This window comes from Panicum virgatum, chromosome 9K (genome assembly GCF_016808335.1).
Source record: "Panicum virgatum strain AP13 chromosome 9K, P.virgatum_v5, whole genome shotgun sequence".
In the NCBI taxonomy this organism is placed as follows: domain Eukaryota; kingdom Viridiplantae; phylum Streptophyta; class Magnoliopsida; order Poales; family Poaceae; genus Panicum; species Panicum virgatum.
In genome coordinates this window covers 67,384,936-67,661,287 of record NC_053144.1, presented here as the reverse complement: position 1 = coordinate 67,661,287, position 276,352 = coordinate 67,384,936, and the positions used below count along the sequence as shown (strand labels likewise).

General features: G+C 47.3%; 26 protein-coding genes, 1 non-coding gene and 1 pseudogene across 59 annotated transcripts; 15 read left to right on the top strand and 13 right to left on the bottom strand.

The window, feature by feature from the left end:
- Positions 1-6,184: 6,184 nt before the first annotated feature.
- Positions 6,185-9,691, bottom strand: LOC120647326 (MDIS1-interacting receptor like kinase 1-like). The gene is made up of 2 exons (XM_039924088.1): positions 6,922-9,691; positions 6,185-6,836 (listed from the first exon to the last, which is right to left on the bottom strand). The coding sequence occupies exons 1-2, from the start codon at positions 9,629-9,631 to the stop codon at positions 6,424-6,426; spliced, it is 3,123 nt and encodes a 1,040-aa protein (XP_039780022.1). The 5' UTR covers positions 9,632-9,691; the 3' UTR covers positions 6,185-6,423.
- An 8,345-nt stretch (positions 9,692-18,036) lies between these two features.
- On the top strand, positions 18,037-19,542 carry LOC120647325 (GATA transcription factor 1-like). Its single transcript, XM_039924087.1, has 2 exons — positions 18,037-18,533; positions 18,625-19,542. The coding sequence occupies exons 1-2, from the start codon at positions 18,348-18,350 to the stop codon at positions 19,210-19,212; spliced, it is 774 nt and encodes a 257-aa protein (XP_039780021.1). The 5' UTR covers positions 18,037-18,347; the 3' UTR covers positions 19,213-19,542.
- Positions 19,543-27,667: 8,125 nt separating this feature from the next.
- LOC120647324 (beta-glucuronosyltransferase GlcAT14A-like) lies at positions 27,668-32,058 on the top strand. The gene is made up of 4 exons (XM_039924086.1): positions 27,668-28,424; positions 29,175-29,250; positions 29,339-29,454; positions 31,440-32,058. Exons 1-4 carry the CDS (start codon positions 27,869-27,871, stop codon positions 31,952-31,954), a joined length of 1,263 nt encoding a protein of 420 aa, XP_039780020.1. The 5' UTR covers positions 27,668-27,868; the 3' UTR covers positions 31,955-32,058.
- A 14,955-nt stretch (positions 32,059-47,013) lies between these two features.
- Positions 47,014-53,254, bottom strand: LOC120647323 (phosphatidylinositol/phosphatidylcholine transfer protein SFH12-like). The gene is made up of 15 exons (XM_039924085.1): positions 53,092-53,254; positions 52,214-52,279; positions 50,853-51,132; positions 50,670-50,769; positions 50,271-50,537; positions 50,112-50,189; positions 49,909-50,010; positions 49,781-49,830; positions 49,346-49,439; positions 49,129-49,227; positions 48,897-49,034; positions 48,572-48,680; positions 48,088-48,470; positions 47,629-47,703; positions 47,014-47,340 (listed from the first exon to the last, which is right to left on the bottom strand). Exons 2-15 carry the CDS (start codon positions 52,257-52,259, stop codon positions 47,323-47,325), a joined length of 1,839 nt encoding a protein of 612 aa, XP_039780019.1. The 5' UTR covers positions 52,260-52,279; positions 53,092-53,254; the 3' UTR covers positions 47,014-47,322.
- Positions 53,255-55,106: 1,852 nt separating this feature from the next.
- Positions 55,107-56,839, top strand: LOC120648903 (UDP-glycosyltransferase 92A1-like). The gene has a single exon (XM_039925536.1). It carries the CDS (start codon positions 55,149-55,151, stop codon positions 55,977-55,979), a length of 831 nt encoding a protein of 276 aa, XP_039781470.1. The 5' UTR covers positions 55,107-55,148; the 3' UTR covers positions 55,980-56,839.
- LOC120648904 (UDP-glycosyltransferase 92A1-like) lies at positions 56,007-56,839 on the top strand. The gene has a single exon (XM_039925537.1). It carries the CDS (start codon positions 56,076-56,078, stop codon positions 56,646-56,648), a length of 573 nt encoding a protein of 190 aa, XP_039781471.1. The 5' UTR covers positions 56,007-56,075; the 3' UTR covers positions 56,649-56,839.
- Positions 56,840-57,179: 340 nt separating this feature from the next.
- LOC120647322 lies at positions 57,180-80,305 on the bottom strand. Its single transcript, XM_039924083.1, has 17 exons — positions 79,377-80,305; positions 78,851-79,048; positions 77,546-77,629; positions 76,845-76,904; positions 75,983-76,027; positions 75,637-75,836; positions 75,037-75,540; positions 74,749-74,842; positions 74,304-74,393; positions 73,745-73,807; positions 73,576-73,650; positions 72,814-72,864; positions 72,156-72,290; positions 71,893-72,000; positions 71,716-71,781; positions 57,695-58,963; positions 57,180-57,611 (listed from the first exon to the last, which is right to left on the bottom strand). Exons 1-17 carry the CDS (start codon positions 80,157-80,159, stop codon positions 57,180-57,182), a joined length of 4,257 nt encoding a protein of 1,418 aa, XP_039780017.1. The 5' UTR covers positions 80,160-80,305.
- A 1,705-nt stretch (positions 80,306-82,010) lies between these two features.
- LOC120648266 lies at positions 82,011-82,750 on the bottom strand (annotated as a pseudogene).
- Positions 82,751-83,034: 284 nt separating this feature from the next.
- On the bottom strand, positions 83,035-85,733 carry LOC120647321 (BRCA1-associated RING domain protein 1-like). The gene is made up of 6 exons (XM_039924082.1): positions 85,446-85,733; positions 84,258-84,349; positions 84,103-84,181; positions 83,925-84,022; positions 83,581-83,826; positions 83,035-83,190 (listed from the first exon to the last, which is right to left on the bottom strand). Exons 1-5 carry the CDS (start codon positions 85,612-85,614, stop codon positions 83,647-83,649), a joined length of 618 nt encoding a protein of 205 aa, XP_039780016.1. The 5' UTR covers positions 85,615-85,733; the 3' UTR covers positions 83,035-83,190; positions 83,581-83,646.
- A 3,836-nt stretch (positions 85,734-89,569) lies between these two features.
- On the top strand, positions 89,570-92,743 carry LOC120647318 (ribonuclease P protein subunit p25-like). Of its 2 annotated transcripts, none has more exons than XM_039924079.1 (8): positions 89,570-89,894; positions 90,542-90,622; positions 90,728-90,816; positions 90,891-90,965; positions 91,387-91,448; positions 91,533-91,592; positions 91,719-91,919; positions 92,306-92,743. In XM_039924079.1, the coding sequence occupies exons 1-8, from the start codon at positions 89,772-89,774 to the stop codon at positions 92,398-92,400; spliced, it is 786 nt and encodes a 261-aa protein (XP_039780013.1). In that variant the 5' UTR covers positions 89,570-89,771; the 3' UTR covers positions 92,401-92,743. The 2 variants fall into 2 exon arrangements, with proteins under 2 accessions (XP_039780013.1, XP_039780012.1); XM_039924078.1 differs by having other exon boundaries at positions 91,533-91,622.
- A 1,102-nt stretch (positions 92,744-93,845) lies between these two features.
- On the top strand, positions 93,846-97,121 carry LOC120647319 (COP9 signalosome complex subunit 8-like). 2 transcript variants are annotated; one of them, XM_039924081.1, is made up of 6 exons: positions 93,846-94,029; positions 94,115-94,191; positions 94,296-94,477; positions 95,290-95,397; positions 96,343-96,397; positions 96,627-96,768. In XM_039924081.1, the coding sequence occupies exons 1-5, from the start codon at positions 93,946-93,948 to the stop codon at positions 96,369-96,371; spliced, it is 480 nt and encodes a 159-aa protein (XP_039780015.1). In that variant the 5' UTR covers positions 93,846-93,945; the 3' UTR covers positions 96,372-96,397; positions 96,627-96,768. The 2 variants fall into 2 exon arrangements, with proteins under 2 accessions (XP_039780015.1, XP_039780014.1); XM_039924080.1 differs by lacking the exon at positions 96,343-96,397 and having other exon boundaries at positions 93,847-94,029; positions 96,627-97,121.
- Positions 97,122-98,005: 884 nt separating this feature from the next.
- Positions 98,006-100,721, top strand: LOC120647316. Its single transcript, XM_039924071.1, has 4 exons — positions 98,006-98,423; positions 99,352-99,746; positions 99,834-100,027; positions 100,189-100,721. The coding sequence occupies exons 1-4, from the start codon at positions 98,089-98,091 to the stop codon at positions 100,582-100,584; spliced, it is 1,320 nt and encodes a 439-aa protein (XP_039780005.1). The 5' UTR covers positions 98,006-98,088; the 3' UTR covers positions 100,585-100,721.
- A 1,587-nt stretch (positions 100,722-102,308) lies between these two features.
- Positions 102,309-104,564, top strand: LOC120647317 (E3 ubiquitin-protein ligase RZFP34-like). 6 transcript variants are annotated; one of them, XM_039924077.1, is made up of 12 exons: positions 102,309-102,459; positions 102,543-102,630; positions 102,720-102,779; positions 103,021-103,053; positions 103,135-103,212; positions 103,333-103,376; positions 103,464-103,504; positions 103,621-103,703; positions 103,820-103,911; positions 104,005-104,074; positions 104,167-104,201; positions 104,313-104,564. In XM_039924077.1, coding segments are annotated over exons 1-12 (651 nt in total). In that variant the 5' UTR covers positions 102,309-102,433; the 3' UTR covers positions 104,314-104,564. The 6 variants fall into 6 exon arrangements, with proteins under 6 accessions (XP_039780011.1, XP_039780010.1, XP_039780009.1 ...); XM_039924076.1 differs by having other exon boundaries at positions 104,160-104,201; XM_039924075.1 differs by having other exon boundaries at positions 104,160-104,231.
- Positions 104,565-106,017: 1,453 nt separating this feature from the next.
- LOC120647315 (ras-related protein RABC2a-like) lies at positions 106,018-111,043 on the top strand. The gene is made up of 6 exons (XM_039924070.1): positions 106,018-106,358; positions 107,554-107,622; positions 107,778-107,843; positions 108,710-108,831; positions 109,145-109,273; positions 110,557-111,043. The coding sequence occupies exons 1-6, from the start codon at positions 106,220-106,222 to the stop codon at positions 110,662-110,664; spliced, it is 633 nt and encodes a 210-aa protein (XP_039780004.1). The 5' UTR covers positions 106,018-106,219; the 3' UTR covers positions 110,665-111,043.
- Positions 111,044-115,297: 4,254 nt separating this feature from the next.
- LOC120647314 (probable aquaporin TIP1-1) lies at positions 115,298-117,357 on the bottom strand. Its single transcript, XM_039924069.1, has 2 exons — positions 117,035-117,357; positions 115,298-116,238 (listed from the first exon to the last, which is right to left on the bottom strand). Exons 1-2 carry the CDS (start codon positions 117,165-117,167, stop codon positions 115,619-115,621), a joined length of 753 nt encoding a protein of 250 aa, XP_039780003.1. The 5' UTR covers positions 117,168-117,357; the 3' UTR covers positions 115,298-115,618.
- Positions 117,358-118,285: 928 nt separating this feature from the next.
- On the bottom strand, positions 118,286-119,423 carry LOC120647313 (zinc finger BED domain-containing protein RICESLEEPER 1-like). The gene is made up of 3 exons (XM_039924067.1): positions 118,750-119,423; positions 118,598-118,659; positions 118,286-118,527 (listed from the first exon to the last, which is right to left on the bottom strand). The coding sequence occupies exons 1-3, from the start codon at positions 119,366-119,368 to the stop codon at positions 118,498-118,500; spliced, it is 711 nt and encodes a 236-aa protein (XP_039780001.1). The 5' UTR covers positions 119,369-119,423; the 3' UTR covers positions 118,286-118,497.
- A 4,305-nt stretch (positions 119,424-123,728) lies between these two features.
- Positions 123,729-124,892, top strand: LOC120647312 (cyclin-dependent kinases regulatory subunit 1). 2 transcript variants are annotated; one of them, XM_039924065.1, is made up of 4 exons: positions 123,729-123,874; positions 124,022-124,104; positions 124,203-124,263; positions 124,379-124,892. In XM_039924065.1, exons 2-4 carry the CDS (start codon positions 124,052-124,054, stop codon positions 124,535-124,537), a joined length of 273 nt encoding a protein of 90 aa, XP_039779999.1. In that variant the 5' UTR covers positions 123,729-123,874; positions 124,022-124,051; the 3' UTR covers positions 124,538-124,892. The 2 variants fall into 2 exon arrangements, with proteins under 2 accessions (XP_039779999.1, XP_039780000.1); XM_039924066.1 differs by having other exon boundaries at positions 123,737-123,874; positions 124,027-124,104.
- Positions 124,893-126,446: 1,554 nt separating this feature from the next.
- On the top strand, positions 126,447-134,888 carry LOC120647311 (pheophorbide a oxygenase, chloroplastic-like). Its single transcript, XM_039924064.1, has 7 exons — positions 126,447-126,965; positions 127,045-127,280; positions 127,368-127,494; positions 127,997-128,133; positions 133,183-133,342; positions 133,610-133,888; positions 134,443-134,888. The coding sequence occupies exons 1-7, from the start codon at positions 126,576-126,578 to the stop codon at positions 134,695-134,697; spliced, it is 1,584 nt and encodes a 527-aa protein (XP_039779998.1). The 5' UTR covers positions 126,447-126,575; the 3' UTR covers positions 134,698-134,888.
- Positions 134,889-136,186: 1,298 nt separating this feature from the next.
- LOC120647310 (uncharacterized protein SYNPCC7002_A1590-like) lies at positions 136,187-139,054 on the top strand. 2 transcript variants are annotated; one of them, XM_039924063.1, is made up of 7 exons: positions 136,187-136,517; positions 136,618-136,808; positions 136,917-136,962; positions 137,888-137,964; positions 138,047-138,163; positions 138,680-138,778; positions 138,898-139,054. In XM_039924063.1, exons 1-6 carry the CDS (start codon positions 136,331-136,333, stop codon positions 138,749-138,751), a joined length of 690 nt encoding a protein of 229 aa, XP_039779997.1. In that variant the 5' UTR covers positions 136,187-136,330; the 3' UTR covers positions 138,752-138,778; positions 138,898-139,054. The 2 variants fall into 2 exon arrangements, with proteins under 2 accessions (XP_039779997.1, XP_039779996.1); XM_039924062.1 differs by having other exon boundaries at positions 138,680-139,028.
- A 481-nt stretch (positions 139,055-139,535) lies between these two features.
- Positions 139,536-173,491, top strand: LOC120647309 (protein SHOOT GRAVITROPISM 6-like). 3 transcript variants are annotated; one of them, XM_039924060.1, is made up of 52 exons: positions 139,536-139,675; positions 139,750-139,840; positions 139,925-139,979; positions 140,074-140,205; positions 141,399-141,470; positions 142,163-142,253; positions 142,333-142,428; positions 142,518-142,596; positions 142,677-142,740; positions 143,026-143,129; positions 143,210-143,315; positions 143,847-143,933; positions 144,268-144,345; positions 144,442-144,509; positions 149,612-149,711; positions 149,912-150,064; positions 150,163-150,252; positions 150,387-150,452; positions 150,579-150,677; positions 150,767-150,841; positions 151,520-151,579; positions 151,968-152,057; positions 155,765-155,886; positions 157,675-157,804; positions 157,877-157,956; positions 158,672-158,807; positions 159,463-159,544; positions 160,408-160,553; positions 160,755-160,835; positions 160,947-161,047; positions 162,451-162,689; positions 162,764-162,873; positions 163,061-163,189; positions 163,494-163,568; positions 163,649-163,782; positions 164,289-164,361; positions 164,477-164,608; positions 169,306-169,478; positions 169,580-169,702; positions 169,794-169,854; positions 169,938-170,033; positions 170,108-170,208; positions 170,412-170,517; positions 170,767-170,880; positions 170,957-171,031; positions 171,741-171,839; positions 172,126-172,197; positions 172,277-172,362; positions 172,447-172,540; positions 172,825-172,932; positions 173,008-173,168; positions 173,220-173,491. In XM_039924060.1, the coding sequence occupies exons 1-52, from the start codon at positions 139,636-139,638 to the stop codon at positions 173,251-173,253; spliced, it is 5,169 nt and encodes a 1,722-aa protein (XP_039779994.1). In that variant the 5' UTR covers positions 139,536-139,635; the 3' UTR covers positions 173,254-173,491. The 3 variants fall into 3 exon arrangements, with proteins under 3 accessions (XP_039779994.1, XP_039779993.1, XP_039779995.1); XM_039924059.1 differs by having other exon boundaries at positions 173,008-173,491; XM_039924061.1 differs by having other exon boundaries at positions 139,538-139,675; positions 142,341-142,428; positions 173,008-173,491.
- Positions 173,492-181,540: 8,049 nt separating this feature from the next.
- On the bottom strand, positions 181,541-181,611 carry TRNAG-GCC. Its single transcript has one exon. It is a non-coding gene; the product is annotated as a tRNA-Gly (tRNA).
- A 3,878-nt stretch (positions 181,612-185,489) lies between these two features.
- On the bottom strand, positions 185,490-192,539 carry LOC120647307 (silicon efflux transporter LSI2-like). 16 transcript variants are annotated; one of them, XM_039924051.1, is made up of 6 exons: positions 188,264-188,404; positions 187,835-187,897; positions 187,550-187,668; positions 186,266-187,464; positions 185,989-186,178; positions 185,522-185,879 (listed from the first exon to the last, which is right to left on the bottom strand). In XM_039924051.1, exons 4-6 carry the CDS (start codon positions 187,412-187,414, stop codon positions 185,611-185,613), a joined length of 1,608 nt encoding a protein of 535 aa, XP_039779985.1. In that variant the 5' UTR covers positions 187,415-187,464; positions 187,550-187,668; positions 187,835-187,897; positions 188,264-188,404; the 3' UTR covers positions 185,522-185,610. The 16 variants fall into 16 exon arrangements, with proteins under 16 accessions (XP_039779988.1, XP_039779991.1, XP_039779983.1 ...); XM_039924052.1 differs by having other exon boundaries at positions 186,266-187,449; XM_039924053.1 differs by having other exon boundaries at positions 187,890-187,897; positions 188,264-188,393.
- Positions 192,540-202,619: 10,080 nt separating this feature from the next.
- LOC120647304 (N6-adenosine-methyltransferase non-catalytic subunit MTB-like) lies at positions 202,620-207,776 on the bottom strand. Of its 3 annotated transcripts, none has more exons than XM_039924036.1 (7): positions 207,500-207,776; positions 204,836-206,749; positions 204,661-204,744; positions 204,018-204,122; positions 203,802-203,910; positions 203,066-203,217; positions 202,620-202,956 (listed from the first exon to the last, which is right to left on the bottom strand). In XM_039924036.1, exons 2-7 carry the CDS (start codon positions 206,657-206,659, stop codon positions 202,810-202,812), a joined length of 2,421 nt encoding a protein of 806 aa, XP_039779970.1. In that variant the 5' UTR covers positions 206,660-206,749; positions 207,500-207,776; the 3' UTR covers positions 202,620-202,809. The 3 variants fall into 3 exon arrangements, with proteins under 3 accessions (XP_039779970.1, XP_039779972.1, XP_039779971.1); XM_039924038.1 differs by having other exon boundaries at positions 207,477-207,735; XM_039924037.1 differs by having other exon boundaries at positions 204,836-206,751; positions 207,503-207,735.
- Positions 207,777-207,914: 138 nt separating this feature from the next.
- Positions 207,915-210,515, top strand: LOC120647305 (mitochondrial inner membrane protease subunit 2-like). 3 transcript variants are annotated; one of them, XM_039924041.1, is made up of 5 exons: positions 207,915-208,159; positions 208,311-208,496; positions 208,582-208,654; positions 208,748-208,913; positions 210,137-210,515. In XM_039924041.1, the coding sequence occupies exons 2-5, from the start codon at positions 208,325-208,327 to the stop codon at positions 210,242-210,244; spliced, it is 519 nt and encodes a 172-aa protein (XP_039779975.1). In that variant the 5' UTR covers positions 207,915-208,159; positions 208,311-208,324; the 3' UTR covers positions 210,245-210,515. The 3 variants fall into 3 exon arrangements, 2 of the variants coding, with proteins under 2 accessions (XP_039779975.1, XP_039779974.1); XM_039924040.1 differs by having other exon boundaries at positions 207,930-208,159; positions 208,311-208,478; positions 210,137-210,464; XR_005664738.1 differs by having other exon boundaries at positions 207,930-208,159; positions 208,478-208,654; positions 210,137-210,464.
- Positions 210,516-210,640: 125 nt separating this feature from the next.
- LOC120647306 (UPF0496 protein 3-like) lies at positions 210,641-215,877 on the bottom strand. The gene is made up of 2 exons (XM_039924042.1): positions 214,901-215,877; positions 210,641-211,187 (listed from the first exon to the last, which is right to left on the bottom strand). Exons 1-2 carry the CDS (start codon positions 215,729-215,731, stop codon positions 210,891-210,893), a joined length of 1,128 nt encoding a protein of 375 aa, XP_039779976.1. The 5' UTR covers positions 215,732-215,877; the 3' UTR covers positions 210,641-210,890.
- A 1,122-nt stretch (positions 215,878-216,999) lies between these two features.
- On the bottom strand, positions 217,000-221,580 carry LOC120647302 (ubiquitin-conjugating enzyme E2 4-like). Of its 3 annotated transcripts, none has more exons than XM_039924033.1 (8): positions 221,257-221,512; positions 221,085-221,164; positions 220,641-220,755; positions 220,237-220,544; positions 218,899-219,404; positions 218,314-218,819; positions 218,097-218,225; positions 217,000-217,326 (listed from the first exon to the last, which is right to left on the bottom strand). In XM_039924033.1, the coding sequence occupies exons 6-8, from the start codon at positions 218,617-218,619 to the stop codon at positions 217,180-217,182; spliced, it is 582 nt and encodes a 193-aa protein (XP_039779967.1). In that variant the 5' UTR covers positions 218,620-218,819; positions 218,899-219,404; positions 220,237-220,544; positions 220,641-220,755; positions 221,085-221,164; positions 221,257-221,512; the 3' UTR covers positions 217,000-217,179. The 3 variants fall into 3 exon arrangements, with proteins under 3 accessions (XP_039779967.1, XP_039779968.1, XP_039779969.1); XM_039924034.1 differs by having other exon boundaries at positions 218,314-218,814; positions 221,257-221,511; XM_039924035.1 differs by lacking the exons at positions 217,000-217,326; positions 218,097-218,225; positions 218,314-218,819 and having other exon boundaries at positions 218,985-219,404; positions 220,237-220,365; positions 220,492-220,544; positions 221,257-221,580.
- Positions 221,581-222,462: 882 nt separating this feature from the next.
- On the bottom strand, positions 222,463-226,360 carry LOC120647301. The gene is made up of 2 exons (XM_039924032.1): positions 224,542-226,360; positions 222,463-223,333 (listed from the first exon to the last, which is right to left on the bottom strand). Exon 1 carries the CDS (start codon positions 225,942-225,944, stop codon positions 224,646-224,648), a length of 1,299 nt encoding a protein of 432 aa, XP_039779966.1. The 5' UTR covers positions 225,945-226,360; the 3' UTR covers positions 222,463-223,333; positions 224,542-224,645.
- A 34,829-nt stretch (positions 226,361-261,189) lies between these two features.
- On the top strand, positions 261,190-265,178 carry LOC120647300 (calmodulin-binding receptor-like cytoplasmic kinase 2). The gene is made up of 6 exons (XM_039924031.1): positions 261,190-261,521; positions 262,281-262,543; positions 262,624-262,792; positions 262,884-262,973; positions 264,198-264,490; positions 264,656-265,178. Exons 1-6 carry the CDS (start codon positions 261,290-261,292, stop codon positions 264,878-264,880), a joined length of 1,272 nt encoding a protein of 423 aa, XP_039779965.1. The 5' UTR covers positions 261,190-261,289; the 3' UTR covers positions 264,881-265,178.
- Positions 265,179-276,352: the final 11,174 nt, after the last annotated feature.

The following is a 276,352-nucleotide window of genomic DNA, read 5'->3' as shown; positions in this document are numbered from 1 at the left end:
GTATAGTATTGTGTTGCAATAAAGTCTTGTTCTTGTAAGTGCCAGTCTTTCGGTTAAGCCATACAATTTTTAAGTACTTAGTGTATAAGTTGTGATCCATTGAAGGTTGGCTCTATCACCGGGGATCACAAAATGTCTGAGCTTCATCGAAGGTTCGCTCTATCACCTTCATTGTTGGTAGGCTTTGCCACCCGAAACTGAAAAGACGGATCTACCATCAAAATGACCCAATTGACTAAGTGATTAGAAATTAAAGAGCCTCAGTTTAGTGGGTATTAGGGCAGCCTCAATTTCCAATATTGTTCAATTGCATATGAATCATAGATACATTTGTTTTCAGTCTACATAGATACATTTGTTTTCAGTTTGCATATGGATCATACAACAGGTGGCTGAGCATTCAGCACTGCGAACTTGCGGTGGAGAGCTTCATATTCATACTTGAACGCATGATGTTGAGAGTGTGAAGCTTCCGAATTCCTTCGAGCATATTCATTACAAAACCTAATTAATAGGACACGCCCAGCGTTGGAATGACGCTCGATGTAAAATAATTTTAGTTTACTCAAAATTTAGGACAAGATGGTGAAATCGAGGATATCATCTTTAACATCCAATTTAGAATTATGTTCCTCGAAGGGCATTTCAATTGCATCTTGCTTTTCAATCTGCAAACTCAAGACGTTAGCCATTAAATTTAAAAAATAATACCATATATCTACAATTCCAACTAAGTACAAACAGAAAAAATTATTAGTAAAATGTAGAGGAAAAAATGTATCAACCTCCACTTGTTAGACCAGTTTATCAACCCCCAGTTCTGATATCTGTTGATCTACCATTTGCCTCATTTCATTCTACAACAATGATTAATGGAGAGTTCATTAGATTTACAACCGATTTAAGGTTGGCAAATTATGTGAATATAATAAATTAATAGCATTATACGAATCTAACAAAGCAAAAGCCTTCACCATACCCATAATGGTAGCTTTCAAGTCAAAGAGTGTGTCTTGTGTCAACGGCAAGACTGACTAACAACTCAGACCATGTTACTTGAAGGGTGTTGTCATTTACATCCTGCAAGTGCACAACTTTAAAAATTATCCTGAGTGACCATAACTAATAACCGTAAACAATGAAATCCAAAAAAACAATTGAAAAACAGATATAGACCTCATCAAAAGATATGACACAACTAAAGGATGCATCAAGAGTTTCAAGAGCAGAAATGCCATCATTTTGTTCCTCTTTCAAGAACTGGAAAAATATTGTATATCCTATTGAAAAGAGCCTCGTTAGTTCTGAGGCACAAGCAACCTTTTTCTTCATTATCTACGGTAAAGTAAAGATTGTCAAGATTTGCAGTGCGAGGGGCATATTGGCATGATTTCAACCGATTGTGGACAACACCATAAAATACCTCAAATTCCAGTTCCTCAGGGTTGACGTGATCCCACACATGCCTAAGAGAAGCAGCAAGATCTAGAGCAACATAGAGCCGACAAAAATGTTCCTCATGTGGGCATCTCCATAAGACCCAAGACTGGCGTGCTTCGTATTGGTTGACTGCATCAATGATAGATACAATCTTTTTGGACACACTCCCATTCTGGTCTAATAACTCAGCAACCCTTACTGAAAAAATATCACCTTCTGCTTTTCGCTATAAGCTTCTGAAATTCATACTTCACCATCCTAAAATTATCAAAGATAACAACAACAATCTATTTTCTTTGGAGAGACACCCTTTCATCGTAGCATTCAGTTGAGGCCAAGGGGATGTCATGATACCAGGATAATCTGGTCTATCAATGAGCAGCGCCCTCTGGAATTCCTTCCCAGCATTGTCAAGAAAACCGAGAGCTACAAGAAATTTTGCATGAAGAAGAGCAATGATCAATGATCTCAGCGTTGAACTTGAGAGGTCCTTTAGCACACCAAGTGTCAAACTGAAGTATTCGCCACGGCTGCAGTCATTCAAGCGACCTGTGTGCTCAGGAGACAAACCCAGCAGCAGAAATATTTAAACTAAAGAGTATTGAAGGTGCACCTAGAGGTTGTAGCACCCCGGGTGTTAATCACCTTGCATTAAGGCTGAGCACATGATTAACCTCATCATTAGCACTGAGTTTGCATACATAAAAATATTGGATAAATTTATACCAAAAGTTTTCACATGAGATCCTTTAACAAGTTTTCAAAATGGAATCAAATCGAATTCTAGTTTAAGCATCTAAACACATGAAATGACGAGTTCGAGTTTGGTTAGAAATTATGTTTCAATTTTGAAATGATAGGAAGTCGAATTCGCAAAAACTGAAACCAACATTACCAAAAATTTAGTTTGGCTCGGTCAGGACCGGTCTGACCGGTGTGACTGACCGGTCAGACCGGTTGCTCCAGATGTTCTATATTACAGGGACCCCACAAGCCTATAAACTAATATCTCTCTCTCCCTCACAGCTCACTCCCTCTTTCTCACGTCACCCCCTCTCCCTCTCTCACTCACGAGCTCCCCCTCTCCCTCATGAACTCCCTCTCTCTCTAGTGCCCTAGGGTGCAAATCCCCCATCCCAAATCCATCTCAAGGCCAAGGAGACTTCAAGATGGCGTGGAGCACCTTCTCCTCCACATGCTCCTCCCCGGGGGCCTTGGATTTCAAGTTCTTCGCGCGGAGGAAAAGCTCGTTCAAGGTACTCCAACTTGTGCCGGCCTGATCTATCTTTCTAGGAGGTTCTAAGTGATTTCCTTTGGTCAATCATCTCCTTATGCATCCTTGAACTAGGATTCAAGAGGGTTTCAATTTTGGTGGGCTAGTTTTTCCACCATGAGAATTTCTGTTCTTGGTAGAAAAAATGTTGTCGGGCCCGGAGACTCCGGGTATAAGCCCGGATACTCCGGACTTGGAACACTCCGGGGGGGAACTCCGGGTATAAGCACGGATACTCCGGATATGGAACACTCCGGGGGAAACTCCGGGTATAGGCCCAGAAACTCCAGATTTGGGAGTCCGGATACTCCGAGAAGGTGCCCGGATACTCCGGGTATATGCCCGGATACTCCGGATTTTTTTGTCTCGAATCTGAACGGTGGTGAATATAAAACTAGGTTTATTAGCTTTATATTTCCATGCTCGGTAGGATAGAACTATAAAGTGTGTTGTTTGACAATTTTTACATTTAATTTTTAATGGTGCTAGATAAAATGCTTTTATAGTTTATAAATGCATAGTTGGAGTTAGGAGAATTCTAAAAATACAAAACCAGTTGGGTTAACTTTATGTAGACTCATGTAAGGTTTAATTAACCTCCGCCGGTGTAGTTGTTTATAGTTAGGCAATATCGACCTTGTGCTTGTATTGCTCCACTTTTTATTGCATTATCCATGCATTCATACATATCCATCGTTGCACCTCATTTAGGTATGCTAGATGTACGACGTGTGGACATGAAGCATGCAGTATGGAGTCGAACCACAAGACGGTGTTTGGTGGACATCTCCAGAAGATGGAAGGACTGCTGAAACAACCGAAGACCTGGCCCAAGGTCGGAAGGGCCCAAGGCCGAAAATAATATTAACACTAACTTAGTGTTACCCTCAGGCAAGCCCCGGTGCATGTCCTACTATTTCAATTTATGAATCACTATGTATGCTTATTACGTGTGCATTACGTTTCAGGAGTTGTTTGAAACCTTAGTTGCATGATCCCTAAGTTTTCCTAGGCCTTATACCATTATGTGGAGGTCGGTAGCACTACTATGCTTAATAGGTCTCGATAGAAGTCGAGTGATATCCTGTTACTCGCGAGATATAGGATATTTTAGAGTCGAGAAATTTTCTGTTACTCGCGAGATATAGGATGTCTCTATAAATTGAATATATAGAATATTGGAAGATGCAAGAAAGGAAAGGAATTGGAGACCGGGCGGGGAATGTTTAGCCCCGTCTGTGTCGGTTAAGGACCGTACCGTTGTCTGGCCCTGCTGATCGAGTTTGATATTGTACTAACCGCATGCCGGGAGTAGGAGGTAGTCGAAACCGGTAAGCTTAGTACTGCCTTACTTCGAAAGTACAGGAACCCGCACCCAACTCCTGGGGTGGTCGAGTAGTCGCGGAGAATTGGGGATGCATATGTTTACTTTTGGTGGTCTCATGTTGAGCTCGGTTGACCATATGTCGTTGGGCTGGTTCCTGTAGTTCGAGGCAGAGAGGGGAATGGTTGGTGCGTGTGGTCCGACGGAGCTTTTGCGTGCCGTGTTGGTTAGGTCCACCTTGCAAGGTTAAATCGAATCGATTCGCCGTCAGTCGCTCTCGGATATGAGCACCTTGATCGCAGCACCGCATAGTAGTGATACCATATGGAATATGGATTATACATTTATGATGATGGTTACATTGAATTATAATATATTTGCTCTACCATGTGTGCTCTAGTTGGTTTAGGCAAATATTAGATTATAGTTAATCTATATAGAACCTGGAGCTAAAATATTGAAAATAAGGATCTACCTTTTAGATGCTTTTTCTGCAAAATAAACCACTAGCCAAATGTCTTGCATGTCTAAATATGTGGGCTAAGTATACCCAATAGTCGGGTAAGTCTTGCTGAGTATTAGTTACTCAGGGTTTGTTGTTTACCCTATTTTCAGGTTTAGGAGCTAACTAGGTGTCATATCGGTGGGATCGATGTGGCGCCTTATCTTCGCGTCTCGGTAGTTCTCGAATTATTTAGTTTGTTTTATTTATTCTCTAGTAAAAATGCTCTGTAAGTTAGATTCTCTTCCGTGCTGTCATTTCTTTTGTAAATTTTAAATTTAAAGTTGTTTTGTAAAAGTCTTAGTTTTAATTACTATTTTTGTAAGATTTTATCATGCTGGTACCTTCTGCGCTCGCCTTGTGTGAGACTTCTGGTGTGTTTCGATCGGCCTGTGGGTTGGAAACAGCCTGTCAAGTTACACTTAATTAAGCTAATACGCCAAATGATGGCGGTTACGCTTAATTAAACGTTTTAACTCGGCGGGTCTGTCACAGAGGTCACTTATTTGCATCTCAAACTAAAATAAAACAATGCAATCAGCAAGTATGAGTGAAGATATACTTGCTAGCAGCCAACTCACATTGGTTAAGCTAAATAGAAATCGATTTTGCTGATGAAAAAGACAACCATGGCAGCACGACATCGAGAAAAAAGAAATGAAGAATGTCAAAGATTATAGGGATAGTGACAAACAAAAATTAAAACATAACTTGATCTAACAGAAATTACAAATTCTTCCACTTACTTGATCTGACCAAACAACTCTACCATGCTAAAGAAGTCCCAACTCCGTCGGCAAGTTTGCTTTACCATGCTAATAAAGAAGTCCCAACGCCGTCGGCAAGTTTGGTACGCTGCGAGGAAAAGACAAGAAATAGACTGAAAGATGACGGGCTAACAGCAAGATGTGATATGAATTAACGGTGCACTTATTGATGCAAAATACAAAACGATTTGGAATTTCAAGTCCATCAAATAAAATTATAACTGAGCCACATAAAAACATCATGATAGTTTACCGAATCCAAAAACAAAGGAATCGTGAACTGATGCAACAACCACGGGCCCGGTGGCCTCAACCTTCACGCAGGAAACACGTGCTGAAACTACTCCCTCCTTCCCCGTTTATAAGGCATACACGTATATCAAGATTCAAACCTTCTCATCTTTGACCAATAATTTAACTATTAAATTTTTGTTTTTATAATGCAAATTTCATATGATTGGATTCATAATCAAATATAGTTTACAATGATTATAAGCTTATAATCAAAAGTGATATAATATATGATAAATAAATGGTCAAAGTGTTGTTTAGAAGACCGTGTCATGTTCCACCATGCCTTATAAACGGGGAAGGAGGGAGTATTTTTTTAGAAAATGAAAACATGCGCTGACTGTTGTTGGGCCGTATGGCCCGTATCTACGGATATCAGCCCTATGTGTGTATTCCGTGGCTGGGCTGAGCTGAAAAAGGATTTGATACATAATAATCGAATGAGGACGGAAACAATTTTTACTCGAGTGTGACGGTTAGAAATTTAATTCCGTTCCAAACCAACGGCAACAGATCGCAGCACTATCACCGGCTTGTATAGTCTAAAAATGGTTTTTCTATTATTATTATTATTATTATTATTATTATTATTATTATTATTATTATTATTATTATTATTATTATTATTATTCAAAGGGACCAATTGCTTTACATTACATCCTAATATTGTAAACGTCTAAACATTAGTTACGTTAATCTCCTTTTCCCTCTGAACTTAACAAAAGTATATATGAATCAAATCAAAACTGTGTAAAAGATTGTACATGGCATGAACTACATACAGAACGTACAGAGTCGCCTTTTGGTCACCCGCCTCATCCTCAGCCTATAGGTAACCGGAGTCCGGCGACGTCGTGAACACCGGCTTGTCCTTGTCCACGACGGTGGCGACCACGGTGGCGCTGCTGCTCTTGCGGCGCGGCTTGGCCTCGCCGAGCATGGTCACCACGTCCCGCATAGTGGGCCGGTCCTTGGGGGACTTGGCTGTGCACAGCACCGCGATGCGCAGCATCAGCAGCATCTCCTCCCGGACGTGGTCGACGCGGCCGCCGACGCCGGCGTCGAGCAGCTCCTCCACGCCGCTGTTGGTGCGCAGCCACTCCCTGATCCAGCCCACGATGTCCGTGCTGTCGCCGTACTCCGGCTCGATCGGCCGCCGCCCCGTGAGGAGCTCCATCAGGACCACGCCGAAGCTGTAGATGTCGCTCTTCTGGTCCACCTTCAGCGTGTACCCGTACTCTGCAACAGCCATCCAGATCACTACACATCAGTACGAGCTGATCGATCCCCGAGTCTAATTAACCTGGCGGCAATTGCTACTGACCTGGCGCGATGTAGCCGTAGGAGCCGGCGACGACGGACACGGTCTCGTGCGCGCGCGCCATGACTCGGGCGAGGCCGAAGTCGGCGATCTTGGCGTCCATGTTGGTGTCGAGCAGCACGTTGCTCGACTTGACGTCGCGGTGGATGACCGGCGGCCGGCAGTCGTGGTGGAGGTACGCGAGCCCCGCGGCGACGCCCGCCGCGACGTTGTACCGCGACACCCAGTCCACCAGCATCTTGCCCTTCCCCCGCCCGTGCAGCGCCTCCCACAGGCTGCCGTTCACCATGTACTCGTACAGCACCATGGTGTCCAGGTTGTTACTCACGAACCCCAGCATGCGCACGACGTTGCGGTGCCGGAGCCGGCCGAGGAGCTTCACCTCGGCGGCGAACTCGCCGCCGGCCTCCACATCCTGCCGCCCGTCGGCCGTGGCGGCCTCCTCGGGGCACCCGGCCGGGCGCCACAGCTTCTTGACGGCGACGACGGCGTGATGCCGTGGCATGTCCGCGAGGTAGACCACCCCCGTGCCGCCTATTCCCACGATGTTGTCCTCCTTGATGCAGGCGAGCACCTCGGCGCTGGTGAAGCTCAGCCGCTGGAACGCCGTGAGGCGCCACGGCCACGAACCGCTCCCGTCTTCCTCGAGGGCGGCATCGTCGCAGCACCCGCCATTGACATACCACCGCTGGTACAGCTGCTTGCCGAGAAAGACGACGCCGCATGCCGCAATCAATGCTGAGATTCCGATCGCCCACCCTGCGGCGATGTGCTTCATGTGTGACCGCCGGAGGCCCGACGCCTCAGACGACGAGGCCCGCAGGGAGGTAGCCCCGCACGCCGGCAGGACACCACCACACAGGCCCGGGTTTCCGGCAAGCTCGTCTGGGTTAATTGTCCTCAGAAGACCCGTCGTTGGCACGGGACCCGTGAGGTTGTTGTACGCAAGGTTGAGCATTTCGAGCGCCGGTGAGGTGCCGAAGTTGCTCGGTATCTCGCCGGAGAAGAAGTTGTTGGAGAGATCGAGGACGGACAGTGTCGACATCTTGGCGATCGCCCCTGGGATCTGACCGGTGAACTGGTTGTTCCGGAGGTTGAGAGAGACAAGCCTCTGGCACGACGCGAGGCTAGCCGGAATCGCGCCCGACAGCCGGTTGCTGGACAGGTCGAGGGCGGACAGCGACGGACAGTCGCCAATCTCGTCCGGCACGCCGCCGACCAGCTCGTTGTCGGCGGCCGCGAACGTCTGGAGCGTCGGGATGGACAGGATGTTCGACGGCAGCGCGGACCGGAGCTGGTTGTGGGAGAGGTCGATGAAGGAGAGCGACGTCGAGAGCGCCAGGTCGTCTGGGATCTCCCCGGACAGCTCGTTGCCGGCGAGCTCGAGACGCTGCAGCCGCGGGAGCCGCCCGAGCCCCGCGGGCACCGTGCCGTTGAGCCGGTTGTTGTGCGCGCGCACGCGGACGAGCGTCGAGCACGTGGTCAGGCCCGCCGGGATCGGGCCTGTGAAGACATTGTTGAACAGGATCAGCTTCGTCAGGTTGCCGCTGTCGCAGAGGCCGGCGGGCACCGGCCCGGACAAGGCGTTCGTCGACACGTCGAGCCACTCCAGCGGCTGCGCGCTCCCAAGCGACGGTGGCAATGGGCCGGTGAGGGAGTTGTTCCACAGCTCCAACACCTCCAGCTTGGGGAGCTCGCCGAGGCCGGCCGGAATGCCGCCCTTGAGCCTGTTGCACATGAGGTTGAGCAGCTGCAGGTTAGTGAGCTGCCCCAGCTCCGCCGGGATGGTGCCGGTGAGTGCGTTGTCGGAGAGGTCGAGCATGACGAGGGAGGTGAGGTTGCCGAGCTCCTTGGGTATCGGGCCGCCAATGTTGTTCTTGTAGAGGTAGATGGTGTTGAGGTGCGGCAGCCGGCCGAGCTCCGCCGGAATCGGGCCTTCCAATTTGCCGATCGCCAGGTCGAGATACTGGAGGTTGGCGAGTTTGCCGATTGCAGCCGGGATCGCGCCGGAGAACTCATTGTAGCCGATTAACATCTGCTCCAATGCCGACATATCGAACAGCTCGACTGGAAGAGCGCCGCCAAGGTTGTTGCCGGAGAGACCCAAGAACTTGAGCTTCTGGATCTTGCCGTAGGACTTGGGGATCGTGCCGGAGAAGTAGCCACCCCTGAAGTCTAGCGTCTCGAGCGCGGAGGCATTGGCGATGTCGGCCGGGAGCGGGCCGGCGAAATTGTTGCCCGACGCGTTGAGGTATGTCAACGAGGCGCATGCGCCGAGGCCGGCGGGGAAGTGGCCGGCGAAGTTGTTGTCGCTGACGTCGAGCTCCTGGAGCGTCGGAATGGACACGAGCGCCAGCGGCAGCTCGTGCTCAAACGCGTTGCTCTGCAGGATGATCGAGGTGAGGCCGGTAAGGCCGAGGATGTCGTCGGGGATGGTGCCGCTCAGGTTCATGCCGGCGAGGTTGAGGCCGGTGACCACGCCGCGGGCATTGCAACGCACGCCCTCCCAGGTACAATGCGACGAGACCGACGCCGAAGTCCAGCCCCCGAGCTTCTCCAAGGGGTCGACGAGCGACGCCTTGATGGCAAGCAACGCCGCGGCCTCGTCGCCGGCGGCATTGGACACGGCAATGCAGCACAGGAGTGCCAAGGAGAAGGGCAAGGGCAAGAACAAGTGTGAAGTGCTACCACGCCTTGGAGTAGAACTTGTCATACTTGGTTCTTCAGTTCTTGCCTTCTCCTTCACTCCTCGGCCGCCGTCTCCTGCCCTCCTTCACTAGTAGTATTGTGTTTTCATTGCCGTGTTTGAAGCAATAGAGAAATGGAGGGAAACTCGCAGGAAAGTATATAGCCTGTGTCCATGTCTATGATTAGGATCAGATTAATGCATTAATTTATGTGTTTGGAGAGGGATAGGATGATTAAAAAATACTACTCGGTGGCATGCTACTGCATTGGTATACTGCTGTGTAGGTGTAGTGTTAGGTACATGGTTCAGTAGCCTCTGTGGGGCCTGGGGATATCACAAGAACAGCTCGGTATGAGAGTGTAAAGGTTGGGAGGAGGCATCAGGCATGGACATAGGCTGGAAATGCCCTTGGAATTATTGAGAGCTTGGGGAGACATGGCCCATGTGGTGAAGGGAATGTGTGAAAGGCAGATTGGTCACTCGTCATTGGAGAGAGAAATTTGTCTTGCTGGGTTAAAGAAAAGGAATTGCAATCATTGTATACCGCAGAACATGGGGGCTTCCGTTGGAGTTTATTCCCTACTGTGTTCTTGTATTGTTTTTCAGCTATGGATGCTGTTGAATTGGAGTATAATTTAGCTTGAGGGTCCAGTTTTTTTATTTTTTTTATTTTTTGAACTACGTGAGAGTACAGTTCTGCTGCTGATCTGAAGTACAAACGCGAATTTTCAGCAATGACTCGATCATCATTTTAGGAAAATATAATAAAGCAAGCAGTGCCATCCACTGAACAATGGGAGTTCACTAAACTGGACAGGCATGGTTAACGCTAAGATTACTTTAATTGTCCCTTGGTTAGCATAATGTACTACTATAAGGAGGCAAAGCTACATAGAAGGAGCAGCAAGCGTGCTGTGGGTGTTTAACAAATGACTGATTCCAAAACTAGTACTTTAATCTCATCTAGCATGTACAATGGAACTTGTGTCAGTGATCCTTGCAGGTTGGAAATCTATAGGCACTGTAAGATTCTGTTCCAGGTGTCATCGGTAGCACATATTTTTAAGATTTTCTTATACAAGCATACAAGGAGTGAAAAGTGAGCAGGAATCTTCTATCCTTCTTTTCTGGTTAGGATTGCCTGCTGGTAAGAAAGATTGTTCTAAATCAGTTAATCAGAGGTGATACTTTTAAGTGTCTAACAGATTAAGTGAGGTTGCAACGATCCATTTCAGTGATTCATAATACATTACATTACATGTAGTGTTCTGTGACAAAGGTTTCAAGTGCAGGCCTGTTTGTTTCATGATAACAGTGACTCTGAACTTGTTACAATGTTATATCTGAACTGTAAATATTTCAAGCGAAACTGCACTTCTTTGCAAAAAAGTAAAAAAGTTGCATGGAGGGACATGGGATTTAGGAATTTTCTACTTAGCTATTGAACGATAATGGTACAGAAGCATATGCACAACTAATTAGCTATTGAACGATAATGGTACAGAAGCATATGCACAACTTGCCCAAGCTAAATTATTTCCATCACATGAAAGTCCTTCTCTCTCTCTCTCTCTCTCTCTCTCTCTCTCTCTCTCTCTCTCTCTCTCTCTCTCTCTCTCTCTCTCTCTCTCTCTCTCTCTCTCTCTCTCTCTCTCTCTCTCTTATTGATTAGACTCTTGAGTACGTCAGCATTTTGTTTCCTGTAGCACATAGGTGTGCTAGATTGTCAATTTTGGGAAATCTTCACCTTGAAGACATCTATTATTTTAATACAATAGTGTTAAAAAAGCCATCACGTTCGTCGAGAGGATTTAGAAATTCTCACATTAATTTAAAAAAGAGAAAGATCTGCACCGTCAGATTTTATGAAAATCTAACGGTCTATATTATTCCAAATAGTATGTTGATATTAATTTGGTATTACCTATTAGAAGTAGACTTTATTAGTTTTTCTAACGTAAAAAGAACTGGACTCTTCCTTTCCGTAATGATGTCTCCCGTCAAGTTTAAATGAAGAAAAAGGAAAGGTGATCTAACCGATTCGTTCCTAATTAGGTGCAAATAAAAGAGGAAATATAAAAAGGACATGCCTATTTTTTTTAGCAAATCAAAGTCAGGTTGATCAGGTTCTGATCGAGCTGACACAAATATGCTCACCCTTATCAGTAAATAAATGATTATTTTATAATTATATCATTATATGACATAAATTGTAGGAAAATAATAAATTCATCTGTATAACGAGTCATATAGCTAGCGGTGCAACGGACATTTGACATCTTCTGTATATCTATCTCTACTACTAAAAAGAACGATTGGGAGCAAAAACTTTGGTGCGACCCTAGCCCTTCTCCCGTGGTGGCTCTGCCATGCGACCATTTCATCCGTCCGATAGTCATTCCGTCTCGCTTTGCTGCCGCGTGATGCATTCTGATCCGTCTTAGATCTCTTCTCTTCTCTCCGTAGAATCTGTTTTTCTCTCCGTGAAACCAGCGTTCCTTTTTCCTCTCCGTGAATCCAGCGCTCCTCCCTTGTATGCATCACCTTCTAGATTATAGCTCGTCCATCTCACACCAGCGATTCCCAAATAGGCATAGCGAGCCGCAACGCAGCGGTGCCGGTGCCATCTTGTTGCCATACACTTTGATGAAACTTTTTTTGAAAAAAAAAGAATTCGCAAAAATATAGATTTAAATAAAGCAGAAGTACTGATGATTTGACCTTTGTGTACGTTCTCTGTATATTGGTTATGTGTGGTATGTAAAAATTTGATTGTCGACCTTGCATATGACTATTTAGAAATCTCCTAAGGGCAATATGCCATTTCTGATATATTAAGCAGAAAAGTAGATGACTTAACCAGCCTTCATTAGTTCATTACATTAGCCTATTTTGCATGTTTCTTTGTATTGATCTTTAGTGCATGGAGTAATTAGCGGTAGATATATTTTAGATAAGTTCCATAGAATTTCAAATGTCACACTCTAACAACGTACCTATGAATGAGACGGCTGTCATCTGCATGAACAGGCAATATGTGTCGTAAATGGTCTGCCCCGGAAAGATCAGAATCTTGGAAAGGTGGCATGACAAAGCACTGATTAAATTACTGCTAATGCAGTAACAGGTAACAGGTGTAACTTGTCGAGATGAAGCAAAGCTAGCATCCAAGCAGGTCCAAGAACTTCAATCAGCGTCATCACGCGGCGTCTTCCTTTTCATGAGCATGCTTCCTTTTATATGCTTGGGAAGTCTAGCTCAGATAACTTGATTTGATGGCATATTCCCTGTGTTTGAATCTGTCATTGTTAGATGGGCTATTTGCTGAATCAACTCAATTAGATCGATCAATTTCCTGCTTTACACGCAAAGATCAACTAGGTTTTTGGCTAATATCAGCATTACACTTTATGTAACACTTGTATGTTCCAATTACTAGTGCGTTAAACGGTTTGTGCACAACTTGACATTTTGAGCATGAATCAAACAGATAAGAAAGAGTATTCATCTTCATCCTATCAGCTAAATTTGTAGCAGAAATAGTAGTAAAAACTAAAAAGTTGTCCCTACATGTAGCAGCCATTGATCATCTTGGCCCTGGGGAACATCCAGGTTATAAACAAGCCCTGAAAAGTACAGGCAGCAACAGGACCCTTGTCCTCCCCTCAAAAAGTCAGCCCAACTGATTCAACTGTTTCCACTTTATCAAGTGTCCTATCCTGCACAACTAATCCTCCCCTTTGTAGTTCAGTCACGCAACAAATAACATGATCCCTCCCTCCCTAACTCCAATTACTCGCCCACCCTGGCTTCCTCTCAGAACCTTCCCATGTTACAGACGGGCTGCCATTATTGGACCCACCTGGCTGCCGGCGAACATGAACATGATGCATCCATGGATCCTCTCCCTAAACATGCATGCTACGTTTCACACCGTCCAGCTACGGTGACTGCTAAGATTTGTCACTCTTATAAGAGTTTTCAGTTTCACAATTTCAACCAAGTTCCAGTATCAGAAACTTCATTCAGTAATCAAAGATCATGTACCGCAGCTAATTCCTTTGATTTAACATTTCTGTATTTTTCGCTGAATTCAGTTCGAAAGATGCATCTTCCTAACCCAGTGAAAGAGCCAAGCATGGTGAGGGCGGCAAGTTTTTGATGATGCAGGGAAAGATGGAGGCGGCAAGAAGGTACCTGACCCATACGAGCTGCCTGCAAGCAACCGCAATCATGCAAGATGCGGCCACCAACTGCAAATGGCATACGATTAGCCTCCCTTCCAACTCGGTAACCCCCGCTTCGCTAGCCCACATGCAGGCACACATGGCCTCCACGGCTGTGCTCGCCTTCTCACCCCCTTCCCCTTTGTTAATTCTCCCATGACAGCAAAGGAAGATGGGGGCCATGTGAAGCTGCCCCTCGCTTTTGTGGCTCCAGCCTCTGAAATCCCCTTGGAAGAGGGGGTGGATTATTCAGCCATTATTGCGGCATTATTACGCGTCTCTTCTCTGCTGGATGTTTTTTTTTCCTTGGTGTTTAGATTAACCCACATGGCGCTGAAGGTACTAATCGTCACTCTTGATACTCTCTCTCGTGCATCTCTATCATTGAACGAGGGAATTTTTGCTCCTCTCTGGAAATTCAGGTTTTCAGTGAATGCAATGTTTCATGATTTTTTTTTTTGCATTTTTTATTTGTTATCAGTAACAAGTTGGCGTTAAGTAGCCAAAAACCGAGGATCATGCAGGATTTAGTGGTTGCTGGCTGGCACATTTCTTGTGCGATTTCGTACTGCATCGACACATGCAGGCAGGCATAGCTTTTTTGCTAATCGCTGAATAATTATTGGAAACAATGGGAGGGCTTCTCAGGCCCTGTTTGGATCCCAACTTTTTTTCAAAAGTCTCTATCACATCAAAAGAAATCTTACTATTTTATAGTATTAAATAAAATCTGTTTATAAATATTTTTTGACAGCTGAGTGCTTTTTCGTGAGACGAATCTAATGAGTCTAATTAATTCATAATTTGCTACATTGATGCTACAGTAACCCTTCACTAATCATGGATTAAGATACCTCATTAGATTCGTCTCGCAGTTTAGCCCCAGGGTTCTGTAGTTAGTTTTATAATTAATATTTATTTAATACTTCTAAATACTAAAAAGTCACTGTGACTTTTTTTAAGTCCTTATTCCAAAACAGCCCCTCAGCCCTCCTCTCACTCGTAGGCTAAGTTAAACCGCGGGACAACGTACGTACAAACACTCGCAGATGGTTGCAGGCTGCAAACCCTTGGTGTATAATTAAAGTACAATCGCGATGGGGTGTATGAACCAGCGTATCCGGGGAAGGGAATATATGTTCGGTGGTGAAAGCCTGGATGTTTTTTTTTTCTCCCTTGGTGCAGATTGTAGTAGGCCTTGAGAGGCTAGCTCCTCCGTCCCTGAGTCCCCGTGCATCATTGCACATTGCCAACCCGTGATTAAGCTCGCTTAAGCACATGGTTTGGTGTAATCCCCAGCGCGTACGCACACCTGTCCCTCCCTGGGTATTCGGTACCGACACCTCGGTGTTGATCGGAACGCAGATTGCGAGTTACCTCTTGTGTTCTTAGATTAGTTTAACATACAGTTTTATAATCTAATTACTAAGACTGAAAACTAAACAGTACCGACTGAATTTCCGGTTGTCCCATTCATTAATAACAGGGCCGAAGAAGAATTTCAGGTGGCGGCGTGTTGACTGGAAGTCGAAGCCCGCGCCTCTTTCGCTGCGTAGTTCGCCCGCTCCGCGAACACACCTCTTGGGCCCCCGCGTACACGCAGCCCGTAAACGTCATCGGATAATGGTTCGGCTTTCTTGGCCTACCAACCGTGGGTCGTGAAAGGCCGGAGACATAACCCATGTCCATGTGGACGCGCAACTAAAAGACACGACATGTTTTGTTTGGAGCCCATGATCAATGTTTGCGTGGAAACGAATTTTTTTAATTTTTATATTATCTTATTTCCGATTTGTCAAAAATATATACCCAATTTTTTTTTTGCAAAAAATTCATCCTGCCGCCAGTTCAACCGGCGGAATGAAGGTACCGCCGGATGAACCGGCCGCAGGTGCACTGCAGAAAGGATACCGCCGGTTCATCCGGTGAAAAGGGTACTGTAGCGATCCACGAGGTACTGTAGCGGCGTACCGCCAATTCAAACGGAGGCACTGTAGCGATTTACTGTAGCATATTTTCAAAAAAATATAACAAATTCATATGAATTCGGATGGTGATAAAATTTATACGAAAATTATAGACCTCGACGAGATCTACAACTTTGTAATTCAATTTTTTTTTATTTGGAATCATTCTGGTGTTTAAATAATCGACTCAACATTTAGATCTAAAAAATCAAATCTAAACAAAGTCGTGCTGTTCATCGGAAGTGCTCCGAGGATTTTTTATCTAAACAACGCTAGACTTGTTGTAATTATAAAGTTGTTTAGATCTGATTCCTGGGGCACTCCCGATGAGCAGCACGACTTTGTTTAGATCTGATTTTTTAGATCTAAATATTGTGTCGATTATTTAAACACCAGAATGATTTCAAATGAAAAAAGTTTGAATTACAAAGTTGTAGATCTCGTCGAGATCTATAATTTTCGTATAAATTTTATCACCATCCGAATCCATATGAGTTTGTTATAATTTTTTGAAAATATGCTATAGTAAATCGCTACAGTACCGCCGCTTGAATAGGCGGTAAGTCGCTACAGTACCGCGTGGATCGCTACAGTACCCTTTTCGCCGGATGAGCCGGCGGTATGCTTTCTGCAGTGCACCTGCCGCCGGTTCATCCGGCGGTATCTTCATTTCGCCGGTTGAACTAGCAGCAGGATGACATTTTTGAAAAAAAAAATTCGACATATATTTTTGACAAATCGGAAATAAAATAATATAAAAATTAAAAAAAGTCATGGAAAACACTACAAATATCCATGTTTGGAGCCCATGAGGCCATGATCACTTCTGCAAAGGCAATATTGATCATGGGCCGCCTCATGGACTACAACAATGTGTAATACGTATCGTCGTATCCTACCAGCACGCATGTTCCCTCCAATAAAAGTACCGTATGTTACACTTTGGTGTTTAGCAGTAATAAAAGCATGAAATATGATTAGTGGTGGTTACCATTAAGTAGTTGCGATTACCGCTTTACAATGGTAAATTTTTTGTTGGTGTCGATGCATCGTTTAGCCTCCTATATATTGACAAATATATAAGAAGTTGCCAGTGCCACATCACTAAAACGTTGAGGATCCACAGAAACAAAATGAACTAAGCTTTTAGCAGTCATATTTTTTTTCACATATAAGAAGCGCCGACCCAGTTGTTGTCGGTATTTTTAACCTCCGACTAGTGATTCTCGTGGATTGCGCGTTTAGGAGCGGATGATATGCATGAAGAAACAAGGTTTTATACTGGTATGCACGAAGACACAAGGTTTAGGGCGGATGGTATGCACGAAGACACAAGATTTATACTGGTTTGGGCCGCCGAGAGGGGTAATACCCTACATCCAGTTCACCGCAGCTCATGTATCATGCATCAATTTGTAGTAGGGGATACAAACGGACGAGAGAGGGATCGACATCCCAAGTCTCTGGTGTGAGCGTGGATGTGTTAATCTAACGCCTGGTCGGGGCGTCCTAGGAGCTCAGGTTGGGGAGAGCCCTGTAGTGTCCAGGCCAGAGAGTGGTGCTGGTCTATGCGTAAAAAACTCCTAGAGAGTCTCCTCCTATGGGGGGTCCGTCTCCTCCCTTTTATCGCGCGGTGTACAGTAGAAAAGAGAGGGAAAGAGATAGTCAACTGGTCCCGTTGTTGTCGTCCTCCTCCGTCGGTGGACTCGCCTTACCGTGTGATTCACGGAGTGGTGGATGTGGAGCCGTCCTTGTGGTACAACAGCGCACCCTACTCTGCTCCTACCTCGCCGTAGGACGCGACGAGGGTGCACTCCACTGTTTGCTTCGTTAGGGTGCGTTCTGTCGTCTGCCAACCTACGCTGCTTGTCAGTCTCCACGCGGTGCGGGTCGTGGTGGGCCCGTTTTCCAATCGGGCACACTCCCTATCTCCCTTTGGTGGAACGATGGTCGGGCGAGGCGGAGCCCCGGTCTCTGATCGGGCGAGGCGGGGCCAGCCTTGAGTGAGAAGGACTCCTCTTGGAGGAATCGAGCTGCTCAATCAGGGTTAAGGCGCCTTCCTTTAGCAGACTGTTTATCCGCTAATCTCTGCTCTTCGGGTATTTCTAATATTGATACCCGACAGTTATATAGTACTTAGTATCAAGGTGAAAAAACTAGGACCTCATCTCACGAAATGCATGCGCCGCCACGGCTGAATGGGAGCCAGGCAGCCAGCAGGTTCACCACCCTTCCGCTGCTGGTTCTTCTCCACTGTGTGGGCACAACCCTGAAGGCCTGAAGCAAACCCTAATGGAGGACCCTTGTTAACCCTGGCGTTTTAAGCAGCCAAACAAATCCAAATCGTCCCTAGCCACAGTGCCAGCCAGCCCGGAGACTTGAGAGCCACCCCACCCCCACGTGAACGCCATGGGGTTATTACCCTCGTTAAAACCTATGGATTTCTAGCATCATCTCAAGAACCCGGACAAAAATCTCGCTCGCTTCGACTTGTGAAACCGCTCAGGTCGGAACAAAAACCTCCCAAAAAAAGGGTTCGAAAAGCAGATGATAAAGGGCCATCGGATCATCTCGAATAAAAAAATTTCGTTTCTTTATCTCTGTGCCGTGACGGCGGCGGCGACCATGGCTGGGCTCGAAGCGGAAGAGGAGAACCCGGCGGCGGCGGCGGCGGCGGCGGCGGAGCTTGCGGGCGGCGCGGACGCCAGCTTGAATGCCTTCTTTGACCACGCGGTACCTGTCTTGTTCCTTCCATGGCTGCGGCTGAGGCTGCGTTTGCGATATGGGCGCTAAAAAATTTCCTTTTTGGGGGTGTTTCTTGCAGGGATTGGAGTTGGCGGCGGGCGGAGGGGGGCAAGGGGCGGAGGAAGAGGAGGAGTTGGAGTGGCTCTCGAACATGGACGCGTTCCCTTCGGTGGAGACCATGGCGGCGGAGGTGGAGGCGGCGCCGTCGCGTCCTTCGGCGGGGCTGGGCTGCCTGGAGGCGCTGCCCCATGTGGTGGGGCCGAGGACCAAGGGGCTGCGGCGGCGGCGGCGGGTGACGGCGCCGTGGAGCGTCCCGCCGGTGCTGCCCCCCGCGCCCCCGCCCGCCGGCGGCGCTGCGCCGCGGCGCCGGTGCACGCACTGCGCCTCGGAGGAGACGCCGCAGTGGCGGCAGGGCCCCGCCGGGCCCAGCACGCTGTGCAACGCGTGCGGCGTGCGGTTCAAGTCCGGTCGGCTCTTCCCGGAGTACCGCCCCATGAACAGCCCCACCTTCTCCCCGCTGCTGCACTCCAACTCCCACCGCCGCGTCCTGGAGATGCGCCGCCACGTGGAGGAGGAGGCCGCTGCCGGCGGCGGCCGCGCGGGCGCCAGGGCCCGCCGCGCCAAGCGCGCCGCGGCGCGCGCCGCCGCCGTCCCCCACGGCAAGTGATGCGACCAGCAACCGCCTTCCACCAAGCGAGAAATGGTCTTTGCTTTCTCGGCGATGGAGGATGGAGATGATTGGGGATCATGATTATTACCTTCGCTCTCCATCCTCATCTGCGTAGTTTGCGTTTGCAATTATTAGTTTTGTTAGGATTGTAGGATTAGAGGTTCAATAGCAGCTGCAGACTGCAGAAGCGAGAAGAGAATGTCATCGTGATCAACAAATTTCCTGCTGTCCTGCAGCCCCAGCAGCTGCTGCTGTAACAGACTCATGGAGACATGGTGATAAGCTTAAGCTTTGTCTGTCAGGCTCAAATGGGATAAGCTCTTATCAGGTCGCCTGTTCCTCCTACTAGTCCTCTGCAGTAGGAGAGTCGATCAAAGAGCATGGGATGAGGCTCAGCAATCAGAGCATACACCGAGAGTGACACATCCGCCACTCACCGGGCTAGATGCTGCTGGGCGCATACGATTTTGACAGGTTTCCCTTTGATTTCGCCGTGATTGAAGGCCGGCAGATCAGACTCCCTCGTCCATGCCATACGCGGAGAAGATGGCCGCGCGTCGTGGCACCACCGTGCGCGGCGGGGGTTATGTTCAGTGGCCGTGCAGCGAGCGCGCTTCCTAGCATTCATCATCTTTCCCGGAATCCGGAAGTGGCAAACCAAAACTGCTAGTAGCCTGCCAAGTGCCAAGGGGCTGTGACGGTGAGCTGCGAAGGCCAGAACTAGGCCATGGGTGGCGGCATGGCTGCCGTTGCTGCCTTGCTGGGATCCTCTGATCCTCACGGACATTGCGGCGGCGGTTGCATTGCAATAGCGAGCAACTGCTGTGGAGTGTGGCTCCGCACGTCGCAACACCAGGCAGTGTCACGGATTATACAAGCGATCGGAGGATCCTGGCTGTACCGGCAGGCTTCTGCCGGCGTTGCAGCGCACGGCCCTGACATTACTTTTGCAAGCAGTGCTCAGATCGGATAAGGCCGTTCCATCCCATAAACCCATGATCGGATCAAGCAGTAAACGCAAAAAAAAAAACCATCACATCGAAGATTTCGACACATGTATAGAGTACTAAATTAAATCTATTTATAATTTTTTTCATAGATGGGCTGTAAATCGTGAGACGAATCTAATGGATCTACTTAATCAATAATCTGCAACAGTGATGCTACAGTAATCATGATTTACAACAGTGGTGCTACAGTAACCATCCGCTAATTATTAATTAATCATGGATTAATTAGCACCATTAGATTCGTCATGGATTAATTAGCATCATTAGATTCGTCTCGCGATTTACAATCCATCTGTGCAAAAAGTTTTATAAATAGACTTCATTTAGTACTTCAAATTAGTAAGATTCCAACGCAAAAATTTTTTTGTTCCATATAAACAGACCCCAAATGGGTGGGTCTTTATGGCGGCAGAGGAGGTACGGCCGCGAGGGGTGTTGGGGTTGAAAACTTTTTGATTTTTTACCACTAATTAGAGGTATTGAATAAAATCTAATTACAAAACAACTTTGATATTTATGGTACTGTAGCATGTGTTGTAGCTAATAAAGTCTTTGACCATATAGTTAGAGGATGATTAGGGGTGATTACTGTAGCATCACTGTAGCCAATCATGGTGGAACTTAGCTCATTAGATTCGTCTTGAAAAATTATACTCATCCGTAAAAAAATTTCGCAAATAAATTTTATTTAATACTCTATGCATATATTCGTCTTTTTTTTAAAAAAATTCGGAGACTAACCAAACATGGCCTTGGTGGTGGTGGGCTTGGGCTCGCCGTTTGCTTGGATTGTGTGCACCAGCAGTAGCGGCCTAGGAAGGACATCCATGCCTCTTGAGTACTCTGCATGATCATATTGTCCTACTGCATAACAGCTTTGGTTCTCATAGAAACGGTGATGGGGAATATATCAATTCGTTTAGGATTTCAACCAAAACGATCTCTAAATAGATTAAAATCAACGTCAAACAAAGTACTCTTAACATTATCTGATCTTGATGGTCGGGAGCTTCGACTTGATTTTTTTGACGGGAATTAAAACCATGTCAATATGTAGTGCACAGGAATACAATTTTAACCAAACCAATGCTTGTTCATCCATCAGATGTTGTTTTTTTTTAAATTAAAGGCAGGAGCACTGCCATATTATTTAAGAAGAAGAAGCAGTTGTATATCACGAGCCGAAGCGAACGCCACCACCACAAATACAACGCACGCAAACGTACTCAACAAAACTCTACACCACCTCAACCTGGGAGAGAAGCCAAAAGTAAACTGCTGTGAACTGCGCCGTCGTCACCAACGTTGTGCCACGGCAAAAGTCGCGACCCGCTGCAAGCCAAAGCGACAACTCGAACTCCTCCACTACGGGACCATCTTCCTCAAGCTGCACACACATGGCCGCCGATCCCTCTGCGCCAACAAAGTGTCGACAGAAAACTCCCGTCGTGGCACCAATGAAAACCACTGATTCCGGCCACTCTGCGTGGGGGCCTCGCCTCATCCATCGCCTCACACTTCTCTGCCAAGGACTCAGATATCTGAAGCCACTATGAGAGCATCGCTTCCGCCCATCCGTCACCGAGGTTATCACCGCACCAAGTGTGCCAACTCAAGTCCTCCAGCACCCATGGGTTCTCTGCACCTCCCTGCCAACGTGGACCAAGCGCATCTCCTTTGCCGCTGCGCACGAGCAACACCACCAACCAACCACTGCCACTACCTGACCAAGACGGGCCTCAGATGCGGCGCCTCCAAGGAGGGCACGACGCCAATGGCGCCGCCGTCGCACGTCCAGAGATGGACAGGATTCACACCCTCGAGAGCCCCATGCAGTAGGGGACATGATGCCTCACAATGGTACCCCCAGCAGGTAGCACGACGCGAAAAGGGCGCCGCCACCATCGCCACTGACAGAGGTGTCAGTGAAGCCTTACGGCGGACTCAGCTCCATGCCTGCCACATGTTCTTGACTAAGCCAATAGCCCGCTCCTCCTCGCCTCCACCGGAAGAAGCCTGGCACAGCCCGTAGAACCACCACAGCGCTACCAGCAAGCATCAGCCAGCCCCCAGCCCCCTACCAAGGCAGTGCCGGACCAGCATCAGCGTCGAGAAGTACCAGCCGCCTCACCTCAGAGCCCGTCGCCCGTGCGCTGACCCCAGCCAGCCACGGCCCGCCACGGCCACGGCTACGGCCTGCCACGGCCAAGCCACGGCCAGCCGTTGCCCGCCACGGCCGGCAAGGCCAGCCAGGACCGGACCATGGCCAAACACGACCACCACGGCCAGCCACACGGCCGCCACGGCCGGGCCACGGCTGTAGCCACCTCCTTGCGCTCCCCCGCACCGGCCGCCGTCGCCGCGCCGGCCACAGCCGCCGCCGGGGCTGTCCGCGCCAGTCGCAGCCGCCGCCACCGCGCCCAGCGCCGACCGCCGCCTGTGACATCTCAGAGTTTTAAAATGCTAATCAAGAAAACTTAAACGTGATTTCATGCTTAATAAACAAGAGAATTTCAAATTATGCATTTCTTTTTGGAAAATAACTTATGTGTGTGCATATGTATGTGTGTATATGTGCATAGGTTAGGAACCTCAAATAACTTTCACACCAAGGCAAATATGCAGATGAAAATTGATAGACATGTTCACCATGAAAAGAATGGTAAATGTCCAGTTGAACTCTAGGGGTACAAATGTTGAAAATCACATGAAATGATAAGTTGTTTGATTTGTAGTTTTCGAAAATTTAAAATAACTTTTAAACCTTTGCTCGTTTAAACTTGTTCCTGAAATAAAAGTTGTAGGTTTTTAAGTTCTCTACAACTTTCGTATTCGAAGTTTTCTATGTTTCAAAAGGAAGTTTTGAGAAAATTTTGAATTTTGAATCAATTAAATCTCTCTCTCTCTACTCTCTCTTTTTCTCTCTCTCCCTCCCCTGTCTGCGCTGGACGCCGAGGCCGATGGCCACGGGCCGCGCCCTCGCCGTGCCACCAGCCGCTCCGTCCCGGTCCCTCCTGAAGCTTCTCATCGCCACGCGGCGCCATCTCCTTGCACGCACGCCGAGGACTGCCGTCGGCGTGCCACGGCAACGAACGAGCCGACCAATGTCGTGCACCATTTTTCCCCAGCCCGCTCGCGCTCTAGCCTGGCTCTCCTCCCTCCCCTTGCTGCGCAAACGGGTCTCCTCCCTCCCCCTCTGCTCCCCTCCCTGCTCCACGCGCCGAGCCGAGCCCTCCGCGGCGTCCAGAGCCGCCGCCGCCTGCCATTTGCACCGCCCATCCCTAGGCTCCCGCGGAGCTCCCTCCTCCGGTCTTCCTCGCGCCCATCCAACCCCGCAGCTAGCACCCCCACCCTCCGTTGGTGCTCCCCGACCCACTCGCCGGCGCCCAAGCCCGCCGGAACGCCGCCGCCGCAAGCCCAGTCCACCGCCGGCCGCCCCTCTCCGCGGAGCCGCCGCCTCGGACCTCCTCCCCGCGAGCCAAGGACACCCAGAGGTGCGGCTCAGTCCCCTCTCCCTTTTCCCCAACTTTTCCCCCACCGCCGGAGCCTCTCCTCGCCGGAAAACGGCCGCCCGACCCTCCTCTGTTCTCCAATGTCCGCCAGGGACCCACGCTGAGAAGAAACAAACTTCCAGGGGCCTAGATGCAAGTTTGCGTTTTCTTTTTCTTTTGTTTTCAAAACCAGCAAACTTGTAAATTCGAAATAAAATCGTATAAAAATCAGAAAAATACAAATCCAAATGTTTTGGAATCCTTGCAACAATATCTACAACTTTTGTTACATGCACATATATATTTTCTGTCTGTATTTTAATCTACGAAAAATATTAGGTTATATAGGCTATAATTATTCTAGGAGTTCTACTCAGTATCTGTGTGTGATTTTTGGCTGGTAGATAATACATGGAATGCTTAGTTTTGTGTAAAAATTTGAGCACCAGATAACACTTGTAACTAGATGAAACCCTAGTTTTGGCTAGATCTAGTAGAGTAGCTTACTTTTTATTTCTGGATGTTCTGTTATAGATATGTGTATTAAACTTTTTATGTGTACTTATAATACTAGATGATCACCACTGTCCAAGTTTCATTAATTTTATATTTGTGTAGCTATTTATTTTATTTAATCCTTGTTTAGTAGGCTTTAATTATGATAAATAGTTTCTATACTTGATAAATCATGAAAATATTTCTGAGTGTTCTTTTTGAATAGTTTAGTTTGTCCATGAAGTTTGAGCCTCAATTCATTACTAGAACAGGAGCTAAAAATGAATCTTGTAAATATGATCTTTGTTTTGTTTATTTTCTCAGAATTAATTATATGTAGATAAAATCATGAAAAGTTCACAGTAGCTAATTCATCCCTTTTTAGACCTACTTTTAAAGTTTGAGATTGTTTTATACTCTGGTATAACCTGTATAATTCAATCTTGTTATAGGCATTGTCTGATTACGTGATTTGTTCTGGTTAATTGACTACAGGTTTTGGGATGAATTTTGCAGGATAGCTAGTTCTGTTTACCTTATGTTTGATGTAATTTTTATTGATTTTACTACTGAATGTGTGCTGAGTTGTTGTTTTATTATACCACCATGGTTTAATTGCTATAGAAAACTACTCCCACTTGTTTAGGAAGTTAGTATAGCTTTCTTGTGCTGTTGATCTTGATATTTTGAGTAGTTAGATATGTTGAGTTACTACTCTATAAACGATTGCCCAGTAAAATATGAATGAAAATGTTTCACTCTTTAGCTTCGGGTTTTGTTTGCTTTACACCTTTATTGTGAAATAATTCATTAATTACTGCCATCACAACAACTCACCCATGTGCATTGCATTTCATATAGATTCGACCACTCTCGCTGACGGAACATACGAGCTGGTGTCCGAGTCCGAGAGTGAGCAGCGTGAAGCTCAGGTGAATCTAACTGAAACTACTGAAGGCTTGAACCCGATTTCGGAAGAGCCCAGAACTAGTTACGCCCAAGAAGGCAAGCCCCGGAGCATGTCCTTCTATTTTAAATTATGCAACTTATTATTGTTCCTATCTACTTGTGCATTTAAGTTACAGGATTTGACTGAAACCTTAGTTGCATGATCCTAGGTACCGATGCTTGAACACTAGTATGTGTAGGTCGCTAGTTAGCTATGCTAATGGTTCGGTAGAAGTCGAGTGATTTCCGGTCACTCGCGAGAAATTATAGGAATTGGTTGTTTACTACTTGCTACCACTATAAGGTCTACGGGCGGGGTCGTGATACTCTGGATGCCCCGTCTGTTTAGTGAAAAGTGATAAGGCCGCAGTGTGTGGTAGTGGTGGTTAAGCGTTTGAACGTACTAATCACATGCCGAGAATATGGTAATCGGTAAGCTTAAGTACTGGATTGAACCGCAGCCGGAATATACTCCCCACCGTCTTGAACTCGTTCACATCTAGCTAATGGCGAGTACAGAGTCGTCGTACTGCTGTACTTGAGGGCGGTGGGCCTGTTCCGTGAAGCGGGAATTGAAGGGAAATGTTGCACGTGTGACTCTGTGAGTAACCACGTGACGTGTGTTTAGGTCTGCCTGGCCAGGTTAACAAATTCGATTCGAATCGTCCGCCTCTCACGGATAATGGGACTGCTTAACCCTTTTGCCACATAGAGTAAGAAGTGAAAGATGATGATGATGAATATGGTTGATTGGATGATGAAAGATAATTGTTTCCCACCATGTATGCTATTGGATAGATGCTCATCTAGAATGGTTAATTGAACTAGAACATGAAAGCTAAAATATAAAATTAAGGATCTACTCTTTACTGCTTTTCGGCAAAACAAACCCCTCAAGCCAAAAGTCTTGCATGTCTAGAGAAAGGGCTAAGTATACCCTTAGTCGGGTAAGCCTTGCTGAGTATTAGTATACTCAGCCTTGCTTGTGGCTTTGTTTTTCAGGTGGTGCATCGGAGGTTACGATTGACGTCATGTACGGGCTTCATCATGACGTCTGGTTTTGTCGCTAGACTATCGTTCATTTTTTTCCGTCAAACTTAAACTTTGTTGTCTTTTTATAATTTCAAACTTGGTTTGTAATTTTAATTCAATTTCATACTCTGTACTGTAAAATTTGTGGAATGTTGCATTCTCTGGACTGCTTTGTCGATCCTGTTCAAGTGGTTTAATCGGGATTTTACCCGACAGCACTGCCGGATTACTCCGTTTTAAGTGCGTGTTAACCCTGATTGTCGTTTTGATGATGGTTAGCGCACTTAAGCCGGATTAATTTAGCCGGGGTTGCCACAGCTGATATCAGAGCCGAACAAAGCGTGCACCAGAGTTAGTGACGAGTTTTTGAAGGATTTTATTAAAATTTTGGCCATAACAATTGCGTTTGCAAAATACATTGGTTCGTTAAGGATGGTGCCTAGTTCGTAAAGCCCTAGGGAAATTATGGGAAGTTACTAGGTGGCTATCTAACTTATGTCGTTATGTATCTGACTTCCAGCACTTACTTTTCGTCAGACCTTATTTTTGTGCTCAATCAACCCTTGAATTCTGTAACGACGCACCTACGCTAAGTTAAGGAGGTAAGGATCCTCAGTCAGCTGAGGGAGTCTGACCTTCCCGTCGGTGATGCGAGCCGAACGTTGCCCTCAAGCAATGGCATACTTGAGGTGCTGCCAATATATCAACTATCAGTTGACTATATTGGGAGTAAAGTATACTCAGTCAGCTGAGGGAGACTGACCTTCCCGTCGGTGATGCGAACCGAACGCTGTGCTCAAGCAGTGGCCTACTTGAGCTGCTGTCAATATATCGACCATCAGTCGATTATATTGAGAGTAAAGGAACTCGTGAATACGCTATCTCGGTAGCGTATGTTAACGTTGGCCATACGGCGGAAAATTGTATGGCTGCCGTTTCTATAGTGAATGGCAATTTATGGGTGAATATGTGGGCAACTGCATATGCGTTACCCATGTGGCGTAGGACACATGGGGGCCGTTCGTGAGTGCTGGCACGAAGGGTCCAGTCGTGGATATTCATATATATACATGCTATGCATCTTTTGCAGGTACACTAATCGCGATTACATTAAGTTAAGAACGGTTAGATTTCGGCTAGACATATATAGGGAGAGACGTAATTTTGTGCTATGCTACCGGCGATAACAGGTACACTAGAGTTGCCGTCGCCCGCATGGGAGGGACGGGACGCGGCTTTGTTGATCATGCTGTAAAATAACATGTTCCTTAACATGCACTGTCGTCTGATTTCTTTTTTTTTTCTGCGAGGACATGTCGTCTGATTTCAATAGTATCAAAGCTCAATTTTCCCATGAAACACATTATCCTTGAAAAAAAAATAGACTTCCAGATCTTGCACCAAAAGGGAAAATAAAAAAGCTGGTTTAGGTTTCGGCTTTCGCACGTAAAGGGCCGATGCCAAACTCGAGCGGACCAAACGAAGAACAGCCCGAGTCTGTCTCATCATTTTCACCTTTCACGGCAGTGCACCAGCCGCCCACCAAACTCGGCGGACTTTGCTCTTCCCTCCCCCGCCGTCCGCGTCTCCGCCCTTCCCGGCCGAGCGAGATCCCCTCCCTCCCTCGCCGCGCGGAGCAGAGAGCGCCACCCCAGAAATTTCTCCTCTCCCCCACCCATGCAATCCGCCGCGGCGGCCGCGCCCTCCGCCCAGCCGTCCAGCGTCTTCCCCAAGGACTCCCGCCCGCTCCCCTGCCTCCTCCTCGCTTCCCTCCTCCTGCTGCTGCTCCTGCACCTCCTCTCCTCCTCCCCGGCTGCCTCGCCGCCGCCGCCGCCGCCGCCCCGCCTCGCGCCGCTCCCAGTTACTGCCGCGGCCGTCGCCTCCGCCGGCCCGCCCCCGCCCGCGCTCGCGTTCCTCCTCGCGGGATCCGCGGGCGACGCCGACCGCCTCCTGCGGCTGCTGCTCGCCACCTACCACCCCCGCAACACTTACCTCCTCCTGCTCGACCGCGCCGCCTCCGACGCCGGCCGCGCGCGGCTCGCGCGGAATGCGCGCGCCGCCCCCGGCCGCGATAACGTCCATGTCGTCGGGGACCCCGGCTTCGCCAACCCGCGCGGCGCGTCCGCGCTCGCCGCCACGCTGCACGGCGCCGCGCTGCTGCTGAGGGTCGGCCGCGGATGGGACTGGTTCGTGCACCTCGACGCCGCGGACTACCCGCTCGTCACCCCCGATGGTGATTCCTCTCTGCAGCTACTCCCTTCATTCCAAATTGTAGGTCGTTTTGACAAATCTAGATGCATAACTTTTGTCATGCATCAGACATAGTGTTTATCTAGGTGCATAGCAAAATCTATGTATCTAGATTTGCCAAAACGACCTACAATTTGGAACGGATGGAGTATTCGAATACACTTTTGTGCATGTTATATATAGACCCAAGCGTGGTTGATCTGTTCTTAATAGATCTAGGTATTTCAGTAATTGGAAGAGTATTTGCCTACATTTACTTTGTTTTCATGGATGTTAGTGTTTCCATGAAATGTAGCTTCGCTAGGTTGTTTAGCACTCATAATTAGAAGCAATTTTTTTTTGTCTGTGGAATAGTGCAATTATCGTGTGAGAATGGTGACCAAATTTGTCTCACAATAAATATTGTGGTCTCAGTCAACCAATGTTTTGCTTTTGCATTGGTCTGGAGAGAAACGGTTTTCATTCAGCTGGGTAGCAGATTAAGTTTTCTAATCTTATGCTATATTGCCTAGGTGAGTACTATGCACATCCCATGAATGTGTGAATTGAGGTCAAAACGGTGGGAACTTGGTACTTTAATTTGATGGTTTTACAATAGCTCATAGTTAGAAAATGTCAGAATACTAGCAACTGCTTCATATTGTGCTTTCGTTACTGATTTGTCATTAATCGTTGACAGCTAGTGGAAAGATATTAGTTTATAAATGTAACTTGATTATCAAATTGTTTGCAGACCTCCTGCATGTTTTCTCATACTTACCAAAGGATCTCAACTTCATTCAGCATAGCAGTTACATTGGTTGGAAGGAGTAAGGGCATTTCATCATTTCTAATATTAATTTCTCTCCCTTAAATTTAGGGTGGGAAGTTATTGACATTATCTGTCTCTACATCCAGGGCAAGACAAATAAGGCCAATTATTGTTGATCCTGGTCTATATCTTTCATCCAGGAATGACATATTTTATGCCACCCAAAAGCGTGATCTACCAAATGCTTATAAACTATTTACAGGTGAGGGAGTATTGTCTTGTATAATGCTAGAACAATATAGAATAAAGTTGCTTATGATGCCTGCTGTTAAGTGATGCACAGTTGGTCCAGGATATTGGTGAAAATCTGTTACTAAACATTGGCGTGGTGGGTTTGTTTGGTCTAATGGCCCTTTCTTTAAAACAGTGTGTTTTTGTTGTTGATGCTTGTTCTAAGGTTATTAAAGTAGAGCACATGCTTTCTTGAACATGTAAAATATAGACTACCTCTGTTGTCATCTAGGATGCTTGAAATCAACTTTTTGGAACATCCGCAAATTGTCATAAGAGATATTTAGGTGTATTATCTGGAAAATGACACCAGTAGATTTTTCACCAAGTAATGGCCTGAGGTTTGTACTGTACATAAGGATAAGTAAATGAAGATATACAATAAGCCTTTTTGGGGGTGGGCATGGTTGTGTGTTACCGTTTCACTTTCTTGCGTTGGTTATCATTCTATTGATGCATTAAAGATAGCCAAGATTCTACTTGAACTAGTGTTTTGTTTGGTATGGTGCTTGTCGTCGTTGTTAACTACCAAGATCATCTATTTCCAATCCTTTTATTGAATTAAACTGTGACCACTTAAATGATTTGAAGGTTGGTCATTCAAACATTTTTAAGAAAGATCGACCTAGGTCAAGTACATGGACCCTTTAGTAAGCTGGTCATTTGGTTTCCTGACCATATATCCCTATTTTACTTCTTGATCTGTATCAAATTATGGGTTGCTATAATCATTTCATTTTTTTAGCCACCTTATCTATTTCTGGCATAAAGGAACGATAATTCTTTAATTTATTGAGTATCGGTACACATTAATCTTTCATAGTAATTCTTTCACTAAGGTTTACTCTTGGAACACCCACAGACACACCTATGTTTTTCAGAGGCAATTCAAAGTATTCATAATAAATTTGATTCTGATGTGTATTATAAACTCATAGCTGATTTGCAAAGTTATAGGAAAGAATTGTGGCATTAAAACATGTGGATAAAAAGTAAAACCATTGCCTACAACATAGGTTTAATATTGGTAGTTGGTACCATGGACTTAACTGTGAACTCAAACCTGGATTTTTTCTTCTTCTAAAGCACGTACTGTTTGTAATGCCATCATTAACCACAATTATATTATATGTTCCCTTGACACGAAATTCCTCTTTACTTTTATTGTTTTCTGTATATTGATTATGTACTTTGGATTATTCCTTTTTTAATGTTCATTATGATGCACTTCTTTACAAGAATTGTGGGAACTAAAATGATGAATACTATATGAACTGTAAGATGAGGAAAAGACATTTTCTTTAAAGGATATGCATGTGATGTCTTAAGATTAAATTTCAGAAAATGCCAGGCTACATTGACATTGTTAGAGATAAGTCCTATATTTCTTGAATTTCTTATTATATATGTTTACTCTGGTCTTGTGGACGTTTGTGCATAATACGCCATTATTATACCACTGATATAATTCAGTAGGTGTAGTACCTCTTTTTTTTAATAAAAGGCAGGAGTGCTGCCGGATCATATAAGAAGAATGCAGTTCTTACAATAGTTGTGATTACATAATAAGTAGGTGTCCTTCATCACTGTCTGAAAAAGGGACATGTAGCTTTATCACAGTGCAAAGTTTTTAGCGAAAGGATTCTACTCCCTCCGTTCCAAATTGTAGATCGTTTTGACTTTTTTAGATTCATAGTGTTTGATATGCATCTAGATATAACATATGTCTAGATACATAGCAAAATGTATGAATCTAGAAAAGTCAAAACGATCTACATTTTGGAACGGAGGGAGTAAAACATAAATGAGTCAAGAAATTTTTCTACTTATTGATTAAATGGCACTGACTCCACTATATATCTCTATGCGCAATTGTTTATTGCTACTTCTCCTGCTTCTGATTGGTTATACTGAGAGTTATAACTGTTTTTATATTCCTATACTGTTTCCTTGCAGGCTCTTCGTCTGTTATCCTCTCTCGAAAATTTATTGAATATTGTATCGTCGGTATGGATAATCTGCCAAGAACTCTGCTGATGTACTACACTAACATGCCCCTACCACACAGGAAGTATTTCCAGACAGTTCTTTGCAACTCCCCTGAATTTAACAGGACTGTAGTTAACCATGATCTGCACTATTCAACTTGGGACGCATCTTCCAAGAATGAGCCCCGACTACTGACTATGGCTGATGTAGAAAATATGACCAAAAGTGGTGCAGCCTTTGGGACTAGATTTCCAAAGGATGATCCTGTTCTCGATCACATTGATGCGGAAATTTTACATCGCCTACCTGGAGAGTTCGTTACAGGAGGGTGGTGTGTTGGTGTTGGGGATGATAGTCCATGCGATGTTCCAGGCAACCTAGATGTGCTTAGACCTGGACCTGCATCTGCAAAACTTGCGAAGTTCCTTGCTGAAAGGCTGTCATATCGGAGCTTTTATTCCCAACAATGTATATGGGATTGATTGTAATTTACAAAGAACTTTCAGGTACGTGTTTGCCATATGCTTTTTCAAACTTCTTTGGCTAACCTTGTACAGTTGCCCTGAATCGATGCTTGTTGGCGTTTTGTGATAACCTAATAAAACAATAAGCGCTGGACGTCAGTGGCATTAATGACTTGCCCACTCCGATACAGTCAGTCGTATGCCTCTGTTTGCCGCAACCAGCCAATAGTGTTTTTCTCTCACACCAAATCAGCACCATTCATCAGCAAGCTAGCAGTATTTTTCTCTCACGACAAATCAGCACCAGCCACAACACAGTGATGCCAACAAAGTGATAAGCTGACACAATCTGTGGCATGCTGTAAACCAGAAAAAGAAAAACTGATGCAATATATAGCTGAATTCTACTACAATCTCAGCGAAATGTCCATCATTCATTGGATCTTATTCGTTCATTTTTTTTTCTGGAAATGTCAGTACATCGCAAGATAAGTGCATACTAAACCTTTGATCGTAGCAGGGACGGTAAAGACAAACTGAACATGAAAAGATCTACAGAGACTAGCTAGTTCACGACTGAAAGTGTCGTCTAGATGTATAATTTACTGCTGGGTTAAACCAGCGACACCTGCCGGGGCATGGACGGCATCGACGAAGTCGCTCGCAGGCATGGTTTATCACGGCCTGAAGTGTCTTGTTTTTACCACCTGACTAGAAGAGAGCCGGAAATCTCAAAAAAAAAGAGAGCCGGATTTGCTTCGTTAGCATTTTAGCAATAGCATACACAAATAGAACAGAATCCCAAGTTCCAATCCAATGGTTGATGATCTTGCAAATGCAACTGCCCGAGTGCATCTCAGGCCATTGGCACAATTTTTTTGTTTGTTTGAAGGAAAGCAAAACTAAACAAAATACTCCACCATTGGAAGAAGCTTACGATTAAAAAAGGTAGTGCAACTCTTATCATTACACGTGGGGATGACAATACAGGAAACTTAAAAATTCTTCTCCACATTCGTGTTCCTTATGGAGTAGACACCCCGAAGGAAATTCTATATGGGGCTTCGATTATCCTAGTTTGATACAAGATTCTTCTTCGGACTATTGATTTTCACCCGAAGAGAATTATATATGGGGCTTGGGTTATCCGAGTTTTATGGAAGATTCTCATTCGGGCTATTGGTTGTCACCTCGAAATGAATTAAGTTATATATGGCAATAGCTATGCTAGGGTCTCACAGAATTCTAATTGGTCTTCAGTACTGCTCGATTGCAGTTAACTTATGTGATTTCCACTAAATAACAAAGTGGGACTCACCCGAAGGTTGGCCCTTGATTATTTGGCCAACCTTTCACTCTTTACTCATTGCAATGGCATTCATTCATTCATCTCATATTGCAATTCTTTACATCATTTGCATTGCATTGCACTGCGGTGGGGAGCTAAAAATGTCCCAACCTAAAAGAAAATTTTTGTCGTGCAAAAAGCCGAAGGCAGAAAAGTCCTTCTGTGCATGAAGCCGAAGGAAGAGAAGACCTTCGGGGCGTAAAGCCGAAGGCCGGAAAGTCCTGTCGTGCAAAATGCCGATGGCATGACCTACCCATGCTAAAGAGCTGGAGGCATCCTAAGGAAAGTCCTGTTGTGCAAAAATGCCGAAGGCAAGAAAAGTCCTGTTGTGCGAAAAGTCGAAGGCAAAGAAGTCCTTCTGTGCATAAAACCGAAGGCAGATAAGACCTTCGGGGCGTAATGCCGAAGGCGGGAAACTCCTGTCGTGCAAAATGCCGAAGGCAAGGAAAGTCCTGTCGTGCGAACTGCCGAAGCCAAGGAGAGTACTGTCGTGTGAAATGCCGAAGGCAAGGAAAGTCTTGTCGCGCGTAAAGCCAAAGGCAAAGACGGAACCACTCCGACCTAGAAAGCCGAAGGTATTGTAATAAATGTGAAACAATATTACATGTTTTTAACGAGGCGGAACCCTCATGTAATTCCCTTGTGAAATATAAACAAGGCCCCTGGGAAAAAGTATCTCGTCAAAACAGGTATGCACCGAAGCATCTGTCCCTCTTCGTCGAGCGAAGAGGGGAGTCATCGGCGCATAACAAGCGAAGACGCTTGAAAGAAATAAGCACGGGTCGCACGCCCTTAATGGGTCCCGTCCCTCTTAGCTCCGCTTCCGGTACATTAAAGTCCTTCAATGCGCAAAACCGAAAGCAGGAAAGCCATCTCACGGGAAGAGCATGTTGGGTTGTTCGAACTATTTCACTAGCTTTGCGCATACATCGCCAGGCTTAAGCATAAGCCATCACAGGCCACTCATCAAAAATGCATTTCAACAGTAATGAGTTTTTGTCCAGACAGGGGCTTTATCACTCAGACCTCGTCCAATTGGGCGTCCTCACTCTTAAAACACCTCCATCACCAACCCCGGCCAAGAGGGGCGAGGGTGGGCCAAGGGAAATAACACCTCCTAGTATTCAAGTCTTGCCCGGTGCTCGTCATTTTGGCTTCGACGACGACTTCGGCTTTCGCCCTCATCGACACAGTTTGACTTGTGGGGCTCGACGTCTACCTTCGGCGACGTCTACTTCAGCCCTCACCCTCGTCGATACAGTTCAACTCAAGGGGCTCGCCATCTACCTTCGCCACATACCCACTTCATCATCAAGATCAAAGTCAACATTTACCTGAAGCATCATCGTTATTTATATGTAGACCTGCTAGCCGTGTGAGCTCTTTTCTCCATCTATTTTGTCCCACTGGGTTTTCGGATGGGGATTTTGGCGAGGTGTACGAGCGGGCGGTCATGGGGACCATCCTCATGGCCAAGGTCATAGAAAGTGCTGAGCCACTTTCTATGTATTCAACTACTATGCTTTGTCGTACCGATCAAATCAAAGTAGTTGAGGGGCTACTGTTGGAGGAATGACCCAGCCCATATTGTAAATGGACCTCATGTGACGGTCCAAGTGCCTATTTGTGAATCTTGTACTCACCAGGGGGGCAGGGGCAAAATGCCACCTCCCTCTCCACCTATATATAAGGCTGACCCAAAGGGTCAAGGGGCTCTCTCGTTTTGTGCTTTTGGCACTTGCTCTCGTGTCCTCCTCGGTGCTCTCCCTCTCTACTGTTTGGAGGAGTCTTCTCCCCAAAATTAACCAAGGATCTGAGTCACGACATCGTAAAAGAGAGGTCAGCTTGGAGCTATACCAAATATCGTGTGGCAAAAGGAACAGCAACCGGTTTTACCAGACATTGTTGACCCGGATACTCCGAGTATATGTCCGGATACTATGGACAAGGGTTCAGACATCCGATCCAGTAGCCCGGATACTCTGGGTATAAGTCCGGATACTCCAGACAGGGGTTCGAACGTCCGATCATGTGACCCGTATACTTCGGGTACAGTCTCAGAGACTCCGGGCATTTCATATATTGTGATGGCACGTCTGATTTGATCCTTGCATGTGCGTAGGAGTTGACATGTCTTGCTAGAGGCCGCTGTCAACTCTTGAACTGAGTAAGAGTACTCAGGCCATGTTTATTCGCATGTCAGCCCATAAAGTCACACACTTAAGGGGATGAAAGCCCAATGAGGATGAGATCCGAATTGGACTTGGGCTAAGGGGCACTAATGGTCTTCAGATGGCAAGCCCTAGAGGGGTGCCCTCAGGGCTATAGAAACAGGGGTGGGGTGCATGGAAGAATTAAGAGCTCTCTTCTCATGCCCACGCCTGCTGCCTGCATGTGCGTCCTAGCCCTAGGTTACTCTCGCGGACCTAGCAGTCCGGAGCGCAACGCTTCCTCCGCCATACGTGTGGATACCTTGAAGGTGCCATATCTACTTAACAAGGACGAGCCACACGAGGAGGTTCTTGCAACTGCATTGTCGGCTTTCGTCTTCTCGACACCGATGCGCTTCAGAAGTTTTGCACCCATGAGTCTAGTGGTAATCTCGTGATCTATAATAGCAGCAGTTCCTGGTTAGGGATAGATAAAATTTTGTTTTTCGCTGCCCATATCCCTACAAGTTGATATTAGGAATGGTGATAAACCAAGGCCGGCGTACATCAGTTCTAAATTAAATCCTGAGTTTAAGCTGGAATTAGGTTGCTTTGCTGAATGAATTCAAGGATTGTTTTGCTTGGGAATACTATGAGATGCTAGGATTAGACCGATCGATCATTGAACATGGGTTGCCAATTAAGCCAGGGTATCGGCCTTATCAGCAAGGTGCCATTCGATGCAAACCAAAGATATTACTTGACATCAAAGCTGAAATGGGAATGCCGGGCACAATCAGATTTTCATGGCTGAAGAAAATATCTCGAAAACTGCATTCAGATGCCCGGGGCATATTGGTTTATATGAATTGGTAGTTATGACTTTTTTCTTGAAGAATGCTGATGCCACGTATCAACGAGCAATGAACTATATTTTTCATGAGATCATTGGCAAGATTGTGGAAATATATATTGATGCAAAAGGTCTTCAGGAACATCTAGCCGATCAATGCAAAACATTGGAATGCACTAGAAAACATGGACTTCAGATGAATCCGCACAAACGTGCTTCTGGTGTTTCAGCTATTATCGACATCTGCTTAATCTGGTCGGTTTAGTTATCGATAAAAGTTATCAATCTATTAGGTTAATCAATCTATTAATCTAGCTTGTTGCTGCTTTTATCACAAGTTATCGACACTGCTTAGATCTTGCTAGGTTAATACGTTTAATCTAGTTTGTTTTAAGTTTTTGTCACAAGTTATCCAGCCTCGATCCGCTTGCTATCGGTTCCTTTGTGTTGACACGTTCATAGCTGATTGGACTCTGAATCTAGATGTCGCTTCCAGGTCACGTCGCTTTAGGCGCGGCTTGTTCTCCTCCCAAATCGGCTAAGCAATAGCCGATTAGCTAACATCGTCATTATCGGCTGGCTAGCCGATAGCCCTCAAAATTTAACGTTTATCCTCCTTATCAATTGCAGGTCAAATTGACTGGCACGCTGAGCGCACCACACGCGCGCCGATTAGGTTCGGTACTATGGAGTGAAGCAGATCTACCCATCCCTAGCGTACGTGGAGCGTGAAGATTCGTCCAGTAGGATTTTCACGTAAATAGATGCACAACCTCATGAGTTGCCTCAGAGTAGAGGTCACGGGTCCCCTTCCACCAATGGAGGTAGCGCCGAGCATCGTACCCATTGTAGGAGTCAGGGAGCCGGAGGGGATCTTGCTGCGGCTGCGGATTCGGCGCCACAAGCACCCCTGCAGGCTAAGAAGGCCATTGAGATGGTCCTGTATGAATAGAACATGGTTAGTGGTATGACCATGCATGAGGCAACACAGGATTACGTTCTTCTTACCCTTGGCGGAGAAGGTAGGCATGGAGCGGTAGATTGCCTTCTGGGGTTCCATCTGCTGGGCGCTTGTTGTTAGTACCCATGATGCAGATTAAGAGACTGGTGGCTTAGAGAGATTGGATAGGGACTGGAGAAGATGAGAAGATACATATTGATTTTCTTCGCTCTACTTGGAACCTGTACTTATAGACACCCAAGAATTGATGGAGAAGTGGAAGGGCCCTGTTCGAATTTGTCATCGGGAAGTTCAGGCGACGCGAATAGGTGTGCGAGAAAAGGAACCGTCAGCGCGGGAAGTGGCGAACCGTGTCGGCCACAAGTGTCAAAGATAATTCAAGTAAGAAGCTAGATGAAAACACTTGAGTAGCGTAGTAGTGCATAGGAACTGCCGCGTCGGTCTTGGTTCGGGTTCGAACTTGTGTGGAAGCACAAAAGTTCCTCCCTTTCGTGTCTTTTCTTCTTCCAGGACCGGCACCATAGCAATTTCGTATCGGGCCTGACTTTGAAACAGGCCTAGACCTTATTTCTGCAGGCATCACCATGACATGTGGCCCCGATGTGGAGACGTTGGACCGGGCAAACATCACGTGGCTGCACGACTACCTGCCGGACCCACTGCATGCACACGTGGCTGCCACATAAAACCACCCAATGGACACGTGTTAGCCATGATGGCCTGCTCGCCCGCATTCATACACATGGGCACCCGGGTGGCTGGGTTACACCTATTTAGTGGACCCCGCGTTGATATATTTGACCCACAACCTTAACACATGGTCTTGTGGACCACACGTGGCTGCCAGATAGATATACTGGACCAGTAAACTAGGACCTATAATTACATATGTTATCCACGTCATCCTGTTGGGCCCATACTCATACACGTGGACGCTCGGGTCACACCTGTCTAGTGGACCTGCATTGGCATAGTTGGACCACAAGCCTGGGATGTGGACCGGCGGGTCCAAATCTATACACATGGCAATCGGTCTGGTTCTATGATGAGTCACGGCCACGACAAGTAGTCAGGTATGAGGAGTTGATGGCCAAACTTTTTTTTGACAATATGAGATGTTGTTCTATGACGCGCGTTTTAGTTTCATCATAGTTCAGCAGGGGTTGAGGGTAGCGCCGATGAACTATGATGAAACACATGTTGTTCGGTGACTCGCGTTTTACTTTCGTCATGGTTGTATAGTGTCAAGGGTCAAGGGCTGCCACTGAAGACCTATGAAGGTCCTGTGATTTTCGTCATATATGTGGTCTGCTCAATGACGAAGTTTCAAATGTCATGCGGAAAACATTATGGAAGCTATTATTTCTACTAGTGTAAAGCTAATTGTCTAATCATACAAAGCAGAAGATATAAATACAAACTAATCATCAAGTATGTATATGTCTAACACTGCAGGATATAAGTCATGCAAATATAAATAAAGGTGATATGTCTGTTACAGCTATCCGAGAATTACAAAGGAAGGCAAGAGCAAGACAAATACCAAACTCCTGTGAAACCTCGAGGACCCAAAAACTACTACTTCAGCCTAAAACTCCACTAGCCTAAGGACTAAACAAGAGAAGAGAGCTTGAGCTTCAACTTGAGATGTGTCTCATTCTCATCCCCCTCTACTATTTATAAGAGGGGTCCAGGGGTCTTCACGACATGGTGTAGCAAAGAAACCGACATCAGCTGCAAATGGGGGAGTTCCATGTCAAAGAGCAAAGGCAGTTGTGCCTTGGGCCAGTCGGCCGACTGAACTGGTCGGAGGAGCTGGACTCGGCACCAACCGCCACCAACTTCATCTGGGCGACTGCCCCGTGGGCCCTTGTGCCAAATTCAGGTGACCTGGCCTTTGTCTTAAGGCGGTTCCCTTGCAGGTGGGCTCTTTGATCCATATGAGTCTAAATTCTGAGCTCTTCGACCTTCTTTTACCTTGACCATAAGGTGCTTGCAATTCTACTCAATTTCCGTCAGTGCATATTTTCCAAAGCTACATTGTGTTTTGGTTTTATTTTGGATAATTATACGTGTAAGAATGTAAACTCCCTTGATTTTTTGATCAAGTTGACGCTTGAAAATGGACTTTAGTGAGTGTCAACACTTATTCACTAAAGCAAGAGAGAATAGGTGAATGAGCATGTGTGTCTCTAAATCGAACCCCCTCTACTATTTGTAACCTTGTTAAGGAAGTTGTGGCTGGTAAAGTAACTCGGCACATGTGTACACTACTATAAAAATCTTAACTGAGGTGGGCAAAAAGTATTAATAGAGGCGGTTTTTGCAACCACCTCGCAGCGATGGTCATGGTTAATCGTGGCATTAACCGAGCCAATTTTTTTGCCCACCTCGGTTAATCAAATAAAAAAATAAGTAAAATAAAAACCCACGACAAGCCCGCTAAGCCCATCACGGGCCCGCCAAGCCTAACTGAACGGCGCAGCTCGCCGTCGCGCAGCCGTCGCTCGGAGGGGCCACATCCGCGCCACCACTGCTGCTCCACCACTGCTGCTGCTCGGGGCCACCACCACCGCTTGGGTCTGCCTGACGCGCCGCCGCTGCTGGGGGGCCGTCGCCGCGCCGCCAACGCCGCCGCTCGGGGCCGCCGCCGTGGCCGCTCACCTGCTGCGGCCTCGAGCTCTGGCCAGCACAGGCTGTGGAGAGGGAGATCTGGGAGAGGGAGAGTGAGAGGGAGAGGGGGCTGCGGCGGCGGCTGTGGAGAGGGAGAGGGAGAGTGAGAGAAATGTGGACTTCAAACCCTAAGACCTATGTGTGTGTGTGTGTGTGCTCGCAACTGAGCCTTTTGGGCTATCGGGCTAGGCCAATTTTACCAAGGTGGTCATATTAGTAGTGCTTGCCTCGATTAATTGATTTTGTGAGGTCTTTTTAAAGATCGCGGTTAATGTTTTTTTTGTAGTAGTAACCGCCTGGTGGAAGTGCTCAGGATGTCCACGTGTCGGCTACTAGTGAGGCGGTGCAAGGCTGGTTTGGCCGAACCAGTCATACCACCATTCTCCACCGCATTTGGCAAAATGGTTGGGAGGTGGGTCCTCTGGTCCATGGTCGGTGCCCTGTGTTGTTTCATGTCGGTTTGGGTAGTTTTGTGGGTCCTTAGATCCATGGGAGGCTAAGGTGGCATAGTGTGAGTTGTTGGAGTTCTGCTTCTTGCCACCTGGGTGTGTCTCTTCTTGATTTTGCTCAGTTCTCTACATATCACTAAAATGCAGGGGACACGTGGAAATAGCATCATTCTCAAAAAAATATGCATGCAAGAAATGGTAGGTCTCCTTTATTTGATAAATTTTCTGATCGAATTGACGAGTGATTTTTGGCACCTAACAAGCGTCAACATAGACCTTGTCTCATAGAATCATCATGTAACAATAAGTGACATTCTATAATTGGCCTTGCTGGCAACTTTTACGACATTTTTGTAATGTCGTTACTAAATTTGCGGTGTTGCCATTGTTTAAGATGTTTCAAACCCAAATCTTGTTGTGAAAATGTCAGGTCTCCAACAATAATCCTTCAATGCAAAGCTACAAATTCATAATACATGCAACTTCATATCTTGAGCAATTGTTCGCCAACTTATTGACAGAACAAACTGTAACCATGTGAAAATTTTGCAACATATTTTAACAATATAATCTTTAAAAGAAATTAAAACAGAACATTGATTCTTCAACATCTTGAGTTGATGATTGAAATAACTATTGCAATATTTCAAACTAATCTTTGAAACAAATTCATAAAGATCAATCATTTTGCAACATCTTAATAGTACGCACAAAACCAAATTACATTAACTCGCACAACATTAGAAAAAAACCTTATAATATGAAGTTTTTGACAATTTTCATTTTACAGTTTCTACTAGATGAAACTTTGGACTAAATTTTTTTACTTTATAGCAAGAAACACGGAAATGGCATACTTATATTTGCCATTTCAATGACCATTTAGAAGCTTATAATTTTCATGAAGCATTAGTTGTGAACATTTTAGTAGCCGATTTTTAAAAAGTTTGACGGTACTAATTGTAGAGTGAGATAATAGTGTTAGGTTGATCTCATCCGAGTCAAGCCCAACGGCCCGCTCAGACCCCTTGACTCACGTCCTGATCGGGGACGCCCAGCCCAACACGGCTGGTGGGCCCCCGTTGCGTGGTACCATATAAAAGAGAGAGGCGGGGTCAGTGGCTCAATACACGAGGTTCACCGCTGTTCTGTTACCCCACCGAAAACCCTAGTCGCGACCCGATCTACGCGAGGCACTGAAGCGACGGGAAGTCCGCCGCCCCTGCGCCACGCCGTCGTCGACCTCACATCTCCGGCGACCCTGCAACGACCACTGCACCGCGCCGCCACCACCCCTGCGTACCCGCGACGCCGCTGTACGGCGCCATGGATGCGGTACGGGCTACGAGCAATGTTTTCCCCAACAGAAAGTGAGTTCTCCCATTTGATTTACACCCTCGTCGATCCAATTGATCTAACAATGGTATCAAGAGCCGATCTAGTGTGTGGATCGAGTGTTGGAAAGAAGGATTCGTCCTCGAATCAAAAGAATCAGAACAGATCGAAACAATTCGATGCAAATCGAAGACAGAAAGGAAAACCTAACCCTACCAAATGAAAAGGGTGGCGGAACTCACCTGCTGTCGCCACCGCCGGCCCTTGCTGCGCTTGTTGCCAACCCAAGGCGGCCCGCGTACTACCGCCGCCCCGCGGGTTGGAAAGGAGCCGCCGCGCTCGAAAGAACTCCGCCCCGCCTTGAGCTCGGGGCTCGGGGCACCGTCGCCCAGTCCGCTTGACGGCGGCGTGCTCAGCCGAGGGCGAGCACGAGCACCGACAAGGGGACCGGCGGCGGCGCCAGCACCTTCCTCCCTGGTCACCATGGTCGGCCGTCCCTCCGTCTCGGGAGATAGAAAGGGGAAGGAGGGCAAAAGAAAGAAGAAAGGAAGCCCCGGCCTTGCGCGCGACCATGGAGTGGCGGTCACTGGCCTGACGACGGCCTAACCGAGCGCGCGCCGGCGGCGCCGCTGCCTCCCGCTCGACCGAGAAAGAAAGGGAGAAACGGAATGAAATTAGGGTTCCGTGGGGGCTGGCGGCCGACGCGGGTTTTCACCCGGCCGAAATCGACGGGCGGCCGTCGGATCTCATCCGACAGCCAGGAGCGCCCGGGTGGCTGGCGGGCTGAATCCGGCCCAGGAGGGAGCTGAGACGGGCCAACTTGCCTGCTGCTGGGCTGCGTCAAGGGGGCTGGGCTGTAGGCCCAGGCGGGAGAGCGCCAAGCCGACTGTGCTATGGAGCGGGCCGGGCCGAAAACAAACTGTTTTGGACCATGGGCTATTTTCTCAGTTGGGCCACAAACACAATAAAGAAAGGAACTCAGTTTTATCCTTTTCAGAAGCATTTCTTTATATAATTTTGTATAGTTTTGATTCTCTAGACAAATTTAAACCAACGGGATAATTTGTTTTAGAGAATAGTAAAGTTTCACAGTGATTATGCTTCTGAATATAGAATAGAATTTTACATGTATTCGCTGCAAAGTTTTAAAGGTGTTGCTCTTAATTTTAAGAGCATGATTAAAGAATTTACTTTGAGTAAATTTTGTACAGTTTTATCTCTATTCAATTTTGAACCAACGAGATAGATTGTTTAGAGAGAAAATGAGTACGAAGTACTATTTCTAAAAAAAGAAAAAAATTTCGCTGGATTAAAGAAAGAAAAGTTTTCCACCGCAAAGGAAAAGGTTTAATCTTTCAATTAAGTTGGAACCAACAAGAAGATTTAATTTGAAGAATAGTTTAAAAGTCTTAGATGAGTTTTTTCCCTGTGGGTGAAAGCTACATTTTAATGTTTAAAAGATAGAAAAGCTTCCGCTGTTTTAAATCAAGGTTGAGTTTTGGCATTATTGTGCTGTTTGAAGTATCAAAGTTGAGCTTTACTGGACTCATAAAGATGAATCTCAAGGGAAAGAAATTAAAGTTAATTATGGTATTGTTATTTTCTGACCAACGTTGATGATAATGATATTATAATTCTTATGAGTCATAGTTTAAAGTTTAAAGTCTATAGTAAGTGTTGCATCAAAGTGACCATTTTCATAGAGTAGCTAAAGAACTGCTCTCAGACTAGAGAAATGTATTTTCTAGTTTGTGCTGCAATAAAGTTGATTATCCTCTAATTAAATTCGAACCAACGGGAGAATTTAATTCTGAGTAGCAAATATATGGTTTTAAAGTTTATTGAGTTTTTTATATGTTAATTCTGTTTCTGCCCAACGGTGATATGGAATTAATGTAAAAGATTATTCTATTTCTGCCCAACGGTGATATAGAATAGAACTTAAAGTTTTAATTGTTGTCTTTTTAGACAAAGATTTGCGTGTAGTCCTTCTTGAAGGGAAAAAAGAAGATGAGCTGAGTACTTGTGGCTCAGAAAGAAAGAAGACCGTCGCATGAGAAAGTGTATTCTCTTTAAAGAATTGTTTGTAAAGTAAAGTAATTGAGGATTTTGATCCAATAAAAGAAAATAGAGCAGTAAGAGATTCTTTTGAGAAATATCTCTTATGTACTCTCTATCAAGTAGAATTCATTTTGAGTTCATTCAAAGTTGTGATTAGTCATACATGTTTAATTTGACCAACGTCGGATGAAGCATGTGTGTCATGGAATATTCAGATTTATTTCTGAATTTGATTTGAGCCAGTCCTGACATTTATGTCTGGAAAAAGGATGAAACAATACCCGCATGACGGGGTAAAATTGACATAGTGCCAATCCTGCATGGTGGGAGAAAGTTGTGATGACTCATGTGCTGGTCTATCCCACACTGGGAGAAAAGTTTGGAGTAGCTTTGCTATTCTAGAATTTATCGGGCACTTCTATTGTGTCACAATGATTTAGCACTCAATGAGTTTGAAGAAGAACGAAAAGTCACATACGAACCTCAAGATAAGAATGATATGCGAGCGTGACTTGCAAAAAGGTATGAAATAAAGCACTATGTTGAGTCCTTAAAGTGAAATGAGGAAAAGAATTGTCATATGAAATAAAGGACTCTATTGAGTTCTTAAAGTGAAATGAGTAAAAGGTACTCCCATACGAATTAAGAAATTACTTTGGTCTGCATGACGTAATCATGTGGATGAAGTAATAAAAGTTTCCTCATTCACAAAAGTTGTGAATAGTTTTCGAAATTGTGGCAGAAAAGTTCAAGCCACATTTCGAGGGGAAGAAATATGAGACAGTTAAGAAAGATACTCCCCTGTAATGTGCATTGAAAATAAGAGATGATCTATTAAAGAATGAATGCGACCGTCAGGGGAGTACAACGGTCAATATACTGATACCCCTATGTAAAGAAATAGCTAAATTCCAGTATTCATGCTGGATGACCCTCAAAGATAGTAAGATGGTGCTTACAGATCACATATAAAAATTTTAACAGATGGAACCCAAATAAAGAGATTTACTAATACGCCATATTTACAAAAGATGGCAAAGTCTGGGGGAGCATGGTATGTAGAGACGTAAGACTTGAAGAGAAGTGGGAATGCGTGTCCACTTCAATGATTCAAGAACAACAAGTATCTCATACGTGCTAATGTTGTATACAACACTTGTTGTTAGCTCTCAAAGAAAAAGAATAATGTAAAGAAGGATCTTGTTATGCAGGATCTTATTAGCCCATTGCCTTTTGGCAAAAAGGAGCAACAACAGCCCTATACAAAGTAAAGAAAATCAAATGGAGGTTGATTTCACCTCATTTGAAGAAGTCACAAGAATTCCATGGGTTAAGTCTATGGAAAAAGAAGTCATTTCTGAAAAAGCCATCACAGTAGGTTGTAATGGACCTACAAAACAAAATGTGACTTTAGAAGGAATATTGAAAGATATAAAGCAAAACTTGTGACAAAACTTTTAGTCAAAGAGAAGAAAGAACATGTGAGATACCACAATAAGTAAATCCATTTATGGATTGAAGTAAGCCACGAGACGGTGGTATCTAAAATTTAAATGAAATAGTATGAAATTTTGGGTTTAAAGAGATTAAGGAGGACAATAGTTTTAAGCAAAGTAAAAAAATGGGAAATCTGATTTCCTCATCTTAAATGAAGATAACATCCTACTTTCTAGTGGTGGTGTTAATATGCTGTTATAGATAAAGAATTATTGTCCTCAAGTTTTGATCTCGGTGATGAGTTTTCATTCTATGAATTGAGACTCATCGAGATAAAAGAAAGGGGTATTATGGTTACTGCAAAGGCATACTCAGAAAAGATTCTAAAGAAATGAAGTATGCAAATGAGTAAATATACGCCTATTCCTATCGTCAAGGGTAATAGTTTTCGGAACCTTAGTGTTTCAAGAACCAATGTGAAACAGAAATAGTTCCATATGCTTCAGCTGTTGGAAGCTTTATAAGCGCGCAAGTAAAAAACTTACCCTAACATAGTTTGTGTATCCGGGTTCTTTTGGCAAAAGTTCAATCCAGATATAGATCACTGGAATGAAATTCAGAATGTCGGCCTCATGCTAAGTTGGAAAGAACAAGTACCCTCAAAAAGTTGTGAGTGCAAAAGTAGAACTTGTGAAATGTGTAGCGAAATCCACAATTGTCGCTAACTTTCACACTTGGAGGTTTTGTGTGGAAAAGCTCCAAAATAAAGCAATTATGATCATTGTGATGCAAAGATATGGTATAGCATGATACGAGGCTGAGGGATAGGCAAAATGGTTAAGAGAACCTCCCGGAGTTGATAATGGTTGACAGCAGCAATAACCATTAAAGTAGTTTGCTCCTATGACAACGAGTCAAATGTGGTGCCAAACACGTTGACACAAAGTTATACGTTGTAAAGGAGAAAGTCCGGAATCATGATTGAAACGCATTGTGAAATTAAATGACAGACAAGTGTTCGTGGATCCGCTTATTAAAGGCTTACCGCTCAGTGTGTACAGAGACCACACAGTCGACATGGGTCTATGGTATAGCCTATACCTTCCGGACAATAAAGGGCCCAAAGCTAAAGAATCTATTTCAGAACAGAGACGTGTATTGTAGCTGTTGAATCTATCGGCAACTGACCGTGACGATGAAGCTGCTCTATGCATTGATCTGTGATGAAATATGAAAAGAAATGAAATGTATAAAGTTAAAAGGTATAAGATGAGATCAAGGGGGAGAATGTTAGATTGATCTCATCTGAGTCAAGCCCAACGGCCCGCTCGGACCCCTTGACTCACGTCCTGATCGGGGACGCCCAGCCCAACACGGCTGGTGGGCCCCCATCGTGCAGTGCCGTATAAAAGAGAGAGGTGGGGTCAGTGGCTCAATACACGAGGTTCGCCTCCGTTCTGTTACCCCACCGAAAACCCTAGTCGCGACCCGATCTACGCGAGGCACTAAAGCGACGGGAAGCCCGCAGCCCCTGCGCCACACCGTCGTCGACCTCACGTCTCCGGCGACCCTGCAACGGCCACTGCACCGCGCCACCACCACCCCTGCCCTGCAACGGCCACTGCACCGCGCCGCCGCCACCCCTGCGTACTCGCGACGCCACTGTACGGCGCCATGGATGCGGTACGGGCTACGAGCAGTATTTTCCCCAACAGAAAGTGAGTTCTCCCATTTGATTTACACCCTAGTCGATCCAATTGATCTAACAAATAGACACATCATGCACGTGTTCAATAGCAAAGAGCGCATATTGTCATCAGTTTGTATCATAAATATATTTATATTATTGGCAATACTCAGCAGTCCATCCAACCATAATTGGTCATTGCATTTGCGGGATTCACAATTTGGCAGCACATCCACATGGTAAGGTACAACACATGAGCAGCTTCGACAAATAATTTGCAACAATGCAGGAAAAAAAAAGAAGAATAAAAGAACATATATGTTACAATAAGAATCGCAGTAGTTTACTGGTAGATGCGAACACCAGCTCACTATTTTCCATCACAATCAGAATCTCTTGTCCTGGACGTGAATGATTCATTGTTGGTCGCTTCTACCAACGAAACAAACGCTGCAGGCACAATTTCAAAGGGCAGCGTTAATTTCCATGAATTGGGAGAGGATGTACTCGCTGTAGTGGATGTAGGATAGTTTCGGAGCACATAAATTACCGAGTCCTTCAAATCCATAATGATTTGCAAACGAATTCTAGTAAAATCATTTGATTAGAATGACCGCATTATTATACCAGTATATTTAATTGAACATCATTATTTTTTCAAAGAGGAACTGGCCATAGTTGTATGTACTACTTGGGACATATTTTATTTTGTGATGCGTTTTTTCTCCAGTTGGTTACCTTGCTTTTCTTCTTCTTTTTCTTCTCAATGTATGCAACAATCTCCCCTTGACGCTCAAGAGTCTCCTGCAAGGCCTGCAAAAACTCATTTCAAAGACAGGTTGTAAACAGATTAATTGGTTTAGAAATATGCAAAATATCATATACTTCGAACTGTTTTAGGTCATTTACTGATACAGAAATATAAGAATTAAGGTAAGAACTACTACTAGATTTGCCACTATTGCTGACAGATTGCCAGTAGGTGGTCGAAGGGGTGTGCTTGTTTATTTGGGCACTGATCTGCTTTTCCTGGTTGGTGATAGTTAGATGGGAATTCATTTCCACTCAGTGTAAATGGTCCAGTTATACTTAAAAACTGTTGGCCATTAAGAAAGGTAAAAGGCTATTAATGTGTGGACCCCCATCGCAATTTTTTTTAATTCTTGTAGTGGTATTCAAGTAAGTTGAAGATGATACCTTCTTTGTTGCTGCAAGCTCCTCTTCCAGTGCACTGACGCGGCTGACTGCAGCCTGCAGCATCTCCTCCTTGTCAGCTGGCATTGTTGCAGGTTTTGTAATGAGTGCAATGATCTTCTCCTCAAGCTCGGCGAGGCGCTTCGCAGATACCCCATCTTCATCAGCCGCCTTCACAGCCTCTAGTGATATCTTGGATCTCTGCCGTGCTTGGATTTTTGATTTACTTTTCGTGAGGGTGGTTGGTTTACTGCCACCTATGGCAACGCCAAGTACCTTCCCAGGCATGTTGCGGGTCACACGGAGCATCGTTGCAATGCTCATCACAAGTGCTATGATGCTACCAAAGAGTGGGGGGTTTGATCCAGTAGAGGCATTTACAACAGCTGATGAAGGAAAATATTTGTTCAGTCTACTAGTGGAAGGAAAACATTAGTTGTAATACTTTGTCAAAGATTGTTGGGTCGTCGTTAGGTTTGGTACTAACCTTTGGTGATGGCGAGCTTCTCATCTGGTAGTGTTTCCTGGCTCTTACAAATAGCATCTATGGCCTTTTCAACCATTGGGACATCGCAAGAATAAGGTGAACCGGGGGTCTGAAAAAGTTTGTAGAGAAATGAGAAGTGGAACACACACAGTCTCTATGTTGCGATTATTGAGGTTTAAGCTTCCGATTTTTCAACGAGAAGAACATATCATTTTGTACACTGAGATTCAAACTTCAAAGCTAAAACTCTTAACTAAGAACTTTGCAGCAGATTTATTTCGTAGAACGAATGTTATTGAAAAATCAATAATAAAGAATGTCTTACAAGATATGAGGTAGGCATAAGTTCCTCGTGGACAGGTGACAACTGAGGATGTTCAATTCGGCTGCGGCAAATTTTCCTTGACAAAGTGTGCTGACCATCTCCAACTAATTGTGCCTCCCCGTTGAAAGAAGCTTGTTTCTTGATTTTAAATGAATAAGAAAGAGAGGCATAAATAGTAGTAATAATGACCCCAATAACCATGATAACTTGATAATGGTTCGATTATTTTTACCTTAGGATATATGATATCATCTTCACAAATCATTTTCTGCTCAGCCTCAAAAGAGGGCGAACTGAGAGATCCACACCTCTCAGCACCACTTTGAACCATCTTCACATCAATGTGGCGTAGGGATGCTCAGTTAGTGCCTTATCCTCGTGACTTTGATGATGTGTAGCTGTAGTAAAGACTTCAGGGTTGAGGTCAAGGACAAGATTGGATTACGCACCTTTACAATTTCGGGATCCATCCAAGGGCCTTTGTCAGCCTTCATGCAACCACCTTCGCACTGGCAGGTTCCACCGAAAAATTCTGGCAGCTCGCTGAATAGTAAAAATGTGCACACGTAAGTTAGAAGTGTGTCATAGACGTAGCTCACGAGTTTATTAGTCAAGCACTCAAGCTCATAGCTACTCCCTCCATTTTAAATAATAGGTCATTTGACTTTTTTGAATACAAGTTTGACCACTCGTCTTATTCAAAAATATATGCAAAATATCCATTCTTTTGTTGTGTTTGCTTTATCAATATAATTTCTTCAAAAATGACTTAAATTTGACTAGTTTTCACAAATTTTTTGAATAAAATGAATGGTCAAACTTGGAGTTCAAAAAATCAAATGATCTAAAAATTTTCACAAATACTTTAGAGTACTACTTCTTACCTAGCATCAATCACCTCAAGAAGCTTGCTCTGATACTTGTTACCCAGAACCTATAGAAATACATAACTCATGAACTATTCTTCTAATTGAGCTCTAGAAACATAGCTAAAGAATGTGAAAAAAAATACATGAATCTTTGCAGTGGTCTTCGGGTCAAGAAAGCTCTTCACTGTGCTCCATAGAAGCCGGAATCCCTGGCCTGCATTAATGATGAACATCCGGCACAACGTCTGGGACCAAGAAAACGGATGTGGTAAGAAAAGTATTTTTTTTACAAAAAATGTTGCTCAAAATGCATGCGCAAGTATTGTTTAAATATCAAAGGAATTACCTCCGGATAGTTATCACCATCAATCTTCTGAAGCATACCGATGAGGTCCCTTGCAGCTTTGCTGAATTGCTTCATTCCCTGAAAATGTGTTTGTCTTAGGTAACTCACTGTATAATTGCAACAATTAAGTAAACTTCCAACCTATTTGTAAATGCATACCACTCCTTGCACATCGAGAATTGTTGTGCTCTGATTAATATGGCGCTTCGCAGCAATTGAGCAAGCTGGGAACTTAATAGCAAAGTTCTTCTCAAACTCCTTGACATGGTTCTTGACAAAACGATCCATTGTGGTCACCTGCATGAGCCTATTGACATCAATCTGTCCGAGCCGTTCAATGTAAACAGGCCTGCCTTCCTTATCAACCCCATGGTAACCTTGAGGGTAGCATTGTGCCACCTTATCAGCTTCATTGAATTCAAATTCCTAAGATGGCATTATAGAAAAAAGAAAATGTGACAACAATTTATGAATTAACCTGTAAGTATTGATGAGAACGTATCCACCAAACTACCAAAGTGAAGTTATTTTTATCAAACTCTGTGGGAGCTGTATTACCTCGAGAATTGTATCTGCACCAAACTCCTTTCTCCACTTCAGCATATCAGACCACATTTGCTTTGCCTTATCGATATCAAACTTTCGTGCCTTCAAAAATCTGTATCATCACAACTTTCAGAAATACTGCTCCACGTTAAAATGCAATCATACAACAAGATGCTCCATTACTATATCACACACCTAAGCATCATGTGGTAGTCATCATGCTGCGATGGTAGCAGCTCTTCAAGTACAAGAAGCTGGCGGAAGGCGTCCACAGCCTGCACTTCCTCAGGATCGCGCTCATCCAAGATTGAGATGGACATGACCTTGCTGCTCTTTCTCCCCCTCTTCATGGAATGCCTCAACTTATGTGATGCGCTCATCGCCTTCTTCTTCAGAGACGCGATCATGGCTTTCTTTTCATCATCTGAATATTCCACATTGGATTTCCTCTTCTCGTCATAGTTTCCATCTAAGGCTGCATACACCATTTCTAACAAAAGTTAACTCTGCAAAGTTTTCATTGCACATACTAAATTAGACTTTTAACAATTATGTTAGATTGTCATTGATTGGCAACAAAATTTCTGTTTGCCATACATGTAAATTTTCAATCAAATACAATTATGTACACATTCAGATATTATGAAATATTATAAGTTTTTATTAGGACATAGAAAAATAGTACAATAGTACAAGAGCAACTCCAGTTGACCCTCCAAACAACCCCTATATCAAGTGCAGAGGGTTAAATGAAAAGAATGCACTCTAGTAGACCCTCTACTAGATTCTCTGTTTTGGGGACACCTCTAAATCCTCTCCTCAACCAACCTAGCTATTCTATGGGGTCTCTGGGAGCCTGAGAAACTCTAGCAGGCTCTCCAAATAGACGTTATTTAATGTTTAGTAGGTTAAGTAAAAAAGATACACCGCAGCGGCTCTGCTGACCCTCTTTTTTGTAGAGGCCCCCCAAATCCCCTCCCCCGCTCTCCATTCCTAGGGGGTCTCTAGTGGGCCCTCTATTATAAGTTAGAACTGAGAGTTATTGCTAGAGGCAATCCTATTAATATTTGGAGGGTCTGCTTTAGGGCTATTGGTGGAGTTGCTCACTCCATCATACCCTCTAAACAACCCCCGTCTTAAGTTCAGAGGGTTAAACAGAAAAAATGCACTAAAGCAGGCCCTCTACTAGGCTATCTATTTTGGGGAGGCATCCAAATCCTCTCCTCCACCCTCCAATCCTATGGGATCTTTAGTGAGCCCTCAATTATAAGTGAGAATTCAGGGTAGTTGCTGGAGTTGAAGCAAGTTTAGAAGCCCCTGTAAAATAGAGGTAGCATCTATTTTACATTTTGAAGGTATGATTTAGGGGTTATTGCTGAAGTTGCTCTTATAAGTTAGAATTGATGATTATTGTTGGCGTTGAATCAAATTTAGAAATCCTAGTCTCCATTTAGCATTCAGAGGGTCTGATTTAGGAGTTATTGCCGGAGTTGCTCTAATAATCCTGCATAGTCAACAAGGAAAAGCCTATGGTATTTAACTATGTGCATACTCACCAGAGCTTAGACGGTGTTCATGAGGTCCTGACAGGACTTCTGCCATTGCTGGGTCGCCCTATCAACCTGATAAAAGAAAGTAGAGGTCTTTGAAAAAAGAATTAAGAAGATTATTGCTTGTTCAGGTAAAATGCTATGGGGGGGAGTACAATCGAAACTGAATGACAATGTGCATTGTATTTCATTGAGGTGATGGTAAGCCAGAAATGATCTGATGCAACACGAATACATAGGATCAAAGATCTTCAAATTTAGGGGTTGTGCACGAGCACTGCTTGCTACCAAATAAAGCAGAATAGTCTGAAGCAATAATTTTCCATTAGGCCAATCGGCAAGAGCTCAGGATATATATCCTGCAAAGGTTACGATTATTACAAGTGAAACAAGGACGTTCTCAATACATGTATTCCCTTATTTTATGATAAAAAGATAATTGCAACATAACAATTCGATTGCAGTGCTGTGAACTCATGTTTGTATCGTAATGTCCACGAAGCAATAGTGCTCTGAATGATAGTAGCCAAAAATCAATCTGGTATACTCAAGCAAAGAAAATAAAAAAGTTATCTGAAATATGAGGCGATCGTTAATCGGCTACTACTCTAGTGTTGCTGTGTTACAAGAACAGAAAAAAAAAAGATAAAAAAGTACTGCTCGGAGATTCTGGACCACAAACGCATACATAGCATCCTGGTAGAAAGCCTGAATTAATCTAGCCAGAAATAATGGTAAGGGAAAACGAACTGATCAACAAAATGCTGGTGATCTCATTCCCACGGCGAGCAACACCAAATAAATTAGACGAGACACACACGAATGGTACGATCGAGAAGGGTGGGGCGATGGCGGAGAAAGAGAAGAACGACGCGCGCAAGTACCTCCGAGAGGGGAGCCTCGAGGCGAAGATTGGGGCGCTGCTGCAGAGAAATGGAGTAGGTGGCCTGGATGGCGCTTACAAATTAGAGGCGGGGGCAATGGCGCGCTCGTCGCGGGGAAGGGGGGCCAATGATGATTGATGAGAGGCTCGCACGACGCACGTAGCTAGCTGCCGACGGACGGGTTGTTTTGTTGCTGGACAATGGCTGTCCTTGTCCGGGCGGTTTGACCCCAGGTTGTTTGTTTTTTTTTTTTTGGCTTTGGTCGGGGCCACGTGGACCCACTAAACATAGGCAGAACAACATGTGATGGATGCCTTTTGAGCGGATGCGCGCGTTAGCCACTTCGGCTCACCATTTTGCCACGCTATCCCGCACAAACGCCAAGCGTTAGCCGCGTAGGAGTCACACAGTTGCCAAGCGGCACGGGCGACGTCATCCCAGGCCCATCCCACACCAGGACAAGCAGCTGCTCGTCCTCGCACCGTCCGCCGACATGGTCACGAGCAACACCACGGCGGCCGCAGCGCCGGCCACCTCCTCTTCCCGTTCCTGGCGCAAGGCCACCTCATTCCGTTCCTCAACCTGGCCCGGCGCCTCGAGAGCCTAGGGCGTCGTCGCGGCAGCGGCCAGCGCCGTCTCGTGGTCACCATCATCAGCACGCCTCGCAACGTCGCCGACCTCCGGCGCGCGGTGCCGGCCGGATCGTCCATCGGATTCGCCGAGCTGCCGTTCTCGCCCTCGGACCATGGCCTATGTTCGTTACAGGAGGGTGGTGTGTAGGTGTTGGGAATGACAGTCCATGCGATGTTCCAGGCAACCAAGATGTGCTTAGACCTGGACCTGCAGCTGCAAACCTTGCTAAGTTCCTTGCTGAAAGGCTGTCGTATGGGAGCTTTTATTCCCAACAATGTATATGGGATTGATGATTGTAATTTACAAAGAACTTTCAGGTACGTGTTTGCCATATGCTTTTCAAGCTTCTTTGGCTAGCCTTGTACAGTTGCCCTGAATCTATACTTGTTGGCGTTTTGTGATAACCTAAAACACTCGTTGGACGTCAGTGCCATTAATGATTTGACCACTCTGATTCAATGAGTCATATAAGCTGACACAATCTGTGGCATGCTGTAGAGTGGAGACGAAACCACTTGGAGGCCAGAAAAAGAAAAGCTGATGCAATATATAGCTTAAATCTACTACAATCTTAGGGAAATGCCCGTAATCATTCACTGGATCTTGTTCGTTCATAAAATTTGCCTAGAAATGTCAGTACATGGCAAGACAAGTGCATACTAAACCTTCGGTCGTAACAGGGACGGTAAAGACAAACTGAACATGTAAAGATCTACAGAGACTATCTTGTTCAAGACTGACAATGTCGTCTAGATGTATAATTTACTGCTGGGCCATGGACGGCATCGACGAAGTCGCTCGCAAGCATGGTTTATCACGGCCTGATGTGTCTTGTTTTTATCACCTGGCTACAAGGGCGGAGCCAGGAATTTGTTTTTTTTCATTATTAAAAGGGGGCCAACCATATTAATTTATAGAAAAATTTAATCAAAATTTAAATGTTCAATGCAAATTCGGGTACCATAGAGGGGGCCAGGCCCCTGCCCGCCCCCCTGCCTACGCCCCTGCCTGGCTAGAAGAGCCGGATTTGATGCCATAGCAATAGCATACACAAATATACAGAATCCGAAGTTCCATGCATACAGTTGTTCATTAACCCTGCCTGATGCATTTTTTTTGCGAAACTGATCCAGTGGTTTATGATCTTGCAAATGCAGCTGCCCGACAGCCCGAGTGCATCTCAGGCCATTGGCACACATGTGATGCCTTTGAGCGGATGCGCCCGTCTCCAGAGTCGAGAGTGCCTGTCCACTTCGGCTCACCATTTTGCCCCGCTACCCCGCACAAACGCCAAGCGTTAGCAGCGTAGGATAGGAGTCACACAGTTGCCAAGCGGCACGGTATATATGTACAGACTCACAGAGCATACCAGGCCCATCCGACACCAGGACAAGCAGCTGCTCGTCCTCGCACCGTCCGCCGCCATGGGTCACGAGCAAGACCACGGCGACGGCCACCACCTCCTCCTCTTCCCGTTCCTGGCGCAAGGCCACCTCATCCCGTTCCTCAACCTGGCCAGGCGCCTCGAGAGCCTAGCGCAGCGTCGCGGCAGCGGCCAGCGCCGTCTCGTGGTCACCATCGTCAGCACGCCTCGCAACGTCGCCGGCCTCCGGCTCTCTGTGCCGCCCGGGTCGTCCATCGGATTCGCCGAGCTGCCGTTCTCGCCCTCGGACCATGGCCTGCCGCCAGACGCCGAGAGCACAGACGCCGTCCCGCTCCGTTCCTTCCCCTCCTTCTACTTTGCCACGGAGCTGCTCCGGCCGCCGTTCGAGGAGCTCGTGGCGGAGCTCGCGGGGAGAGAAGGGCGCCAGAACGTGTGCGTCCTCGCGGACATCTTCCTGGGCTGGACGGCCGAGAGCGCCCGTGCGCTCGGCGTCCAGCACCGCGTGTTCCTCACCTCCGGCGCCTACGCCTCCGCCGTCACCTTCTCCATCTGGCTCCGCCCGCCAGCGTTCCCGCGCCCCGCCGCGCCCGCCGACGAGCGGGCGCTGCACGACTTCCCCGACGTTCGCGTCCGGTACGAGGAGTTCCTGAACGTGGTGGTCACGGAGGACTACGCGGCGAACCCCATGTTGGCGTACCTGTGCCGGATGGGCAGCCTCCACTTCTGCCACTCGGGCGGTCTCGTCATCAACACCTCCGAAGAGATCGAGCCGAAAGGTCTCCACCTCATCGGGAAGCTCTCCGGGCTGCCGACGTTCGCCGTCGGTCCCCTCACCGGCGGCCGAACACCTTCGTCGGAGGACACCGCGTGAGACGAGGACGCGTGCATCAAGTTCCTGGACTCCAAGCCGCCGGCGTCCGTGCTGTACGTGTCGTTCGGGTCGCAGAACACGATCCCGGCGTCGCAGATGGTGGAGCTGGCGCGGGGGCTGGAGGCCAGCGGGCGGCCATTCATCTGGGCGGTGCGGCCGCCGGTGGAGTTCGACGGGACGGGGGAGTTCCGCGGCGAGTGGCTCCCCAACGGCTTCGAGGACCGCGTCGCGGCGGCGGCGCAGGGCGTGGTGGTGCGGCGGTGGGCGCCGCAGGTGGGCATCCTGGCGCACGCGTCCACGGGCGCGTTCCTGAGCCACTGCGGGTGGAACTCGGTGCTGGAGAGCCTGTGGCACGGCGTGCCGGTGGTGGGCTGGCCGCTCCTCGCCGACCAGGTGTTCGACTCCCGCATGCTGGAGGAGCTCGGAGTCGGCATGGAGGTGGCGTCCGGGAGGATGTTCGGCGGGCTGGGCAAGGGGTGGGAGCACGTGAGGGACGTGGTGGAGACGGTGCTCGGGGACGGCGAGAAGGCGCGGGGCATGCGGCGGAAGGCCGCGGAGCTGAAGGGGTTGGCGCGCGCGGCTGTAACTCTAAGTGTCCGAGCCGACGGCGAGGTGAAGGGCTCGTCCGTGCTCGCCATGGAGCGCCTCCTCGATGGCGCCTTTGGTTGACCACGGCAAATTCTCCTTAACTGTGATATATAAGCTAAGCGGCTTCCTTTACTATTTTTGTTGCCAAAATTGCTTTGATCTTTCATTTTAGTGGTAAGGACCATAATACGCGCTTTTTATCTGTGAGAAAATAATTTCTCCATTTTTCATCATGCCTAAGATAAATTGATGCAGTCCCAACGCTTTTTTTTTATCTGTATATGTTGTCTTGTTCAATTTTTTCAAAAGCATATAACAACCTTTTGAGCTTTTGTGCCGAAAGTAGAATCGAACATATAATAGCACACACATGCAGAAGTGTTCCCAGGAAAATAGAATTTCACTTTCACACGAGAACAAATAAATGCTGCAGAAACAATAGGCATACAGTGATACTATAAATATAAAGAGCAAATACCGTGCAATCGGACTGAATAAAATCACACACAGTACAGATAAAAACACCCCAAATATGTATATATATAAATGGAGGATGTGAGCGTGAGACACCGGCAGTTTTCAGTGCAGACGTGAGCTGTGACGTGTCATCAGTCAGCCCCGCCTCATGAGCTCCCTGGCGGAGTCGACGAGCGAGCGGACGCCGACGGCGCGGCGGCTGAGCCCGACGCTGCCGGAGAAGACGTTGAAGCACTCGAGGCCGGAGGTGGTCTCCGCGACGCGCCTCAGCTCGCGCTCCATCCCTAGCTCCACGAAGTGCGCCGCGAACCGCGGCCCCTCCGGCGACCGCATCAGCGCGATGGCGAGCTCGAGCGTGTACAGCCGGATGCGCGGCGCGACCATGGACGGGCGGCTGTACTCCCGCAGGACCAGCACCAGCGTCCGCGCCAGCGCCTCGTCCGTGACGCCCGCCGTGGCGAGGCCCGCGCGGAGCTCCCCGGGCTGCATCAACCGGACCATCTGCGCCGCCAGGCCGAGGGAGATGTTGAGGAGCTTCGTCTTCTCCACCATGATGTTGCGCAGAACCTGTGAAGCGAGTCACCCGGAAAGATGAAATGGTTGGCCAAGCAAGCAATGCGCAGAGCGCACGCACACAGCTAGCTTATTACCTTGATGGCGCCGGCGGTGACTCCTCTCAGTGCAAGCTGCCACTCTTCCCCGGCGTAGGTGCACAGGTTGCGCAGGATCCTTGCGGCGCCGATGGTGATGACGGGATCACACAGCGCCTCGATGAGCCGCCCCACCCCGCAGCCGCACGCGATGATGATGGCGCTGCAGTTAGCCCGGCTGTCGAGCGCCAGCATCGCTAGAGCCTCGCCGGCCTCCACCCGGACCGCGTCCTTGTGCCGGTCGGGCGCCGCAACGGCCTTCCCCGCCGGCAAGAACATCGCCAGGAGCACGCTGATCACACCCCCCGTCTCGCCGATCATCTCCCTCGATTCGTCGTCCATGGCGAGGCTCGTCAGTATCTCGATCGCCAGCAGACGCAGCTCCGACAGGTCCTTGTCATGGCGCTGCTGCAGCACCTCCCTGATGTTGCTCACCGTGAACACAATGTCGCAGAGCTCCCTCCGAAGCAGCTTTCCGGTGGTCCCCGTCGTGGTCGCCAGCCTCTTCACGACGCGGAGCGACTGCTTCACCGCCTTGAGGCGCATGGCCGCCTCTTGCTCATCGTTCGCTATGCTCGAGTAGGAGATGATCTTGTCGAGAAGGCCCCTGGTCTTGCCGATCTTGTCGCAGATGTCGTGCTCGCGCGCCAGCTTGTTGAGGATGGACAGCCCGAGCAGGTTGAGCTCGTCGAGGTCGGCGTAGAGTAAGGAGGCCACGGACTCGATCGCGCCGGGGATGCCGGTGACGCGGAGCGCGTTGAGCTTCCCCCCGGTGAGCATGAACACGACGGCGGCGGCGGAGCGGCGCACGTACTTCTCCGAGGCGTTCTTCCAGCTGAGCATCTCGATGAGGCGCTCGATGGTGGGCGCGGACGTGCCGATCCTCCGGAGCGTGGCGTCGGCGAAGCGGTCGGACTCGACGAGCGCGACGAGGACGCTGGCGCCGAGGCACTGCTCGTCGTGCGTGCCCGCGACGAGCAGGTCGTCGGCGTAGGACACGAGGTCCATGTGCAGGCCGTCGAAGATGCTGCCGCTGAGGCAGCGCGAGTAGGAGTCGTAGAAGAAGCGGCGGACGGCGGCCTCGCCGCCTGCGGTGGCGGCGAGGTGGCACTCCTCGGCGACGCGCTGGAGCAAGCGGCCGTGGCCCAGCCTCCACTGCCACAGCGCCTTCTCGACGAGGAAGAGCAGCGCCTCGGCGAGCATGAGGCCGTAGAAGATGTCGAGCGCGGAGCGGCGGTTGGTGCGGGCCTCGGGGCTGCCGCCGTAGTGCTGGTGCGCCAGGCGGACGAGCGAGAGCGCGACGCAGGCCGACGCGGACAGCAGCTGCAGCCAGCAGAAGGCGCGGCCCGCGCCCCAGGACAGGACGGGCGCGCGGCCCGTGGCCTCGTGCTGCCACTCCAGCTCGTGGCTGCGGCCCAGGATGCGGGCGCCCTCCACCAGCAGCAGCGTGGTGATGCACCAGAAGTCGGTCTGGCCCAGGGCGACGGCGAAGCCGCCCAGCAGCACCACGGTGGCCCAGATGAAGCCCAGCGTGCCCAGCCGGCTGGCCGCCTTCTCCAACACCGCCAGCTGGAGCGCCAGCATGGTGAGCCGCCGCTCCGGCGGCAGCGCCGCGTCGCCGTCGTAGTCGACGACGACGCTGGCGCGGATGTGCGGGGGCATAGTCACAGCCTTCTGCGGCTCGAACAGCGTCGGCAGCAGGTCGGGGATCTGGACGCGCACGCTCTCGGTGGCCAGGCTCACGCGGCGATCCATGGCCGCCGATTGCTTGCTTGCTAGATAGTGTAGTAGCGACACACTGACACGACGCCGCTGAGCTGGTGGCCGGCTTAGCACAGTTGCATGTGTACCGGCTGGCTATTTATATGCACGCAAGTGCAGGTGCAACGCGGCATTGTCGCAGGCACGTTGATTGACATGGCCGATTTCTCGCATTGCGTGCATCAGAGAGAGCGAAGCTTCAGGCCTTTAGGGGAAGGATATTTTCTCTTCTTTTTTCTTGTTACAAAGCGAGGTTGCTGCCTGGGGCAACATCGCCGAACCATGCTCTCGGCGTTGGGGTCCCTGCTTGCCATTTCGTACCCGGTTCGTCCTTGCTTGCACGACCTCACATGGTCTCTAACTCCAAGAACTTGCAAAGATTTGGAGCCAACACATGTAGTGAAGCTCTCTAGCTAGTTGGGGATGAGAATGAATCATACCAGATGATATCACCACATTGATTTTTAATGATCACCAGGCTGTAGTTCAATGATGATGATCCGTGTGCGTTGTCACGATCAGTCACGCCACAGTTGTGATGAGTTCTCTTCTTTGTATCAATTGAAGTTCGGCATATCTCCTACAGACCGTTTCAAAAATAACAAAAAAAAAAGAAGGTTGAGAGATTAGACTTCAGAGACGTTGCGCGGCTGCTGGAGATGATACTAGATTTCAAGCAACTTCTGCCTTGCTTGCTGTGCTAGCCATTGGCTCTCGTTCGAGTCCTTTCTAAAAGTAGTAGTTTTTCGAACCGAAACAGGCTGCATCCTCATTTGCATGATCAAGATCATGAAGTCATCTCAGATCCTCATTTGGTTTGGGAGATGGAATGGACTGATCCATCGCCACCTCATTCCTCATATACACATGATGAACTGCCACTACAAGTTCCTGGTAGGCCTGCTAATGGGTTGGGTTGAAATGGGTTTTATGGGGTGTGTTTTGAAATGGAGTGTGTTTGGATGATTTAAAATGGGTTGTATTAGTTAATGGGATGGGTCGGGACGGGTTCTATATAAATGCGGGTTGGGGCGGGTTGGGATGGGTTGAAATGGATACTTTTTACAAAATAGTATAACTATATATAAATGTGGCTCCCACGTGAGAGTTGGAGTCTGAAATTAAAACAATGTGTTTATATCAGAAAATTTTTTCGAAATAGACTGAATTTTGTTGGAGATGACTCAGTACGACTGGCAGCTATTTTGTGCAAAGCAGTGTGGCTAGAACTAACTGTGGGCCCCACATGAAGAGCCGGACCCTGGAATTAAAACCTCGCGTTCACACTATAAAATTTTATCGAAATTGACTGAAATTTATTGGAGATGACTCAGTACGACTGGCAGCTACTCTGTGCAAAGCAGCGTGGCTAGAACTACACGTGGGCTCCACATCAAGAGCCGGACCCTAGAATTAAAACCTCGCGTTCACACTATAAAATTTTATCGAAATTGACTGAAATTTGTTGGAGATGACTCAGTACGACTGGCAGCTACTCTGTGCAAAGCAGCGTGGCTAGAACTACACGTGGGCTCCACATCAAGAGCCGGACCCTAGAATTAAAATCTCGCGTTCACACTATAAAATTTTATCGAAATTGACTGAAATTTATTGGAGATGACTCAGTACGACTGGCAGCTACTCTGTGCAAAATAGCGTGGCTAGAACTATACGTGGGCTCCACATCAAGAGCCGGATCCTGGAATTAAAACCTCGCGTTCACACTATAAAATTTTATCGAAATTGACTGAAATTTTTAGAGATGAGTCAATATAACTGACAGATACTCTGTGCAAAGTAGTGTGGCTAGACATATATGTGGTCCCCACATTAAGTGTAGAACCACTAAATTCTTCTGCATAATAGAACACATGGGTTTTTATGGGTTACCCGCTTATAATGGGACGGGTTGGTTAGAGTTGAGAAATTAACTAATTGGGTTGGGTGGGGTTGGGTATCTAAATATGTTAATTTTAGATGGGATTGTATATGGTGTGGGTTCCAACCCATTAGGAGCGCTAGTTCCTGGTGGAGATCGCTGCCGTCAAGTCCCCCCCCGAGCACCAGAACGCTGAAGGCATTCGCACTGCCTTCGACGTGATCGGGAATGTCTGCTGCATCGACCGGGCTTGCCTCATGGGGGACTTCTCCTCTGTTCGCCTCCTTCTGCTGGTGGACAGTGGGAAGGAGATCCCTGCCCGCCTTCTCGTCCGCAACAAGAACGACGACGGCCTCGCTGGAGTTGCTCTGCTGAGGGTCACTGGTGCATGGGAGCACACTCCGGGGACTCCTCCCCCGGAAGAACATGTCTTCCGTGGCTCCGCTCCTCCCCCTCCTCGGGGCCCGGACTCGGCGGACGGCGACTCCTCCCCGGATGATGTGCGGTCTCCTCCTCACGTCTGGGGGAGGGGCCGCAGCCTTTTCCGTGGCTCACCTCGTCGCAGTGCTGGTACATCGCGCCCCAGTGCGTCACAGGCACTAGGCGCTCTGCTCTATCCTTCTGTTCCCCTTTGGCCCTTTGCCGCAGGGGCCCTTGCTGCTGTCTCTCGTTTTGTGGGCGTCGCCAACCTGACTGGCGTTCACGCGATCACCATCCGGGACCTCCCGACCCCGGCGCGCCTTCGCACTCCCCCGCCTCCACCTGCTTTCGCGGCGGGCGTCGCTCGCGTGGTGGAGATTGAGGAGGACGAGGCTGCACTGGCTGGAGCTCGTTCCTGCCCACGTTCTGTCGTGCCCTCGCTCAGCGACCTGCTGGCTGAGGAGGAGCACGAGCTGGAGGTTCGTCGCCGTCGCGCCCGTCGCAAGCGTGCGGCCGACAGCGCTTCCAAGATTCGCCGGAGCCGTCGTCTTGCAGCCAAGGAGCTTCCTTTCTATGAGGACGCCACCTCCAAGGCGGCGCGTGTCCAGGCCGCCAAGCTGGACCTGCAGCGTGCCTCTGCGCGCATGAAGGCTGCGCTGGAGTCCTCTGGGGTGTTGGAGCGCCCCCCTCCGGCCAAGATCTCCTCCCGCAAGCTTCGCCTGCTGAGCCGCGCGTGTGGCCTCTCCACCCTCTCCGAGGTTGACGAGGCGGTGATCCCACCTGTGTGATGTGGTCTGTTATCTCTGTGTTGCCCAAGCGAGCTCTTGTTCTGCTCGACTTGGTGTTCCCCCCCAGCTGTCTTTCGGGGCGTTGTTTCTTTTCCGGTTTCCTTTGTCTGTGCGTGTCCTTGTGGTTGATGTCCCGGTTTAGAGGTGGCCGGTGTAACCTGTACACTCTCATGTTCGTGCCGTGCTCAATGTTATGTCTGTTCCGTTACTTGGTGTTCGCCTGTGTCCCATGTTAGGAAAGTCCATTTCCTTTCTCTCCTGGAATGTGCGCGGCCTGGGCCAATCTTGTCGTTGCGAGGATGTCCTTGCTGAGTTGATCGCCTCCCGTCCCACCGTTGTTGCCATTCAGGAAACAAAACTCGAAACGATCTCCACCCAAAAACTCAAAACTTTTCTTCCTACTCGCCTCTCATTTCTTATATATTATTTGCGCACCGCTCGGCGAACGGTCCGGCTGCCCACGTAAAAAATTTTCACCGTTAGATCTTGAATTTACGGCAGCAGTTCACTGTCGTACGTGCCTTTCGAGTAAAAAAAATCTTGCGGCTCGAACCTTCTCATCTTCTCTCCTATCTCTACCGACCAGCCACCATTCGGTGCTCCATATTTGGCCTCCACTCCTCCAATCCGAGTCCCAGGTCGCTCCAGCCATCATTGAACCTCTGCTCGATCCATGGTGGCACGCTGGCAACCAACACACGGACAACCCCGTTCCTTCCCGCTTGAGCGCCGCAGCCGCTACCCAGCTTGCTCATACACCGTACCATGCTCGGCGCCGCCCCGACCCCTCTCCTCTTCTCGAGTCGGAGCTCGAGGCGGCGGCAGCAAACCCGGAGCCAAAGCCGGATCCCGCCGTCGGGAAGCGCAGGGAGGTCAACCTGGCGCTGGCGATGGGGGGATAAGGAGAAGTGGGAGGTCATAGAGGATGGGGGCGATGGCAAGGGAAAAGAGGTCAAGGGGAAGGCTGAGAGAGGTCTGAGGAGGACAGCAGTACGAAGGTGTAGATGGGGATGCAGCCTGCAGGTCGGCGACATGCCCCTAACGTTGCAGCGTCGTGCCGCCCGGCTCGCCGAGGCCATCACCGCCGTGCCGCGCCTCGACGGGGAAATGGACCAATCCATCCGTCCAAGCCCAATCGACGGTGAGGCAGCCACCATCCACCAATGGGGCCCTGAGCGACGTGTCCGAGGAGCAGCTGCAGCAGGAGGCGAAGAGCGGCCACCGTGCCAGCCGCTTCGGAGTCTGCGCGGAGGTCCACGTCCTCTGCTGCGCTGGTTCCACTCCTCTTCCTCACTCGATTGTGGTCCTCCCCCGTGCTCCCAATGCGACACGATCGGTCCGCGGCTGAGCTCTTCGGCGCTTCTGCAGCCGGCTTCATTGCTAGCGACGCCGGCAACGAGCAGGTGCCCACTCCGGCAGAGACTAAGCCGCTGGACGGCTGGAGGTCGTGTTGTTCCAGGTAGCAGTTGCTACTCTCCTTGTGCGCCTCTAGCCTTGCCTTCCCTCCCCCTCCCATGTATCGCGTTCTTTTGATTTTCATGGCAGATTGTCTGAGTAATATCCTACTATCATGTGCTCTGCCCATACCAGCCCACCTCTGCACGTTTGGGCAGGCGTCGTCTGGAACATGCCAATTCTGTTGTGGGTTTATGCGTACATACCTCTGAGGAAGATAGCTGCCTCTTACAGGTTCACTTCTTACTTCTCAGACTCACAAAAAGATATAATAGTCACTTCTAGGATTTAGAATACGGATTGTTCTGTCTGATTCAGTAATATAAACACAATTAGAAGTGCATGTCGTACGATTATCTAGAACTATTAAGCCTTCCAATTAGTTAAGGGCTACCATGCTTCACTGATTTTTGGTTGCTTCTGTTTCTTCAGAAACCATGTGAGCCTTTCATTTTACATTTCACAAAAATATATGAATGTGTATGAAATCAAAAGATGATCTGTTTACCATTTTTTAAGTCCAACCATCCTTTTGGATAGACCAACATACGTCAAAGATGCACCTAATAATTCCCATGTATCTGAGTGTGAACCATGGCATGCCCTTGGATCTATGTGGACTTTAAGTTGAAAGCTGCTTAATTGGAAAGGTGTCCTTGGACCATGCCTTCCTGCTTCTCATGTTTATGTTGTTTACTTAAACCGTCTTGAAATTCTTTTGTTTCAGGTAGCCCATTTTTTTGCATGTTTCTATAACCAATTGCTGCAATATTATGTATGTAATAGAGATCTTTGAGATGTGAAGCATATTGTTTTAGCTTGCCAGGTGTAATCTTTCCTGCTTGAATTTCAACAGAAGTGCTCCAAATGCTAATTACTAAAGTAGCCTATCCTAAACCAATCCAACAACTGATAAAACATTATAATACTAGATCTGTTGATTGTTATGGAGTCCAGTAATATAGTGGATATATTAACACCTCCATAAGAAAGTTTACTATTTGGCACATTATTATCCTGCTAGGCTGCTACTCGATAAATATTTCCACAATTTTGGTTTGGGATGAGACAGAGAAATATCTGGGAGGCTTCTCACATCTGGTCCTTCACATGCCTTCTATGTGAAGGACTTATATTTGCCTAGAAATAAAATTGTTTAGTTTTTCACTCCTCCACATCAGGGACCTCACCTGAGGCTATTCTTGGCCATCATCTGCGTTTAACCTGGATGGAACTATGAATGAATTGGGCTATAATTATATGTCTCTGTTTCAAATATAATGTTAATACATTCTTTCTATTAATTGGACAGGGAGGAAACTGCGAGTTCCATTGAGGGTATATTATTAGTGGGCATACCTTACTAAAGCTTGTCTCATTCTTTGAGCTAGACAGACACAGGGGTTTGGTACAAAGAAGGTATACCTTTTGAACTTAGTTGCATGTAAACTTATGCCTTGGATTTTATCAAGGTGTGACCATGGCATCGTTTTCAGCCTAATGTAGTTTTTTTTATCACTTTTCTGCATACATCATTGTTGTAGTTTATTGCAAAATGTTTACTCTAATTCACCAAATGCTGCACTAGATATTCACATACTTTTACCATTACACTACCAGTTCCATGAGAACAATGGTGTTGGAGCAGTTCGTTTTAGATATCTTCCTATTGAGTACATTATCTTGGATATTTGGTCTCGCATTGAATTTTGCTGTCACCAACCAAACATCCATTATTCTGAATTATGCTATGTTCCATGTACAAATTCCTTTCACTGACCTCGAAGCTTGAAATACAAAACATCTCATTAGTGCCTTAGTTTCAATTCCCGCTTGACTGGACTATTTGATTTAGAATAAACATTTAAGAAGTATTACGGAAGTGAAATACCTTGATGCCATTTTTTGTGCAGACTATTTTCCAATGAATTCAAGGTCAGATGGAGTACTTCAATGACCTATATCGTCATGCATCTTATTTATCAGGACACTAAGTACCTGACATATTTTGACAGTCAGGTAGGGAACCAACTTATCAGTGCATAAAACAACCTTGCCATGAAGAATCAAAGAACAGCAAGAACTATGAATTTCTAATATGTCTTTGTAAGATTGTAGCTGTGGCCATCAACACTGAAGGTATTGTTAGAGTTCACTTCTTTCTCAAGTTTCATTGTGTGTGGTAGTGTATTCAGAACATTTCGAGCTTCTACCATCTTATCCTAATCCTTTGATGTACAATATATGTCATGCCTTAAGCAATTGACCACTTCTCTTGAAAAAATAATCTGGCAGTGCACGCTGTAGCATTAAGTTCCTCATCTAATCATTATAAGGTTTCAGAGAAATTCCATCAATATAAGGTTTCCCTGCATTTTATTTATGTTTCTCCTATACGTTGTGACCTCTATCATGCTTGCTTCTGAAATACCGTATGTTTCTTCAACCAATAGCAGTAGCAGCAAATGTTTATTGGTGGTAACTTTTAACTAAAATTTAACATTCCTACAACAATAGATTCGTAACATTCAATCTGAATTCCTTATCTGCTTCCTGGTAATTTTTCCATAGATCAATGGTCTTGCGCGATACAGATCGAATTGTTGTGCGTGTAACCTAACATCATCTAGATTTGTTATCTTTTGCATTTCAATTTTTGTTAGATACATTTCCTTGCCAGAGTACTTTTCGCCAACTCCTCTTCGCAAATGTTTTGTTTTGGTCGATCCTTCCCCCCATCTATTTTTATTCTTTGGACCTATGTTCGTATCTTTGTTCCGTACCCTTCAATATTCTAGGAATGATCCTGTTCTTCGTACCTGATTACAAACTAATACTAAATATATCATCTCGAGTGACTAACCTTTTACCTCTTCTTTCTTCTTCCTTATTTTCTGGCTTCCGCCGTTTCTTTCAGAAGAGGTCCCAATTGGTCATTAAGTGCTACGCCAACGTCGCCGGCGACAACCAAATGCAGCATCCATTTCTTATACACACACTTATTACACGCAAAAGCTATTAAACTTCGCTTACCTCATAAAAAACAACACGAGGGCGCGCCAAGGCGCGCGCAAAGTACTCGTCATATGCTGTGCGCGACGCCATCGGTGCTGCTGGGGGCATCCTCTCTGCTTGGGATGCATCTGTTTGCTCCCTTGTCACTTCTGTCGACTGCCCTTTCTCCTTAACCACCTCCTTTTCCTCGGATGGCTCCCTTTTCTCACTCACCAATGTTTATGCGCCCACGAGCCATGCTGACAAACCAACTTTCCTTGCTGAACTCGCGTCTGTCTCCACTACTATTGATCACCCATGGATTGTCATTGGTGATTTCAATCTCACTCGTTCTCCCAAGGACAAGAACAACTCTTCCTTCAACGCTGCGGAAGCCCATCTCTTTAACGACACTATAAACACTCTTGGGCTCATTGAAATTCCCCTGCTGGACAGATCCTACACTTGGAGCAATAAACGAGACCATCCCACCCTTGTTCACCTTGATAGATGCTTTGTTAATGTACACTGGGAAGACTCTTTTCCTAACACCTCCCTTGCCTCTCTCACCCGTTTTGCCTCTGATCGTGTCCCTTTGCTCGCCACAGCCTCGACTAAAGTTCCAAGAAGCATGTGCTTCCGTTTCGAGAACGCTTGGCTGCATCACTCCTCCTTCAAAACGATGGTTCGCTCGGTTCTTGCTGAACTTATGGCGGGTTCTGCTGAGAAACGCTTGACCATGAAGCTCAAACACTGCCGCCGTGCCTGCCGTTCTTGGTCCAGACGGATCCTTCCTATTGCCCAGCGGGAAACAGACATCAAACTGCTTGTTGACGCCCTGGATCTCCTTGAGGAATGTCGTCCTCTTTCTGTTGAGGAGCACGCCCTCCGTCTCTTGGCATGTCAAGGTCTCCAGGATATTAACTCTGAAAAACTCTCCTTTTGGCGCCAGCGCTTCAACCTGAAAATTGCGGTGGAATGGGATGGGAATTCCCGTTTTTTTCATGCTGCTGCTTCCGGGAGGAGACGCAAGAACTCGATCCCTTTCCTGGAACATGAAGGCACTGTCTTTTCTACTCATGATGCGAAAAGTGAAATCCTCCGGAACTTTTATGTCTCCCTCCTTGGCTCCGAGCATGACACTTCCTGGAGCTTCTCTCTATTCGATATTTACCCTCATTTGGACGTTGCACCATTCGACCTCTCGGTGCCATTCTCCGAGGAAGAGATCTCGCAAGCGCTCTTCTCCATGGACATGAATGCAAGTCCTGGCCCGGACGGGTTTGGCCCCTCCTTTTATAAGAATTTTTGGTCTTCTATCAAGCCGGACATCCTTGATCTTTTTGCTGAATTTCACGCGGGATCCTTGCTGCTGGATGGGCTCAACAGAGCGCATTTGGTTCTCCTCCTCAAGAAGGATGGTGCCCGTTCCCCTGACGCTTTTCGGCCGATTTCCTTGCAAAACTGCCCCATGAAACTCTTCTCCAAAGCTATGGTAAATCGGCTTAAACCGATCATCCCTGTCATTGTTGATCCTGACCAAACTGGGTTTATCCATGGGCTCAATATTGCTGAAAATTATATTTATGCTGCTGACCTCTTAAGTTGCTGCCACAAAAGGAAAGTTCCCACTGCTGTTCTCAAGCTTAACTTTCGTAAAGCTTTTGACTCGGTCTGCTGGAATAGCCTTGATCGCATCCTTGCAGCTAAGGGGTTCGATAAAAAATGGCGTGGTTGGGTCGCCCGCATCCTCTCTTCTGGCAAAACTGCGGTCATGCTAAATGGTGTGCCTGGGCGCTGGATCAACTGCAAACGCGGCTTACGGCAGGGGGATCCCCTCTCTCCGTACCTTTTCATTATCGTTGCGGATGTGTTGCAACGGTTGATCCGTAGGGCCTCCTCTCTTGGCCAAGACCCCATTGATCCAACCCTACCCTGTCCCGTCCTTCAATATGCTGATGATACCCTCATTCTTACGCGAGGAGATGTTCCTTCTATGCATGCCCTAAAACACATTCTTGATTCCTTTTCCACTGCTACGGGTCTCTACATAAACTTCCATAAATCCACCTTTGTCCCGATGAATGTAGATGACAATGTGGCCACGGCCATGGCGACTGCCCTGAGTTGTCCCAGAGCATCCTTCCCCCAAACCTACCTCGGACTCCCCCTTTCTCCTTTCAAACTGCGGGTTGCTGATTTCCAGCTGCTTGTCACCTCCTTCGATAAATACTTGGCTGGTTGGAAAGCTCGCCTTCTCAGTTATGGGGGGAGAATTGTGCTTGTAAATGCTGTCCTTGGAAGCTTGCCAGTTTACTTCATGTCCTCTATTCTTCTTCCTAAAACTGTCATTGAGGCTCTGGATGCACGGCGACGTGCTTTTCTTTGGACTGGTGAGGATAAATGCCATGGGTCCAACTGTCTCCTTGCTTGGGACGAAGTCTGCTGCAGCAAAGAATGTGGAGGGCTTGGTATCAAGAATTTGGCAGATCAGAATCACTGTCTTCTTATCAAATTCGTTCACAAGCTTCATGATCCTGCCCCCCCCCTCCCTTGGAAAAATTGGTTCAATTCTCATTCTTCCATCTTTGACGAGGCGAACCTGGATTCATCTTATTTGGCAAAGCTCCTGGCGCATGAATTGCCTCTTTACCGGGAACTCACATCTGTGAGTGTTGGGGATGGCCGGCACACTTCCTTCTGGCATGACAAATGGTCCTCGCCGTCCCGCTTGCTGAAACCTTCCCTGCTGCTCTACTGTCACTGCATCCAGGATGCACGCTCAGTACGAGACGCTTTAAATCATTCTCTTGATGATGTTCTCCGCCCACGTTTAACCCAAGCTGCGGCCCAGGACAAGCTTCTCCTTCAAAACTGTCTCCTACACCTAACTCTAAAGGATGAACCTGATTCTCGCTTCCTTACACTCTGGCCCAGCGAGTGTTTTGACTCCAGCTCTGCTTACCGAGCTACCCACACTGATGACGCTCCTGATCCTGACGCCATCCGGTTTTGGGACACAAAACTCCCCTCCAAGATTCGCTTCTTCGGATGGCTTCTCCATTGCGACCGTCTGAATACCCGTGCGAACATGCTACGCCGGAATATTTGTAAACAGGAGGAATCGAGTTGTGAGTGCTGTCCGGGTACCCTGGAAACGTCCGAGCATATCTTCGTCAGCTGCCCGTGTGCACGCGCGGTCTGGGGCCTCCTTGGGATCGCTGTTGGGGACGGCATGCACCAGCAACCATGGCTTCTTGGGTGTGAGCTCCAGCTTCCGCATTCAGTTCAGGCTGATGTGATGCTTCTTGTGCTTTGGCAAATTTGGAAGGCCCGCAATGCACTAATCTTTGACAGAGCAACCTCCCTCCCAACCGACGTTCTTCGGCGTCGCACAATCAAGGATATGGACTTCTGGAGTAGTCGTTATAAGAAACTCTGTATAGACTTTGATAGATGGCGCGCCTTTCTTCTCTCTTGTTAATTCCCCTCCCCACCTTGGTTGAGGACGTTGTAATCTCTGGTCTGGTATGCCGGATCTACGCTGTTGTACTTGTACTCCAAACCTCTCGAGCAATGAAATTTGTGTAGGTGGGGATCCCCCCCCCCCCCCCGATATTGTTCAAAAAAAATGTACACATGATGAATGCAAACATGAGAAATAGTCATATATTAGTTCGAACAACCTTTTTAATTGAATGCCTTGAATACCAACAAAGTAGTAAATAAAACACCAACACTTTCAAGTGCTTTTTTTCGTCGAACGTGCAGGAGAGCTGCGCATCAATATATTAAGAAGAGAACTTCCAAGTGCTTTCAACCTATGGCCTTAGATGTCACACTAGCTGCAAATCGCATACCCCATCAAAACCTATCCTCGTTCTTATGCACCAGTAACTGAAACCATAATTTACAGAATTGAATCAGGGACCTACAATGAATAAGCTCATCTTATATACATGATTCTTCATTTCACTATATGCATTCACTAGTATTACAGAAAAAAAATCTGTTTCTTTTTCTTCCACACGCGTATGTACCTCATCCCCTTTAGAAGACAGGGCTGTCTATTTCCTATATCCTGGCAGTCCAAAGCATTCTTACAACACAGACATGCCTGGTCATTTTTAAGAAAACTTCTTAAATGCTGTGAAATCAGCAAAATCGACACCATCCACACTCCACCAATGCGCCTTGTTTTGATCTTCCCATCTCAGAACATTGGAAATGACACGTAAAAATAGTGCCAGGAAGCAGCCACTGTGTCCAGAACAGGAAGAATCACTGTGTTTGATCTCCAGATGGAATAATGCCTTTACGTCCGTTCATTTTCGAAACTGTACAGTCGAGAATCTGATAGAACAGAGAACATCTGCGTCTCCACAAAGAGCTGCACAGTGTCAAAAACTATGAGGATATGCAGATACAACAGTGACAAACAACAGCATAAAAAAAAGGAAGCCAGCTCCATTTCTATACATCATACATGCATAGTGTAATAGTGTAATACATGCATAGTGTCATAGATACATAGGAGTTTCATCAAGAAAATTCTGATTAATGAAGATTTCCTTATGTTTTGATAATTGATACTTAGCATCTCGCGCAGACTGGAAGTCGGCATACTCCAAATTATCAGTTTACTGTTTGCTACTTTCATCAACCATTTTTTTTTACAGAAAATGAACATAGGAAGCTGCTATGTAAAACAGTTAGATAAGTACCTTTACAAATGGGCGATCCTTTGAGGGGAAAGAATCAATGAAACTGTCTTTCAGAAGCAAAGAAACCTGATCATACAGAAGAGGAACATTACTCAATGGATTTTATGATATTCCTGATAAGTGGAGTAATAAGCAGCAGCATTGTCAATTGTAGAGAATATTGTTTGTATTGCTAACCCTGTCATTGTTGGACTGTACATTTGTTATGGTATGAAAGCGCAAGTCAGAGCAAAATGATTCCAAGTAGGACCTCATCACATTTAAGAACTGCCAAGCTGCTTCAGCCTGCAAGAATATCAATATTCCATGTTTATCATTCAAAAACTAACTAGGACAATTAAGAGAAGTTTAAATGATCAAGTGCCAATATAACTTTCTTCTCAAGGAAAAACGACTGGTTATAAAAAACAATAAATCCACACGATCAATAAAATTAGCACCTGAACTTCATTGCATTTATAGATGGCATGTCTCTTAGCCAAAGCATTCTCACAGGATAGTCTAGAATGAATTGGACTGAGATCAGAAACAAGCTCCTTGTAACGTGGAAGTTGAGGCAACGGACATGCTTTGACCTGCGTATTTTAATACAAATAACATTTAGCTTGAATCATTTCAGACAATAACATCACATAATCTCACACCAATGGATTCATGATTGGCTGAAGTAAGAGACACTAGTGAGTGACATCCACCACTACTTCTAATCACGTTCACTCAATTTTACTTTTGGTTCACAACTTCACACACATTTGCATACCAACAATACTACATAACACAATCCACAAGCATAGAGAAAAACAATATTTTGCTTCAACAAAATTAAGTTCAGACGTTCCTTCTCAAGATGTTTTTTCACTATCAGCCAACAGCATGTAATACTTGCCTGATCTTTCTGTACATTGATTCTGACAAGAGTAGATCCTTTCATCTTGATATCAGGGGGTTTATGTTGTACACCAGCCTATAGAAGAAACTGGATTATCATTCACAGTTCAGCTATCATTGAGTATTACTAACATTTGGCAAATATAGTCACTATAAATTAGCTAAAGATTAACATTCAAACAAATGAGCTTCAAGGGCAAAGAAGCTTACAATGAAAGGCACAGGTGCATCAAGAAAATCAATCAATTTCCCTGGTAGAACCTGAAAACCAATAGACATCCAAATGAGCTAAAAAACTAAAGAATGTTTCACAATTCGCAATTCCATTACTTCGAAAGACCATCTGTGAGACATTGTGTTATGCTATAAGTTGTCATAATGGGTGTGCTGAGAGCTCACATAAGGTGGGTTCTGGGGAAAGGAGTTTCTAGGCAGCCTGACCGTCTTATTTTGCAAGGAGGCTAATTCGAACCCAGGACCTCCAGGACACAAGTGCATAGACCCTAACACTATGCCAGGCCCACCCATCAAAAAATTTAAAGCAAAGAAAGAACACATCTATTGAGCAACTCAAGAAAGCCCCTTGCTCATGGCAGTAGTCTATGCTAAATTTAAAAAAGAGCTTGGTCTACAAATTGGTAGAAATACAAAGATAATAATAAATACATAGACAACTCTTAAAAATTAGATCAAGGGAAATATAATACTTGCTCGTTTATGCAATTACTTATAGTCACATAAAGACACACCATTTTATGCTTATGGCAAATGATATGATATGATAAATATGAGCAGTGTGAATCCATCAAAATACATGGATATAAGAGGTGTGGATGTACACCCAGACCACCAAAGTTCAAATTCTCATCGAGGCGCATTTGGATGCCTATTTCTTCTTAATAAAGCCATCCACCTAGTTCTTCCGAGGTTGCTAGATAGGAACCTAAATCTTACAAGAAATAGTAAACTTACAGGAAGCAACAAACTTTGCCACTGGAATGGCCTTATCATTGGTATAATTGATAAGACAATTGCTGACAAGACACCCTGCAGTTAAGCATTTGAGAAGTGCTACAATCAGTGGGAAGAAGGATAGCATGAAACTAAAGTACATTGTTACAATGCTCAGATAAAACCATACCAGATTTGGGCATATTACCACAATTTGCTTCTCCAGCAGAACTCCAGCAAATAACCCTAGCACCTTCAGGAGAAAATAATAAATTTATGCAGAAACAAAAAAAAAAGATAGTATAATGTGCATTCGGTGCAGGCCTCCCAATAGAGAAGGATTTTTTCAGAAGATCTGTCATTTCTTCCTCTAAGTGTATGCTAAAGCATCAAAGGTCCTAAATTGAAGACCAAAATTTCTGCCCATATAAGAACTCCTGAGTTCAGGAGTATATTTTAAAAATTGTTTCCAAACGAAGAATTACTTAAATCTGAATCTTTGTATGCCAAAGTGGTTAACTATAAGAATTTCTTGGTCACGACTATTATTTGAGTTGTATAAGGCTGAGCTTTTAGTATTTTCAATTTGGTGCTGAATCAATGAGCTATTGGGCTGCTTCCATTTTGTTATGTTTTGCGAACCCTTTGCAGGATTTCTTTTCGTCTTTGTAGCTTAATATTTGTTTTAACATGATATATAGCATTAAGGCCTTCCATAATAACTGAAAAATGGGAGTAATACAACATACACTTTCCAGAGATAAAGCACGACAAACTGTAGCTGTAGTCCATATCGATAACGCAAGAGCTTCTTCTGCAGCCGCCATACGTGCATTGACCTACAATCAAATTTTACAATTAGGGAAGTAGGGGAACAATACTACAGAATATAGTTGAGATAGCCAAGCATCTACCTTATTTATTTCTGCCGAAGTAAAACCATTGTCCAAAATTGTCTCCCCAAAACCCAACAAGGATAATCCAGGCCGGGAGTATTTCACAGGTTGAAGATGATCAAGGGGACGAAATACAAGTTCACCACCACGAGGTGGCACAGGAAGAGCATGGTAACCACAAACAATTTGTAGAGGCTCATTATTGTGTGCCTAAATAACACAGTATGTCTATGATCAAGATCAATAAGAATCAGAGCCATCTGGTGATATTTGTGAAACTTGAATATGTAAGACAAACCTTAGCCCATCCTATAACTTTTTCATCATCAACAATCATTTCATGTTTCACATTCACTTCATCTTCTTCGTCTGACCCAACACCTTTGACTGAACTGTCATACAATATGTTCACAGATCACAACAATATGTATCCCAAAAAGTTTTTTTTAAAAAAAAATGTATCCCAACATATCGGTAATGATTTCAGAGAACTAAAAGATATAATGATTTCACATAATTCCTAGCAGAGATGGCTAATGTCAAATTGCACTTCACAATAGCAGGAATCTTTATTTTTCAGGTTTACCTGTCTAAAAAAGACTCCATGCTTTGTGCACGCTCTAATCTTCTAGAGATAGGAGAGTGCATGGACAGAAGATCTGGGGAAGTATGCCCATTATCATATATGTAACTTGCTCTCCCAAAGCTATCAGAACGGGATTCCAAGTTCTCCGATAGACACTCTTCATATTGCTGGAAACTATGCCTTCCCTCCTTATCAACTTCTCTTACATAACTAGAATCAGAAATCTCACTAGCAGATATACTTTCCGGAGAATTAGCCCCCCAGCTCCTGAACAAATATGAAGACACCTCCCTTTCTGATGAAACACCAGTTGAAGAAATGAGACCTGATATGCTATTGACAGGTACAGCATATTCTGTCCAGTCAATGTATGGAATCCCATTTGAGGAATCAAAATCCCCTTTTACTCCATCTTGTTCTTTCACAGAACGAGGAACTGGCTCAGCTAGAGCAACTTCACTAGCAAACTGTGTTATCCTGTCAAGCCTCTCCTGTGCAATTATGCTGTTCATAGAATAGACACACCAACATATCCTTAGAACTGAACTGAAGAAATCTCAGATCAAATATATCAAATATATGTTAGATCTGAAAACAAACCTGTTTAACATCTCATAGTGTAGCTCAAAAAAGGGAACCTTTGTGAGTAAACAGTAACAACGTGGTGCAGAAACCAAGAAACGACTTGGCTTATAGGAAGTGGGGTTTAGGGGTGAGACCGCTCCTAGTATACCTGGTGCCTTTTGAACTATTTCCTGGACATGCAGACAGACACCATATAGTGGTGCATTGTCTGATACCTGGTTCATAAAAAAACCACCAAAAACAGAGTTGTAATAAGACTCACAAGCCTGTTGGAAAATGCAATATCAGTACGTAGTAACTGAAATAATCTGGATACTTGTACTAACATACAAGCATTATAAAAAGGAAGAGATAAACAAACCTTAAGGGAGAAGATAAAAGACAGATCATCTCGAGACAAATGTTCCTATGTAAAATAGTTGTACAAGTTAGCAAGTTGAAATACTTCAAACCTACTGCTATTTCAGGATAATAGTCACAACCTACCACATTTTGTGCACTTCCATAGACCCACCAACATTTGGGCTGGCTTATCAGAGAACTACATCTTGATGAATATTCGCGACCCATGAGTAGTTGGGCCCACATGTCAGCAACACATTCGTGGAAGTTAATATTTGGGCCAAGCCCAGTCATGAATTTGTCCCTGACATGTAGGCCTAGCTAGTCATGAAGTCACAAAGTTGTAGTTCTGTGAGAAGCTACCTCAAAATAGTGGTGGTTTTGTGAAAAGGGAACAAAATGCTGTAGCTCTGTGACTATAAGCCCAAAATATTGGTAGGTTTATGAAATGTACTCAAACAATGGACATAGTAGCTGCCAGTAAGTATGAAACTTGACACACTCAAGCTGTAATCTCATGTGCAATGTGGCAGAAGATGTATACCCATAACCCATTCCATGATAAAATTCAGGAATGGTAGTTTTCCACAGGCGCATTAAATTCCAAGGGATATACTCTAGCTGTTAGATTATTCTTTGAACAGCATATGCTATTTTTCTACACATATTTTGCCAAATGAATGCTGTGAAGTATATTTTTGTTTGCAGGGAAAAATGTAAAAGTTAGGTAGAATTACTAAATATGTCATTAGTCACTACCTCACCACAAGCCTAAAGCCTAAATAGGATTATTAAATACCATTGGTGCCCAGTAAAACAGACAACCACCAATAACCAGGACTCCAGGATGTTTTCTGAATCCTGCTACAATTAATTCTCACCTGCCCAAATATCACTTCATTCAGGTCACTCATGGATGGAGTCCTCTCTATTAAACGAGCCTAAAATTTTGAATTATAGAAGAATCACAAAATTTGCTGTGGAACATATCATAACAGAATAAAAAGGAAAGAACTAGCAAATAGTATAAAATTAAGTAAAGAATGGACCGGGGGGACAAACTCAGTAAGAGGGTTGGTTGGTGTCATTCTTGAAGCTACTTAATACATGGAAAAAAAACATCCATGAAAGAAGGTAACATGGTAACAGAACACTAACTGCCATCAATATTATCATGAAGTGAGGAGAGAGAGTGTCTAGTCCCTTTTTTCTATATATACAAAAATAGCACCCTAGTCTAGAAATCATGTGCAAAGTCGAGGGATAATGGATAAGCTCTGCTGTAAAAAAATTGTGATTGAAGTACTAGTAACAACTACTGAACTTAGTAATACATTACTCAAATTCTGTGAAAAGAACTACAACATGCTGGCACATCACATTACCCTTAACTAAGTTGGCCATTTTACAAAGTTCTAACACACTGTGAGAACTTATCAGGCAGAACATTAAAAGACAATTCCACTAAAAAGTGAAGCAACAACATCTTCAGATTAGCTCAACAAACACATATCATGGCACATAAAAATGAGTTGGAAAACTATTCATACACCAATTCACCCAAGAAGTTTATGTAACTAACCTTTACACCTTCAGGAAAACAGAAAGAGGGTAAATCAGTTTCCCTGACTTCCGCTCTCTTTCCAGGTGGATACTTGAAAAGAATCTGCAAGCGAGTTAAAATTGGATCAGTTTTTATCAAAGAAAGAAGAGTAAGAAAGGAATATACAAGATAGAGTAATAATGGTCGCTACCATCACAAAGATCACTAAGTTCAAAAATAATATCCAATGTTAACAGCATGCGGCTCTTGGCTCCTCTTATCAGCCTTATATTGGACAGAACATTATAATTTGTAAGTCTATGTAAGGGTAATAAGCAAGTTTGTTCTAAATGTCATTTAACAAAACAAGCAAATCAGTCTAGAGGCCAAGGCCCTAGAGTCCAAATAAGGTTTCACCAGATGGAAAATAAATACTAGGGCACAAGGACTTTAACATGAGATCGGATGGAGGTACTAAATGCCAACTTTACTGACAACTAGAATTAAATTTCTAATGGAGAAAATCAGATGTTACTATGAAATTTGTTCTCAATACTTATTTCACGGGTTTCTCCTAAAAAAAAGCCTAAGCATGAAGGTTCAATAAAAGCACCATAGGTGAGTTTTTCTGCACGATTGAATTGAGTAGAACCAGCTGTTGAATCCCTCCCTCCCATCCAAAAAGAGAATCTGAACACAAGCGGCATCTATTACAGAAAAGGAGTTGTTGAACTCCTGCCAGTCCCGGGTTCGAAGCACAGCGCCTTCTTAGAACAAAGCCTGGGGGGAGTCTCCCCCCTTGGTTGAGTTTTTTTTTAATTTCTTCAAAGAAGCAGTATAGTATGCCTATAGGTTTTACAATACTGCAGATAGTACGGGAGCTCTATAAGTGTTGCCATACAACAGAAAGGGAATCAACAATGTATACTAAGTATTGTGAACTAGTGATGATGCATCCTTTTTACTTAATGAACTAAAATATTTGTATATAATCATGTACACAGATGAGCAAATTTGCATGCATCATGAATATATGTTGTATTTCATATTAGTAATTAGCACCTGAACATCGGGGAAAAATTGTATGTAAATGTTTTTGTGATGTGCTATTACACTTATGGATTCGATCGTTTAAATAAATAAATAAAATTGTCACAATTCTCAGCTACCTTGCTACAAAATCAAAGCACCTATCATTATGGAAACTACCTAAAGTTATCTAGCCAGTGGCATCTAAAGGCAAGTGCAATTTAAGTTAAGTTTTGTACTACAGTAAAACGTAGATAACACCACTGCATCTAAAACTGGAAGAGAGATTTACATCTCAAGATCAAAGCAGCATACCTGGGGTTCCATAGATGGTATAGGTCCATGATACTCGATTTTTCTAAGATCTACAATGTCTGAACGTGATACATTAGATTCCCATGCTTTCTTTTTTGCAAAAGCATCCTCAATTACTCCAACATTTGCATAAGAGTGGAGACCAACTACAAAAAAATGTTCAAAGAGAGATGCTGGTTCCTTATATTGGCACTGGTCCTGCAAGAGATGGGAGAAATAGCTTATTGACAAGGGAAACTTGGTATTACATACATATCAAAACACTGCAATAGGAGTTGAATGATGAGCATTGGAAGCTAAAACAATGTTATGCAAATTCTGTCAGCAAAGGAAGCTAAACAGTTAGTAACTATGAAATGGCAGCAATAAGAACTACATCCATATATGTATTTTTTAAGTGATTGCTAAAACCTGCCAATTTCAAGGTGAAGCTAAAACTCTTAACCTATTTGCTCTAATTCATACTTTTAGTTTTAAAATTAGTATTGAGTCATCCCGCTAAGCAAAAGTTGGCACAGAAATGCACATTTATCATCCCTACTATTGTGCAAAAAGGTGAGCTCTGTACCTGCGCCTTGGAGTGGATTTGATACCACTGCCGCTTCTGATTCGTCATGGCTTCAATGTTCATAGTCGTCCGCAGCAACTGCTCCCTCGGGCTCCTCTCTCCACCTCCTCCGCCTCCAATTGGCCCCCACTTCCAAGCCCGCTGCATCTGCTGCCTGAACCGCTGGAAGCTGCTGGTTCGCACATGCCGGACCTGCTGCTTGATCTGCAACAACGGGGAAGACGACGTCGACGTCGCTGAGCGTGCCGGGGACGATGGCGCCGAGTGCACACTCGACTCCGTCTCCTCCCTCAACGGCGATCCTGCCCCCGGCATGGCCATCGGGCTCTCATGCTCCTCCGCTCCTCTCGCGGGTGGTTCCGAGGGAGACGGGGCGCTTACCGTACTCACCCTCCCCGGCTCCTCTCGCGATTCAGAAACCGACGTAGACTCACCACCCTCCATCGCCGCACGCCCCGATGATGAAGCCAACGGCGATTCGTACGTTTCCGCTTCCCCTACACCCGCGGGCCCGTCGCCCTGCGATCTCCACACTGACGTCGACGAAGACGGCGAAGCCTCCGCGTCGGTCTCGCCATCGCCCTCGCCGCACGCCACCGGCGACGCGGAGGCTGTCGCCGCCTCTTCCATTGCGTCCTCGAAGGCCTCCGGCTGCCGCGGCGACCTCCCCTCCCCATGGGCCTGCCGGCGCGGCCCCGGCGCCAGCGAGGCGGCGTCTTCGCCGCCGGAGGGCTCCTCCATGAGCGCACGGGATCGAAGCTCTCAGCCGCGAATTGGAATTCGGAAGGTCGCAGCAACCTAGTGCGAAGGATCAAACAGCAACGGAACGGGAACGGGAAGGGGAAGAGGAGGCGGCCGAGATCGTTGAAAGAATAATAAATGGCTAAAAATGAGCGGAAACTGGAGATAGGAAAAATAATTAAAAATGCAGTACGGCGGAAAGATGCTGAGAAAGGGCCGCACGTGGTAGGTGATGCGGGACCCGGGACCACCTGTCAGTTACACGTTCTTGCTGCGTATCGTCTCCTGACACGTGGGTTCGGATCCACGATCCGGCAGAATTTGAGTTGCTTCCGTGTGCGAGCGGATGAATTTGCTTGGCCTTTTCTACGCTGCGGACGGGATGCCTTCTTGCCGGTCAAACGGAATACCTCACTTTTATGAGTTCTTTACTGAAAATTTAGCAAAAGTTTTCAAACAAATGCATTTTAGCTCTGACAGTTTACTCTTATTTTGACGATTGGTTGATTGGAGTAGAAGATTATTGTCAAAACTGTTGAAAGAAACGCGCCATCTTTTTTGCGATTGAATGTACAAATTATGATTAATTAAAATTTGTGATAGTCCGAGCAGAAGAGAAGTGACACCCTTAGGACATCGTTTATCTCAGGGTAGACTATCTGGTAGGACTTAGGAGAGGGTGTCCATCAGTCCGTGCGACACGGCCGGATCATGTGAAAACAGCGACCGTACCAAACCAAAAGAGGCTCTTGCCCGGGCGGGGGCGGTCACATTTTCTTCAGCTGCCGCGCGCGGTTGCGTGTCGTGGTCTTCACGGGCGGAGAAAATGGAAGGTTCGAGCCGAGTACAGCTGCGTCTTGCAGGTTGCAGCTCTGGGAACGAACCTGGAGCGGCTTCGTGCCGACGACCAACCATGACCGACAAGACCAGGCGTACCGGACCTCAGGATCAAGGTCGTGCATGGCAGGGCAGCCCGCCGCGTCGTGTCGTGTCGGGCCCGGGCCCGTTGCTACCGGCCTCTGTCTCTGCCTGTTTGACCCGACACACCAACAAGCTTGCAGGGTCACACGGTTACCTGCTGTAAAAGTGGAATGCAGAAGCATGCTACGAGAACTCGCGCAGAACCTTGATCGGTAACAAATCAGAGAAACCACCGCGTCCGCGATCAATGGTGATCACAGGTTAAAAGTTGGAGCGCTAGCGCACCGCGCGGAGGCCAACCGGCGGGAATCTTGCCTACTCCCGAGGAGAATCTTCTTGCCAAATTTGCCATCAGCAACCGGACAAGGGGTTAGGAGCAGATAGGTAACATCAGATTCAGCTAGCACCGTCCACTTCAGAACGTATGTTTTAGTTACATCCTTATCTTAAACGAACCACTGAGCCACTGTAGTAACATCTCTTGAGAACGTCTGTTTTGGTTACATCCATATCTTAAACGAACCAGTGAGCCACTGTAGTTACATCTCGCTTTCGGTTGCTGCCACCAGCCAAACGCACCGTGCCTCGACTGTTGGTTTATCACCTTGATGTCAGCTGATGCTTACTCCCTCTGTCCCTTTTTAAGTGTTATTTTTGGTGTGCGTGACACAAATTTGACTCGATTTGTAAAAAATACGTGCAGCATTTATATATCAAAATAAATTTATTAAAAACTAGATTAAAAGATCTATCTAATGATATCAATTATGTATTATAAATATTAATATATTTTTATATATAATTAATCAAAGTCATTTCTCGGTAAGCGAGAACGACAATTATTTAGAGACGGAGGGAGTACTCCACATCACATGTAGCAAGATTGAAAATGTAAGAGGTGGTGACAAATCTTAAGATAGAGTGGTGGCAAAAACCAACTAATATCCTTGCCTTGCACATCCAAAAAAACGTTATCTGATGACATCACCTAGAGTTTATCTCTTGCAATCTAATGTTATCTAATGCACAAGTACAGTCCAAACTTTCGAAGAATTCATACTCAAGCTTCAGCGCACGGCGCTCACTTTACCACTCTGACCTCACCGGACGCATCCCCCGGTGAAGACGATGCGGGGCGACCTGAGGGAAACGGCCCTGGCCTCGCCGTTGCAGCGAACCTTCCCTCTGTTCTGCATCGACGGGAGGTCGTAGACGCGCACAATGCCGTCGCCGCGCGACACCATCAAGACGGGCGTCCGGTCGTAAGCCTCCCCATCGATGGCGACCACGCGTTCTCCGTCGTCGTGGTCCGTGGACGTAGTGCACCTCGAGGTCGAGGTCGTCGCGGCCCGGCTTCGATCGCCCGCCAGAGCTTCACGGTGCCGTCGTCGGACTACGAGACCAGAAACTGCTCCCAGCACAGCAGCGCGGTCGCCGCCGAGGCGTGGGTGGCATGGGTGCCTCCGGTGTTGCAGCCCCAGACGCGCACTGTGCCGTCCATGCTGGCTAGAGAATAGCTTGTCGGATCCTTCTGGCGTCGCGACGCCGGTGACCGCCTTGGCGTGGCCCTTGAGCCGAGCGACGCCACAGAAGCCGTCGCCGACGCACCAACGCGCGAGCTCGCCGCCGACACAGAGGCGCTTGGGTTGGGTGGCAGAACCGGGGGCGCGTCATCCTGCCGCCGCTTTGTTGACGACGACGACGGCGCCGGATCAGGAGGAAGCTTAGCCTCGCCACCGGGCTTCGCGACGCAGGACGGGTTGACCCAGGTGTCGGGTCGGGCTTCTTGGCTTTCCGCGCCGGCGCCGGGGGCTAACCGGCAGGGGTTACGGTTGCAGTGGCCGGACTTCCAGTAGCGGCAGACATTGAATGATTAAACAGCAGAAGACATTGTAAAAAAAAAAAACATGACACTATTACCTCGTGCAGCATCTCCAAGGCAAGGAGCATCAGAAAAGGAAAAAACAAAATGGAAGGGTGCTCAAATTTATATCTCATAATGCAACAATATGGAAAAGGAGCACCAGTCGTGTAGCTAATCCCTCCATACTAAAAAAATGTTACTACAATATTACTTCAGTTTCGATGAATTGTGGATGGCAGATAAGATGGGTACGTATCTGGTGCAAACCAAGGATCTTGTGCAAACCCGTGCAAACCTACTAAAAAAAGTTTCAAAAAATTCTGAAAAAAATCATGAATGTGCTTCTCAGCTTACCTCATCTATATACAAAATTTTATGGTCAAATTCATCTTACTCTAAAAGTTACAAAAAAGACAAATTTTCTGACAACAATAATGGTTCAAATGCATCTCAAATTTGTCTTTTTTGTAACTTCTAGAGTAAGAAGAATTTGACCATGAAATTTTATATATAGATGATGTAATCTGAGAAGCACATTCATGATTTTTTTCAGAATTTTTTGAAACTTTGTTTAGTAGGTTTGCACGGGTTTGCACAAGGTCCTTGGTTTGCACTAGATACGTTGCCAGATAAGATAGCAACATATTTAGACTACTGCTCCATATCACCAGTTTCAACCAAGACTTCCACTGTGCTCAGTCATCACTCGTGTGTGCTTGCCTCAATTTGCTTCGCAAGCAACAGGGTTCGAACTTCAGTGTCTTGGTCAGCCATATCAGCGGGTGTCTGCCCATAAGTGTTCTCTTTCTTGGGAGATGCCCCGGCCTTGAGCAAAAGCTTGACAACATCCAAATGTTCTCCTCTAGCAGCATGATGGAGCGGCTGGATAAGGTAAATGAATAATTAAAATTTCCATGCAGATGGTGCATATATAGATGATAATATCAGTTTGGAAATGATGGAAAGGTTTATGGGATTACTGTATCGCCTTCAGAATCAACAGTGTTGAGCATTCGCACTATACAATCATCCCTGTTAGCAGCGAAGTTGAGCATATATTGGACCATCTCAGTGAAGCCTGTACAGAAAGATGTGTTACGCAAACAAACTAGAACAATGGCTAAAAGCATAAAGCTCCTTATGTCAAAAAATACATACCTCCAGCACAAGCATCGTGAAGAGGAATTGCACCTTCTTCATCTTTGCATTCCAAGCTAGCCCCACGTTCCAACAGTAGCTGATAGGTGGCCACAGTTAGTCACAAATAAAGCCAATAATCAAAGGGGATAAATAAACAAGATAAAAATGTCAACCTGAACACAAGGAAGATGGCCATATAAGCATGCCAGGTGAAGCAGAGTATCGCCATCTTCAACAGGAACATCAATACTGCCATCATGGTTTTCTGCGTAAATAAAAAACAGTACAACCTATGTGAAGAGTTCTACAGATGACCAAATATACACAGATCCCCCCCCCCTGTTGCCAGGTATGCACTTGAAAGTAAATAGACGAAAACACTGGATGACAAAGTTCAAGGGCGGCTAATTTTGATACGACGAAGAAAAGTTGAGTCATACATCAAGTTTAGGAATACGACTCTTTAATAAATACAGTTAACATGTACCGACACTCTGATGGTTAGCATATGTATAGTATGGTGACTTAAATAGATAGATACATCAGTATACTATCATGTTAAGAGGGGCATATGAGAAAATATTGAATGATCAAACTAAGACTAATCATGCATTTGTACCTGAATAATGATTGCAACAGTTGAAGAAAACCAAAAAGGTTCATGAAGATGCCCACAGCATATCTAAGTAACAAGCTACTCTTCAACCTTTTTGTTGAACCAAATGCAGGGTCCTTCAAATATAACAGTATTTTTTGCAGCACAAAGCAAAGCTGCATCCCCCCCCCCCCACAAAGTAGTATGTAAGTATGATTTTATACACACAGCTCATTCAAGTGCCATGGGAGCTGAGGTAGCATTTTGCTCAGAAATAACATAATTCCCAAAGATGATAACAAATAGAACACCAAAGTGACCAAACAAGTGAACAGAAACACAATTGCCTGAAGCAGATACCTCCCAAAGGCTCAAACCTAATCACCAGAAGAATGATATAGAAGGCTTCAACAAATCCAGGCAACACGCAAGCTGATCCACATCACCACATGGCCTCATGCAAGTCTCTACAGGGAAATACTCTCATACAGCACTATAGCTAATTGTCCAAATAATACCAAATTTGCAGCAATACCACGCAAAGTAGCAACGTGGCAAGTGGAATTCAATGCAATTTCACGGAAGTATTACGAATCGGGGAGTGCACTGCAAGTCTGCAACGATTAGAAATAGCTAATCTATGCGTCCGCGAAAAGTTTCAACCTATGCAATAGTGGTGCTCTTATCTAATCAAGTGATTACACATACCCTAGAAGTGTTCTAGCAAACGAGGATCGCAAGCAAATGGGTCGGATCAAGCCAGTACCGAGGGCGGCACGGAGGGCGTCGACGTCGCCGGTCTGGGCGGCGTTGGCGAGGGCGCGGAGGTGGGGAGGCACATCCTCGTCGTCGGAGGCGCCGGCGAAGACCTCGGCGTGCTCGGCGATGTCGTCCTCGTCGTCCCTGAGCCCGTTGCGGCCGCCGGGAACTGCCATCTGCGTCGAGGACTGCTTGGGATTGAAGCGGGGCCGGCGAGGCGAGCGTTCGAGATGGCGAGTGAAAGAGAAGAGAAACCCTCTTGGCGGCGGCTTTGGGACGGCGTCACCGCGTCAGGGCGGCTACGGCCTACTATACTAGCGGGCCGGAAAACCCCACTCCTTTCGTTCCAAAAATAAATACAATTCTAAAACAAGCATGTAAATCAATATTATATGTAAAATTATAAAATATTTTTACTTTTTGTGATGAATGGATGAGATGTTAGTTGCCTTTTGTCAATTTTTTTAAAAAAATATCTTATCTTCTGTAATAGATGGATCAAAATTAGTATTTTTTATGTGATAAGTTTTGAACTCTAAAATTATATTTATTTTGGGACCGAAGGAGTAGCCCTGTTTGCACGGCACCCACACGGTGAATGCTGGAATTTGGAGAAAAATTTCGTTCGTTCAAAAAAAGAGAAAAAAATTCCAAATATGTTATGAAAAAACTAAAAAGGGAGAGTAAAAATGCAAGCATCACGGTGAATAGGTTGCGAAAGTCGATTTTGTCACGTGACTCAGATATCAAAAGGCTGTCTTATATAGACAAAAGATAATTTGATTAAAAAGAAATTAGCAAGAAGTGCTAAATGTACCTTTTGCATCTTTTGATTGCTTTTGTATCAAGGTAGATTGCAGACAACATGTTTAACCATTTTACACTTATTAATGTTTAATTGTGAGTGCTCTATGTAAATATGTTATGTAGCTTTCGTGGGATTAAAATTAAAATTAACCGTGAAACATATTTTTCGTCAGCAGTGACAAAAACACCATGCTCTACTTGAGAGCTTGTTTGGTTTAGAGGGGATTGAAGGGATTGGAAGGAATTAAACCCCAACAAATTAAAATCCCTTCTCGGCCATCTCGAATCCCTTCCTGTGCTCTATGCTCTTAGAACAAGACTAACGATTTAGTCTGCTGTTGGCTATAAAAATCTTTGTAGCTCATCTCTCGGCTCATGTGTACAGTGGTTTAGCTTTCCATCATTAATATATGGTCTACTTGTCTATCTTATAATTTTTTTTGATTTTTATATCAAAATTGATTGTAAACTTAGAGCAAGTATTATAGCTGGCTTGCAGCCAGCTGAATCACCACTGGCAGAGAGAAAAAAAAGGAGAGAGAGCGTCGAGCGGACGTGTGGCAAAACGACAGCTTGAGGCGGGCGGATACGCGCGTGCTGCAGTCCTATTTGTTGCTCCGTTGTTGGCTCTCTCGGTATTGGTTGCATGTATTCCTGTAAGGTTGTCAGAAGCTGTTGTTCCATTAGTTGCAAGCCCTGCTGGAAGTTATTTTGCGGGCAAGCAGATTGAATTTTTCTTTTGCTCTTATAGTCCACTTTTTTTCTCTCTCTATTTTAACATTTAACCAGCTTATAGGCTACCATAATACTTGAGATAATCACTGTAATACGCGGCACGTTGGGTTGGAGAGGATTTGTCGATACAACCGATTAACAGGCCTGCACGCTACGTTGAGCCCACTTCGACTTGGACTCCAATCCGTTCTGTCCCTTTCCCAAGAATCTCCAAATGAGTCATGAGATGGATCATCGCTGGATCTTCGCGTATAGCCAAGAACGGGACGGGCTCAGTCAGAACACTCAACTCCGCAATCAAAAAAGAACACTCAACTCCACGGGGCCCACCTCGCGGTCGGTCAGCGCGACGAACGAACAGGAGCTCAAAACGCTCTCCAAACAGGATGGGACAGCTGGCTCCCTTCTACGCCACCGGTTCCCAGGCCGACGGCCCCGATCGGCTCTCTTCCCCGGCAATTCTATTTATCGCGCGCGTGGCTGCCAGCCATCACGTCGCACAAGCCCAGAAGCGCAGGAGGAAGTTCTGCTGTGTTCGGCTGTTCCGTACTATGCTGGACGGTGGCCTCATCTTTTTTTTCTATATCCGGACTCATCTAGTACTATTTCACTTTCCATTAGATCGGTCCGTATTAATTAAACACATGTTCTCGTATCAATTCGCTAGCTCCTTAGTTCTCGATTTTCTACCTATGGGATGATATGGAATTTGCAGTTTTCATTTCACCATCATTTTAATTTTGTTAATTGATTAGGATGGACCAATGACACGTATGATTCTCGTTTCTTTCTTCTAATCCTAATTTAACTTCTTTAATTTGTCTAAACTTTTGCCTTCATGCATTAGGTACGTGGCGTTTATTCATTGCGCATGCTTTTTGCGCGCCGTTACATCGCAGAAGGCTTCCCCCGATTCTATTGTACAATCCGTTTAGCATTTTGAAGTGTTTAACAACATTTAGAATTATGGAACATTTCAAAGTGTTTAACAACATTTATTCAGAACTTTTTCAAATGTTCTAATATTCCGATACAATTCTGAAAAGTTTTACAAACATATATGAAATGTTTCGGAACAATCTAAAATGTTCCCAAACAAAGTCCAGAAATATTTTAAGCACAATCTGAGATGTTCCCAAACAAATAAAAAATATTCCGGAACACTCTGAAATGTTCCAAAACAAAGTCCTGAATGTTTCAGAACTTTTCAATTGTTCTAATGTTCCAGGACAATTCTGAAATGTTTTTCCAAACATATCTGAAATATTTTACAGACATATCTGAAATTTTTTGAAACAAAATGAAATGTTTCCAAACAAACCTGAAATATTTTTTAATCATCCAAAACATTATAAAATGTTTAACACTATTTATTTGGGTACTTTTTCATGCAAACACTCTGAGGTGTTCCCAAACTAATTTAAATGTTTCGAAACACTCTATAATGTTCCGAACATTCCTTGATTGTTTTTTATCATTTAGAATATTATGAAGTGTTCTTAATCTTTCAAAATTTTCTAATGTTCTAGTATAATATATGAAATGTTTTACAAAAAATATCTGAAATGTTTCGGAACAAATCTGAAATGTTTCCAAGAAAACGTAAAATACTTAATCATTCAAAACATTATGAAGTGTTTAACAGCCTTTATTGGGAACTTTTGATGTAAACATTTTTTCTAGCACACTCTGAGAGGTTCCCAAACTAATTTAAATGTTTTGGAACACTCTAAAATATTTCGGAACAAACCTGAATTGTTTTAATCATTTCAACATTTATTTAGAATTTTTTAAAATGTTCTAATGTTCTGGTGCAATTTTTAAGTATTTTCAAACATATCTGAAATGTTTTGGAACAATCTGGAATGTTCCCAAACATTTTAAAGTGTTTAACAACATTTAATCAGAACTTTTCGAAATATTCTAATGTTTCCAGTACAAATCTGAAATGTTTCGAAACAATCTGAAAAGATTCAAACATTCAGAACCTTTCCAAATTCTTTAACAATATTTAACTTCAAACTTTTCTTGTACACAAATATTTTTCGGAACACTCTGAAATGTCTCCGAATTAACTAGAAAAGTTCTTGATTAGGTCCTTCGGTCCTAAACAACTCCTTCTTGTTTGTTTTTCCTCGCTTCTTCGGTCCTCCCTGATCTTCCCCCAATCTGCCGATTGTTGATTAAGATCAATCAACTGTGTACTTGTTATAATTGCTTAATGGGCCGGCCCCAGCTTTCGCTTCCGCGTGCGCGGCGCGCGGCGCCCCCCCAGGCTTCTGCGACACGATCACGTGAAGTCGCATAAAGCGACATATAGACGCCCCCCTCTTCCCTGCCTCGGATCCGCGCGCGCGGCAGAGTGCCCTCGGCCGGCCGGCCCCCACCCAACGGACCGGACCGGACCATGAGCCCAACCAAAAAGCCGACCGGCCACCACCCAACGGCGCAGTTCACACGCGGTCCGAGCGTGCCGGGCCCGGGCTCCCATGCCGCGCCGGTGTCCGTGTCGGACCCGCTCGGACCGGCCGACCCCAGCAGGGAAACCCTATCCACCCCGGCCTCGTCCCCTGTCTTCGCTTCTCCCCCCTCTTATAATCGCCACCACCACGGCCCCACCCCCTCCCAAGCAACCACCACGAGTTCAACGCCCGCGCCCGCGCCCGCGCCCGCAACCGCAGCACCCAACGCACGCGGCCCTCGGCTTCGCAAGGGGGGTTCGAGGGGAGGTTTCGCGCTCGCGCTTGCTCGGCGAGGAGGAGGACTAGCCGAGTCGTCGTCGTCGGAGGCGATGGATCGGTACCAGAGGGTGGAGAAGCCGCGGGAGGAGTCCCCCATCGGCGCCAACGAGATCCGCATCACGGCGCAGGGCCGGCCACGCAACTACATCACCTACGCGCTCGCCCTGCTCCAGGTTCGATGGAGTACCCTCTGCTTGCTGGTTAATGATTTTTGGCTAGGTTTAGTGCGGGTTTGGTAAGCTTTTGTGAGCTAGCCGCGCGGCGCGAATCAGAAGGATGGCCCTCCTGCAGTTAGGGCTTCGAATTTGAATTCTTTACTGTTCGTTCTAGGGCTCGATTGCGGTTATGCTAGAGGCCTACAGCCAGGGTTGGTGGGAAAACGATTAGTAGCAACTACCTGTAGGCGGTTGTTGGCCGGGTACTATCAATTTCACTATTTTAGTAGTGTTGCACTGCTTTGCCCTTGCATGGTGCATATGTGGGGGTGGGGCCTATGTATCCAGATGCATATTTTAGGTACCCACTGCTTAGTTGAGCTACTAAATTGGGATGAGATTTTTATCGTGTATTCATTACTATGTATGCCGAGATTGCTACTGTTCATTAATGAATCTTTGGTGTAGGGTTCTTGCTTTAGTACTGTTCCTTGTAATTGTGCAGGGTTCATGAAACATCTTGCCCCTTGGCTTATGCTAGTAGGTTGATTTATGTTTTAGGGCGGTGGTTTGGGTAGTATCCTTGCATCTCGAAGCACCTACTACTGTTTGCTCTAAATCAAATTATTCACTGTTTTTGCTTTCTCGTTCCTCATCCATTGCAGGACAACACGGTGGATGACATTGTCATCAAGGCTATGGGAAGGGCGATCAACAAGACAGTCGTCATCGTGGAGCTTCTTAAGGTGGAATTACAAGTTCACAATACCACTTATTATTTTGTTAATTGTACCCTTTTGTAGATATGCCAATTATTGACTTTTGTATGCTATTTGCTATCCCCTGAGCAGAGAAGGATTGCTGGTCTCCATCAGAATACATCTATTGAATCCATTGACATAACTGATACTTGGGAGCCATTGGAAGAAGGCCTTGTCACGTAAGGGGCATATTTTCTTACATTTTTGCTTTTTGAAGAGATTTTTACCTTATCCCTTCGTGTTTCCATGGCAGTCTGGAGACCACTCGCCATGTATCCTTGATTACCATTAAATTGTCAAAGAAGGAGCTGGATACATCGTCTCCTGGGTATGTGCAATCACAGCCTTTTCTTTTCCGTGTATGTTCAAAATTCCTTAGAGGACTATTGTCCCATTTTTCTTAATAAGATTTAATACATTGAATATAAATTTCTTATTGTAGATTATTGTAGATTCATTATCATGACAATTTTATTTGGTCACAATTTATAATGTTCCTAAGATAGTACATGCAATATATGTGCCAGTAACAAATATGATAGTGATGTGGACAGAAGTTCCTTGAAACATTAAAGTTAGCCTTTGGAGAAGTTGTAGGCTCGTAGCACAGGTTTGCTAGATTTGTAGTGTGTTGCCTGTTTTAGATTGGGTCACTGGCAGTTAGGATGGCCTTTCTCTGTTTCTAATTCTTTATTTAATTCCTCCCTTCTTGAAACTCAAGACGTGAACATGACTTTGTATTCTTGCAGTTACCAGCCACCGATACCAGCTGATCAGGTCAGGCCAGCAGCTGAGTTTGATCAGGATGCAGGTGTGCTGTTGTTAGTTAGGAAACTTGTACTACATTTTCCCTACTTTTTTTATGTAATGAACCTTTTGTATTTTAATTCTACAGAGGCCATACCAAGTGGTCGTGGAAGAGGACGTGGTCGTAGGGGGAGGGGCCGTGGAAGAGGTATATATTTGCCTGGTTACACTTCTTATGGTAATGTCAATATGTTTCTGCAAGTTATGCTTGGTCTTTCTTTTGAAGTTTTGATATCTGATTTCTGACTTTGCATTTGAAATCATTGTGGTGTAGGTTTCAGCAATGGAGCAGTAGACTACAATGATGAGTTTGGAGAACCAGAGGAGGCTCCACATGGAAATCGTGGCAGAGGGAGGGGTCGGGGAAGGCGTGGATCTTTTGGGCCTGGAAGGGGTTATGGTGGTGATGCTTATCCGATGGAAGAAGCTGGTGAATATGATGATGGATATAATGCACCACCTATGCAAGGATATGGTTAGTTCTGTTTAAATTTTACATGGGAGTACCATTCTAACCATTCTAATATTATTTTTGTTTGACACTTCTTTCTGTTCTTGATGGTTTAACATGAGATCGAGTATGATAGTATCTTAGAAAGTAAATACATCTGCTTTGGCTTAATTATAAATTCTATCTTGTAACATGATTTAATTGAACTGTTTGCATTACCTTTTATCCATCTATCGGGATAACTTTAGCAATATCTTTTTAGACATGAAACTATGGAATTTAATCTGTTTGCTCAGTACCTATATCAGTATCCTATTTCTTTTTACTGTACGGGGAATTGCTTCCAATTTATCTTCAGAATTATCTGAGAATTTTCCCTGGAACCATTACTGAATCATTGTTAACTGCAGAAGGTGGCAGAGGCCGGGGCCGGGGCCGGGGCCGGGGCCGGGGGCGTGGTCGTGGGCGTGGAGGGCGAGGCCGGGGACCTCCTCCACAAGAGTAGATTGGCTGGGGCATCAGCGCTGCAATTCCATGACCTTCAGCTTTTTATTGTCACGTTGTAACATTTTATCTGGTTAGGTTTATGCTAAAAGTTGACATAGTGACTCCAGTGTGGGGACGAGGCTAGTTATGATTTTGTAGCTAGGTTATTCGTCCATTTGCCTTTTTTTTATCTCAGACATGGTGCTGTTCCAATTGTGCATTGTAGCATTCTTAAACGTGTTATCATGAAAGTTGAAAGCTAAGTCAGAAGATTCTTTTACGTAGTTGCAAATCGCAAAGTGAGGACATCATTGTTGAAACCTTGTATGCCATCTTTTAAGAAATGCACTGTGAATTCATAATTGTCAAATGCACTTAATTCTTATCAAAAAAGAAATGCACTTAACTCTTTTAAGAAGTGAGCAGGTGTTTTCCATGCGTTTTGTTACTTCGGTTTTTCTGGATTTTGTGGTTTCTGTGAGAAAATATAGATCCACCTCTTTAGACCCATGATTGTAAAAGCTGTTTGCTTTCTGACACTTCCAAATTTTGCAGCAAAATGCTATTTGCTCGGATGGAATTATACCAATTATGAGCCAGTAAGTATAATTCTAGCCGAGCAGATCTGGGTTAAAAATGGTAGCCCGTGTCACTCTAGCTTTGATTATCCTTGCTGGAATTGGAATCCATCACGATATATGGTGATGCAAACCAGCATAATTCATTGGTATATGATATTCGAAGTTTATTCTGTATCGTGCTGTCTGGCTAAGATGGTTCTCAGTTTTATTGCTGTAGCTTGGCAACAAAGAACGCTCCCTCTCTGTTTTTTGTTTTCTCGTAATTGTTATACTGCTGACTTGGACTGCCTAATTACATTAATGAACTTTTTTTAATAAGAATGAGTACCTTTCAAGTTGTGGTTAAGATTGATAACATTTGGTGTTTTACACCATCAAATTTAGCTTTATAAATCAGAAGCAAGCTAGGTATTTATATTTGTCTCAGATACCATAGATGTATCCGAACATTAAATGCTATCATCATTCAACCAACCAACGAGAGCTATAATGTTGTAGATCCTATTGTCATTTAGTTAGCCAACAGACGACGAAGATGTAATATTGTAGATCAATATTATGAGAAGAGTTCTGCCGTTAGCTTATGAGCTGATATGAATTTGTCTTTACGAACTCGGTTGAAGAACCAAATATTCAAATTTACCGATAATAGATTATAAAGCATACCCGATTATCAATACATGTGTTATTTGGAGCTGAGGGAATGTTATTTAGTATTTAAAGTGTTGATGGTATTAGTTTAATATATTTTAAATAAATCACTAAATAATTGATACAATTTTATATAGATTGGAATACGAAACAAAAAGAATGTGCTTAATTTCGGTAACAGACCAAATAATTAATTGATCAGACCATACATTATTTTAGATAACCGCTAGTTACTTCTCTCATAAATCTTCGGTGAGGCTTAGGGACGCCCAAAAAACCCTCCGGCCCTTCCTCCCCACCGTCGTCGGCGATCTCCACCTACGTCGCCGCCGATGGATCTCTCCGACGTCCAGGCCGCCCTCTCCGACAAGTCCTACTCCTCTCTAGCCCCCCTCTGCGACGAACTCCTCCTCCAGGTACCCTCCTGGCCTCCTGGTCTCTCTTCCACCCCCGCGTTAGGGTAAGCGCCCCGCCTCACGGGAATCCCCATGCATCTCGCAGGCCGCGTCCAGGGGAACCACCACCGACGAATGGCCCCACGCCGTCCACCTCCTCGCCCATCTGTACCTCAACGACTTGTATGCGATTCGCTGCCTTTTGACCTCGTGTTTTCCCATCTTTTTCTGGATTTGGGCTAGGGTTTTGTTAATGAGGATGCGGTGGTATGGTTGGCCGTGAGCAGGAACAGCGCGAGGTTCTTCTGGAAGTCGCTGCCGCAGGAGGTGAAGGACGCGCGTCCGGAGCTCGCCGCCGTCTGGAGGATCGGCCAGTGCCTCTGGAATCGCGACTACGCTGGTGTCTACACGGCCGCACAGGGGTTTGAGTGGGGCCCTGACCTTGCTGACTTCATCACTGCCTTCCTAGGTATAGTCCTTGTTTTATCCAAAGAAGAATTCGAGTGACCCAATGCTTTATTTGTATGTCACGTACAGTTTTCAAATGCTTGTTATGCAAACTAGTGCAGATTGAACCGTGATGGAACCACTTGCTTATATAGAGATGTGGTAGTTTAGTGGCGTAGGTGGGGACAGAATGTTGAACATGTAGTTGCCATGTATTTAGTGGTGGGAAAATGCATCTATAAAATTGGGTTGCTCGGAGAATCAGATATCCTCATTTAAATTGATTACCGAGAAGTTCGCAGGGGAGCTCCATGGCTCTATGATACTCTGATCACAGATTATTCTTTCAAACTTCATTGTTTCCTTAGGTGTCAATTGACCATAGCACCTTGTATTTCAGTAGGATTTTTTCTATGCCAGCAAATTTGATATTTATATACTTGTGCTATATGGTGAAAGAATAATGCCAGAAGAGCTGGTGCAGAATGCACTTTTGATGGATAGTATGTAGCGAACCAATGGCTCATTGCTACCAATACTTGAGAGGAGCTTAGGATTTTTATGTCTACATCTGCTGTTAAAAAATTGTAGCTATCAAATGTCAAGCGTGCTGAAATTTTGAGACTAAGGCAGAATTTACTAAATACAAAATGAAATGCTTAACAAATTAATGATATTCTGACATATATGTAAAGAAAATATGATTTTCAGGCTGTTAACATGGTGGATGGTTTCTGTTTGCTTGCTTGCTTGTTTGGAAATTGATCAATGCTTGTTTTTGTAATGTGAGTGTAACTATCGAGGTGAATATCTGATCTTTGTTTGATGATGTAGAAAGCTACAGAAAGAGGATATTCCAGCTTTTAACTTCTGCGTATTCCACAATCAGCGTTGCTGATGTGGCTCACTTCATGGGCATGAGTGAGGAGGATTCTACAAACTGTATGTTTCGCATTCCACCCAGTTAAATTTTCCCTTTCAATTTCAATATGAGAGTTCCACTATATTTGATGACCATTTTTTTTGGTTTAAGCTGTAGTGGAGTTATTTTAATGTGCAATTTGGAATATACTGAATTCTTTTCCACTACGACTCATGTCTCTATCTTAGATTTAGATGGTTGAATTGAAGAAATGAGAGCACCAGTCATGTTTTTTTTTCTTTAGTCATAAATATCTACTGAAGGTATGGCATTATTTCAGACCCTATAAATATATCCTTCTAACATTACAAACTTATTTAATTTGATAGATAACATGATTCATTTTCCTCTACCTATTTGTCTGCTCTGTAACTTATTTAATCTTGAGAAGATTGATATATAAGCTTAAATCTTGAGTCTTCTGCATGCTTTCAGACATGAAGAGCTTTTGATTATTTTTGACATTGAGGCTTATTTGCACTAAAATTCATCTGCTTTTCTATAAATATATAAGATGTTCTTCTGTGTAGTCTTTTTGCCCTGATCTTCTACGCTTCACTTATCTCTACACTAGTAGCTCTAAACTTACTTCTCATTGCAAGCTACTTCGATATTAAACTTGCTACGCTTTGTAGTTTGTCTTTTATTTATCTCAGGCTAGCTTATATTATCCACATCCCTCCTAGTTTGGCTACATACAGTTGCCTAGTATGAATTTTCTTTGACATTATTAATAGTAGCCTGTATTTATGATTCGTTAGCGATACGTGATACCAGTATCCACTTGCATACCCCTATTAGCATTAGCCCTCATCCGCAAAAATCTACTGGTGCTGTTTTGTGCTTGTCCACCAAGAGAAAAAAAAAGCTAGTGTGTTTGTGATAAACACTCAAGAGAGAGGAAGTTATTTCCAACAACCTGGATATGTATAATGACTTGCTCTTAATCAGTTTTTTTTTTGTAGTGCATCCATTTCCCCCTACATTTTTTTGACCGTTATATGATAACTAGTTTGACAGGTATCTCTTGGCTCCATTACTTTATTATTATCCCAGATTGTTAGTGTTAACATTTTTGTATCCTTGTAAATGTTTGAAAGTGGCCTGAACTACAATGGCAGACATGCCTTTTTTTTGTTTGAAGAAATGAGACATGTCTTTTTAGTTATGCAAGTTTTACTTACTATTGCAGTTGATCTTTACCTGCTCCAGAATTAGATTATAACAACTTCCATCATCCCCATTGCAGATGCTGTGCAAAATGGTTGGAGTTTGGATGCAGGGACCAAGATGCTTACCGTCAAGAAACCAAAGGCTCAGACCAACCAGAAGCTTGATGCAAGCAAACTGCAGCGTTTGACAGAGTGTGTTTTCCATCTGGAGCACTGATGCACACTGGCAATTGCAATGCATCCCGGGTGCTTTTCTACACCAAACCTTAAGGATCATGCTTATTATGTGATAGCTAGATGCCTGAACGACTAGGTTGGTTTTGGCTGGAAAGGGGAGATCTCTCAGTACTGAATTTTTGGCATCTGTATGTGTTTTCTGATAGTACCCTCGCGGAACCGTCCCTGTTGCGTGTTCATATGGTGGCCCAGCGCCCCTTCATGCCAACGAGAGGCGCATTCCTCTTTGGGTTAATGGCATCCGTGCCATTACAATTTTTCAAAAAATTGATAGCGTTACGGCAGAAGAAAAATTAGCTACTTCAATGACAACGCCTTTTCTCATTCTTGTTTCATCTCACAATTTGTTTAACCTTTCAGTGTGAAACAAGAAGTTATCAAGCAGTTTTTATGTCCAAGGATTTTATTTTGGAAAAAGTCTATATCACTCCTTCAACTATGGAGGGTGGACTACATAACCTTCCAACCTATGAAACAATCTATATCACCCCTAAACTTTTTAAAATTGGTCAAATTACCTCCTAAAACAGTTTTGAAAAATCATAGTAAATCACAAAAAATTATAAAATAAAAAATTTAATTATGTTGGACTCCAAATGAGTAGATTTATACAGTGAATATATAATATGATATGATTTAATATATTTTTTTTGCTGTAGCTTTAGATCTATGTTTTTCTTCATAACTGTAAAAAATGTACTAAAGCATATCATATTATATATTCACTGTGTAAATCTACTCATTTGAAGCCTAACGCAATTGGATTTTTCATTTTATGATTTTTCTGTGATTTACTATAATTTTTCAAAACTGCTTTAGGGGGTAATTTGACCGGTTTTGAAAAGTTCAGGGGTGATATAGACCGCTTGATAGGTTGGAGGATTATGTAGTCCACTCTCCATAGTTGCGGGCCTTTTATTTTTTGTATGCTAGACCGTGTGCACAATCGTCTGCAAGCATTCAAATAACACAAGTCAAAGGTGGTTCTATTAAACATATGCAAAGTAGTAATAAACTAATAATGTGAAAGTATTTTTATAACAAATCAAACCATACTATTTAAAAAGTTAATTTATATATTCAAGAGATATTTGCGAATTTTTAAATGAACCGAGTGAGTATGACGCCTAGAGTAGACTCTCTAGGGCCCGGGCCCACCCAAGCCCAACGTAGCTTTCGGCGCTCAAGTCCTTCCCTCACATTCGAGTCGAGCACACCCCAACTCCGGTGTTCGGCGGTTCGGCCAGGGACACGAGTCCATAACCAAGTGACCTATCGCAGACCCTCGCGGGGGATCCGGCCATGGCGAAGGCGAGGGTGCTGAGGCGGAAGCCGCCGCGGGCGTCCAGCCGCGGGCTCCTTGGCTTTGGCGGGCTGGGAATCGCGGCGGCAGCATACGTGGGCGTGGACTACCTGCGATATCTCTCGCCGGCGTGGCACGACCGGCTGCAGCCGGCGCTCTGGGCGGCTCTGGCGCTCGCCGCCGCCGCGCGCGCCCCGTTCTACCGCCACTGGTCCGCCGAGCTCCGCGCCGCGCTGCCCTTCTTGGGATCCATCGCATTCATGCTCGCCGCCTTCCTCTGCGAGGCCATCTCCGTCCGCTTCGTCTCCGCCGTCATGGGGCTCCAGTGGCACAGGTTGGTGCTTCTTGTCTTCTTGGGAACCGAGGCCCAGCCGCAGTGGCATGGGGCGAGGCTTGCTGGATCTCAGAAAGCTTTTGAGTTGCAAATTTCTTGTTTAGCTTAGGCGGGTCTTGCTAAAACTTACGGGTTTGCGGATTTGTCCGTGGAAGAATGATGTGATCTTGAGCTTTAAGTTGCATTAATGATGAGTATGGGAAATTGTTGAAGCTGCAAGGCTGAGATTTAGGCTGCTCATTCTAACAGACAGACAAACAAAGAGAGAGATGGAGGGAGGGAGGGAGGGAGTAGTGATTCGGGAATCCTGGAGAAATTTCTTTGTAGGTAGGAAGAATTAGGAAATTATGTTGCCAGTTGTCTCCATCACAACCGCTCAAAATCTTGCATAGTTTGGCTGCAGCAAACAATAGCGTTCATGGATATATCTGCGATTGGTTAAATGGAGCTTCGTTGATTGATTAAGTTCTGCAATATTGTTAAGTGCTTGGTGCTTGATCATAGTTAACCTCGTGATGCTGTCAAGGGATCTGCTTTTAATTTCATAGATTGCAGCCTATAACTTCACCCATGCTCAGTAGCTGTGTCTTTGATGTTCTGATTATGTTGTTGCTGGCATTCTAAAGATTTAGGTTCAAGTAAAGCATCAACAGTCTTTGAAATAAATGAGCATCTATAAGTTTAGTTGTCAAGCAAGGAATAAGCATCACTTGAGCTTGAGGCTTGTAGATTCTTGTAGGCATATTATTAACATAAACAGTCTATCTAACTCTAGTACGCTGTCAGTGATGGATGCATGCAAGAACTTCATATCAATTCTGATTTGACATGATTTTTAGATAAATCATTATTTGGTCATAGTTTACATCAAATTATAATTGCATTTGCGATACTATGTAAACTGAAGTCTGTTAATTGTGTTCAACAGATCTGCTGCACCACTTCCTGACACTGGTCAATGGCTGCTTCTATCACTGAACGAAAAGCTCCCCCAAAGCATTGTCAATCTACTCAGGGCTCATGTTATTACTCTTCACCATTATTTGATGTTGTTTATCATGCTGGGGTTCTCAGTTCTTTTTGACTGCATCAAAGCTCCTGGACTTGGTATAGCCACAAGATATATGTTCACAATGGCAATTGGTCGTTTACTCCGGACCATAACATTCATTGCTACTATTCTTCCATCTGCAAGACCTTGGTGTGCCGAAGCTCGTTATCGAATACCTCCGCATCCTCATCCTTGGTCCCAGAAATATTATGTTCCATATGCTTCTGATTCAAATGCTATTCGTAGAGTCATAACACACGATATGGCCTATGGTTAGTTCATTTCTCTATTACCTAAATGTTAGTATATCAGCTTTTGTGCAGTGGTGGAGACTAAACTAATTTTATATATTTTTACAGCTGCCGTTCAAGCTTACCCAGATGAATACAGGCTTGACTGGGGACGCATGAGCTTCCTGGTAGACATTTTGAGACCAACTCCTGGAGAAGGCCCTTCATGGTACCATCTGCTGAAGAAAGCTAGTGGCGGTTGCAATGACCTCATGTACAGTGGACACATGCTTGTTGCTGTTCTTACTGCAATGGCTTGGACGGTGTGTGCTACAGTTTACTTTCTTGCCTTATCATAGCATATGTTTTATATGTTCTGTTGTGTCAGAAACAAACTACCTTTCAAAAGTCACCAATTCATTCTAGCGGGTCTATTACATTTCCTCACATTATCTGGATATTTCCATCTGTTTCACGCTCGCAGGAAGCATATGGGGGCTGGATCTCCGTCGCAATATGGCTTCTAGTCCTGCACAGCGTGCAGAGGGAGATACGAGAGCGGCACCATTACAGCGTGGACTGTGTCGTGGCCATCTATGTCGGCATCCTCTTGTGGAGGATGACGGGCTTCATCTGGTCTGCCCGAGACACCAGCCGAGCCAGGCGGCTGGCCAAGCTTGACGAGGTCCAAAGCAGGTTGCTCCACGCCGCCAAGGACTCGGACATCGACGAGATCAGGGGCCTGCTGAAGGAGGTCGAGCTGGCCGGACAGGAGAAGCAGGGCTTCTCCCAGAGGGTTATCCTGGCCTTCGCTGCAGGGACGATCATCTTCACCTTGTCCTGTGTTCTCATCGCCTTCACAATGACCAGCGACGGCTGATTTTTACTGTGTTGTACTGTTGTTTTTCTGTAGGTTGATATTGCACAGTGACTTTATTGGGGGAATCATGTCTGAAAAGAAATGTAACTTGATTTTACCGGTGCCTTAATACATATATGTTTTGTAGCTGCACGAAATTAATGCTGGCCGTTCTCGTTACACTGGTACCTGAGTGCCTGCGATCCCCAGCCAAAGTGAATTTTACTTCCACTGATGTTCAGGGCTTCATTGCCTGCAAGAGCATTGTAGAAAACCTTAGATTTTATAATGAGGCAGTTCCAGAATTTCAATTTAGTGGATCATTGCAGCTGCGGAGTCTGAGGTGACATAAAACTTGTGAGTGGTTGACCACAAAAAAATTCAACCAAGAGGTAAATAATATGTGGCAAAATGGACCATTAGTGTAATATTAACATGAGCAAATCACGCATTTGACACCGGTGGAACAGCCCGATTATGTAATATTTGCGATGTTTCAAGAGATTTCAAATTGGACTCCTTGGCGAGCAACGTATGTGTTGATTGTGGCTAGATCAGTACTGCATTATTCTACTACGATCTATACTCCCCTCTGCCTATTCGTCACATGATATGGCGCCGTCAGGCTGATGGTTACCCACAAGCCACCCTGCAACCCGCGCTAATTGTTTAGGGCGAAGCGGCACCAACTCGAATTTGACGAGTCTTCTTCCGAGCCGGTCAGTCGATCAAACAATGTGAGTTGGATATGCTGGTACGATCTATCAAGCAGCGTCAAGCGCTAATTCACACGGGGAGAAGGGAAACGTGAGGCGGGCAACGCATTCCGAACCTTTCACGCTGTCACGGGTCCAATCCGTGACCTAGAACCGGATTAACAAGTCGCATTAGCCTCTCCGTCGATGAGTTGGTCGGTCAGATAGCATGTCAGGCTCCCTGTCTCGGGCACTGATCACGGTGGATTTGGTGGTTGGTTCGCGGGTCAAAGTTAAAGCTCCACCAGGCCGCTCGTGTGTAGTACTAGCTGGATCTGCCTTGACCGAGAGAAGCATAGCGTACGTGCAAGCGCTTCCGTAGGGACGTCGCTTCCGCTGGCTGAAAGCAAGAGCTGCTTCTCCGGTCCGTCATGGCATGAGCATGGACAAAGAAGCCAACAGATTAACTGCAGAATAATGTTTCGAGGATCCTTGCAGGTCTACTTCTGGCCAAGGAAACTGATCTGAAGAAGGTACTAGCGTAGACTAATTAGGCTGTGTCAATGGTGCTGCTGATGGAGAGGTAACAAGTTCCGGCTTGGATGACCGTTGGTCCAATTGACTGATCACCGCAGAACACTACTGCCTTCTTCCAGTGTAGACAGCAAACAACTCGCGGAAGTAATTCAGCACAGCATCAATCCCTCCCGCGAGGTGTACTCTCGCAGGCCGCAGCCGCGCACGGCGCACCAACCACCCAACCAACCGTCGTCCCCGGGCCCCGGCCGGGATCGGCGACGGCGAGCCCAGATCGAGACCGAAGCCAAGCCTGGCAACTTGGCAAGGACGGGCAGCGCGCAGGTACCCGTCTCCCTCGTGTCGTACCGCGCGCGGCCACTTCCCTTGTTTATATTTTACTCCGTCACATAAAGGCGAAGCGCCACCGAATGCGACGCCACCGCTGTTTCTTTGAGGAGGCGCCGAGCCAAAACCTTGCACGCGGGCGCCGGCCTGGGCCCTGCCTGTATGTATATAATACCCGCGCCCCCGCGCCGCCCACCGTGCCCTGCCCCTGCGGAGTAGCAGGCAGTGCGTCGGCGTCCATCACGGCGGGTCGGCGGCACCACTCGTGCTCGGTTCCGGCAAGCGTTCGCTTTCTTCGCGGAGGTGCAGCGATGGCCGCCGGCCCAGAGCGATACGGGTAACCACTACCATTTTTCCTCATGGCTTTCTGCTCCCTGTGATCATTTTCCTGTTGGAATCACGCGTCCCCCGGACGATCAGGTGCGTGCACTACAGGAGGAAATGCAAGATACAGGCGCCGTGCTGCGGCGAGGTATTTGATTGCAGGCACTGCCACAACGAAGCCAAGGTCAGGGGACTTCCTACTACTGTATTTGCTGAATTCTGCATGTTTCGACCTGGTTCATGCGGAATTCAAACCTGATATCCTCTTTGCAGGACTCATTGGAGATCAGTATCCACGGCCGCCACGTGGTTCCACGTCACGAGATCAAGCTGGTCAGTGACAGGTGTTCTTGGCCGGTCTACAGGACACTGCACAAGAACTTATTGATGTTCATAAAACAAAAACTAATATGTCATGCCGTAGCATATTGGTTATAGATACAGCCTGTTCTTCAGATACAGAAAGCGGTCACTGTTTCCTTCGTTTCCACTTTAAATCGTCTGAATCATTATGAACCTCCTCTGGCATATAGTGATACTACTCCTACTCTTCTACTTTTTGGGGGCATCACAGGTTATCTGCTCTCTCTGCAACAAAGAACAGGATGTGAGTTACGGGGATACTGTTTTTCAGGTGCTGTTGGTGTTAGCTGGGCATCACATAAAAAACATTTTTCTCTGTTGACAGGTACAACAAGACTGTTCAAATTGTGGAGCATGTCTTGGTAAATACTTCTGCGCAAAATGCAACTTGTTTGATGATGATGTAAGCTCAGAATTTGAATTCTCTCAAGTTGATGAAACCAGAAACTGTTTTCAATACATCAGTTCAGAAGTATTTCTTTCTTGTTTTCTCCTATTTGTGGCGTGTTCCCTTGTATTTCAGGTTTCAAAGAACCAGTTTCACTGCGATGGATGTGGCATATGTAGGCAAGTAGTGCATACCTGGCAGAACCTTTCTGAAATATTAGCCTTTGGTTTTCTTCTGTCAGTCCTAAGCTATCATTGTTTTTACAGGACTGGTGGTGTAGAGAATTTCTACCACTGTGATAAATGTGGTACGATTGTTTTTTCTTATATTATTTTTTTCAAGGAACTAAGTAGTATTTTGCTAATTCCTAGTTCAATGTCTCTGTTAAAGTTTGTACTATTTGTTGGACTTGTTATGTGGCAGGATGCTGCTATACTTATCTGCTGAAGGATTCTCATCGTTGCGTGGACAGAGCAATGCATCAAAACTGCCCTGTATGCTTTGAGGTGAATATTTGCCATTCAAAATTGTCACAAAAATAGGTTTCCCCAAAGTGACCATCTTTACTACTCTAGAACTGTGTTGATAAAGCACCCCTAACCAACTTCCGTTTCTGTTACAGTATCTATTCGAGTCGACGAAAGCTGTCAGCGTGCTCCATTGTGGACACACGATTCATCTGCAATGCCTGTACGAGATGAGAGCTCACCAGCAGTAAGCCTCCACTTCTGACAGGTGCTTAGCCGATGCATTTCCAGACCGTGGCCACTCCCAGCTAATACGACGCCAACCTGCTGATTTCTTCAGGTTCTCGTGCCCAGTTTGCCTGAGGTCTTCTTGTGACATGTCTGACAAGTGGCAGAAGCTTGATCAAGAGGTACAGCTTCCGCCTCTCCCCCATCACTCAGCTCATCCTGTAATGTAATTTAGCACCATCCATCCAAGAGTGACCCTTCGTTCAGGTTGCAGCCTCCCCGATGCCAGCAATCTGTCAGAAGAAGATGGTAAGGTCACTTCCTTCTTCAGAATTCGGAGTAGGCTCTCTTTCTCCTCAGGGTTCTTCTGTCAAATTAACCAGCTGTGATGATGTTTCATTTCGCCCTTTTCCTTTTCAGATATGGATCCTCTGCAACGATTGTGGAATGACATCGAACGTGCAGTTCCACATCTTGGCGCACAAGTGCCCTGGATGCAGCTCTTACAACACCCGGCGGACGAGGGGAGATCAAGCTGCATGTTCCAGAGTCTGAGAACGAGGGGGCAAGCCGGAAGCAAATAAACCATGCTGCACAGAGGCTCGTGTGATCAATAAGCTGTAGGCCTGTACACATTGGTGCAAAAAATGCAGATCGTGTTCATTGGCTCTCCTCGCAGATAGTGTTCATCGTCAAGGGAAGAAAAGATCCCCTTACTAGGATTGCAGCTGCTCATGCCGCGACGGACCCTCGAGGTCAGACCTGCTCGGCCGTTTGTCCACGTCCGCGTGACCGTGACTAGCGCGGCGCGCGGGGCAGTGATCGAGTGAGACAACGCGCCACTCCACTCCAACAACCCACGGGCGCCGTTTCGCTACGCGGCACGAGCGCAGAACGCTGGCGGAGTCGGAGCGGATTCGAGCGTATCCGTTTCGCCAGCTTGGGCAGCCGCCGCGCGCCCGCAGGCCGCAGCCACGCGAGTCGCGAGGCCAAGCGCCGAAGCGCGGGCGAGACCCGGGGGCCGCGCCGTCTCCCCCACACGCCGCCACACCCATGCGCGCCATGTGGCCCTTGCCCCCCGCCGCTGCCCGCCACGCGCGCAGACGCCTACGCCTAGTCCTGGCCGTCAACCGTAGCCGAAAGGAGTCCACCTGAGGCTTACTCCAACCGAGTAGGCAGCAGGGTACCCGAACCAAAAAAAAGTGCTGCAAGTGCACTGTAGCAGGATCTATCTCTCTCCAACCGAATAGGTAAACGCGATACGCATTTTAGGCTGAGGGGTACTGGAGACGCAGAAATGGGTCATTGGCCTACCAGCTCGATCACGCTTAAGCTTAAAGAAGTCATTGGCCGCTGTCACGTCATCAACAATTTTCAGGAACAATGACTTTCTCATATGGAACCTGAATCAAACAAACGCATGTTACATTTCCTCGCTGCAAGGCACATGGAAGCATTGTGAGCTATATAATCACAGAAGGATCAATGAATACTATATTCAATTTTACCGGCGACGAAACATTTCCTCGTTGTATAGTGCATTAGGCCCGAAGTAGTCGTTCTCCAACCTAATTGCAGCTGCCACACGCTCGCGGTCATAGGTAACGTGGCCTCGAACAGATCCGCCCCATTTGCGCTTCTTCCTCGCCGATGCAAGGGCATACGCAGCAACAGCGACTTGAAGAACTTGCGGAGATACTACATCTTTCCCCCAACTTGTGCTCCCCGTGAACCACGACTCCATCCTACGCCAACCAATGACCATGCCGAGGTAAAGCTCCAATGGAGCAGAAACAAATCGCGCCGCATCTTCAATCGTGGCTCAAAGAGGAAGAAATTCAACCGTACCTGACGCGGACGAGACCTGGGCCGCTGCTTGTCGCCGGCGAAACCCTGTCCGAGAGAGTCCGAGAGAGGCGGAGCCGGATCGACTTGAAGAACGCGGGGATGCGGTAAAAAGGAAGGCGGGGAAATTTCACGATTTCCCGCGAACCAGGGTCCAACCTGCCCACTACGCTTTTTACTGCTCGGGTTTTTGCCTACCCAGGTGCCCGTCGCCCATCTGCTGGCCGCGAGACCTATACAGCAAAATGGGTCTCAGTTTTTTGCCTACTCGGTTGGAGTAAGCCTGACGCCGCCCGCGTCTCGCTTCGCCTTCCGCCATCGATCGATCCCTTCCCCCTTCCCTCCCCTCGCTTTATTCCTACCGGCGTTCGGCCCCCGCCCCGCACCAACCCACCCGCCCCCGCCATTCCCGGCTGCTTCGCTTCGCTTCGCCAGCGGCTCGATCCAGGCCTCGGTTAGGAGACGAGGCGAAGGTTAGCGGCATGGCCTCGTCGCCGGCGAGCAGCTACGACTGCTCCTTCAAGGTCCTGCTCATCGGGGACTCGGCCGTCGGCAAGAGCAGCCTCCTCGTCAGCTTCGTCTCCGCGGCCCACATGGACGACGACATCGCGCCCACCATAGGTACGTGCGCGCTGGGCTGGCTCCTCCGTCCCCGTTCCCCTGCCCCCGACGGATCTCGCCGTTGCTTGCGTGTCCGCTTCCGCGCTCATCCCGATTGGGGAACACGACAGCAATATGTTTTGTACTCGAGCGGGGAACCGAAGGTTACTGTTGGGGCGTTTGTTGTTAATAGAAATATCCGTAACGTGCTTGCGACTTGCGTTCGTTCTGGAAAAAATGCTATTGCGATTTTGTTTGGGGGTGTGGTAGAGGGATCACCACACACTGAAGCATCCATTTGTCATTTGTAGAAGTAGCTATTTCTGTGTTATTATGCGCAGCAGAAAACAGGGCCAATATACTGCTTACTGATTGCATCTGCATTTTTGTTCCCAGGGATCTAATTAGAGGAGCAAGTCCGTGTCAAAAATATATATATATATATATATTAGAGGAGCAAGCCCTTCTATAGGAATTTGAACTTTGGAAGTATGGTCTGGGTAGAACCAGCAACCAAGCACACGAATCTTCTCCGTTTTTTGGAGGCTAGTAATGAGGAAACCAGTGGATATTATAGAGCAGATGTTTAATAATGACGTGTGGCTGTAGCAACCAGGGACACAGGAGAAACAAACTTTCTCTATACTTGCTTTTAACCCTCAAATTACTAGCTGACAAGGAAAAAAATGGAACTGATTGCTTCTAAGCACTTCTGACTTCTCACAATGGATTATTTCCTGTAGTTCCCAAAAGCATGAATTCTGGACAAGGTTAAAATGCATGCTTGATGGGTTTTTATTTTTCTGGATTGAAAAAAAATGCCTCTGAAGTTAATAATATGGGCAAACCTTCTATATCTTCACTCAGAATACAGTAGATTTCATACGGTTTATCACTTCAATGGTTGACAATGCAAAGAGGTCCATAATTCGTGTTTCCAACTGTCTAACATCTACTTGTTTATCTTGTCAATACATGTTGTGGTTACTTCTTAAACATCTAGTAAATAGTCAAGAATTTAACATAGTAAATCCTCTTTAAAATGTATAGCTTAGACTACCTTTTTATAAAAAGCCCTTTCATATGACAGTCCGGTCATAGCAGCCTTTGATCTTTTTGTTCTCCAAGAGGAACACTTACGTTCTGGCATTATTATATGAATTGTACCTTATCAACCAAATACCTACTTTTCTGAATCTATTTTATCTTTTGGCAGGGGTGGATTTCAAAATCAAATTTCTCACTGTGGGTGGCAAGAAACTGAAACTCACAATCTGGGACACCGGTATGTTTTCTGATAGTGGTCCTTGCATGTTTGTTATTTGCTGCCTGGTGCAGCAAGGGCAACTGTTTATTCCTTTTCAAGGCCTTGTGATATGATGATTGTCAATTATACCCAATTCAAGTGCTCTACAGATATTTTGTTTCACTGTTTTGCAGCTGGCCAGGAAAGGTTTAGGACAATTACCAGTTCTTACTACAGGGGTGCTCATGGGATCATTCTAGGTAACTTGATCTGTTTCAAGATACTTAGATGACAGTTCATCACTGATTAAAAAGCTTCAACCATTTATCATTTGTGACTTAAGAGTGGAGTGTTTTTATGCTCATTTTCCAGCTAAGGTTGTTATCTGTTTAGGTTATTTACATGCTCAAGTTGTGCCATAAAATGCTAGGTAATGTTTACCTTTTGAATTTTGTGCATACTCCAATCTGGTGCCATTATTTTTGCTAATATATACTATGTCACTGACGATACTATCAAATTTCAAGGTGGTCACTCAATGATGTTGCTATCTAGATCCACTTTCACTGCAAAATCTTAGTGACTTTGTACCGCAGCTTTATTTGTTTTGCAACGCTCAAGTTACTTGAGCCTTTCCTAGTTGTTGTCTTGAACTTCAAGGTTAACCCACATATGGGGTGCATCCTTTCCACTGCCATGATAAGTGATACTCTCCTTGATTAGCTATAACTTAGCCTGCAAACAGGACCATAAAGAAACTTGTAAACAGCCCATTCCTAATGTTGGTTCAAGTAAAAAAATTTATAGGAGTACTGCAAATGTTACCATGTCATCATCAAACTATTGAATTTGTCTCAAAGTTGGGTGATACCTCACTTCATCGTCAACTAAGCATTTGGTGGTTGTATTTAGGAGAACTGGATGTAGTTTAACTTTCGAGATTAGTGCTGAAATGCGATGTTATGATTGCTAGCAACGGAATTTCAAGGAATCATTAGTGTGCGTGATCCTTATAATCATCATTCTTTTATTCTGCAAAACCAAAATATTGCAGGATGACTTGAAAGAATATTAACTTAGGATGACTTGAAAGAATATTAACTTAATATTTTTCTTGTTCTGATAGTTTATGACGTCACGAAGAGGGAGAGTTTCACAAATTTGGCTGATGTCTGGACCAAGGAAATAGAGTTGCACTCAACAAATAAAGAGTGCGTCAAAATGCTTGTTGGAAATAAAGTGGACAAGGTATACTTTTTCCTTTTCTTAAAAATCAAATTCTTATTTCATATAAACAGTGTTTTGTTTCAGTAAGCGAAAGCTTTTCGTTGCTGTACTGATCGCATGTTTGATAACTTTATGACCATGATCTGCTGCAAAAACTAGTATCGCTTGAGCGCAGTGGGTAATAATTGTTATAGACATATAGTAACAGAATGTTGGTAGTATGGGTTAAGAAAACTATATTATCAGTAACATCCATTGAAGCAACAATAGATTGGTTGAAAGAATCAGTGTACAACATGAAATGACAGGAGTTTTTGATGGTTCTACCTTGTAGGATGAGGACAGAGTGGTGACAAGAGAAGAAGGTCTTGCCTTTGCACAAGAATATGGGTGTTTGTTTCTCGAGAGTAGTGCCAAAACAAGAGAGAATGTGGAGAAATGTTTTGAAGAGCTTGCATTAAAGGTATATCTGCACAAACCAGAAAAATACTTAATAAAAAAGCTTTCTGTTTGCCCTTTGAAACCATTAAAGATTCACCTTCTAAGAACTCCTGAAAATTAGGATTGCGAAATTATGATCTATGAATCAACTATGTGCAGTAGCACTAGTGAAATAAAACCTAACTATTTCATAAAAAAGATAAAACCTTACTGGTTTCAAATGTAACTAGATTGTGGCCATATACTTCTGAATTGCAGACTTTTGGCATTCAGCATTCCTGTATCAAGTACAACCATCTAGTCAGGTTCTGGAAAATATAGAAACACTCCGTTTGCAGTGATTTAACTGCATATGTTTCTGTTATCAGATATTAGTCCTGAAGTGGTTGGATTTCTAAATTTGCTACTGCTTGTGACATTTGTGGGATATGCTAATTGCAGTAGTAATCACTGTATTTATTTATTGGTTGTGTCATAACATTTCATGTTGTAGTAGGACGTCTTAGTTTCTCACCTATTGAGTTTCGATTAGCCAATTAATTGTGCATAACTTATGTCTGGTACTGGGCAGCACTGCTGCACCAACAAGGAACATACTTAAGGGAACCTCCCAGATGACTTGACTAGATGTGCTATGATTATTCCTTGTGGGTGCAAGTGCCAGTGTGCAAACTTTGCACATGGTTGCGTGTGCTTTGCTTATGTCTTCAGTTACAAATAGTACCATTTTTATTAAAAAAATGTGGTATGCCGCATAAACACATGGGTGCATTAGGTGCACAATATCTTTGAAGCATGGAGATGCACTGCTTTCTGCCCACTGTACTGTTTGAAAGAGCCCACAGATTCCAAAGCTTTGTTTGAAAAAACACTTGGGCCTTAATCGAACGATGTGTCACTTGTGTTCTGGATTTGTGAGTTATGACTTATGACTTTTTTGCAGCACAGTTTTTCTATGCCGTACTCCCAGAAAAAGCTCCAATGTCTGAAGAGTTCCTTTTTGTGATTATATATACAGTTTGCTAGGGAACTCATTTAGCTCCCCCGGGATGTGTCGTCTTCTCATTGGAAACAATCTATTAAATTTTAATCATGATGTAAGATATATGCAGTCTTATGAGCACCTTTTTTTATCAACAGTCTTATGAGCACCTTGAATGTCAGATTAGCATTTGCTTAAACCGTATTTTGTAGTACATCATTTACTTGTTGGTGGAAATTGTCTCTGTTACCTCTTCATTGTTGTGATGCAACAGTGCAGCCCACTTTTCGCAAATGTAAATTCCTTGTGCTGATCTGTTGCAGATTCTTGAGGTTCCAAGCCTCTTGGAGGAAGGTTCTTCAGTTGTTAAGAGGAACACTCTGAAACAGAAGCAGGACAATGCAAACCAAAGTGGAGGATGCTGTCAGTAGATCCACCAGCTATGCAAGCTGCTCATGGTATCTTAGGTTTTAGCTGCCCCTGAATTGGGATGTAGATGAGTTGTATCTAAATGCTCGATGGCACGCAACCAATGCGAGTAAAGGGAGAATTAACCACTTGAGGTTTTGGTGTGAATTGGTCTGTACAAGAGGAAAGCCTTTTTTTTAGGGTTCCTGACGTGGCAATTTGGTTTGCTGGTTGTAATGAGATCCATTCAGCTGATCACTTCCTTAATTGTATGTCTGGAAGTGTATGCTGGTATATAATTCAGGGCTTGTAGTTAGCTATGGAAAAGCTCTGCAATCATGTGAAATACCAAGCTGACTGGTCCGTATTCTGAATGTACAGTCAGTGTCAGTTCTTGTTTCAGCTGATTGAGTTTAACATGTCCGGTTTGTTCTCTACCTGTACCATTGTCTGATGATGAAAACTGAAGCATTGGTTTGACACGGTGGTATGATGGTATGTTCCTTTTGAGGATTGGATTTGTAGTTTGAATGGTATTCTACTGTACTACACCATACCATGGCAGAGCTGCGCTGCATTACATGCTTTCTCCTGGCCTCCCCCCTTGAGGACCCTTTAACAGGAGAACTCAGCTATCTACCTGTTGGAGGGTTGATATCTTTGACTCGAAGCTACAGAAGCTTGGTCCTTGCTGTTTTGCACCCGGATTTCATCTCCACAGCATGTCAACTGTACTAATCCTCATGGCTTCATCCACTTTGCCTGCACGTTTTCCGCTTTTCATCAACTGTGTGTTGCTGGTTCTTGTGAGCAACGACATGACAGGCATATATATGGCCTCTCAGTCCCAGAGAAAATGCATGTGATGGACCGATGCATGCATCCACCATTTCCTTTTCTGCACGGACGAGCCATGGAAAGAGCGATCTCGTATCTTCTCCGGATCAAGTTGACCCTCACCCTCGAATCAAGGCGCCAGCGGATGAATGCGAGCCTTTCTGGAGTTGTGATCCGTCTCAGTCGCCTGAGATCATTCACTCACCCAGGCAAGAAACCCATGAGGTGCCCAACCGCTGGCCATTCCGCTAGGAAAATCGCCTTCTGTCGTTCTCTGAAAATGTTATCCCAACCCAACTGGACCGTCCAAACATAGAAAAGAAACAACGCTCCTATGATCCCTTCCACTGAATTGAGAGGCAAGGGGACTGATTCGTGCCTCGTCCAATGCTCAAATCACTCCTGGACAAACGGAACGTCGCCACAAAACCTCTTTTGCAAATGCACTTGCTCGGTATGGAAGAGAAGGTGTGTTTAGCACAGAAACTGAAGTGACAGGAAACCTCCAAGCATAGGCAAAGGTCAGGATCCATTTGTACATGCCAAGCAAAAGATCAGTGACCTGGCTGATGTATGATCGAGCACTGCCGTCTCCCTTCCCCGTCCTACGACCGCTGGCCAGGTCCAGAACTCACCGAGGTCCGAGGCCATGGCCAGGCCCGATCCGACCCGGTCAGGATTCAGGATTGTACCCGGATCCGGAGTAGGCGGCAGAATTATGGCGACGCTTCTGTTTGGACAGCGAATCATGCAGAGCGACGCGGGCGGGGGCCGGCGGCCACGCTGGTCCGCCCATGATTTCCGCGGATGCCCCGGCGCGGGAGCGGGATCCATGGGTCCGGTCCAGCGGCGCATGCAATGAACAGTATGAGATGCAATGGGAGGTACTAGTAGTACCTTTGGATCATCTAACGTGCTGACTAAGACTATTAACTCGCAAGGGGCCAGTGGTCAGATGAATTTTCAGCAGTGGCTTGGCCAATACATATAGGACTGGCTGTCCCTCGCGGGGTGAAAAAAATCGTAGTAAATTTTAGCACGCAGTTGCTCCACACTTCAGGGAGCCACCGTTCAAAAAAAAAACAACAACTTCAGGGAGCCTATAAACAGCTGCGGCCACGTGAAATCCGTGGCTTCCGTCGATCCATCGCGAAGCGTATCTTGGTATGTAAACAGACTGGTGGACTGAAATACTCGGAATGCAAGACAAGGACACCATCGATATCCCGTTGCATAACCATTGCCTGATTGGTCCCACGTTTTCGCAGGCTTACTGCTAGATCATAGAATCTCGCCTGGTTTCCATTGGTTCAGGCCGCCATGCGCGCGGCGGCGGCGGCGGCGAGCTACCGGCGATCGAGGGAATGGTCAACGGCGAGGCCGGTGGGTCGGGACTCGGTCGGGAGGACGTACAGAGGCTGATGACCGGGGCGGCCGGTGCGCGAGAGCAAATCAGAGACAGCGCCACGCCCACGCGAGAGCGACGTGTTGCCGAGGCCGGAGCCACTCGTTTCCTCGCCCTGGACGACGCAACGAGATCCAGCTTTGTTACATTTCGATCTCGCGATGCCCTCTCGTCAACGTGTACTTGCGATGCGTGCGCGATGATCCCATCCTAATCAATCTCTCTCATTCAGTCATTCGCCAACGATCACATCTCCATCTGTCGACGGAAAGCCAGGGATGGCACCGGAAGAATGACGAAGCTGTGAAGCCAGGAAGAGTCTAGAAACCAAACAGAGGGGTTGATGCAGATTACTACTCCTAGTCCTAGCCCATACCAAACACGCCAATTTGAGCGCGTCTCGATCGAGTGACGAGGTAGCCAAGCAAAGGACGACGGCTTGAAAGGAAAGGTAGTGCTGGGCTGTGCCGACACAAACGATTGATGTGGTCCAGCCGGGCTCTTATAAAAGACTAATCGTACAGCCCGCGCATTTGCACAGTTAGTATTAAAAATTTAAAAAGTTACATGTCGTTGTATCTTTACTTAAAGATTATACTAAATTTTTTTACCATACATCATCCTGTTCATTATCATAAATTATGTATTATTATTGATTAAAACAATTCAACTATGATATACCTATAATAACAATTTGATTTATTGAGATTTAATAATATTATACAGATAATTATTCATATTTTTATTTTATTTTATTTTGATTGATTGTTGTTAGCTTTAGTTTTTATTAATAGTATATATTTGTAACTGATACATAGCTAAATGGTATTTTATATTTAATTTTTCATAATGGCATTGGTGGATGATTTTTAATTAGGCACATGGGTATTTTAGGCTAATTTTTATCATAATGGCAGTGGTGGGTAATTTTTATTTTTTATTTTTCTTCGATTAATGTGGAAATTTCTAGACCTTGAAAGCGAATGTGAAGGCTCCGTTTGTTGACCAAATAATAAGATAATAGATATCCAAATGGAGGAGAGCCTCTCTTTCATTGGTTAGCAGGCTAATAATTCCCGGACATGTTATTAGTAGTAGCGCGGATCATTCTGCCACAGGTTCCAAACAAGTTCAGGCTGGCATGAGTTTGCATGTCTCAAATTTGAATTATGAGGGTTGACTGTTGAGGGCGCGCAATAGAAACAGTATAAGAAAACACGGCAATTTGTGACGTAGTCATGTACTCAGAGGTCCTTAGAGCTTGGACCTGACAGTCCCAATTTCACACTGAAATTAGTCTGTCCCTCAAAAAAATAAAAAATAAAAACCACATGCGTAGGTGGCACAACCACCTCGTCGGGTCCTCAGTTTAGTATCAGGGAATAAACGGTAGTTAGGAGAGTACTTAAGGCCGATGAAGGATAAGAGAAGATAAGAGAAGGAGTACAGTGCAGTATCCGTGGTTGTCTGTCTCAGAGTTAGTGGTGGGCCGGGCGTCAGGCTGGCGGAAGCAGCACGAGGCCTCTGGACGCATCGCCGCGAACAGTGTACCCTGCCTTTCGTAGGAGCCCGAGAGGCATATTCCCGGAGACCGGAGGAGGATCTGAAAGCTGCGTCCCCCCGGCTAATCCTCATCCTTCTCCTGAGTCCTGACGGAGCTCCTGCTTGCTGCTGAGCTCAAGTGATCAACTAGTAGATTAGTCTGTTAAATTAGTGTACCCAAACAACTACTGCCAAGTGACACTGGAAACTGTTGAACGCTACTACGGCTGCCGCGTGCTGCGTAGCCTGCACATGGGTTTATACTGTAGCTTCAGCTTGGTCGTGAAAGAGCATCCTGCTTCTTTCAGGATCGATCTACCAGATCGCAATACGCCATCATGCCTGGCGTGCAGGACCAGACCATCAGTGCCCCAGCACGCATCTACATTACTGCCATCTACATTATGTTTCGACTTATTTCCTCTTACAAAATACTATTCATTCTACCAGTTCTATACTATTTATGCGGTCAGCCGAACAGCCTCTATTTCACCATTCCGTGCAGGCCGAGAACACACTGAGCTCGGGGTACAAGCTCGCGTGCAGGCACGGTACGAGCATGACTGTATTTTTTTTTTCCTTTTGAAAATCAGTACGAGCAGGACACTGTACTATCCGCGCGCCTCGCGATGCCAATGCGTCGTGCAGCACGAGCCGGTCCAGGGAGACAAGAGCAGGTCAGCCTTATCACCTCTGTCCCCACTCCGACGTGGCGCGCGTACCACCCCGTCCGGCGGCACATGCCGCCGCATTATTGCGCTGCCACCTCGCCGCTGCTCGACGACGACGATCCCAGTCGAAATCGTCGCGATTCGAGCAAAATCATGGCGGATTCGCGAGCACATGTAGAGCATAGATCGGAATACTCTGGATGAGTGGATGGCAAATAGAGTACTCGCGGGCAAATTCACAAATTTTACAGAAGCATGCAAACGGGGTCCGGAATTCACGGTGGCGGTTACAGTTTCCAACTTGATGCGACTGATCGAAGCAAACCATGGCGAGCGGCGCAGCGGCGGCGGAGAGTTCGGGTTCATGGTACAAGCTAAGCATGGCGGTGGTCGATGCAAGCAGCACGCGGTGCGAGGGAAAACTAACTTAAACGGCGGCGGTGCCGAACTGATCAAACGGACGGAGGAACCGGCGGCTGCGCGCGAACGTCGGCGGCGGCGACCGAAGCCTCAGCCCTCAGCTCAGTAGTCGGTGGTGGGGAGCTGCTCGTGGGTGTGGGAGATGAAGAGCACCTCGTAGATGACGCCGGCGAGGCCGCCGCCAATGAGGGGGCCGACCCAGTACACCCACTGGTGGGTCCAGGACCAGCTCACGAGGGCGGGGCCGAAGGACACGGCGGGGTTCATCGACGCGCCGTCGAAGGCGCCGCCGACCAGGATGTTGGCGCCCACGATGAAGCCGATGGCGATGGGGGCGATGGTGCCCAGGCTGCCCTTCTTCGGGTCCACGGCGGTCGCGTACACCGTGTACACCAGCCCGAAGGTCATCACGATCTCGAGGACCAGGGCCTCCCACACGGAGATGCCGGTCAGGCCGAAGGTGCCGGTGGCGAGGCCGCCGGTGGAGAAGCGGAGGAGGAAGCACGCAACGGTGGAGCCCAGGAGCTGGGCGATCCAGTACAGGAGGCCGCGGAACAGGGTGATGTTGCCGCCGACGAAGGCGCCGAAGGTAACGGCCGGGTTCACGTGGCCGCCGGAGATGTTGGCGCCGACGGAAACGGCCACGAACAGGGCGAAGGCGTGCGCCACCGCCGCCGAGATCAGGCCAGCGGGGGTCGTAGCGCCGCCGGCGGACAGCTTGCCTGCGCGAGGGGAGCACCACGCAAGTCAGTAACACTGTAAGATCCATCATATCTGACGACCAGGTAGTTCGTCCACGTAACACGATCAGATACTGACAAGCAAGTAAAAAATGTTCATGATTTTTTTCCACTGTCTTATGCTTAATCTTTTCACTTTTTTCACTGGTCCTGACATGCCGTTAAAAAAGGATTTGTTTAAGCGAGCTGAGAAGTCGTGATTGTGCAGGTTCTTTTTATCAGTTACTTTTCCCTAGTCTGTTTGCACTAATATTCTCTTTGTACTGACTGATGACTGTGTTTCTTTTTCCGGGATCCAAAAGATGTCACAGTGTCAGCAGAGGATTTTGCTACTTGGCAGAAGCACCACATGGAGACTGCAAATCAGAGACTCGAATAGAACGTGCTGATTCTGCGTCGAGGATTCCTCGATCTGCAGCTCTACATGATCATAGAGCTAAACTTGTCATCTGAACTAATCAATCATTCCATCTAAAAGACTTCACTTGCCCTCACTTTTGACTTTTTTAAAAAGGAACTTCTCTGAGCTTCTAGTAAGTAGTAACACCTTGCGTATTAAAAAAAACATGTTCTGCTAAAAAGAAAAGGACCTTATCTGTTCCTTCATTTCAGTGACGAACTCGAGCTAAGACCAAAGATGAACCAACACTTGTACTGTACATGCTAATAACTACTCGTTGTATACATGTTATTATTCTCTAATTGACGTTATGTAAGTGAGTGGAAAACATTAAGCACTAATAAGTGACCGAGATGAGGGCGAGGCGTGGTCACTCACTGAAGGCCATGCCGGAGCCCTGGCCGGCGAAGACGAAGATGAGGGTGGAGATGAACTCAGCGAACGCCGCCTTGAGGGCACCCGGGTGGTACACCTCCTGGTGGCTCCCGACGGCGATCCTGGTGATCGGCATTTTCACGGCCTCTGGCCTCTCGCTCGCTCTGACCACAGGAGGAGGAGACGACTGTGCTTGGAGCTGAGCTCAGGGGGTGTGAGATGCGGTGGCGAGGAAGAGATGCCATGGAGGTGGTATATATACAGCGGCGCGGGCATGCCCCGGAGCGCTGGGGCCCTGGCCTTGGCCACGGGCGGGTCACCGGGAGCGGCCGGTCGCCCCGCGCCTATCCGGTTGGAACGCGAGGGCCAATTTTTTAGCGGCGAAATGAGCTGTTTGAGCGTGTATGCCTCTTCGTTTCGCTGATCAGCGCTGGCTGGCGGTACTGTAGATACAGTAACACTGTTGGTACAGTATCAGTACAGTACGCGCTCCCACGCGCAGTCAAGGCTATACCACGTGTAGTTGTTACAGTACCAGCCGCTACAGTATGCATCTTCTCACAAAAACCGCCGCCACAGTGTTCAACCAGCCCAAACCACCCAGCCGAACAGGCTGACTGTAACACCTACGGCCGGAGTTGTCATATTTGCGAGCACCCACAGCTTGCTGCTTTTCCTCTCTGAAGTTTCTAGTAGACGCCAAGCGGATATGCTGTGATTTCTATATACTTCCCTCTGTTTGAAAATACTTGTCACTTTTGACCGAGGCTCAAAAACTAATGCACTCATTTGGTTCTTTCTAAAATAACTAAAATGTCTCTTGTCATCTTATATGTACGCGGTTCTAGATTAGTCTAAAGAGCTTGCACTTGGTGCTTTCCAGTGACTCCGATTCAAATTTCAAAAGACGTGGCGGGCTAGCTCTGGCGCCCAGCGCTAAAAATGCGACCTAAGAGAGAACAGAGGAGGCCAGGACGCAAAGAATCCAGATATTTCTAGAGGCTATTGGACCCACACACAAGTCGGGGTGGCACCCGCGATGTGGGTGCGGGTTTGGCAAAAACCCACCCGCAGGCAAACCCGCGGGGCTGGGCAAAACCCGCCCGCAGGCAGACCCGCGGTTTCATTTCTGCACCCGCACCCGCACCCGTCGGGTTTCGGGCGGGTTTCGGGTATCCGCAGATTTGACAACAGCTATAATAATAATCACAATTCAGCATAATAATAAGATGAAGCTAACAATAAATCCATAAATTCAAGGTCACAAATCACAATTCAGCATACTAGTAGCACCACAAATCAACAATTAAGTGTTACAATACATTGAATAATCGACATAGCCACATAGGGATAACTAGTACAGTCATTTTATTTCAAGTTCACAAGTACTTCAACAGCACCATGACAACACTCCCAGCAGGTCAGCATGCAGCACCACCACATCAGATTGCTCCCATGGGCAAGCATCAATCAATAATGTCCGACTCAGGTGCATCCTAATAGGAAAAATAGTAGAAATTAAATGAAGCAAGGAGGAACAAAATAGAAGAGGTAAAGTGGCAGTACCATTTCTTCTTCTTCATCATCAAGACATGTCAGCAATGCATTCATAACAGGAGACTCAGGCCCTAAATCAAACAAGATTAACAAGTTAGTGTTATCATGTATGAGAGAAAACAATGCTACCATAAATGTAAAGCAAAAACCAGCATATATACCTAACATTTCAGCATGTGACCAAGCTTGCATACACATTAATGCTTCCACCATTTTTGGAGCAAGTCTGCTGCGACTCGGGCTTATAATTCTCCCACTAGTGCTAAAAACTGATTCTGAAGCAACTGTTGTTACAGGAATAACCAAGATATCTTGAGCAATGTTTCGCAAAGTAGGATATTTCATCCCTGCATACTGCCACCAATGAATAATGTCTAGATCTGTTGTTCTTGGCCACAATGGCTCTTCCAAGTACAAATCCAATTCTGTGCGCACATAAGTAGTTGAGACTATTGGTTGGGAAGACAAATATCTATCAAATATGTCAACTACTGCTTTATCTCCACTTCCCACAGTACTACTGCTACTGTTATTGCTAGAAGTACCAACACCATCTGTTGTGCCAACACCTTCCATAAAACCTTGGTATTCCAACACCAAATCATACAGCAAATCCCTAACTTTCTTCACTTCATTGAACCATGTATGTCCATAAATTTGTTCAAACATAGCATTCAGGAATTGCAATTTGTACCGAGGATCTAGAACAGTAGCAATTGCCATAAGACCATGAGTGTCTTTCCAGTACTTTAGAAATTTTTCTTTCATCAGTGCTGACATCTCTTCTACTTTGGGGATATTACTAGTTTGCCATTTGCTAATATTACTAGGTCGTTGGAGGGCACTGCCTACACCATTGCCAGCAAGCCTCGACCTACACACGCAAACAAGGAGGAAAATAAATCTGAACCCATCAAATCAAGACCTCCCAACACCAAACCCTAACACACGAATCGGCTGGGTTGGATGGAGCCTGTGGTGGAGGCTGGGTTGGACGCGTACCCCGCCGGCTGCCGCAGCGTGCCAGCGTCCTGCGCGAGGGCCGAGGGGACGGGTCAGTGCCGGGCGGCCGTGCGCGAGCACACGGACTTGTCGCCGGCGGCAGATTCCGGATCCTGCTGGCGCGAGGCGAGTGGAGAGTGGAGACGGCGCGCCGCGCGCCTGCCTGCCTGGCGGCTGACGGGCTGAGATGGGTGCGCGAGCACACGGACTTGTCGCCGGCGGCAGATTCCGGATCCTGCTGGGGCTGATGGGCTAAGATGGGTGGGGGGCGGCCGGTCGGGGGAATGGGGGATCGGAGTACTGGGAGAGCTAGGGTTACACCGTTACAACCAGCTATATATAGATTGGGTAAATGGGCTGGGTCTAAAGATTATCTGGGCCAAAATTTATGTATGGTGCGGGTTCATCCGCGGGTGCAATTCTAAACCCGCACCCGCACCCGCATATTGCGGGTGCGGGTGCGGGTGCACCCGCGGGTTGAATTTGAAACCCGCACCCGCATCCACCGGGTCTAAAATCCGTGGGTACCCGCATCCACGGGTCCAATTGCCATCCCTACACACAAGGGTAAAATTGGAAATTTCATTCTGCAGACCGTTGGGTGACAAGTATTTCCAAACAAAAAAAGTGGTCATTAGTGACAAGTATTTCCAAACGGAGGGATACATAATATCCAAAAAAAAGTTTCTTCTGTAGTTTGAGACATTAACGAGGAAATTGTACAGATTGGGATGAATGAAACGATATGGCATGATAATATAAAGAATCAGTGGAAAGAAGAACAAGAGAAACTCGGTACGTGCATATGCTCTTTCTTCAATAGGTGCTAGGTGTCACTGCTGCCAGTATTAAATGTTTCTCTAGATAGGTCATAGAAATCAAAATAGAAAAAAAAGAATTATAAAATGCTATCCGAGGGTGTTTTGAGATGAAAGATTGCACCATCACTCTTACTAGTAGTTACTATCCTCTGTTCCTCCTGCAAGAGAATAATAAATTTATTAAAAAAAAAGCAAGAGAATAATAAACATTTGTTTCGCGGCGTCATGGTCGGTAACAAATAACTAGTTAACAACGTTGTTGTCCATTCGAGTGTACTCTACTTTTGCTAACCATCTCGTAAGCTCGGATTGCTGGGATCTGCATGATTCCAACGCTGCGGCGAGACAGCGACCGGGAGCGTTTTCCCGGCGGAGTCGCTTGCGGCGCCAGCTCAGGCAAAGCGCGGCCGGGGAGCCGTCAGCGAGCCACGCGTGCAGGTAGGCGCGGCTATGTGGCTCGTGTGGATTAGGAGGCGCCGGCGACGTGACCCCTCGCCGCTAATTGGGCCGCCGGGATCAACGGACGGTCCCTCCAGTGTTTACCCGACGGTGACGGCGGAGCAAGCTAGGGGTTGGCTTTGGCTGTGCCTCTAGTCCGCTTCTGCAGCTGCTTAACACATCACAACATGTGCTCCACGATGATGACTTTTTTTTTCTCCGGCTACTGATCCAGATTATACGTAGTAGCTGTAGGGTTGGTTCTTTTGAATGAGTGAGTTGTTCTGTTTCACTCTTTTTGAGAATGAGTCCAAAGTAGATATCTTGTGGCAAATCTCATTGAAACGAGACCGTTCTTCCTTCGAGATTCTTCCGCAGCTATATGCACAGCACCACACATCAAGCCTAGGCCACGAACCTCTCTCAAGTCTCAAGGACGGCTTGGCGAGACGCCATTCCGGCACCGTCCATGGACAAAAACAACCATCCACTCCATGTCTTCTCGCTGCCTACTCGGCTCGTGCGACGGGGACACGTCGTCTGCTCCGTCGGTCGCCGCGCCACGAGCGACGCCCACCCGCTCATAATTGGCTGGGCGCCGTGGCGATTCGCCAATCCTTCCACTAGGGTTCTCGAAGCCTCCGCGTGCTCCATGCGCCGGCCAGACAGCCGCTAGCCCCCACTCACTGACGTCTGATGGCTACGACTATTCTCAGAATTCTGCTATACTGCCGTGAGGAGCTCCATGATTAGGAGAAATGGCTTCTTTTTTTGCGAGAATTAGGAGGACCTCTAATTACATTACGATTATCCCTGACGGGTATGCTAAACTAGCATGAGGCACATCCATATCCACAAAATTTGTTTTAAGCGGCGGCCTCTGCTCCACTATTCTCTGCCGCTTTTGTTTCCTTCCTGCCCCTGTGTGCTGCCGTATGGTATGGTGCCGCTGCGTCGTCACATGCATCACCACGCTGCAGAACCTTTCAGACCTGCACTACTAGCAGTCACCGGATGGAACGAACGGACTGCCTGCCAAAGGCCTAAAGCGTACGCGACGAACTGATGCAGTGTAGTTTAGTGGTAGCTCTATGTAGTAGTATTAGTTTGTGGAGTACTAACTACTAGAGCTTGGAGTTTTGAATACATGAGATGTTCTAGCTCCATCCCAGGCTCCATATAATAGTCGTCCATGCGTCATCCAAAACTTTCTACCAGTAGAGTAGAGCCCCACAGATTGACATAGCATCTTGTTGTTAACTGGTAAACATGGGTTGTTCTGCCTGTGCTTGTGGATCAGTAGACATCACAGGCAAGCTGATGCTTAATCATTAATTTCGTGATCCCATCGCAAGCCGATCGTAACATGCTGGAGCAGCGGCCGTCGATCTCATCGTAGTCGTTGCCTTGCTGGAAGTGGACCCTGTTTTATCCAGGAGAATCGATTTGGCGCTCTGTCAAGCATGATCCGGTAGGGAATGATAATTTTTAATATGTTTTAGAATGCCCTGATGAAAGCTTAAAAACTCGCGAATTTCCGCGAATTCTGAGCTGGCGCGCCTGGTCAAATATTGGGATGTGCTTTGTGAGCTGGAGCACTTAGCTTGTGTGGAGTGGGGACACAACAAATTGAAGTGGCAATTTGGGTTGGTTGCGGGCTTGCGGTACCCAAGTCTACCTGTAAACTAGAAGCATTAGGTCCTTTGTTGCCATCACGGAGATTGTAAAGAATCCTTGCAGCGAAAGATGGACATTGCTCTTTTATTTCCCTTTTGAGTTTAAAATAAGGGTCACATGAATTGGCACGGCATGCTACTTCTTTTATACGTTGAAGAAAATAAAGCCTCCATGAAGTAGATAGTACTGCAGAGAGAATTAAATTAAAATGTCATGGTTTCTATGTTTTTTTTTGCGAGGAGTCGTGGTTTCTAAGTTTATTAATTGCTCCTCAAACTTTGATGATTGGTTTGCTCCCAGGATTTACTTCACCATTCCTGATTATGCGTCGCAGAAAAATAGTTCCTCTTAACCCTTTCTCTGCATGATAAACGCAGTTTTTAGCCTCAGAACTTTTATCTTCCGCTAGTTTTTTTTTTTGAATCTTCCGCTAGTTTTCACGAAGAAGATGTTGCAAAATTCTTGTCATCAGAAGGCGTCTTCTCTCAGCTGAGGCTCGGCCCATGAAGGTTGCCGCGACAAAGCAAGAGCAGGCCCAATGTACATGCAAAACTTCTCCTTGATAGGCACTGGAAAATACCGGCCCACTCAGCACTGATGGACTGGGCCCAGGGCGGAGACAGGGGTTTTGATGGACTCGGAAGTTTGTCGTGGGCCGTATTGCGGGAGTATACAATAGTTGGGTTCCTTACCTCTCTCTCTCTCAAAAAAAAAAAAACAGTTGGGTTCCTTCGTCTGGAAGATACTAACGGCACCAAAGAATTTCTCCCGTCTCAAATCTTCGAACCTACTGTATTTGGAGTCTTGAACATTGGAATCTAGTAGGGTTAGATGTTCAAACAAATATAATAAACTTTTCATGTGAAATCCCTATGGGCAGGGAGGAGCTTTTTTCATGTGAAACTTTCAGGTTGAACTCGATTTCACATAGAAACGGAACCGAAGGAGCAACCGAAAATACTTCGGCGTTCGTGTTCGTCAAGTAGACAAGTACCCATAACGGGCAAATCGGCGCAGATAGACAAGTAATATTCTACTCGCGCCAACCCGCGATTTCAAAATTCAAAACTCCCTCCCATCCACCATGTTCTCACGCTTCCGCTGATTTGGACGCGAATCCAGCCCACGCCGCCCATGAATCCGGCGGTGGGTGATCCGCAACGACTACGTGCCCTATCCGCCCCGGGCCATCTCGCCCGTCCATCTACACACCAACGGTCGCCGCCCTCCGATTCCTTTTAAATACGCTCCCCCACCCCATCCCGCACCCCTACCGTCTCCCCCAACACGCTCCCCTCGCTGCGGCTCTCATTTCGGCTCAACCGCACCCGCTCCGCTCCGCTCCGAGGTATGCGCCGCGCTTCCTTCCGGATCCTTCGATCTCTCGTGTTCTCCGTTAAATATTCCTCTGTGATTCGTGGATTTGCTCTGAATTGCTGCGCGATTTGGTACTTTGTTTGGGGTTTCCGCTGAGATTTTGGGGAATTTTCTGTAGAGTAGCTGATCGAGAAGTGGTGTGGTGGACATGGGCCAGATCCAGTACTCCGAGAAGTACTTCGATGACACCTACGAGTACAGGTAGATGCAGAACCCTAGCTTCCTGATTTTACCTATTTCCATCTCTTTGTCTTCCGTGTTCGGTAAAACCCTAACCCGATCCCCTTTGTCCGGCGCAGGCACGTCGTCCTCCCGCCCGAGGTCGCCAAGCTCCTGCCCAAGAACCGCCTCCTCTCCGAGGTAAACGCCAAGAATTTCACATGCATTTGTGTAGATCACGTCTTTGCCCTGCTGTTGTCTTGGATATCTGATGTTGGGGTTTTGTGGGGAATTTCTTTCTTTTCCCTTTTTGCAGAACGAGTGGCGTGCGATCGGCGTTCAGCAGAGCCGCGGGTGGGTGCACTACGCGATCCACCGACCGGAGCCGCACATCATGCTGTTCCGCCGCCCGCTCAACTACCAGCAGCAGCAGGAGGCGGCTGCAGCGGCGGCGGCGCAGATGCTGCCCAAGTGAGCCCTCCGGCGAGGGCGGCGGCCACCGTGGGTTTGCTGCATTTAAAACCCCAATCCCCTTTTGAACTCAAAAAGGGGTGTCGCTGTGCTTCGATTAATCTCTCCGCCTGTTGGCTGGAATCAAGTGACTGGTGTTGGCGGTTACCGCCTTGTGTTCGTGGTAATGCCTGCGAAGGAACTGGCTGGGGTTAGGCTGTGCTTATCACGAGTTCCCTTATACTATGTGTTATGTGACTCTGGTTGACACTCTTGTTCCTGATGGTTCTATTCTTGTTTGTAATGCTGTCATATTTAGTCTGTTATGTGATGAACTGATGATGTTCTCGTTGTGGTTATGCTCGTCTGTTTATGCTTTCTCCCCAAAGTGCAAATGTGCAATAAGGGACCTTGCTTGGTTGCTCCTACAGAGTTTATGTGAAGTTAGCATTTCGAATACGCTATGCTAGAAACATCCAGCAGTGAAATGGTCCCCTGGAATCTTGCAGTGATTGTGGGGGCGTGTGGAGGCGAGATTGCCATGATGATTACATCTGCTTAATGCTGATAATATGTGGTAGTTTTTGTTAGAGCCTTGCATGGTAGGTGGAAGTATTTTGTTTTTCTGTCTCATCGCATGAGAGGTAATGGATTTATGATAATTTTCTGTGTTAATTATGTTTGTATTTCTGATGGCATGTAGCAGCTGTAATTTTTTTTCTTTGACGAGAGTTAATATGCAGAGGTTGCATATATGCTGAACAAATGATCTGTGACACCCTGCAAATAACTTTGTCTCCGCTGATATTGATGATAACATCTGCTTGTCTGCGCATAGCATGGTAAGTCAGGGTGAATTTTGTTTCCTTTTCCTGTTGCACCGTAATGGGGAATGGAATTGTGATAATCTTAGGGTGTGTTTAGTTTATTTTGCAAAATTGTGTAAAGATGTAAAGAGGATATTTGAAGTACTAAATGAAGTCTATTTGCAAAATTTTTTGCATAGGTGGGTTGTAAATCGCGAGACGAATCTAATGATGCTAATTAATTCATGTTTAATCAATAATTAGCGGATGGTTACTGTAGCATCACTGTTGCAAATCATGGATTAGGTAGGCTCATTAGAATCGTCTCGCGATTTACAGCCCATCCATGCAAAAAGTTTTGTAAATAGACTTCATTTAGTACTTCAAATTGGTAAGATTCCGTTTCACTTTAATGCGTTTACGGCTTTTTTGCGTTTACATGTAAAGATCTAAACAGGGCCTTACTGCGTTGGTGATGTCAGTATTTCTGGTAGCAGCAGTCATTTCCTCTGACGGACGTTAATATGCAGGTTGTATATGTACTGAACTAATTCGAATTTGATTTGAAATGTACTTTTATAGTTCAGTGAACGCTGGTACTTCTCAAACCTAGTATCAGATTCGAGGTTTCCACAATCCGGCCGCGGCGAGCCGGCGACCGGCGACGATGTGATCGCCGGCACCCTGCAAACAATGGGCGGGTCGGATGGATTCCACCACGGGGTCGGTTCGTGTCGTTCTCGCCGGTCAGGTCCGGCGTGGAGCGTTCGTCCCGCAGTCCTGCTCTCGGGGGGCGGCTGGCTGGCCCAAGCTCCACCACACGAACGCCGCAAAACGCCATGCGCGCTCCCGCACACTTGTCCAGTTGTCATGCATAATCTTCCATCCCCTCCCTCTTTCCCTCCTCTGCCGTCACGCAACCTCACACCCCCTACTCCCCCGCGTGTACAGTGTACTCTGGTCGTAGCAGTAGTTTCGTCGCTCTTGTTCACTCCCCAGTCCCCAGAGGTGAGGCGGTGAGAACGTGTGAAAATTCTGAAGTTTTTTCTTAGTCTGGCCACTGGTTTTTTGCGCCAAAACAGGAGGTTTTCTGATTTTCTCTCCTTGCCGTGCCGGAACTCTGTTCTTGCCGAGTCTAGAAGCGCGGCACTGCTTCCACGCACCCACCGCGACCGCGAGCCATAAAACCGGCGCGGCGAGGATCTCCGTCGCGAAGCCAAAAGCTAAAACCTCTCCGTGTCACACGAGCCGGAGAAAATGCGCGCGACGATCCCGACCCCCTCGCTCCTCGTCGCCCCGAGGCCGCCACGGCTCCGCTCCCTCCACGCTGCCGCGGCTCCCATCTCCCGCCACCACGCCCGCGGAGCAGGACGTCCTCGCACCCGCCTGCTCGTGGCGGCGCCGCCGTCCGCCCCCGGTGAGGCGGCGGAGCAGCAGGCGGAGCCGAGCACGTCGGCGCCCGAGTCCGGCGAGAAGTTCTCGTGGAGGGATCACTGGTACCCCGTGTCCCTCGTCGAGGACCTCGACCCCAGCTGCCCCACGCCGTTCCAGCTCCTCAACCGCGACCTCGTCATCTGGAAGGACCCCAAGTCCGGCGAGTGGGCCGCGCTCGACGACCGCTGCCCCCACCGCCTCGCTCCGCTCTCGGTACCGCATCCCATCCTCGCATCATCTGTGTCCTATCTGGTATCATCCTCGGGCTAATTTTGATCTGAAATCTGCGCAGGAGGGGAGGATCGATGAGACGGGGTGCTTGCAGTGCTCGTACCACGGCTGGTCATTCGACGGCTCCGGTGCCTGCACCAGGATCCCTCAGGCCATGCCCGAGGGTCCGGAGGCCCGGGCGGTGCGGTCGCCGAAGGCGTGCGCGACCAAGTTCCCCACCCTCGTCTCCCAGGGGCTGCTCTTCGTGTGGCCTGACGAGAATGGGTGGGAGAAGGCCACTGCCACCAAGCCTCCAATGTGCGTAGAGTCTGGCTTCTAACAGTGGCTGTGGATTGAATTCGGTTCTGCATTCCCGTGACTAAATTCGATCTTGCTTGGTTTCAGGTTGCCGAAAGAGTTTGATGACCCGGCCTTCTCCACGGTGACGATCCAGAGGGACTTGTACTATGGTTATGATACGTTGATGGAGAACGTCTCTGACCCGTCCCATATAGAATTTGCTCACCACAAGGTAAATTAGGACAGACTATGTTTGAGAGAGTTTAGTTGCTTATCACATTGGAACATCATGCTAGTCATGGCTCATGATTATTTTGTGGTTAAAAGATTGTGATTTCAGGAAAGAAGTTTTTGTTGTAATCAACTGTATTTAGTTTGCCAAAAAAATTACCATCCCAATTTCATATACATTGAATTTCTTTGACATGGCTTCTGATGGGCAAAAAGGTGCAGAATGGTTGCATTGAGTCTGACCTCTTATCTTTTCTGGTTGCCAGTGTGCAATCTTAAGTAACTGTTGCACCTTTGCTATGAATATCCGATAATTTAGTGCATACTAGTTTATTCTGTTTACTTATTGCTTATTCTGGATGGATACTGCATAACCGGAATAGCTTAGTATGCTATATGTTTGCCTTGAACTCTTGACATTGACAAACAATGTGCTTTTTTTCCTGGAGATACATGGTTTCAGGGCATCTACTCATATTTCCAAACTTTAACTCCCCTCACAGGTTACTGGACGAAGAGATAGAGCCAGGCCTTTGACATTTAAGATGGAATCAAGTGGTGCCTGGGGTTACTCAGGGGCAAATACTGGTAATCCTCGCATCACTGCAACTTTTGAGGCCCCATGCTATGCATTAAACAAGTAAGTTTCAGCAAAGTACTCAGTTGTCCTTTTTCCCTTTTTATTGTATCACTTGCCATTCAGTGTGGTGGAGTGGTTCTTATTTATCAGTCAACAATTCAGTTGTTTTGTGGTTCTGTTGTGGACCGGTTCTTTGGCCACAAGTTCCAACGGCGCAAGAAGAAGGACGCATCTACTAGTGGCTAAGATATTTTGTCCTGATTTGTAATTTAGATTATTTTAGAGATAAACATTAGAGTTTGTTACATGGTTTGTTAGGGCCGGCTGCTCTACTTAAAGGGGAGTCGGCACATTGGATTGGGGAAGCAAAGAATAAACCTCAAGAGTTCAGAGCCTCCAAGGGAGGGCGAACTAGGGTTTATCACCTGTTATCGTATTGCATTGCTTGCTAATCTAGCCCCAACATCTCTGGTATCAGTCTAGGTCTTTCCTCGGCTGTTCCAATCTCGACGTCCACCCCTTCCCCGGCGCGCCGCTAAACCCCACCGCATCCACTGCAATGGCCGGCGATGACGACGATAATACACCCGTCTCGAAGGCCGCCTTTGACGAGGCGATCGACAAGATGATCAAGATGATCGGCGACATCGGCAAGAAGGTGAACACGGAGGTGTCCTCTGTTCGCCAGGATTACGCCCTCCTGTCGACCTCCATCAAGAACGTGCAGACGCAACTCCTAGAGAAACAAGGCCGTTTTGACTCGGGCTCATACTCCGGCGGCGACAAGGCTCCGGCGCCACCCGTCCACAAGCTCCGTTTCCCGAAGTACGACGGCTCCGAGGATCCCATCACCTGGATCCACAAGGGCAAGCAGTTTTTCCGTGCGCACGGCACGCCCGAGGACCAGAAGGTGTGGACGGCCACGTTCTACCTCCAAGGCGCAGTAAGCCAGTGGTACTACCGCTGGGAGAAGAATCACGGCGTTCCTGACTAGAAAGCCTTCGTCGACGGCGTCCACAAACGCTTCGCCCCCCCTCCGGAGCAACCCCCTCGGCGAGCTCTCTCATTGCCGCCGCACGGGATCCGTCGATGAGTACGTCGATCAATTCCTAAAGCTACTGGCCAGATGCGAGGATGTCAGCGAGAAACAACAGATTAATCTGTTCACCGCGGGCCTCGTTCAACCCATGTGCACCGATGTCGAGATGCGCGCTCCTGCCACACTGGAAGATGCCATGGCGTTGGCCAGATCTTACGAACGCCGTCTGTAGATCACAACCGATGTCGCGCGTGGACCTGCGCCCCCCGCCAAAACGGTGGCCACGCCATCGCCGACACCGCCCACGGCGAGCACACAGGCCAAATCAGGCGCGCCTAGCGCGCGTCCTCGCCGTCTCTCACCAGAAGAGATGGCCCAGCGTCGCCTCGAGGGCCTTTGCTTCAACTGCCCAGCGAAATTCTCCAAGGAACACCTCAAGCAATGTCCCATGAGGGGCATCTACATCATGGACATGGAGGAAGATGCCGATTTCAGTTCAGATTCGGATGACGCTCCAGAAGTCTCCATCCATGCCATGACCGGCATCACTACAGGCGACACCATGCTGCTGTCCACCACGGTGTCCCAAATGCCGTTCATCGCGCTCGTCGATTCTGGTTCGACACATTGTTTCATGTCTACGACCACCGCCGAGCATCTCGGCCTTCGTCCGACGCCGCGCCCCGGCCTCTCGGTCGGCGTCGCCAATGGCAAGCGCGTTCCCTCCGCTGGAGTGTGCCCCAACACCCTGATCTCCATAGCCGGTGAAGACTTCTACGTCGACATCTTCATCATACCTCTGGCGGGATATGAGCTGGTCTTGGGGTGCCAATGGCTACGCACCCTGGGCCCGGTGCTGTGGGACTTCAAGCTGAAGACAATGATGTTCTGGCAGGATGACCACCGTGTCCGCTGGCAAGGCGTCGGCACTACCTCGCCGCCCATGTTGTCGTCCCTAGCGACGGTGGATCTACTGGATCGCCTACTCCAGGAATTCAGCGATCACTTCGCTGAACCGACGGGTCTCCCCCCTCAGCGCCAACTGGACCACCGCATTCACCTCCTCCCCGACACAGCACCTGTAACGGTTCGCCCGTACCGTTACCCCCAGCTCTTGAAGGACAAAATCGAACGACAATGTCAAGAGATGCTGCAACAGGGGATCATCCGCCCCAGTACCTCGGCGTCCTCGTCACCCGTCCTCGTGCGCAAGAAGGACAACAGCTGGCGATTCTGTGTCGACTACAGGGCGCTGAACGCGAAGACGGTACGGGATATGTTCCCAATTCCCGTCGTTGAGGAACTCCTGGATGAACTCCACGGCGCCGTGTTCTTCACTAAATTGGATCTGCGCAGTGGATACTTCCAAGTGCGGATGCACGAAGATGACATTGCCAAGACGGCGTTCCGCACCCACCATGGCCATTACGAGTTCCTCCTGATGCTCTTCGGCCTCACCAACGCGCCCTCGACGTTTCAAGCATTGATGAATGAGGTTCTTCGTCCTTTTCTTCGCCGGTGTGTCCTCGTTTTCTTTGACGACATACTAATCTACAGCAAGTCGTGGACGGAACACCTCCAACACATGCGCATGGTCTTCACCGTTCTGCGGGAACACAACCTGGTGCTCAAGCGCTCCAAGTGCTTGTTCGCACAGCGCAACGTGGCATATCTGGGCCACGTTATCACCGGTTCCGGCGTCGCCATGGACGACTCCAAGATTGACGCTGTGAAGGTGTGGCCACTACCCAAGACGATCAAAGCTTTGCGCGGCTTCCTCGGCCTCATGGGGTACTACAGGCGTTTCATCCACAATTGCGGCATCATCGCCGCCCCGTTGACTGCCCTCCTTAAGAAAGAAGCGTTCCGGTGGACGGACGACGCCACGGCCGCGTTCGACGCGCTCAAGATCGCCTTGACATCCGCGCCGGTCCTACAACTTCCTGACTTCGACAAGGAATTCATCGTCGATTGCGACGCCTCAGGATCTGGTTTCGGGGCGATCCTCCATCAGGGCCAAGGGCTTATCGCCTTCTTCAGCCGCGCCGTGGCGCCGCAGCATGCCAAGCTTGCCGCTTTTGAGCAGGAGCTCATAGGCCTCGTTCAGGCCGTTCGACATTGGCGCCCCTACCTCTGGACACGTTCGTTCACCATCCGAACGGACCACTGCAGCTTGAAGCACCTGCTTGACTAGCGGCTCTCCACAATTCCGCAGCACACATGGGTTAGTAAGCTGTTCGGTTACACGTTCTCTGTGATTTACAGGCCTGGTCGCCAGAACACTGCCGCGAACGTGTTGTCTCGCCGCGATGAGGACACGGGCCATGCGCATGCTCTAGTGCTGTCCGCGCCCGAGTTCGCCATCTTCGATGACTTCAGGAAGGAGGCGGATTCCCTCGATGACATCACCACCAAATGTCAGGAAATCGCTGACGGCACGGCCGATGCGGCCCCGTCCATGGTGGACGGGTTCGTCATGCACCACGGCCGAGTGTTCGTCCCATCGGCATCGTCGCTGTGGCCGCAACTCCTCGCCACGGCCCACGGCATGGGCCATAAGGGCGTACAGAAGATGCTCCACCGACTTCGCGCCTCCTTCTACAATCCGCATGCCAGCCGCCTCGTCCGCGACTACGTCAAGGGCTGCGACGTCTGTCAACGCAACAAGTCGGAACACCTTCACCCTGCCGGACTTCTACAACCTCTCAACGTTCCGAGCTCGGTGTGGTCGGATATAGCCATGGACTTCGTCGAGGGTTTCCCTCGCCTTGGTTCTCCAAGTACGTGCACTTCATCGCGGTCGGCCACCCCTACACCGCCATGTCCGTCGCCAGGGTCTTCTTCGACCAAATCGTCAGGCTCCACGGCCTCCCTTGCTCCATTGTGAGCGACAGGGATCCGGTGTTCACCAGCAAGCTTTGGACGGAGCTGTTCTCCCTCGCCGGCGTCAAACTGCGTCTCAGCTCGGCGTTCCGACCACAGACGGATGGCCAGTCTGAAGTCACTAATCGTATCTTGGGCGTCTACCTACGTTGCCTTGCAGGTGATCGCCCTCGTAGCTGGTTGCGTTGGCTTCCATGGGCGGAATATTGCTACAATTCGTTGTACCAGTCCGCCCTCCAGACGACTCCGTTCCAGGTGGTTTATGGCCTGCCGCCGCCGACCATGCTGTCCTACGAGCCTGGAGTGGCTCGCGTCGTCGCCCTGGATCGCCAACTCTAGGAACGCGACACGTTCCTGGCAAACATTCGGGAACGTCTGCTGCAAGCTCAAGATTACATGAAGGAGTACCACAACAAGACTCATCGCCATGTTGAGTTTGAGGTCGGCGAATGAGCGTGGCTTCGGCTCCACCAGCGTGCGGCTGCATCGATCAAGGGCGGCACTTCTTCCAAGCTATCGCCGCGCTACTATGGCCCGTTCCAGTTCATGGAACGCATGGGCGCCGTAGCGTACCGCCTCAAGCTGCCAGCCAAGTCACGCTTGCACGACGTCTTTCATGTGGTGTTTCTCAAGAAGTATACTGGCAGCTCTCCAGCCACCTCGGTTCCTCTTCCTCTGGTCGTTCACGGCGCGTGGTTCCTGCACTAGCTTCGGTTCTCCGCGCTCGCCCATCTAGTACTTCGCGGGACCTGCTCGTCCAGTGGCACGGTCAGTCCGATGCCGACGCGACCTGGGAGCCGTTGGAGCAGTTCAAGGAGTCGTTCCCTGATTTCCAGCTTGAGGACAAGCTGTTTTCATAGGGGAGGGAAGTGTTGTGGACCGGTTCTTCGGCCACAAGTTCCAATGGCGCAAGAAGAAGGACGCATCTACTAGTGGCTAAGATATTTTGTCCTGATTTGTAATTTAGATTATTTTAGAGATAAACATTAGAGTTTGTTACATGGTTTGTTAGGGCCGGCTGCTCTACTTAAAGGGGAGTCGGCACATTGGATTGGGGAAGCAGAGAATAAACCTCAAGAGTTCAGAGCCTCCAAGGGAGGGCGAACTAGGGTTTATCACCTGTTATCGTATTGCATTTGCTAATCTAGCCCCAACAGGTTCTGAACTTTGTTAACTGGTTTGTGCAGAATAGAGATAGACACAAAGTTGCCCATTTTTGGAGACCAGAAATGGGTCATATGGATATGCTCGTTTAACATTCCAATGGCACCAGGGAAGACTCGTTCTATTGTCTGCAGTGCTCGAAATTTTTTCCAGTTTACGATGCCAGGAAAAGCTTGGTGGCAGGTACATGCTTGTATAGTGTTTCCCTTGTGTTTTATTTTCCCGCTGTGGTGTCAACATTATCTTATGCTTGATATTTTTTTTCCTTTTTAACTGCTGAAATGAACTTCTTGTCATACTTTTTTTTTCTTGGGAAACAGCAGGGAAGGTCCCTACTGTAAGCATATATTATTGCCGGAGTTTATTGCTGCATCATATTTGAATTTATATGTGTCCAGTCAAATCCTGATACCTTCCTTTTCTCTTTGCTTTTATGTATTTTTGGCGCAGCTTGTCCCTCGATGGTATGAACATTGGACTTCAAATTTGGTCTATGATGGTGATATGATCGTTCTTCAAGGCCAGGAGAAGATTTTCCTAGCTGCATCCAAGGAGTCTTCTGCAGATGTTAACCATCAATACACAAAGATCACATTCACACCCACACAGGCTGACCGTTTTGTTTTAGCATTCCGCACATGGCTAAGGAAATTTGGCAATAGCCAACCTAAGTGGTTTGGAAATCCTAGCCAAGAAGCATTGCCTTCTACCGTCCTTACAAAGCGTGAGGTAAAAGTTACCATGGTTACTAAAGGGTCACAGTATTACTTTTTTTTGCTCCAGACTTAATATGGCAATCTTTTTGTCGGTCAAGGTCTCAAGGATCACTGTAAAAAAAAAGGTCTCAAGGATCTGTTTTGCTTGTGTAGTTAATACTCTGCATTGATGATTGATTGCAATTATCCATTTTACTTCATTTGTTTTTTCTTTCTGGGCATAATTGTTGGCACACTTCATCTTTATAATAGACAATATATGTTTTAGATTAGCAGTTGCCATATGTACTAGTGTATTTACAGCAACATGCTTAATAATACAAAGGGTTAAATTCACTGGTAAATCTCTTTGGAAAGTTGGTAGCATCGTATTACTCTTACTGTAAGGCATTCGAGAATAGTTGCTCAACTGTAATGGTTCCATTTTACTAGAACAGCGAAGTTTACCTTCTGTTTTCATTTTTCAATAAGATCCGCTGAATCTTTTTGAACATGGAAATTTTCATCAGTTGTGTTTCTGCATTCCTGTAACTCTTGTATTCTTATAATTGATTTTGTGCTATGCAGATGCTAGACAGATACGAGCAGCACACATTGAAATGCTCATCTTGCAAAGGAGCATATAATTCATTCCAGACTCTGCAGAAGGTCTTCATGGGGGCGACGGTAGTGTGCTGTGCTACCGCTGGGATTCCTGCTGATGTTCATCTCAGAATATTGATCGGTGCAGCTGCTTTGGTCAGTGCTGCCCTGGCATACGCATTCCATGATCTCCAGAAGAATTTTGTATTCGTAGATTACGTGCATGCTGACATTGATTAGATTTTTTGAGGGGGTCTGGTGTAGCGACGCCGTCATGCTCATGTCTCATATAGTCGTATCTGTAACCTAGGCGCATAGCTAGGGAATGTAACCTTCTTTTCCCCCCGGACATTGTCCAATGTCTTTTTAGCGACCATGTCAAATTGTCAATGTAAGTTTCAAAAAATATAGCTCAATGTCAATGTGTGTAACTGTGTATAGTAGTAGGCACTAGGTTGTAGCGATGTAAAGCGGAAACGTATTTTTTTTTGCATATATATACCCAGTGGCGGAGCGTGGAAGTAAACCAAGGGGGGGCCGGCATGGATTGCTATCAACTATTGCCCATCACAGTCACCGAACGGATCAAGAACCAGGCCTGTCAAGAACGAAGCGTCGAGCCAATGGCTAGATTGCATGCGCTTGACCATCATTATTTCAGTTGGGCTGCAATGATACATGCTGCTTGTTGGGCTCATGTAATTGCTAACTAACTAATGTACTCACAGCCCATCTAGCCCACATACCCCTTCGCAGCACGTGAAGACACTGCCCTAGCCATCTGTTCATCTTCTCCAGCGTTCCTTGCGGTGGCGCCCAGTGAGCACAGCATCTGCCGGACTGCCGGAGAGCAAGGGACAGGCAAGGTGAGCGCGAAACAAGGGGGGCCGGGGCACAGTTTTGCCTCCATTACGCTCCGCCACTGTATATACCCATTGGATTAAAAAATCTCTCCAAATCCTTGTGGCATAGCCGCATAGGGCATTCAGATGTGAATTTGGTTCTCACAAGTTCTTTTCTCTGGGCTATTAGACGCTGACTGGTATCGCATTCAGATGTCATGGAAACTCTTGTAAACTACTCTCTCCGTTCCAAATTGTAGATTGTTTTGGTTTTTTATATTTATAGTGTTTGTTATGTACCTAGAAAAATCAAAACGAACTATATTTCGAAACGGAGGGAGTACATGGAATTATGGAAGATTTCAGTGAAACTCGGCTGAAATTAATAGCATCCTGATTCCTGAAGAAAGTGAAATCACCCGTAGGCGGCAGCTCTCGTGCTCTCGTGTTCTATGTTTAGGGCCAGCCCCATCTTCCAGTAGGCTACGAAATTTGGGCTGTATTTAGATGAGATGAAAAGAGGGAAAAAAGCCACATCAGTCACTGTAGCACACTGTAGTACTTTTCGTTTGTTTGTGTTAAATATTGTCCTACCATGACCTAACTAGGCTCAAAAGATTCGTCTCGCAACGTACATCAAAACTATGCAATTAGTTTTTTTATTTAACTACATTTAGTATTCCATGCATGTATTATTTGCTATATTTAATGTTTCGATGTGATAGGAGATGTGATGGATGTGATGGAAAGTTTGGAAATTTGGTGGAACTAAACACACCCTTGATAAGGACAGATCCCTGGCGGCTGGGCCCACACGGCCACACTCCATCTTATTCTTATCCGTCGAATAAGATTTTTTTTTTTTGAAAATCGTCGAATAAGAAATAAAATCCAGCCCGACCGAAGAAATTCCCCTCCATTTCCTGGCTCAGCCCCGCCGGTCCCCCGGGGGAAGCAACCGCCCGCAGCCACTCACCGGCGACCGACGCGGCCACGCACGCAACACAGTCACATTAGCGCGAGCTCGCCCAATGGCTGCGTCCCTCCGCTCGCCGCCTCCGGTCCCCGCTGCCTTCCGCCGCTCCCGCACCATCGTCCACGCCTCCTCCTCGTCGTCGTCGTCATCCGCCATCTCCTCGTCGTCGTCCGCCCCCAAGGCGCGGTTCATCGCGCGCCGCTCCGAATCCGTCTCTGTTCAGCAGCTATCCCGCCCCCTCGGTACCGGGAGCCTTCGCCCCTAGCTCTCCTCAAACTTCACGCCGCCTCGCTCACTAGTTGAGGGGTCGTCTGAGATGACTGTGTCTGCTTGCTCCTGCAGCGGAGTACATGAGCTTGCCGGCGAGCCAGTACTCGGTGCTAGACGCGGAGCGCATCGAGCGCGTCGACGACTCCACCTTCCGATGCTATGTATACCGCTTCCGCTTCTTCGCGCTCGAGGTCTGCCCCGTCCTCCTTGTCCGCGTTGACGAGGAACCCAACGGCTGCTGCATTCGCCTCCTCTCCTGTAAGGTACCATTCAGCTAATACAGGTTATGCTTCAATAATGGCGGCAGTTGCTTATTTTTGCAAACTCAAATAATGGGTCTCGTTGATATACTTATTTGTGTCATCTTGCAGCTGGAGGGATCGCCTCTTGTGGAGGCGCAGAATGATAAGTTCTCTGGTAAGGCTGGTTCTTCGCATTACTGTTGTTTTGACTGTTGGACTAGATACTTGCCTGATTGCTGCTTGTTGTTAGTGAGTGGCTCAGTCGATAGGGTTCTAACTTCTAAATAGTGATTGAATGGGGATAAAGTGTCTGATGCTAAATTGCTGAGAATGACCTTGGCCACAATGGTATGGAAGATATACTAGGAATCCATTATTCCGTATACGAAACTGTAGTTTCTCTATCTCTCATTCATACATGATACAATGCTTACAGTGTTTGATTCTGTTGCTTGTAATGGTCAATCCCGCACTGTGATGCTCACATCACATTGATTCCTGTTTCTAGTGATGGCCAATCCGTAACTATTGAGATCACAACTAGATTGTTGAACTCAAAAAAATTGTTTCAATATCCCTCCTCTTCAAATCGCAGCAAAGCTGTGAGACCATTGTAAGATCACTGTTCTTTTTGTCTTACATATTTTCGTTCCACTACAACAATATTACATGACCTTACCACTGTGCCCTTGAAATTAAAGTTTACTTTTTATGCATAGGCTGAAAGTACCCTTTTCTGTTTTTTGTTTGTCTCTATGCTCTTATTTTAGAAAAAACAAAAATCAGACATAATACTTTTACATATCCTCATAGATGTTAGCTAACCTATTGATAATGCTGCTCTTGATTCTTAATTTTTTTGTGATATTGATACTTTTCTTGGGTTGCTTGATTTCTTTATCTTGATAATTTATTGAGAAGTTCATATGGTTCTGATAAATAGAGAGAGAGGCAAGTTTTGTTGTAGTGACATAACGAGACAAATTAGCTCATCTAGCAAACTTTAATACATATTTCTTATAGTGTTTTTTCATAGTCTAAAATAAACTATTTAATCCTTGTTCCAGGATATCATTGACATGATTTGCTGTGGGATGCAGCTTCCATGGTGAATAGGGTTTTCTGCAGCAGCACCTTGCAAGATGTTCAACAGCTTACATCAGATACTACAATAGAGGTATTGCACTCTCAAGGTCCCACCTTACATGGTTGAATCATCATTGAATTGAACACAATCAGCTTATCATGATAATATTCAGGTTACAATCGATATACCGTTTCCATTTCGAGTAATACCAGTTACAGCCATTGAATCAAGTGGCAGACAAGTGCTTGAACAGTTACTCGGAGTCGTGCTTCCAAGATTTCTGAAGCAGGTATGTGACATGCTATAGATATTTGTTTATTAACATTTTTCTTCATCTCAGCCTTCACTCTTTTTTCCAAGCTGCAGCTCATGTTCCTTTCACAGCATATGTTAGAGCAAGTCGTGGATGGTTCGGTCTATGTATAAGATAAAATACTGCTATAGAAATTTGAGAAGGAATTGTATTTCTGGAAATTACCTCATTTGCAAATTGAACAATTTTTCATTTTCTTTTTCTTAACAGAATCGTATCAGGTCAAGGCTCTATTTTACTTGTAGCACTTGTTTGTGCCACACTCTATATTCATTGTCGAATGAATGATTCAGTTTTTAGCTGTAGTTGCTGTCCATAATCCTTGTACATGAACTGGATGACCTAAAAAGAGCCATTTATGAGGAAGACATGTTTATTTTCCAGATGGAAGTATGGAACTACGTTGAGTCATAGATGATTATGAGCAACATTTCCTATAGTTCTCTATAAATTTATATTATTTTGATACGATTTTCATTTTTGTTGTTCCAGCTCGTTACTGACTACCAAGCTTGGGCTTCTGGTGATTCTTCAAGGAAACCACTTGGCACTGGCAAAATATGAAGCTCCCCAGGGCCTCCATTAGGCATGGTAGTTTATTTGTTGTATTGTATAGCAATCTTGCTCCTGCCTGAACGTCATCCACTTCACTACTACAGTGTCTGTATGCTCAACTTGTTGAAATTAGCCATTGCCATTTTCTATCGCAGCTCTTCAGTTATCGAGATCCATTTCCTTCTTGGTCTGAAGATTGTAATGGAGCATTCGCAATGAAGATCATAGCATATGAACAGTGAACTGTCATTTGCGCCCACATAGTTGAACAGTGCTGTCTTTTTTTTTTAAAAAAAGTGAACACTATTGTGATGGACTGATGGTACTTCGATCTGTGGCGCGGTGCTGGCATCAACATCAGCATGAGCGGTTGACGAAGCGTTGTCTAGTGATGCGACGCTAATGCCCGCGTATGCTGCACATTTCGTGGCGTTTGTTTATGAGATGGTGGCCGTGGACCGTCGCGCGCGCGAGAGGTGGATCAGTTTATTTTTGCAAACTTAAAGCACCCAGGCCACATGTTTAGAGTATTTGCGGAAATTTCGAAACCGACAAAAAACCGAGCTGAGCCAAACTGGCCGTGCCAGAGCCCAGAAGGAAGGTGAGCTGAGCAGAGCAGAAAAGCCCAAACAAGCCACGATAGTTTTTTTTTTTAAATAGTACAAGCCACGATTAGTTTAAGCCGACATTTCCACCACGCGTCCAACCTTTTCTCCTCGTCAGCACCCTTTGCGACCCCACCACCACAGCGCCGCCTGCCCGCCCACATGACCTCACCTCCTCGCGTCGTGCCACGCCCTCTCGGACTCGCGCCGTTCTGAGCTGTCCCCCCGCCTGCCCCCCTCTCTCTCCTCTCGGCTGTCGCCGCGGATCTCCCCGCGGCGGCCGCCACGATGGCTTCCTCCTCCGCCGCGGCGTCGGCCGCCGCCCTAGGTGACCTCTCATCTCCCCCTCCCTCCCCGCCGCTCGCTCTCCGTCCTCCTCACCCGCCCCTGCCCCCATTCCAGAGGCCGTGCAGGTCCTCGTCGCCTCCCTCGCCGACGACTCCCTGGTCGCCCGCGACGCAGCGCTCTCTGCCCTCCGCGACATCGCGCCGCTGTAAGTGGTCGTACTCGTTCCCCCGTGCGCCCGCTTCGTTCCGTGCGAATCAGCTTGGTGAAATTCGTTGCTTGCTGGGTGCAGGAATCCGCTGCTCGTCCTCGACTGTTGCGCTACAGTTTCTCGAGGCGGACGTCGGGTGCGTTCATGAGCCTCTCGGATGAGAATTTGGTTGTTCATTTTTTTGAATTATTTGCGGGGTGTGAATTGGTTTTGGTTTTTGTGGAGTGCAGCGGTTTGGGAACATGGCTGGGGTTTTTCTCGTGATGGCTTCCGCAGTGAGGGCTCTCGATCACTCCGATGCCGAGCGTGAGTTCCTTCGTAAAATTGCGAGGATTGCAACTGCAGAAATTGTTAGCTCAAAGGTATCAAATACTGCCAATCTCTCTCCTCGCGTTTTTGAGCTCAGTGTTAGATGATGAGCTAGAAACTAATGCCTTCATCTCCATCACCAACTTGGACAACTGCTCAGAACATTATGAGGATTGCTAAGCATGTCACATCCAATCAGTAGCATAGTACGCCCTCTTATTTTACAGGGCATGATTTGACTTTGTGTGGTCTTCTAAATAGAAATTTGATCAGAATTTATCTTATATAACACTTTTACTAAGTCCAAAATCCTGATCACATAAATGTACATTGAAATACAAATCTAATTGTACCACTTTTGTATCACTAAACTCATGTACAGTTATCCCAATTGTTAGCAAAAGTTTGAATTGTAGAAATAAAGTGCGCTTGTAATTTTGAACAGAAGGAATAGCATCCAAGGGGATCACGGATATGGAAGAAAAAGAAAAGGAGAAGCTACATTTATGATAGTGTTATATGATTTTTCTGTATATGTACATTACGCTGATAAACTATTGGAGAAAACTATAGCTACTATAACAGTATAATACGAAAATAAGAATGGATTGATTGTAAACTGATTTATGGTAGCAAGAAGTTTTGAGCATTACAGTTGATTAAGATTTTAGATACTTCTACTCTATGCTGCAGTCATATCATTTGAAATGTTAAACTTCACAATAATCCGAATTAGGTTAAACCTCCAATGTTTGGTCATAGCATGCAGTGCAGTACTTTATCTGATACTTCATTTAGTTTCTCCCTGTATCATCCTCAAAGTGTACATTTAACCCCTGAATTAACCAGATCGATTAGTTCTTTTCTAAGGTTATAAGCCAAATAACATAAAGTTTAAACTAGGCTAAAGAGACCTTAAATGGTAATTGTCTTTTTCATTGAGGCGTTTCCTGAATCTCAAGGAGTTACTTTTGCAACAGCTGGTTATTACATGTTGGGATTTGAATAGTTAATTTTATGAAAATAGTTTCAGGTTTGCAGTGTGATACTAAGAAGTATAAAACAGTTAGTTCTTATCATGGTTATGAATGTCATATAATGCTACATATGATGGTGTGGGCTATCATAGGTGGACGTTAATGACCAATATTCATTATTTTGTCTTACTTTCTTTATACTTCTGTTATTTTCTCGTTTCACCTGCCTGTCTTTGTTTAGCTCTAAATTATTTTTCTTTGGCGATCAGGAATTCAATGTTGATTGGCAAAGAGCAGGTGCTAGTCTTCTTGTTGCCATAGGTTCACATGATCCAGATTTGGTATGCCATTTTTCAACCATTCTCCCTTCTGTTTTCGTGGAGACAACAAGATAAATTTACTTATGATATAATACTATGTATGCTTGTTTACTTGAGGATAAACAAGCCGCAGTGGTATTTTGATCAATAACACCTAAAAAGGTTTTGTTACTGAGTACTGGAAAAGTTGTTGCTGAAAGTTGACACTGCAAGACAATTTATCTTATAAAATGATCTAATGTCATTAGCTGTTGGAAAATACCTAGTAGTCTCATCTATTTCTATTGATGATGCCATAAAGCCTTGGGAATTGCTATAAGAGCCGCTAGTATTTAATAGATTTCATCTTGATTGGAGAAGAAGCAAAGGAAACTGGAGGTATTTTGTATATTTTGGTTATTTGAAGATCATAAAATTTCCAAAGTCTGCACTCTAAGTTCTCTAAAACAAGTGGTCTGTCTGCTTAGGAGAGTCAGTTGCTCTCTTGGATGACCACCACAAATTGATTACATTCTCAATGGAAATGTGGGAGTGTATGTTCCCCATGCATTGGTCATCTGTTCCCTGTTTCATGGAAAATAGAACTCTGGTGTTATTGTCAACTCGATCTCTTTCTCCATGTTTGTTTTGGTCTTGTGTACTGGTTACTCTTTAGTCTTCACTAGCAGTTCAGCATTTCAGTAATAGCAATCTGTTGCCCTAACTTATTGCAGATGATGGAGGAAATATTTCTTCACTTCTCTGGACCAACTTCTGCTTTGCCAGCCATGTTACAGATACTTGCAGATTTTGCATCAGCCGAAGGTTAATCACATTTTCTAATTTAATTTCCATCTGATGAGTTGGACTACTGAATTTGCGACATGTGCTTGTTTCTTTGAAGCCTTGCAGTTCACCCCACGGTTAAAGGACGTGCTTTTGCGTGTTTTACCTATCCTAGGAAGTGTACGAGATGGCCAACGGCCTGTTTTTGCGAATGGTATTGCTATGGAATTTCCTGAGTTCACCAGTACTTCTCTTTAAACATTTCTGAAAACTTGAAAAGATTTAGAAAATCTCCTTTTCCAGCATTTAAGTGTTGGTGCCAGGCCACATGGCAGTACCTAGGAGACGCCCCCTCAGAACTTCCTTTTGATACTGATGTTATGTAAGCTTTCAGTTTGTTACAGCTTGTTTTTGGAGGTAATGGAAGTTAGGCATAGCATTTATGTAATATTTCAATGACAGGTCGTTCATGAATTCGGTATTTGAATTACTTATAAAAGTATGGACAGGTTCACGTGATCTAAAGGTACGTTTGACTTGGTTGTTTTGTTTTTGTCTTGTTTCTTTTCAACACCTTCGAACAATATAGTGTCTCAACTGGTAGGAGTGTTAGAACTAGAGAAGAAGAGAATATCGAGGACTTAACTCCATGCTGTTGTAAAGTTGTTATAGTTTGTTGGAATGTTGCAATGTTAGTGGTTTAGTGCACTGTTCATGTACAATATTCGTTTCTTTCACGTGCCGACTTTATGCTGTTTGATCAAATCGACTGCTACATACAACTGAACATTTTTTTTAATATTCTCACCAGGTGCGGTCATCCTCTGTGGAGGCTTTGGGAGAAATGGTTGGCCTGGTCACTAGATCACAGTTGAAATCAGCACTGCCAAGGATTATACCAACAATGTTGGATCTGTATGTGTTCTATTCTATATATTTCCTGAAGATGTTTTTCCAAGTTCCCCCCCAGATGTTAATTTCTTCTTCTCTTGTAGATGTAGGAAAGATCAAGAAGTTGCTTTTGTTGCGTCTCACAGTCTTCATAACCTTCTTAATGCATCGTTATTGTCTGAAAGTGGCCCGCCTTTACTTGATTTTGAGGTAAATCAAGAATATGCCTAAGACATGGTTTCTTCACTTTTTAATGTATTCTTAGTTTCCCCTGTTTTCCCATCTGTTGCAACTATGATAAGCTAATGCTGTTCAGTGCTGCTATCATAGATGCTTGCTACAGAATTACAATGGCACTGTTTACATGACACCTGCGGTTAAAAATGTGAACATTCAGTATATTATGATACAGTAGAATTGACTGGGTTATGACTTACAATGAGCTGATGTTTGCATATTTTCATCACTACAAATTAGTGGATCTGCATTTTGGTTCTAGATTTCAGATTATGAACATGGCTTGCATGATCAGATCATACTCTAGCAATCTACCCATACCTCAGCTAACAAATGTAACCTTTCTTAAAATGTTTATGCTCTGTCCTGTCACAGTCATATGTTTCTAACTCATGGATCGTATTGCTTCACGAAATATCCAGCACCAAGATATGCTATAAAATTATAAATATATACTGAGCATGCTCCTTGATCACTCAGAGTCTGTTGTTTCTTGTGTTGCAGGAGCTTACTGTTATCTTAGTTACGCTTCTTCCATTAGTATCTGTCAATAACGGCAAAGATGAGCATTATGCTTCAAAGGGATTGAAGGTTGCTGTCTTAACTCACATGCGTCCTTTCTTGTTTCAATGTTACATCCACTAACTAGTTACTTTATATCATATTATTTCAATCAATAATGCCACATTTTGATGTGACAAATAGAAGTCACAATTGAAGGGCTAAAAAAACCAAGTATCTTTTAGCACTTTCTAAGTATAAATGATGAAGAGACTATTTCTGCAGTATTTCTGTAAGACCTTGTTACTGTCTATATTTTAAGCAAAGTTTCCATACCTATTTTCTGAAAACTTGCACTGCTGTGAAATACTATATGTATACTGCCATCTGTTGAGATACTCATGTTTTAATCATTTGCTTGTAGACATACAATGAGCTCCAGCGTTGCTTTTTGGTAATTGGTTTAGCATATCCTGAGGATCTTTGCATGTTCCTTTTGAATGTAAGTATTTTTCCATGTGTCATGAAGATCCAAGTTTGCACAAGATAGGCTTGTGTAGAATAACAATTATTTTTGTTACTGTCTATTGCTATACAGAAATGCAAGTCAAAAGATGAAGCATCTATTGTTGGGGCGCTTAGTACAATAAAACACCTATTGCCCAGGTTTTCTAACTCTCTTGTTGTTATGGACACATTCTTTGGGAAGAAGTTACAGTGCAGAAAGAGCAAGACCCAGGCGCCATCTAGTGGCTAGTTTGTTACAGTTGGTTGGTTTGTTTCCTTCGGTTTAGGAGGATAAACATTGGTTTGTTTCCTTTTGTTTAGGAGGATAAACATTGTTATTTAAGGGGGCCGATGGCCAGTTTGTTAGGCAAGCAGAAGGATAGGTCTTAGCCTCAGAGCCTCCTAGGGAGGGCGAGGGAGATTCATCTATCTGTAATCGTGATCTCGTTCAATAAAGTGGTCGTATCATCTCTGGTATCAGACTAGGCTTTCCTTCCTCGCCATCCACTTCCATATTGTCCACCCCTTCCCCTGCGCGCCGCTAATTCCACCGCTTCCTGCCGCACATCGTCCCTGCCGCCATGCCTGGCGACGATGACGACACCTCGCCGGTCTCCAAGGCCGAGTTCGAAGAAGCCGTCGACAAGATGGTCAAGATGATGGGTGACATCGGTAAGAAGCTCGACACCGAGGTGTCATCCGTCCGTCAGGAGTGCTCCCTACTGTCTACCTCCATCAAGAACGTGCAGACGCAGCTGCTGGACAAACAAGGCCGCTTCGACAGCCATTCATCGTCCCCAGGCGATGGCACACCGGCGCCGCCAGTCCACAAGCTCCGTTTTCCCAAGTACGACGGCGGCGACGATCCTCTCACGTGGCTGCACAAGGGCGAATAATTCTTTCGCGCTCACGGTACACCCAAGGACCAGAAGGTGTGGACGGCAACGTTCTACCTTCAGGGCGCCGCCAGCCAGTGGTACTACCGCTGGGAGAAGAACCACGGCGTTCCATCTTGGAAGGACTTCGTCGACGGCGTCAACAAGCGTTTCGGCCCTCCCCTCCGCAGCAACCCCCTCGGCGAACTATCCCAGTGTCGCCGCACGGGCTCGGTCGACGAGTACGTCGATCAATTCCTCAAGCTATTGGCCCGCTGCGACGACGTCAGCGAGAAGCAGCAGATCAATCTCTTCACCGCCGGGCTCCTGCAGCCTATGAGCACCGACGTCGAGATGCATGCACCGGCGACCCTAGAGGACGCTATGGCCCTGGCGCGGTCGTACGAGCGCCGCGCGCAGCTGACGGACGACGCGACGCGAGCACCCGCGCGCTCCCCCAAGCCCAGCAACCGCACGCCCGCTTCATCCGCCAAGTCTCCATCGACGCCGAACGCATCTACCTCATCGACAACAACCCCGGGCGCTCCGGAAAAGGCTCCACCACCAGGTCCGCGTTTTACGCGCCTGTCACCAGAGGAGATGGCGCGCCGCCGCCTCGACGGTCTCTGCTTCAACTGCCCGAGAAATTCTCTCGTGATCACGCCAAGCAATGTACCATGCGTGGCATCTACTTCCTGGAGATGGACACCGACGACGCCGCCTCGGAGCAAGACTCAGAGGAGGACATGTCGATCTCCATGTACGCTCTGGCGGGCATTCGCATGGGCGGGACACTCAATCTGGCTGCGTCCATCGGCGACACCAACCTGACGGCCTTGATCGACTCCGGCTCCACCCACTGCTTCCTCGCCGAGTCTACAGCCTGGAGGATCGGCCTGGTGCCAGAACCACGTCCAGGATTGACGGTCGGCGTTGCCAACGGCGAGCGCGTTCCGGCGACGGGCGTCTGCAAGGCCGTCCCCATCACCATCGGCGCTGAGACCTTCCACGTCGACGTCTACATCATCCTCCTCGACGGCTGCGAGTTGGTTTGGGGTGCGACTGGCTGCGCACCCTTGGTCCCATCATGTGGGATTTCGACCGCCGTTCCATGGCCTTTTGGCGCGACGGTCACCGAGTCAAGTGGCTGGGACTCGACGCGCCCCCCGCGCCACAGCTCGCCATCACCACGGCGCAGGACCTGCTGCGCCTCCTCCTCGACGAGTTCGCCGACCTCTTCGCCACGCCGACGGGCCTTCCTCCCCAGCGGGCATTCGACCACCGCATCCATCTTCTACCGTCTACACCGCCAGTCGCTGTGAGGCCTTATCGGTACCCACAATTGCTGAAAGACGAAATAGAGACGCAGTGCAAGGCGATGCTCGAGCAGGGCATCATCAGGGCAAGCACATCGGCGTTCTCCTCGCCCGTCCTCCTGGTTCGCAAGCGGGACGGAACTTGGCGCTTCTGTGTTGACTACAGAGCGCTCAACAGCAAGACGATACGCGACAAGTTCCCGATCCCCATCGTGGACGAATTGCTGGACGAGCTCAAGGGCGCCATCTTCTTCACGAAGCTGGATCTACGAAGCGGCTATCACCAAGTGCGGATGCATCCGGATGATGTGCACAAGACGGCCTTCCGCACACACCATGGGCATTTCGAGTTCCTAGTCATGCCTTTCGGGCTGACAAACGCGCCGTCAACGTTCCAGGCGCTCATGAACGAGGTGCTCCAGCCGTTCCTCCGCCGCTGCGTCCTGGTGTTCTTCGACGACATTCTCATCTTCAGCAGGACGTGGGCCGAACATCTTCAGCATATCCGCGCGGTGTTCACCACGCTACGCGCCCACGGCCTCGCCCTCAAGCGTTCCAAGTGCCTCTTCGGCGAGCGGCGTGTTCAGTACCTGGGACATGTCATATCCAATGACGTGGTGGCCATGGATGATGACAAGATCAAGGCGGTCCAGGAGTGGCCGCTGCCCAAATCCGTCAAGGCGCTGCGTGGTTTTCTCGGGCTCACCGGGTACTACCGTAAGTTTATACATAACTATGGTACAATTGCTGCTCCATTGACAGCTCTGCTCAAGAGGGAGGCGTTCCGCTGGTCGGCGGAAGCAACAACGGCGTTCGAGGCCCTCAAGAACGCCCTGACCACAGCACCGGTTCTCAAGCTTCCTGACTTCAAAGAACCGTTCATGGTGGACTGTGATGCCTCGGGAACGGGCTTTGGTGCTGTTCTCCATCAAGGACAAGGCCCCATCGCTTTCTTCAGTCGCCTTGTCGCTCCACAACACGCGAAGTTGGCGGCCTATGAGAGGGAGCTCATCGGCTTGGTTCAAGCCGTGCGCCACTGGCGTCCCTATCTGTGGACACGCGACTTCATCGTGCGGACTGATCATTGCAGCTTGAAGCATCTACTCGATCAGCGCCTCTCCACGATCCCTCAGCACACTTGGGTGAGCAAGTTGTTTGGCTACAACTTTCAGGTTGAGTACAAGCCCGGCAAGTTGAACAGGGCGGCAGATGCACTCTCCCGCCGTGACGAAGGCGACGTGACCGCTGCGATGCACGCGATCTCCAGGCCGGAGTTCTCCCTCTTTGTGGAGTTCCGGCGCGAGGCCGAGCTACTTCCGGAGATACAAGCCAAGAAGCAAGAGATCGCCGACGGCTCGGCAGGCGCGGCGTGGTCGCTGGCGGATGGCTTCGTCATGCACCGTGGCCGCATCTTCGTCCCGTCGTCCTCGGCGCTCTGGCCAGAGCTACTCGCGACGGCACACGGCGCGGGGCATGAGGGCACACAGAAGACACTGGTGCGTCTGCGCGCCTCGTTCTACAACGCCTAGGCGTCCAAGATGGTGCGCGACTACGTGAAGGCCTGCATCGTTTGCCAGCGCAACAAGACGGAGCATCTACACCCGGCGGGCCTCCTTCAGCCCCTGGACGTGTCGTCGGCTACATGGAGCGACATCGCCATGGACTTCGTTGAGGGGTTCCCGCGCGTCGCCGGCAAGTCGGTGGTGCTGACCGTGGTGGACCGGTTCTCTAAGATGGCCCACTTCATTCCGCTGGGGCACCCCTACTCCGCACTCTCCGTGGCACAGGCCTTCTTCGCCAACATCGTCAAGCTCCATGGGTTCCCGTGTTCGATCGTCAGTGATCGGGACCCCGTCTTCACCAGTGCTCTCTGGCGGGAGCTCTTCGCTCTTGCAGGGGTGAAATTGCGCCTCAGTTCCGCCTTTCGGCCGCAGACGGGCGGCCAATCTGAGGTGACGAACCGGGTACTCGGAGTGTACCTTCGTTGCCTCGCCGGAGATCGGCCACGGCAATGGCTTCGCTGGCTGCCATGGGCCGAGTTCTGCTACAATACTTCGCACCAATCCGCGCTCCAGTCAACGCCGTTCCGGGTGGTCTATGGTCGTGACCCGCCCACGTTGATGTCCTACGCGCCAGGCCTCGCCAGGGTCACCGCTGTCGATCAGCAGCTGATGCAGCGCGACGAGTTCCTGGCCGAGGTGTGGGAACGTCTTCTCCAAGCTCAAAATTACATGAAGACCGCACATGACAAGAACCACAGAGACCTCTCCTACGACGTGGGCGAATGGGCTTGGCTACGCCTTCTTCATCGCTCGGCAGCCGGCATCACTGACAAGACCCACGCCAAGCTTGCTCCCAAGTACTACGGCCCCTTCCAGGTGGTGGAACGCGTCGGCCCGGTAGCGTACCGCCTGAGCTTGCCACCCAAGTCGCGCATCCATGACGTGTTCCACGTCGTCTTCCTCAAGAAGTTTCATGGTGCGCCACCAACACAGGTAGCACACCTCCCACCGATTGTTCATGGTCGGGTGTTGCCTCGTCCAGCCAAGGTACTCCGTGCGCGCCCGTCCCTCACTTCGTGGGACATTCTGGTTCAGTGGGAAGGCCTGGATGCCTCTGAAGCTTCATGGCGTCCCTTGGAAGAGTTCAAGGAGGAGTATCCTAATTTCAAGCTCGAGGACGAGCTTTTCTGTCACGAGGGTGGTAGTGTTATGGACACATTCTTTGGGAAGAAGTTCCAGCGCAGAAAGAGCAAGACCCAGGCGCCATCTAGTGGCTAGTTTGTTACAGTTGGTTGGTTTGTTTCCTTCGGTTTAGAAGGATAAACATTGGTTTGTTTCCTTTTGTTTAGGAGGATAAACATTGTTATTTAAGGGGGCTGATGGCCAGTTTGTTAGGCAAGCAGAAGGATAGGTCTTAGCCTCAGAGCCTCCTAGGGAGGGCAAGGGAGATTCATCTATCTGTAATCGTGATCTCGTTTAATAAAGTGGTCGTATCAGATCCGTCAATGTTTCTTGCTCTGTGCCTCTTTTAAAACTGTTATGGCAACTTCTATGATCTATCTTTGTAGATTGTTGGAATCATGGCATACTAAACAAGCACCGCTGGTTGAAATCGTGAAATCACTTCTAGAGCACCAGAGCTTGGCGATACGTATGACGCTAGCTGAGGTAATGCATTGGATGTAAACTCTTGGTGGAATAATAGTCATTTTTGTTTGCATGAAGCAGAGTTGGGTCACAAAATATTTATTATGGCCAATCCTTGTTTAACTCTTGATACATGAAATAGTATATATAATAATATTGATTTCTGATTCTTTATGCATCCAATTTTTCACATTCTCTGATATTAGTTAAATTGCGTACAGCTGATTGTTGTTATGGCTTCACACTGCTATTTAAGTGGACAACCTGCTGAGTTGGCAGTTGAGTTCCTGGTGCGGCATAGTGCTATAACTGATGAAGATCTAAATGATCTTGGCACTCTGAAAAATGAGTATTTCCAGGACAAAAGATTTGAGGTTATATTTATTTTGGATCATGTGTTATTTACATGTTAAGAGTCACTTCTTTAGGATGATATGTATTCTTATTCTAGTATTCTACTTCTATTTGTCAGATGAAAGTAAGTCTTGCTGGCTTAGCAGAACTAAGAGCTATATGTGAAAAGGGTTTACTTTTATTAGCGATCACCATTCCTGAAATGGAGGTAAAAGCACTTTTCATTATGCTCATCGAATCTGGAATTCAGTTTGCTTAGCCAGCTTCAATAATTTATGATTTCTGTAAGTCATGCTCATCATAGTTAAATAAGTATTGCACTTCAATTTTCCTATTTCCCAGCTTGTTCTATGGCCATTCATCTTGAAGTTGATAATCCCAAAGAAGTATACGGGTGCAGTAGCTACGGTGAGCATTTTGTTACACTCGTACAAATACTGTGCGGAGCATTATGTTTGCTGTCAATAAATACTGTACCTTCAATAAGGTTCACACTTTGTGTTCTGGATATGATTAACATGGAAATATCTGCAGGTATGCAAATGCATAACTGAGTTGTGTAGGCATAAATTGTCACAGACAAACCCACTATATACTGAATTTAATGCCTCAAATGAAACCCCGAATCCTGAGGTAGCTTGCTTCATCTCAGATGTTTTTCCTTGTAATAAATCTTTTCATCAATTGGCTAGTTATCCCTCATGATGACGCGGTTTGTGCAGGACTTGTTTGCTCGTTTGGTTGTGCTTCTGCATAATCCACTTGCTAGGGGCCAACTGGCCACCCAGATCCTGACGGTTTGTCTTCTTACAGATTTAAAATAAGATTTCAATGGATGATCTTAACATCTGCTTTTGGGCATGTCCTTTTCAGTCCGAGTGACTTTGTCTGTACATACATATTGTATATTATCTAGCACTCTTAGCTTTTACAGATGTTATACTCCATATGGGAGGAGACATCATTTTAGTAGGAAAAGTTACTTCACGAAAGCCCTAGAATAGCCTCTGAGTACTGAGTGAGTGATAGGTTTGCCTGCTGTTTTTTTTTGTTTTTTTATGCCTTTTTGACGGGCCTGATACTGTTTGCTTTACTCTGGTATCTGCATTATAGGATACTTGGGCATTGTTGAATGTTTGCTTGTCATTGCAATAAGCGATTATATTTGTAAGTTGTAACCTTTTCTTGCCATCAATTTAAAATCCCAGTGATTGCTGATTAAATATGGCCACATAGGCTCACTATATCTTACTTGTTTATACTATTTGGGCTCTTGAATATTGCTGATTAAAAGAAACAACCTTAAAATATTGTTCGGCAACCACTCTTTTCTTCTAGGTGAGATGGAGCGTTGCGTGTATGGGACCATTCTTTCTTCTCTCTTTAATACAAAGATACACAGCTCTCCTGTGTATCTGAGAAAAAAAAGATATTGTTTATATCTGCCGTATTCACTTTACCTTTGTATCTTGTAGGTTCTGTGCTACTTGGGTCCACTTTTTCCCAGAAACCTTTCTTTATTTTGGCAAGATGAGGTATAGCTCTGATCCAGTATTGTTAGAACATGAAGACTGCATGCTTATTCCAGTTTTCTATTAATTACCATTCTGGTTATCATTCTTTTGTTCTAAACGGAACAGAAAGTATTAAGGAGTAAGTTATATTTCTATGTATCTTGCAGTGCTTGTATCTTAAAATTTTGAAGCTTTTGTTTTTAATGTTAAATCCCCCAAAACAAAGTTCTATTGCAAATCCTGGCTGTGTCCGGTAATTCATATAATACTTGCCCTGCCCTTGAGTTATTTGTATAATGCAACCTACTACATGACTCCTGTGATGATTCACCTAAAAACAAAGAGATTTAAGATTTCATTTCCCTTCTGTGAAAGTGGCTTACAAAATGTCACTTTTGGCAAGTATTAGGTCCCTAAGATGAAAGCTTACATCAGTGACCCTGAAGACCTTAAGCAAGATAGCACATACCAGGAAATATGGGATGACATGATAATAAATGTAAGTATCTTATTTGTGTTGGTTCTGGATGATATTCATGTTGTAACAAGGAGTCTACAATTGTGGTCTTAGAAGCTAGAGTCATGATAACATTGTAGTGCTTGATGCTTTAGCAAATTTTGTTAAGAGATTGAGCAAAACAAAATTACCAGGAAAAATGGATGGCTTATGATGTTCAAATGTCCAATTTTTTCTGTCATTGTTGTCATTTTTTATTTGTTGTTCAAGAAGCCTTTGGGTGGTTGATGTTTAAAAGAATGTATTTCCAATTTTTAGACTAATGCTATCGCTGGCATTCTCATAAAGGTTGCATAGCCGGTCCCAAGCCCGGGTAAAGGAGGAGGGTTGCGTTAGGTTTTGGCAAACCAGCATAAAAAATAGCCACTCTAATGGATTTGAAACCCACAAGAAACTCGTTGGGGCGTAACCCTCTTAGCGACGCGCTACATCGGAACCCGGGTGTGGTGATAAATGAGCAAGGGCCGGGTCGTCACCCCCCCAAGGGCGCGTCGTATCGTGACCTGGGTACGATGATAAGTGAGCAAGGGTCGGGTCGTCACTTGAATGACGCGCTACATCTACGCCCGGGTGTAGTGAAAAATGAGCAAGGGTCTTCGCACTTCCCTCGACGGGTGCGAAGGGTAAGGAAGCTAGCCGAGCCAACTAGGATTCGTATAGGTAGCTGGAACGTAGGGTCCCTAACGGGTAAGTTGCGAGAGCTAGTTGATGCAGCAATTAGGAGGCGTGTAAATATTCTATGCGTTCAGGAGACTAAATGGAAGGGCTAGAAGGCGAAGGAGGTTGAGGATACTGGCTTCAAGCTTTGGTACACGGGAGCAACTCCGGGTAGGAATGGTGTAGGCATCTTGATTGATAGGAGCCTTAAGGATGGAGTCGTAGAGATTAGAAGGCAAGGCGACCGGATTATCCTAATCCGGTTGGTAGTTGGAGATTCGGTTTTGAATGTGATCAGTGCCTATGCCCCTCAGGTAGGTCTTAGTGAGAGCACCAAGATGCAGTTCTGGGAAGATCTAGATAGTATGGTTAGTACCGTGCCTACCAGCGAGAAACTCTTCATAGGAGATCTCAACGGCCATGTGGGTGCGACTAATGTAGGATTCGAGCGAGTGCACCGGGGTTTTGGGTATGGTAGCAGGAGTCAAGAGGGGGAGGATGTGTTGAACTTCGCGTTAGCCTACGACTTGTTGATAGCGAATACTGTGTTTAAGAAGAGGGAATCCCATCTTGTGACGTTTCGTAGTGGACAACACTCGAGCCAGATCGACTTTATCCTTGCTAGGAGGGAGGATAGACGTGATTGCTTAGATTGTAAGGTGATACCTGGGGAGTGTGTTGTCCCTCAACACAAGCTTGTGGTGGCGGACTTTCGTCTTTGGGTACGTGTCCACCGGGACAAACGTGCCAAGATTGCGAGAACAAAGTGGTGGAAGCTTAGAGAGGAAGCGGCACAAGCGTTTAAAGAAAGGGGAAGCGGCACAAGCGTTTAAGGAAAGGATGCTAGGTGAGGGGCCTTGGGAAGAAGGAGAAGACGCAGATGACATGTGGCTAAAGATGGCAACATGTGTTCGGAAGGTGGCCTCAGAGGTGTTTGGCATGAGTAGGGGAGGCAAACAGGAGGGGAAAGACACCTGGTGGTGGAACGACGAGGTGCAAAGGGCTATTAAGGAGAAGGAGGAGTGTTTCAAGCGTCTCCACCTTGACAAGAGTGCAGCCAACATCGAGGGCTATAAATTAGCGAAGAGGGTTGCAAAGCGAGCTGTGAGTGTAGCAAAGGGTAAGGCGTATGATGACCTGTATCAGCGGCTAGGCACGAAAGAAGGGGAGAAGGACATTTATAGGATGGCTAGGATCCGCGAGCGGAAGACAAGGGATATCAACCAAATCAAATGCATTAAGGATGGGACAGATCGACTGCTAGTGAAAGATGAGATCATGGATAGATGGAGAGAGTACTTCGACAAGTTGTTTAACGGGGAGAGTGAGAGCCCTACCCTTGAGTTAGTTGACTCTTTTGACGATACCAATAGACGTTTTGTGAGGAGAATTCAGGAGGTAGAGATCGGGGAGGCTTTGAAGAGGATGAAGGGAGGTAAAGCGATGGGCCCTGATGGTATTCCTATTGAGGTGTGGAGATGCCTAGGAGATAGAGCAATAGTATGATTAACTAAGTTTTTTAATCTCATTTTTCGGTCAAACAAGATGCCGGAAGAATGGAGGAGAAGTATATTAGTACCTATCTTCAAAAACAAGGGTGATGTTCAAAGTTGTACTAACTACCGTGGGATTAAGCTGATGAGCCATACGATGAAGCTTTGGGAGAGGGTTATCGAGCATCGCCTAAGAAGAGTGACAAGTGTGACCCAAAACCAATTTGGGTTCATGCCTGGAAGGTCAACCATGGAGGCGATTTTCTTAATACGACAATTGATGGAGAGATATAGGGAGCGGAAGGACTTGCACATGGTCTTCATTGATATTGAGAAGGCATATGACAAAGTACCGAGAAATGTCATGTGGTGGGCTTTGGAGAAGCACAAAGTCCCAACTAAATACATTACCCTCATTAAGGATATGTAAAAGGATGCGACGACGTTTGTCCGGACATGTGATGGTAACACCACTGACTTTCCTATTAACATAGGCCTACACCAGGGGTCAGCATTGATCCCTTATTTATTTGCTTTAGTGATGGATGAGGTCACAAGGGATATACAAGGTGAGATCCCTTGGTGTATGCTCTTTGCTGATGATGTGATGCTAGTTACCGAGAGTAGGGCAGGGGTTAATAGGAAGTTAGAGCTGTGGAGACGCACGTTAGAGTCGAAAGGGTTCAGACTTAGTAGGACCAAGACCGAGTACATGATGTGCGATTTCAGCGTGACTAGGCATGAGGGGGGAGACGTTAGTCTAGATGGGCAAGTGGTGGTCCAGAAGGATACTTTTCGGTATTTAGGATCGGTGCTATAAAAGGATGGCGATATTGATGAAGATGTTAGGCATAGAATTTCAGCTGACTGGTTGAAATGGCGGCAAGCTTCTGGCATCCTTTGTGACAAGAGGGTGCCACAAAAGCTAAAAGACAAATTCTATAGGACAGCAATTCGTCCGGCGATGTTATACGGTGCTGAATATTGGCCTACAAAAAGGCGACATGTCCAGCAACTGAGTGTAGCAGAGATGCGGTGGTTTTGCGGGCACACAAGGAGGGATAGAGTCCGGAACGAAGTTATTCGGGATAGGATCGGGGTGGCACCAATTGAGGAGAAACTTATCCAGCATCGGCTGAGATGGTTTGGACATGTCCAACGAAGGCCTCCTGAGGCGCCGGTGCGTAATGGGGTTCTTGAGCGGGTCGATAATGTGAAGAGGGGTAGAGGTAGACCTAAACTGACGTGGGATGAGTCGGTTAAGAGAGACCTTAAGGATTGGAATATCTCTAAAGAGATAGCTTTGGATAGGAGTGCTTGGAGACTAGCTATCAATGTGCCTGAACTTTGAACTTATTTCTTTCGGGTTTCATCTCTAGCCTACCCCAACTTGCTTGGGAAAAAAGATTATGTTGTTGTTGTTGTTGGACTAACATTTGCTAGTACTATATGTCAAGCTTTTTTGGGTCTGTTATTTTGGTCAAGTATTCAGATAATATACTATCTTCCATGGAGAACTAATCTTCTGTCATCTTTCAGTTTTTATCAGAATCTTTGGATGTTGTGAATGACACTGAGTGGGTCATTTCTTTGGGTGATGCATTTGCACGGCAGTATGATCTGTATGCTATATCAGATGGACACGCTGCTTTACTGCACAGGTACAATTAAACTTATGACGGTCCTAGGGTACTTTTTCCATACTGCATACTTCACAACGTGATCTTTTAGTAATTACTAGATGCCATGTTGTCTATGTGCTGAAAGTTATTTTTTGGTTTCGGTGCACACAAAATATTCTGAACATGTGCCACATGATATTCTTTTTGTTGCGGCAGCTGCCCCTTTTTGTATTGCATGTGGTTTCTTTGGAGAGAGAGCTATTTTAACTCTTAAATAAGCCAACTGCTTCAAATATACTTTCCATTTTCTACAATCAGTCAATAATATGGTAATTCAGGGTATTAGAGAAGAGGCTAAGTTCTGCTGCATGGCAGGAGCCAAAGGGCTCAGTAGCATATGGCAATGATGATCTCATTTTTGTTGCTGATTGTGTTTTTAGTGTTCGTGCGGTGAGTCTTGTATTATTTTGGCCCACTAGGGGTTCTATGAGTCATCTAGACTCCTTTTCTTCTCTTAATATAATGATGCACAACTCTCCTGAGTGTTCGAGAAAAAAATATGGTAATGCCATCCTTATGCCAACTTAATGCAATACCATGGGGAAAAAAGTAAGCTAAGAAGTTTCTACTATTATATATTTGGGGCTGAGTAGATGGACCATTAAGAGCTCTTCTGTCAGATTTTTTGAAGCATTTCTATATCATAGTGAATTGCCACCTCATCATTTCACATTAGGTTCGTGAATTCATCCTCGGCGCTTGTTAATCATCGTGCTAGATCTGTCAAAATCCGATACAACAAACTATTTATGCTGGTTTTTCGGTTGAAATGATTAACCTATCGGACATTATCAGTAAAGCTTCAAGTGTTAATGTCAATAAATAAATCTGCATTGTCATCAAATGATCTGATATTTGAAAGAAAAAGGTCTAATAAGTTTAAGTTGCACGTAGTACAAGATTTGGAAAAGTCCAATTTACAACCTCGAACTATCACAAAAATCCAATTTTCAACCTTCAACTACAAAACCGGATAACGAGGGCCATCCAACTGTCGAAACCTGACTAGTTTGGCCCTTTGGGTAGTTTCAAAGGTGGTTTTGTATTTCTTTTTTTTAAATAAAAATTCTGGTTAGATCTAAAAGATCAAAACTCATTTTAAATCAGAAAACTATGAAACTAGTGCCCAAATTTTCTAAAAATGTAACCTATCTGTTGTTGCTGTATTTACATCTTATTTTTTTAAAAAATAATAGGCATTACTACAAGCAAACAAATACTAGTAACATGAAAAATTTGGATCCGAATAACTGACCAGTAGAGTGCCAGTAGATTGGTTACATTTTTAGAAAAATGCTGACACCTGTTTCATATTTTTTGATTTAAATGAATTACTTATAATTTTTTTAGTTTAAACTTGAATATGTTTAATTTTTACAACATAAAAAATTATCTTGGAAACCAGCCCAAGTGCCAAGTTTGTCCAGTTTCGACAATTGGACCTGTGTTATCCGGTTTTGTAGTTGAAGGTTGAAAATCGGACTTTTGTGATGGTTTGAGGGTGTAAACTGGACTTTTCCCTACAAGATTTACACGAATGATTTGAGGTAAAAAAAAAGAAGCAACTTTAACCTTTCACATGATACAAAATCAATGCAACGTGTCCGATTGCCAGTTATAGATTCTACCCTTTGCTGTACTTAATTTTGCCAGATGCTGCAGAGCCAGGACCCATGTTACCCCTCATTAATGATTGAGGACATGTTATAAAAGCTACACCAAAATGAGGCTGTAAAGTGGCTTTGCTTTACTCCTTTTCATTTGCAGGTGCTTAGGAATGCTTCTTCAGAAGGTTGATGATAGGGTTTATGTCAGTGAGAAGATTGATTGGATGTGTGGACACTCAAGCATGTCTATTCCTATTAATCGCCTTGGACTTGCACAAGGCATCGGGCTGGTGAGGTGCCATCGTGAATCCCTTTATTTTAGGCTTATTTAGGAGCTTTCAGCACTAAAGTCTCCCTTGCAGGTTGCAGCATCTCATTTGGATACAGTGCTGGAAAAACTGAAGAACATACTAGACAATGCAGGGCTAAGTGCTCTCCAGAGGTACTTATATTATCCTTTTGGCAGGAGAGACCCATCAGTTAGAGCGCCCCACCTAGCCAACCCGACCATAAAACCCAGGTGTTATAGTGGGAGGGGCGGGGGCCTTTATCCTTGGTCCAACATTCCCCCTACGGCGTGCGAGCCCGGCGTAGCCCGCAGCAGGTCTCAGCACACGAGAGACGCAGGGGAAATCGCGCAGCGGAAATGCGTGGCCGGGAGGGATCGAACCCAGGACCTCGGCTCTGGTACCAAGTTAGAGCGCCCTACCTAGCCAACCCGACCATAAAACCCAGGTGTTATAGTGGGAGGGGCGGGGGCCTTTATCCTTGGTCCAACACCATCTATTTGTGCTCATCTTAGTGCCAGTTATGTTTAGATGCAATAAAAAACTGTACAGTAACTACAATTGTGTTGCTTCACATGTTCACTTCTGTGGCCAATTTTGTGCCCAAATGGGATCCTGTACTTTGTTCTTAACTCCAATTTACCTATTCATATCCCTTCTTTTCAGTTATCTAGTATTAGTCTGCCTCATTTGTAATACTTCATTCCATATCCCATCTTTTATTTGAAGAAACAGAAATGGAGGCTGTACCATTCAAAAGTGGATATGAAGACAACTACTATTTTAGCTTGTAGTTTATTTTTGCAGGTCATGTATCCACTATCCAGTTGGTTCAGTTTATTAGTGAGTTTATGACATCCAATTCTGCAGGTTCCTCTCATTTTTCTCATTTGGTGCAAAAGTGGAAGATGTGGATGACACATACGCAGCCTTGGCTTTGATGTATGGTTATGCTGCAAGATATGCTCCATCAACTGTTATTGAAGCCAGAATTAATGCACTTGTGGTATGTTATCCCATTTATAAACAAACTTTTTTCCTTACATGACCAATCTGATGTATAATGATATATGCATGCGTTTGTGACCAACTCTAGCACTGATTTGTTTTGTTCAGTCTGACACTCTAATTTTAGTGATATACAAATATTATCTGCCAATCTTTTGCCACTAATTCAATTTTGAACACAAAATTGCAGCCCAATATGGCCTCTGCCATGTCTATTACAGTACTGACCATTCTTTGGGAACGTATTAGGTGCAAACCAATCTCTCCGTGCAAACTATAGAAACTTCAATCTGGATCATCGGATCAACATCCAAGGGGCATGGGGGATTGGGTAATTTTACAATCTGGACCCGCCCTTGGATTGGGTAATCACACTTTTGCAAATCCCCCTCCCACCCCTCTGCGCCCCTTCCTTTGGATGTTGATCCTATGGCCCAGATTGAAGTTTCCATAGTTTACACGGAGAGGTTGGTTTGCACCTAATATGTTCCCTTCTTATTTACTGTCCACTATATTTAGTGTGGACCACATTTGAGTATTTGACACGGTTGTATTTTGGACACTTTAGTTAGATCACCTCTGTGGTCAATAGAATATTCAAATATGGTTTATTTCGGTTTTCATCTTGATGAATACCATTCTCTTGTACTCAGGGGACCAATATGCTTGGAAGGTTGCTTCATGTTCAGAATCCTACTGCAAAGCAAGCTGTGATTACTGCAATCGACCTTTTAGGTGATTTACTACATAACATGACTGCATTCGTATCTTAGTGTCACTATTAACTTTTCAGCTGGTAGATTTATCTTGATTGCATAGGCAAATACCTTTTCTGCTCTACAGATCTTTGTCTATTTGCTTATTGCAATGGGCTTGGTAGTCTTCAACTTTTATTTTGTTTATCCATTTTTTATGTATGTCATAATGACTGTTCATTTCGAAAATTTTAGAAATATTGGTTAGGAACAAGCATTGGCAAAAGAAATTGGATAGGAGCGCTTGGAGACTAGCTATCAATGTGCCTGAACCTTGAACTTATTTCTTTCGGGTTTCATCTCTAGCCTACCCCAACTTGCTTGGGAAAAAAGGCTATGTTGTTGTTTGTTGTTGTTGTCATTGAGATATTAGTAATTCCCATGTATTCCTGCTAGATTTTGGTAATTGTTTCACTACCTGAATACGTTATACAAAAATATTATTGAAAAGAAGCAAAATGTCCGATTCCCCTGATTTATGAGTGAGTTGAGAATTAACTCAAAAGCTTTCCAAGACAGAAAATAAGTACTAAGAGAGTTGATATCTCCATTGTAAACGGTTTTGGTCCGCTGTTTGACCATTTTCTGTTCTGTATCACTCCAATGATAAATTTAATTGGCAGTCTGCATTTGATAGATTCGCACACAGAATAAGATCTCTTTGCTACCTGTTATTCTAAATGCCTTGTGATCATATTGCATAAGCAAGTTGATCTATGTGATCTTATATAATCAGACTGGTATCAATTTTCATATAGCAGCAGCTAATTTCTGCATTTACCATATTTACTTCACGGTTATGTACACTTTGAACTATTGTATGTGATCAGTTTTATTGTTTAGGCCGAGCTGTTATTAGCGCTGCTGTTACGGGAATCTCATTCCCACTGAAACGAAGAGATCAGTTGCTGGAGTATGTTTTAACTCTAATGGGTAGGGATCAAAGTAATGATCTCACTGATTTCAACTCTGAGCTTTTGTACACACAGGTATATGCTCAAGTTTTGACCTTGTTTCATGCCATATGTAGAATGGATTCTTCATTCAGTTGAATCTTCGCTCTTTTAAATTAGCTTACATGTACAGTCTTCCATTATATATTTTTTCACTTCTGTTCACTATGTAACAGCACTGTTAGTGATTCAAGTTTAGAACTTTTTTCCACCTCTAAATTATTCCTACATGTGCAGAGTGTTGCTTTAAGTGCCTGTACTACTCTGGTTTCACTAGAACCAAGATTACCTATGGAAACAAGAAACCGTGTCATGAAGGTCTGCGTGGATATGCTGCAACACAACAAAACTATGCTAATAGTTTGTCTACTACTTGAAGAACATTTATTGATTTATATTATTTTGACTTGTTTTATGTCCCACTTTCAGGCAACATTAGGTTTTTTTGCATTGCCAACAGAGCCCTCAAGCATTGTTGAGAGTCTCATCACAAACCTCATTATTCTGTTAGGTGCCATTCTACTTACAAGGTAATGCTGTTGACTTATATTTCAATTGTACTGTTTCTATTTTTGGATAACGTTTCTTATCATGCTGTGAATTTCTTCTGTTTTTTCATTTTTCTTGTGCAACTTGCTGTCTTTCGTGAAAGGCCATTTTTCTCTACCATTACTTGTGTGGTCTTGTAAAACTCGACGACCACCGGGGGGGGGGGGGGGGGGTCTTACGGCATTGCACTAAGAAGAAACCTCAGCCTATTTTTTGGGTTGCCAGCATTTTTTTTTACCAGGATTTGAACCATGGTTGGTGTCTTCTCAATTGGAAAGCTTACCACTACACTACCAGAGTGTTGGCACTTGTGTGGTCTTATGTTTTGAGAATGTCTGGTTTCTTATATATAGCGCGCTAGTTTGACAATATTAAATATAAGTCCTAGCCTACCATGTATGCAGATCAAGGAAACACCAAACCTTCAATCGGATCTTTTGTTTCTTAAAGGGAATATACTATTACACTTAACCTTATCTTCAGCTTTAAAACTGTTATAGTGACTGGAAATATTACAATAACAACATCGTTCATTTCCTCAGTAGACGCATTGGAAGTGGAGGGAGTTAGATATTGTGCGAAAGTTCAGTTGCAGTGGCTGTTCAACAATTGTGTTGGATCTCTTCACTATGGGTCAGCCAAAGTAACTAACTAGGCGTAAAGGATTTGTCGTGAAGTATTAGTGGATTGCCCACCTCTTCCCAAAAGCTTAAGCTTTTGAGTTCATCTGGTTGGTGCATAAACCTAACATGGTATCAAAGCCAGAGGTCTCGAGTTCGAGTCTTGGTAGAGGCATCTTTTAAGTCCTCCGCTCCCTTCTTTATTTCCACATTTGCGCCTTGTTCCGGCTGCATGTGAGTGGGAGTGTTGTGAAGTATTAGTGGATTGCCCACCTTAAGCTTTTGGGTTCATCTGGTTGGTGCATGAAACCTAACAGGATTGACTTTAATGTTGAAATAACATGAGGTGAAAACGTCCTCGCCCTAGGATCTCAGGTGGTCTAGGAGTTCTTGGCTCTTGCTGGTCAGGTCTCATCCTTTTCAGTATTTATGTAATAGTTTACAGGGTTTTTGTATGGGCATGGTACAGGCCCTATCTGTACCACTTGGGGTTTTTACCCCTTCTTTCTTCTTAATATATTGATGCGCATCTCTCCTGCGCTTTCAAGAAGAAGAAAAAAGACGTGAAGTAGATATATGCTAGAGAGTGGTCGTAAGTACCTGTAATGGGCAACATATTAGTTTCTGGAATCTTGGGCAGCTTGATTGTGTTTGTTTCAGCCTAATATATTATAGTACTTCTCATGTTTGTATTCCTTAGTGTTCGAGAAAAAAAATGTTTGTATTCCTTAATCCCTATCACCTATCTTATATTCCTTTATCAGTGGTGAAGATGGTCGAAGTCGAGCAGAACAGTTGCTGCATATTCTTAGGCAGCTTGATCCATATGCATCGTCATCTTTGGAACACCAAAGAAGAAGAGGATGCATTGCTGTACAGGAGGTGCTAATAAGGTTCCGCAATCTTTGTTCTGGTGGATTCGGTGCATTGGGATCCTATCCATCTTTCACAATGAACAAGCAAATTGATCAAGGAGGGAGTAGGAGCTTGTCAAGTTTGCCCTGTATGACTAATTTTTTTAGATTGCTTTATAAGTATAGGATATCATGTCTGTAAGATGCCTTCATTTTATGGCAGCTGCATTTGTGTTGCCTAGCCGAGATTCTTTAAGCTTGGGAGAGAGGATAATGGCGTACCTTCCTCGTTGTGCTGATACAGACGCTGAAGTTAGGAAAGCTGCAATTCAGGTTTGTGCAAAAGAAGCTGGTTGCATTGTTTTGTTTGTTACAGTATATTTCTGCCCTTTCTCCCATTGTGCAGTTTCCATTTTGACATGTGTTGTATGATTGTATAGCAGGATTGTTTGAAGTTTTCGTCTTACATTGAATTCGAGCTCATCAAATTATTTTGATCATATGATCCTTTTTGTTGTAGATCATTGCACTCTTCTTCAACATTTCATTGTCACTTCCGAAGCAGAAGGCATATGCTAATGATATTGATCTGGAATCCTCATATAGTGCTTTGTCCTCCCTCGAGGAGTTAGTCTCTATCGTCAGAAGGGTGAGTATGATGTCTTACTTTACTATCCATTCAAGCCACTTTTTCTCGAATACGCAGGAGAGCTGCGCATCATTGCATTATTAAGATAGAAACAAGGCCAAAATAGCCATACAGACACCATTCCACTCCCTCCCTCAACACACACAGAGGGAGGTCCTGTTTTTTAGTTTACATACACGTCAGGGACAAAACAAAAAAAAAGACCTTAGACCTACTAAATAAGTCTGTTATCCACCGGGCTAACAGCGACATTCAAGCCACTTCATAAAGCAACTTGCTGAGGTTATGCTTATATCGTTCTCAGGAGGCATCTGTTGACCAGATGGAAGTATTTCAGAGTGTTGTTTCGTCAGTGTGTATTCTATTATCAAAGGATGAGGTAACTAATTTAATTCACTTCAAGTGGAAGTTGTACAATGGCATGGTCATTATTATTAATATACTTGTCTACTTGCTTAGCTGGTTGTCTTGCTACACTCTTGCACGCTGGCAACATGTGATAAGGTAAAGCAGTCAGCAGATGCTTCCATTCAAGCTATTATCATGTTTATTACCAGAAGAGGCAAGGAGCTACGTGAACCTGATGTCTCGAGGTTAGCTTATTAAAGATGAGATTAGTTTGTTAACATTTCAGAAGGTTTTACTTAACAATATATGCATCCTAATAGATGGCTAATGCTAGATGACACTAGAAAACAAGCATGTTTGAAAAATAAGACCTCTAGCTGGGAAATTTCAATTGCTCCTATGTTTCAGTTGAGGCAGTAGAGGGAAGCGCAGACACCAATAGCTTTATGGTGCCATGGGACTACATTTACCATAGTAGGGTTGATGAAGGCAATTTCTAGAGAGGTTATACAAATCAAAAGAATGACACCAAATATGATTATTTTGTGGTGATGTAGAAAAAGTGACATGACATAGCAGTTTATCTGAGTAGACAGACTATTTTGATAATTTGAATATGTGATGTAATTTTCTTGCACCTTTTTCAGGTACTTGTCATTTTGTCGACCTAAGTTTCAGCACAGTGCGTTGCGTCTCCTTTTCTTCTATGAAAGAATCTAATATTTCTATTATCCTATTGTTGATATTATAGGACAACTCAATCTTTACTCTCATCTGCTGTTTCTTTTACTGACAAGGACTCACGCCAAGAGGTTCTGAATGCTGTATCCATCATCGATTTTAATATTTTATCGATCTTGTATCTGGTTTACCTTTTCAATACAAATATTCTGGTTTATGATTATACCCTCAAGCTGCTTTCACCTTAATGTAAGATAGATATCATGCCTAGCAGAAAACACCAATCACATTGTGGTCTTTGATGAAGTTCTATCTGTTGCTGGAAGGGATATTTGTACAAAAGACATTCCAAGGATTCGTGGAGGCTGGGCGATACAGGATGTTTTTTATGTGAGTACTGGGTGGAGCCTGGGTGCTTTGTATTATGCAAGTTAATAGGACCATGCATTAAGAACAAATTCAGTTATGTATAGTTGTGCATTAATATATTGTCTTTCATTTATTCAGTTATGCATTACTATGTGTTGGTGTATATGTGAGCCCGTGTATAGAGGCCTATCTAGAGGCTCATGTATAGGATCTATATATCCCACCCTTCTAGGGTTTGGAGGAATATAAGCTATTATTCTCTCCTACATGGTATCATTTAATTAGGTTTCTTCTCCCATGGCAGCCGCTGCCGCCGCCGTCATGGCTGGCCGGCCGCCGGCGCCGCCGCCCCCATCCCTCTCCTCTTTCCCTCCCCTTACCTCTGTTCCCGCTGCCTCTGCTCCAGGAGCGCCGCGCGCGTGGCTTCACGCCGCCGCAGCGCAGCTGCCCCCCACCGCAACCGCCACGCTGGACCCTGCTCCCAGCGCCGGCGGATCCCGCCCCTCCCTGGCCGCCGGATCCCGCCCCTCCCTGGCCGCCGGATCCCGCCCCTGCCTGGCCGCCGGTGCCCCTCCTCTGCTCCAGGGCGTGCCGGCGCCTCCTCTGCTCCAGGCTTGCGCGGCCGGCCCCTCTGCTCCAGGCGCGACGCCGCCCCTGCTCCAGGCCGCCGCCGCCGGCCCTTGCGCGGCCGGCCCCTCTGCTCCCGGCGCGGCGCCGCCCCTACTCCAGGCCGCCGCCGTCGGCCCTTGCGCAGCCGGCCCTTCTGCTCCCAACGCAGCGCCGCCCCTGCGTGACACCACCCCGCACTCGCCGCTGCTGTGGGCGAGCCGGCCCTGGGTGCCGCCGCCACGGGCGCGCTGGGGCTGCCCCTGGCCCTCGCTGCCGCCGTCCAGGGTGGGCAGGACGCGGGCGTGGGGCCCCTGGAGCCGCCGGCCCCTGGCGCCCCTGGCCTCCAGCACGCAGCCCCTGCGCGGCACCATCCCACGCTCGCCGCTGCTGCAGGCAGGCCGGCTCTTGGTGCCACCGCCGCGGGCGCGCTGGGGCTGCCCCTGGCCGCCGCCGCCGCACTTGTGGCCGCTGCCGGCCCTGCCGCCGCTCCTCTGACCGCGGCCGCGGGCGCGCCCAATCTTCCCGGCCGCTGTATTTCCCTGGCGCCTCTTGCGGCCCCCGGCGCCGCCCCTGCTACGGCGCATGAGCGCGCTCAGGAGATGCTGCGGGACCTCGAGGCCAAGCTCGTCGAGGGCAAGCTCGCGCACGCCGCGCAGGCTGTCGCGCCCGCCGCGCGCGAAGCGCAGGCCGCCGTCGCACCCGCGGCGCAGGCCGTCGCCCCCGCCGCGCGGGCCGCTGCCTCGCAGCCGCGCACGCCGCGCAGGTCGTAGCGCCCAGGGACCCCGCGCGGACCGCTGCCTCCCTCGCCGCCGCGCGCACCGCGCAGGCTGCCGCCCCCGGCGCGTGGCTGTCCGTCGTGCCCGCCGCGCAGGTCGTAGCGCCCAGGGACCCCGCGCGGGCCGCTGCCTCCCTCGCCGCCGCGCAGGCTGCCGCCCTCGACGCGTGGCTACCCCTGGGCGCTGCTGGCGTCCCGCTCGACTCGTGTGTTCCTTGGTTACTCCCCTGACCACAAGGGGTACCGCTGCTTTGACCTCACCTCTCGTCGCGTTCTGATCTCCCGACACGTCGTGTTTGACTAGTCGGATTTCCCCTACTCCACCTCCTCCACACCTTCTCCTGACCTCGAGTTGGAGTCCTTGTTTCCGACTGACCCGGTGGTTCAGCCACCGTGACCTGTCTGTCCTTTCCCTGCAGGGTTTTCCCGGTACACCGGCACCGCTTCCGGTGATCCCTGCTGCGCCAAGCGCGGCCTCGGTGCCTGCTATCGCGCCACGCGCGGCCCCCGGACCTCTGGTCGTGCCGCGTGCGGCCCCGGTGTCTCCTGCTGCGCCACGCGCGGCCCCGGTGCCTCTCCCTGCACCTGCGCGGTACGCTCAGCCGGTGCAGGTGTACCAGCGTCGTCCGGCGCTGACGCCGGCGCCGCCGCGGTACGCTCAGCCGGTGCAGGTGTACCTGCGTCGCTCGGCGCCACAGGCGCCGCCTCCGACTCCGGAGGCTCCTGCGGCGCCTACACCGGAGCCGGCGGTGTACCACCCGCCAATCATCCATCAGGATTCTCGGCATGTCCATCCCATGGTGACTCGGCGGATGGCGTCTCAGGCCGTGACTCTCTCCGCTGCCGAGGGATAGCCGCGGGTCTCTCCGGTACCCTTCTCTGTCCGCGACGCCTTGGCGGATCCTCACTGGCGTCGTGTGATGGAAGAGGAGTACGCGGCTCTTCTTGCCAACCAGACGTGGGACCTCGTGCCGCGTCCGTCTAGTTGTAATGTGGTGTCTGGCAAGTGGATCTGGACGCATAACCGTCGGGCTAACGGCACACTGGAGTGCTACAAGGCTCGCTGGGTTCTCCGGGGTTTCACCCAGCGGCCTGGTGTTGACTACGATGAGACCTTCAGTCCAGTGGTGAAGCCCGCTACGGTGCGCACGGTCCTCTCGCTTGCGCTCTCTCGCTCTTGGCCAGTGCACCAGCTGGATGTGAAGAATGTGTTTCTTCACAGCACTCTGTCAGAGACTGTCTACTGCTCTCAGCCAGCGGGATTTGTGGACTCGAGTCGTCCGGATATGGTCTGCCGGCTCAACAAGTCTCTCTATGGTCTGAAGCAGGCTCCTCGGGCTTGGTATTCTCGGTTCGCCACGTTCTTGCTGACATTGGGGTTCACCGAGGCCAAGTCTGACACGTCTCTCTTCATCTACCGCTGGGGGATGAGACTGCCTACCTGCTGCTCTATGTCGATGATATTGTGCTCACAGCCTCCAGTCAGCAGTTGCTTGAGCGCATTATCTCCTCTCTGCAGCAGGAGTTTGCTATGAAGGATCTTGGTCAGCTCTACCACTTCTTGGGCGTCACTGTTGAGCCTCGCCCGTCTGGCCTATTCCTTCACCAGCGGCAGTATGCACTCGACATTTTGGAGCGGGCTGGGATGACTGATTGCAAGCCATGCTCCACTCCTGTCGATACTCAGGTGAAGCTGTCTGCTGATCTGGGTGATCCCGTGGCCGATCCTACTGGCTACCGGAGCCTCGCCGGTGCCTTGCAGTACCTCACCTTCACTCGGCCGGATCTCACCTATGCCGTTCAGCAGGTCTGTCTTCACATGCATGATCCCCGGGAGTCTCACCTTGCTGCACTGAAGCGTCTCCTCCGCTACGTCCGTGGCACTGTTGGGTTCGGCTTGGTTCTTCACCGCTCTCCTACCTCTGAGCTGGTGGTCTACACCGACGCTAACTGGGCTGGCTGCCCGGACACTCGCCGCTCCACTTCCGGCTACGCCGTCTTCTTGGGCGGCAACCTTGTCTCCTGGTCGTCCAAGCGGCAGCCAGTTGTCTCCCGCTCCAGTGCCGAGGCGGAGTACCGGGCTGTCGCTAACGGCGTGGCGGAGGCGTCTTGGCTACGACAGCTCTTGGCGGAGCTCCAAAGCCCGCTCGCCAAGAGCACGCTCGTCTACTGCGACAACGTCAGCGCCGTGTATCTCTCCACCAACTCCGTCCAGCATCAGCGGACGAAGCATGTGGAGATCGATCTACACTTCGTGCGCGATAGAGTCGCCATCGGCGATGTTCGGGTACTCCATGTCCCGACTACCTCCCAGTTTGCCTACATCTTCGCCAAGGGACTACCCTTCTCGACCTTCTCGGAGTTTCGCTTCAGCCTCAACGTAGCAGGTGGCTAGTTGTGGCTGGGGGGGGTATTTGCCCTTTGTACTCTCTTTGTACTCTCTTCTTGTCCAGTCTTGAACACCGCTGCGCCGGTAGTTCAGACTGCGGGGGGTGTTGGCTTTCTTGTTGTCCAGTTTTGAACACCGTTGCGCCGGTAGTTCAGACTGCGGGGGGGTGTTGGTGTATATGTGAGCCCGTGTATAGAGGCCCATCTAGAAGCCCATGTATAGGATTTATATATCCCATCCTTCTAGGAATACAAGCCATTATTCTCTCCTACACTGTGATATTGAGCAGCACAAAAGTAGTTGATAATCTTGTCTTGAATGTCTAGTTTGGTATTTGTAAGTTTGAGCTAGCATCATAGCTAAGATAGTGGACTAAAGGGGGACTAAAGGGGTACCTATTACTGCGCAGTCGCGTCCATACATGACTTCCAATGTTCATCAGGGTAATATATATAGGGTTATAATCTGAAATATGTTAATTAGCATTAAACATTTTTATGCTGCAAAAAATTTGTTGCACTAGATTCCATGATCAGAAATGCACAAATCATTGAGCATTTTTAACAGTGTGGAAAAAAATAAAAGCACATTATCCAAAATTTTAGAACTATCATGTACTGAGAATCTAGTTTTCTTCTGTTTAGTTAAATGACCATAGGCTACAATTAACTGTTCTTTTTTAAAAATAAAAAAATACTTCCTACAATTTTCTGTAAGACCAGGATTAACTTGGTTTAGCTAGGCATGATTTACGACATCATTTATACTTGCACTGTACATGTAATAATAGGCTTGCAAAGTCTGTAGGATGGTAGTTGAATAACGTTTCCTTTTCTGCTAAATAATTTAGAACTGTTATTGCCTGAAAACTTAGCAGAATTTAGCTTTATGAATCCTGGAATTGCACTTCTTATTACCTGTGCGATTGTTTGGCCTCCATTTCAGGCATTTTCCCAGCATAAGGAGCTTGCACTTCTCTTCCTCGAATACACTTTATCTATACTTCACAAAGAACCTGTCACAGTAAACAGTTCAGAGAAAGGGGAAACCACCTCTGAGTCATCAGCTGATGACTGTATCCTACAAGCAACTATGTTTGCTCTCAATGCATTTATGAGGTATTGCTCACCATTTTGATGGCTGACTGTTGATGTAGACTGATGGTGGACACCTTTACGTCTGCTGATTTTACATACTTCAAAATATTCTAACTTTACAGAGGTGGTGGGAAAATTGGAAAACAAGCAGTTGAGAAAAGTTACCCTTCTGTTCTTTCTGGCCTTATACTAAAACTGGGAAGTCTTCATGGTCTTGCTGAGTTGGGCCGAAATGAACTTCTGCGGTAACAATTAAACTCTTTATAGATTTTATAGCTTAATACATCAAGGCTATTTGTGAACTGAAGGACTTTATGTTTGGGCAATATTCTGCAGATCATTGTTAGTTGCATTTCAGTCATTTTGCGAGTGTGTTGGTGATGTAGAAATGGGAAAGGTGCTTTTTCTTAATTGCTTTTCTTGCCAAATATGTGAAGCCATTCTGAGGTTCTGACTATGTAAGATACCTTCCATCATTAGATATTTGCTCGAGATGGAGAACAAACTGAGAAGGATAAGTGGATGGATCTTGTTCAAGAGGTTGCTTGTAGTTCCTCAGTAAAACGACCAAAAGAGGTATTTTCTAGACTCTAGAGGGTCCTTATGTATGTTTTAGTGAATTTGTTGATGTATGTATATTATTGCCACAGGTTCTGCCAACTTGTGTTATCTTGAGTAAAGCTCTTAACAGAAATCAGAGGGCTGAAAGGGAGGCTGCTGCTGCTGCACTATCAGAATTTATACGCCACATGTAATTGAATAAAATTCATAATAGTGCTTCTTTCTCTAGTTTAATTGAATTTGGAAATACTCTCTTCACCTCTGGTATTTTTAGTTTCTGGTTTTATATTTAGGATCAAACTTCAATTTTGCATGGGACTGAAACAATTATGTTTCAGTTTTATTCCCCACTCCAAAAATCTCACCGATAACCTTTGCTGCTTATTTGTGCAGTGAAGAAGAACTTACATTGCTTGAACAATTGGTCGAGGAATTGTGTCAACATGTCTCTGATGATTCACCAACTGTCAGGAGTCTCTGTTTGCGTGGACTTGTGCAGGTCATCATTCTAACTACAGCATGGATACCTCTCCTCTTATTACTGTTTTGTTATTTTTGTAAGATAGATTGGATATTGCTTCACTAAAAGAGTTCAAGGTGTTTCTACTTTTCTTCTTCCACAATCATGCACCTATATATGTTATTTTCGTCTACTTATCAGATCCTGCATTTTCTATTGTAGGCTACACTAACATAGTTTAATGGCTGAGTGAGTCATGAGATTCGTGTGTTTTTTTATCTGTTTCAGATTCCTGAGAGCCACATGCTTAAATACATCCAACAAGTTTTAGGAGTAATATTAGCACTACTTGAAGACCCCAACGAGTCTGTTCAATTAACTGCTGTACAATGCTTGTTAACTGTGAGTTCTTATTTTAGCGTAATTCCATATTTTATCAATATTAACAGAATAATTGAAAAGCCTGCACTGGTTTCAGGTTCTTAATTTGTCAGAACAAGACGCTGTTGACCCCATCTTAATAAATCTCTTAATAAGGCTGCGGAATCTCCAGGTAACAATCCAGAACTAGTGTTTTTGTTTTGCTGTTTTAATGGCATGATGCAGGGTGATCTGCATGCTGTTAAATGATTAACTGTTGAAAGGTTAATATGTAATTGGAGGAAGTGCATGGATTATACTGTACCAGAGTTGAGATGGACCTGTCAGATATTGTGGAATTGGAGTGCATATACACTCCTGTTTTTAAATATATTTGAGCTAATTTGGAAACATCATATATTTAAAAATGGAGGGAGTAATTTGGAACCATAATGTCTGCACATAATATCATCTAGCCATCTAGGCAGCAATGAGCGTTGCTCTGGTATTAGCTGGCAATATTGTCAAGACTCAAGATAGAGCATTGCCTTGTATTTTTATCTGTTTTTTTGTACTAGCCAATAAAGGGTCTGTGCAACCTATGTTCTTCCTGAGTTTTTGGGCTGGTCTGTTCAAAGAGCACTCAAGCTTTTGGTATTCGAATTTTTCAGTTATTTCTTAAATAAGGTATTGGTGATGCAAGATGATTGTTCTCTAGTCAATGGAAACCTAACATTTTGCATGTTGCACAAGTAAATCACAATCCACTGGTGTTTCTTTGATACGTGTTTTAACTTTTAGTGAAAAGCACTCAGGTGGTATGCTTATTTGTAATTTTATTTTTTGAAATTGACAGATCAATAGCTCATGGCTGTAACCTACCTGCAACTGTTGTGTAACAGGTCTCAATGAATACGAAAATGAGGTCCAATGCATTTGCAGCTTATGGTGCTTTAAGTGCCTATGGCGTAGGTTTGCAGCGGACTGCTTTTATTGAGCAGGTAGCATACAGTTTCCACTTCAGTTGCATTATAGTGCTTACCATTATCTCGTAAATTCCTTTGTAGGATGCTCTTGTAGAGACCACATAAAGTATCATGCCAGTTACAAACTTAAAAATATTCCATAAACTTCTGCCATCCATGACACTTGATTTTCTTAACGTATTAATTTTTAGAAACTACAAACTAGATAGATTTTACAATTTGGTGCATGCATCATGCGCCTTTTACTTTTGATTGTTTTCTTATGCCGCTCAAGGTATTAAGTCTCTTATTCCTAACGCAGATACATGCCACCCTTCCCCGTCTGATCCTCCATCTTCACGATGATGACCTAAGTGTTCGACTTGCCTGTCGGGTATATAGTCACTATGTTCCCCTTACCTCATATTTTCATGAACTTGCATATGTTACTATTTGTTGTTTTGCCAAAACAGAACACATTTCAGCTCCTTGCCCCATTGATGGAAGTAGATGGTTTGTCTTTGCTCCTCAGCAAGCAGTATTTTACTTCGGATCGCCGGTTTGTTTTGAGTTTTCCTAGCTATTTATTTTGTGATTTCGCATTTTATTTAGAAGTAACATTTCCAGTATTTTTCCCCCACAGTTCCGATTATGAGGACTTCATTAGGGACTTAGCGAGACAACTTTGCCGACTGTCTCCTGCCAGAGTTGACAGCTACCTAGAATCTGCTATCCAGGTACAGTTTTCTTCTTATTCATACATTAGGAAGCGAGCCTAGCTCAGCTGGTTTGAGGTGTGGCCGTGTGGGCGTACATTCCCACCACCCTGATTCAACTCTTGATCAGTAAGCCCAACTCATTCAGGTAGTCTATCTCTTCTTAATTAAAAGATAGCCTACTCTTAGGTTGCTAGAGTTGTGTTGAGGATGTACGCTAAGAGACTACTAAAGCAAACCCAACTCTTTTTTTTTTGCTTGCTTTAGGCATTTGCAAACCCAAGTCTTGTTTTTGCTTGTTTTAGGCATTTGATGCACCTTGGCCGGTCATAAGAGCAAATGCAGTTTGTTTGGTGAGTTGCATGCTATCCTTTTTGGATGATCAACGCTTCATCGCCCCTTATTTCTCCCAGGTATTAATACTAGATTCTGGTGGTTTATTTAGTCTTAGTTCTTGATGGACTGATTAACATCCTTCTGTGTCAAAGGTGTTTGCTACGTTGGTTGGTAGAATGAGCCAATCACCAGATGCTATTGTTCGGGCGGCAGCATCTTCAGCGCTGGGGATTCTAATAGAGAGGTCTAACATGCTGAGGTCATTGATCTCACGATTTGAGCGAGCAGAATCATCACGCAATTCGCAGGGTGGGGATTCTAATGCCAAGGCACCATCAGAACTTCAGGAAGAGACAGGAGGAAGTCCAAATGATGTGCAAGTAGAGCAATATAGGTGACAGAAGCTGACCACTCATGTAAAATTTACTTGTATATGTACAGTTGTACAGTATTCGAGTTGTACATGCCCGTATATTTTTTCCCTTGAAAATAGGAACAGGAGAGGTACAAAGTCAGTTGTCATGTCTATAAATCTTCAGTAACAGCAGCCCCTCACAGTTCGATGATTATCTGTTGAGTTTCCTTTGATGTAACATTCGAATATACATTTTCAATCGAGACACTGATATTTCATCTCGTCTGTTTGTGGATGATCAAAATATTTCTGGAAGCACCTCACTTATTTGATCACATCAAAACATATTCTTCGAAGCGTCATAACCTACAAAGTTTATCTCATTCACATTCATTCTCCAATGTCCCTTGAATCACAAGAGATTTGACTATCCTTGATGATCCATTATCAACCGTCACAAAATGTCATTTATGACGTTCTTATGAAAATCATCATAGAATGAAACACATTTGTGACGATTTGTTTATTGTCACAAAAGTACGTTTGGTGACGATTTCCTCATCATCATAAAATGCCTCTAATGATGATTATTGTCACTAAATTTGTACCTTCTATGACAAATGTTTTTTATCATATAATGCTTTAGCAGAATGTCACAAACCATGAACCAGCAACTAGTCTATGACGAACAGACAGAAATTATTATGATAACACAAACATGTATTAGACAATCCCTATAGAATTGCTCAATTGAAGCATTCAAAATTACATGGTATTTATACATCATGTGCCATTACAACCATTTCATAACATGTCACTTTGTCACATGTTTTGGACCATCCAAGTGACACAAAACTAAAGTAAATGGACGCCTATGTTCACCAAATAAACTTGCTCGATAAAGTACTGTACCAAAAAAAGGACACTACAACATCATCTGCAGAGTTTGGCTCTTCACCTTCTATGCCATCACACTTTCATTGCTCCATAGTCTTCAACCGTAATGCTTGAGCAGGATGACACTACAGGAAACAAAAATGATAAGAAGGCATAACTAGAACCATGTAAAACTAGCATTCTAACTTTATCCTTGACATGACAAGCAGGGTTGTATTAGCATTCTAACTTTATACTTGTGGACAAAGAATTATCAATCAAGTCACAAGAACATTCTAGTGCCAAAAGGCCAAACTGTAACTCAAGCTTTATGCTAGAAGTAGATCACAGACTAAAAAAGCTACTGGTAAGCTAATGATCATGTTATCAGACCAATTGCTTTTAAGTTCTTCTAAAGTATATCTCAAACACTACCAGAGGGAAAAGAAAGCTCTATATTGATCCAGCAGTGGTCATGCATTGCAAAAGTTAAAAATTAGGCCAACAAAGGTAAACAATATCACTATAAAGAAACAATTTTGAAGGTGATCTTACAAAGATTGCGGCCAGTGGTTATGCATTGCAAAAGGTATGGCTTGATCCGCTCTCTTAGTTCCTGTGAAATGCAGTTCAAAACCAACCAAAAAACACATTAAATTATATCAATGAAGTAACATCAGGGCATGCAGTAAATAGACCAACAATAATAAACAAGGAACTGAAGTCCTAGGTTGTTAAGCTTGTCCCTTGAAACCTTTATGTATACCCTGTTTTTATCCATCATCATTTTTTAGAGTTAAGGGTACAGAAAAGGCAAGTAAGCAGACAATAGGGTAATGCATTCTCCTTTAAACATGCTTGTTCCCTCTTTCCACTCACTGATTGATCTTTCAATCTCCAATGAAACCCCAAGAAAATATATAATTTGGGCGATTGGGCAGGCATGGTTTTTATGGATGAATAAGGGGATTACCTTATGGAAATGGCTGGATAGGAATTTCGTCGAACACCACACCTTCAAAGAAAGGAATACCCCTCCACTTTCAGATGGGTAATCAAATTAGTTCAGATATGAAACAACTGTTGAACATATGCACTGAGCAAAAACCGATTAAACCTGCAGATATTAGAAAACAATTGGTGCATGAAATTCTTAGATCCATTCTCAATGGGAGGGAGGGGAGGGGGGCAGACCACAGTGATTCTCAGGTTGCTCTGGCTACTGCTGGCCGGAGGAACATGATGACGTGCGGTGCCGCGGCGGCGCTGGCACCGCGAAGCGCGATGGTGCGCGAGCTACCATCTCCGTGGTCGGGAAGGTGCCGAGCCAGATGCGCGCCTGCGTCTGCGGCTCCCGCACCTTGCAGACCCAGCAGGAGCCCCCAGCCCAGGCGCGCACGCCTGCAGGAGGCGGCGGCCCGGTGATGTCGGCGTCGAGGAAGCGGCGCCCGAGGGAGCCAGCAGCAGCACCCGGTGCCGCCTCAAGGAACGACGCGGAGGGGAGGGGAAATTTGGTGTGATTTGGGGAAGCTAGGGTTTGGGTTGGGGGGTGGGGGCGGGGGGTGTATATCGTGAGTGGGATGGCGGGGAAGGGAAATTTGGATTGGATTGGCGCGTTCTGTTGGCGCGAGAGTAAGTTGGGCTGAAAATTTTTGTTTGCTACAGGATTTTTGTCTGCAACATCCATATATGTCATATGTATTATAATCATTCGACCATTATACAAGTCAAATTACAAAAAGTTTATGTTTAAAGAAGAAAATTAAGAAATATATGATATTTGCACATATTGCATCGATATGGAATATCCAAGCCAATATCTTTGGGAATTTCCATTGCACAACATTTTATATTATTATTTACATAATCGGTAGGTAGCCAAATAGTCAGTCATTTGGATATGCTCTGTTACATGCAAAACACTTACTATATACTAAAGGGACTATTGTTGCACAAGGATATTATAAAATGCAATCCGAGGTGTCATTTGAACTCGGCTTAGCAAACAAAACCCTATAATAAATGTATTTAGATTTACTTATACAAAAAAATTTAGATTTTCTTGAAGATATTTTTGTATTAAATATAAATGTTTATATATGTTATTTATCCTATTTGTATGGTTCAAATTTGTAATTCTTATAATATTGAGTAAGAATTACAATTTATGACAAACCTGGAAACGTCACTAATAATTTGATATTTGGTGACGAATTTATCAAATCGTCATTGTCTGTTGCATCTTCTGTGAACAAAATATGTATTCGTCACAATGATAATCGTCTGCCTCAATTTTATGACGAAAATGCTTGAATCATCATAGAATACTGACTATTCTATGACATTTTATATCTTTGTCATATCAGTTTTCGTCGCTGATACTCACATTTCTTGTAGTGAATGTGCCTAAATTGTTGGGTCATGTCATGTTTTACTGGTGGAGATTGGCAAAGTTACTAACTACCCTTGACAACGGTGGAATGTATGTTTTACTCTAGAACATTGTTTTTGAGGTATAAGTGTTTTTATGAGTTAAAAAAAGTTCTAAAGACCCTCCCGTGGAAAAGGTGGTTCCTCTCACACCATGGTGCCGACCTCAGTGGCAAGTCGAATTCCTACCTTGCCAAGCTGGTCTCGGCAGAGCTGCCGTGGTATCGAGCCCCACGGTGGGCGCCAAACTGTTAGGGAGAAATCCCTCCAAGCAGTAGAGAGGGAGAAAGAGAGCACCGAAGGGAGCATGGTAGCTAGTGCCAAGAGCTCCCAAAAATCAGAGAGCCCCCTCAGACCCCTTGGGTCAGCTATATATATAGGAGGGGAGGAGGTGGCAATTTGCGCTCGGCCCCTTAATGAATACAATATTTACAAATAGACCCTTGGGCCATCACATGAGGCACATTTACAATATGGGTTGGGCCATTCCCCCAACAGAAAGTTCAGGTTGGCGATGGCGCCCATGCATCATTCTGGCACGACAAATGGTTGCTGGATTCTTCTCTGGCCGACAGCTTCCCCGCCCTCTATTCACACCACACCAATGACGCTGCCACTGTGCAAGCTGTGCTTGCTAGTGGCCTCTGTGAGCAGCTGCGTCCTCGTCTCACGCATGCTGCTGCTGCTGAACATGAGGTAATCGCTGGTTGCCTCTCCCAACTCATCTTGCCTGGTGGTCGCAACGTCCGTTGGTTAGCTTATGCTACGCCTCAACCTTTCACAACGCGCGGTGCCTACCACATTCTCCATGGCTCTGACCAAACGTCTGATGTGGTCCGCATTTGGGACACTCAGCTACCTACGAAAGTCAAGTTCTTCGCTTGGCTGTTGCACCATGGCCACCTGAACACACGCGCTCACCTCTACCACAGAAACATCAAGACCCAGGAGGAATCGTGGTGTGAGCACTGTCATGGCACTATGGAAACGGATGGCCACATCTTTTACGAGTGCAACAAAGCCCGTGCCATCTGGACCCGGCTCCAGCTCGCCGTTCGTGAAACCACATTGAGGAGGCCATGGGTTTTTGTTGCTACTCCCCCACTACCTGATGCGGTTTGAACTGATGTGATTTTACTTATTCTCTGGCATATCTGGAAAGCCCGTAATGCCATGATCTTCGACCACCAAGACTCCTCTCCCTCCGACGTGCTCCGGCGCGTCATCTCGGACATCGACGCGTGGAGTTGCTGATACAGGAAAACGGCAGCTGAGTTACAGATTTGGCACGATTGGACTGTAACCCATTAGCTCCCCCCCCCCTCTTTCCCTCCATCTCATGTATTCTTGCTCCTCGGTGTGCCGAGGTTATGCTTGTAACTGAACTCACAAGTTTCAATTGAATAGTAGGTGGGGATCCCCCCTAAGATTCAAAAAAAAGTTCTAAAGTAAGATTAAGGGAGGGGAGATCCATAAAACCATAAGGGAAAACCATGCTCTAATTGTGAAAAGAAATGCTCCAAGAGGAAAAGGATGTTCTATTATGGTATGGGGTGGGTGGAGAGTAAGAATCGGTAGTGTTTGGTTGGATGAAACAAATAACGTTGTAAGTTGTAACGCATATGCAAGTAGATGTCGTATCCTATGAAAACCAGGGTCCTTGTGCAAACTTTGGAAACTCCAATAGAGGCCACTGGATCCTCATCCGAGGGCACCGGACATATCTAGCAAATTTTTCAGTTAGGCGCCCGCCCCTCAATCCCACCTGGACTGCGATTTTCGCAAAAACCCCCTCCATCCGTAACCCCATGCGCCGTTAGCTGCCGTTCCGTCTCCCTCTGTCGGACTGCTTCCTCCCGATCGATCGTGGTCCAGTTTCGTCTTCCTCCGTCCTCCTGCTTCCTCCCGATCGTCTCCTACCCTAGTTGCCGCCAGCGTCGTTGCATGTCCACCAGAGCGTACGAGCACCAGCGGCCTCGACCCATACAGCCCTAACCGCGCGCCGGAGTCGAGCACCGGTCGCCGGCGTCGGCACGTGCAGCACCGGCAGCCAGCCTCGACCCGTGCAGCCCTAACTGCCGGCCTAGACACGTGCAGCACCGGCTGCCGGTCTCGACTCGTGACATCATTCAGTTTATTGCTGCTAATTTGATCCAATCTGTAATAATTATTTCAATGTCAGTTGTGAACCAAATTTTGGTAGAGTTTCCTGTAAACTGATCATGTAAAGGGAGCCGAAGCCAGAATCTCTGCGTACTAGATCAGTGTTTCCTGAAATAGCAGCCTGAATTTTGGTCATGGTATTTTGATCATTTTGTACATACGTCTGTCCCATGCCTAAATTATGAAGTGCCTGAATGTTCTGATGTGGCCTTGGCTTTGCACGATGGACAGAGGCGTCGTGGGAATACCAGGTAATTTGGTATGGCAATTATTATTTTATCTTCTTTTATACCCACCCAACAACATCTTGAGATACAATGCTGCCAGCTGGGGTGGAGCAGTTCTAGTCCACATTCATAAGATACAGATTCCAACAATATAAGCACTTAAAACTGATAGGATAAAGATCTTGATAAATTTATGTGATAAAGACAGTCTAAATGTAACCAGAGGTAAAAGGATCTTAATAAAATTTATGCAAGGATAAGGAAAATCTGCATGTAACTGTAACCAGGGAGATAAATACACAATGAATGAAAGCATGTAAGTACCTGCCAATGAAATGCCTGATTGGTGATCCTGATGTCATGAGGTAGTCCTTGGTACTAGTCATTTCTGATCAAGTGGTTTAACGCATGCCAGCACAGTTAAGATGGTTTGAACAATGGTGCAGATAAGCACAAGGACTGTCCCTAATGCTGCTAAGGCCAACCATGGATTACTGAAATGATTCACCCAGAGCCAAGAAATCCATCGGTTTAGACGACTCTGATAGTGTGCTTCCATAGGCAAGCAGAGTGGCCTTAAGTTATACTTGCCATTGAAATCAAATACATCTTTACTGAGCACGGAAAATAAATCAGATGCATGCTTGTCACTATCAAGGTGGTGGACAATTATTTCTCTATCAACAAGTAGAGTTACATCTTCTGGCATACTAATATTCCGTGATATGAAAACAATGTAAGCCGTGAAGTCATCCCCAAATTGAGGGCAGGTTTGCTCAAAAGCAATGAGATTCCTGAAATGACCACCTGTATATTCATCAACAACAAGGCATGGAATTTCGATAGAACCATTCCTAAACTTAATGTCTAGTAGAGAATGAGGTCTGCACTTGAGTCAAATGTCATTATCAAATAACAGAACACAAATCCATTACTGAATTTTCAGATGACAGAGTACAAATCGTTACATATTTTCATATGACAGAGTACAATTCAATCTAAATAATTTCAAATGACAGGACACAATTCTAACCAAATCACCTAAAATGTCAGAACACAATTCATTTGCTGGATCCTGATTCCTATCACTTAGGTGGAGGGCGCCGGCACTGTTGGGCTGCTCCATGGCCTTGCGACGATGGCGGCGGGGATGCTCCATGGCCTTGCGATGATGGCGGGCGGCGACCCTTGCGACTCGAGGGAGGTGGCGCTGGTGGAGACGGCGGCGACCGGAGGGAGGCGGGGGAGACCCGAGGGAGGCAACGCTGGTGGAGCTAGCGGTGATGTTGGCCATCCCGCACGGAACAGAGGCGAGGCGGTGGAGGGCGGCGGCGCTCTGGGAGGGCGCGGCAGCGCTGTAGGGCGAATGAGTGCTCGCTCCCCTTGACGTCAAGCGGCAGGGGTCTCAGATCTGGGGGAGACGAAACGGAGGCTCCACCAGCGCGTGACGGAACGGAACGGTGGGGGGATGCGAAAAAAAACCAGGCACCGGTGGGGTGAGGGCAGGCGCCTAAGTGAAAATGTACCACAGATCTGTCCGGTGCCCTCGGATGGGGATCCAGTGGTCTCTGTTGGAGTTTTCAAAGTTTGCACAAGGATTCTGGTTTCCATAGGATATGGTGCCATGCAAGTCTATGCCACTATGGGTGGGCATTCGGGTAACCCGAAAATTTCGGGTCGGGTTATTCGGGTTTTTGAAATTTTGGGTTTTGAGAATTGTTACCCGAAATTTGCCCGAAATAATGAAAACCTGACATTTTGGGTACCCGAAAATTCGGGTTCGGGTTCGGGTAAAGCCCGAACTACCCGATTTCAAAATTGCCAGCAGATCTAAAGCAATAGCAAGTAGCAGGCGTGGGAGCAGAGGGAGCCAAGCTAGCTAGCGGCGGCGGCGGCGGCGAGATGGCGCACCCGATCACAGAGGCCGACGAGCGGCCGCCTCACCCCGGCGGCGGCGGCGGCGGCCCACACAAGCGCTGGACGCCCTGCGCCGCCTCCAGCGCCGACGCCCATCAGTCCTCGGCGCCTGGACGCCCCGCGCTACCTCCGGTGTCGATGCCCCGCCCGTCCTCGGCGCCATCGCCCAGCGCAGGACGCCCCGCGCCGAAGCCCCTCCCGTCCGTGGCGCCGTCGCTTGAGGAGGCCGTCGCGGCCTCTGGAGGTTCCTGCGTGGGGGGGGGGGCTCGGGGTGGGCTAGGGTTAATCGGATTTGGGGACGCAAGGAGCTGCTGACGCAAGCAGCTCTGCACAGCCTGCGTGTGTGTGTGTGGGCCTGGGGGGTTGGGGGTGGGCCGTTCCTGCGTGGGGGGCTAGTGTGCTGGAAGGTAAAGAGGCTTGGTGTATTGGTGGGCTGGACTGACTGGAAGCACATGGGTTGGGCTAATTTTCGGGTTATTCGGGTAGTTCGGGTACCGTGGTCTGAAACCCGAAATAGGGATCGGGTTTTTCGGGTTCGGGTAATATGCCCAGTCATATATGCCACCACGAACCAAAAGGTATTGGCAACAAATATCTGTGGTGCAAACAAGATATGTTGACTCCATATTAGAATAGAAGCCTGTACATGCGTAAAGAAGAGGGGTAGGTAATTACTACTGGAAATGACTGGTATAAAATAAAATCTTTAGAAAAAGATGCATCAGCCGGGAATCGAACCCGGGTCTGTACCGTGGCAGGGTACTATTCTACCACTAGACCACTGGTGCTTATTGTTTTAAAAAAATAATTGTTTGAAATTGTTCATTAGTGTTCATATGCCACTCCTGTTATTGTCTATAGAATTATGCATCATGGTACGTACAGTACAGAATTACTAGTACACATCATGCACATGATTTCGACATAAACCATATATAAATAGATATTTCATCATCTGTCTAACTGAGCCTTGGTTTTCCGGTGCTATCTCTACTAATTACATGTTACAGAACTATTATGCTCCGGCTTACGCCTTACTAATAACCCCCAAACTCGAAGCTTTAATCAGGCCACATGTCAAAAACTGAACTACATAAATATAGTTGATGCCATCATTTCTCTTCCGTGAGCAAATGCCGGTCATGATTGTGATGTACAACACATCACATCGTACCTACTAGTGGCGTACACATTGACTTCCTCCAAAAAGGAAGTCCAAAGCAACTGAGGACACCGATGCCTCGACCCAACGCAAAACTGTTGCTCCACAGCACCATGGCCCCCAGCCCCCTAGTTCTTCAATTCAGACTGCCTCCACGCACCATGCGCGCATCTCTCGGCGACGATCTCGCGCAGATCGATTTGGAGAACGCACATACTTGTCGCTTTGGCAAAGAACTAGCTAGCCGAGCACTGGATGCTGATGATGACACCATGACAGCACGAACTGGCACGGCCGGCCCGGCCTCCTCCCCGACATCACCAAAAAGCTAGCTTTGGGGGGCTCCCAGAGCCAGAGGAGGAGGAACACGAGCGCACTCGCGCGCGCTGCCGGGGCACCTCGCGCCGGATATCCCCGAGATGCCGCCCGCGCTCATGTGGGCGCCGGGGGAAAGTGCCGCAGAAATTAAAGACCGAAAGCCACGCCAAAGCTGCAGTTGGTGGCATCACCCCCGAGAAAGCGCTAATGCTCGCCGCATATCCGCCGGAAGATACCCCCGCGCAGGCGGATTGCGCGGCCGCACCCTCGCCTCTCCGAGAATTGCAAGCGCCGGCCGCCGGCAACGCTTCAGGCCCGCCACATGCACCGTCGTCTGGACGTCTGGTTACTTTACGCTGGTGGTGCTGATCTCGTGCTCATCAGTTACCCTTTAACAGGTAGGCAAAGCAAAGCTACTTGTTCCGGAATCTGGACCAGATCGTGGTTCGTGAGGAATTGGTGTCGTTCGGTGCAAAATTGCGAGCGAGGACTTAGGTAGTAGCCTGCTGCATAGGCAGGGAGGAGCTTTGGCAATTGGCATTAGAATAAAAAAGAAAGAAAAGGGCTTCTGCAGGAAATAAAGCCCCTCGAATCCTCAAAGAGGCAGCGAAGCGTCCACATAAAAGCGCCCAATGGGAGCTCCCTCTTCTCCCCCTCTTAAGCCCACGCATACATTTATCTATCCCCGAACACCACCATGTAAGCACACGCAAAGATCTAGCTAGCTACCAGCTTATGTCATGTCATGCATGGTGGTCGTCTGCTTATTCTGGAGCGTACGTGTCTCGGCAATGGGTGGCTGCTGCTGCTAGCTCCTCGGACGCCCATAGAGTGGGTTCGTGGGCTGCTCGTGGCCATGGAGCTGCCTGCTGCTAGCTACTCCCCTCGTTGAGGAGTGACGGCCGTGGCCTCGGCGTCGTCGACGACGGGAGTTTTACCTCTCTGCTAAGGTAGGGCAACTTGTATCCTTTGGCAATTGTTCTGATGTTCTGATCTGGGGCCGGTGGTGTCTCTCTTGGTGATGCGTGGGTGAAGATAGGTGGAGATGAACCTTTGTGTTGTTGGGTATAGCAATACATACATATCCAGAGGGTTATGATCTGAAGTGGTGTCATGGTATAACGCGCGTTGGTGTTCTTCTTTTGTACTAATAATTAGTTAAATGGTGTTGTAGTAGTGCCTACTCCTTTGTTACTCCCTTCGGCCGTTCCTCGAGGTGTTGACCACTGTTATGAATTGAATAATATGAATTTGAGATAAGGCCACATCCATGATCATGTGTTGTTTTCTCTGATCGATTGTTTTGTTCACAACCAATATTGATCGTAGCGCTTTGATTCTGCTATTATTCGATTCGAGAGTGCTTCAAACCAATTTCTTGTTCGACCGCCGTCTCAAGAATCTTGGATCACAGATCAACATCCAAGATTGTTTCTCGCTACTACCACATATATATAGTAGATTGACGATCGAAAACTACTAGCCAGTATCTTCATTGCAGGTTCTTGAGAAATTGTAGTTAGTCCCGGCCCATGCCCATAGTTATTCGAGAGTTATTTTTTGTTGTGTGTTTCCGAAACCTCTATCTTTTACACCATCTAAGTATATAATATATTTATGAACTCATGCATCCAACACAAGCTATATAATGCAATAATGGACTTAAGATCAGATCGATGCGCGTCAAAACTGAACTGCATGTATAGGCTACTGATCGATGGGTACTGACCAGGGTTAACCATTTCGTTTTCCGATGAAATCCCGGTGTTTAGCGGAAACGAAATTTCGTTCCGAAATTTCGGTAAATTTCGGTGGATTTCGGTGAATTTTGGACGAAATTTGTTGAATTTTGAATTTTGAAACGAAATATATCAAAAAATACCGAAATTTCGGATCCCGGTAACTAGCGGAAACGAAAAAAAAACCGAAATTTCGGCGAAATTCCGCCGAAAAGTTAAACCCTGGTACTGACTATACTCTTGTCTCCCATGTATCTCATCCGATCTGGTTGAACGTTGTGCCGCAGGCAGCATGCACAGTGTGGACCCTTTCGTAGCCTTTGATCGATCGATGTCGCAACGACCGCCGGGTCGACGATGATCAGGCACCACGTCACCTTGTCCCCCTTCCTTGGTGCCAAAGAGAAGAAGAAAATGTGACATGCGCATGACCATTTCTATCGATCGAGCAGCTAGCTAGGAACCATTGCATTTTTGCCTTGGGCGTTGAGTGATTTATACCACAGACACTCACATTTTTGCCTTGGTGCTAAAGAAGGATCGAAGAGTTGCAAAACCTCGTGGCATGTGCATGCATTCACGCGAATTTGAACCTGTGTGCCGGCGGCCGTGCACGCACGCAGCTGCGGCAGACGAAATAATTCCAATCATCAACGGCCCGTCCGCGTCCACCGCCATCGCGGCGGCGGAGCCTCCCACCCGCCGCTGGCGCCGCGCTCGTGGTCTCGTGGAACTGGCGACTTCTATCCAGCGGCGGCGGTGGCAGGGAGAGGCGTTGACGGTGGCGAGAGCGGCGGCGGCGGCGGGAACTGGCAAAGGGTCTCTCGATCGGCTCTCCAGGGGCCGAGACCTTCTAAGCACTAGGCAGTGTTGGGCAGCTTCCAATTTTGGCCCAGTAAGGTGATGGGCTGCTTCGAGTTTTAGCCCAAACTTCGTCGGGGTTTCGGAACGTTTCGGGCTTTCAAAGCAGAATTTCAAGTTTCAACTGACCTTCAGTTTCCGAAACGAACGATTTAAACGCTTGCAATCGGATTAAATTCGGACTAAATTTGAACATCAGAAATGCAATCAGATTATCATACCATTCTTCATTAACCCTATTTGCAACCTCCGTTCAGGAATGAAAATGCAGGCTACACGGTCAGCCATCTGCAGTCTGCTCCAGGGTTAACCATTTCGTTTTCCGGTCAAATCCCGGTGTTTAGCGGAAACGGAATTCCGTTCCGAAATTTCGGTAAATTTCGGCGAATTTCGTTGAATTTCGGTCGAAATTTGTTGAATTTTGAATTTGAAAACGAAATATACCGAAAAATACCGAAATTTCGGATCCCAGTAACTAGCGGAAACGAAAAATTTTCCGAATTTTCGGCGAAATTTCGCCGAAATTGTTAACCCTGGTCTGCTCACGGTTCCTTAGCTTAGCACTAGCAGAGCAAGACCACAGACGGAGACATACACATACTGACACACACATGCAAGAGTTACAAGCCTAATTTACATGTAATTTCTTATTGGATGGATGGATTTATCCGTTATGCATCTCGTACACTACTTACTATCTTGTGCATTCAGTAGCTGATGACGATGAGCAACCCGATCGCCGCGACGACGATGGTCGACGGCACCCCGAACCGGAGGTGGCTCCAGAAGGTGAGGTTGTAGCCGAAGAACTGGGCGCGCCTGGCCTGCTCGCAGACAATCAGGTTCGCGGCGGAACCCAGGAGGGTGAGGTTCCCAGCCACGGTGCTGACCCATGCAAGGATGAGCCAGGCCTTCCTCTCTGAATCATGAGAAATCGCGGCAGCTGACGCGGCCACTCTTGTACCGAGCAACAAGACTGAAAAACAAGAACGAGCAACAGATTTCGTAAGCAGAGTATTAAATGATTGTACTTCATAATATTTCCAAGAGTACCCAAAAGATATCAGTTTGAAAAAAAAAATTACCTGTGGGTACATTTGAGGCCACATTTGAAAGGATAAGAATCACCACCGCAAGAAGTGCAACTCCTTTGGCACTATCAATTCTTGAATATGGTTCCACTAACTCCCATAGTGTGTTTGGGATGCCAGTTTTGTTGAAGCCATCAACCGTAATAAACATTCCACAGAAAAAGATCAGCAATGAATATGACACCTGCAAGTCAAGAAGATGATCACCACCATTCATTGTAATAAAAGTATGCCAACTCTGTTAGCATTGATCAAAATTTGAGGAGCATACCTTCTCAAGACAAGCCTGTGCATCTGTAAAATCAAGCGCCAGGAGAACCAGAGCTGCAGTGATTGCAGTCCAGGACATGTTAAGCCCCATTAGAAGTGCAACGAGCATGCCAAGAGTTATAAGGTAAACAGCTGTCTTCCACACAAGAATTTTCCACCTCTTCTCTGCGACCTCTGCTTCTTTCTCCTTTTCCTCATTGCTCTCTGGGGAGGGTGGCAAGTCCTCTATTATCACACTCCTTTGTTGGCTAGCAGTTCTAGTGAACTTCCTTGAGGATGCACCTTCATCTCTCCTATCAGGAACCGTGGAGACCTCTACCATCTCGTGTGACATGCTTGATGCCCGCAGAGACTTGATGGCAAGCTGAATGTCGGCCTCAGAATTGATGCTTCTGCTCCTCAGGTTCTCGTTCACACTGGTACTGACACTGTTGCTCCTGATGATTGGTTCGCTTATGCAGTCCACATCATCTGGGCTCAGGGATGAAACATGTGACATTCTAGCCGGTGTGAACCGATGTGAGGTAACCTCATCGTCGGCAACCACCTCTGGCCCTTCAGGTTGCCCACCTTCCTGGTCCTTCTCCACAGACAAGTATTTCCAGAAGTACAAGAGGAGGATAGCAGCATTCGTCAGAACCCCAACAATCATAGCTGGGAAAATTCCTAGCAGGAACTGACCAAATGAAATCCCACTCTCCACAGCTATGACAAGGTTCTGAGGGTTACCGATCGGCGTTGCAGCAGAGCCGATGTTAGAACTGGTGGCAAGGGCCAGAAGGAAAGGCTGCGGTGGTAGGTTGTTCTGCCTAGCAACCTTGAGGATGAATTCAGTGAGCACAACACAGCATGTGTCATTGGTGAAAAGTGCGCTTGCAAACGCAGACACGATGCAAACTCGGAAGAGCAGGTCCTTGCTACCTCTGCTCTTCCACGAGAGCAGGTTGCCGAGGTACTTAAACATGTCAGCCCTCTCAAGGAAGATGCTGACGACCATTGTCCCAAAGAGCAGGCCAACGATCGGGAGGTCAATCGCAGCGTATGCGTCCTCCGGGGAGATGACACGGAACAGGACCATTAGCATAGCACCAAGGAGGGACCCAGCCGTCCGTCCAACAGGCATGAACGGGACGGTGGGGAAGACGGCCATCACCCAGAAAATCCCAAAGGCGATACATCCCAGCACTACTTTGGAGGTCCCTGCCAACGCCATATTAGCAAATCCTCTCTTCCTCTACAACTAAAACTCTTAACAATTGCACTTCAAGAACCTGTCACAACTCACAAATTAAAGAGAGTACAGAACAACCCCAAATACCAAGGCCGGTCAGACTAGTAGGCTCACGAGAAGGGCCCTGCTGCCTGCTGGAATGAACCACCCCTTGCCCAACTCAACTCAAGATCCTGCAAAATTGGAGCAGACACCAAAAATAAAAAAGACATCAACCCCTCAGGAAGTAATATTACTAAAATAAAAGACACAATGTTCAAGAAATGTGCAAGAGTGTTCAATGGAAATAGTTTATTCGCCCCATTAAACTAGTGCGAATTAGCGAGAAACGGTGTTAACTGCACGAGAAAACGGGGGACACGTATTGGTATCAAGCACCATCACGCCTACTCACGATGTATCCTGCAACACAATTCAAAGCGAGAAGAACCCTTATCAATACAAAGCTTTCATTTCACACAGTTCACAAATCCAAATAAAGCCAAAAAGGTTCCCCAGATTTTAGGCACCTGCAGCTGCTGCTGCAGTGCTGCTACGACTAGAACAAGCAGAGCTAGAACACTAAAACCCCTACATGGCCAAACAAGATTTCGGTGCGGATCAAACTGGTTCTGCAGTGGATTAGCGCCGGGCTTACCTACGACAGAAGATCCGGCAGAAATCCGCGCAGGCACAGGTTACTAGAAGAAGGGGTATTTGTGTGCTACTATACGATCAGATCGCGTCATCGCGACGAGAGAAATTCGGCGAGGGCGCGGGGCTGCTCACCTTCGAGTAGGGGATCGGATGGAAGGGCGGGTAGTCCACAGTGCTGCAAGGCTGCGCGGAGGACGACGACGAGGTGGCGGATTGGAGGGGGAGAATAAAGTGGCGGTGGTGGGCATGGACATTGGAGGGTGGGGGCGGCTAAATAGGGGCGCGGCGCCATGGGGGGAGCCGTGGGCGGGGCGGAAAGGCCCAGTGCCTCCGCTTTTCACGGGATGTGGCGGGGGTGACGGGGGTTGGGGCCCACGTGCAGTGGGAGCTCCTGGGATGGCAATTTACTATGCGCACACCGGTGGAACTCCCGTTTTCTGGGTAACAGGTGATTATTTTAGGCTGGAGGGCTTACTTGTTTCCGGATCGGTATACAGTATATGGAAGCATTAATCCACTACTTTATCCAGATATACCTGAGCGTGCTACTATCTGGACAGGTTGTACCAGGACAACCCTTTCTGTTTAATTTGTGGATTATTAAAGTTTATCCTATAAGTGAATAGTGTCCCTTTTTATGTTTCTTCTGGTTATGGATTTCTATGTTTATATTTTGGACAACCCTTTTAGCAAGTTGGATCAGGTTGGGCCTCTCAAACAATCTGATAAAAAAAACATAGTATTCTCGCAGCTCTTTTGGTGACATGGATGTGATGCTTTTTGTACATCTCTTTTTTTCCTTATTATTCTACTATTTCAGTGCCAAATCCTGAATTTGAAACTATATTGTGTAAAAAAATAAACATAAATACGTTTTTTGCATACCAGTTTATGGATGAAGAGACTACTGATGGATTATTACAAGGAAAATGTTATGGGAAGTTTTTTGAAAAGGAAATGTTATGGAAAGCAATGGTCAAGTGTGTGTTGGACACATGTCAATGTCATGAAGATAGTAATAACACATTCTTACAACGATGAAGGGGCTGTTATTTTTTTTCGAGAGTTCGCATTTTAGCACACTTATACTGGCCGGTGCCGTCAGTCAGAGTATACCTAGCATTTTCCTTCTCCGTGCTAGTGAACCGTTAATTCAATTCCTGTGAGAGCCACGATTAGGGACGGAACAATGACATTGATGTGTTGCTGTCTTGGATTTTTGCGCGTGGGAGTTTGCCCAGCTTACTGATGTTTGCATGTTTCTTCATATCCAAGAAACGCGTCCAACTTGTCAAGAAAAAAAAAAGGAAAGAAACGCGTCCGGTTGTAGCGACAAAACTAGAGGGCAGATCCATTGCTTTACGTCGTCCGGTATATATCCGGGGAATAAATGCAATTATGCAAAATCTTTTCAGAAGAACAAAAGCGATATTGGGGATTTCGAGGCTTCAGGAGCACTCCTCCTAGACACGTTTTCAGTGTACTAATAAGTAGGATTGCTGTGGATAATGATCATTTTGGATTTTTGGTAGGAGCTACTAGTACAATACTATATAGGAACCGTGATATATATAGGTCTAGTTATAAGGACATATGCTTGGAAAGGAAGAAGAAAAATGTGATCCACTCCTAGAGGAATCCGGGAAAATTCCAGCACTTAAAACGAAGCTTTATTTCTAGTAGTCTAGCTCAACGGCATTGGTTGGTTGCGCTCTAGTGACAGGGATGGGTTGACGTTCGTGGCATCATCTGTGATGAGGTCTTAAAAAGGCCCGTTAGACCCAGTACAGTCTTACACTAGTAACAGAGCTACCTCAGATGGTGCCTTCTCTCTTTTTTTTCGAAATGGAAGATTTGCAGCCTCAGTTGGAAGAGAGCTGAGCCAGGTGTCAAGAAACTTGTGGACAGCCACAGATCTGACGAACTCAGAAAAGGTTCTACGACCGTACCGACCAATAATTGAGTAATATATAGCACTCATCAGTACATATAATTTAACTTGAGGACAAGACCTATCCCATCTAAACAAAAGGCAGAGCACGAAGCCTAGCTAGTGGAGCACTACGCTGTCGGAAGAAGGAAGATGATGGAAGTGGTAGCCCCATGAAGAGAGAAAGTTTTTCTTTTCTTTTCTGAAATCGAAGAGAAAGTTTGTCTAAAAAAAAATCAAAGAGAAAGCATTGGCAACTATAGCAACCAATGCAAGTCTCTGAACTTGCATGTCAGCAACGCCGACCAACTAGGTAGCCATGCTGCTAGTCTCTGAATGTTGTCCTGTGTTTCTCCAATAATATCACTAACTCCATTTCATGTCAGTAAAGCTAGAACAGTAATTAAACACCAACAATGTCCAGCCAGCGACCTCCTAATAATCAGAGACGATTAGCTAGGTAGACGGCGACGTCGAATTTAATCGCCTGATGTGATTTGATCCTTAGCAGATCGATCAGAGGCTGCAGCTAGAGACAAGTACACGAGTCATGTGGTGTGTTTCGTCAGTGCCGTAACGACATCAGACCGGGACAATTCGCCTACACCTCTTCCAGTACTACTGCAAGTTGCTGCAGCAGCTAACTGTCAGGCTATGCACGCATGCCATCACCGTCCGATCGGATCAGCCTGCGAGCGACACACAAATCCAGCCGTCCAAGCCCCCTCGCTCTCCCACCAGGCACCAGTGCGCCGGGCTTTTTTGGCCCAACTGAGGCCCGCTTCCGTGCAATCATTCACATGGGGAAAGAGAAAGAGGGATGGATCTTTTACACCCACCAATGGATTTATGAGTTAACAAAGTATGAGTGTTGGGGGATAAGATCGTGTCAGGTTTTTTCCCGGCCATCGCTTTGGGAGCTATAAAAAGTTGATCGTTGCAGACTTGCAGCAGCTTCAAGGAACACCACGAGAAATTAAAAGGGCTGGTTTGTCAACTTGTTTCAGGGATAAGCTTTCGTTCGATCTGCTTGTCGACCAGTGTTGCTCCGGCCAGGACACGCACACATCATCGAGCCTTCTTATTCTCCTCAAAAGAAACTAATCCTACTTACCTACCGCCAGTGATCGATCTCGTGTTGACAAAAAAAAACGTAAATAATGGAGCATGGCTGCTGACTGATGGGTTCTTGGCCAGTAAATTTTTGATGTACTATATTATTACACTGTACCTGTGGTTGATTCTGTTTTTCCTTTTTGCAGAAAAAATCTTGGAGCTAACGACCTGTCAGATGCCAATGGGTGATTGGCGCTAGTGTTAGCGAAATCCTGCCCAATTTGGGTCGCCAGGTCTCACTGACCATCTTGTCAGAGCCGGGACAATATTTCATTTCGAAATAAATAAAGCTTTCTTAATCTAAAGAAACTAAACGTTTTGGTTGGCAAGTATATATAGTGGACTAGATAGCACACACAAATTAAAGACAGTAGCAGACAGCTACTATTGCAGAACATACGGTGGGCCATCATGTTGCCTCAGAGAAAGAGAGCCTGCAGGGAGGTTGAAGTGATCGCGCTCAAGTCCAGCCCGGGCGCTCCTTGCCATGGCCATGCCGGCATGGCGCCATGCGTGTTCCCGTGATCCCATCCGACCGATAGAGGCCCAGCTACCCCCAAGTTGTTGGCGACCAGCCATGTTGTTAGCAGCTAGCTACCGTAGTGCCTGCTCCAGTACTCGCTCCTCCCCATGCCTCTCCACGGCTATTCACGCAGAAACTACTAGTGCGATCTGGGTTTAGTGGAGGATATATACGCGCACCGATCTTGCACAAAGCAAGCGCGTATACATGCCATGTGCGTCTCAGTTACGTTTCAGCCATGGTAATCCAGCTAACTGCCACACTACTCTCCAAGACTCCAATTAATACCGGTTTATTAGTTGAGCTAAAGATAGATACACGTTTTTTTTAAAAAAAAGCACTGCATATACGGGTATATGTGTTTCAATTCGCAAAAAAAAAACATAGTACGTGCATATACGTGATGAAAATATCCATGTCGATCAAGATACAATGCATTGCGCGCCTAGCTGGCCGGCAAGTCCACGTGTTATCGAGAACCCACATCTGTCTCACGGTTCATGCATGTCTGCACGCATGCCGGGATCGGAAGCAAAACAAGAAGGAACCAGAGAAAATGAACTTACACAATGTCCCGACGGCGTGCGGCTCGCCCGGCCAGCTCCTCCCGCCGCGCCGCCGCCGACCCAATCCAGAGATGGCCGCCGCCGCCCCCGACACGGCACCAAACTTCCGTGCTTGCCAACGCGCGGGGCGACGGTGTGCTCGATCGGTCGTCGTGCGCGCGCGGCCTAACGCCGGCTTCGTACGAGGCGGCCTTATTTATACACGTCGTCTATCTCTGGCAGGCCGGCCGGTGGATGGCTTGCTGGTGGTGGCCGGTCTGGGTGAAGTGAGGCAGACGACGCCGGGCGGGAGGCCGGCTTAAATAAGCGGCCGGCGAGCGGGGCCGGGGCGACGTGTCCGGCCACGGGGGGCTCGCCGCTGCCTTTTTTCCCCCTCTTTTCTAATGCCAGCAGCTCGATCCCCCCCGCCGAGACGCGATCCGGCCGGGTACGGACGCCACCGGTCCACGGCCCTGTTAACGCCGACAGCGACGCCGCAGCTTCGCAGCTAGCGCTCGCAGCAGCAGCAGCAGCGGACTAGCTAGCTAGCTAGCTAGCTCGTATGAATTCGATCCCTTTCGCCGCGGACGACGAGGCAGGACGGTTGGCTCGTCGCCGTCCGCCCAATCCACGTCGCCGTCGGGCGGTCGTGGGCGTGCGTTGCTTGCCCGGCAGGTACGTGGTGCGGGTAAAAAAAAGTCTGGCGGGCTCATTAAGGTCTAACAACGCATGGTTTACCTAACTAATCGCGATGGATGTAGCAAGTCCCCCCGGCTTTGCTTTATTTGGTGGGGCTGGAGGGGACTATTCATTCAACTGGAAGAAGATGTGCTGATGATGATCAGGGAAGGGAAGCTCACGATCTTAATGCGACGACCAAGATCAATGATCCATGCCTGCATTGCGGCATCCATGGATGAACATGGACTGTTGGATGGATCTTTTCCCTCCATAACTGGGGTTTACATCGAGACTGACTAATAAATCTCTGCGCTTTTTCCCCCGGAAAGCAAGCATGATGACACTGCCAGATACTACTCAGATGAACAAGACGTTTGGATTCGATATCTGGCAGACTGGGAGGAGACGGCTAGCTACTTGTGAAGTAAAATGGATCTTTATGATTGTTGCTAATCATGTGTCCCAATATTAATTATTTGCTGAATTTTGATCAGTTGACGCACGCATAGCTTAGAAACCAATGCAAGCCGGCCGGGATGGATGCGTGTATGGTAGATTCCAAGTACGACGGCCATCTTGATCGACTCGCAAGACCCCATTGCTGCCACTGGCGTGCGAACCAAGACAGAGAAGAAGAGGAAGCGAGCTGATGAGATTGTTGTGATCATCTGCCAGTACTAAAAATCTCTACTACTGTTCGTTGTTCATTAGCACATTAAGAAGCGCCACGTCATTTCTGCAACTGCGGCAGAAAGCAACATAGGGGCAAAAAATATCACAGAGCCTTCCTAAAAAAAGGAGGAAGAATCAAAAAGCAAGGAAAAGCTTCGATCTTGCTTGAATGATACTGATAATAACATTCAGTACCAAGAAGTTGATAGGTTAAGCTTCCTTTCTCTGGTCTTGTCCAAGAACCTTAATTTGTCAAACGAGCTGAAATTGGTCATCTGGATGGCTCTTGCTTGTGGTTGCTCTCTAGCTATGATGTAACGACTGATTGACTGGGTGTGCTAAATGTAGGAAGCTTTGCCTGCTCAATGCAAGTCCCTTGCTTAATGTTTGCTATTGGCACCAACCGTACAGCGTATGTTTTCTGAATTGGTCTGATACACATACACTTAGCGAGGGCAGTTAAGATGGATCCTCCAGGACTTCGAAAGCAACCCTTCACATGTTGATTTACGTGTCCTTCATGTATTTTTATTGTGTAGAGCTGCGTTGCAGATAGACAGCCGCACCGACCGTGCCAGTTAAGCTCGATCAGAGTGCAGAGCTTGGCCTTGGCGGCGGCGGGCAGGGATATGGCAAACACATCGCGGAGACCGCCGTTGGCTCGGCGAGTCCGTCGAAGCGCCGGCGGTTATCTCGGAGGAGAACAGGATGGAGGCCCACGGCGACGAGGCGGCGGCGGTGGAGGCGCGCGTGCCACGCGACGGCGCCGCGCGTGCGCCTGCCATTCCGCGGCGAGTAGGTGCCCAAGGCGCCGGCAACGGAAGGAGGCACTCGGGCACAGGCGGCGCGGCGCCGTCGAGAAACGTGGACTACAACCTCCGGCGGAAGGACCGAGCATGTACACGATGCTGTAAGCCTGTAACCACCGGTAGCGCCGGGCGCGGCGGCGGCGGCGAGCGGGGAGCGGGCGCCGTCCACTTGGGGGCGGACGGTAAATGAAACACCGTCCACCCCGGACGGCATTTCATTTACCGTCCGGGCTCTGTGCCACCTGGACCGTCGGATCTCAATCGCGCGGCTATAATCTCCCAATACCGAGTCAAACGGATCGCCACCCCCACAGGCCACAGCTCCCATGGACCCACCTGTCAAATCCGGATGAGAGGAGACGCCGATCCTGCTCCGCGGCGGCGTGTCCCGCCAGACGGCAACGCGCGCCTCCGCCGTGCGTCGCTCGCGTGCAAGCTCTGGCCTCTGGGCGCGCCACTTCGGCAACCGGCGGCCACGTCGAGGGAACGTGGACGACGGCCTCCGGCGGAAGGACCGCGCATGTACATGACGTTGTGACCTCCGGCGGCGCCGGGCGCGGCGGCGGCGGCGGCGAGCGGCGAGCGAGCGCCGTCGACCCGGGGGCGGACGGTAAGTGTTTCATTTACCGTCCGGACTCTATGCCACTTGGACCGTCAGATCCCAATCGCGCGGCCATAATCTCCCAATATCGAGTCAAACGGATCGCCACCCCCACAGGCCACATCTCCCATGGCCCTACCTGTCAAATCCGAACGAGAGGAGATCGCCGACCCTGCTCCGCGGCGGCGCGTCCCGCCGGACAGCAACGGCGACCGCAGCATCCGCCACCGGGCCGCCCCCATGCTGGGGCTCCTCGCCAACCTCACCCTCACCGGCGGCTTCTGCTGGGGAGCGACGTACCCCCAGGCCAGGACTCCGCCTCCGCCCTCACCGCCTAGGACCCCACCATCGGCGAGCTGAGGCGCCGGCTGGTGCTCAACTGGAACGAGACGGTCAAGGTTCAAATGGTCCGATGCATTATTACCCTGCTGTAATTTTTCCTGAACATCGGTAAGAATAAGTACAGAGTTGCAGAGACACTGATAGGCTGTGCAGTGGTTCAGTAAAGCCAATCTCAATGGAGGGTTTCATATTGATGTTTTCAAAATTGTCATATAAGCAAAAAAAACTATAAAATAATAGTTGAAACTACATCTCCCAATGCATAATTTCATGTTGTGGTTTCTTAGGGTCTATGTTGCATTTAATTTCAAGACTCATAGAGTGTTGGTATTTGTGTAGAGAAAGTTTCATCTAGATGAAACTGGTTTCTTCTTTTTTAAAAAAAAAATTCTATGCCATATCATTATATAATCCTACATGGCATACTAATTAATGTGCATGAAACCTCTATGAAACTCCCATTGGAGATCTGAAAGGTCGTCATGGACTCAAGTCAGATGTGCAAGACCGCGAGCGCTAGTGACTACTAAGGCCAATCCCAGTTGAGGGTTTCATATTGATGTTTCCAAGATAGCCACATAAGCAAAAAGACTATAAAACAATGGTTAAAACTACCTCTCCCAATGCATAATTTCATGTTGTGGTTTCCTAGGGTCTATGTTGCATTTAATTTCAAGACCCATAAAATGTTAGTATTTGTGTAGAGAGAGTTTCATCTAGATGAAACTGATTTCTTCTCTTTCTTCTTAAACTCTATGCCATGTCATCATATAATCTTACATGGCATGCTAATTAATGTGCATGAAACTCCTATGAAACTCCCATTGGGAGTGGCCTAAGGCCATTCTCAGTGGGAGTTTCATGGGCATTAAATAGGTTGTCATGTTAGCATTTTTAATGATGTGGTAGTGTATTAATGAAGAGAGAGGTTGTCGGTACCCCAGAACTGGGGTACCCCCTCTTGCTGTGTCTAGGCAAGAGCCTTGTGGTTATCCTTGACTACATCCAAACAGCCGGACCCCTGCGATCCGGAGCCCTGTTCACCCGACAACGGCCCAGGACCCGTCCCCCGGCTGGGAAAGGTCTTGGAGCACCACGTGTTCCGGAAGAAGCATGCGCTCAGCCCGAACAGCCGGGGGCTCCGGACCTCTCGTGGAGGACCGGACCCCCGCGGAGTCCCGGACCCCCCGTGGGGTCCCGGACCCCCGGTATAGTAACCGGACCCCTCACTAAGGGAAGGGGTTGACACCCCGCCTCGGGGGGGGGGGTCCGGAGCTGCCACGTGTCTGCAAGCACAGACACGTATGTAAGGCCGCTTGGTCTCCATACTAAGGATCACCTGCCACTACATTCATTGTGGAAGGTGAACGTCCGCATTGATATAGCAGAGGCCGAGGCGAGTCTTTGACCAGGGGACACTATTGATCGTGTATTACCAAGACGTGTAGTGGAGCCGCTGGCGCCGCCCACGACGCGCCTGTCAGTCTGCTATGACAGATGGACACGACGGCTCGGCTTCACCCATTATGACGCCTACATAATAGCCTCAACAGGCCACGCCGCAAGCTACGTTTCCCCAATGGGCACCTTGCTGACGGGACAAGAGAAGATCTCCCTTCGTCAGAGGGTCAGCAGGGGATGGAAGCATATCGGAGGAAAAATTCGTAACCACTGTAGCCATTTGAGTACTCTGCGCAGTATGCTGCACAGTCACGTTGGGCCCACTTGTCGGGGCCCCAACGTCCTATGTATCCACACCCCTTGGTCTATAAAAGGGGGCGCCCGCTAGAAGAAAAACTCAGGCTGGGTGAAAGCCAAGACCCGGCAGAGGATAGATTCATACACAACCAAGATCAAAACCTCTCCCAGTGGATGTAGGGTATTACGCTCCGGCGGCCCGAACCACTCTAGATCGTGTGTTCTTGTGTGCTTGTCTCAGAGCTAGATTAGCCCAATCGCCTAGTACCTTCCCGAGCACTCCCTCTCTGGGAATAGGCGGGTGCGTTCCGCCACCCGGCTGTGAGTACCCTAGAAATCCCGCGACAGAGGTGAAATCGATTTTATGGTGATGAAATCATGTGTACACGGTTACCTAGATAAGTTATGTCTTGCATGTAACTTAGGAAACAATAAAAGGTGAAACTATGCTTTGAGAAATGGGTGTTTCATCCTAGTTTCAAACAGTTTTAGATGATATGTACTCTAGCTAATCGTGTCCATAAAATTTCCACCGACAATGGTACCGTGAAGGTAATCTGCGAAGATAACTGATCCAGATGCCACCGCAGATTTTTGTCATGTATTCATCGTCAAGAGCTCGAGCAGAGTGCTCCGTGATCTCTCGGCACCCGTGTTCCTCCGCCCAATCCATTCCCATTCCTTGATGCCGAAAAACCTTGAAAAGCTCATCATCTGAATGTGAACCCGGCAACACTCTCCCGGGTTCCAATTCCCGTCTCTCTCTCTAGCAACGTGCGTGCACTGCTCCGGCATGTGCGCTAGCTGCTCTCGAGTTCTTGCGATGCGATCATGGAAGATGGTTGCCATCTCGGCCACTGCTGTTAGCTATGCTAGCTCCAGAACAAAAGTGTCCCTGACCAAAATCTATAGGCGGGTAGGATCCCACAAGGGCGACCGGAAGATGGAGGGGTCGTGTGCTTGTCCAGGTGGGAAGGCATTTATGGATGCTCGTCCCCACGGATTCAATGCGTAATTATTGGATGTCCCTCCACGCTGAAAAAGGAGCTGGATGATGATTTCGTCCACGGTCCGCGTCGTCTATACCTCGGCCTTTCCTCGTGTTCTGCAATTTTTCCACCGGTTTTAACTGCTCCTGTGACTTCTTAAAAAAGTAGTACTCCACCGGCCGTTTTCTTCCTACTGATCCTAGTTTGAACAAGGTTGAGCCAATAATTAACTATTTTTATTTTATTAATACTCACACCGTTATCAATTATAAGTCATTTTGATATTTCTAGACGTATAATTTTTATTATGTACCTAGATATTTATGCATTATGTTTAGAGCAAAAATCATGCATCTAGAAATGGCCAAAACGATCTATAATTTAAAATTGGAGGAAGTATTGTATTATAAACGTATGATCGTTAGGATTTCAAGTACGCAGAATGAATATATTTGTCAGTGTTAAGATTTCAAGTACGTACAAAATGAAAGCCATTTCGTCTAGGCACGCACGTCGTTAAGTTACAAAGAGTACTGCAATTTTTCCACCGGTTTTAACTGCTCTTGTGACTTCTTAAAAAAGGTAGTACTCCACCGGCCGTTTTCTTCCTTCTGGTCCTATTTGGAACAGGTTGGCCCAATAATTAATTACTTGTTTTTTATTAATGTTTGCTTCTTTCAAAATTATAGGTCGTTTTTATATTTCTACATCTATAGTTTTGCCATGCACCTAGACATGTCTAGAAGCAAAAATCATACATCTACATTGGCCAAATCGCCCAATAATTTGAAACGACGGCGTATGATGGTTACAATTTCAAGTACGCCGAATGAATATTGTCAGTGTTACGATTTCAAGTACGCACAAAATGAAAGCCAGTTCGTCTAGGCACGCACGTCGTTAAGCTAGAAAGAGTAGATGCTGCCCGCGCATTCAATGCGTTCACAATTAAGTCGCCTTTGCATTATTTGCCGAAATCATGCATCTTCCGATCGATTTCGACGGCACCTCCGACGATAGATCGATTGATCCCTGCAAAATCTTCCCTCCATTCACACCATCCATCATCAACACGTAAGCTCTGGATGGCTCTCTCCCAACCTTGCATACTCTGGGCTCTCGATCTCCTCTCTGGCTATAGCTAGCTGTGGCTTGTCTTCACCCACAAGTCGCGCGCTGAACCCGTTCGAATCGTCGCTGCTTGCTGCTATAGTAGTAGATCGGTTGAAGGCTACGGCTTGGACTTTCTGGGACCATGAATGAGTACAGTGGGCCAGGCATTTCCCGGCCAGCAGATATGTTGCTAGCTGTGTACGACGTACTACGTACGGTTTTCAGGCTCGTGGTATGGGTACGTACGTACGTACGTACGTGTCACCTGGGTGATGTACGTACAAATAAATTAATTAATAAAGCGGTCAGTTCATCATTATTATTGTCTGAGATGGGCTGATGGCCTCACTTGCTGCCGTACTTCAAGCTAGCTAGCATCTCTAGCTAGACTACTATAATACTAATCGGGTCAAGGTTTAGCAGCAGCACGCGTTGACAAAAGCATGCAGCTAGCTGGTCGATGCATGGTCTTCGTTCATTTCCTTAATGTGTTCGTCAGTGAGTGGCGTGGCAGTACGCTTTTCATCATTAGGGTATCCTCCCAAAATTTCATGATTTAGCGTTACCCATTTGAGATCATGAGAGAGTGTACGTTAGTCATACTGATCATATATATGGAGACTGTTACGGTGTATACCTGACCTACGTTAGACACATCAAATCTTTTTGGAAATTTGTGCCGGCGTAGTTTAAATGTGGTACTACCTCCGTTTCAAATTATAGTTGGTTTAATTTTTTAACTCAAAGTTTGACCACTCATCTTATTCAAACAGTTATGTAAAGATTGTCAAATTTAATTTATTTTTGAAGATCTTGTATTGATAAAGCAACCCACAACAAAAGAAGTAATATTTTATACAAATTTTTGAATAAGACGAGTGGTCAAACTTGAAGTCAAAAAAGTCAAACGATCTACAATTTGAAATAGAGGGAGTACGCGAGATGAGTTGGCTAGCTTGGTGAACGGTGAGAACGCCAGTCCCTCTATTTATCCAGCAAGATAGATGCGCTCCCCCCACCCCCACCCAGGGTTTCACTTCCCGTCCGGTAACCGCCGGTTTTCGGGATTTTTTCCCGTTTCCGGTCCGGTCCGAGATGAAAAACCGGATCCGGTTTTTTATATTTTAAGCTTCTAAATCTAAAAATATAAAAGTAATTTTTTTGTGTTACTATTCCGGTTTTGAACAGTACCACCGGTTTTTTAAACCCTGCCCCCACCCCCACCCTCACCCACCCACACACACACATGGTTCAGCTTGGGTGGTGATTAATTCCAGTTCCAGCCTAGAGTTGAGAAGATATTTTTTGCAAGATGTGGCCGCAAATGTCAAGACCATGTGTACGTTTCTATGGACGACACCTTCACTAGCTACCTACTACGTACTACATACTACTACCATGTTTTTTGCCTTTTTCTCCCTCGAAGGAGGACGACGCGACGCAAGCTGTTTTCGGTCAGGCAGGCATACAGTCTTTCAGAACCCAAATCACTGTGCGTCCATCCATCGGTCCATCACCTGACACTGAAATCTCGTGGAGTAGCAGCAGCCGCGGGCCTGCACGCTGCAGGTTCTTTCTAACCCGACGCGCTGCTGGTACGATTCCCTCACAAATTTGGGAAGCCTGGCCCTGGCCGGCTACCTTAACTTGTTAGCTTTTTTTAAAGGAAAACTTTATTGCTTTCAAGAAATTATATGAAGATGATACAACAACTTTTTCGGCCTCTGCCAAGCGTCACACAGTCTAATGACTGCCAATTTTAAGATCAGACCGTCATCCATGTGTCCGAAAAATAAAATCATTGGTCACCCGCTCCAAGAACCGAGATGCCACAATAAGAACTTAGATGCCGCAATAAGACCTCCTAGGAAGTAGGTTATCGAAGGATAGCTCAAGGAATGAGCCAAAGCATCCATCCATCCATCAATCCATCTTCGCGCCATCCATCCATCAATCCATCTTCGCGAAATAATTTGCACGCACGTCTGAACGGCGATGACGGGTCTCGCGCACGTTTCGCTGAGGTTTGTTTGAGGCTGACGGGGCCCCTGCGGCGCTTTTTCTCGAGCAGGGTCCAGCGTTCAGATCGATCCTGCATAGCAGATTAACCCATCCCGGCCGTCATTTTCAGTTTTTCACCCTGCAGGCTTGAGGTCAATGCCCGAGTAAATGTGCCGCCGTGATTTTCCCTGATTGCTGACAGCGTAGTCGTCCAGACGAGGGAGAGGACAGACACGGTGAAAGGCTGGAAAAAGACGTGGTTGACGCTTGTAGCCGTGTGTTAGTTGTACGTGGAGCTGCGGAGTATTGACTTGGCCTCAGTTAAGGCTTTAGAGTAGTGTGCTGCGGAGCAAAGAGATGGCCAGATTTCTACGCTTGATCCTTCGCTGTAGCCATTAATGGAGGGTTTGTCTCGGAAGGGATATCGCGGCCAAGTGGAAATGTTGCTAAGATCCTAAGCAAAGGGCTGACAGGAACAGGAGTACAGGTCACAACAGCGACATGAGAGAGGAGAGACGCTGTTCCGGTCAGGGAATTATTGACCCAGACCATACGTTTTCCCCCTCTCCTTTTCTTTTCCTCTTTAAAAAATATTATTGAAGATATCATTCCAGACAGCGCATTGAAGTCGATAAGCTCAAGCACAATGTGCAGTACTCCAAACAAGCAGCACCCGCAGCTTCAGTTCACCTGATCACTTGGAAGATTGTTGGCGAATCATTTAACTTCGGGACCAGGCCAAAACGGAGCTGATCTCGTGTATGGAGGCCCGCAATGGGAGCGCGCGTCGTGGCCGCCCGAATCACGCGGCAAAATCTCCATCCCCTGCAAGATTCCATCGGCAGGGACAACGCGTAAACTTTTTTTTTTCAAAAGGTTTCGGCTAAAAGATCAGACGAAATGTCGTGTCCCTGATGCCTGTTCGAGCGAGAGAAACCGACCAGCTCGCCGACGCGCCGCGCAATCATTCGGCGGCGATCCGATCCGATTTGGCTTCGAAAACGAGTCGTACGTCTCGTGCGTCACCCAGTTGGAATTCACTTCGTTCCCGGCCGATTAAAAGGACAAAACAGCGCTGAGTCGTTGCACATATGCTGTAACGTGCGCTAGTCAGTTAGAGGTTAGCGTCTTGCTAAGTTGTTTAGTCTGAAAACTCTCGTCAGTATCCAGGTTTGTCAAATCGGTGCCCGTCTGAGAGTGCACATGTGCATGTCTCGAGAGAATTCCTTCCAGACATACTACAACGTTTAAATAAAAAAAAAGGTTGCTTATACCATGGATCGTTGTCCTTGGTTCCAGCATCTCATCAATCAGGTAGGCGGGGTTCCAGAAACCATTTGCAAGACTACTATCGACAGTTTCTGTTTCTTGCACGATCTGACAAAAATATTAATACAAGACAATGGGAGCATCCGGATTTAGCATCAACAGCAACAAGGAGGAGCATCAAAGTATTGGAAGCAGGAACTAAGGCACCAACAAGAGAACACCAAGTCATATTTTTCCATCACTGATAGTTGCTCCAGGCTGAGCCATTCGATAAAATTTTTAATTCTGTAGATGGAAAATTCACAAGGCCAGAGCTGGACCTTCAACAACATTAAAGTTACAGTTTCAAAAAAATACAGCCAGCATTGTAAAATAATTGACCGCAGCTGTTAGTTCTTTGCCGGTGGTGACTTGGGCCTGAGGCTTTCGATCTCTGGAGTTGTCACAACAAGGTGAGGAGCCTCTGGGGGAGGGTTTCGACCGCCACCTCCTTGCCATACTTTACCATCCTTGTCCGCAAAATTCTTAATATACGCCTGTGAGAGAGAAATCATAACAGAAACGATGTAAAAAAGATCTGCAAAACTCATGGCATAAAAGGGCATGCGTGTGTGTATACACCATGTTGTATGTCAAGCTACCTACCTCTTTGTTGAAGTTGGAGTAAGATAGATTTTTCCCAAGCGTAAGCCAGCCTGGACGGATGTTATGATCCTCGCCAAAGAGTTCAAGCCGCCGCCTTCCAAGAGCAAAATGCTCAATGATCCTATACATGTCCTCAGGCTTTTTTGTTGAACCTACAGAAGAAAGCACATCAAGAGCAACCATCTAAAAATGAAGACAATAATTGATAATTAAGCACTTGATTTTATTACACGAGAAGCAGACCTACTGTTATAGTGTTATACTTGCTACAGGTGTTGAGGATAATATATGATCTAGTTTCAATTTTTTAAATCACAATTATGAATACTGTAGATCAAAGGACATCAAGCATACTATGGACAACTAGGCATGTCAGAGGAAATGGCAGCAACAAAGTGAACAATTTGCTTCAGATAATTTGTAAAATCCAAATTCCTAAGAAAAAGGCAAACATGTTTTTGACAACCAAGCCAAATTTAGAGAATAGTACTACATTCTCCTGGACCAAACCGGAATATTCATACTGTAGCAGCAACAAAAACAGAACAGAAACAGAAAACTCCATTTTATAACAGGACGAAAAAAGAAAGGAAATTTTTTGGAGAAAATAAATCTGATGAGTTTATTCACCCAATCATTGAAAATGATAGCCCTTGGTCTAAGGCAAATAGTATATATCAAGCATATACAAAAATAGGAATAGAGATTATATAAAATAAAACCTAAGAAATAATACCATCAGTTGGTTCTTCAGCTATAATTATGTCTGTGTCAATATTGGCATGGATGACATGACCATCCGTGCTCCGACGCACTGTTCCTTTTATGCCCATCAAGCAATGCTCCTGCGCATGGAAATAGTAGATACTTCATAAGATAGCCAAAGACATACAGGAAGAAGAGAATATAAACATGGCAGCACAACATTAGTACATCATACTAGCAACACTACCTTTGAATGCTGCAACAATGTATGAGAGTCATGCCGCAGACTTGGAGTTGCGTTTTTCTTGTTGGTTTTCACCCAGCAAACATCCTCACACCTACGGAATCCCCACTGAAAATAGAAAAGTCTGTGAGGTTCATCTTATATTCTTATTAGTTATTGCAGCATTTCTTCAACAGCTGCAAATTTGAAGACATATCTAGATGAAATGAAAGCAATAGACATTGTTTGTATTGCTATGCCTTCCCTAAGAGGGAAAAATGCATGAATGAAGCACATCATGGCTCAAGTTTAGCAGATAGCCAATTGCAGTCAGGTCATTCTCCTGTAAAATGATTTCAAGATCCCGCCCCAAAATGGACGTCATTACACAAAGAATAATTGTGCAAGTACCTTTACTTCTATAAAAAGCACAGTTAGTGATGGACTGATGTTGTGGTTGGTTCTACATAAGGGTCTTCTGTGCAATGATTTGTGTATACCTATGCATGTGTTAGATAATGCATAGAGGGCCTTCCTCTTTATACCTATGTGGTTCCTTTGTGGCTTAATTTTATACGTAATCGACTCTAACTACTTTTTAAAATGGAAATAATGAAACACATGGGCAACCAGCTAGTTGAAGTACAAATCTAGCAGGCTATGGTACCTTCTTTAGACATTGGCGACCTTGTTCAAGGCCTACACCATCACCAACCCAAAGGAACACAAAGGAGGGTGTATCTGCAATAGCCTGTTGATCCAAAAATACACTTTGACATGTTAATTCTGCAGCATAATGAACTCCGAAAAGAGAAAGGTTGAAAGAAGGAAACGGGAATAACCTCAATCTTCAAATTCATAATCTCCTCAGCATTCCAATATTCTATGTGATCTGTGATTCCTGGCGCACGATGAGCATACTCCTCCCATGGAGGATCCACAAGAATAACATCGAATTTGGTACCAAAAAATTCTGGAGAAAGAACATGTTCTCGCAGGTCACACTTGTAATACATTGGCGGTGAAGCTGACTTAGCAACAATTTCATCTTTCCTTTGTATGAGTTCTCTCAACTTTGGATAGTCCTCCGCTACACTTGTAAGATCCAGTTCTCTAATAAAATTCTGAGGCCGCATGCCAGTGTCCACAAAGTTCTGTGAATAATCATTTTGCTCACCCCTTGAAGGAGCTTTTCTGTTCGGTCCACTGTTCCTATGTGGTGTCCAACCTGGTTTATCATGGAGCATGTCACGGCTTTGTGGGCCCATATGATTGAAATTCAATCCTGATACATCTGTTGGAGCACCTAATCCAGTGTCCATTTGATTTAAGTGAATATTATGACCAGAACCAGCTCCCACATTTGGTGTAAACCTATGTTCAGCAGCAACTGGAGGAGGAATGGGAAGGTTGGGAGGAACAGAAAGCATATTCACATCAACACCTCGTGCTCCAGGCCACACAAGAGGTCCTGGAAATGGCGGCATGAAGACGCCAGGTAGAAGAGGAGGACCTGGGGAATGGGGAATATTTGGTCCCATATGCTGCATTGGTCCTGGTGGCAGGCCAAGAGGACCAAATGGAGGAGGCATCATTGGCATTGGAACTCCAATCCTTTGAGAATCCCTTCCATTTGGTCTCCCCCTTCCTCTGGATGGTCTATCACCTTTTGGACCTTGTTGAGGAAATGAAGAAACCATGTTGGTGCTAGCACTTGGTTCTGATTCAGGATTATCAGTGGATTTATCATCAGTTCCTCCTGGTACTAAATCCCGATGTGCTCCCACTTCAAATCTTCTCCCAGAAACAGAACCCTCTCTTCCAAAATTAAGACTACTGTTAGGCCGAATCTCTATGGAATCAGAATTGTCATAGCGATTCCCATAGGCTGAGGGACCTCTAACACTTTCAGACCTACCCCTAGAATCTCTCCAGTACCCACCTCGGCTATGGAAAGTCCCACCATCTAGCCTTTCCTGTGCATTCCTCCATTCAGCATCATTTGCCTCCTTAGGATCTCGCAACTGACTGTTCCTCCCATAATCCTTGGACCCTTCAAGGTCTCGGGCTTTCTCATTCCAATTTCTGTCCCTACCTCTGTCTGATTTATCATCTCTATGGGCTTCTCTTGTGTCAACCCTAAGAGAACCACCACTTTCATCAGCATAAACCTCATCTGCCCTCCTGACTGAAGCCTCTTGGTCCCGTTGCCCTTGCTTCTCCCTGCTACCCTCATTCCACTCTGAACTCCTAGCAGAAGCATCAGGGCTAAATCTTCTTGAAGGTTCCCAATCATTCTTATCCTCTCTTCCCCTCCTTCTATCATACTCCCTATCCTTGGAATCATCAGGGCTTCTCCTTGGAACTTTGGGTGATCTTGAGTCCTTTCTCACATTATAGACGTCTTCGTCAGCACTGCGGGCCAGGCCTGAGCTTCTATCTGAGTTCCTCCTTGAATCATTCCTATCATTTGAAGGTGTAGCCATTCTATTATCATCCTGATGCCCAACTTCATATTCATATCCATGTTTTCTGGATCTGTCAGAATACTTTCTGCCATCTGCATCATCCTGATTTTCATGTTCCTCCTTCCAGCTGCTCCTTGAATTAACATTTTCCTCAACCTCCTGGTTGCTGCGACCTCTACTAGACTCAGACCCGTCCATGGTAGTTTCTATCGCATACAGTCAGGTACTGTCAATTTTCCCAATATAATACAACTCAAATGAGAAATCTTGGCTAGAATCTTGAGATGCCTATACACAAACGAATGATATGCAATATCAATATCGAGGTAAAGCATATAAATTCCAATAGTACGATGGAACTCAACTGCAAAAACAAAATGTATTCTATGCTCCTATAACTTTAAGAGAACCCTAACTATAATGGGTCAGAAGTAACGTATGAATAAAGTGTAACATAAGATAAAAACCTAAAAGAGCCTTGAGGGTAAAAACAACAAACTTGTGCACTAAAAGAGCAGACTGGCAATAAAGTTAAAGAAACACAACAATGAAGTAATTGACACCATAACCTCACATATTCTTGAACTAAATTCCACAATCCTTCCAATACCCATGTCAAAATACCTGTAGCCTCAAATATCCCGTACTAAACCACAGAACAGAGATAACATAATCAGCAAAAATGAAAGCCAACTAAACCAGACATCCCAAAACCAGTCCCAATCCATTGTGACATTTCGCAGCATTCTCTAGCCTACCACCCACCGCTGCAGAACAATCATCCGTTCCGCATTAACCCACTAGCAACACATCCTATCGAAACACAAAACCCTAATAAAAATCCTTGTCCATAACCTAAGCTGTAAGTACAAGCGTGACGGACCAGTGAGGAACCAAAAACTACGTGATCCGTAACGCAAAACCTTAGTCCAGATGCCCGTGCGAATCCAGATTCCGTCGAACAGCCCAAACTAAGAGCATAGACGCAGGGCGCGGTGATAGAAGAAGCGCTTACCGGGACGGGATGGGAGGTTTTACCTTGGGTAGGGGGACAGCGGGAAGGATGTCGGGAGAGGACACGGGGGCGGAGGAGGAGAGGTCCCCCGGGGCCCCGGACGGCGCGGCGCGCTCCTCGCCGAGGAAGCACCCGGGGCAGTGAAGGACGGACGGCGCGCAGCACGGCAGGGGCGTGGCGGGGCGGTGGCGCTTTGGCTCCCGGGGACTAGTTGCCGCCGCCGACGGTGGCAGCAGGGGCGCTGTCTCTGGGCCGGGCGGGGTGCGGGTCGGAGCCGACCTAATGGGTTGCGTCTCCCTCGGCTCGGTTCGGCTCGGTTCGGCTCGAACTAGACCCTACCTGGTCGGCTCACCCCAGCTCCGTCCGTTGATGAACGTGCTTTTAATTACAACCGTTGATGGGCGATCGGACGCATCTCCTATCTCCTACCGACTAGGGCGCACCGTCTTCTCCGACCGAACAGGCGCCCCAACCCAAACCCTACGCCCGCGCCGCAGCCGCAGCCGCCGCCGCGGTCGACGACATCTCATCGTTCTTCTTGGGCGCCTTTTCGGTAGCATCCTCGATCTACCCCGTTATAGTTGTACAAGGTGCTTCCCCAAATCTCCAGAGCTTAGTCTGCTCGCCCCACCGCTTGATCCGTGGGAACCCATCCGTACGACTGTACCACCATTTTTTCCTGGGTAAGTCTTGATTGACTCCACATCTCTCCAAGTTGAATCAGTCGGAGGAATTTCTGCTTCCACTTAGTTCTTGTATGCACCGTTCATTATCTTTGCTTCCCGTTTGATTGTATTACCACTTAATACTGTTGCTATCCTTATGACTGGATAGTTGGACACTTGGCTATGGGAACCTACAGCCATCTCTGGTCAATGACCAAGAAGAATGTAATGGCAGTTTTACTTGGCATCACCATTTCCGATCGTTATGTGACTTTGGCCTCTGTGACTGGTGAATCGATGCATCCTACGTTCACAGCGGCCAACAATGTCTTGCAGGGTATTGTGATTTCAATTTGTAAGCTGGCATCGAAAGTTGGGTCATTCTTCCCTATTCAAGTAGTTCCGTCTTCCGTTTGTGCTGACCAGGGTGTTGGAACCAGGTGATTTCGTTTTAGCAGAAAAGAGATGCCTTGAGAAGTACGAGTTCTCACATGGTGATGTGATTTTGTTCAAGTAAGTTTGGGGGAATTCCGCGAGAAGATTGAAGCTGCTAGCTTGTTCCATGTCTCGAGAGTCGAGCCTGATCGTTCCTTGTGTGGTCTGCAGGTGCCCTAGCAATCATAAGGAGTTGTTTGTGAAGAGATTGATTGCGCTTCCTGGTGAGTGGGTACAGCTCCCTGGGTACCCCAAGGTTACTAAGATCCCAGAAGGGCATTGCTGGGTTGAAGGTGATAACGCTGCTCGTAGTTGGGATTCTAGAGCATTTGGCCCTGTAAGTTGTTTCTTCTCCAACCCCATCTGTACATTGTCTGTGTCAATAATGTACAAGTTGGTTGAATAAAAATTATTAAATGCATCCGGTGCTCTTGTTTAGTATCAAATATTGACGGATTAGGGTACTTTTTGTTCCATGGTTGGATCTTTCCGTATTTCAATCGTGAGGGACAGTAATGTTAATACACATGCGGATCTGAAAACTAGGGAGGCCGTAGCAAGTCGCCCAGCACCGGCACCTATACAAAGAATTTGGGCTTAACTTCTTGTTATAAAGTTTGAAACTTGTGGGAGTGCTCCTTCAGTGGTCAAGTTCTGAGATACTTCCCCACCATTTTAAATGGAGACTGGGTGCCTTTAGTGTGCATATGTGATTAACCGTTAGGTGATAGAGGGCAGCAAATAACCAAACATTACTAGAATATACATAATCACATTAATGCTTGTCCCTGCTGGTATCTATTTGAATAATGCTATATGGTATTATATGTTACAACATTCAGATATACATGGTTGTAATAGCAAACTATAATACTACGATTATTGCAAAATGGTAAATTATCTCTTATTCCTGGTTGTATTTTCCCCCTCTGAAAATCAAATTCCTATGACTGCGGACTATGGACCAATCTGCACAAGCTAGATATTGGAAAAAAAAGAAACTGAAAAATGAAAATAAAGCAAAAAAAGAAGTGACAGGCGACACTATATCAGAAGTTCACAAAAGGCAAGCACATTAATGCACCTGAGGTCAATGCCACACATTTTATACTTGGTGAGGACAGTAAAGGTTTAACAACTTTCAGTACTGGTTTTCTGTTTATATAGCTCTATTGCAAACTTACATGAGCATAAACACAGGCACTTGGTTTAATCTGCGGTCTGAAAGAATTGTTGTATTGATTGCCAAGTATGGGGATTTTGAATCATAAAGCTGCTACTAACAAGCTCTGGAGCTTGCTTGTTTAGGCAGACACTATGGTTCACTTCATTTGTCATTGGACCACCTATCTGAAATGGCATAAAAGAATTAATCAAATAGGTATAGGGTTGGTGAGATAGATTAAATTGGGTGCACTTTGTTGGCTATTTTGAGCCACAAAAGTGAATAACCTGTCTATAGTTCAGGACAGGTTCTAACAAATGATTATAAGAAACCAATATCATTTGTTATTATAAATTATGCTGCATTGGTACTTATGTCATTTCTGTTGTTTTCAGATTCCCTTAGGTCTAGTTGAGGGGAGGGTGACCCACATCATTTGGCCGCCCTCAAAGATTAGCCAAGTGGAGAGAAAGATGCCTGAAGGGAGAATTTTTCATGCTTGATTTGACTCTACTGTATTGGGTGAAAACTCATTTAAAATATAAACCTGCATGATTACCATTTCTTATGTGATTGAAGAAGTGTACATTGAAATGCAAATCTTACAAGTTTTGGCTAACGTTTTGTCTACATTTCCTTCTGTTCACCATGCTGCTGTTTTGTACTTTGTGTAAGAGACTTGATTTTTTAGTCGTTCAAGTGGAAATATGGACCATTTGCGTCGTGTCGTATGTTCTGTGGAGGCATAAATACGAATGAAGAAAGTTCCTGTGATTGCACTGGGGTATTTGTATTCTGAGCACTTGAAATTTTCTTAAGAGTGGCTATTTTTTCAGTTTCACAATACTGGAATTCAGCATATGCAGGGTTGTAAAACCCTAAATCAGGCTCTTATATTCGGCATATGCAGGGTATTTAAGCCCTCGGTCAGGCTATTATTTCAATCGTTCAATATGATGTTTATTGGTATGAAAATTCAAACAAAAGCACTGTGTTGAGAAATCTTTTAGCCTAGCCTTTTCTCCTCTCTTTTTTTCTGTACTGAAAAATAGAAAGAATCTGGTATGTACAGGCTAAGTTCTGTTCTACAAGCACAAATGCAGTATGTACAGGCTAGACTGTTCTACAAGCACATTTTTCTTTCTCTTGTCAACCGGAACCCTGGTCTGCAGCAGGTATGAACTTCATCACCATGCTCCTGGCCTTGTTGATGGTCATGAAGCACAGGAAGAGGTGCTCCTCCAGCTCGTCCCGTTGCTGCGCAAAGTTCTCCTCGTTCTTGCACAGCTGCTTCAACACCTCCTGCACCAGCCTTCCCTTGTCGCCGGCCGCCGCGCGGTTGTCCACGCACAGCTGCAGCAGCGCGAGCATGTGCTCCCCCTCGTCGCGCACCCGCGCCACGAGCCGGCTGATGGTGTCCATGTCCCTGTTGAGTATGTACGTGCCCTTGGCCGCGGCTATACATGTCCATTTCGGGCCGGCCCGCCGGACGGCCCGTGGCCCGGCACGGCGAGGCACGGCCCGAGCACGGCCTGGCACGGCAGGCGGCGTGCCCGTGCCGGCCCGGCACGAGGTCCGTGCCGTGCTTGGGCCGGCAGGCCAGCCCACGGTGACGGCCCGAGCACGGCCCGGTAAATGTGGCCGGCCCGGCATCGGCCCGGTATAAGAACACCCACCCCTTCCCTCCCCCCGTAACCCTAGCCATTCGGCCATCCCCTCCCCCGCAGGCCGCAGCAGAGCCGCCCGCAATCTCCCTCGCTCGCCTCGCCTCACCCACCGACCACCGTAACCTTAGCCATTCGCCGGAGAGTGGAGACGGTCGCCGCCGAGCCGCCATCGACGCCTTCTGATCCTCTACCCCTCTCTCTCCCTCCTCGCTCTATCCTCTTCCCTCTCCTCCTCTCTCGCTGCCTCCGTAACCCTAACCCTAACCTCAATCTGGTCAAGTTCTGTGCCAAGCTCCGCTCGTCGTTTTCCCTCGCCGTCGGTGGATCTGGTGCTCCGACTGCGCAGGTTAGCCGTCCGCCCGTCCCTCTCTTCCGCACGAGGTCTCGAACCCTAACCCTAAATCAGTAACCCTAACCTCTATGTTCTTCTTTCTCTTGTGTTGCAGGTCGTTGGCTATGGATCTTCTTCCATAGATCCGGTGCCGCGTGGCCGTGAGGGAGCCGGATACACCGGCTGAGGAGGCGGCCATGTCCATGGAAGATGATGCCATGGACGACGACTACTATGCTGCCGCCGAGGCCGAGGCCGACGAGGCGGAGCGGGAGCTTGAGGCGCAGAACGAGGCCGAGGATGCCCGGCGCTTCATCCTGGGTAGCAGTGCAGATGCTGCCATCGAAGTGGATGGCGCCGGCGTGGGGACGGGGACGGGGACGGGCACGCGCACTGGATCCACGAGCCCGACGGGCACGGCCGCGGCGAGTGCATCTGGTACCCGCACCAGGAGGAGGGGACCATCCTCCAAAGTCTGGCTAGACTTTGAGGAGGTGACTGAGATCCAGGGAGGTAAGGAAGTTCGTGTATCTGCCATATGCCACCACTGCAAGAATACCTTGTCTGCTAAATCCTCTTCTGGTACTGGGCACTTGCGCCGTCACCTAGATCTTTGCCCTGCTAAGAAGGAAAAGGATAGACATGGTAGAACTCAGTCTATGCTTAAGTTTAATGCTGATGGTTCTTTTGTGCACTGGGAGTACTCTCCTTCTGTTGCTAGAACAGAGCTTTGCCGTTTGATTGCTAGGCTAGACCTGCCTCTTTGCTTTGGTCAATCTGATGCTTTTCAGGACTACATTACCAATGCTCATAACCCTAGGTTTGTGAAGTCCTCTAGGCAAACTACTGCTAGAGACTTGATTGGCCTTTATAATAACCGTGTTGAACAGCTTACTGATGTCCTGAAAAACTCTGTTTCATCTGTTGCTCTTACATCTGACATTTGGTCTGGTAAAGCTAAAGAGGACTACATTTCTGTTGTTGCTCACTTTGTTAACCCTGATTGGTGTTTAGAAAAGAGGTTACTTGGTCTAAAACCTATAGAAGTGGCTCATACAGGTGTTAACATTGCTGAGCGTGTTGAAATGGTTGCAAGTGACTATGGTATTACTGATAAAATCTTTGCTATTGTGCTTGACAATGCTTCATCTAACAAAATTGCTATAGATGTTCTAAAACCTATATTCTCTGGTTACATTGGTAGTTTGATGCCTAAACCTGCTAGGATTGAAGATGATCTAGCTGCTGTATTCTTGCATCAGCGATGTGCTTGCCATATCATCAATTTGATTGTTAAGAGTTGCCTGAAACGTTTGAAACCATATCTTGAAGATTTTAGGACTGCTATTACATTCTTGAATTCTTCCAATCAACGTATTGCTTCTTATAAACAGTATTGCTTGAGTGTTGGTGTCCGCCCTCGTAAGTTTGGAGTTGACATGGATGTGAGATGGAACTCTACTTATTTGATGCTTAAGCATTTAGTTCCTTATCAAAGTACCTTCTCTGTGTGGATTCAAACAAACCATCCTCGCAAAGAGGATGGCTCTTTTTTACTGACTCCTAATCACTGGACTATTGCAGAGAAGTTATTGTCTTTTCTTCAATTATTCTATGACTCAACTGTTGCATTATCTGGTGTTTATTACCCTACATCACCTTTAATGCTGCATCATATTTTGAAAATTGCTAGGCATCTAAATGCATATGAGAACCATGAACTGCTAAGAACTGCTGTTGTTCCTATGAAAACTAAGTTCCTCAAATACTGGAGGGAGATACCCCTCCTGTATTCATTTGCTTTCATTCTTGATCCTAGAGCTAAGATGAGGGGGTTTCATAAAGTATTGCAGAAGTTAATTGTTCTTAATGGTCAAGATTATGCTAGATACCCATCATCTATTCGCTGCAAGTTAACTAAGATGTTTCAAGTTTATGAGTCCAAGTTTGGTGATGCTTGCTTGAGGACTTCAACACTGCCAGCTGTTTATGGTATGGGAACTGAGGCCTGGGATGATATATATGGTGATGAGGAAGCTTTTGCAGGTAATCCTGGTAATGGTGCAGGTACATCAGCTAGTTCAGGTCTATCTGAGCTCTCTTCTTACCTTGATAGTGACACTGAGGTTAAGTTTGGACCTGATTTCAACATTCTAAACTGGTGGCAGCGCCATAATCAGACTTATCCTATCTTATCTATACTTGCTAAGGATGTTTTGACTGTCCCAGTGTCTACTATTTCTTCAGAATCCACTTTCAGCTTAGCTAGCAGGGTCCTCGAGGAGCGGCGACGGCGGCTAACACCAGACATGGTGGAGGTCCTCTCATGCATCAAGGACTGGGAGTTGGCGGACTTGCACAAGCAGCACACTGTAGAGAAGGAAACAAAGGACCTTGAAGCAGCCTTTGAAGCTATGTACCTGGACAATGAGGAAGAAACATCACCTGGTACCAAGCGAAAGGAGCAAGAAGGAGGCAGTGGACCTGATGCTGCTGCTAGGAAGAAAGACAAGGGCCCAGCAACTGAACCATCCAGTTCAAGAGGCAAAAGAGTTTGAACTTCAATCTATTCATGTATCTGTAACTGTAATGAACTATGACATGGACTATGAACTATGAACTAAGGAGCTGGCTGTACTCTTTTCCTTCCTAGGGTTTTCTCACGAGGTGTGAGTTTTTACCTAGGAAGGTTTTTAATGAGGCAGCATTGCACTAAGGCTCCATTTATATTTTGAGATGCACTGTTCTGTGTTCTGTGATGGTTTGAATGCCTGGATGATCTAGTTTAGTAGATTGAATGATTATGCCTGGTATTTTGGAGTTTTGTCATGAATTGTTGAATGCTTGAGTTTGAACATATGAAATCTGTTTATATTGCATTATTTGGAGTTGATTGAGCTCTTTGTGTCCTGGGCACGGGCACGGCACGGCACTGCCGGGCTGACCGTGCCCCAGGCACGGCACGGCACTGCCGGGCTGACCGTGCCCCAGGCACGGCACGGCCCGTCTAAGCTTAACCGTGCCGTGCCTGGGCAGGAAAGCCGGCACGGCGTGCTGGCCCAGCACGGCACGAGGTCTCGCCGTGCCGTGCCTGGGCACGGTGGAACCGTGCCGTGCTCAGGCGTGCCCGTGCCGGGCCGGCACGGCACGCCCAAATGGACATGTATAGCCGCGGCCTCTAGCTGCAGCAGAGCTCGCCGCTCCGTCCGGCCGGAGAAGAGGCCCAGCCACGCCGGCGACATCATCGGGAAGGCGGCGAACGCAGCCAGGACGTGCACGCCGATGCACGCGCCGACGACGGCCACGACGGCCGCGGCCGAGACGAACGAGACCGAGAGGGCGCGCCTGAGGCGGCCGAGGGTCTTGATCCGGAGGCGCGTCTTCTTCCTGCTGGAGTCGAGGCTCCTGAGGAGCTCGGCGGAGCTGCGCTGCGCCTGGCGGAGCTTTCCCTGCGACACGGCGAGCGCGGTGAACGGCTGGCCGAGGGCGGCGGAGACGTCGGCGAGGTTGGACACCCCAACGTCGCGGGCGAGCTTGCGGAGCGTGTTCTTGAGCGGGCGGTAGCGGAGGCGGACCTGCTCGATGTCCCTCAGCAGGTGGCTGCACAGGAAGGAGGCGCTGGCCGTCTCGTTGTAGTAGGCGGCGAGGAGGTCGTGCACGCCTGGGTGGAGGCGGCCCTTGCCGGCGGAGGCGAGGGCCGCGCGGACGGCGCGCTGGTCCGGCTCGAGCAGGTGCTCGGCGAAGAGGCGGTAGGAGGGGAGGCGCTTGCACGCCGTGCCGCCGGAGCCGCCGCCGCCGCCGGGGCGCGGCACCAGCCCGGCGCCGTGCGCGAGGGTGATGTCCAGGACGCGCGCCCAGAAGTTGTTGTAGGACTCGGTCCGGAACGCGCTGGTGTACTCCTCCCGGAAGTCGAAGCTCGACGACGGCGTCACCAGGGGCTTGGGGTCCTGGGCTGCCACGCCCCCTCCGAAGCACCGGAACGCGACGCCCATCCGGTAGATCGACGCAAGCTGCCGCGGCGGGCGACGAGACGAATCCGAGAGCTAGTCTTGTTTCTTTCTAGCTCGGTCGACCTGTAGCCGGAGCTGCGGAGCGAGCAGCTCGCTGCTATCGTGTTTCTTCAGGTCGAAGTGACGGGAGCCAGGAGGGGGGGGGGGGGGGGGGGGCGGCGGAGAACCCAACTTATATAGGTCCGGTCCGGCCGGCTCCGCCGAAGATGTCGTGGAAGCCGTGCGTGGGCGCGAAGACAAGTCTCCTTCCTTTTCTACCTCCAGCTTGGCACCGGGAGCTAGAGCTAGCTCGATCTCTCTCCCCCTCTGATTAGGCGGAAGCTTGGAAGGAAGCACAAGAGGTTGGCGAGCACTCAACGGGAGGCCACGCCGCGCCGGCCGTCTACGCGAGACCAGACGACACGCGCACGTCCTAGAACGCCACGCGCGGCACGGAGGCTGTCGGATCGGCCGCCGACGGATCATCGCTTGCCTGCCTGCCTGCGCGCGCGCGCGCGCGCGTCGGCCCCGCCCCGCGTGGCGAGCCCTGCCCTGCCCTGGGCGCGACCGCGACGTGCGTGCGAGTGGTGCTGGGACTCGGGAGCGCTGGCTAGATGACTAGATGAGATGGTCAGATGGGCCGGGAAATCCGGCCCCCGGTTGCGTTGCGTCTGCCCGAGCGTTTCGCCAGCCGCGAACGCCACCGGCGCCGCGGCATGCCCGCTCTGTCCGGCGCAGGGTGTGTGATGCTGTTGAGCACTTGAGATATTTTTAATCGGGAACCCGTATCTTTCTGATCCCCGGATTAGTTCTGCCGAGGATCTAGGCATCTAGCTAGCTTGCCATCCAAAGCCCTTTTGTGATGATGCGGGTTGTTCAGGCAAACAGGTTGCAGGTATCTCAAGCCACCTCGTGGCCGGCCCAGCCAGCCGGTGGCAAAGGGGTGGCCAGGGTGCGGTGGCTTGCACAAGAGACACCGCGTCGGACAGCCAGAGAGGTGATGGTGGCATGGCTCCCGTCGCTGTTGGCCGGCGGCGGTCTCTACGCGACGAGTAGGCTTCGGTGACGGGCAATGACGACGTCGCTGCTGAACGCTGATCGCACCAGTGACCAGTACGCTCTTAACTTTCTAGTGCAGAGGAGTCCTGGCTTCAAATGGTAAGGCTGCACCAGCACAGCAGCAAATTAACCGACAGACAGCAACGGCCAAACATTGGGCAGTGGCTGGCGACACTGAACACTCTGATCAGTGACGAACAACGGGCAACACGTGGGGAAGACATACGGCGTTCACCATACTCCAGATTCCACAAGGTACACAATGGCATTTGCAAGAGAGGGCTACTTGTAATCTTGTCAAATTGTAACAAAAAGGCAAAAGTGTAAAACTGCTACGCTACACAATGAACGAACGAACAGCACATGCGGAACAGATTATCAAGTGAATGAATCTACAGCTCTTCTTTTGGCTTATTGCTCTTCTCTTTCTGAAGCTTTTCAAGAACTTGGTCCAGGGGTGGGTCTCCAGGTCTGCGGAAAACTTGATCACCAATCTTAAACTCGTACGCCTCAGCCTGGCTCAAGATAAACTCCTTCAGCTGAAACAAAAAGGAAACGATTTCTTTTAAACAAAATCAGCAATAGCAAAGGAAATATAAAGCTTAACTGTAAATTGGAGAGGGAAACATGCATGTTTCTCGGTTGATTTGAGCCCTCATTTTCTTCACATGCTGTGCTCTGAGCCTCTGAGAACGGTAGAATGGCTAAACAAGTGTCATCAGCTCCAGGCAAACCCCTCACAACGATACAACCTAATTCCCGCTAGCCGAACGAATCATGCGTGCTACCCATTCTCATACTGCCACGCCAGTAGTTACAGTAGAGCCATGGCATAAATAGGCATGAGTACTTTAATTTCTGTATAAAGTTTTTTGGCCATGGACAACGCATATGTTAGCATGAAAACTTATCCAGCTCATGATTTGTGGTAGCCAGTGTGCTGAAGCATTTTTCTTAAGTATGAAACCAACTTTTGGATTCTTAAGTATGAAACCAACTTTTGGATCAACTAGTCCTAATGCTGTTCGACTCAGAGTCTCTGATAAATAGCTAACACAGTTTCAGGTAAAGCTACTTGCAGTGCACTTCGAGTTCGCATCACCATGCCCCTAGTGGATCCTCTCAAGGCCTCGACGTGAATGAGAGTGTTGGAAATTGGAATGAGTTAACGTTTTTCTCAACATCTAATCTAATCGACTAATCCTTCAGGCGAAATAGTCAGATCAAGACAACCATTATTGTTCTGCCCCCCATTTTAGTGTCATTGCACAGAACGAGATTGGTCGATCCAAAGGAAGGAAGCACCGACCTCGAGAATGTCTCGCCCTCTCTCCATGGTGAACATGAGCGTACCGAAATCAACTGCCACGAATTTGGCCTCCACCGATCCGGTTCGCAGCACATTGCTCCACCTCGTCGCGATCCCCACCACATCCTCCTGAAAAAAAAAACAATACAGGATTTTAATGCCATGGTCAAACGAGGCAACGAGCCCGCTGCCGTGGCGGCGATCGCGGGATCCGCACCCGAGAGCGAGGGGTGCCGGGGCGGAGCTTGACGAAGCCGAACGAGGGCCCGGTTTGGCCGCGGAGGAGCTCGGCCTGGAGGGCGGGCGGATCCATCCGTGATAGGTCCGGCGGCGGGCCGTCGCCGCGGCCCGGGCCCCGCGAGTGGCTCGCACCCCAGTTGCGCCATTCGTCGTCCTCCTCGTCGTCCACCACGTCGCGCAGGTCGTCCGGGATGGGCAGCCGCTTCGCCCCCAGCGCCACCCCGGCGGCCGCGCACAGGAGGAAGGCGGCGGCGAGTGCGCCTGTCCACGCCACTCTCGCCATGTGAGGACCGAGGACTGACGAGACGGTTTGGTTTGGGCGGCCAACGGCACAAGCGTGAAGCGTGGCAAACCAAAACCACCACCATCGCAGACGACGTGAACAGCTTGATCAAGTCAAAATGTGTTGCGTGCTCCATGTGGCTTGATTCCATCTCCGAGTTGCATGAAATTGTGGAAGCCATGAGGATTCCTTTTACTTTACTATATAAAATAAAATATTTAGTACTAATGCCATTGCTAATCCAAAAGATAATTCAAAGTTTTGAATTTGCATCCATACCACCAGAGCTAGCCAATGATTTTTGATTGCATCTTCTCGGTCAATGTCTGAAGGACAGTGAGGTAGCTATGCAACGACTGAGAATGTGAAGGCCAACATCATCTGAATTATTGGGGAATTTGCTTGTGAACAATTATGCACAATTATCGGCCAATCCAACTTCAGAGATCTACAAATCATGATACTTGGGGCAAAGCAGTGCTGCTGGACATCGAATCGGTCAATTTCAGGGTGGAAATAACATTAGGGAACATGACACTGCAGTTTATTTACACGACATTCAGGCTGCACGGGAAGGGTTCAGAGACTGTTTCATTGCAGTTGCTGCAATAAACGTGGCGTGCTGATTAGCCAGAGGAAAAGGTTACAACTTGTCTACGGATCTGGTTTCCCCAGTATCTCCTCGTCACCGGAGTCATCTTCTTCCTCACTCAGCTCTTCGTCACTGGACTTGTCCTCTGGGACTACCCCAGCATCCTCTGGTTTGGCATATTTTTCGCAGTACTCTGCAGGAACAATGGCCAAGCGAAACTCAGCTCTCAAGTACCGAGGAATTCAGCACGGTTCAATTAGTAGAGGAACAGTTCCATAGCATCATGATAAATTAATAATCCAGTGAGGGACGTGTTGGCGGGTAAATTAAGGTCTTAACAGTAAAACACATGGTACATGTTGGTGGGTAAATGGAACTTCCCCACCACAGAATTCCTTTTGAAGATGTAATCACTTCGTACAAGTTTTTCAGGATTTCTTTAGGATATGGAGGAGATCCAAATTGCAACCAATAAACCTACCTGTTAGCATTGCTCTCATGACCTCTCAACAAGAACACAGCCTATTCTGTGCCATCCCCAATCCCAACACAGGGATTCTCATATTGGCAACTAAAATTTATTGGCTTACAGATCCAAACCCACTCAAAAAACATGCCGAGCTTAAAACCTAAGCAATTTCCCTAATACTGCTCCAGTCAAGAATATGTATTAGAACCTAACAGGTGAATTAACTTATCTGTGGTGGACTAAGTGGCCACCTATAACAAACCAATATTCTTCGAAGGCTTTTGGTAAGAATTTCAAACCTGTGTGGAAGTATTCTCGAACATGTATTTATTGATTATGATGAGTTGTCCACTAAACTACTGTAGTTTGCAAGATCAAATTGATTAGTCAGAATTACAAGACTGCCATGTATTGACGTGTTCTACTGTTGCAAACTGCAAAGCAAATCCAGTACAACCGCATCTCAATTCTTACTGCCATTGTTAAATATTTAATGTAATCTACAATAAGGTTGCAATATAGGTACCAATAAACAGACAATGCTTAATCTGGTTACCTTTCACTTTTTGTTCATAAGCAGGCCGATCACGCATCATCAATGCAGCAGCATCTCCATTCAATGGATCAGAAGGATTTGGATATAGTAGAAGTTGTGGGAGGAAGACCTCAAACACATTGACAAGATCTGCAAAATATCACTGATAGATTTAAAGTACAAAGCACCTGGAGTTCCAGTTGTAATGATAACGCAACAGGGGATATTAACCAACTGGATGTCCACAGGTAATGAAACGGAAAGATCAATTATTACCAAACATTGGGCTCCATGTTTGGTTGATGACATCCAAACAGACTGAACCAGACCTACAGTTTGCATCCATCCAGAAGTGGTTAGAAACTAAATTGTTATCATGATTTGAATAGACAAAGTAACAACTTATCGAGTTCAAAGGTACTCACATTTCATCGACATTTGGGTGATATATCTTATTGATGAAACCAATCGACGGGGATTTGTATGGATATGCATCTGGCAGTTCTACTCTAACCTTCCACACGCCTCCTTGATAAATGCCTATTAAATTCAGCAAAGCATCCTTCAGAAAGTGCAGCTGGTCATCATAAATCAGTACTAACAAGACTGAAGCTTCAAGTACATCATTCAGATACTGATGACAACACAGAAAGAAAAAGCAGCTCAGCAACAGGTTAAATTGGGGATCTGATCATATCTGTTCTCAAGCTACATCAATTTTGGAAGCTAAAGGCTACAATGATCAACAAAAACTCCAACTTCCTGAATACTCGTTCTTCAGTCAGTCTATCTAGATCAGAAATCAGAAGCTACAGAATCATCGGCGCAAGAAACGGAATCAAATTGGCCTCCTGAGTGAAAATCCGTACTTTCGTTAGGCCCACGGAAGTCAACAAAGAACTCCTGCATCCCATCGTTCACCATCTCCACCTTGTAGTCGCTCATCATCCTGCAGGCATCGACAGGTAACAGAAACACAGATCAAGGAAATCCCCATCGAAATCCCAAAGGAAAATCACTGAATCGCCCCCCTGTCCTCACAGCTTCATGAGGTCCATCTCCCGGCGCTTGCTTGGGGAAGACATCTTGCGCGAAAACAAGAATTCGCCGCTCCGTTCCTCCCTTCCGCTTCTGGAGATGCGCCCTTGGAGATAAGCCGAGGAAAAGAAGAGATTAAGCAGCCGGTGTTGCTGTCTCCTCTCTCTTTCTCTCTCTCTCTCTTCTCTCTCTATTATTGTTGGTTTTATTTATTGCGATGGTCACCGCCGCACAGGGGAGAGGGAGGCAGGAGGAGAGTAAAGCGCAGACCGCAGAGGAAAGGGACAACTAACAGGCAAGGAACAATACCGATTAGGAAAAGAATCTGTTTGTACTTAAACAATCTAGTATCTTAATATAACAGCCACCATATTCACGAGAGAGTCTAGAATTACCATATAAATAATAAAAGAATATACTTAAAATTTTATGATGGTTTAACGGTGCAGACTTAATCTAAAGAGTTGATATCAAATATAACTAATAAATATATAAATTTACCCAAAAATAAATCTATTGATAACCTAGAGATATCGTTAATTTAAAGCTAGAAATAACGTCTTCCCTATACTAGCCAAGTCGCCAGCTCATAGTGTGGTCGCAACGATAAGAAGATAGGAGAAGATCAGTGAAAGACATAGCGTGACCATTGCACACATACGATGTAATTCGGATATGCAAAGATTCACTAGTGTACAACTGACAATTTGATGTACGGAGAGTACAAAGATATTGTTACACATAGTTATGGTAAATTAAATTATTACAAAAGCAACATCCAGAGTAGACATGGGAAAACCTTATGTATTAATTATTTTAATACCAAAGTGTTAAATGAAGATATTATGTTCGTTCTAGGACATGTAAGTTACCATGTTAACCAGCGAAAGAAATACAAATATCTCTACTATTGCTATTAGTAGCCCGCGTCATAACAGCTTGATTATACTATAGCGGTACAACTCTAATTCAAAATAAAACTTTGCATCATAAGGAAGGAAAAACACGAGATGAGACTTGCAAAATGTGATTCGAAGTGTTTCCATGATATTTTTGTAAATTCAACTACATAACACTATCATTAAATTATGCATTTTGAGTTTTTGACCATGTACAGAACATGTGCAAAACTAAAACACCACCGGAAGTATGGATTATGCAGCATCGTAAGATCCGTATTTACTCAAATAAAAAAACTAGATATTGGTAGAAAAATCAATATTTCATAAAGAGAACTTAAATATCAATGCCAAATTGCACCAAAGTTCAGGATTACAGAGGAAGAAACTGCACAGACAATTAGGCCAACAAAGTTCAGGTTGATGGAGAAAGAAATAACAGAGCCAAACTTTATACACCGCTATAACAATCCCACATGTACACAAAGAATTGTAGCCCACCACCTCTGATGTGACACATACCACCTTACCAACTCTGGAAAGACATTGAGAGATATAGTTCGAATCTGAGTGTTCTCCATTTGTATTTCATTTCAATACAAGCACCAGAGTGCTTTTGACTCTGATGCCATACAGAATGGGAATTTAGAAATGCAGGCTAGGCCATCGGCAGCTCTTAATATCATTTGGAGTATGTATGCTGTGGTAGTCTCTTCGGCCAAGTTAGAAAGCAACTGGTAGTCTCCCCGGCTTATTTAGAAAGCATGTTACTGTTGCTCACGACTGCATTTCATTCCCTTGTATGTTATTTCTTGATTGCCTACAATGCTAATGAAATCTTCCTCTTTGTCCATGGTCTACATTGCTTCATTCTTACCCATATGGTTGGACCACTCTGAGAGTGATTGGATCCTCTGGTTTTGTTCTGACTTTATTCAAGAATTGTTTGCCTGACAGCAAGGTCGCATTCAGGCGCTGGAGAAATAATACACCAAATTTCCATATAGCAGCACGATTTCTCCAAGTAATTTTCAAACCAGGAAGTATGCTGATGGAACAGAAATGTCAGTTGGAGACTGCATAGTATGTTTATGTGGATAGGAGGATGCTGGCCGAGTAGGAGACTGAAGGGGCCAAATATGCAAGAGAGCAACACTGAGGGCATGTGAATTCTCTGCAACCTGCAAAAGTTTCAAGGAAAAAGTAGTTGCAGAAACTCAATTGAAAGTTAATTCCCAAAGACAAATTGTCCCGCTCATATATCACCTGATCAGTTAGTGACACACGTAAAATTAGAGAAATAGGATTTTGAAGGTAATCAACACTTAACTGACCATGCCAACAAGGCCCCGACCCACTCGAAGAAAGAAAGAAAGAAAGAAATGACAATCTTCTGAATGCATTAAGCTGAAATGCTGAACAACGTAGTCTTGAAGGCTAATTAAATTTATGTAGTTCATAATTCAACAAGAAAGAAAGAAAGAAATGACAACCTTCAGAATGCATTAAACTGAAATGCTGAACAACTCTTGAAGGCCAATTAAATTTATGTAGTTCATAATTCATGTTTACACCGTTGAAATTTACCACATAATATGTAAGGTGGGTAGAGATGAATAAAACAAACAATTGGATGATGAAGCACAGATCTAATACAATACAATCATCCTGTTTCAAAAAATATAAATAAAATGACTATTAAGGGACATTTAGGCGCAGTTGATCCTTGATCCATTACTTAGTCCAGTTCAGCATGAAAATATGCTGGATTGGATTGAGACTCCAGTCAGAGTCCAGATGGAAGATTTATGAGAAGGATGATAGGAGATGACAGCCCAAACGAGAGAATCCTACCATGCCATTTATAGGCTACCAATGAACAGCATGGACCAGCCACATTGCAATGATGGCCCAAATAATCTCTAAGACAACCAAATATAGGAAAGAAAATTTTACTCAAAGAGGAAGAGGCTCAGCTTATTGCCTTATTTGTGTAGATTTTAGCAAGTGGACCTTGGTGTCTGGTTATTCCTATGGCTAAATACTAGTCATATTTAACAGCAGTTAAAAATTCTTTAGCTTGTAAGTTTTTTCAACCACTGACAATAATATATATGATTAGGATGAGAAACGTATGAGAATATTAAATACCTTGAACAAGACAGAAGAATTGAGAAGTCTTGGAACAAATTAATACAAATATTATTATCAACGTAAATAATTACAGTGTGATACTAATCTGCACAGGTTTGTCCAGATTCCATCTATAAGAAACATCTTAAAAGAACTGAGCAGCAATTCTGCAATCTGCAACTAATATTGAAGCATCTTGAGTCTAAGTTGGGACTTAACAATCTCCTGTAGGAAAGAATATGTTGGAATAACTTACGATGTTGCCAATCCTTAGAAACCAAGTAGATTGCAAAAAAAGTTGCTTCTGCTGCTGCCATTTTCTAAAACACATGGCATGGTCCGACATTCTACTTGAGCTGATCATATGAAACCAAAAAGCCCTCTTGCAAACAAACGTGAACTTCTCCTTCTCGCTCTGTTTGCAGTTCTCGTGCTTCTCATGGGTGTCAGATAAAACCGCAGCATCCCATTGTCCAAGTTCCCAGGAGATGTATAATGCACACTTCTGCTTCTGCCAATCTTGCTATTCTTAAGCCAATCGGCCCGGAAATTCTGTACATCCCCATTGGATGCAGCCTGGGAGCTTCGACTCGTGCCATGGCTTGCTCTGCCCGACACATGCCCATTGCGTCCAGAATGAATTTCATCACTGATGTCTGCTGCTTCCGCATTTTTACCCCTCCGGATTTCCTTCCTCGACTCGGACAGGGACCGCTCAAGGACATGCTCCCCCTTCCTCACAAATTCCTTGAGTGGACTCGTTATGCTGCGATCCCACACCCTGCTCCACCTGTTGGATCTCCGTCTTCCAACTCCAGAGACAGACATCTCCATTCCAGTGTCATCAGAACCCCTTCCCCTTAAACGCCGCCCATCGCCACCTGCATCAACTGAGTGCCTCCCATTCGTGCTCTCCGCAACCACGGCTGGAGTCTCCACAACCGCTTCCTCCGCATTGCTCCTCGTCGCCGCATCCGGTGGCTCCTCTAAGCATGCGAAGGAGCACGCGAAGGCCCTGCCCACCATCGACCCGTCCCACGAGTGGCGTGGCGGCTCGAGGGAGCCCCTGCTCGGTTCCCGGAACGCCATCCACTCGCACGAGCGCCGGAAGCTCGGCTTCCGCTCCACCTGCGCGTTGCTGGCGCTCGGATCCGCCGTCCCCCTCCGCGGCTGCGGCGGCGGCGAGGGCTCCTTCACGGAGCCGGAGCCCCCATTCCTCCTCCACCGCATCCCTCTCCTCGGCAAAATGGACCTGAGCCACGACCGGGGCCCCTTCCGCTGCCCCCCTCGATCCCCGCCTCCAGAGCCGAAGTGAAACCCCGTCGATTGGGGGTCCTTGGCTGGTGAGGAATGCGCGACGCCGCCGCAGTCGTCCAGCTGGAAGAGCAGCATGAGCGTCTGCCGCAGCTTGCCCGGGTCCGCGGCGCCGGAGCCCCCGGCGGGCTCCGCGGCGGCGACCTCGACGATCTCGGCCTCGGGCTGGTCGCGCACGGAGGAGAGGCGCTCCATGAGGCAGGAGGAGCAGATGCCGGTAAGGAGCTGGGACGGGTGCCTCCCGCACCGGGGCGGCTCCGGCTCCGGCTCCGGCTCCGTCTCCTTGTCCCCTTCCTGCTGCTGCGGCGGCGGCTCAGCCTGCGTCGCCTGCTCGTCTTCCTCCATAGGTGTGGGTCGGATGGAACCCGGAAGCTGGCTATCGCAGGCCGCCGCAGCAGCCAGCAGCCGAGTGAATCGAGTCAGGCGGGGACAAGCGGGTACGACATGGCCAGGAAAAAAAACCCTAGCGAGCCGCCCGAAAAGCGACTTTTGGGTTCGGGGGCAGAGCGTGGCCGGGGCGGAGGCCGCGGAGCGCGCGTGGGGAAACGGGAGGAAAGGCGCGTGGGCTTTGGAGCCTGGCGGGGCGGGCGGCGGATGGGATCGAGACGAGGAATCGGGAAGGGGGAGCGGGGCCGCGGCCGGCAGACGACGGGCGGCGGGCGGGGGTTTTCCGTTTGTCCCGAGCAGGGGGAGCACCGGCGCGAGGCGACCCCTGTATCGCCGAGCCCGAAGCAGCGAGGCGCCGCCCGCAACCGACTCGCTCCGGCGCACGACCCTGCCTGCTGCTGCCTGCGTGCGGCGCGGGGAGCGGGGCAGGTGGTCCAACGCCCTGCGCGTGGGCGCCCTCGCTCCAGCCAGTTGGGGTCACAAGACTCACGGCGCGGGGTTAAAACTACGGCGGGGGTGGCGGTTGCCGCCGTGTGCTGGGCTGGGCCGACGCCGACGCGGCTCCGGGCCGTTTTTTCTTTTTTATATTAAAAAATAAAAATTTTAAAAATATATGTCTGTTTTGAAATATTTCAAAAATATCCCCCGGTCGTCCCCATAGGGCGACAGGCCCAAAGTATAATTTTATTTTTTCATCAAATTTGCAACGAGGTCCTTGAAAAAAAGAGGCATGTCGCCCCCCCAACGGGCGAAGGGGGGGCCTGTCGCCCCCCTCGGGCGACCACTGGGCCCAGCCCACGGGCGCGGCAGGGGGGTCTGTCGCCCCCCCCCCCCCCGCGGGCGACAGGGGGCCTGTCCCCCCCCCCCCACCCCGTGGGCGACCGGGGTAAGCCCCCTTATATAAGATGCAACCCCCCTTCCCTCCTCATTTGAGTCCGAAAATTCCACCAAAAATCCAGAAAAAAAGAGAGGGGTGAGGAGAAGGGAAGCGGCGAAGTCCTGCTGGATTCAGCACTTGTGATCTGCAGGTTAGTACATTTAGTTTATATATTTTTCTATTTAAGTACTACGCATTTAAGTAGGAGTAATTTAATTTAATTAGTGCTATAGTAGAACCATTTAAGTAGGAGTTTAATGATACTTTAGTTTGTAGTTACGTAGTAGTAAATTAGTTTAAAAAATTAGTACTACGCATTTATTATTACAATTGCAGTACTATTAGAGACGTATTTATAAATTAATTATGATTTAGAATAGAATTTGACCTATGCAGTATAAAATTTGAGTGTCATCACGTAGTTATGAATACTTATACGTTGTAGTTGAATTTCATACTTAGTTTTTACGGATTATTGAATAAGGTAGTGAAGTAAAGAGTATAACTCGATAAGTATTATGTGATATACAGATATGTCGAGCAAGATGCAATTTCAAGTATTTTATGGTGACTACAATGTTATGTATGGGCCAAATGGAGTAGATCTTTCTGCCTTTAAGTGCACATCTAGCGCCATAGATAAACCTCTGGAAAGGAGTTTTGGTTCCATATGTAAGTGGCTGTAGCGTGGGTTCCGTGTTGATCCGTTGACACATGTGATCACCGTCCAGTCTCTTATTAATTGGGAGGTAGAAAGTAAATTATGGGAATTGATGATGATACACAGCACTGATGACTGGCAGAAGTACATGCAAGCAGCTCTAGAGCGTGGGTGGCCTCTCGCCATTCTTGTTCAAATCCGGGAGAAGACACAAAATGAAATCCAACATTGTGCAGATCAAGGAACTCCGAGTATTCAAAGAGAGACCAATTATGTTGAGCAAGATGAGTCAGAAGAGACAGGGAACCAAAACATGGGACCACAGGGCCTTGCTGATGAGGGAGAGAGGATACATAGCATTGTGGACGAGATGGAGGCAGAAGACCAATCCGCAATAGAGATGGAAGAATATGAGGGCTCATCTGATGACGAGCGGTACTCATTGCCAAAAGAGTGGAAGGAGCATGGTTTTGGCAGTCATGTTGCAGAAGATGTACGAAATCAGGAGTGAGAGTACAGAGGGAATGAGGTAGTGCAAGGTGCAACATATCCAAACATTGAAGCCGTAAAAGATGCTGTGAGACTATGGGCAATATCATTGAAACGAGAATTCAGAGTCGTAAAGTCTGGCAGTAAAGAATATGAGGTGAAATGTGTGAATGATGGATGTCCATGGCGAGTACATGCATTCAAGGGGAAATGGAAATCAAACTGGAAATGTTTCATTGTGACAGAGCACACTTGTTTGCTGTCAGAAGGTCTTCCCTCGCATCGCAATATATCATGCAACTTTGTTGCAAAGCAAATGTATGGGTTTATTATGGACAACATAAATTATGAGCCAAAAATGATTGTTCGACACATTGAGCAGACTTACCAGTACACCATCAGTTATTTGAAGGCATGGCGGGCTAAACAAAGGGTGTTCGAGATGCGGTTTGGCACATACGAGGCATCATATGATAACCTACCTCGGATGTTATCCCAGGTTGCTGCTAGAAATCCTGGAAACTTTTATGACACATACCTCGTACCAGCCGTGACTAGGGGACAAAGAATTATGCAACGAGCCTTCTTTTGCATAGGTGCTTGTGTTAGAGCATTTCAGTTTTGTCTTCCGGTGATCTGCATTGATGGCACATTTTTGACTGGAAGATATAAAGGTCAGATACTCACCGCAATCGGTGTAGATTGCAACAACCAAATAGTTCCGCTCGCATTTGCATTTGTGGAGAATGAGAACATAGACAGTTGGTATTGGTTCCTTGAACGAGTGAAGATTCATGTTGTTGCTGCACGTCCAGATGTGTGCCTTATTAGTGATAGGCATGCAGGTCTGCTGCAATCAATACTGAAATTGCAACGTGGAACTGCGACAACGCCTCCATTGTGGCCCGATGTCCAAAACAGGTGGTGCATTAGGCATATGGGTGCAAACTTCTATGACCACTTCAAGAACAAAGGATCTTAAGAACCTGTTTAAGAGGTTGTGCACCCAAAATCAACAGAGAAAATTCAATGCATTATGGCAGATGGTTGATCAGTTGACTGCAGAGCTAGTGAAGGTAAGTGCATTAGGAGCAGGCACGAGTCAGGCTGCAGAGGCTAGGGATTCAATTGAGAATCCATTTTCACACTGGATTCGAGGTGCACCTAAGGAGAAATGGTCATTCCTTTATGATACCAACGGAATACGGTATGGTATTCAGACAACGAACCATGCAGAGTGTTTCAATATGGTTATGCGTTCTTGTCGTGCCTTTCCTCTTGTGGGAATTGTTGAGTTCATCATGTATGGGTGCATGAAGTATTTCAGAGAGCGTTACACGGCTGCAAGCATAAACATCAGCAACCCCCAAATTCAGTTTTGCAAAAGAGTGACACAATATATGCAAGAGAAGATTGAAAAGGCCAAACTGCACCGCGTCATATTGACAGGTACAATGGAGTATAGATTTGAGGTTCTATGCAAGGATAGAGCTGGTCGTGGTATCCGTAGAGATAGGGTGGTACATGAGAGTTTGATTACAGTAGATGGCAAAGCCTTCTGCTCCTGCATGAAGCCTAAGTTATTGCATTTTTCATGCTCCCATCTCATTGCGGCATGTGCAGAGTCTGCGTTGCAGCCAGGAGAATTTGTTTCACCTTACTTCAGCAAGGAAGCAGCTGTATCCACCTGGGGACATGAGGTATACGGGATTGGAATTGTGGGGCCTTTCACTTAGGATAATGAGAATAAGATGTTTATTCCTGATCCAGCCACTAAAAAAGACAAAGGCCGCCGTCAGACACGTTGTATTCGGAATGGTATGGATGAGTTGGAAGCAAGCAAGGCACAAAAGTGTTGCAGCCAATGTGGAGCATTGGGTCACAACTACAAGAAGTGTCCTCAGAATGCACTTCACGATGCTGCTGACGTCGGTCCTTCCGGAAATCCCAGAGATGGAGCACCTCCTACGTTCAGACGAGCATCGGCGAGAATTGCTCGTGGAAGGCATTCGGTGTCATGATCCACAATTGTATTTCATTATTTGTAATATGTAGTGTCGGGTACCACGATTAGGGGCACCCTAATCGGGGTACTAAGATCGCTCTAAACATGCAAAACACCTGTTAAAATAACTGGGCCCACTAAGGCCCATGGCCTGCTTCCCATTCGGAAGAAAGGAAGGGACTCAAAGAAGCCCAGCGTGCGGCCCACTCGCATCCCCCTCGAACCCGCGGAACGATCTCCGCCTCGCTCGAGGGTCCCTCTCGGGCCTGCTGGACAATCTCCGCCTCGCTCGAGGGTAGCGGATCTACCCTCGAGCGGGTGACTCATCTCCACATCGCTCGAGGGTCCCCGTCGGGATCCCTCGACTGCACTCCGCATCTCCGCCTCGCTCGAGGCCACCCCTCGGCACAAGGGACAAACAACCTCACCGCCCAACTGCTCGCCGTACGAAGGCATTAAAAGCCAGCCACTCCGCCACGGCTCAAAGGACGGGCGGCGTCAGGCTGCCATTCCCACAGTGGATGTGACCGGGGTCCCATCCCCTGACTTCGGTCACCATTCCGCCATCCCGGACGCTGTAGCATTGCCTTGGGACCTGCACGCGGAACAAGATGGGCTCGGCACTGCTCCCATTACTGTTCTGCTGACGCCGACCATCCGGACTCGCCTCCCACTGGGGAAGGGGTCCGGGACTTCCACGCATCCCCCGGACCTTCTAGTGTGCATGCCCGCACTCCCACCAGGGGGTCCAGGGCCGTCGCGCGCCATTACTACCGCTAGTCCACAGGGCCCACTACACACCACCACCACGCCGCCTGCGGAGACACTATCGGACGACCGGCGTCATCTTCGCTGTACTAAGGACAAAATCCGGACGACAGCGACGCACGCCGCCTTCCCACAGTGTACTTCCTACAGTGTCCGACCACTGTACCCCGCGATTCAGGGGAGGACGGCGACTTTTATGCCCCCACTCATGTACCCCGCCCCTCCTTGTGACTATAAAAGGAGGGAGCAGGCTTCCTTTAGCCGGGGCTGCTGGACTCTGGGCTGCTGGCTGGTTAGACTCTCTCTCTGGCTTCTCTTTCCCAAGAGGACGTTCAGGGACTACTGAGCACTCATCTCAACCGACTCCACTCCTAGCTGAGACTTGTGAGCTTCTCTCCCTCTCTCGCCTTGCTTGTACCCCCTACTACAAGCACTCCGGGTGCAAGATAATACAGTGCCCTCGCACACCCCCTTTGCTGGACGTACGGCCCCGCGGTCGGAACCAGGATAAACCGTGTGTTACTGTGTTGCCTCTTGCATCATCATCTGGGACGAGGAAACACGCATCATTTACTAGTTGGGATCTGGGCTCCCGGGTTGGGACACTGACAGTTGGCGCGCCAGGTAGGGGCATATTGCGTGACATTTTTCTCTCTTTTTCCCAGTTGATCTCCAGGGATGGCGGACAGATCCAACCCATACCCCATGGGCATTTCGGATCCGTTTCCAGCGGGACGCGTGATCTCGTTCGGGAGTCTCGAGTTTAGAGCAACCGGCAACGGTTACCTCATGCAGCTCCTCTCGCCTGGACGCAACCCCGTCACCCCGACTTCACCAGCCCGGCGCAACAGGCGCTCGGGTCAGCGTTCGCGACAAGCACGCACGGAGCGGCGTCGCGCGGCACGCCACAACTCCCCCACGTGGGTCGAGGCTGGCATGTCGCAACTCAGCATCACGACTAGCGGGGCCACCGCCTCGTCATCACGTGCCTCGGCGTCATCTGCGCCGACATCGTCACCTGCTGTAGCACTAGTGCCTCCCAGGGGGGGCTTGACTTCGGCGTCGCCCTTCCCCTTTGGGATGCGCAACGCTGCCGCCCACGCCTCATCAACCAGCGTTAACTTCATCGAGCATGAGGATCTACCGGGTCATCATCTTCTGTCGATCCGCAGCCTCATCGCGTCGTCTCCTGACGAATCCTACCCCGAGACGGTGAGCTCGATCGCCGACGACATCGACTTCTTCATGAACAACTTCACGGCCGAGGAGGCCGAGGACTACTCCGGGGTTCGCCACCCCGACGCTCTTCGCTCGTTCCAGCTGGCGACGGCTTACTGCCTCACCTACTCTGAAGACTCCAGTGAGGGGGATTTCGATCCTTCCCGAGAGTGCTTCATGGCGGACCTCGCGGACGAGTAAAACGACAACGCCCCGAGCAACCACGAGGACGGCAGGGCGGACGCACAGGCAAACCCACCGGTGGTGCCGCTTGCAGCCCCTTCTTCGTCAAGCTCGGCGGCGCGATAAGCTCAGCTAGCACAGCTCAATGAGCTTCAAGCCAAGCTCGACGAGCAGTGTCAACAAACCCAGGAGCTGCACGCCGCACTCGAGCAGCAGCGTACCACGCGTGGTGCACACGCCCAGGCGGCGGGACGTGTTGCACGGGAGCGCATCCTGGCCGACCACAACGTCGACAAATCTCCGGAGCTGAAGACGGCGGGCGAGAAGCTCGTCGCTGCGGCTTACCTACTCCAAGCTATGCCCGAGCCATCGACACCTTCGGGCCGCAACCTATGCCGCGAGGCACAGGAGCTCATCGAGCAAGCTGTCGTGCAGCAGGCCGAGAGTTCTGCGTCTCGTATGCGCTCGAAAGCCCCGGAGCAGTCGGATGGGACCGCGCATCAGGACCGCGAGGTTTCTGTGCATACACCCCCAGCGGGGAAGGGCAAGGTAGCCGGAGCGCCCGGTGCGAAGGCGCCCTCGGTGCACGAGCGCATCGGGAGAGTTCCTGTAAGGGAGCGAATCCGTGACACTCGCGGGCACGCTGGCGATGGCGACGCCCGCAACGTCATCGACGGCAGGAGGTACACCCCTTGACGGGGTGGACGCTTCGACCCTGAGCACGACAGGGGTGAGTCACCGGAGCCTCCGGGCACCCGGGTGTTCAGCCGGGAGATTCGAACTGCATCTTTTCCCCCGCACTTTCGACAACCCAACACCCTCGTCAAATACTCGGGCGAGTCTGACCCTGCAGTCTGGCTCAATGACTACCGCCTAGCGTGCCAGCTAGGCGGCGCGACGGAGGACGCGGTCATCATCCGCAACCTTCCTCTTCATCTTGCCGACGCCACACGAACGTGGCTCGAGCACCTGCCTGCGGATCAGATCCACAACTGGGCCGACTTGGTCCATATCTTCGTGGGCAATTTCCAGGGCACGTACGTGCGCCCTGGGAACTCCTGGGACCTCAAAGGGTGTTGCCAGAAGCCCCACGAGTCCCTGCGTGACTACGTGCGACGCTTCTCCAAGCAGTGCACCGAGCTCCCCAGCGTCACCCATGTCGAGGTCATCAACGCTTTCCTCGAGGGTACGACGTGCAGGAACCTGGTGCACGAGCTTGCGAGAAGCCGACCCGTCAGCACCAATGAGTTGTTCGACGCTGCCACCAACTACGCCGCCGGTGAGGAGGCTGTTGGTGCCATCTTCGACGACAAATCGAGCAAGCGCAAGGACGATGCGCCCGCGGAGGGCAGCAGCGTCAAGCCCAACGCCCCCGCCAAGAAATTGAAGTGGGGGAGGAAGGGAAAGAAGCCAGTCCCACCGAACCAGCGTGGGTCGGGGCGGGCAGAGGACTCCGAGGAGGCCTTCGCTGCCGCCCCAGACCGCAAAGGGCCACGAGGCCCCCCTCGAGGTGGTGGTGGCCAATTCGACGACATGCTCAAGAAGCCGTGCCCTTACCACATGGGCCCGGTCAACCATACCCTCGAGCAGTGTGAAATGCTCAAGAAGTATTACAACCGCGTCGCGCATCGCGACGAAGACAAGAAGAAGGACGCGGGCGACAAAGGTGGAGATGACGAGTTCCCCCCAGTGGAGAATGCCTTCTTCATCTTTGGAGGAGCAACGACGAATATGACTCCTCGGCAGCGCAAGCGTGAGCGCCGCGAAGTCTTTTCTGTCACCAAAGCCACGCCATCCTACCTCGACTGGTCGAAGGATACCATCGCCTTTGGCCGCGAGGACCACCCCGACTACGTCCCGCATCCGGACGGTATCCGCTCGTTGTCGACCCCATCATCGGTAACACCCGCTTCTCCAAGGTGCTCATGGACGGTGGCAGCAACCTCAACATCATGTACGCCCCCACCTTGGAGCTCATGGGGATCGGACTGGACAAGCTTTGCCCCAGCAAGTCACCATTCCACGGTGTCGCGCCAGGGAAGCGAGTCCAACCCCTCTGCCAGATCGATCTGCCTGAGTGCTTTGGCACAGCAGCCAACTTCCGCGAGGTACTCACTTTCGAGGTGGTGGGATTTCGAGGGTCCTATCATGCCATCCTTGGTCGTCCTTGCTACGCCAAGTTTATGGCCGTCCCCAACTACACCTACCTCAAGCTCAAAATGCCGGGTCCGAAGGGCGTCATCACCATCGGCTCTTCGTTCGAGCACGCCTACGAGTGCGACGTCGAGTGCGTTGAGCGTGCGGAAGCTCAAGCGGAGGACGAGGCCCTCGCAGCCACCCTCGACAAAATGGCGAGCGAAGCCTTGGACTCCACGCACCGACACGCCGGGAGCTTCGAACCCGCCGAGGGTATCAAGAAGGTGCCCCTCGACCCGAGCCACTCCGACGACAAGGCATTGCAGATCAGCGCCACCCTCGACGACAAATAGGAAGTGGTGCTCGTCGATTTCCTCCGCGTCAACACAGATATCTTTGCGTGGAGCCCCTCGGACATGCCTGGCATACCGAGGGAGGTCGCCGAGCACTCTCTTGATGTGCGACCCAACTCCAAGCCAGTGAAGCAGCGCCTAAGATGCTTCGACGAGCTCAAGCGCCGGGCGATCGGCGAGGAGTTGCAGAAACTTCTGGCGGCCGGATTCATCAAAGGGGTATTCCATCCCGAGTGGCTAGCTAATCCAGTATTAGTGAAGAAAAAGAGTGGAAGCTGGAGGATGTGTGTAGACTACACTAGTTTAAATAAGACATGTCCGAAGGTTCCCTTTCCTATGCCACGAATCGATCAGATTGTAGACACTACCGCAGGATGCGAACTCTTATCCTTTCTTGATGCCTATTCCGGTTACCACCAAATCAAGATGAAAGAGTTCGACCAGCTCGCGACTTCTTTTATCACACCCTTCGGCATGTACTGCTACGTCACGATGCCCTTTGGCCTCAGAAATGCCGGAGCCACATACTAGAGGTGTATGCTCCACGTTTTCGGAGACCATCTAGGGCGCAGCGTAGAGGCATACGTCAATGACATCGTTGTGAAATCCAGGAAGGCGGACGACCTGGTTGCTGATCTCAGGATCACATTCGATTGCCTACGAGCCAAAGGGGTAAAACTTAACCCCGAGAAGTGCGTGTTCGGGGTGCCTCGAGGCATGCTCTTGGTCTTCATCGTCTCCCAGCGGGGCATCGAACCCAACCCTGACAAAGTCTCGGCCATCACTCGGATGGGACCGATCTGAGACCTAAAGGGGGTACAGAGGGTCATGGGATGCCTAGCGTCCCTTAGCCATTTTATCTCGCATCTCGGCGAGAAAGGCTTACCCCTGTATCGACTCTTGAGGAAAACCGAGCACTTCACGTGGACCCCCGAAGCTCAAGAAGCCCTCGAAAGGCTGAAGGCATCGCTCACTCGTGCTCCCATTCTCACACCACCTACGGACGGCGAGCCCCTCTATCTGTACGTAGCTGCGACGACCCAAGTGGTCAGCGCGGTGATCGTGGTCGAAAGACAAGAGGAGGATCATGCTCTGCCCGTCCAACGACCGGTGTACTACATCAGCGAGGTGTTGTCTGAAAGTAAGACACGCTATCCGCAGATTCAAAAGCTGCTCTACGCAGTGGGTTTGGCTCGGCGCAAGCTGCGCCACTACTTCGAGGCTCATCCCGTCACCGTGGTCTCGTCTTTCCCCTTGGGAGAGATAGCCCGCAACCGGAAAGCCGAGGGTAGAATTGCCAAATGGTCTGTGGAGCTTATGGGAGAAACACTCACCTACGCCCCCCGCAAGGCGATCAAGTCCCAAATCTTGGCCGACTTCATGGCTGAGTGGACGGACACTCAGCTACCTCCACCGCAAATCCAGGGCGAATGCTGGACAGTGTACTTCGACGGGTCGGTGATGAAAACCGGCGCTGGAGCCGGCCTACTCTTCATCTCACCCCTCGGAGAACACATGCGGTACGTGATACGTTTGCATTTCCCCGCCTCTAACAACATGGCGGAGTACGAGGCCCTCCTCAGTGGCCTCCGCATCGCCATCGAGCTCGGCGTCAAACGCCTCGACGCGCGCGGTGACTCTCAACTCATCGTCGACCAAGTAATGAAGGAGTCTAGCTGTCACGACCTGAAGATGGAGGCGTACTGCAGCGCAGTGCGCCGCCTCGAAGACAAATTCGACGGCCTTGAGCCCAATCATGTCCCGCGCAAGTACAACAAGGACGCCGACGAACTGGCCAAGATCGCGTCGGGGCGGACCACCGTCCCCCCGAACATCTTCGCTCGCGACATCACCAAGCCCTCCGTCGAGTTCAAAGATCCGACGAAGCTAGGCCCCTCGTCCGCTGGGCCCTCCGGCGAGAACTCCTCGGCGGACGAGGCCGAACCCATGGACATTGACTTCGGGACCACCTCTGCGAACGAGGCCGAAGCAATGGAAGTCGACGAGGCCCCCACCTCGCGAGATTGGCGTGTCCAGTACCTTGACTGGATGACTCGAGGGGTCCTACCCTCGAACCGTGCTCAGGCGCGGCGCCTCGCCAGACGGGCCAAGTCCTTCGTCCTAATCGACGACGAGCTACACAAGCGCAGTCCCTCGAGTGTCCTGCAACGATGCATCCCCATCCCCGAGGGAAAGGAGCTGATCCGCGACATCCATGCCGGCGTCTGCGGCCATCACGCCGTGCCACGCACCCTCGTGGGTAACGCGTTCCGGCAAGGCTTTTACTGGCCCACCGCGGTCGCTGACGCCACCGACGTTGTGCGGACCTGCGAGGGTTGCTAGTTCTATGCTCGAAAAACACACCTCCCGGCCCATGCTCTGCAGACCATCCCCATCACGTGGCCATTCACCGTGTGGGGATTAGACCTCATCGGTCCGCTGAAGAAGGCGCCCGGGGGCTTCACCCACTTGCTGGTGGCGGTCGACAAATTCTCCAAGTGGATCGAGGCTCGACCCATCGGCAAGATCAAATCCGAGCAAGCAGTTCTATTCTTCACCAACATCGTCTTCAGGTTCGGGGTCCCGAACTCGATCATCACCGACAACGGCACCCAGTTCACAGGCAAGAAGTCCTTGGAGTTCTGCGACAGTTTCCACATATGTGTGGACTGGTCGGCTGTGGCACACCCACAGACGAACGGGCAAGTGGAGCGTGCCAACGGCATGATCCTCCAGGGATTGAAGCCGAGAATCTTCAACAAGCTGAACAAATTCGGCCAGAGGTGGCTCACGGAGCTACCCTCGGTCATTTGGAGCCTGAGGACGACCCCAAGCAGAGCCACCGGTTTTTCCCCGTTCTTCCTCGTCTACGGCGCCGAGGCCATTCTCCCCACTGACTTGGAATACGGATCGCCAAGGCTCAAGGCATACCAAGAGCAACGAAACCAGCGAGCTCGCGAAGACTCGCTGGACCAAGTGGACGAGGCTCGAGACATGGCGCTCCTCCACTCTGCGCGCTACCAACGGTCCTGTAACACCTCCGGTGTTTAGCACTATTTAAACATACCATTAACATCAAATGACACAGTAAACCCTGTTTTGGTGATCACGTAAAAGCCGAATTTCCGTTTGGATAAACCAAAAAGTCAACTCTCGCATGTTCGCTCAAATGAATTTTTGCCCAACACGAAAGTCGTGAAGTTTGACAAGATAAACAACTTTCGCGTTCAAAGTTTTTCAAGTTACAACATGAAATTTGGAGAAAAACCCCGAAAAATAGTGGGTTCATTTAAACTTGAATTCAAATTTTAACTTTCAAATCATTGCTCAAACGAAGTTTTGCCTAAAAGGAAAGTTGTAGGAAATTTAATTTCGAACAACTTTCGTGTTCAAAATTTTTCGAGTTTCAATTGCAAATCTTGAGTTTGGACCAAGTCAAACCGTTGACATTTTCTTTTCTCTCTCCACTCCTCTTTCTCTCTCCTTTCTCTCTCTCCCTCGCTGACTCTCCCCTCTCTGCGCGCGCAGGCAGTCAAGCACACCGCGCGTGCGCTCGCTGCCGCGCTGCGCCGCTGCCTGCCCCCGCTCGCTGCCCTGCTGCCTCGCGGTGCCGCGCCGCTGACGCCCCGCTTGAGTGCGCACGCGCCTGGACGCCGCTCGCTGCCGCCCGCCCGCACTGCACCCTCGCCACCAGCGCCGCCGCGCCATTACTGCCCCATCGCCGGCCACGCCACCCCGCTTCCGTCCCCGTCGTTGACCCCGCGCCGTGCTTGAGTGCTCGCCTGCCCTCACTGTGCCATGCTCGAGCGCCAGCACTCCGCGACGGCGACGACGCGACAAGCCGCCGCCCACGCCAGTGCGCCCGCCTTTAACTCCTCCCCTGCCGAGCTCCCCTCTGCAGCCCTCTTCTCCCCATTTTGCCTCGCCACCTCGCGTTCCCGCTCCTCCCCTCTCCGCTCCACCCCAAACCGAGCTCGCCCTCCGCTCCCCGCGCCCTGGAACGCCGCCGCCCACGCCATTGCCGCCGCCGAGCACCACATCACCGTGGAGCCCCCATCTCCGGCCTCCCTCCGCCCCAACGGAGCCCGGGAACGGGATCCCCACCTCCCATTGGTGCTCACCGGCCCCTCCTCTGTCCGCTCCGGCCACCGAAGCTCGCCGGAGCAAGCCCGCCCCGTCGCCGCCCCATGCCTCCCCGGTGAACCCCCTGCTCCGCCCCTCCTCAACCCAAATCGAGCCCACAACCCCCTTCCTCACCTCCCACCGAAGCCCCCAAGCCCGGACGCCCCATCCCTGCGCCGCCGGCGAGCCGCCGCCGCGGCACAGAGCCACCGCCGCCGCCCCCTTCCGCGGCGCCGCCGCCACAGGCCGTCCCGGCCCAACCCGAGACCGCCAATAGGTGCGCGCCGACGTCCTCTTGCTCTTCCCCTACGGGCCCCACCCCCGGTGACCCTCCTCGCCGGGAAAAGCGCCGCTGTGCCCTCCTCTGTTCCAAGACCCGTCCAGGGACCACGGGTTAAAAGAAAACAAAGTTCCAGGGGCCTAGATGCAAGTTTCCATTTCCTTTTTCTTTTGTTTTGAAAAACAGCAAAATTGTAAATTCGTTTAAAAATCGTAGAAAAATCAGAAAATTTCAAGCTCAACTGTTATGGAATCTTTGCAAAGAGATCTACAACTTTTGTTACGTACACTTTTTCATCTGCTCAATAGTTTTTACTTCATTTAAAATACAAAGAAAATGTACTTTATATTAGATCTCAAGTTACAAGCATGAGTTGTTAGCCATTTTTGGTCAATAGGGTACATGTTAGATGTATAACCTTGTGTAAAAGTTTCGTAGACTTTTGACATGCCTAGCTATCGGTTTATTTAAATCTTGCTTTATGCCTTGTTTAAATTAGTTTGTTTGTACATACTGTTTAACTTGGTTTACTGAGCTCAAACTTTTATAGTGCCTTTAACTTGATATTTAGTTACTGTACAAAAATTTTGAGAAATTTTAGATAGGTGGAACCAGTCCAACTAATTAATAGTATAGATATTTACACTAAATCAAGAAAAATAGTTTCTTTGCATAGAAAAATCTGATAATTTTTATAGGGGATGAAATTTAGGTTATAACCATTATGGTAAAATATGAGGCTCTGGAACTTGCTATAACAGTCTGTGGAAGTTAATTTTGATCCATGCAGCAATACTTTGTACTATTTTTTATACCCTGTAAAATGCTTGTTTAATTGTAAAAAAAATTTGGCAGGCTCATCTTTAGGTAGAAAACACTCAGTTAAAATTTCATTACTAGTACTTGCATAGTTTGACCTGTAAAATTCATTTTTGCTTCTAGCAGTAGCTGGTTATTTTATTTTTCATGGTTAATGGGCTGCATGAAATAGGCTAAAAATTTCACAGTAGGCAATTTACTCAGAGGTGTATCTTGCATAAAAATTTCAAACCCAGAATCTCTGTTTAACATTATTTGTGATAAGGACATGCGTAACCTAGTAATAAATGAGAAAAATCCTCTCTTTTGCTGCATAAGGATAAAAGGTACAATCCACCCTAGTTACTTTGTGGAGTCAGTTATAATGATTATTACTCTATAAAGGATTGTCCAAAATGATGTAACATAATCCTTTTGCAAATCATCTTGAGTTTGTGTTGGATTACAACTCTTTAGTGAAGAATTGATTAAATCGTACCACTAAAATAACTCACGCATATGCATTTCATATAGATTCGACTACTCTCCCTGACGGTACGTACGAGTTGGTGCCGGAGTCCGAGAGTGAGCAGCATGAAGCTCAAGTGAATTTAACTGAAGCCACTGAAGACCTGAACCCGAGTTCAGAAGAGCCCAAGGCTAGCTCTGCTCAGGAAGGCAAGCCCCGGAGCATGTCCTACCTATTTTAATTTATGCAACTAATTGTATTCCTGTTTATTGTGCATTTAAGTTGCAGGAATTGTTTGGAACCTTAGTTGCATGATCCTAGGTACCTATGCTTGAACACTAGTATGTGTAGGTCGCTAGTTGGCTATGCTAATGGTTCGGTAGAAGTCGAGTGATTTCCTGTCACTCGCGAGCTCATAGGAGTTGAATGCTTACTACACACTGCAATATAAGGTTTACGGGCGGGGTTGTTGTACTTGTGATACCCCATCTGTTTAGTCAAAATGGATAAGGCCGCGGTGTGTGGTAGTGGTGGTTAAGCGTTTGAACGTACTAACCACATGCCGAGAATATGGTAATCGGTAAGCTTAAGTACCTGATGGAACCGGCCGTGGAATATACTCCCCACTGTCTGGTCTATGGTCACGCACGGGTGCAGGGCACCCTAGGGCGGTGGGCCTGTTTCATGCCCGGGGAAAAATGGGAAAAGTCGCGTGGGTGATTGCATTCCCCATGCGTGTGTTTAGGTCTGCCTGGTCAGGTTAACAAATTCGATTCGAATCGTCCGTCTCTCACGGATATTGAGACTGCTTAACCCTTTTGCCACATAGAGTAAGAAGTGGAACAATGATGATGAGAAATATGGTTGAATGATGAAAAATAATTGCTTTCCACCATGTATGCTTTAGGATAGATGCTAATGTAGAATGGTTAATCATAATAGCACTTGAAAGCTAAAATCGGAAAATAAGGACTTACTGCTTTTCGGCAAAGACGAACCCCTCAAGCCAAAAGCCTTGCATGTCTAGTTAGAGGGTTAGTTATATCCTAGTCGGGTAAGCCTTGCTGAGTATTAGTATACTCAGCCTTGCTTGTGGCTCAATTTTGTTTCAGGTAATACTTTTGAGGACATGATTGCTAGTTTGACATGGCCGTGTACTCTGCCTCCTGGTTGGTCGGTGGAGTGGGATACGACTCCGGCCAACGATGACATTGCCGAGTGATGTCATGTACGGGCTTCATCATGACATCATGTATCGTCGTTTAGAACTCGTTTTATTTCCGCTGCAGTGAACTCTGAACTACTTTCTTTTTGAACTTCAATTACCTTTCGGTGTTTCGAACTTGGTTTGTAATAATTAAGTTAAGACTCTGTAATGTAATGTATCTGTGAAATGCTGTACTCTCTGGACTCACCTTCGTGTGGGTTGCATGTAAGCTTTGGGTTCGATCGACGCTCAGGTGGATTCTTCGGGACTTTACCCGACAGCACTACCGAATTACACCGTTTGAAGTGCGGGTTAGCCGGGATTATCCTTAAGATGATGGTTAGCGCACTTGAGCCGGATTAATTAGGGCGGTACTGCCACAAGTCCTTGCGAAGGTACCAAGCGCAAAGGGTCCGGCGCCGAGACCTCAACGAAGGGGACTTGGTGCTGAGGCTTCGACAGGACAATAGGGGCCGCCACAAGCTCTCACCTCCCTGGGAAGGACCGTACATAATCACCGAGGTGCTCAAACCCGGCACCTACAAGCTGGCGAACGAAAACGGTGAAGTCCTTTCCAACGCCTAGAATATACAACAGCTACGTCGCTTCTACCCTTAGCATTTCAAGCTATTTGTATATTGTTCGTACTCGCATTTTCAATTTCCCGAAATAATAAGGAAGTACGCTTTACTTATTGCTTTTTGGGAACCTTCCGGACCCTCGAGGGCTCGGGTGCGCACGAACATTGAGGTACGCTCGGCTTTACCCTCGGCAAAGCCGAGCCTCCCTCGGGGGTTACTACGGGGGGAACCCCCGAACGTCCCCAAAAAGTCGCCAATGTTTTTTCGAAATATTTCCGTCTCGACCCTAAGCTTCTCGTATCCTTGGAAAAAACGGACGCGAGGCGTAAGCAACTACGGTACGGGGCTGGCCGAGTCGTGGGGCCGCCTATGCCTCTGGGATACGGCACCCCCCTCACCACCCTACGCCTACGTTGCTTATGAACGCGAACTTCCTCACAGATGTTTATCTAAGTCGCATACGAAGAACACGGAAATAAAGTAAAGAAATATAGGCTCGAACGTACAAGGCCTCGACGGGCCACACATTCAAATTACGAAAATAAAATCTCTTATATTCATAGGATGCGATTACAAAGCGCGACAGTGATAAACACTAATCTATTTATATGGGCTTCGAGGCCCAGTTTTCCTATAGGCCATCATCCCCCCCTTGCGGGCCCTCAGGGGCGTCGAATTCGGCGATGGGAGGGATGTCTGTTTCTAGCTTCTTGGTGAGGACGGTGGCGAACTCCTCCGCGGCTGCATCAGCTTTGTCCATGATGACCGACGCGGCGTCCGCATCCGCATCATCGGGAATGACGTACCCCGACGACACCCTCTGGAGATCCATGAGGTAGTGTGTCGAGGCCACGGCGAGAGCCCGCAGGACACCGAGACGGAAGGTGCTCTTGGCGTGTTCGGCAATCCGGCCGCCTAGCGCGCGCAGGCGGCTGATCACCGAACTGCCCGAGACGGCACCCTCCCCCTCGAGCACTTGACACACGCTCACGGCGGTCTGCTCCAGCTCAGCAAACTCCATCTGCGCCGCCGTGAGCGCGGTGTGGACCGCTTCCTTCACTGCAGTCTCGTCCGCCACCTTCTGCCTCAGCTCTGAGCAAAGGAAACCAATGTCAGTTATGAAAAGTAACAAATCAATGAAAAATCGAAGGTACTCACCCGTGATGTTCCTCTGTGCCTCCTCCCACTGGGCTCGAGCGGCCTCTTCGAGCAAGGACAAGGAGGCTTCCTTCTCCTTAAGGGTAGCCCCCATGTTCTAGAGAGTCATCTCCTTCCCTTCGAGGGCCTCGCCCTGTTCCCGGAGGGTCCCGGTGAGGGCAACCACGGCTACCTCCCTGTGGAGGAGCTCGGCCTTCTGCTGCTCGAGCGTGGTGCTAAGACGCTGCAGCTCGGCGCTTTGCCCCTCAGCCTCCCGAGCTCGATCCTTGAGCGCCGTCCGAAGGCGTTGCAGCTCGGAAGCTTGCGCCTTGGCCTCCCGGGTCTTCTGCTCCGCCGCCGCCCTCTGGGCGTCCCGCTCATCAGCAACCCGCGCCAGCTCCTCCTCCAGCGCCTGCTAACGCGCTCCCAGATCGGCCATTTTTATGTTGGCATCGATATTTTTGAGCACCAGCTCGGCGTTGTGTTGCCTGAGCTGGCTCATCTGGGAGTACAGCTGTTTCATCTCGGCGCTCTTTTCGCGCGAGATTTCCCTCAGCTGCTGCAAAGGGGGAGGGCGTGGGTGAAGACGCGTAAAAGCTAAAACCGAATCCGAGCAATTTTCGGGGGGAAATATTTACCTGGCTAACCTGGTAATCCGCATTCCGGTGGAGCTGGAAGGCGCGGTCGAGGGCCTGCAAGATCTCGCGACCGATGCCCATCTGCTTGTTCCAGGCCTCCTCCTCCTCCTGCTCCTTGCGGAGGAACTCCGAGGGGACCCCGGACGGGACGATCGCCCCGAGGTGGCTCCCCTCGGACGCCCCCGCTTCGAGCACGCCCGCGCTGGCCGACGCGAACTCGGCGATGTGTGCGGCAGCGCTCGCTGCAGCAGCGGGGTCGATGTCCATCGAATCCCCGTACTCCTCGCTGCTGTCCGGTAGCTCCACCACCGCTGTCACACCCCCTTGCGCCGTTGGCTTAGGCACTACCGCAACGGTACCCTCGTCCAGGGCCTCCGCGGGCCCCGAAACAGGGGCTCCTTCCACCGCCGGCGCCTCTTGCGCCGTACCCTCCTCCGCGACGCCCCCGCCCTCGGCCCTCGAGGGCTCGACGATGAGGGTCTCCTCTACACGGTCGGCAGGGCGCTCCTGCGCGCCCCCACCGGTCTCTCCTTCCGTATCCGGTCGGGCGGCGCTGGCCGCGTCGCCTTGACCGGCCTCAACTTCGATTGTCGGCCGCCTGAGCAGCCGCTTCGGCACCACGCTGGCGGTGTCGCTCTGACCGGCGTCACCCTCCTCCTCCTGTGCCCGAGCTTGCTGCGCCGCCTGGGCCCCTCGAGCCATGGCCTCCCATAGCCTAGCAGCCGCCGCCTCGAGATCCAGGGCGGGCTGGGGGCTGCGGCGCCGTGTGCGGAGTGCTGCGTGCCCCGGTCTTGAGAGCCTTGGCCAGGGCAAGCCGCACTGCATCCTTGGGAACGGCCCCGGGGTTGGAAATCAAGAGACGCGAGTTGAGCAGGATCGAGAAATCCACCAAATACGTAACAAAAACGAAATCCAAAATACTTACCCAGATCGAGCACTCATGCTCCGCTTCCTCGTGGCGCTCCTTCGAGCCTGGGGCATCGCGCTGTCCCTCGAAGACTGCCCCGAAGGCGCCCCCATCGTGTCGGCCCGGTGGCTCGAGGCTGCCAGCACGGACGACTCCTCTCCCGCCGCAGCCTCGTCGCCACGGATCAGCACCTGGGGCGCGGGCGTCTCCTCGCCGGCCGCCGGCGGGGATGACTCCCGCGCCGCACCCTCGAGGGAGGGATTCGCCGATGACCCCACTACGTCCCTCGGCTCCTATGGCGCCATGGTCGCTTCCTCTTCTTCGTCCCACAGGTAGAACGGTGGGGGGCTCGCGCCCTCCCCGTCCCTCCTCAAAGCGTGGTCCTCGGCGTCCGAGGCCTCCTCCTCGTCCTCCTCCGAGGACTCGGGTGTGGCGGGCTGCGGCTTCTCCGCGCGAGCGAGCTTGCACGCCTTGTCGTGGCTCGCCTTCCTCTTCCTTTTCCGCTCGGCCTTCGTCTCCGCCGCGTCCTTCCGCCTCTTCATCTTCTCCGCGTGGAGGCGATTGATCAGGCGCTATTCTGGTACCGGGGGCCTCGAGGTGCCGCACCTCAACCCCTGTAAAACACACCCGAGATAGGGTCAGGAAAAGGGAACTACACGACGCATGACGAGTTCGAAGCCAAAACTTACCAGGGAAATATACCCCGGCTCGGGGCGCATCTTGATCCTCCAAAGATCCGCGGGATTTTGGGGAAACTCCGCCACCGCGTACTTCGCCCTCCGGGCGGCGTTGGTGTGGGAGAGAAGCTTGCTCGACGTCCTCGAGCCTTCAACCTTGCTCCCGGGGATGAGCTCGAAAATCGGCAGGGCCCTTTCCACGAGAGGGATAACCCCCTTCTTCGCCAGACGCACCAGCGCGTCGGTGAGGCCCTCGAGCTTGGCCTGTTGCGCTGGGGGCGACACCCCCCAGTCCCACTTCGGCGGACGCTCCCGGAGAACTTTGTTAGTGAACGCCGGGAGCGCGCCCTTGTAGTTCCGAAGGTAAAACCACCCTCGGCTCCACCCGGAGTTGTTTGTCGTCATCTTGCTCATGATGTAAAGATTCCTCCGGGTCGGGCGGACGTGGAGCGTCAGGCCCCCGGCGCGCGCGAACCGCCTCGGTTGGCCCCGCGCGTTCTCGACGAAGAGTTCGCCGCGGAACAGATGGACCCAGAGGTCCCAGTGGGCTTCGATGCCAAGGTACCCCTCGCAGACGGCGACGAAGACCGCCGCCTGCGAGATGGAGTTGGGGCTGAAATTGTGCAGCTCCACTCCGTAGTACTCGCACAAGGCCCTCATAAACCTGCTGACAGGGACGCCGAAGCCTCGCTCGTGAAGGCACACGAAGCTCACGACATAGCCTTGTGGGGGCTTCGGCTCGGTCTCATCCGGATGCGGGGAAATCCACGCCGGCGCCCCCAAGTCGGTGATCCGCGGCAGCAGCCGGTCGGCGACCAGCTGCTCCAGGACTGCCATGGTGGCGGAGCACTTCCCCCAGGGCAAGGGCTCTTGGATGTCCGACATCTCTTCAAATTCGAGGGGGGAATGTGGGGACGAAGACTCTGGGATGGCTAAGGTGCTCTTTCTCTCTCTCTCTCTCTCTCTCTCTCTCTCCTCCTTTCTTCCTCCTTTTCGCTCTTGGCTACGGGTTCAGGATGCAAAGGAGGCGGAGAAGGTGGAGAGGGATGAAGGCAAATGGCCAGGTGAGCCCAAACAACCCATTCCTCTTCATTTTATTTCACCACGACGGGCGCAACCGCAGCCACGACCCAAATCTACCGCATTAAGTGCGGTAGATTTTACTGTCGCTGACGGATGGGCCCCACGACCACGGAGTCTCCCACGCGTGCACGCAGCAATAAATGCGGCAAGGTAACAGGCGGGCGTGGCGCGACTGTTGCGCTATCCCATCCGTCAGCCGCCGCCCACGCCGCATCGTCTGCCCGAGGCTGTCGCCTGAAAAGGCGCGCCCACACCGCACCACACAAATCGGGCCACGTCGCCCACCACCAGCGGAAGACCCGCGCGCATGACTCGCGACTCTGCGTCGTTTCCGAATCACGACGGAATATTCCTTCGAGGGGTCTCTTTACCCTCGAAGGAATCGCATTTCGAGGCCTTACTGATCAGGGGGTCGAAGCCTGGCCCTTCAGGGGGTTCGACAGGCGCCCCAGATCACCAGAGTCAGGGACTGCAGGGATGTGCCGTACAAGCTACCCTCGAACGTGGAGTTCGAGACATCCTACGCAGTGTTCAAGGCCAGTCGAGGGTGCCTAGAAGGGGATCCCATCGAGGGAGAGCATCGAGCCCTCGGACCCTATCGAATGGGTCCAAGCCCCGCCTAGCGAACCATCGCGAGCGCTTTATAGGACGTGTCTATGGACCACGAGCCGACCCCTATCGAACGGGGCACGGACGTCCGCTTGAACAACCCGCTAATAGCTCACTGAAGCAGCCAAAGCTCGCGGCCCGGGCATGGGTAGCATGGTGCGCTTCACCCCTCCTCCCTGCAGAAGGGCGACGAGGGTCGTAATCGAAGTCGAGGGTTTCCCCTGAACGCCTTCACACGGGCCAGGGCTCGGGGGCTCCTCGCACACCATGGTTCAAAACCACACCCTCGAATAAATCGACAACCGTCACTTATGAAGCTCCACATGTACAACCGAACCCCCCGCTATTAGCGTACGTTCCCCTAACGGCTAAGCTGAACGCCGGGTCGCTGTACCAGCACTGAGAGTGCCGAGGCCGGCTGAAAAAGTGCCGATGCCGGCTGAAAAAGACGCTGGACGGCCATCCCAGTAAAGCTACCCAGCGGGACAACGTTTATAGCCCTTGGACGAGCACAAACTCTACTCCAAGGCCTCGGGGGCTACACCCGCGGGTGCGCTAACGCGCCCCCGCGAAGGTGACTTCACACATATTCGAGGGTCGTAACTCTATGTACACCCCTATACCCTCGGTAATCCTCCCCGTAGAGGAGAAAGGGGACTTTATTGCTCAAATACAAATAAAGATTACAAACGGTTACCGGCGCGAAGCCATCGAAAGACACAAACACATTGCCACCTACGTGGCAATTTTCCCTGTCTTGGGGAGGAGCGAGCGACGAAGAAAGGCACCGAGCCCCTAGCTGACGTAGCAGCGAGGCTGCTAGGGATGCGAGAAGCGGCCCCCAGACCTCACGGGTCCAGCGGGACGCTCTCCTCGCAAGCCTTCTTCTAGCGTCTCCTCCACCGAAGACCACGCGGGGGGTCGAGCTGGCGGACAGCGCCCTCCGCACCATCTCCCCGAGAGCAACCTTGTCGCCGGGGGGGACGATGCGAAAAACAGCCGCCAGACCTGGCGCCAGCGCCCCGGTCAGGCATCTCCATCCCCCTTCAGGCTAGGGGACATCGCAGGAGTAGGACCCCATGGGCCCAATGCTCTTCTGCTGATCCCACTGAAGCTGAGGGATGGTGCGCACACCCACTCCGGTCTTCCCCTACCGCTCACAAGTATTCTTCTAGCTCCAAAAGCCTAAAAAAGCCAGGTCACCCCATCTGGGGGCCGGTCACAAAAAGGCAAAGGAAACATTACAAGATTTAGGCAATGCTGGAAGAAAGAGTTGGGAGATTGGAGAAGAAAGGGAACCCCACGACCCCTATTTATAGCTGCGCCGGGCACAAAGCTTCAAGCTTATCAAAGAGCGGAGGCTTGTATCGCCCGTGACGAAGTGGCGCTCCACGAGCAAAAGATGTCCTCGGTCCCCGTGTCGAGACACGACCGAACGAAATAAAGCAGAGCTGAGCCCTGGACGCCAAGCGGTGCAGCGTCGGCTCTGGCCGGCTGCCCTCGAACGGCGCGCCGCAAGGCAACTGGGAATGCCGGGGCCAAGGCCCTCAGTGCGGGACAACACGACGAAAGCGCCAGCTGCCGAGCCACAGGCGCAATCGTCACCCTGGCCCCCCCTCAGCACGCGGACACGTCTTGTCCGTCAAACAAACAAACAAAGAGGCGCGCGCCTCGAAGCACTCCTCCCACGGGCGTACTACCCCGCCCGGTGAGTTGTCGCATCCGCCGGGCTGGCGCTCAGGCGCGTCTGGCAGGTGCGCGGCATTGACCAATCACGTCAAAGGGGAAATCGCCGAATCACCCTTTGGCCGAATCCATTGACTCGGCCAAAGCCTCGGGGGCTACTGTCGGGTACCACGATTAGGGGCACCCTAATCGGGGTACTAAGATCACTCTAAACACGCAAAACACCTGTTAAAATAACTGGGCCCACTAAGGCCCACGGCCTGCTTCCCATTCGGAAGAAAGGAAGGGACTCAAAGAAGCCCAGCGTGCGGCCCACTCGCATCCCCCTCGAACCCACGGAACGATCTCCGCCTCGCTCGAGGGTCCCTCTCGGGCCTGCTGGACAATCTCCGCCTCGCTCGAGGGTAGCGGATCTACCCTCGAGCGGGTGACTCATCTCCACATCGCTCGAGGGTCCCCGTCAGGATCCCTCGACTACACTCCGCATCTCCGCCTCGCTCGAGGGTAGCGAATCTACCCTCGAGCGGGTGGCTCATCTTCGCCTCGCTCGAGGCCACCCCTCGGCACAAGGGACAAACAACCTCGCCGCCCAACTGCTCGCCGTACGAAGGCATTAAAAGCCAACCACTCCGCCACGGCTCAAAGGACGGGCGGCGTCAGGCTGCCATTCCCACAGTGGATGTGACCGGGGTCCCATCCGCTGACTTCGGTCACCATTCCGCCACCCCGGACGCTGTAGCATTGCCTTGGGACCTGCACGCGGAACAAGATGGGCTCGGCACTGCTCCCATTACTGTTCTGCCGACGCCGACCATCCGGACTCGCCTCCCACTGGGGAAGGGGTCCGGGACTTCCACGCGTCCCCCGGACCTTCTAGTGTGCACGCCCGCACTCACACCAGGGGGTCCAGGGCCGTCGCGCGCCATTACTACCGCTAGTCCACAGGGCCCACTACACACCACCACCATGCCGCCTGTGGAGACACTATCGGACGACCGGCGTCATCTTCGCTGTACCAAGGACAAAATCCGGACGACAGCGACGCACGCCGCCTTCCCACAGTGTACTTCCTACAGTGTCCGGCCACTGTACCCCGCGATTCAGGGGAGGACGGCGACTTCTATGCCCCCACTCATGTACCCCGCCCCTCCTTGTGACTATAAAAGGAGGGAGCAGGCTTCCTTTAGCCGGGGCTGCTGGACTCTGGGCTGCTGGCTGGTTAGACTCTCTCTCTGGCTTCTCTTTCCCAAGAGGACGTTCAGGGACTACTGAGCACTCATCTCAACCGACTCCACTCCTAGCTGAGACTTGGGAGCTTCTCTCCCTCTCTCGCCTTGCTTGTACCCCCTACTACAAGCACTCCGGGTGCAAGATAATACAGTGCCCTCGCACACCCCCTTTGCTGGACGTACGGCCCCGCGGCCGGAACCAGGATAAACCGTGCGTTCCTGTGTTGCCTCTTGCATCATCATCTGGGACGAGGAAACACGCATCATTTACTAGTTGGGATCTGGGCCCCCGGGTCGGGACACCGACATGTAGTAATGAAATATTGCAGGTATGTAATGAAGTATTATTGTACCTATGTGTCCAGTTTGTATGAAATATATATTTACCTATGTGTTCTCATATATTTTTGAATGCAGGTATGGAGATGGACTCCTTGCTAGACCCAGTTATCGACTCGAGCCACAGGTCTTACTTTGCAGCTGTTGAGCACCGAGCCCTAGAGGTGCTACGTCCTCGTCCACCCGGGGAGGCGATCTCTATACACCACGATTGGTGTGACCGGTATGTAATGAAATATTATTATTTATCAATTATGTATTCGTCGGTATTCCTTTGTTTCGACAATTTTGTTTTTTTGCAGGTTACGTGAGGCCGGTCTACTGACTCTGAGCCGTCTTGTCGAGGTTGGGCCTATTCAGCTCGACCGATCCCTCCTGACGGCGCTCGTTGACAGATGGAGGCCGGAGACACACACGTTCCACCTCCCGTGTGGGGAGATGACTCCTACGCTGCAGGACATGGCCTACCTTCTCGGCCTCCCTATCGTCGGGGAGGCTGTAGGTCCGCGTGTGGTGGCGGCCTCGTGGAAGGATGACCTGGAGGCCCGTTTTGCCCTGGTTGACCGCGTGGAAGAAGCAGGTCCGATCAACCCGCACCCGCGAGCAGCAGGTCCTTCGAAGACCTGGTTCCTACAGTTTACAGTACGTATTCATTCCATATATAAATTTAATTGTTACAATTCACATGTTCCATTGACAGTTGAAACCATTAATCTTAATTGTTTATGCAGCCTGCCCTGTTGGCTGCGGATGCCGACGAGTACAGTGTGACCAGATCGCTGGAGGCGTACCTACTTTGGTTGTTTGGTTACATCATGTTCAACAACACTCATGGCAACTCGGTCGATAGGATTCTCCTTCCGTATGCACGGGAGATTGCAGATGGAGACGAGGACGTACCGCCCTACAGCTGGGGTGAGGCGGTACTTGCAGCCACTTACCGTGGACTCTGTGACGGCTGCATGAAGACACACGGGAACGCTATCCTGGCAGGGTGCCCACTACTGCTACAGCTTTGGTCGTACGAGAGGCTAGCCGTTGGTCGGCCCATGGTCAGCCACGAGCCTTACCACGGGGCATGTACGTCGACGAGGAGGACGAGAGGCCCACTATAGGAACTATCTGGATCTGGCATCAGGTACGTTCTTATACATCTAATTTTGTTATTCATTGTTACATGATGCATTAGCGCACTTTTAATGTTACTTATTCCGAATGTAGAGGTCCTGGGCGCATGCGCAGGTTAGACGCGCATATCCTGAGTTTGTTTCGGAGCTCGACATGCTGATGCCCGAGGATGTTGTCTGGGAGCCTTACAGCCCAGACGCTGTGGCTACCCGTGCACCAGCAGGCCTGTCTTCGCACTACTCCGCGAATGCGAGCCTGTGGCTTACTTCCGCCGTCCTGGTTTATGACATCGCGGTTGAGGCATATTGCCCCTGGAGAGTCAGGAGACAGTTTGGGCAGCGCCAGGAGTTTCCGGTGCCCACCGCATTGGAGCGTGTCAGTCGCCAGGACCACAGGTAATTATGAATGAACTTGGCTCATACATTTGTGTCGAATCTAACGATTCTTCGTGGTCCACTTTGTAGGTTGTCAAGGAGTGGCTTGCCGTGCTCTGATCATTGGCTCACCAAGATCCAGCCGTGGGTGGACCAATAGGAACAGGCAGACGAGCACTTGGTCCATCCAACAGGACCACACACAGACAGCTCCTTTAGGGCTTACCTCACCTGGTATTTACCCCGGACTCGGGCTCGTCTGGTTTTTATTGACACTCACCCGCAGCCACACCAGGCGAGGCCTCAGGATGGCTATGCCCGGCACCACGTGGAGGCACTAGCTGGCGCGGTGAGTCTATTGATCATATTTGCATATATATATATATATATATATATATATATATAATCAGTTTCATAAGATAATTCATGTGTTTGTAACTGTACCTTTACTGAATGGATGCAGCTTCGCCTTTGCAACATGATGGAGACGGACTGCTCGACTTACTTGACGAGGGTACGTGCCGTATCCCTAATGACCCAGTTTGAACAGACAGAGGCATGGTCGAGGCAGCGTGATCAGTTGCATCAGGTAGTGCACAACTTCGGAAGCCGTATGCAGTACGAAGACAGCCACGGGTCGTCCCAGGCCTCGTCGTCATTCCCGTGTCCGTCAATCGTGCACGGGCCGACGTCGCAGTTCTTCCCAAGTGCAGGTAACGTACATATCTCTTTAAAATTAGATCAAGTGTTCCTACATATTTACTAATATCACATACAGGATACGATCCAGCTACTGCGTTCGGCCATACTAGAATGTTTAGAGGGACAGCACCAGTTGGCGGACCGTATCTAGGGATGGCACCGGGGCCACAGATACCGGTCTACACAGGTTAGTTTATGTTTCGTATTTCGGTTTCTACATGTCATGAAATAATATACGAGCGTACGCTAACATCCACATTTTTTGCGTAGGATTCTACCCCTTTGGACCAGATAACGAGACATTCACCTTAGACAACTTCGACAGCTTGAGTCCAGAAGAGCCTGCCGCGCAAGGTGACCCCGATGTCTTGGGGTATTCACAGCTAGGAGGAGCACCTATTGGGATCTCTCAGTAGCAGACACCGCAGCCCCTTACGTGTCCTGAGCGACAGGTGAGGTCTCCGGATGTTCTCACCTACTCCGAGGGCCATGTCCGTGCCCAGTAGAGGGCTAAGAGGGTCCGACGCCCTAGGGGTGGTTAGATATATCTGATGTTTGTATCTCTGATGTTTATTTGTAATGAGATAGCTGTGGACCGCTTATTTGTATCCGATGTTTACGATTGTGCTAGTTTACTTGTCATTTGTTTCTATACATACTATTGATGTGAACTTATTATGTTTGTGGGTTACATAATGCTCGTGAAATAAGGGAAGTTCTTGCGATTTTTTCCCGTGATTTAATGAAGGACAAGTTAGGTGCGGTAGGAGTTAGCAGCCGAGATCCTGCCGACGATGATGACGACTACACGCTCGAATAGCTGCGAGTACGAGATCACAGGTTGCCACTACTCAGCACGGCGATCACGGGTTTCCCAAATGTCGCATTCTTTGCCTAGACATACGTGACCCAATAGTAGTACTCTTCCACCATTTCAAAAAGATGTGACAACACGGCAACCACTACAGCTCACCTTCAAAGCAGTCTCTCTATCGAGGACGACGGACCTGTCATTCTACAGCGCAGGTCTGTGGCGTGTAGTGGGGAAGGCGGCATCTAGGCGCAATCGACCGAGCGGCAGCAATGCAGCGCTGTGTGTCTAGCCTTTTCAGTGTTTGGTCAGCTAGCCTCTTCACTGTGTTGTCATGTAGGCTTTTTAGGTGCATTTACACTCCACACTCCGGGTATCAGACCTTTGTGCGCCTATAAATACTCCGAAGTTTGTGAACTCCCAGCAGCACTTAAACACCAAACCTCATTGTATACCCAATGTCTGGAGGTGGGTCTAGCGGGAAGAATTACTGCGGTTTTGGGAAAGGAAAAGGGGGAAGAAAGGGAGACCCCATAATATGGGAGGGGCCTCTTGGACCTGATTCCTTTCCGGAACCAGTGTTTGAGTTTCCACCACAGCACAAGAGTGAATTTACCAATGAAACTCCTCTTCGACAATACGATAACCGTAGAGAACCGTGGCTAAAATGCAGACATGGTGAGGACTGCTTAGTGCAGATGTGCACCGACGGGATGGATGGCGGTCGGCGTTTCTTTAAATGTCCACACGCATGGGTAATACTCGGTTGTTTCATTTCTTTATCTTCAATGAGACACCTTACATGAAATTTATTTTGCAGTCTTCCGATGCTCCAGAAAACTATGGTTTTACTAGGTGGGTCAATCCTGCACCAATTGATTCTGTTCAGGAGTTCATCGAGTACCTCCAGATAAAGATCTTTGATCTGGAATGCAAGGTGAACCATTATGAGGAAGTGAGCGAGGGTAACAAAGACGACGAAGTTGATGATACCAGCAATGCTGCCGGTTCACAGGATGAACCATGCACTATTCCTTACTGCAACTATCCTTGTCACAAGAAGAAGGGCCCTGCGCCTCCGGCACCACCGCCTGCACCACCTGCAATGGGTGCATACTGCGGAGAAGACTCAACGCAGTTTGCTACGTGGAGGTACGGCTACTAGAACTACCCTAGTGCTAGTGACTTGCTGCATCGTTGTGTTTGTTCTGTTTTTTTTAAATTACCTAAGGCATGTTAGGTTAGTCCGGAATCTATTTAACGTAGTTTGCAACGGGTTCTGCCATGCCACTGCATGTGTGATGTTTGTTTCATTATCGTTGTATTATGATGTAAAATTTGATGGTTCACATTATGTAATGCATTTCTTAGTTCTTATTTCTTATCGTTATATTAATTAAATGTGTGCTTTATAGTATTCTAGTCACATGAAAAGCTCCGAGGGCCATGTCCGTGCCCAGCAGAGGGCTAAGAGGGTCCGACACCCTAGTGCTTTTTATACACTTCAACGTTCGCCTCTGATCACTCTCGTATTTTCCATTACATACAATAGATGGTATGTTTATATTTCGATGCTCCATTACGACTAAGTACGATTCAAACTCGACATTATGTACATGTCCAGTGAATGCAAGTTTGGTACGAGACATACATACAAGCAAAATACAACATTAACAATACTAAATGTGAATACATCTTAAACCGATGAACATCATATGTTATAGATCATGGCATGAAATCATCTAGGTCGTCATCCCAGTTGACAGATGGTGGTGCTGCAGGTGGTGTACTATGGCTCGACGAACCTCTTGGCTTTCCCTTTCTCTCTTTTCTGGATCTACGTTCATGTATAGGGGGAGGAACATCATGTGTTGGAGGCCATGGTTTGGGGGGCATGAAGTCATCCATGTCGTCATCCCAGTTAACACAAGTTTGTGCTGCAGGTGGTGCAACATGACTTGACGAACCTCTTGCCTTTCCCTTTGTCTCCTTTCTGATTCTAGGTTCATGTACAGGGGGAGGAACATCATGTGTTGGAGGCCATGGTTTGGGGGGCATGAAGTCATCCATGTCGTCATCCCAGTTAACACAAGTTGGTGGTTGAGGTACTGAAGCATGACTCGACGAACCTCCGGGCATCTGTTCTTGCGCAGGCCAAGTACTATCACCCGAAGATCTTATCCGCCTCCTTCGTCTAGTTTGCGGCATAAGTCCACCACCGAAGATACATACCAATTTACGGAAATTTGGTATCGTTTCGTTAATCAACTCCGTGTCCTCGGGGTAATCCTAGCATATAATTAAAAAACAATGTTACTGTTTCATAAATATGGATTCGAAATGACGGACGGGATTACAACTGAATGAGAGTTACCTTAATGTGCATCTCATACACCTCTGGCCACATCCATATCTTACAAGCACTTTGTAAGAATCCAATGATATTAGGATGATTCGCTAGTTCACATACTCTCATGTATATCTTCCGACGTTCTAGCAGGTGTCCCTTTACATCTTGCGTCGTAATACCTCGAAATAATATGAAATCTTTAAACTCTACTACTTTGGACAACACCATCTCTATCGTACCATCCGCTAACGGATCCAACTTCTTACTGATAACAAGATGTGTCATGATATCAAGTATTATACTAGATTTTTCTTCGGTCCATGAAAATCCTCCACAATTGTAGGCAACCATTGCCTTATGCTGCAATATCAATAAGGTACTTTCATAATTCTATTCTAATTCATAATTAATTTAAAAACAAGTATGTAATAGTACTGAAATTGTAATACTAAACGAGTGTTCTAAAGCATCAAATCTAATTCAGCTAATCCGCTAATTAAATTTAATTGTTATACAATATCAATGGATTCACACGGAAGTTACCGGTAGATCACAAGTACACAATTCGGCAGAGCTTCGCCGTTTTTCTTCTCCTCACCCCTCTCTTTTTTCCTGAATTTTTTGGCTCAAATGACAAAGGGAATGACGGCATATGTCAGCCAGGGCTTATATAGGGGGAGGGGACCCTGTCGCCCCCCCCCAACGGGCGACAGGCCCCTGTCGCCCTAGGGGTGGGCGACAGGCCCCTGTCGCCCGTGGGGGGGGGGGGGGGCGACAGGCCTTTTTTTCCAGGGACCTCGTTGCGAATTTGAAGAAAAAAAACACTTAAGGCCTGTCGCCCTATGTGGGGGCGACCGGGGGTATTTTTGAAATATTTCAAAACGGACATATATTTTTGAAATTTTTGTTTTTTAAAAATATAAAAAAGAAAAAAGCGCCGGCTCCGGCTCCGGCACAGGCATCGGCCGCGTCGGGCCCTGTTTGGTTGCAACTTGCACTATTTACGCTATGAGAGAATCTTGTCTACATGAAGCACTAAACGAAGTTTATTTACAAAACTTTTTCACAAAAAGGTGTAACTTTTTGCGACGAATCTAATGACGGTAATTAATCGATGATTGGTTACAGAGTAACACTACAGTAACTATCCTCTAATTATGCGATCAAAAGTCTCATTAGATTCGTCTCGCGAAGTAGCATAGAAATTGTGAAGTTAATTTTGTAAAATAACTTTATTTAATATCTCTAATTATTGTTCGAAGTTTACTACAGTAACTTTACTCCACAAACCAAACACGGCCTCGGTTGCGTGCTCGCCGTGCCGTCCTGCGGGCTGCGGGATCAGGCGGTGAAAAGGCCGTGCGGTGGTGGCATCATGTCGCTGCCGGCGGCTGCGGTGGCTCATGATTTCGCCGCAACGGACAGTCCTGACTGACGCGGGCCGTAACAAACTGGCGCCCCCATTAACGGCGTTTGGACTGTGCTCTTAAAGTTACCTCTACCACAAGAGGACGCCCATTTCAAATTTCTTTGTTTGCCACTACTGACAGTGACCCAGGGGTAAGAGCATGCCTGAGTTCTGACCGGAAAGAACCAGCTGATGCCGGCCAAATTGAACCAGGGCCGTGTTTGGTTTTTTTTCATGAAATTACTGTAGCACGCTTTGACCGCTAATTTAGAATATCAAATGAAGTCTAATTACAAAACCACCTCCACAACCCCGTGTAAATCGCGAGACGAATCCAATGAGGCCTTTGACTGCGTGGTTCGAGGATGGTTACTGTAGCATTACTGTAGCAATCATCAATTAATTACCGTCATTAGATTCGTCTCGGAAAGTTACACTCATCCCTGAAAAAGTTTTACAAATAAACTTCATTTAATACTCCATGCGGACGTTTGTTTTTTTGTGTAAACTTGATTCAATGGTTTACCAAACACGCCATTCTGAACTCTGAAGTTCGTTGATCTCTCTGTAAAAAAACCTAGTAGTAGTAGCAGCAAGCAACTGGTGGGGTGGCGCCGGGACACGACCCGTGCACCCACACTAAATCCATGGCCAAAAAGTCACAGCCTACGGAGTTGGATCCAGCACAGGCCTCTCGTTTCTGCAAATGGTCCAATATGTTCGTGTACCGCTCGCGCTGCCAATTTGTTTGATCCCCGGTTGGCCTACTTGGGTGGGTACCGGCGTGTAGCCTGTACGCTGCTGCCTAACACTTTCATGGGCCTCGTCGCTGGAGCAAAACAGTTCGGCAGCTCTCCTGGACCAAATATAGCCATTTATACTCTTATTCTTATACGCCATGAAAAGGGAGGGCTGGGAGTGCCTGGAGAGGAAGCCCGACGCGAGGTATGGATTTGGCTCATACGCTACAATCATCTCATTCGTGTCCTGGAGAGAGGAAGCCCGACACGGGACATATATAGATTCGGCCCATACACAACATTCAGTTCAATTTCATGCTCTCCAGCATACTTCTCTTCCCGCTAACCATCAACACATCAACCATTTTGCTCCATATTTCTAAGTGGGCGCGGCGTAGTGCGCAATTTATCTAGTTACTCCTAGAAGAGAGAAAAAGAAAGGCTGTCCATGTGCATTCGTGCAGGAGAAGATTGCACACCCAAGCTGCCGACCACGCCCAAATGTCAATGGTCTTTCGTTTCGTCCTGCTGTGTTGGAGAAATTGCACCCATTGCTAGCAACGTGGTTGTTATCAGGCTATCGTAGAGACAGATAAATAGAGATGAGGAAGAGAAACTCGCCCAACCCCAAGTGGCCAAGTTCTTGAAGCCCGAAGTCTGGTGAGGAGGAGCTCTACAGAGCATAGCACCTCCAAGATGGAGCTTGAGCACTGGTACTTCCAAAGCCCAACGAACAATTAACAAAGTGCTTTAGTGTCTAATCAGAACTAATTACCAGCTGAAACCCCAAGTACAACGTACGTACCATCCTCCCCCCGGTTTGCATCAAGTTCGGTCGGCCAGCACATGCATGCCTGCGTGCTTGACACTTTCCGTCCGGGTTCTCTTTATTTTACTCCTACGACGAACATTCTGCGATGAAAGTGACTTAACATCGTCCATCCGACCCTGGGCCGAGGGCACTGCGATTACGTGTTGCTGCAAGGCACAGCAAACTCTTCCGTGGGAACTTGCTAGTAACAGAATTGTTGCCGGAGCAAGCTGGATGGACTATGCCTGGCTCTTCGTCGGAGCTTTGCCCTGGATCACCAACATCAACGGCGGCGACTGCCAACCGCGGCCGCCGCCTTCGTCGTCCAGCCACCGCGCGCTGACGGCGAGGGGCACGTAGCATTCGTGCGGTTCCTGCTGCTCGGGCACGGAACCATGGCGCATCTGCGCTGCCGCGACCGAGGAATTCAGCGGGACTGCGAGAGCGAGGCCTTCTGTTTGTTTCCTTTGCAGTCGTAGTTCTAGTTCGTGCGTGCCCAAGCAAAAATGGAAAGGAAAAAAAAGAAAATCGCCTGCCGACCTGCCGTTGACCTTGACCACTTGCTCGCCGGTCGCTGCCTTTCGAGGTCTCGCCTCCGGCGGTCCGGGCGCTAGACAGTCTTGTGATCTTGTCGCGCTCTCGCCTCCTTGCTCTTGGTAGGCATGGGCCATGCATGCAGTGGGTCGTATGATTTGAGTCCGGCCCACTCGCCACTGCCCACTGGGCGGAACTAGGGTTGAAAATGGGACGGGAAAATCCCGTCCCGACCGGCTCTGTTTTAAACGGACCGTTTAAACCGAACGTAAACCGTTTCCACGAAAAAAATAGAAAAACAAAACGGGAAAACCGGCGGGAACGGGAACGGTTGGGGTGTTTTCCCGACCGTTTTCACGGTTCCCATTTTCAGCCGGGAAAATTCCCGCGGGAATTTCCGTATTTGTCGTAGTCGGCTGTGTTACCTGTGTTGGAAACGTGAATTGTTGTTTGTATGTGTTCCAACGTGAATTGTGAATTCGTGATTCACTTTACCTGTGTTTCTTAGTTATACGAGTCTTGTTTCCATGTTATTTATGCATAGTTGTAATTATTTTATCGAGTTAAATGTTTGAAGTGGTTGTATGTATTTTCTCGTTTTGAGTTATCGATTCCCTATCGTAATCGGTATGCTCCCGACCGATTGATTCCGTTTCTGATATCCCGTAATACCGATTTCGTTTTCCCGTCCGATTTTCCCGTTTCCATTCCCGACCAAAAAAATACAGTTGCGGGAGGTTAAAGGTTTTCCTGACCGTTCCCGACGTTTTCATCCCTATGCGGAACGGGCTCTCTTCTCCTCGGCAGTCGTCTCATGTACAGGTAGGTGCGCTGCGGCAATCGGGACGAAAGATTGACTTTGACTCCGCTCCGACGTTTCCAATTCCACGCGGTCTGGTCCCACAGGAGTGACGCAGACACGCGGTACAGGTGCGGCACTACTAGTGTCCCATCGTTGCTCACTCAGATAGTAGTATATACTAAAATAGCACAGCACTAGCCGGAGATGCACTTTATTAGAGATAAAAAGCAGTAAGTTCCACAAATTGCAATATTTTTTTTCGTAGGAAGTGGCTGTCAACACCTTTACAAAGAAAATGCTACTAGTAACCATTTTTTTATGTAATTCCTCTGCTGTTTGAAGAACCCGGTCCACTTTTTGCTCCCTAACCACCACCATATCCAAGCGTTGTCGCTGGTTGGAGGTGTAAATTAGTGACTCTTACATGCATCTCCACTATTTTTTAGTTCAAATATTTGTATTAATTCTTCAAAATAAAATTTTATTTTTAAAAATTAGCATACATATTTAAACTAAAAAGTAGATAAATTGGTAAAGAAACAAAAGGAAAGCCAAAGGTTAGACCGCAATGGCTTCACAAATTAACAGAATCTTTATTTTGACAATATTCGCTAGCAATCACTAAGGCCAGTCTAAGTGGAAGTTTTATCCAAATTTCATCCGTATTTAATAAGCTTCCACATAAGCATTTCTGATGTTGTGGCACCATATTTAAGAATAGAGAGAAGAAATGAGTTTTTTAGGGATAAAACTCTTCTGGCACAATTATCTACTCGTTATAAAATTAAATGTTTATGAAACTATATAATGAAATTATATATTGAGAGTGGTTGTTTCACTTAAGTTTCATTGTATTTTATATGCATTTTAAAAAATAATTTTATGAAACTCTTCATTGAGATTGACCTAAACAAAACGAGAGCACTTTCGGGGAGAAAACGTAGCCTTGCGGGCCGGGCCTACGTGCAGCGTAAAAGTCTGGTCCGGATCCGAACCAGTCCAACTTGACGCGCCGGGAAAGAGCGCAAAACCCCCCAGCTTCCTCCCTCCTCCCCGTGTCGTCATCAACCCGCAGCTTTCCAATTCCCAGCCATCAAGGCAGGCAGCGAGGGCCACCGCCTGCCTTTCGTCTCCGCACGCGACCGCAGCCTGGACAGCGCTGTGCGTGCACTGCCGACCCGGGGTTCCAAGATGAGGAGCGGCAGCGGGGGCGCCTCGCCCTGGAGGCGGAGCGACCCCGGCGGCAGCGGCGAGCTGTCCCGCGCCTCCGTCGCCACCACGGCGTCGTCCGCCTCCGAGCGTTCCGTGAGCGGTGCCGGGCGCGGGGCCTCCTTCCTCGACGCCTTCCGCTCCTGCTTCGTGCCCCCGGAGGTGCGCTCGCCGGAGGCCTCCATGTCCGACGACTTCCACCCCTCCCACCAACGTACGTACGCAGACGCCCTTTGCCTTTCTCTGCCCATTTCTCCGCTGCTTTTGTACTTTCAGGTGCCTTTTCCAATCCAAGACGATATTTTTGGCAGGAAAGCTGGTCCTTTCTTTCATGCTCGTTTCCGGGAATTTTATCATTATACTGCTATTTATTGTGCAATAATTCTGGAAAAATGGTCTTGGGCAACGAACAAATTTTCGGATATTTTTCTTCAAATATAATGCATAATCAGTACTTCCTGCTTTGTTTGCAGAACGATTTAGTTATCTTAATCATATCTTATCTTTCTTTACACGCATTTTGTAGCATCTCCTGCAAAAATAACCATTCCATCCGACTGAGCTTTATACTACTTTAATTGGACGTGTGGGACACTTCGTCTGTTTGAAGTTTACAGTGTTTATTTGTTTGCTGTCCACCTCTCACCATTTGATCATGGCCCCGGACCCATATTGGTCAACATTTTAAATACGGGCTACCAAACTAGCTAGCTAGTATATGGAAACCCCTAGCACAAGGCAGCATTTGTTAATTTCCTCATGTAAAGAATGGTGTGAACCATGCCCGTCCCGTTTAGTTCAAAGTTCTGAGGGAATTTAATATCTTAGTGATGCAGAGATAAGTTATCCTCAAATGGTCGCTCTTAATTCATTCAGCAATACACGTAAATGCTTTTGACTATTTTTGCAGCACGTGCTGCCATTATGTTTTCTGGCATGTTCAGGTACTTAATTAACTATGTTAAATTTTCAGTCTCGCAGTCGCTGAGCTCACAAGGTTCTAACAGTGGGAGCGCTTTCGGGAGCAAGCGATCAATCAAAGGAATGTATAGTCCCATGCACATGAATTCTTCAGAGAGGGAGATGCCTGGCAGCACAAAATTCTCCTTGCCACAGATCCAGAAAGCAACCAAGAACTTCTCGCCAAACTTGAAGATTGGGCAGGGTGGTTCTGGGACTGTATACAAGGGTCAGCTTGCTGATGGCACCCTCGTCGCTGTCAAACGGGCCAAGAAGGTTTGTGCTTATTTTCTTCGTGACCTGTTTATGTAAGCTAGTTCTTGCTGCAAGACTATATGAGTTTCCATTCTTTCCAGAATGTGTATGACAAGCATATGGGCCGTGAGTTCTGGAACGAGATTGAGACATTGCAACGCATTGAGCACCTGAATTTAGTCAGGTTTCATGGGTACCTGGAGTTTGGTGGCGAGCAGTTGATCATTGTGGAGTATGTTCCCAATGGGAATCTTCGAGAGCACCTTGACTGTAAGAATGTCGTGGTCCTATCTTTCTCTTCTGCAGTAATTGTGCAATGGCTTGTACTAACTGTGTCTTACACGAGGTTAGCTATATGCAGGTGTCAATGGTAAAGTATTGGAATTCTCACAAAGATTGGAAATTGCAATTGATGTGGCTCATGCTATTACATATCTTCATACCTACTCGGGTAAACCTTCTTTCAGCTTCATTTTGTTGCTAATTGTTCCTTTTGTTCTGGGGTGTCATGTTTCAACAATAATCTTTGATGTTCTAGAATTCACCTGTAAATTCAGAAAATATCCCTAAAGTTGCATAGTTCAAGATTTTTCTATTTTACTTCAGAAATTCTATGATAGCTCAGTTAAGTTACTAGGTTATAATCTGCTATGCTTGTATATTTTTCTGTAATTAACGGAGATGATACAACCGAAACCTGCATTAGATATCGCTGGAACAGCTGTTGCAAGAATAATCAACACCTCAAAATACAAACATTCAAGATCTGCAATTTACAAATCCTAATGGGGAAACAGCCAATATTTAGTTGAGTTACTGCAATACACTTCCTTAAATGAATGACCCTAGATGCATGTCTCTTTCTTATATTTTTGTATGACCGTATACCAGATGCATAAGAGCATATCTAGCAATAGCTCTCAAATCACAGCCCTCATATAGCGTTTGGGGGCTAGCTCCCATCTCACAGCCTCCAAATAATGCATCCAAGTCCAACAAGAGTCTCCATATTTCAGCCCCCATCCATCCAGCAAGAGGCTACTAAGTGAGGCCCACGGATGGAGGGCTCCCAGAGACCCCCCACGCCTAGGGGTCGAAGGGCAGATTTGGAGGCCTCCCTAGTTTGGGGACTCAAGTAGAGGGCTTGCTGTAGTTGTTTTTCTTGATTCCACCATTCAAATTTAGGGTAGGGGGGTTGATAGAGGTTATGTTGGAGTTGCTCTAATGATAATATATGTACTCTTTGATTATTTTACATGCTATGAATCCATAGGGAATTTCTTGTAGATAAAAAAATATTTGATGAGGGATCCTTAAGAACATATCTAGTGAATGACACTGGAAGATTCCTGTCCACAAATTTGTGATTAGCTTTCCCCCAGGTCACTAATTACACGATACCATCAAAGCTCCCCCCCCTTTTCGATAAGGAGGCTATCAAAGCTAAATTTCAGGAACCCATTAGATGAAAGTTTCTATGGCACATGTGCCAAAGCAAATTCTGCATACAATGAACTTTCTTGGACATTGTAGGGCTTGATCTGGAGATGGTAGACTGAAGACTTCTTAGCTTTACTTTCATACAAAGAGCTGAACTTTAAAGAAATCATTTCTGAACATCTAACCACTGGATCATTAGCAGTTAAATACTATCTGATTTATTTCATCGATGCAGACCATCCAGTCATCCACAGGGACATCAAATCCTCAAACATTCTTCTAATGAACAATTTTCGAGCCAAGGTTGCTGACTTTGGGTTTGCCAAACTGGCACCAACTGACGCTAGCCATGTCTCTACTCAAGTCAAAGGAACAGCAGGCTATCTTGATCCAGAATACCTCAGAACATACCAGCTCAATGAGAAGAGTGACGTCTACTCCTTTGGGGTTCTGCTGGTGGAGTTGGTTACTGGGAGGCGCCCTATAGAGCCAAAGAGGTTAATCATTGAGCGTGTTACCACCAAATGGGTTAGTTTCTGTCAGTCTAGACATTGTACTTATTTGCATCACCATTGGTTTCAGTACCTGATGAAGCAGTGGTAACACAATTATATATGCAGTACTATATCATAACTAGTCTACATTTGGTTTTAAAGTGGTTCCTCCATGTACTACTATACCGGTGTTTTACAGGCAATGGAGAAATTTGTGGAGGGCAATGCTATCCAAACACTGGATTCGAATCTGGAAGCAAACGACGCGATCAATCTGGCAGTCGAGAAGATGTACGAGCTGGCTCTGCAATGCTTAACTCCAACAAAGAGAAACCGGCCGAGCATGAGGAGATGCGCGGAGATTCTGTGGAGCATACGTAAAGATTACAGGGAGTTGGTTGTACCCACCTCGGCCATGAACTGAAGCAGCTCACCTGGAGCAATCAAGCGAACAAAAGATGAATTCCAGTTTGCCTCTATGCAAAGATTGGTGGTGGGATTGCTCAAAAAAAAGAAAAGATTGGTGGTGGGAATCACGCAAACGCTTTGCTTGGATTAGTTGTGAACGGGACTGATGGCCTCCCTAGATTTGTGTGTTTCTACTAGTAAATAGGCAACTAGAAAATCTCTTACAAGTCTTACGACACAGTATGAAAATGTTGCTGTGCAAACATGTATGAATACGAGTATATAATGGTGTGTATATCCTGTAGGTTTTCTTATACAGGTGGAAATATGAAGAATCTTTGTTTTCCCCATTAAGCAAATGCACTGTGTTTTTGTTTTTTGTTTTTTTAAGAGATGCACTGTGTATGATGACTGGTGGCCCAAAGTCGAGAGTGGACAGGGCAAGTTGGCAACGACACAAAGGAGTCGTCGCCTGCGGGACAGCGCTAGCCGAATCCGAAGGCCATTCTAAAAAAAAAAAAACGAAGGCCGAAGCCACGCCGCCGCCGGTGTCCGCAGGAGGCACACCGGTACCCCTCTGTCTGTGGTCACTGTCATGCATGTGTGACTGTAATAAAACTCGAGCATTTTCTTGCCAAAACTTGCTCTACCTAGACGTCCACTAATTACAGCCGAGCTTAGTTAGTTATTTATTTCTAGCAACGGCTTAGCATAATTTCTAGGGTAGAGAGCTGTTCCACGAGAGATGTTCACTCCGCTGCCCAAAACGAAATCTAAGCCAGTATACTAGTACTTGTTTAGCATGGAGTAAGCATCTTTTTGTTGACATGTTACTTCCTTTATTACTTGTCTACCCCAATGCAAGCCACGATGCTCACTCCGCTGCCCAAAACTAACCCCAACCCACGATGTTTGTTCTCTCGGATTTTTTTTTACCAGTAGTGAACGCGTGTCCTTTTCCAGTTCTCATTTGAAAGACCACTGATACAACCTTAATGCCTTATTTCTCGCAAATAATAGCTGGTACACGATGAAATTAAAAGCGAGTAGTATTTTTAATTTAAGTTCCTTCCGCGTAGCTGGTACACATCGTAAATGTATAACTTGTACTTCGTGCGTATATTGTCGTGGTGAACTAACGTGTCAATGCACGTCAACCTAGAGAATTCTCATTGTAGGAACCATGTTATATTTATTTGAATCGCCTAGCTAGTAAGAAGAATGCGAATCTCAGAGCATCTTCAAGAGCTCTTGTATTTTGGGTGAGTTGGCTAAAAAAAGAAAAGAAAGACAAAAAAATCCACATCCAACAGAAACTATCTACCTCGTCTTCTATCCTCGTTTTCTATCCAAGGGTACCGCTGAGCATCTTTGCCTAGCGCTGAACGCTAGCCATTTCTTTTTAGATTTTGAAGAAGCTGTTGGATTTCAATCCTTTTTCACTAGCTATTTCATTTTATATAATAACTATATCAGGATTTTAGCTATTCATAGATATAAGAGCTCTTGAAGATGCTTTGGATTTGAAACTTGTAAATCTACTTCGTCATACCTATAGTATATATCTTAATCTAAAAATACCTAGTATATATGGAATGGGGGGGGGTGATTAATGGCTGCTTCAAGAAGATAATAACGCCCCCATAATAATGTGGGACGTCCAAGTAGTCTCCAACAAATTCCCAAGGTTTATTTAGAAGCAATTTATTATAGCATATCTTTTTTCCCGAAATGCATTCTACAGCCAATAAATACACTAGCACACGGTATTAGCTAGCAATTATAGAAACTAACAGGTTCACGCGCTTCACACTTGCAAGTGGAAATAAAATATCAGAAGGAAAATTGCGACTCAAAAACTTGAGAACGAAATTAGAGATGATATAGGATGTGATTCTACCTATCATCCCTCTTTCGTGTCGTACAACTACTTTTAGTTTACCCATAGTTAATTCCTACTTACCTAAGGCTGCAGTGATCTTTTTTTCTAAAATAAAAGGCTGCAGTGATCTTTTTATTTATTCCCAAAGGTTTTTTCTATAATTCTTGGAAAAAATCCGCTAGCTATTAGCCAAGAGCCCTCACAGGGGGAAAGGAGGGTCTGAGGAGAGAAAAAGGCAAAACAAGACGGTCACAGGAAAAACCAAAATCAGACACACCGCCCAGTGCCCACCTTCCACCAAAACCCTAGCACAAACTTCGATCCATTAGCGCTGCCGCTCCTCCGCTCGCCGGCGACTTGATTCCGCCATGCGGATCCGAAGGAATCCTTCTAGGATCCTTGACTTGTCCTCCCACACCACCGTGCAGGTGCAACCCAGGGCACCGCTATCTGAGGAGCCCGTGCTCCCACCGCCCGCGCCCGGGTCTTCATCTTCGACGACGCCGACGCCGCCGCCACCGCCGACGACGCCGACGCCACCGACACCGTCGACAGCCTCTTCCTCCTAAAGGCTAAGCCTGTGAAGTTCTGCTTGCAGAGCTGGGCATGGATTACACATCCATACGCGCTCAATCTTGATGAGGTCAGTCTCTGCCCCCTACATCCTATCCTCCTCCCCTGCTCCAAACTTCCAATCCACCTATGTACCATGGTTTTTGGCTTTCGCTTGTAGTTTGGAGATGCCCCGTATACCTTTTTCATTTTTTTCCATGTTTGGGTTTGGATCGCATCCCCATCTCGCATGTGTGTATGTTTAGGGTTTGGTTTGTCCATTCCACCGCAAGTCGACAGTCTTGAAGTGCTCGACGGGGGGAGAAAGGGGAAATTATCCAGATCGGCTTCATGCTAGTACTACGGGGTTCTTTCACTCAGAATCTTGGGTTCCCGATTTGGTATTCGTAGAAATGGAAGATCTTGCCCAAACCCTAGCTTCTGGATCTGTGTCCGCTGCTGTCTACAATAGAAATTTGTCTTCTTGATTACGGAGGAGAGCTGCCAATCTTTGTATTTCTGTCTTCAACAGAAATGAGTAGTGAGCATGAATCAAGCACAGATCAGAGCTGCTAGTAGGGTATATCTTAGTCCAAAGAATCGTTCTGTTTCCTGTGCACTGCACGCCATATGCATTGAGCCATTTCGGGTTGCTCTGTGCTTGATCTTTCTGCTGTTGGCTTGCTATGCATGTAGGAGCTGAACGATGACGATGGTCTCGTCAGCAACGCCTGGAGGGAACCCCGTGAGAATCCTGGTTTGTCTTACACCAACGTGGATTTCGTGCTGCAGCAGGATGAGGAGGAGACAGAGTCTGAGGTGGAGGAGGACATTTTTCTTATGAAGGGGAAGAAGGTGGAGGACAAGATTGGGAAGCAAAAGCAGCAGGAAGAGGATGTGGTGGTGGTTAACGAGAAGCTGAAGCGAGATGGAAATCAACAAAAGAAGAAGGAGTCCAAGTCCAATATGATGAAGGCGAGAGTGATCACTGCTGATGAGCCTCCGAAGTGCAAGAAGACGGACGGCAGGAAGTGGAGCTGCCGGAGCATCGCTGCTCTGCCCACACTGTGCGAGAAGCACTTGAGACGGAGCCGTTTGTTGTGAAAACCGCCCAATTTAATATTATTTTAAATGAACCGCCGGTTGTTATCTTTCAGATGAGAGTTAACACGTGTTTGCCGGAGAGTGTGCCACGTGTTACCTCACATCTAGAGACACGAATAACCGACACGTCATTCGCCTAAAATAATATCAAATCCGGTAGTCCCGGTATGTGCTCTAACATACGCCCAGAATTAGCATATGCACATACCGTTTACAATCGAATACATCGCCAATAATCTACAAAGAGCAGTTTTACAACACCAGAGTTCGAAACTTAACAAGTTCAACATAGGAAGGTTCAAACTATCCACCATTACAAGCATTGGGCTCACGGAAGCCATATTATACAGAAACTTAAAGATTATTATATTTACATGCTCTCATGGAGTTCGATTAAAAAAATCCTACTACGATGATGATGTCTTGCTCAAGGACATCACCACAGCCGCAACGACCTACTCCTCCCCCGCATTGGGATCAGCGGGGTAGAAGTGGCCGAACACCACTTCCGACTCACCTGCAACCAGGTTTAGAAAGCAACCTGAGTACAAAAGGTACTCGCAAGACTTACGCGATTAAATAAACAAGGATAATACAAAGGCTCAAATAAAAACTTTAAGGTTAAATAATTATTGCATAAGCATGAGCTCTCTAAACTAACACCTAGCAAAATTAATTAATGTTGCCCGAACCCCCATTAAATTTTAGTAGAACATATTAAGAATAACATAATTATTCCCGAGTTACTAAAACCCTCTCCAACATGTCCGCACTTCTACGAGGAGTTCATAGGATAAAGAGTGTGCTCATAACCGAGAGCGCGGCAATTCGAATTGATTCAAATATTGCAAGGGTGTACTACTTTACCCACACGACGCGAGGACCATGCGACTCACCCAACCGATCACGTCGGGCAAGGGGGTACTCACGTCAACCGTTCCCAACAAAGCTCAACCGTTGAGGGTAAGCCCAGCTTGCGCATGGAGACTTAGTTCCACCGGGGACATCTCTAAACTTTCCTACACATAGTTCCACCCGGGGACACACTGAGCCTCCCTGCATAGCCTTTGGCCACGTATCTGGGACCGTGCCCCAATGATCAAGTCAAAGAAGGTAATTGGCTCATCCGTATCATTATATTGGATATGTGGTAGCACGGAAAGGTGCTCAAAACCAACGTCGTCCACTCGGTCCTTAATCAATTAAAACGGACTATGCCCATGTGACTTCATTCTCTAGGCCCTACTATTCCGCTCGAATCTCGATACTACCAAACTCTTACCACCAAGCCGAACCAGTGCAACAAGGATAAACGGTAAGTGTGATCCTCCAAACTATTCCTGTCTAGCGAGCGATATAAATAATCTAAGCAGGGCTAAGCATCTGGTCAAGTTAAGTGATTAACTGACTAACTAGTGCCAAGAGCAAGGATAACAAATCAAGGAAGGATAATGCACGCAGATATGTACAAGAATGTAATACATACATAATATACATATAACCCTAACATTACCCGGTGAGATAACTATATAACTCAGATTAAATAGGAGCAAGGAATCATGCTTAGCTGCTTGCCTCGGTTAGCTTCGGGCTCGACCGCGAACTGGACTCCGGGTTTAGGCTCGACGGACTCGGCGGGCTCCACGGGTTCGTTCTCCGACGATTCGGTCACTATAATGCATGAATGCGATGCATGAATTAGTGCGATGCTATGCTTATGCATAAAATAAACTGCATGAAATGATATACGCGAAAAGATGTACATGAAACAACGTTTTGGATATGCAACTCTGACAAAACCGGAGGTTCCGGCCTGACAAAACCAGAGGTTCCGGTTGCAAAACCGGATGTTCCGGTTTTAAGTACTTGTCAGGCCAAAACCGGAAGTTCCGATTTCTAAAACCGGCGGTTCCGGTTTCAGTCGGTCACTGGCGGACTGTCCGCTCCAAAGAGCCGGACCGTCCGCGACTCGACTTCGACGCGGCGACCATGGTGCAGCAGCGGCACGGTCGTGTTCCGGCGGCAGAGCAGGGCCGGAGTGGGCCGAAGGAGGCGCGCACGGGGTGTTCCATGGCAAGGCGAAGCTCACCCCGGCGGCAGACGGCGAGGAACGGCGACGAGGCGGCGGCACGACGGAGAGGAGCGGCGGCGGGTGGAGGAGCTCACCGGGGGCTCTGCGCGGCGATGGAAGTGGCCGGGTAAGGAGGGGAACGGGTCGAGGAGGGGTAGGAGATGCTCCCCCGCGAAGAATCGACGAGGAACTCACCGAGGACGACGAACCGCGGTGGCGATGGAGCTTGGGGCGGTGGTGGCAATGGTGGATTGAGGATCAAATGGCTAGGGTTTGAGGGGAAGGGGCCGGTCGGACCTTAAGGCGAGGAAAGGAGTGAGGGGGCGGCGCGGCAGCCGAGGATGGCCGGCGCGTGTCGTGAGGATGGCCGGCGGCGGTGGCGACGTGCGGCGCGCCGCGATTCGTGCTCTGCCCACGAAGCAGAGTAAAACCGGAAGTTCCGGTTTTTGAACCCGGAGGTTCCGGATTTTGATTTTTTCAACCCAGGATGTTACACTCGTACTACAGCTCTGGGAAGGAAGCACCTGGATAAGGCAGCTCCAAATCGGCTCCGCAGAAGGCATTGGCGGGTTCTGGAGCAGCTCCAGTGAAAACCTTGTCCGGCTCCAAGCGAGCTCGAGCGCGCGCATCGCCATCCATCTCCGAAGCAGTGTTGGCGAGTGATGCACCAGCGAGGTCAAAAGTAGCGCCGTCGGCGGTGGCGGGTGCGCGGCCAAGCTCCAAGCGCCCAAAGAAGAATAAGAGGGAAGGCTATTACTCGGGCGGAGCGTTCTACTACCCCGAGCCGTTCGGCCCATTCCGAGGAAAGCAGCGCGGCCATTACAGCCCTGCCATCGTTGAAGAAGAAGAAGATAGGTCCACACAGGGAGATGCCAGCACATCAGAAGCTCCAGAGGGAGGTGTCTTTCCTAAAGCAAAACTGAGCTTGAAGCATGGAAAAAAATTTCGACCGGTAAATCCGGTTTACCGGAAAATTTACCGTTACCGGTAGTGTCCGAGAAATGGATTTCGGTGATATTTCGCATTTACCGTTTTCAAATTTGAAAATTTCAAAAAAATTATATAAAATAGGGTAAAAATCTGATAAAAAACTAGACATTTTTATGAGCATTTTGGACTAATATTTTTTGTTGAAATGTAACCTCATATGTTGTGTAAAAAAAAAAGAAAATGAGCTTTTACTGTTGAACGACTCACCTTATCCATTCGCACGCCCCGAGCAGCCGTCCACCCTCCCCATTTCTCCTCCTCCAGTCCTCCGACACCCGAGCTGCTCCCTCCTTGGCTCCCGGCGATTTCCGACCGGATCCCACCGGTTTCCGCGCTCGTGGAGGCGGTTTCCGACCGGCAAGAAGAGGTTTCCGGGCGGGCGCGGGCGCCGGTGCCGCTGCCGGCCGCTCCCGTCATTTCCCGAGCGGAAATCGGGGTGTTTCGGCCGGATTTCGTCGCCGGTCGCGCGTAGATTCCGCTTGCTCCGGGTTTTGCGGTTTTCGGAAGTTCCGGCCGGTAAATCTTTGATTCCGACCGGTTTTTCTCCCTACCGACCGGATCCGGCTGCTGTGGGTAAGGTTTTTTTTGTTTGAATTTTTTTATGGTAGCAAGTAGTGTAATATAAGTATTAGTAGAAGTATACAATGTTTTTATGGATTAGAAAACGAGAATGTGCATGTATTTGTTATTCATGTTTTGTTATGTATGTGTATGAGTACAAATGTGAAAATTAATATGCATGTGTTATGACAAATTGAGAATGTGCATGTTTTTTTGGTATGTGAATATGCATGTGCATGTGTATGAATGTTGCACCGTTGCAGGTAAATGGTTGACCCTGTTTGGGAGCATGGAGAAAAAAGGGGATCGGGTTTCAAGTGCAAGTATTGTGGCACATCAAAGAGCGGTGGAGGGGCAACACGGTTCAAGGACCACTTGGCACATAGAGGTCATGATGTTATTGATTGCCCTTCGGTTCCCCCCGCGGTGAAGAACTTTTTCATTAGTGAGTTGGACAAGATAAAGGCGAAGAAGTATGAAAGACAGCAAGATAGACGTAGGAGAGATGCTGCAGCTCGAAGTACTCAATATGTTGACTTTGAAGGTGAGGAAGAAGAAGAAGAAGAGCAGGATGATGAGTTGCAGCAAGCTTTGAGACATTCACGGGAAGAGTATGAGTTTAGGCAAAGGGCTGGTCCAAGGTATGAGAGGGGTGGTGGTTCTGGATCAGGCCAGGCACGGGATCCAGGTGGTGGCTCTAGACCAATTGGGAGGATGTTTTCTAGGAGTCGGTCACATATCCCCGAGCGGGCAAGGGACTATAACCTTGCTACTGCTTCCGGACCGAGGCAGCAGAGGATTGATACGGGGCCTTGGACGTCTAAGGGGAGGACTGCGAGAGAGTTGCTGGGTAGGGCGTGGTCAAAGGCTTGCCACTCCGTTGGTATTCCTGGACGGAAGGTAGATGACCCTTACTTTAGGGCGGCCATCATAGAGACACAGAAACAAGGTAAATAATCATTTATTATTGCATGCCAATTTGTATTGTACATCCCGGATCATATGTGATTATTGCATGCAGGTACTGGGGTCACGATCCCAACTGGGAGGGACATTGATGGAAAATATCTTTCAGAGAACGTGGAGGAGATAAAGAAGGAGATCAACAAGTGGAAGCAAGAGTTCCCTGAGTATGGTGCCACTATCATATGTGATTCATGGACCGGTATTTCTCGCAATAGCGTAATCAACTTCTTGGTATATTGCAATGGAATGATGTACTTCTGGAAGTCTATTGATGTAACTGGAAAAATACAAGATCATCATCTCATACTTAAGGTAATCATTTGTATTTTTCTAATGGATCATGACATTTGTAAGAATTTGTAGTTTTCTAATGGATTCCAACAACTTGCAGGAGATAACAATTGTTCTGAACGATATAGGGCCAGAAGATGTGATTCAGATAGTCACTGATAATGGCAGCAACTTTAAGAAGGCTTGCAAGCTGTTGGCAGAGGAGTACCCTCACATTGTGTGGCAGCCATGTCTTGCCCACACGATCAACCTCATTCTTAAAGATATTGGAAAGTGGGATGATCACAAGGCCATGATTCAGAGTGCCCAATATATTTGTCAATGGTTATACAATTCTAATAGTGTGCACTCCATGTTTAAGAGTGCCACTGGTGGGGAGCTAGTTAAATGGAATGCAACAAGATTTGGCACTAACTATATGTTTCTGGAGAGTTTTATGAAGAAGAAAGATCAATTTATGATATGGATGATGTCAACTGAATATAGATCATCACGCCACTACAAGACTGAAGCAGGCAAGTATGCATTCGAATGCATGACCTCTGTTCAATGGTGGGCAAACATGCAGTATGTTATTAATGATGTGGAGCCTCTCTATTCTTTTTTGCGATTTGCTGATCAAGACAAGACTCCAACTTTGGGTGAAGTTCTTATGGAGTACGGCAGCCTCAAGCGTACATATCATACCCGGTTCCATTCAGATATGGCAAGGTGTGACAGGATCATGGAAATTGTTGACAGAAGGTTGGCTAGTGTGTTCGAAGGTACGTATGCGCACACTGCTTGTGCCGTACACCCATATGCTTGTTATGCGTTTGGAATATCAGAAAATGTCTTTGGAGACCTTCGGAAAGGGCTGGAGAAACTTTTTGACATCGACAGAGCAGCACGTGCACTACAAGAGTATGAGCTCTTTCGTCGAAAACTTGGAGAATTCTCATCTGACCTTGCTGCGAGGATGGCAAAAGATAGAGGCACTTCTCCAGCTAGTTGGTGGGCTATGTTTGGTTCAGAAACACCACATCTTCAGATAGCAGCTAAGCGACTACTCTCTCAATGCGCATCATCAAGTGGATGTGAAAGGAATTGGAGTTCCTTTGCCTTTATTCACACAAAGCTTCGCAACAGGTTAAGCAGCATGAAGCTCCATAATTTGGTATATGTGCACTACAACCTTCGGCTTCGTATTCAGCGTGCAACAGCTACAGTTGAGGCAAGTGATTTCGATCCTGCTACTAGCTTCATGGATCTCTCATTGTATCGGCAGACCAGGCCAATTGAAGAATGGATGCAGCATGGTAGATCAAATAGAGCACCAACCTTAGATGAAGATTCTGATTTTGCCGACCCTCCTGTGCCTGCTCAGATCTTGACTGACCTCGCACGTAGGGTGGGTGAGCCAGTAAATGTTGATGATTGGGCCAGAGAGAATATTGGTGACACCCACCTAGGGAAAAGAAAGACCAAAATTCCTCCAAATCAGTCTAAACGAAAAAAACAAAGAAAGGGTGACGTTGAGGAGGAAAGCATTGGCACTGACGATACCACACCAGAGCCTAGTGATGATGGACATGGTGGTAGTGGTGGTGATGATGATGACGACGACGACGATGACGATGATGGTGATGGCAATGAGGGTGGTGATGACAATGACGATGATGATGGGGATGATCGTGGTGGTGCTTCTACTAGTGGTGCTCCAACTGGTGCTATGAGATTTACGGGAGAGACTGCCTTCACTCATGCCACACAAGATCAAGATCATGGAGCACCCAGCTCTCAACGTCGCACAAGAAGCAATACTCGTCCATTAGGCCCGTACGACGGTGAGGATGATGGTAGCTCTACCTCTGTCAGTTCCACCTACAGCTACCCGTCGGCACCCTCCTTTGTGTGGCCACCACAACCACATCCGATGGCTGTCCCTCCGCGTCCTCTATATGGATATCCCCATATGTACTATCAAGGATATCTCCCATATGGAAATCCTCACATGTACTATCAGGAATATCCCCCAGAGCAAGATCCCTCCGAATGAGTACCTAAATATGTAGGTAACACATCTTATTTTCTCACTTGCATTCATTTCTTTTACATCTTCTCACCCATTTTATTTATTCCTTTTTATAGGATTCGACGTTACAATGGGAGTCATCAACAATTTCCGGTCGGTCGTAAGGTTTTCCTATGGGAAAACACCGAAATAAAAATTTTAGAGTATATTATGTGTTAACTATTTGAGACTTGTATTATTTGAACCTATATTTTATTTGAACCTATAAATTGTGTTAACAAGTTGAACCTATATTTTATTGCATTTGGATTGTGGTTTGTATTGATATACATATGTTTTACGTCAATTCTATTAATATTTGCTTTGTAAGAAAATCATTATGCATATTGAACTATTATATATAAGAATTAGATATAATTCTCTGAAAATATTACACTTCTCTTAACACAATTTGTTGTTTTCTACCGTGGTCAACATTTTTCGGTAATTATGCAGCCTATTCCACCGAAATTACAACGGAAACCGGTCGAAAAATACGAAATTCGGTGGTTTCAAATTTGAATTGGTTTACCGACCGGTAAATCCGGTAAACCGCCGGTTTTCGGTATTTTTCCGTTACCGGTGCGGTCCGGTAAATGACTTACCGCCGGTAAGTTTATCCTTGGCTTGAAGGCGACGAGGAAGCCCTTGAAGAAAACCCGGACTCTTGAGTCGCTGCAAGCACCGCAAGCTCCCTCAATGGAAGGCCAGTCATCATTGTGAGCAACTTCCGTGTGGGATATGGTGTAAACTGTCAATTAATCATTTCGTGCTTAATTTGTATGACTTGTAGCACCTGGTTTCTGCTTGGCTTGCTTCATCTGTCAACTGTGTCGTCGCTGTGTGGTCGTGTTGTGCGATCTTATCTTGTGTCTGTTTTATTGACTGTTGTTACGGAATGGTGGCATGTGCTGTATCGTTTCGGATAAAGTTTTAATATGTATGTATTGCTAGTTTAATTAATGTGCTCATCATATTTTGACTTGTAGCATTTCTTAGTCGATCAAGATGTTGGCAT

Bases quoted from the DNA above. Each gene is read 5' to 3' on its own strand.
- LOC120647326 (XM_039924088.1), bottom strand. From the start codon at position 9,631: ATGACAAGTTCTACTCCAAGGCGTGGTAGCACTTCACACTTGTTCTTG. The intron at 6,837-6,921 runs GTCAGTAGCAAT...TGGCTGTTGCAG, and splicing joins CTACGGCTACATCGCGCCAG to AGTACGGGTACACGCTGAAG.
- LOC120647325 (XM_039924087.1), top strand. From the start codon at position 18,348: ATGATAAAGGGCCATCGGATCATCTCGAATAAAAAAATTTCGTTTCTT. The intron at 18,534-18,624 runs GTACCTGTCTTG...TGTTTCTTGCAG, and splicing joins ATGCCTTCTTTGACCACGCG to GGATTGGAGTTGGCGGCGGG.
- LOC120647324 (XM_039924086.1), top strand. From the start codon at position 27,869: ATGCAATCCGCCGCGGCGGCCGCGCCCTCCGCCCAGCCGTCCAGCGTC. The intron at 29,251-29,338 runs GTAAGGGCATTT...CTCTACATCCAG, and splicing joins AGTTACATTGGTTGGAAGGA to GGCAAGACAAATAAGGCCAA. The intron at 29,455-31,439 runs GTGAGGGAGTAT...GTTTCCTTGCAG, and splicing joins TGCTTATAAACTATTTACAG to GCTCTTCGTCTGTTATCCTC.
- LOC120647323 (XM_039924085.1), bottom strand. From the start codon at position 52,259: ATGGCAGAAGTCCTGTCAGGACCTCATGAACACCGTCTAAGCTCTG. The intron at 48,681-48,896 runs GTAAGACATTCT...AAACTTTTTCAG, and splicing joins TTATGCCTACCTCATATCTT to ACCCCCGGTTCACCTTATTC. The intron at 48,471-48,571 runs GTTAGTACCAAA...TTCCTTCATCAG, and splicing joins GAAGCTCGCCATCACCAAAG to CTGTTGTAAATGCCTCTACT.
- LOC120648903 (XM_039925536.1), top strand. From the start codon at position 55,149: ATGGGTCACGAGCAAGACCACGGCGACGGCCACCACCTCCTCCTCTTC.
- LOC120648904 (XM_039925537.1), top strand. From the start codon at position 56,076: ATGGTGGAGCTGGCGCGGGGGCTGGAGGCCAGCGGGCGGCCATTCATC.
- LOC120647322 (XM_039924083.1), bottom strand. From the start codon at position 80,159: ATGGAGGAGCCCTCCGGCGGCGAAGACGCCGCCTCGCTGGCGCCGGGG. The intron at 79,049-79,376 runs GTGCATTTCTGT...CATCTCTTGCAG, and splicing joins CAATAGTAGGGATGATAAAT to GACCAGTGCCAATATAAGGA. The intron at 74,843-75,036 runs GTAAACCTGAAA...ATTGTATGACAG, and splicing joins ATGGAGTCTTTTTTAGACAG to TTCAGTCAAAGGTGTTGGGT.
- LOC120647321 (XM_039924082.1), bottom strand. From the start codon at position 85,614: ATGGCAGTTCCCGGCGGCCGCAACGGGCTCAGGGACGACGAGGACGAC. The intron at 84,023-84,102 runs GTATGTATTTTT...CTTTCTGTACAG, and splicing joins TCACGATGCTTGTGCTGGAG to GCTTCACTGAGATGGTCCAA. The intron at 83,827-83,924 runs GTAATCCCATAA...TACCTTATCCAG, and splicing joins TTGATTCTGAAGGCGATACA to CCGCTCCATCATGCTGCTAG.
- LOC120647318 (XM_039924078.1), top strand. From the start codon at position 89,772: ATGGATCGGTACCAGAGGGTGGAGAAGCCGCGGGAGGAGTCCCCCATC. The intron at 90,623-90,727 runs GTGGAATTACAA...TCCCCTGAGCAG, and splicing joins TCATCGTGGAGCTTCTTAAG to AGAAGGATTGCTGGTCTCCA. The intron at 90,966-91,386 runs GTATGTGCAATC...GTATTCTTGCAG, and splicing joins CTGGATACATCGTCTCCTGG to TTACCAGCCACCGATACCAG.
- LOC120647319 (XM_039924080.1), top strand. From the start codon at position 93,946: ATGGATCTCTCCGACGTCCAGGCCGCCCTCTCCGACAAGTCCTACTCC. The intron at 94,478-95,289 runs GTATAGTCCTTG...TTGATGATGTAG, and splicing joins CTTCATCACTGCCTTCCTAG to AAAGCTACAGAAAGAGGATA. The intron at 95,398-96,626 runs GTATGTTTCGCA...TCCCCATTGCAG, and splicing joins TGAGGAGGATTCTACAAACT to ATGCTGTGCAAAATGGTTGG.
- LOC120647316 (XM_039924071.1), top strand. From the start codon at position 98,089: ATGGCGAAGGCGAGGGTGCTGAGGCGGAAGCCGCCGCGGGCGTCCAGC. The intron at 98,424-99,351 runs GTTGGTGCTTCT...TGTGTTCAACAG, and splicing joins ATGGGGCTCCAGTGGCACAG to ATCTGCTGCACCACTTCCTG. The intron at 100,028-100,188 runs GTGTGTGCTACA...TCACGCTCGCAG, and splicing joins TTACTGCAATGGCTTGGACG to GAAGCATATGGGGGCTGGAT.
- LOC120647317 (XM_039924072.1), top strand. From the start codon at position 102,434: ATGGCCGCCGGCCCAGAGCGATACGG. The intron at 103,704-103,819 runs GTGAATATTTGC...TTTCTGTTACAG, and splicing joins ACTGCCCTGTATGCTTTGAG to TATCTATTCGAGTCGACGAA. The intron at 103,912-104,004 runs GTAAGCCTCCAC...TGATTTCTTCAG, and splicing joins GAGATGAGAGCTCACCAGCA to GTTCTCGTGCCCAGTTTGCC.
- LOC120647315 (XM_039924070.1), top strand. From the start codon at position 106,220: ATGGCCTCGTCGCCGGCGAGCAGCTACGACTGCTCCTTCAAGGTCCTG. The intron at 106,359-107,553 runs GTACGTGCGCGC...ATCTTTTGGCAG, and splicing joins CGACATCGCGCCCACCATAG to GGGTGGATTTCAAAATCAAA. The intron at 107,844-108,709 runs GTAACTTGATCT...TTGTTCTGATAG, and splicing joins TGCTCATGGGATCATTCTAG to TTTATGACGTCACGAAGAGG.
- LOC120647314 (XM_039924069.1), bottom strand. From the start codon at position 117,167: ATGCCGATCACCAGGATCGCCGTCGGGAGCCACCAGGAGGTGTACCAC. The intron at 116,239-117,034 runs GTGAGTGACCAC...CCCCTCGCGCAG, and splicing joins GGGCTCCGGCATGGCCTTCA to GCAAGCTGTCCGCCGGCGGC.
- LOC120647313 (XM_039924067.1), bottom strand. From the start codon at position 119,368: ATGTCAGCACTGATGAAAGAAAAATTTCTAAAGTACTGGAAAGACACT. The intron at 118,660-118,749 runs GTATATATGCTG...TGTTTGATTTAG, and splicing joins GTCACATGCTGAAATGTTAG to GGCCTGAGTCTCCTGTTATG. The intron at 118,528-118,597 runs GTACTGCCACTT...TTTTCCTATTAG, and splicing joins ATGATGAAGAAGAAGAAATG to GATGCACCTGAGTCGGACAT.
- LOC120647312 (XM_039924065.1), top strand. From the start codon at position 124,052: ATGGGCCAGATCCAGTACTCCGAGAAGTACTTCGATGACACCTACGAG. The intron at 124,105-124,202 runs GTAGATGCAGAA...TGTCCGGCGCAG, and splicing joins GATGACACCTACGAGTACAG to GCACGTCGTCCTCCCGCCCG. The intron at 124,264-124,378 runs GTAAACGCCAAG...CCCTTTTTGCAG, and splicing joins AGAACCGCCTCCTCTCCGAG to AACGAGTGGCGTGCGATCGG.
- LOC120647311 (XM_039924064.1), top strand. From the start codon at position 126,576: ATGCGCGCGACGATCCCGACCCCCTCGCTCCTCGTCGCCCCGAGGCCG. The intron at 127,281-127,367 runs GTGCGTAGAGTC...GCTTGGTTTCAG, and splicing joins ACTGCCACCAAGCCTCCAAT to GTTGCCGAAAGAGTTTGATG. The intron at 133,889-134,442 runs GTAAAAGTTACC...TGTGCTATGCAG, and splicing joins CCGTCCTTACAAAGCGTGAG to ATGCTAGACAGATACGAGCA.
- LOC120647310 (XM_039924063.1), top strand. From the start codon at position 136,331: ATGGCTGCGTCCCTCCGCTCGCCGCCTCCGGTCCCCGCTGCCTTCCGC. The intron at 136,809-136,916 runs GTACCATTCAGC...GTCATCTTGCAG, and splicing joins TTCGCCTCCTCTCCTGTAAG to CTGGAGGGATCGCCTCTTGT. The intron at 138,164-138,679 runs GTATGTGACATG...TTGTTGTTCCAG, and splicing joins TTCCAAGATTTCTGAAGCAG to CTCGTTACTGACTACCAAGC.
- LOC120647309 (XM_039924059.1), top strand. From the start codon at position 139,636: ATGGCTTCCTCCTCCGCCGCGGCGTCGGCCGCCGCCCTAG. The intron at 157,805-157,876 runs GTGAGGTGCCAT...TCTCCCTTGCAG, and splicing joins TTGCACAAGGCATCGGGCTG to GTTGCAGCATCTCATTTGGA. The intron at 160,554-160,754 runs GTATATGCTCAA...CTACATGTGCAG, and splicing joins CTGAGCTTTTGTACACACAG to AGTGTTGCTTTAAGTGCCTG.
- LOC120647307 (XM_039924049.1), bottom strand. From the start codon at position 187,477: ATGGCGTTGGCAGGGACCTCCAAAGTAGTGCTGGGATGTATCGCCTTT. The intron at 186,179-186,265 runs GTATGCTCCTCA...CTTGACTTGCAG, and splicing joins CACAGGCTTGTCTTGAGAAG to GTGTCATATTCATTGCTGAT. The intron at 185,880-185,988 runs GTAATTTTTTTT...CTTGTTTTTCAG, and splicing joins GGCCTCAAATGTACCCACAG to TCTTGTTGCTCGGTACAAGA.
- LOC120647304 (XM_039924036.1), bottom strand. From the start codon at position 206,659: ATGGACGGGTCTGAGTCTAGTAGAGGTCGCAGCAACCAGGAGGTTGAG. The intron at 204,123-204,660 runs GTACCATAGCCT...TTCTATTTTCAG, and splicing joins GTCGCCAATGTCTAAAGAAG to TGGGGATTCCGTAGGTGTGA. The intron at 202,957-203,065 runs GTAGGTAGCTTG...TCTCTCTCACAG, and splicing joins ACTCCAACTTCAACAAAGAG to GCGTATATTAAGAATTTTGC.
- LOC120647305 (XM_039924041.1), top strand. From the start codon at position 208,325: ATGGGAACCTACAGCCATCTCTGGTCAATGACCAAGAAGAATGTAATG. The intron at 208,497-208,581 runs GTAAGCTGGCAT...TGTTGGAACCAG, and splicing joins GGGTATTGTGATTTCAATTT to GTGATTTCGTTTTAGCAGAA. The intron at 208,914-210,136 runs GTAAGTTGTTTC...TGTTGTTTTCAG, and splicing joins ATTCTAGAGCATTTGGCCCT to ATTCCCTTAGGTCTAGTTGA.
- LOC120647306 (XM_039924042.1), bottom strand. From the start codon at position 215,731: ATGGGCGTCGCGTTCCGGTGCTTCGGAGGGGGCGTGGCAGCCCAGGAC. The intron at 211,188-214,900 runs GTCCATTTGGGC...GCCGCGGCCAAG, and splicing joins TAGAGGCCGCGGCTATACAT to GGCACGTACATACTCAACAG.
- LOC120647302 (XM_039924033.1), bottom strand. From the start codon at position 218,619: ATGGCGAGAGTGGCGTGGACAGGCGCACTCGCCGCCGCCTTCCTCCTG. The intron at 218,226-218,313 runs GTGCGGATCCCG...TTTTTTTTTCAG, and splicing joins CCGGCACCCCTCGCTCTCGG to GAGGATGTGGTGGGGATCGC. The intron at 217,327-218,096 runs GTCGGTGCTTCC...TTTTTGTTTCAG, and splicing joins GAGGGCGAGACATTCTCGAG to CTGAAGGAGTTTATCTTGAG.
- LOC120647301 (XM_039924032.1), bottom strand. From the start codon at position 225,944: ATGGAGGAAGACGAGCAGGCGACGCAGGCTGAGCCGCCGCCGCAGCAG.
- LOC120647300 (XM_039924031.1), top strand. From the start codon at position 261,290: ATGAGGAGCGGCAGCGGGGGCGCCTCGCCCTGGAGGCGGAGCGACCCC. The intron at 262,974-264,197 runs GTAAACCTTCTT...TCATCGATGCAG, and splicing joins ATATCTTCATACCTACTCGG to ACCATCCAGTCATCCACAGG. The intron at 264,491-264,655 runs GTTAGTTTCTGT...GGTGTTTTACAG, and splicing joins AGCGTGTTACCACCAAATGG to GCAATGGAGAAATTTGTGGA.